Source organism: Anguilla rostrata, chromosome 14 (genome assembly GCF_018555375.3).
Source record: "Anguilla rostrata isolate EN2019 chromosome 14, ASM1855537v3, whole genome shotgun sequence".
NCBI classification, from domain to species: Eukaryota; Metazoa; Chordata; class Actinopteri; order Anguilliformes; family Anguillidae; genus Anguilla; species Anguilla rostrata.
The window spans coordinates 20,848,644-21,134,955 of NC_057946.1; the positions used below are offsets into that span (position 1 = coordinate 20,848,644).

Consider the following 286,312-nt stretch of genomic DNA (forward strand, 5'->3'; position numbering starts at 1 on the left):
ATAAATAGTGAGAACTAAATTTTCAGTATGTTTTACACAAACTAAGTAGGCATTACTCCTAATCAATGCTACCCTTGTTTTCCTATATTTGTTCATGTAACTTGGCCCTTGGTTTCTTGCTGGCCAGTAGTTCAGCCTCTGGAGTAAAACAACCTGCATTATTGAAAAACACCACATACAGGTTTGTGGGATCTAGAGGGAGTCGCAAGAAGACTTCCATATTTTTGAAAAACCATTTATGACTTGCTACATTTGGAAATGTAACAGAAGAAAGTGTGAAAGCTTTAGCCCTACTATCTTTGTCAGTTTCACCTTTTCGTTGAATCAGTATAACTGAACATTTACTCTCCTGTACACTGTAAAACAAAAAACTTTTCTGAAGATTAAATTGTTCAAGTTAACTCAAATCCTTTGTTAAACTAAAGGGATATATTCTTTAAAGGTAGTTAGCACACACACACGCACACGCACACGCACAGGTGACTGGTTATCTGTGTGTGTGTGTGGCTGAGTGAGTGTGTGCGTGCGTGCATGCGTGCGTGAGTGAGTGAATGAGTGAGTATGTGTGTATGTGTATGTTTTAGTAGACAGCCTGGTTGGGCAGCATCCACGTATCCATCATGATACACCGGCCTACATCCTAAGGATTCATCTGACTAAGCATAAAAAGGAACGTTCAGTGACTCTGAATTTTTAATATCCTTCTTCTGATGTGTATCTTAAAATAATTTATTGCTTCAGTTGTTTTGGACAACTGCCAAAATTGAAAAGTATAAAACAAAAATATTTATTTAAAGAATATGCTTTCATTATACTGATATCAATTGCTAAAAATTATAGACATAAAAATGCATTTCCATTGTTTCTTGCTATTTAGAATCTATGCTTTGTATCTGTGTCCTACACAGTAAAATGTTCAGTGTTAATCAAAATCTTAGATAAAAATAGATAACATTTGACTCTACCAGAATGTAGAGTTCAAATAACACTGGACAATTTACTGTGCAGTGATCCAAATTATATTACAGGCTTCATAATATTTGTCATTTTCCTCTCAAGGCGGTTTTAAATGTGAAGGAAGCAACTTCATCACTTGTAGGCCTACTAGTTCTATTCATGATGTATTTTTACAAATGTGAAAAAATGAAATATACATTGAGAACTCCATATGGAGAGGTCCAAGTGGTGATAAAGGTGGTAATAATTCAAAGGGCAACAAGTGGGGGTTAGAATGTGTGGGGGGGGGCAGGGGTTGGAGGAAAAATGATTTGCAATATGCTTAATGCCCACTAAGGGGCCCATTGCATTATTCTTTCAGGGGGAATTATGTATTCCGAACAAAACCTCTACTGCCCTGTATTGTAGATTGCATTGCAATATTCTAAATAGAATCGGGAAAAAATTCCTACAGAACATTTTAAGCTTTGAAATGTTTTTTTTTTTTTTTTTGGTTTAGATAGTGGAGTCACACTATATTCTGTCTACATTAGCATTAATGAACATTAACAAACAATCTTTAAAAAGATTACTCATTGTTTTGCAACATAACAATTTCTATTGTATTTTTTTAAATATAAATCAGTAATGCACATATGTAAGCTATATTAAAAGGACATACTGTAGCTAATGCTTAAACATAACCGTAATCGAAGCCTTGCACCGTACACTATGAGAAATATAAGATTCTACTATCGTTCAATTATTCATAATTATTTTACGCAGAAAACATTGGTATTTTAGCAGAAATAAATTTTCCTCCAACAGGTTTTCTTCCGTCCGTGTGCTGTGATTGCTAAGCAGTTACACTCAAAATCGATGTTCCTTGAGCCTTTAAACATCTTGATTTTCTCCATGTCCATGTCACGTTTTCTGATGGCGATGTAGGCAAAATGTTGCTTCTATCAGACTGTCCAGCTTCACAAAGCAACATGATACACTATTTCTGTTCATTTCAGGGCCAGCAGCAATTTGTACTATCGTCCATCACCAGTGACGAAGAATAGGCAACATGTCTGTTATCACATCAATATGTGCGGTAGAATTTAAAATGGAATCTCTGGGAATTTTCCCATAGTAGCCTAGCCTACAAGTTACACTTTTGAATGTTTTTTGGTTTAGATAGTGGAGTCACACTATAATATATCTCTATTAGATGTTTTATAGAATGCCTCACAAAAATATAACGTAACCAAACTGAATTCCAGAATATAGACTGCATATCTCACCGTATCTACAAAATAAACTATTATTTATTTTATAATGCACAGTTTGAAATATCATGTATGCGACAAGTATTTGAACACCATCCTTTTGCAATTAATGACGTAGGCCACTGTATTCAGCAAAGTTGTACGTTTTCCGCAGCAACGTTTTGACCGCTCCAGTCCAGTCAGCAGTATCAGTGTGGGTAACGGTGTGGTTAAGTTGGTGAGTGGTGCTCCCTTAGCCAAACAGTGACCAGAAAAGGTGGGCACTTGAGATCATTCACAAAGCTGTTTCCCAGCGGCATTATCTTAACGCAAAACGTGGGCGAGGTCATGCTGGAGGCGAAGGGTCCGGTGACATCGAAGCGGAGGCCGCAGTTTTCACTGACTACTGTCAAACCGCGGTACGCCTTCAGTTCGTTGAGCTGGTGTGGGAAGGTGGGCTGTAATCGCAGTGATGCTTCCAAACCACTTGCCATATCGACAGGTAGCACAATGTAGGCATTCTGCAGGCGCTCTCCCGAACCACTCTTGATTTGCGTGGACCAGCAATGGTCTCCAAGTTCACCTGTAGAGTAGTTTACAGCGAGGTTTTTAATCTGATATACATTTTTCAGAAAGTTTTTTTTTTTTAACTAACAAATAATTGTCAGGGAGTCTGCCACGAAAACGCTGATGACACAAAACCAGTCTCTTTGCAATAGGTTGAATTAGCTTGGCTTATATTCGACCACCGTCGTAATTTAGCAACAGCTATGCAAAACGCTGTGAGTTTAATATTCTGCCGTAATTGTTCACATATTAACAGTGGTGCCTTACTTCTATTAAAACCGTGTTTGGTATGGTGGATGACCTGAACTGAGTGATGAACACCGCACCTCATTTTATTACATTTAAAGTAGCCTACAATATAAAGGGCTCAGCCAATCTCTGCTTTCTGAATTCTGAATTAGGCCCTACAGTATTAAAGTTATTCATATACGCAATATAATGGCACACTGTATATATTTTACAACACCAAAATACTAGTAGATTTTGTGACAGAGCTATTGCAGACTGAAAATAAACTGGTTTTGCATAGTTACAGGTTCACATTTTTTAAGGTGCTTTAAATATTAACCTTCTACATGATCAAATCTTGAATTTTTAAAGTGTTCATCTGGTCATGCTGTTGGGTACCCACCTGCCGCTGCAGGATGGAACCGCACTGTCTGTGTGTCTCTCCGGTCCCACAGCTGTCTGTAAGTGTGTGCAGTGCAGCTCAGCACACATCCCGACAGAGGGTCTGTCTCTCTGGGCTCCTGTGTCAGAGGATGGTCCTTCTCTCCATATTCCCTCCTGTTGTCCAAAGTCAGCGCAATCACCATAAGCGCTGGCAGTACCATAAAGTACAGCCCAGCTGGCCCAGATACTTTCATTCTGACCCAGTGCAATGTTAAAGACAATTGATTTTGAATCGTTTAGATCAGGTCGTAACAGTGAACGGGCAAGTTTGTCGTTTTTTGCAGATCAATGTTTTTTTTTTTTTTTTTTTTTTTTTTTTTTTTAATCAGTCCTTCAGTCTACTGGTGTCATGTGCTGGAAATATCCCAATTCCATAGTGCACATCAAAAAAGGAATGCAAAGCCAAATGTGAAAAGAGAACACGTATCCATGTGCTGGTTTCCCCCGGTTGCCCCTTCTGAAGTGCGCAACAGGCTGGGTTTGAGTTTTCAGTCTCAGAGGCAGGCACAATTTTTATGCCGTCTGGCAGGCAGTCAGCCGCGATTCGGAAACCTCACCCTTTCATGTCCACTGCAGAAGAGACAAGCAACAGCATAATACAGAGAAGATGTTATACTCCCTTCAGAGGGTCCTCGGAACATTTCTTTTTCGGAATATGGCAGCCTTACATTATATTTGTGAATGGTGTCATGCTTTGTAACGTCCAGAGGCCCTGGGATAATGGGTGGGGCCTTTTTCTTGACTTAAGTTAAATTTCAAGGGGCGGTACTGGCTAGTGTTGAGAAAGTGAACCGTTGGAGGTTACTGTGTGATGGGAGATGTTTTTATTTTGTACTGTGTGGAAAAAAAACTTGAAAATATATAAAAAAATATTTTCACAACAAACTTTTTTCCAGATGTCAAACTTAAATCTCATTCAGAATTCTGACTTGGTTGTGATGATTAGTACGGGTACTTAATTACCTTTCATAAAGTATAATTTTTCCCTAATCTTTAGCTGGATACAAAGGCTATTTGTTTTTATTCATTCACAATGAATTCAGTTATTGTTTTTGAAAAAAAAAAAACCCAATAACTCAATGTATTATATTAAAAGTCAGTGAATTGTATGGTTCACCTTTTTGTAGTTCATACATAGCCACTGTGTGTGTGAGGCTTGTGTGTCCAATATCAGCCATGGCTGAAATTACTGTAAATTGGTTTTAAATTGTATTTAATCAAACTGCAAGCAGTGAATATGAATACAGGACAAAAGGAACATGCTGTATGTTTATTTTTTCAAGATAACATCTGATTTACATAAAGATGTGTTAGTAATATGAAGACATGGTTGTTAGTACATCACTAATATTGTATACATCACCATATTTCAAATTGTAATATCCAGATAAATATATATGTAAGAAAATAGTATATTTATTGTCAAACACTGGTGGGTAAATGGTTTTTAAAAAATCTGATATGGTAACACTGGTAAAATATATGGTAAACAAACATTCTAGTTAGCACAAACAGAATATGTGGGACCTGGAACAAACATGGGGTTTATATCCAGATACAACCTGCGTAGGGTGTGCCTTGCCAACATAAGCCCCAGGAAACACAACACAACATACATGGCTAACACCAATAAAGTTTTCAAGATAGGTTGGAAGAAACATCTGTACAATAAATGGTTAAATGTATGCATCACCATTTAACTAATCAAATCTGAAATACCTCTCTGGCCTCTGTTCTGGCCACATCTGATCTCTTCATTATTAGTATGGCATACAAAATATAAAAACATCACAAGAAGCAGGGAAACTGAACACCTTATAAGTGGATAGTGGATTTGAAGATATTTACATTTCAAAGGAATTGTGCCTTTAAACAGTTAACCCCCACCCCCCACCCCTGCCCAATGGAGAACTTCCATGTATTAAAGGGTGTGGCCTTTTGTGTCTGTATACATACTACATCCAGAGGTGGAAATCCAGGCTCAGAAAGTAAAAGTCCTCCCCAGTACTTTGTTCCAGTCACTTGGATTTGCTACACTAGCACACCTCTTCAGCCAGGAGGTAGAACTAATCAGTGAAATCAGCTGGCTGAGTTCATGAATGGAAGAAACACGTGGCACGACTTTTAGTTTCTGATCCGTGGAATTTCCACCACTGATTATATGTTGTGTGAGAGTTGATTTTTTATACAACCAGTTTTAGTGGAAGGCAGTTATTCAGTTCTGTGCATCCTGGATGTATGATCCTGGTTTGCAGCCACATTGGTTGGTCAGGGCCACAGAGGAGATGACTGGCGTGTTGAGCTCATCCAAGTAGAAGAATGGCACCATCACATGGGAGGTTGGCTGGCAGCACTGAACACAGGGATTGCAGTGTGGGAAACATATATTAGAGACACTACAACTACAGATAACACACTCAATAATTACGGAAGGTTTGAGATAAAACACAAGGCAGTGCAGAATATAGGTAGGTAGGTAGCTACATGTGCAGTCTGAGTAGAAATATAAACATTTAAATTCTCACTCCATTACATAAAAACATTAAAAATGATAGTTACAGTGAATAATCTGAAATAGCTGCATATGATTTTAGCTCATGTTGTGGCTACTGTCTGTGTGATTGCTGTGAAAAGTTATAAACACTGAGGCCCTCTAAATGTTTGCTAAAATATTTACATCAGTGGAGAATATTTGTTTGACTACTTCAACTAATTGCACAAGTTGGAATTCTCAAATATAATTTCAAATACAAGTATTCTTGGCCCAGCTCTGGTGCATCCTGTGTTATCACCCACATAGACAAAGCACTGATAACTGAAGGAAAAACCTGGAAGCTCTGGCTGGAACAGGCCCACCTCACTGCTGGCTATGCTGCATGTGAAATCTCAAACGCACTAAACGAGTCTGATACTGCAAAATCCAATCGTGATAGTAGTGCAATAGTGAAGCATTGCTTTATACACGTTATGCCTACAAGACCCTGTTGTGGTGATGAAAGCATTTGTTTGTGTTGATTACGAGATAGCTATGCATTGGCCTTTACTATCACCAGTGATCTTCACCTTAGTGGTATGAGGGTACAAAAAGCTGCAAACCATTCACACTTCTGTGTTGACAATAATATTTGAGCAGTTTTGACTTGGTCTTTTTAGTGACTTTTAGAAATGTAACACTGTACCTTTGAAGGGGTGTTTGGCTCAGGGGGGCTGTTTGCTCGACACTTTGGAGCTTTTGGGTCCAGGTGGGGGTCGCAGACTGCACACTGGGTGTAGGTGAAGGTATCTGGAAAGATTATCCAATTCTCCCAACCAAGATCTAAGAGAAAGGAAATAGGGTTGGCTGTGACGAGTATTCAATGCTAAATTACCTCACAGCAACAGATACAAGGAAGAGGTGAAAATTTGTTCTGGCATTTAAATATCATTTGTGTTGCTCGGGCCAGAGAGGCTTGACTGGATCAAAGGAAGTCGGCATTTAAATTATCTCCAAGGAGTGCAGAAACTAAAGATTATTGTTACCATGACAGAAACAACATCAGGTAGCTTGTCCAATTGCATGGTGCAGAACATGTGCAAAGGCTGTGATAATTGTTCATTTTGGGTTTTAATAAAATTGATGGCGGCTAACACATATGAAAAGCATATTATTTTTATGCCATTTCACTCCTATAGATACATAAGGCTTGATGATCATGTAGAAGTTTTTTTTTTTTTTTTTTTTAGAAATGAAGGCAAATGAAGCATATTGAACCATTTATGAAGATCTGTGAAGCCAGCTGGCAGCACTGCAAGCCTGTACTGTTGGTCTCATCTCGGGTCCCAGTGGACTCTTGTGTGGAGGTTGTATTCAACACTGGTGGGGAAAAATAGTGACATAAAAGTTTGTATTATCTGATCTTTCAGGATTCTTCTTTTACTAACACAACCTTTTTTCTTTTACAGTTACATTTGTGAAACTTGGTGTGATTGGTTCATCATTTCCTAGATGACTGGTTTGGCCTTACCAGTGAATTCCTGAGACTTCGGTGAGCTGTGGGCAGTGTCTCCTAAGACCGCTTTCCACTGCTCCCTAAACCTGCCAAGTCCAGTCCTGGAAACCTGAGGCTCCCTATCCAGGTTCAGGGCCTCCAACAGCTTCTGCTTTATGACCTGAAGTGACTCCCCCTGGCATCTAGGAACATGTAAGTAAACATGTAAGTTAAACATACATACAAACTGACACACACACACTCACACACACCCACACACAAACACATACACACACACACACACACACACACACACACACACATACGACATGCACACATATACATACATACACAGACACATACAGGTACATACATACATTACATACATGCACACATACATGGACGCACATACATACATATACACACACACACATATATGCACACATATACATACATACATACATACATATGTCAGACTGTCATATTATAGTGTAAATGCAGAAAACAGCAGGCATGCCCAGCTACAGACCTAGTCTTCAGTGCAGGCACATGTCTGGCCAAGAGTCCCACTGGGTGACACATGATCAGCTATAGCATTGCAAAGATGGGCTTGTCCATGTCAAATTGGGATAAAATATAAATAAGGGACAAAAATGACAAACCAGTGGGCTTTCTATAGCACCTCTCGAAAATGAAATAGATATTGTGTTACAGTATGTTAAAAAACAATACTGGACTGATGAGATCATTTGCAATGTCAACCCAAAGTGAGAAATTACATTTACATGCCACACAACTGCAGTTGTTGGCAGCAGTCGTTATCTCAGCTCAGAGCTAACCAATTCCCATGGCAAACTGATGCTTTTCAGTTTTTTTCACCAAGATTTTCAATCATGTTTAAACTTCTTTGCATGTACCTACTTAACAGCATAACACAGGCTCCATCTAAGTTCAGTCGCCAATGCTGTACAATAATGTTATGCAAGAAATTTATTCAAGTTTTCCTATATTTAAAAGTGCATACATAAAGTATGTTGAATGCATAGAGGAAAATTACGTTGGAGAAATATGAGCTGGAGAAATGTGTTATCTTTCCTGTGAACATCTGGCAGCTTTGGTATTTTTCCAACAACAATACTTCTTATACTGGTTATTCTTGGTGAAAAGCACTCCCTGGTAAAATATTGATATTAAAAACCAAACATTTCAGTGTGGGAACTGCCTGACGTTCACATGACTGCAGAAGATAAGTATGAGTCTTGGAATTGTTTTAGTGGAAAAAGCCATCTGTACTTTGAGGATTCATATTTGACACATAACTGAACTTTGTGTTTACAAAATTGTAGACAGACCGTTCTTCTTTGTTCAGCAATCATTATTTTGTTTCACTGTGGTGCTGCAGTCATTTTATATCATCTGGAATTTCTTCATATCATTAAATAGCTCCAAATTACCAGCTGGGCAAGGAGCAATGCCCTATTTCTCAGACTAATGTAGGCAACCAGTCACAGTGGAGTCTCAAACCTCAGGTTTCCCATGCAAAACCTCTGCGCCAGTGTTTTGGAACACATTCAAACTTGCTCTGTTTTGTTTTGTCCTTAACTTTGCGCAAAATTTGAGGTGGATAGGGCCCACTTAAAATTAATTGCATCACAATTAAGGACAGAGCTGTATAGCTATTTGTTTCCTTTTGCAGATCAGTGGGAATGATACGTATGCCTTTCATTATATCATTAGACAATAACAATTTTTGTTGTTATGGCTCTGTAGTCACATAGTTTGTTTGCATGCTAGACAAATTGCATTTTAATGGAGCGGAATTATAAGAATCAAAAGGGCAGGGAACAGAACATTTAAAAAGTTCTCACTATAACTTCAATCATAGGCCTGTGAATTCTGTTTGCGCTTCTAAAGCAAGGGCACCCTGTCTTTGTGGCATAAAGGTTAGGGGATTAAAGAAGCCAAAAACATCAGAGTCTGTGAAAAATTGATTGTCATGCCATGCAAGAACACAATGTAACCGTTGTTCCATTGAAGACAGCAGTTGCCAGAGAAGGTACTGGAAGAAACCATGGCTCTGTTTGTTCCCATTGTAACTTATTAGGTCTTGGCAGGCATAGTCAACACCAAGCTCTCAGGGACTCTAATACAGGATATACGCTAGGCTGGTATATTTCTCAATCTTTCTTTCAGCTCCCAGACCTGAAAGAAAGATCTTAGATGGCAGCAGACCCACAGTGACTATTCAAGTGTGTTATAGAACTAACGTGCTTATTTCCTTAAAACATATTTTTTAACCAGGGAAGGCCAAGAAATTTCAGATTTACAACTTTTTGTATATAGTGAAATAATGACTTACTTGATTTGGTTTGGTAATTGCATTTGGTTTACCTAATAATTCATACAGTTACATAGTTATTGTGTCATATGGATTGAAACTCCAAAACTCTCCAGTACTCTGCACCACAGTACTGTTTTGCACCACATTGTGGATTTTGAACTGCAGATTATTACATACATATTCTGGCCAGAAACAGATGCATCTCTGCTATGTTTTGTCTAAAATGTGCAACGTTGTAGCATTACCCAGTTTACTTGGAAGAATTTAGACCACACATACTTGTAACACTATAGTTTCCTCTAGATAAGGTGTACAGTGCACTACTCCTTTAAAAAAATCTTTTTGCGAGTAACCTCAATCTTAATGTGAGGTTTTAATTCCTGTAAACCCACTAGTAAATGTGGTACAAGGCCCTGGTAGGTGAAAACACACAAAAGTAAAGATCACAGAACACACAACATAAAAAACAATGACTTGTATGCATTCATATGCTGTAGTGCTATGCAATGCCTTTTGTCTTTTATTAGTCTACCTCTGTCCTTTTAAAACATACAACACACAATATTTTTTTCAGTCTGCATGCTGAAAAGCTCGAGTAAATTGTTAATTTGTCATGACAAGCTTGTAAAAGCATATTCCCAAACAAGCCATTTGCATTTCACTGTCAATTTTCACTCACACCCCTGCCCACCTCTGAGAGGATATGTTATTGAGTTGATGAGTACACAGAAGGAGGTGTGAATCTCACCTGTTCACCTTGCCAACCGGCACGTCTGAGATGGCTCCTGCAGGCTCCTCTCGGGAGGGATGGAGGACGAACGCGTCTCTCAGAGGAAAGCCAAAGATCGCGGCCATCATGCACAGCGAAGACAGCATCGTGGTTCCGCAGTTAGGCTGTGAGCGACAATTCGGCAGACAGAACACAATCGGCACCCCCTGGTTTGACTTGGTTTACAAAGCCGTCGCCGGTTCAGACCGATTCGATGAAGAGGAAGCTGGACGTGTGCGCTACTGACAATCAGGGGCCTGTACGTCCAACGGTGGCAGAAACTGTTTTTCATCATAGTCTGGGAACCTGGGTTTTATCTGCTCATGCACCAGGTTGGCCTTGGAATATTTCACATTGTTTTCCTGTCCCGCAAGCGTGAGACAGTACGAGGGAGAGACTGAAGAGGATAAAGAGAGAGCACATTTTCTTTGCCTTGACTGTTTGGTCATGTGGAGGAGAGTAGTGTGCTCTGTGTAGAGTAGCTGTTACCTCCAGGGTGATAAGCTGTTCTGCAGGTGTTCTGTTGGCAAACATTCAAATGAACAAAGCATCTCTTGTGAAAGAATAACAACAACAACAACAATAATAATACTAATAATAATAATAATAATAATAATAATAATAATAATAATAATAATAATAATAATAATAATAATGTCACATATTTCATCTATGGGTAATGAGTTCATAGAATTATTTTATATATGAAGTCTGCTCCCTAATAAATTAGTGTTCATTCTGATTCAAAAATTTGGAGGAAAAGTATAGACTAACGCCAATATGATAATAAATTGGTCTTATCCAAGGGGTGGTTGTTAGTGTTGACCATAACTTTGCTTTTGTCCCTTATTCATAATCTGAACCACTGTATGGCTGTGATCACACTCAAGCGAATTTTCTCTCTGAAAGATATGCTGGATGTAAAATTGTAAAAAAAATAAATAAATAAATAAAAAAAACACAATTATTAAATGGGCAGATATATACACTGCTACTGCCAAAAGTTAGTGAATATTAACAATCATTCATTTGTCACAGTACCTGAATACAATCTGAGCTGTTTAAGTGACTCGTCAGACCAGAGGAAGCATTTGCCTCTGTAGTTGTCAAACAGTTCTGATCCTGAGTATCCTATTTTCAGCTCAACTGAAAATGACTTATTTTTCACTTCTTGGTGAACTTGAGAGTAATATGCCGGAAACTGGAATTATGAAAAACGGCAAAAAACACTTATATTCCATTTATGAAGCAGCATAATTAGTTTTGAACCAGCTTAATTAATTTGGTTCCACTGATCTATGAAACTGGCAGCACATATAGCCAGATGACAACCTTCAATGTGTGATTTAAAAATAATAGTAATAATAATAATAATATGACAAAATGGAGAGGACAAGACAAGAAATTGACCTTTTCATCTAAAATATGCCATTAATTAAAAAAACAATACAGTATACTGGCTTCTGGTCTGCGATTACAGTTAATTAATAGGGTGACCTTAAATGAGTATAGGGAGGAGACAGACAGATAGAGTGTGCTGAAAGAAACAGATGCAGCCTTTAAACCCTCTGTTTTGGCTCTACATGAAAGACGAGAATCTTTCTAAGAAACAATATATTTTTGCTTTGCACCTGCCATTCAAGGCCAAGATTCCAGACAGCAGAAAACTAAACAAATGCACATGATTGACTACCAAGCCCTTGCATTCATGATGCAATATACTTAGGGCCATTAAACCTATGCATTGGGCTGAATGCCTAGCTGTACATAAAATGATTCAGCATGGTTAAACTCTCTAAGCTTTAGAGTGCAGGTGTTTTACTAACACACTGTTGTTTTACATTTATACGAATAGCAGTTTCAAATAGTTTTATTTTCAATTCAGAAAATATTAAACGAGTCCTTGAAAAATGGTTGGATGTATCAGGGAATGATTGGATATATTGGGTGTATGTGGAGGGTCTGCAAAATCTCTTATACAGCACTTCAGGATTTGATTTTTGAGATTGAAAGTACATGGAACTAAAATGGAAATAAAATAAAAAATAAAATGTCCATAGGCAGATTTGACTGCAAATGTATCTTAAAAATACATTTTAGTATGCACACCTTAATTACATTAAAATGACATTTTATTGCCTCTTACTTTTCAAATCCACCCTTCTAATCAGCTAAGACTTTACGGTTCTCAGAATATTTATTTTTCAGGGAATTAAATCATGTGTCCACACAATTTATAAATGAATGATATTCTCAGATTTAGCATGAAATCCACGTAGTTTCTTGAAACAGGTCTCTGGGGTCACTCTTTATCTTTATTTCAGAAATGAAAGCAGGTTGTTTTACTATTCTTTCAATGTGGTTTCAATTTACTTCAAAGAAATTAACTTTGAATTGGCAGGGAAACATTCCAAAGATCTATCAGACCAGTTTAGACTGAACCAAGGAACCACAAGCCAACCAACCTTCTAGAGGTACAGCAGGATTTTGGACATGCAGGGACATTGCATGCAAGGCTGTTTGTTCTTCTCACTTTAATTATATGTCATTTGACATAGCCAACTATTCCTGCCGAATAATGTAAATGAAAGACCTAGAATTACCCAGGGCAACTGGAGAAAAATCTAGCAGACCTGCCAACGGTACCATGGTTTGCCAGGTATCTGTCAGTGCTGTGGCACAGAATCCCATATACCATGGCAAATTTATGTCCACTGAGGCCCCAAGGACAGAAACTAAAAAAAGGGAGAAGAGTATTCAAGTCAGTGTTTCTTTTTTTTTTTAACAACCCATACCTCAGGAGGCCCAATTTGCAACTATTGCTGTATTTTGCTGTGGCAGTTTAATATTGTAGTTAACTGTTAGAGACAGAAATTGTAGTAAACAAAACCCTGTGGAAGCTAGGTGCTACATGGCATGACCATTGCTAAAACACGATGAACATGCTGCAGAGTATATTTGCATAGCTTGGGACAATCTGACGGCAGTTAGCATTAGCAGCAGTCAGTTGCTGAATCTTTAATAGATATGTGGCAGATGGAATTAAACTCGAGTGAAACTCAAAAAATGAAACAATGGTAAACTTTGCTGCAAGACATCTGCAGTGTACTTCAGGCCTTCAAATTAAAGTGACACATGCAGCTTCAGCAAGATGATATTGGCTAGGCAGCGATGTTGTGGAGGGTGTTAGATTTACTGCTGATAGAATGTACCAAAATCAGGATACAAAAGTACATTCTGGTGCTTTCTCTGAATAGTTGCAGTATGAGGCTAAGGCTAAAATAGGTTATTGACCATTTTAGTACAGACTTGCCTTTCATGCATGATTTGTATACATGCAAGTATGCTGCAGCCTAGCTGTAACTTCACGGTAGATGTACAACAACTGTAACCATGGACACAGCGTCACAGAGCGACATTCAAAGGCAGTTATTATTCATTCCAAGTGCTTCACAATCAATCATCATTGATTTGCTAATATATTCTACTAAAAAATAGAAAATATTACATTTAAGTAGGGAAATGATTCTTTGTTTTACATTGTTTTTTACATCCCTAATTTAATGAAAGGGAATTACTGTGTTAATGCCTGGCTTTTTTGTGCCATAAAAATGGGGCCCAAGGATGCTATAAGCTAATTATCACTGTCCTCTCTGTATAATGGACAAAGTTCCATACTAATATATGCACTCACTGGCCACTTCATTAGGTCCACCTGTTCAATTGCAAACTGCACCCGTTAACACAAATATCTAATCAGCCAATCACGTGGCAGCAACTAAATGCATTTAGGCATGTAGACATGGTCAAGACGATCTGCTGAAGTTCAAACCAAGCATCAGAATGGGGAAGAAAGGTGATTTAAGTGACTTTGAACATGGCATGGTTGTTGGTGCCAGACGGGCTGGTTTGAGTATTTCAGAAACTGCTCATCTACTGGGATTTTCACGTGCAACCATCTCTAGGGTTTACAGAGAATGGTCCGAAAAAGAGAAAATATCCAGTGAGTGGCAGTTCTCTGGACGAAAATGCCTTGTTGATGGCAGAGGTCAGAGGAGAATGGCCAGACTGGTTCGAGCTGATAGAAAGGCAACAGTAACACAAATAACCACTCATTACAACCGAGGTATGCAGAAGAGCATCTCTGAACGCAAACCACGTCAAACCTCGAAGCAGATGGGCTACAGCAGCAAAAGACCACACCGGGTGCCACTCCTGTCACCTAATGAAGTGGCCGGTGAGTGTATGCTTCAGCTCTGGAGCTGAAACTAACAGAAAGTCAAACAAATCAAATTGCCCAAACAGTCTGGCTGAAGATGAAAGGGAAATGCCTCAACAAGTTTTAGCAAAAACTTTGTTAGGACTTGTAACAAAAACAAAAAGTTTTGTATTGCTCAATGTTTCTGGTACATTTAGAAATGAATACACATCTAGGTCCCCTTGACATCTCCGGCAGTACAGCTGCATCAGAGCGTGCGTGATGTCAGCAGTGGGTCAGGGAAGGATGGACTTGCATGATGTCAGCAGTGGGCCAGGGAAGGATGCGGCTTTTGCCTCTCCAGAAGTGTGTACATTTATAGAAGGAAAAAAAATCTGGGGTGTGTCCCAAAATACTTGCTAACAAACTGGGATTGGTCTCATGCAAGCTGAAAAAAGCAGAATTGATCTGTGACCCCAAATATTCATAATAGTGCTCTCAGGTGCTTTCTGCCCTATTGCAGAACATTTCATCATACCCTGGTGACACATGATTGCCTTGCATGTGTGGTAATATTATTCCCCTGTTGCTGTTTTAGCCACTGCGCTAGATCTGACCAGGCTGTCAAAAAAAGAAAAAGTATTGATATTTGACCACTTACTGCAAAAGTATTATTATTATTATTATTATTATTAGTTGTTGTGTTGTTGTTGTTGTTGTTGTTGTGTGTTGGTTAGTTTGGTGTGGTGTGAAAAATAAATGTGTAATAATAATAATAATAATAATACTAATAATAATAATAATAATAATACTTTTGCAGTGGTCCAGTATCAATACTTTTAAAAAAATATTATTATTATTATTATTATTATTATAGTGATAATAATTTGCCTAGAGATGACTGCTGGTCTCCATATGAGATACACATTAGTAAAAAAAGAAGCTGATTAAAGTGCATTGTCGTACACAGTGTTATCACAGTTTATTTGTTGTATGACTCATGCTGCTCTTCTAGAATATGTGGGTACTGTTGCAATCACCTTGTTATTTTCCATGTTCTTATTTGTTTTTAAAATCAACATTTTATTGTGGATGTCTTTTCCTATGCAGGATATCAAGGTCCTAAAATATTATGTTCTATATAAAGGTCACGTGCAACTCAAGTTTATCTGTTACTAAAGATCATATACATAACCTGCTTTGAAAAAAAAACATTTGTGTTATCCTCACACCAGTACTGTGTAGGACTGCTTATATTTTAGAATACATGCCACATCCTCTTTACAAGCATGCCTATGCAATATAGTATATAGAGAAGCTTTCACTGTGAACTTTTAAACTTGTTACACTCAATAACCTTGCATGCAGAACTCATTCCAACACGAAGACAGGCAACAACAGACGGTTATTTGTGGTCTGGTGTTATACAGGTGGTGCCAAATGCTTCACACAAGCCATTCTGTTTCCATTTCAAGTATTTGGGAGGGTGCGTGTGCAGGTGCAGAGGGAGTAGTCTAAATGAAATACCTAAATGGAATTATTTATCTAAATATAGCAGGGCACAGATACACGAGCATGGAATGTGAGAATGGAAAGAATAGGGTAGAAAATATCAAGCTAAACAGCTGCTGCACATTATTTGGCATTTACTTGTCATGTTGTGTTCAAGATAGTGTTTTTAATTGGTAACATAGTTACAGATTAGTTATCTAAGTAATGCCTTATGATATTTAGCATAACATTGCAATAAATCATGTATTAAAAGGGCTACTGTACATGTTGGCTGACCATTTTGGGAGACAATGTTTGTTAAAGTACCTCTGTTTCTTGTGACATAATAACGTGGTGTCTGCTCTTAGATTTAATCTATGTCCGAAATACATGCATTCCTTAGTGAAACTAATGCACATATGTTTACCTGACCTTCAGGTAAGGCTCTTTCTTTGTGAAGGTACAATAAAGACATAATATGGGCAGCAGTTTAGGGACTTTATAAGGTAGCCTATATCCTATGACATTTAAATGCCTTTTCAGAGAGTACTTTGTTACCTAAAGTTATCTCAGCTCATATGTACTCAATTTGCCATCCCATAGAGATAGATATGAATTGTTTGCTTCTGAAAATTCGTCATTGCTTTGCCAGCTGCCTGTATTTATTTTAAATTTCAGTTATATCTCACATCACAAATCACACTTTTGAGCCCACTGTTACTATTTTGTTCACTTAGAATGGTTATTTCAGTAATGATTTACAGAAAATTGTATATATATATATATATATATATGTATATGTATACATATATATGCTACCTGTTGGTAGTACTTGTTGGCTACCTGTTGTTCTTTATGGAAAGCTTTACCTATCTATTTAGGGAATGGCCTAGCTGCAGCAAGGTATTATCTTAAGCCACTTGTGGCTTGTTTCTTTGATTAAGTTTGATTAAGTGCTCATAAGGTCTGAGAGGGCCACTTTATGTATCTCGCAAAGCACACGGCAATCCAGGCAGCATGACGGGGACCCAGTTTCTTTGAACAGGTTGTCCATTCAAGACATGTCCTCTGGGACACGACTGCTCTGCATTATTAGGTCCTGTTGATCTCGAGGGCAGCATTACGTCTGACAAACTTAACTTTGTGCTCTTTCACTCACCCTCTCTCTCTCTCTCAGCACCTGAAGGGGGAAGAAAAACATGGATGTGGAGGTGCTTTTGCTGAAATAATTTGAGGGTTAACACACTTCCTTAGTCACAGAGAAAATCACAGCGATAAGGTAAGTTCAGTTTTCCTTCTCTGATTTTGCAGCTGATGTGTGGGGCTGCACTGAAGAATGTTGGAGTGGATTTTTCATTTGGCAGAGAAGTGTGGGAACACTGAAGTTCAGCATAGTGGATTGAATGGTATCAATTTGCTGATGGTTCTGTATTTTGAGTGAGGATACACAAAGAATAATGAACAGAGATAAGTGTTTTGTATAATGAAGAAGAAGAACCACTATATTCTATGGATTATAAAAATGTTTAGTTTGATTATGCAATACAAAATTAAAGGTGCCTAATGATCTAAATATATTTTGATATTGCTGTATTTTCATAAACTTTTGGCCATAATATTAGACATTCAGCTACTTAAAAATGATTCAATCTTTTGTGATAATATTCAATCAATAGATTAGTGTATTGTGGATGGTGTCACCACAAAATATTGTACAAAGAATTTCTTGAATGTGGAAAATAAATAAATTGCAGCGGTTTGCATTAATGTGTTACAAAATGAACCTGCAGTCACTACGACAGGGGATGGTGTGAATTATCCGTCCCAACAAACCTAATATCAAACCCATTTATACTCTAATGTGTGATGGGACAGTGGGGCTTCATGGAGAACGCCACAATGGGTGGAACTACCACATGCTGTCAGTCACTCACTCTTGAACCAGTCATTCTGCTGTTCTCTCCTAGGCAAAATGGGATAAATTGGTTCAAAGTTTGGCTCAATCAGTGAGTAACTGACACACAATAGCTTAACTCACGTCACAGTTAATGAAGCCATGTACTCACTTGTACCTTATGGTACCTGTGGTGTCCTCAGACTGTAAGTTCAGCATGAAATCATTCACAATATCATTTTGAATAGAAAGGCTTGTGCCTATCTGTTCTTAATAGTTTGACCAGCAATGAGGGATAACTCATCACGTGCAAAAGGTTTGAAGTTTGGGAGAGAGGGAAATTCACGCAAAATATAATAAGCTCCAGAAAGTATTTTGTAACACATTAATGTAGCTTTTCTTTCATTTACATTATTTGCAGATTTGGGATATTTAGAAATGTAAATCTACTTTTCAAATACACAGTACTCCAAAACAAAATGTTTAAATCTAATGAAGCAAAGAGAAAAATGCTTTTTCTTTACATAACATAACATGACATAACATAACATAACATGACGTAACATGACATGACGTGACATGACATAACATAACATAACATAACATAACATAACATAACATAACATAACATAACATAACATAACATAACATAACATAACATAACATAACATATACATTCTAAAGTATTTGCTGAGCTAATCCCACTTCTACATTGTACATGTGTAGTAGAGCTCAGAAAATGTACAGCCACGCATTTTCACACACGGAGGACTGGGCACAGTCGGCGAGGACAGGGAGGAGATGGGGGTCTGAATAACCTCAGATTACAGTATATCTGAAGTTTATTTCTGGAAGAGAACCGGCATTCCTAGCTCTGCCCACCGCGCCCATCTATTTGTCAATCTCTAACTGTGCCCTTTCTTTTCAGGCCAGCAGGTCAAGCAGAAGGCCATGGGATGTGGAACCTCAGCGTCAAAAGAATTACAGTTGAAAAAATGCGAAAGAGGTAATCTTAGAGACTAAGTCTTCATGCCTTTCTGGTTTCTACAGTCTCGATGAGCTCAGTCTTTAAGTGATCCATTCAAGTTAATAAATTCACCTAAAATACATCAGTAAGAAATGTAAGGTCATTTTGGAGATAATAATTTTTAAAATAAAAATTATTATGAATGCACATATATGACTTTTCAATTCATGGGGAAAAAGTATGAAAAGATGATTTGTGTCTTGTTATAAAAACTAAAGAACTGTGCATCCAATTAACTAAAAAAAACTCTTTATTTTTTTTTGTCTGTACCTGGATATGTAGCTGCTACAGGTGAGTTAAAAAGTTTCCTCTCTCGTGTGTGTTGGTCTTCAAATGGAACAAGAGATCATTGGGCAAATATCAACCATTAGTAAAGTATGAAAAGCACACTTTCCAAAAATACCACTGAGAGCTAGCAATGTGCCTTGCTCATTCATACCCAGATTAAATCATTGAAAGAGTAAATGACTTTTTTCTATCAAGGACCAGTGTTGTCTGAAGGACATGGGGACTATCAGGCAGTGAAAGAGGGCAGACTGATTCGTTATACCTGTTTCCTTAGCGATGAGAGCAGCTCTGCTGATCCAGCGGTGGTACCGCCAGCACGTCGCACGCATGGAGCTGAGACGAAGGTGCACCTGGAACATCTTTCAGTCCATCGAATACGCAGGGGAGCAGGACCAGATCAAGGTGAGACAGCCGCAGCTGGTGCTAATGAATAAGCCAGGACCATGTAGAGGTGCCTCAAATTCTATTTCTTGTGCATTCATAGTACAGCGATGCATTCGACAGCTGGGACTAACTGTGGACTTGTTCAATGCCAAGAGTGGAGGAGAGTCCATGGAGTGATGCATAATTGGTCGTAGTGTCACCCAGGAAGGGTGTTCCCTGACTCATTGCTCAATAATGACTCTTCTGGTCGGTGAGGCACATTCGATCTGCCTGCACCAGAATGCATCAGACCTCTGGTGCTGTAAGTATATTGCATTGCACAGCGGGGGCTAACTCTAGGTATGCTGGAGTAAGCACATACTAGTGTCACCACTCCTGGACTGATGGTGATGCAACAACCAATTTAGTTTACATAGACTGAACAACTGACCAGAAGAGTTGTTATTGCATGATGGAGAGGGGATATGTTAGTTATGTTTGTTAGTTATGTACCAACCTGCAGTCATTATTGGTATGTTCAGGATTTAAATCCAGACTGTACCGCTCACTACTGCATCAAGAGCTAGAGCTTTAGCAAGATACCTCAACCAAGACCCTGTCTGTGATAGTCTAATTACAACTTCTCTTTTTCTGAAACAGCTGAATAATTTCTTTGGTTACCTGATGGATCACTTTACACCAGTAAACAATGAGAGTAAGTTTTTCCTCCTATGATATTTATAGACTATTTCATAACCCCCCCCAAAAACACACATTCATAAGGTATTTCATACCCCTCAATGAGGATCAGATGTCCTGCCCACTGATCCCTCCCCAGGTGACACTATGGGTCTATGATCAAGTATGCACCAGCCATTGGAGCAGCTGTCTGAATATGATACCAGGAAATTGGTGCCATTCACACACTCTGTCCCTTAACAGGATTTATTGTCTTAACAGGTGATACTCACCAGCCTTTCAAATGTTTTCCTTTAAGGAGAAAAGTATGCATTTTATCGGGACTGTATAGCTGGAAAGGAGGTGGTTTGAAATAGAAACACAGACACGGGATAATGTTTAACTGACCACAACTTTACACAGCAGTACTGCAATGTAGTGTTGCGATATTGTTTTGTGTAAACTGGTCCATAGTATAGATCATGTGTCATCTCTCTCGCTTAGGAAACTTGATCTCCCACATCTTCAGGGAAAATGAGGTCTGTCGTGACACTGAATGGGAGAGGTGCTTCAGCTACATCAACATTGAGCTGCCAGAATTCTACTGTGGCCCCCGGCTCACTTTCCCACTCACAGTTACTCATGCGGCTGACCTGGTGGAGGCCTTCAGAAACAAGCAAGTAGGGATCCCCAGAGACCATACACTTAACAGGGCTTCGGCAATGTGCTGTCTGTACAAAGTGGATCTTCTGTAATTCAGCAATGACTCTTATTTCATATTTCATCCAGTCAGCAATGAAAAATGTCAAAGTTTGAGAATGAATGTAAGCCTGCTAGTTTTCTCACTTTTCTTGTCTGTTTTTCCCAGTAGCAGCTCCATACAAGATATGTCCTCCAGCTTCTCTTGGAGACTTGGAAACTTCTGACGATTCTACCAAACATCAATCATGTCTCCACCTGCCAAAGCAAGGAAATCATCATCTGTGGTGAGACACGATTTACTCATTGGACTCAAAGGTTCATATATATATACACACACGCACACGCACACGCACACGCACACACAAACATGTATAGCCCTGTTATCCTTGTGAAAGGAGCATAAAGTACTGAACAGTTAATATTTGTGACAAATTGGTTTTGGGAAATAAATTTATAAATTGAGAAAATAATGATTCATTGGAATCACCCTAACATAGCATATATACATACAAATTTAATTTTAATAATGATATATTTTATTTTGCTAGGAGACTTACATGGGCAACTGGAGGATTTGCTGTTCATATTCTACAAGGTGAGCAAATACAATAATAAACAGGCCATTCCTTCTGTAAAACACACTATTTCAAATGAGAAAACTAGAAAACACAAACATCCACCACTGTGTTGTGGCCAGTGCAAGCTCTACCCATCTGGCATGGCATGTTTATGCAAAGACATTATGGTATGTTATGGCATATTACAATATTTGATATATTTTGCATCAAGGTCTGTTTAAATATGTTCTGACTATATACACATTTGCAATGATATGATATATCACCAGTTTCACCTCTATAATATGCATTTCTTTATTTCATGGTAAAAAGAATGGTTTGCCATCTGTGGAGAAGCCGTATGTCTTCAATGGGGACTTTGTGGATCGAGGCAGGGACTCCATTGAGATTCTCCTCATACTGTTTGCATTTCTGCTGGTCTATCCCAACGACATTCACCTCAACCGAGGGAACCACGAGGACCACATTATGAATCTAAGGTATGGACAAATGCAGATTTTATTAATGCATTCACAGCATTTTTATTATTATCAAAAGCATGTTTAATGCATTCAGATTTTTTTTCTAGGTACGGCTTTACCAAGGAAGTGTTGATGAAGTATAAGGTAAGTCTAGTGTCCATCACTTTACTTTTCCACTTGAACTCTGACTGCAAACAGCAATTAGCAGCCTTATTTCAACGGGCTTGTAGGACAGACTCTGGGCATTCAGCCACACTGCGGGGGCTATTTCTGTATATGATACGAGCCCTTCTGCAGGGCTAAGAAGATTTATTAAGTCTCTCACTGTTGTTTATCAGCTGACACTAAATAACCATCGTAGTGACCTACTAAAGTCAGAATCCTCTGCTGAGACAGGCTATTTTGTGTTGAGTCTTAGACTCAACACATGCATTGGATTAATTGTACAAGATCATCAATGGATGATTTAGTTTAAAATAGTAACACCTAATTCACGTATTCCAGATTTTAAATACGTAAATATTCTGATTATTTATGACCAATTGCATCACAACAGGATTTCAGATGAGGTAATTAGTACAAATAAAATAGTTGTACAATGTAATAGTATTTCCGTCATTGTAAATGCGGCCCTGTGGATAATGTCAGGTACAAACAGGTACACTACGAGTAAATCCAATTAGTTCTGCTTACTCACACAGACAGAGAACCGCTTGAGAAGGTCGGTTTGAACAGTCTGTGAAGGCTGACGTGCAGCCTGTTGATTTCTCCCCAGCTCCATGGCAAAAGAATTTTGAAGCTGCTTCACAAGATCTTCAGCTGGTTACCCCTGGCAACCGTGATAGACCGAAAGGTGTTGATCGTCCATGGTGGAATCTCTGACACCACTGACCTCAGTGTCATTGCCAAATTGGAGAGACACAAAGTAAGCAAACAAAAGGGCAGAAAGGATTATGCTTTCCCCTGTCCCCTTTTTCATATATGGTTATGGGCTGCTGTCTAAACTGGCAGGTCTATAATTACTGTACAAAACATTTTTAGATTTAATTTATTGGTATGCCTCAGAAGAGGTATGCCTGATGAATAAAAAGATATTCACTTTCTTTAGCTTGCCATTTGAAAGAAAGGATATTTCTGTTAATAAAAATGTATTACCTGCTTGCATTGTAACAGCCTTAAAATGAGGGAAAGTTGTGGGACGTTGAACATCCCTCAGGTCTCGTACACACTTTCAAACTGAGCTCATGTTCAGATGCAGTATTATTGCATGGTATGGATTGAAATGATAATCTCCAAAAGACTTTCATAAAAGTGTTCTTAAAAGCTTAACAGATTTTTACCTGTAAGACTAAAGCATGCCATCTCTTATCAATACATTTTCTTCACACAAATTTTCACTTGTTCCATTCATTCTAATAATAATCTGCTTGCAAGAATTAAAGTGGCTGAATGCCATTCAGTCTGCACTGTATGATCAACTGATTACAGGTCTAAATAGGTTTTTTCATGATTGTTTAATCAGAAAGATTTTGGCTTTGAGGGGTGCACAGTACAAATCTGTACAGCTTCTGGCAGCTTCTGGAGTGGTATTGTGGTGCAGTGGTACTGAAACTTTTGTTATTGTTCCTCAGTATGTTTCGACGTTCAGACCGCCGGAGAAGAAGAAGAAGCAGGAGTCCATAGACCTGGATAGCAAGGATGCCTCTTTTGGTTCCAAGGGGGGAGGCAGCAGACAGAGACTGTGCTCCCTCACCCACAGCAGCCCCCGGCGCTCGCTGCAGGACCTGTGCAGTCGCGTGCACCGCTCCGTGGACGAGGAGCTGAAGGAGCAGCGCAGGCAGGCTGGACTCGGCCTGTCCCACGGACACCTCCACGACTACCTCTCCCCCGACTCTGACTCCAACTCCTGCAAGTCACAAGAGGCTAATGCTGACGAGTGGAAACAGGTAAAAGTAAAAAAAAAAAATTCACGTAGACGATGAGGCTACAGCATGTTTGGGTGTCCGTCAGTCAGCCAGCGAGGGTGGGGTTAGTCCGTGCTTCAGACTGTTAGAGAGGGGAGCTCGCTTCTCCATCACCCACAGCAGGCCCTACCAGACCGTACACAAATATTTCAACGTTTGCCTTCCCCAGCGTGTGTGTATTATGACTGACTAAACGGCGCTTAAACAGCACACGTCATGTGGCTGCAGGTCGTGGACCTGCTGTGGAGCGACCCCATGTCCCAGAACGGCTGCATCTCCAACGAGGTCCGAGGCGGCGGGTGCTACTGGGGTCCCGATGTGACCGAGGGGGTCCTGGGAAAGCACAACATCCAGCTGCTCATCCGCTCCCACGAATGCAAGCAGGACGGCTACGAGTTCTGCCACAACCGCAGGGTGAGGGAGGCACGATGGGCCCTTCGGTGACGCCAGTCCTGCTCTGATGCACCATACAGACCGGTCTGAGTCTGGGCTGCGCTCGTGCCAGCTGCGTCCAGGAGGAATATTTGACGCACATAACTCCACAGTATCCTCACCGCAACAGTCAACAGCACTCGATTGGGCACTGTAATCTGCTTGTGCCAGCTGTGTGACTTGCAAAGTCCTGTGGTGCAGTAACTGCCCAGCTGGTGGACTGCAGAGTGAAGCGAACTAGTAACTGGCTACACACGTGCACGCTTGCTGCAGAGGACTCAAGTGTTAGTGTGCATCTAATACTGTAGCAATCAGGCAGAGCTACAATTACAATTAGTCATCCCAAACTGATGGGGAAGAAAATTAGGAATATAAAATTATTAATAAATAAGCGTATTAAGTATTTCCCTTTGTTCCTGATATGCACAGGTCCTGACAATTTTTTCTGCTTCCAATTACTATGAAGTGGGGAGCAACCGAGGAGCCTACGTCAGGCTAGGCCCAGATTTGGTTCCACATTTCATTCAATACCAGGCCAACCGTTCGACCCGCAAACTTACCCCGAGGCAAAGGTAAAGATATGATATGTACCTCAGGAATCTGTTTTCCTTTTACCAGTGTAACACCCAAACTTGAGCTTTCAATATCTGGAGAGCTTGTATGGTTTAAGTAGTGATTTTTTCACAGGTACATATTGTGGTTGTTATTTTGGGATAAACCTAATTAACACCTCTAATGCCAGTGTGCTGCTTCTTGCTGCAGCGTGGGTCAGACTGAACGATCTGCACTACGGGCCCTGAGGGAGAAACTCTTTGCACACAAGTCAGACCTCATCAGTGCCTTCCAGGAATTTGACATGGAGAAAACAGGTTCTGATCCACCGCTGTGCCTCCTTCTCAAATTTCAGTTTTATCAACCCGCACCTATTAATTAATATTTGCTCTGTTATAAGTTGTGGGGAAAAAGGGTACCGGTATTTAAAAAATGATTTTAGGGTTTTCTTCGGTAATGTGTAACGTATGTATTTGGTATTTTTATTTCAGTTCTTGCTTAATATGGTTCATTTTCTTGACTGCTTTAGTGATACTACATACACTGTACTCACTGATCTGGAAGCATTGTAAGCCGGGTCTGGCAGTATTACTAATGTAGATCAGGTGAATGCTTCCTGCATTGTAAATTTCTCTGGATAAGAATGTCTACTAAAGTAATGCAAAAGCCAGCCTTGAACAGGCATGTCCAATCTTATCCAAAAATGGTTAGTGTGGGTGAACATTTTTGCTCTAGGCACTACCAAAAACAGTGACAGGAATTTTTAAATTCAGGTGCCCATTCTTGAAGCACAACATTTACTAAGCATTGTGGAACATTGTTCCACCCTTTGCCATGCAGTCCTACATATGATTGGGAATGAGAATCTTGCTTCTCTTTGTACTTCCCCTCTTGCCACAGGGTGGATTTCTCTGAACAACTGGGCAGCTGCGGTGGAGAACGTTCTGCGTCTGGACCTCCCCTGGAGGGTCCTGCGGTCCCAGCTGGTGACCAGCGCACAGGACGGCCAGCTGGACTACCACAGCTGGTTCAATGAGCTGGCCATCAAGGAGCCCAACATCGAGGTGAGCACAGCAGCCACCTGGACACACCCTAATAATATCCAGGATAATAGCCAGATCAAAACTCTAATCACCCTCACAGGGCCAAAGGTTTGTGTTAGAGAAAACATTCTCCTGGCCCTTGTTTTTGATTCCATATTATCTGTAAACTAACAAATACTTTGTTGAGAATTTCTCTTTTGTGCTCTTCACATACTCAGGGAGCTGCATTTACAGTAATTATATATTATTTCAAAAGCTTTAATGGGGTATACTGGAGTTTCAAACTATATTTCTTACACAGATCCCACACCAGAACTTGCTGGAGACCATGTACAGGCACCACTCCAACCTTGAGACAATCTTCAGGATCATAGACACAGACCACTCAGGTAACGAGGCACCCTGCTGGTCAATCTACCTTAGGTGTTTCTCATCTCAACTGTTAAGTAATACTCAATAAAATACAGATTTTAGTATTCTTACAGAACAAGGACTCTCAGTCATCCCAAATCCTTCAGCAACCTCTGAAATATCCAAACACTTGCACAAGCTGTATATAATGACACACAGAATGTGCGAAAAAGCATTATAAATAATCTTGGTAAAGCATCACTTTCAATCACGAGTTCTGAAGCAGTGATACAGTACAATTCTAAATAACTTTTAAGTGAAAAGTAGTTGTTTATAATTCTTTAAGATGGTTCTATTGAAGCAGGTGATGATCCCTTTTCTCACTTTCAGGCCTCATCTCCCTAGAGGAGTTTCATCAAACATGGAAGCTTCTTAGCACTCACCTGAACATAGAGATAAGCAACGAGGCCATCGCTGACCTCGTAGCCAGCATAGACTTCAACAAGGATGGGAGCATCGACATCAACGAATTCATGGAGGCCTTCCGATTGGTGGACAGGTCCAGGGCAGAGATGGAGTGACCTTGTTTGTGATCAACCCCAAAGAGCTACAGCGATCCAAAAGCCACCTGTGAAACCAATCCATGTGAAGGACCCAGCACCTAGAACTCACTTTTAAGTTGGTCACTGACCATTCATTTTCCCATTCAAACTCTGTTTGTGAACTGCTAAAATCAACATAAATCCAAAAGACCACCAGGAGACCTTATCTATTATAGACTGGAGCAAGGAATAGGAAGCTTGCAATGCAACATATGCAAAAAAAAAAAAGAAAAAAAAAAAAACAAAAGTACCATACTAGAGAAACCAGCAGCATGCATCTCCAAAAAGTGGATTTAATGGTTGAATTATCCTTGAGGTGCATTTCTGCGATTCGTGTAGATTCTGCACTAGGATTATATGCAAATGGCAGTAGTAAGAGAATAATCTTGTAAGCACAGGGATATCCCAGTGCATCAGGAAGCAAATGAATATTAAAGCACAGTGGGATATTTAATACACACTGAGAACAGCCTGTAAAGTCTAGGTTTGCCATTATTGGTGCTAATTAAAGTCTTCTCTTCAGCTGCATTTAAAAAAAACGTGTGGGGAAACCATGAGCTGGAGTTGTCATTTAAAGTCTGTTTCTCTTTTGTTCCGGAAGGAAATTTCCCCGGTCTTATGCTTTTGCACCCCCGCTATGCCAGCTGCACCTGCATAGAAGGTCAGAGCAGCTGCGCATGCACTCTTATACACTGCACGCCACTGACTGTTCTCAACACAAGCCACACAGTGTCCCAACAGTGGTAGCAGCAACAGACTGTAGGCCTCTGGCCAGTAGCTAGTGCTTAACTATACAGTGGTCAACTGAGGAATCCTGGATGACTAACCCTACCCCTGCTGTGTGTGTCTGTGTCTGTGTGTCCGTGTTTCTGTGTCTGTTTCTGTTTCTGTGTCTGTGTCTGTATAAATGACTCTGTTTCTGTGCATGTTTTATCTACTGGCCTTAAGGAAAAATACACAAACTGCTCAGTGAAAGAGATAAATGGGGCAGCTCTTAAATGAAACTTTATTTCATAACTCAGGGCTTGTTCATATACTAAACCCAGAATACAAAACATTACCAAAAATAATCATAAAACTGCATATTTACAGATGTTGATGCTTGCACTTTAAAACCCAGCCCTGTCTTTAGAGCACTCCAGTAGTTGCCTTTAAAGGAGTGCTGGGAAGAATCCTCCAATCACCATGGTGACCCATGCATTCCAAGTTCGGCCTTGCTGTGCTTCCGACGGAGGGCTGCTGCGCTGGGGCAGGAGAGCGATGCAGAGGCATTGTGGGTCGGGGGCAGTCCGGCGGCGGGACAGGGGTAACAGGGAGGTCAGCTGAGCATGCCGCCCCTCATGTGCACGCTGTCGTGGAGACCGTGTTCGATCAGCTTTATGTCCTCCACGTCGTCCTTGATGACGCTGATGAGGTGGCTCAGGCCCTCCTGCTGCTGTTTCAGGTGCTGCAGAGGACACACAGAACAACACTCACTACAGGGCTTTGGGCTGCAGCCACAGTCATTTGCCTTTTGCAGTAACAAATGTCCTTCTAATCTGAATGAGGAAGTACAAATGCATATTTGCTAGCATACATAGGCGCACTACAGTACTGGCTTCACTCCAAACTTGTATCAGGCAAAACAAAATATGGAGCTCCTGGCACAGATTCTGTAGCATAACCAGATGGCCAGCTGCTGTGTTTCTCTCCACTTTCTAAGAATCTTCTGAGAAGAATTTAGTTTGTCAGGTGCTATATAATCAGAAAGAAGATTCATTTCCACAGTCCTGCACTGGGCCACGTGCATTCAATCATGTTCAGGAGATGAAACCGGAATCTTTCAGAGCCAGTGAAGCAGAATAGAGGGAGAGTACAGAGAGGATCTAAAGACTCTGTGCGCAGGAAGGCAACCGTCCGGAAGCTTCCGGCGAAGCTGCGCCCCACCGGCCCGTACCTGCTTGATCTCGCGCAGCAGCTCGGCGTCCACGCTGTAGCGCTCCTCGGACCGCACCGCACCGAAGTGGTTCTGCATCCGGATCTGAGACATGAGCTCGTTCAGCCGGCCCTGCGGGCACAAGAGCCCGTTACAACCACTGTTTCTTACAGCCGCCCTTCAAGCAGTGCAACCCAATGCACTTCCCAAAAGATTCATACAGAAAACATTAGGGAGGAAAGACTTATGTACAACAAGTAACTACACTGAACATAATCCAGAAGAAGAACACAAATCATTCAAGAGAATTAACAGCAACTGGGAAACATGTAATTTCACAATCATGGCATCCCTATGAGTAGAAAAATGAATTGTTGCAAGTGGTACAATGCACACAAGCGCACACACACTGATTTCACGGCAGATAGCATTTTATGATGTGAAGCAATAATAAATCCATGTAAAGAATGCGATAAGCCTGTGCCAGTCACCTTAAACTGAGTGGGGGCGTTGAGTTCAGACTGAATGGTGTCCAGCTGCACCCGCAGATGTTCCTCATCCACCTGGATGGCATAGCCACTCTTCCTCTGAATCTCCTGCTTAATCAAGACCTGAAATGCAGACAGACCCGTTACATCTTCTACCCACACTTTTATCGAGTTCATATTAACAACTATCAAATGTTACGATGAAGACCTGTCACGTAAAACTGCTCACCTGTAGTACTCTGTGAGAAAGGTCCATCAGCTTCCTCTTGTACTGTGCGATCTTTGCCACTGTCGTAGCCTGATTCTTCTGTAACTCACTTACGTCGTTGGAGATTATCTGTCGAATGAACAGGAGACACTAAGCTTAAAGCCACAGATGTGTTAAAGGAGAAACTGGGCTAACCACACCAATATTTCCCTGAAGTCACAGTGAAAGGAGTTTAGATATTGTTGCATTAGCCCGTATTGCCCTTGAAGTCTCTTAAAAGGATGTAATTTTTTAACCAAGGCGATGCTCACATCAACACGAGTTTGGTGCTGCTTTGTCATCTGGTCCTGGATCTTGAGCCTGCGAAGTAGTTCTTTGAAACCAACCATCGGAACTGGAATCAACCTACAATACAATACAACCACAATACTGTTAGATTAGCATCTACTACAGTCATGCTAAAATACAGACAATGTGGACTGAAAATGTGCCCCCATTAAAATGATAAATTAAAAGAAAAACACTCATCTTAATATTAAAAGCAGTGTGGATTTCTGTTAAGTGGAATATATTAATCAACTTTCTGAATTTACACATACTTTTCAGGATCAGGGTTGTCAACCTTCGCCTGTTCCCATATAATTGGATCCACACCTGAAAGGGAAAAGATAATTAATGTTGCCAGATACCATGGCACACAATACAAAAGAATCTGATACAGAAGAGGGCGTTTCTGTTTTTCCTTTCATTACTGGGCTTGCTTCCGGCAAGCCCACTCTCGCCATCTTTCATATTTATTATTATTATCTGAACTTTACACCCAATTTCTCTACAGATTTTGCACTACATTCAAACTGTTTACACCAAAATGACCGGCTAGTTCCAGACATTGTTGCTTGTATTCAGATTTTTGAAATCTTCAAAACTTTTTGAAATATTCAACTTTTTGTGAGCAATTTTTGTGGTCACTCAGGGATGTTTAGTGGAACTCTTTAGTAGGACGCATGCGCAGGTGATCACTCACTCACGGACGTTTAGTAGGACGCACTTCGAACGGCACAAGATTTTTAAGCACAGCTTTATCGCCTAAAGTCACTTTAGCTAACCCTAACATGTTAGCGTTTCGCCTACTTTAGTTAACCTAGTTAGCGCATACGGATGCTATCCTGCACGCATGAGTAGGAGCCAATGACACACAGCTACAACCACCGATACAGATATATGGACACGGACGCTACAGCCACCGATACAGATGTATGGACACACGGAGGACAACAAATAACGTTACAGTGGTGAGGACATGCCATGGCTAGCTAGCTATATAGTTAGCTAAGTTTTACTCATGACACTTTTAGGATATGACTAATCCCTGGAACATAATCGCTACTTGCTGATGCCCGGCTGTATATGTAATGCTATGGTGCGCCGTGGGTCTGGACGGTTTCGTGCTTCTTCTGAGCTATGCGCCCTCACTGAAATGCACTGAGGCTTGAGGACAGTGCCATTTAAAATTTGAAGCAAGCCCACACAATTCCTTCAGGAATTGTAACCTTTCTAGTTCATTTTTGGTATTGCCAGCATGCTGGCAATGTTACCCAATGTAAAGTAGTGACTGTTGGGAAAGAGAGGGACAAGGTCGGCCATACTGACCGGCTGGCGGGTTCTGCAGCAGCTGCTTCAGCTGCGCAGGCGACAGCTCTGTGCGCGTAACGGACATGACCACGCCCAGCTGCTGCAGCTGCGGTTTGATGTTGGCCTGCTCCACGTAGCTGAAGAGCGTGGTGGCCGGGATCCTCTTGGAGGTGCCGTTCGGAGAGCGCTCCACCACGTATATGACCACCTCCGTCCTGCAGACAGTCAGCGGGAGAGGCTGTGTCACGTCGGACTGGAACAAACATTTGTCCGCACATTCTCCTGGCCACAGTGAACCACTGCCAACTAGCTCATGACAAAATCGGAACAGAATTTCCTATTTAAATTCTAACCCTCGGCACAGTTCTGGTCCCATGTGGTCTTTTCTAAATTCCATCCTAAAATGAAACTAGGGTGGTGAAGGCCAGTGCCTTTAGTGGGGGAGTTATGATGTATTCACATCATGACTGAAATGCACAGGGCCAGGGGATGATGTTCCCTTGGGACAAATAAAACCCCCATGCCCCAGTGCAGGGATGGGGACACTGTGCTTTAGGAGATGCTGCCTTTCAGATAAGACATTAAACCAAGGTCCTGACTCACCGTGGCCATTAAAAATCCCACAACACTTATCGCAAAGAGTAGGGGATTCCCTGGTGTCCCCGCTAAATTCTCAACCTGGCTCTCTCAAGCTGCCACCTGATCATCCCCCATTTTAATTGACTAAAAATCATTCTCTCTCTCAACCTCAACCCATGTGTGGGGAGCATCTTGCCACAAAATGGCAGCTGTGCACCCTCCTGGTGGATGCTACACTGTTGGTGGCAGAGGAGAGTTTCCTCCTAATCACTATAAAACGTTATGAGTGTGAGAAAATGTGCAGTGCTGTATAAATGCAAGCCATTATTACAATTTATTATTATTATTATTTACAGGTACTCACTGGTCGTCGGGCAGTGCTTTGACCCCCTCCACGTTGACAGTGAGGGTCGGGTGTCCTCCCAGCAACTTATGTAGCGACTCCACCAGCTGCTGCTGCTGACTGCGCACGTCCACCTCCTTCTTATTCAGAGCCAGGACCACCAGGCCGTCCTCATCCTTACTGCCTGGAGCGCAGCTGTAGCCCACTGCCTGGAAAGAGCACACAACGCCCCTGTGAGTGTGACAGGAGTGCCGCAAGCAGGCCTCTGCTGACTGTGCGTGCGTGTGTGTGTGCGTGCGTGAGTGTGTGTGTGCATATGCAAAAACCATCACTGGGAAATTCCGGGTTTTGAAAACACAACAATTCAGGCGGCTGAGGGCCTAATCCTGCAAAGTGTATAAACAGCCATGAATTCACAGTGAAAGGTGCTGGGACATGATTACTCAGGCTCCAATAATCTGATGTGGAAATAAAGAGCAAGCCAGCTCCTGGGCTCAGAAAATGTTACTGTTCGCTTGAAAAGTACACTTAACTTTTCAAAACTCATTAAACAGTCACCTCAAATAATGAAAGATTGTGAAATACTTTCCAAAAAGAATGCAGCTTTTTGGTAAATGTCCTGAATTACCTATAGTAAGATGACACAATGCAGTCTGCCAAACCAAACAACAAAAAAAAACCTTGACATTACCTTGAACCTGCAGAAGGGGTTCTCCTGTGTGAACTCGACAGGTGCGATGTTGTTGTTGAAATAGCCCTTGCCAGTGCCCCAGAAGGCCTGGAGCTGGTTCCACTTGGCCAGGATGGCATCGCGCTCGTCCCCCAGCAGCGTGGGCGCGGACAGGGCGCTGGCTGTGTTGATCAGCTGGTTGGACTGGGCAGACGCCTGGGCCTGCTGGCCAAATAATCCCCCTGTAACGGAACGAGGCAGAGGTCACGGGCGTGTCGGCTGACTGCACCGCCCTCCGCACAGTTCACCCTGACCTTCAGCTCGGCGCTCCCAGTCAACAACAACGACGCAAATTCTGTTTAACATCCGTATGCCACCGGCTGTTGGAAATACATTTAGTGAGTTTTTCACTTCATAGCAGAGAAACAGCGACATGACAGCATATTAACACGGACCACGCTAAATAAAGAAACCTGCAAGTGCAACAGAACAACCGAACAAGAAACTACACCAGTGGTGTGTAAACTAAAAGAGGCGGCCCAAACTTGGGTCACGGGACACATCTATTGGGTCGAGGAATCATTACGAGTGGTCTTCGTCAACGTACAGCAACATTAGAACTGCAACACAAATACCTACACGAGGCTTCGCATGCCAAATTGTTTAACAAAACATCTATTACTGTAGGTTACTTATGTTTAGTTAAGTGGATACAATTTATAATTTCATAAGCTAGAGATTTTTTAAAAATCTCCAATTACCTAACATTTGTGGACCTGCTGCCAGAATGTGTGACCATTAGTATTAACCTGCCAACTGCTTGCTACAGTGAACTAGCTAGCACCCACTAAGAACTTCAGCCTAAGCTAGAAGTTTAGACTCGCTACTAGTCAATAGCTAGGAGTTACGTTCACTTTCCACAACTTTTTGTGATTATTTGTCTAATTACAGCAGGTCCTTTTCTTTGGATTTTAAGTATTCTAAACACACCCGTGTGTGAACTCACCCTGCTGTTGCTGTGGCTGGATGTTGAAGCCCCCAAACCCGAGACCGGTTCCAAGGCCGGTTCCGAGACCGGTACCGAGGCCGGTTCCGAGGCCAGTGCCGAAACCAGTCCCGGCAGTGGTACCGGCACCCAGCCCCGAGAAGCCAAAGCCCTTATTCTGGGTGTTTCCAAACAGACCCCCTGAAAAAGAGATATTGAAGCGCATCACACTACAAACACTTCACTCACGCAACATGAGCGCGTCAGCAGCGCTTGATGCTCCGCTTTTGCTAGCCGTTTTAACTCTGACCTTACATTCATTATACTCCAGAGTTACAGAGAGAGCGGAGAGTGGGAAAGGACATGAAAGGCAAGATGGGTGCTGAAGTAGACACTGCCATCTAGTGGTTAATAAAAGCAAGTGCAAGACAGTCTGTGGGGCCAGAAAACCTCAGGTGGGTCCAGGAGAATGCCACAGTCCTGACCTGTGTTTGAGGGAGCAGCGAAACTGAAAGTAGACCCCGGTGCGGCAGAAGTAGTGGCCGTCCCAAAGCCTCCAAATGCACCTGCGTAACACAGACCACACCGTCAAGGCAAGGCACATGTGTGGGCCCGGGCGGGCGGGCGGCCGGGGAGGGGGGGGTCAGAGTGAAGGATGAGGGAGTGGGGTGAAAAGGCTGGTGTCCACTGATCACTGATGGAGATGAGTCAACATGAATGCGACAAATTATCCCCTCATCTGCAGTGCATATAACTCATGTGACAGTTATCACATCAATAAGGAATTTATTTATCTGGCAAAAGGATACTTTGATTGTAGGTTATTCTGTGAAATACCCGCACAACCATAATATGAAACACTGCGTTTATAATTCAAATGGCTTTGTTTTGTACAATCACATTTTATTCATACAGTGAGCTCCATAACGTTTGGGACAAACACTTTTTTCATGATTTGGCTCTGTACTCCACAGTTTCAGAATTTGCAATCAAACAATTACCATGCGGTTAAAGTGCAGGATGCTGATAAGCACTTCCTCTTTCCTAGACATCAGTAACTGGATTATATCCTTAAAACATTACAGCTTAACTTTAAAAATACCAATCAACTTTTAACTAGTAGTCAAGTAGCGGATTAATTGGACAGATTAATATGTTAATTGTTATAGCCCAAACATATAAGTGCACACACACACACACACACACGTTCAATTTACACTTTTCCTTCATTAAATATTCAAACACTAGTAACAGATCTACAAGTTTTTGTACAGACTTTACAGGATATATCTGACACATGCATGAAGTGAAATGAGAACAGGAATACAAAGCCTTTTTTCTAAAACCATGTACACACTGCCAATGACATGGGAGAATACAGGACAAAAACAAGGGACTCCTATTTTTCTGAACATTGTTTTATTCCCATATTTTTGCCTCCCAATTTAAAGTGCCAGTTGCACATCCTGTCACTAAAACATCCTCTGTCAAATACAGCATGCCAAGGCAACAATGCATGCATTTCCCATCCTTTCACTGCAAGCCGCAGTCACAGCACTGGAGGACTGCACTGCTCACACAAGTAGAAGATCACAGCCAGGCCGCAAGCCCCCAGTCTACCAGAGGGGTCGCCGTTGAGTGATGAAGGGATGAGTAAGGAATTGGCCTTAGTGGTGACACTGAGGCCAATTACACTTAACCAGCAGGGCAGCTGGGGGAAGTTGGCACTGGCAGAGCCAGGAGTTAGTCCCTTAAAGCAGCATTGCCCAACCCTGCTCCAGGAGATCTACTCTCCTGAAGGTTTTCATTTCAACCCTAATTTGGCACACCTGACTCCACCAATTTGCAAGTCTACCTGATTCCACCAATTAGCTCTAGCTTTGTTTTGAGTGAAAACCAACAGGATGGCAGCTCTCCAGGCACAGGGCTGGCCAGCCCCGCCTTACAGTGAAGAGCAGAACAACTGAAATCAAGTGCTTTAGCGCTAGACGTGCTATCCAACAGCCCGTTCTGACAGCTATTTAAAACAGGCAACTGACCGATGGAGGGAGGGAAAAGAAAGAAAGACAGACCTCAACAAAAAAAAAAACCAAAGTGGGTGAATGATGTGTGTTTGACACACAGACGGGACTGATTGATTTAAAGAATGTCTACCTGCGCTACCCAGGCTATTGCCAAAACTGAAAACTGTAGCTGCAGTGGTGGCTGCACCAAAATTCCCCACATTAAAGCTGACCGATGCCGCGTTCGAATTTAATCCGAAACCCCCAAAACTAAACCCACCGGCGGTGGTGCTGCCGGCTCCCAGCCCCCCAAATCCTGCAGAGAGAGGCAGCGAGAGACAGACAGAAGGGGTTAGTGTGTAGAGCAGCGCATTGCACAGACAGGGGATAGGGGTGGAGGCAGGCGGAGTTTAGGTTCGCTCAAGCTACAGAGTATTTCACACTGATATGCCTCACACACCCACAGAGCAAGCAAGCTTTATTTTCTGTTCAGTACATTCCCTCATACACAAATACACAAGCATTGGCAATTTCCATACATGTAAATTAAATCCAATGTCAACTGACCTTTATAAAGTAACACAATCACCACATCAAAGCCAAATGATTGGTGGAGATTAATGTGAGCACCCCCCCGCATTGGGAAGAGTAGGATTATAAAACATTCTATATGAAATACATTAATATTATCATTATTAACATTTTTATTATTAGACTTTTCAACAACAATGTTCGGTTTACTCAGGGGAATTTGGTGCATGATGCAACTAATGTAGTTATTTCCATACCCTCAATTTTTAATTACAATTTAAAAATAATTGTAAAAGAAAAATTAATTTTTCTTAAAAAAATAATTGCAGAGCTTCAACGTTGAAGTTATTATACGAATATAAGCAAATAATATTATATTCACCTTCTAAGCAATACCATCAGATATAGCCAGTCCTCCTCAATGAGGCCATTAGGCGAATAATAAAATTATTTGTATCACAAAAGCGTACACATTTTTTCAACATTATTTAAAATTGTGGATACATGTGCTTTGTTCTCTGCATATTCAGGGCAAAGATGTGCAGTGCACAGATTTTCTAACTGTGGTGAAAACTAATGCTAGTTATAACAGAGTTGTGTATATTTTAGTAGAGGCCTTACTTAGTGATTAAACTGCTTTTTTCTAAATTTAATTAATCATTTAATCTCCCGAACATGATTGGATGAAAGAAGCTCTGTGTTTACCTGCCAATTGAACATTCAGATCATTAGCACACTTGTTAATCGAGGAAAGTTCATGAAAACCGTTTGAGATCAATGATCAGGTTAAAGGGAAGTTTGGTATAATATCAGTGTTTTAGATGGAAGAAACACCAGTGTCAGATTAGTAACACCGTGACAAGCCTAATTATTATCATTATATGCGTTTATATATATTCTTTCTAACAAACAAGAAAGGGTAGGGTGGGGCAGAAAGTGTACATTCATCCATATCCACAATATTTTAAAGCTCATACCCTCTAACCTGTGCACTCATATAATAAATATAAATTGGAGCTTGCTCATAAAAGGTTGGGAAGAAGTGACCCTGGCCAGCAGATGTCAGTAATGTGCACGGAGCAGATTTTCTCAGGGAGGGCTTTAGCCCTGTGATGTCACAGCTGAAGAGCAGCCATACCTGTAGTTGTGGAACCGAAACCAAAGCCAGTGGAAGGAGCCGTTGTGGTGGTGGCCCCGAACCCTGGGGCGGCAAGACCTGTAACCATGACAATTTCATTAGTCTCACAATCAGGCAGCATGTGAAAGGCGGAGCTCTCCTGAATACTCGCCTCTACACATACGTGCGATAAAAACCAAAACTTTGTGGGAAAAAACAGCACTTTATGGGTTATTTTGTATTCACAATTCAACCGTGGCAGCTTCCGAACCCTGCAGCGCTGAAGCTGAACCACGAGCTAAAAGGTATGACCGAGTGGCAGTGCCAACACGGCCCTGAAGAATGTGGGAACCAGCGGCACTTCCCACGTCTCGCACAGACGTTATTCATGAAAGAATGGAGGAAGGGCAGCCGGCGCGGAGCAGACAGAGGCCTCTTCAGCGCGGCTGAGCCGAGGCCACGGCCGATGCGGATGAGACCTTATTCATCCGCGCGCCGCAGAATGTCCGCCTTTGTGAAGCCCGGCTGCCTGCACACAGTGGAGCGGAGGAGTCTGTGCTCCGCTTCCCAGGCCTGCCCGTTCATTTCTCTGCAGACCGCTGTAAGGTCTCTGGGAACTGGGTCGCCCGCTCCGCACCGAGAACCTTCCACGTTGGAGACCGAGGCACACTCCACGACCTCGCCGCCAATCACCTTTCATCTCCTTCGCATTTGCCAGGCCCATTCTGCCATTTTCAACCCCGACTTCTGCCTATTGGTAGGAACAAGCACGAGGCCATCAATAAGCTGTTTTGTACTCCTGGAGAGTTCTCTGAATCCTGGGCAGCTGCTCATAATTTGCATAATCACAGACAGGATGGGAAAAAGCGCCCACAAATTTTCCATTCTCCCCACCAGAACCACCTCCTCAGGCTCCTAAATTACTAATGAATTATGGACTCTCATCTCGTTGAAAGCTCAATTCAGTTGAAAGGATGAATGTCACAGGAGAAATAAGAAAACAAAGAGTCCTGCTGTTAAAGCGATACTAAATCACAAAACGAGTGTGCTTTCCCAATACCCAGTTATAACGGTAGGCTTCCGTAGGAATCACTACTGAATGACAAAACCCAGCTGAATGAAATAAAACCTTGGGCAACATTACAGCCAATGATGTGCTGCGACATGGGTCTCCCAGCAACAGCTGGCACTGGATGTTTTGACCCAGACAGTGGTCTACAGCTGTGATAAAATGGTAGTGATAAAAGTTGACAGTGATAAAGCGGATGCAGCAGAAATAAGTATGGACTGGCAATGGAAATTCTCCTATCACCTTTACTGGGCTAGGACAGAGTACTAAGCCAACTAGCCTGCTAGTTAAGGTTTAGCCAAGTAACTGGCTGCACTCATCAATTGGTTTCCATTGATCTGAGATTTACAAAAAAGGGTCCAGTGCATGGAATAGCCTATGTATTAACTGCAACCACAGAGTAAACTACCAAATTAAAGTGGCAAGAAATGAAAACTGAATCCGTACAATCTGTTTTTTTTTTTTTTACCACTAAGTATGAAGGGGAAGTGTTCACCAAATATGCATTGCTCGTATTGCAACAATGCTCAAGATTATCCTTACAATGTAAACAAACCTAAAACAATGTTGAGTAAAACATTCCAAAATTCCCATCTGAAACTCGCCTGTTCGCAAGATACAGGCAAAATTTCTAAACTTCAGGTCTAAATTTCATTAGGGAACTCTGTGCTTAAATTAATGCACGGGGGTAAAAGAAAAGATTTAACATCAGACGGTTTTTTAAATTTCATGTTAAGTTCAGTCAAAAGGGAACTTACCATGAGAAGGATGCAGCATCTCATTAAATCATAAAACAGTATTGCGGAAATACAGCTTTGTGCCCAGCATATGGCAGTGATGGTATGGGGAACACTTTCGACAAAAGTAAGACTGGTTACTTCAATGTGAGGTGCAACAATGAGAGAGATGCATTTGGTGCGTCAAGGACAAGCAGGATGAAAACAAGCAGAGAATGAACTTACTACCAAATCCAGATGAGGCAGTGGTGGTGGTGGTGCCAAAGCCAAAACCAGTAGAGGCTGTTGTTTTGGCAGCAAATGAACCAAATGAAAATCCTGAAGAGCCTTGAGCAACAACAAAAGCATTCAATCAGACACTGTAGAAATGAGCCTGGGATGAGGAACAGCCTTCCTTTCTATCACAGCACTGATACCTTCAGCACTCATCCACAATCACATGAAATGGCCCTCATGTTTTTTGTTGAAACAAGTCAATAGGAGGGTTAGGTCTGTTGTAAGTGAGGCGATGACAGATTTAATACAGAGCTGGACTGGTCTGGTATTTCAACTCTTATAGTTAATAGAAGTTATTCATGGTAGGCTACAAGGTAAATTTACCATTTAAATATTTCATCATGTTTCCCTTGTCACTTAAATTGTTCTATTCCGTTTGCGACGTTATACTCCCTTACTCCAAACCCTCACCACAGGCATACAAAATAATCAAGAACTGCTCTGAATCTCTATTTTAGAAAGGCTATGCACTTAACTCACTGCTGCCAATCCCAAAAAAATAAAGAATAAAAAAAGAGACCTACATGCTGTACACCAACATGGACTGTGTGGCCTATGTTTATTTTTACTGATATTATTACCTAAAAGTAAGTTCCCACTGACGGTCACACTGCGTGTCCATAGCAGAATGGCTGAGCACTGTACACCCATCTCATGCAAGTCTATGGGTAGGGCTGCAAGGCTACAGAAGGGTTCCCTATCCTTATAGCACATAAATCAGCAAGTAGGCTAATTGGGTAGGAAACAAACCCAGCTCAGAGACTGAACAGAACTGCTGTAAGCTGACAACTCGGACAGTGGAGAAGAGACTATTGACTATAAGGAAAACACAAAATCATCCATTGGTATCTTAAATTCATGGTAAAATACACCAGAGCTATAACACTGACAAAAGCACTACTCCATGTTGTCTTTTGCAATGTTCTGCTTTTTCTGAAGGTCATTACATGGAAACATGACACTGCACTGTTGCTGTGAGAGTTTTCAATTCCTGCATGTCACTTTTTTCTGAATGCATGATCCCATCACAACAGTCAGTCACAACGTTGAAAGCGGGGGACATACTTTTGGGAAAACAAAGGAAATGTTTGGACTAATGCTGCATAGCTGTACGCCAATGTCTCTCCCGAGAGTTTCACTGCACCATTTTAAAGCAGCAACTGAACTGATAAAGTTACTCAGGAGGAGACTAGTAGAATACAGAAGAAGAATGCCTCTTGGTGCAACCCACACGCAAATATGCATTTCACCCAGCTGGGAGTCAGAGTACAATTTAATATATCACCCTGCTGTATTCACTACCTTACAAATATTATGTACACATGCTGGTGGAATCTCCATTCCTTCAGGAAGAACTCTCATAGGTGGGGTGAGGTGGAAGACCAGTTTGCCACAATTCAAATATGGTGGAAAAAAACTAAACATTTGTACAAGAGCAGAATGGATAACCAGCTAGCTTGCAGTTTGACCCTTTTTGTCTTTGAGCTGGTGATCTGTGATGGAGCCCAAAAAACTAATCACAGCCATCTTCGCGCTAACCCAGCGTATGAGCACGTCTTCCCACCGTTCTAACAGGATGCTTCACTCTATACTTTGCCGTAACAATGACTTTCCTGACGTCCCTGCATATATTGAGACATATGATGCAGCTAGCTTCGAGCGCTCTAAGACAGCTGAAATGAACATTTTCTCCACAAAATTCAGAATTATAAAAAAGCATCGTTACAACAGACATGGCTATACGACCATCCCATGACTGCCATACGTAATAGTATACGATAGTAGTGGAACAGTTAGAAAAACGGGCCCCGTCAATTCCAAAGCACCCCGATGCAGAACAAAGTCCCGCTTTAAGATAATATTGGCCTAAATAGAAAAAATAATTTGAAGGGCCCAATAAGCCCTTCAATCTACAAGAACCTTGTAGGTAGCGATTACTGCATGGTTGAAATTCTAAACGGAACACTATTATTTATTTTGAGGTTACAACACTTCGCCACAATTAGATGCACTGTTATTCCATACTCGACATTCACACTGAAACACCATAACGTGGTTACGATGACTAGCTTAGTGTCCGGTATTCAGGGTAGTTAAACTACCTGTGCGTGAAATGTCATGCCCATCCAAACATATATGGGCATATTAGGACGGGTTAAATAAACATTACCCTGTCCGAGGGCATAACATGGGCCAATTCCGCACTGGGCGACAATATCACTCTCTACTCTCGCAGGCTTTGAATGGGGGTGTGGGTATGCTAGCCATGCAGCTAGGCTAACCGGCCAGGATCTTCTAGTTTTCCCACTAGGGAGAAAATAATGTTAGCTAACCTTAAAATTAATATATGCATGTGTTTCTGACAGGTTATGCTTTGTTTCAAGCAGTTCATATGTTGGGTAAACGGACAAGGAACAATGCATATTATTATACGACTACGGGTAACCTGACGATGTATAGTAGTAAACATGCTAATAAGGTAATAGCTAGTTGATCATTCAACTTCGTCTTCTCATACGCACAGCTAACACTAGCATGACGAGTAAAGCTGGCTACCAGCATCAGCGTGCTGATATAACACAGCATATCAACAGACAGCGGTGTCCCCGAATTCTGATTTAGCTAGCTAGGCCCTAGCAATCGCATTTACCGGAAAGCTAACGCAGTACCTGGTCTTGGGCCCTGATGCTGCGTGAATCTATGCACTGCATGTATCTCAAAGAATAAACGGAAAACCAAAGGACGAAACGTCCACCGTGTAAAATTAATACTACACCACACATACAGAACTAAACTAAATTAATGATACTTACTCGCAGTATTGGTAGCACCACCGCCAAAGTTGAACGCCATGATTATTGTATTTTCGTTTGCTTCGGCTGTTTCCCTCCGTGTAGAAACACGAGGTACAGGCTACTTCGTTCCAGACGAGAATCAAAGACCCTCAAGTGCCTAAATTAAACGCTTTATACTGTAGTTAGCTCCCGATTCGAATGTTCGTAAATCGGTTGCGTTATGCGATTGCATGTTTTCACTGGCAATAATGTGCTTTGAAAATTGATATATTTTCTTTATTTGGGTTACGTCCACATCGCATGTATTTTAAATGCTGTAATTTGCAAAGATCAGGTACTCATTACATTACATTACAGGCATTTGGCAGACGCTCTTATCCAGAGCGACGTACAACAAAGTGTATAACCATAACCAGGAACAAGTATGACGAAACCCCTAGAGAGAAGTACTCAAGTGCCATACGCATTTTTTTCTTCTAAATTATAATAGTCTCAACATTGTATCACGTGTGTGAGAGAACAAGAATGTACGTCTAAAATATTATGGATGAAATATTACTGCCCCGTTTCCAAATAACACTCTAAACGGTCTATATAATTCCGTATACAGTTATACAAGCCCATAAAAAATATGGCCATATTAGATTGCAATTTATAACAGATTATATTGTTGGCCATTCCTTCTGACTAGGACACCCAACAACAGGCCTCACAGCAGCTATGAAGATGATCTCCTAAAAACAGAACACTCCCACAGGCAGAACTGACTTAATTTTTTCAGTTATTAATTCAAATTTTTTTTTTTTAAACAGAGTTTATGGAACACAGTCCTCTACAGCTGGCCTGATTTTTGTTACATCTTACACCCTTGATAGATGCTCTATCTTCTGCATTAGGTTTGTGTGGTGAATTTGGACACAACAGGATTGAATAAATATGCTTTGTTTCTACGTAATCTTGTTCCTGCTTAATTTTTAATTGAAGAAAAGTAGACATAAGTAGCCAGCTAGTGAAAAATAACATGCCACAGTGGATTGGTTTTTATCCTGGCCTCCAACGTTGTATGAGTCACCCAGCCACTACTGATGTAAACCATTGAAATTGTGTTACATCCCTTGTTTTATGTTATGTGGCAGATATGAACTGTCCAGAAGATGTACATATGACCTCCTGAATTTTATAGCATCCATTTACAATTATATATATAGATGGGCTGGTCAGTTTTATTTTTGTGCCAGGACGTATTTCTTGAATGTAGTAGTCTCAGGTTACAGAACAGAAATTCACTTCATGGAACTATTTTTATTTTCTCTACTTGCCACCATTTCAGAGTTTGTGTATATTCTCTAGTGGTTTTCCAAGATAATATTTTTTTGCAGCATGTTAATAGCATATAGCTACAACCCAAACACTAGATCACTAGATTTTACCAAAAACAAGTGTAGTTTATCACATGATTATTAACGTGTTTATCATTCAAGATATCCAAAAACTAAACATACCGATGATATACTACCTTTGTAAAAACATAAAAGGTCTATGTTTAATTCTTTGTAATGGTAAGGTCGTTGCAGGAAAAATATTCAAATTTAATGCAGACAAAATAATATTTCATGGATTTTCACTGTTGTTAAACTCTGGATAGGGTCACTTTTTGACCCTGAGGACAACAGGAAGGTTAAACACCAGGAACACTACGGAGTAGTGCACTACTGCAGTACCGTTACTCCAGTTGCTCTAAGTTCCATCTGGATGAGATCAGCATATTACAGTATAACTGTCATACATTACATTGTAATTGTCTTGAGGCATTTATAACTGTGAAAAAAACAGAATTCACACTCAACCAAGTGCTTTTATTTTGATGCAAATACATTGGATTTTATTTTTTTATTTTTTCTTTACAAAACCATTGTTGAAACATTTGTGCACTCTAAATCCCAAACACAGGTTTCTTTGAAATGATTTTGCACCCAATATAATTTGCAAAGTTTGGCATTTACAACAGCAATAAAAAATTCTCAGAGGAAAAAAAAAAACAAGAAAAAGATAAAATTATCTGAATTCTGTACAAACTGTTCAGAAGTTTGTAATAAAATGTTAATGGATATGCGCAAATGTTAGATTTTTCATGCCTTACTGCAAAAACAAAATAAGTAAACAACTTCACTTATACAAGCTATGGTACTTTGGTTTAGTCCAGCAGAAGAGCTTCCATTTATGCATTGGGCTCATCTTTACAGAGGATTATTTAAAATTTTGAAGTAGTTTGCCATAGCAATTATGTTACCCTTTCATACAATTGTACATATCATTTATTTGAAAATAATTTAGTGATTTTACCACAAGATCCATATGCAGTTTTATAAAGTGAAATGTTTTCATGAAGCCATTTGAGTCGATTCTAAAACACAACCGCCTTTGTAGAAAACCGTTTTGTTGTCCCTAGTTTAAAAGGCACTGTTTGTCAATAAGGGATGTACGAGTTGCGCGTTTAGAATGTAAAGCAATGACCTGTTATTTTTATCACTGCAAAATGTTAGTATACACAAAAAACCTTGTACTGCTGCTTCTGTTATGTGAAGCATACCTTGTATGCTACTGAGTGTGTTTGTGTCATGGCAACTTTGTGGTAACAGAATGTACAATTATAGTCCTGTAAAAGCAATATGCAAGAACTTTATACATGCTTTAAAAAAGAAAAAAAAAATTGAAATGCACAAACCCTTCATTGTTTGGGGGGAAAAAAGCCCCTGCTGTAAATACTGTCCTGTATATTTAAGCAGCTCAAGTAACCACGAGTTAGCTGGTAGCATAGTTGTCGGGAGTCTTAATGCAGTGTGAAAATAATCTGAAAGCTACCTGGGCTCTTTGGTTGTGTAAAGCTCAGTGGACTATTTAAGGTCAGTAGAACAGTTCAGCAGTAGGTCACATTCTGGTAACTGAGGACTCCCATGGAGTTGACAGGCCAATGTTTACCCAAGACCATGGCCAGTTAAAGTCAAGTTTTAAATGCTAGTTTTTTTTTTCCTTCCTAAAACTTGTCAATACTCAAGGCCTATAAAAAAACTAAAATACAATTCAGACTTCTTCAGACAACCTTCAACAGTTCTGCACAGACACGTCGGATAGCAGAACTGACATAAGGCTAATAAAACACACACCTTCAGAGATTCACCGGAGAAAAAGCAATCTTTCTGAACACCAAATATCTTTTCAACAGCCATCACAACACAAGTCATCAAGAAAATATGTACAATGCAGAGCCACCCAGAACAGGTGTCAAATTGTTGCTTTCAATATATTCCTTCCATTACAATAAAAGCATTGTGCTCAACAGAGCAATACTGTATTCTGGCAATACAAATACCATGCAATGTTTGAACTGATACTCTTGTTTACTATTGATAACTAAATTTGCCAAACTTTTGTGCTTAGCCATGCATCGAAGAAGAAACATTGCAAATGATCCTGAAATTAAATCTTGGTGAGCCCTTCCTGCATTACAAGTCACAAAAATATTGAAACTCACATAAGGAAGCAGGAAACTACCAGATCAAACACTATTTTGAGACACAAGTATACAGAGCTGAGAATACTGTAAATACAGTTCCCAACCACTTTTGGCCTTCACTTGAAAAGTAAAGTCTAATTAAAGTTTTGGAAATTTCCAAGGAGACTGGACACACCTACGGCACATAAACTATGAAACAGAGTATCAAAGCACTCCATCGTGTGTCACACCATTCATACCCCATTTTAAACTTACATTGCTTTATCAATACATAACTCCTATCGTGATCCCACAATCCAGTCTTGACTGCACAACTGTCAATATTAGTGACCCACAATGAAATCTAACAATGTAACAAGTAGCATCCAACATTGTCCCAGATAAGACAACCATTAAAAAGCACATTGTGAATTCTATAAGCAGCTCAACAGAGGCTAGTAATAAACTAGGGCTAAAAAGAGAACAGCTCATTATTTAAACAAAGGGCACTTATTTCTTAAATCCTGCTTCCATATGCATACTTTCCCTTGCACCGTAACGGAAACGACTGCTACCGAGGGATGCTTGCACTCGGCACACATGCACACAGTTTACCCACACTGTGCAGCAGACTGTTCCAGCGAGCTGGCTTTAAATATTATAGGCTGCTATAAAGTAGGTTGAAAGCCAATTTGCTTCGCATAAAACCACATTTGAAGTAGGGTGGTGGTTGCTTTTGACCAAACTCCATTAAATGTCACTTAAATAAGTTACATTTGTATAAAGTAAGGACTGCTCTCTTATGTTCATATAACAAACAAAAACAAAACCCTTACACAGTTGTGTCCATCTCATTGTGCCTAACAGAAGCTATAATTAATTTAAATGGGATTAAAAAACTAAGGAATACGGATGGCCAGATGCATCACACTGAATTGCTACGTTATCTTCATACAGCCCACAGTAGCTTACAAACAGGCAGAAAAACCTATACAATCAGACTTCACTATGGAATTCAACATCTCACCATTTAGCTCAAGAATTTCACCGATTTCTACAGAGCATAAACATCATGTAATGCATTACAGAGCTTCTACATTCATGTGCTACTTTTCATCTGCACAAATGATAACTTCATATGAGGGCATGTATTCACAAAGCACAAACCCCCATTTTCTTCACAGCAAGGAAATGTTCTACCACAACACTGAACAATTTTAGAGTGCAAGGTGTAACGGCAAAAACAATACACTTCTAATCACCCTGAACCCTGAGACGTAAATGCGTCCCAATATATATGGAAAACATTCATTGAAGCATGGCAAAAAAAGAGCATACAAGATTTAAAGAGGAGCTGCTAGGAGAGGGAAGAGGTAGGCGGAGAGAATGCACACCTGGAAATGATGCAAAATACCTGGAACTATTGATCTACCAGAATGCCGTGTTAGTAACACAGAGGTTCAAAGTTATCCCTAACTTTGGGGGGGGGGGGGCGTGTTCCCAGTCTCAAAAGACTCTTTCATGCCTGATGAGTATTGCAAAAAAGGCTCAGGATATACCCGAGTCAATATGAGAATCACTGCCGTGATTTAAATGGGAAAGAAACAAGGAAATGTGCAGGTTACACTGTAGATGTACAGTGTTTGTAATCATCTTCATATGCTAGCATGGCTAATTTGGATACAATGTTCATTCCAGAATTTCATGTTCAGTGTAGAGCAGGAGCATCTCACGGTCACACATGCTCAGGTGTGTTGTGTGTGTGGTCTGACCCCCCCAGCGCAAAGAGGCGGCTGGAACAAAGAGACAGGAAGCAAGGCCATGCAAAGAAGCCAGCTCTGAGAGGAAGGCTGATCCCAAGAACAGCAGAACAAGCAGCGTCTTGATCGACAATACATTTATTGGAGCGCCGCCCTGCCGGTTGCAACACCGCCACAGTAACAGCCCCCACCCCGCAGCAACCTCAACACTTCTCTCCCTCCACGGGGGACATGGCGATGTACGAGCCATTCTTGTGCTGGTCCAGGCAGTCGTCGTCTGGCTTGTCATTTACTTGCGAGTAGCTTGTTTCTTCCTTTGCAGTTGTCTGTAAACAGAGAAAGACGCAACAAAATCTTTATTTTTATTTTTATTTTTTAGCAATCCTGGTTTTGAAAGTTCATTTAAAAGAAAGACTAATTCCCTGGCTTGCTACGAGTATAAAGGCAGAAAATACTGTAAGGCTTTGTTCACCTTATAAACTTGGAAAAAACATTTTAACTTCCTAAAATTTGTGTGTTAGAACTATGCTCAATCAAATAAATATACAAGTGTCATTATTTTGCACTAATAAAATTAACAGCACTGCTACCAATGGGAAAGCCAAAGGATGGATGACTGTTGGAAATAGAGGATCAATAATAGCACAGGAAAATATGAGGCACTAGCTTATCATTCAGTTTTAGAACATACAAAATAAATGCTAGACGAGAATAAGAAGAAAAGCAAAGTCTATGAGATAGACTAATATGTAATCTATCACATAACCTCATACTACAGTTTCATGAGCTAAAGTGAATCACCCTTTAATTTGGACGAGATTCAGTCAGAAACCGAAGGTGTGCACAGTGATTGGTGCATTACAGAGATTTGTGAGTAAACATGCAGTGTGCGTGTAAGCATTGCAGTGAGGAGCAGGTGGAATGCTGTGCAAACAGAGGGAATCCTAACAGAAACTCATCTGGCCAAAGAAGTACAGTCTGAGGACAGATTCCATGCAGACAGCCAGACGACCGCTCTGGTGACTCCCACCTTCTTTTGTCGGGACTTGATGATGAGGATGATGAAAACGATCAGGAGGAGGGAGCCCAAGCCAACAATCAGGAGGGGGAAGTTGGAGACCAGCATCACCATTAATAACAGTTTCTTCATCTTCGCTGCTGACGCATCGTCAATCACCACTGTCTGCATGGGGTAAGGAAATGTGTCACAGCCAAGCTCCGCCCACAGCTAATCAGCTCAAAGTAACTGACCCATGACACAACCCCTGATATGCCACTATAAGAGGGCAATCAGAACAGGGACCAAAGTGTTTAGAAACAAGAAATTACCTTGTTATCCAATACTGCATTTTTATACTACATGTTATATATTAGTGAATATGTCAGTTCCAAAGTTAGTGTAAGGTCCGAGAAGTAGGCTTCTTACCTCATTTACATACACAATTGGAAAGATAGTCTCAGTTAATTTCTTGGTTATGCTGAAAAAATGAAAAGCATGAAACCATAAGATCAAGGCTTTCTTCACCAAAAAAAAAACTGACAATATTAAAATGCAAAATGTAATGTATTATCACAGGGAATCAATTCAATGGCCTCAGGAACAGAAATGAATGATACGAAAGTAGTAATAGGTTTAATTATTTTATAAGACGGGTCCTAAACATACGGTGGAACATATTTTACCTGACTGCGAATGGTGCTAGAGGAGATATATACTCACGGGAAGCCAGAGATTCTGTTCACTAGAATATTTATCTGCGCCCTTTTGGATGCTCGGATAGGGATCCCGAGGGTCTGTAAATTTAAGGGAATCACAAATCAGCCCCACAATTATCTTCTGATGAAGCATATTTCACCAGAGGGCTAACAAATGGTTTACCATCACCTCATCATAGTCCTTTATTTACTAAAAATGTGGATCAGGTCCAAAATATAAAGGGTAGGGGGTTCTCACTGTAAATGATTTTTTCAACAGTGTGTTGAAACAGGGAAATATAAAAGTAAATTGTGTTGAAAAAAAGAAATATAGAATGTCTTGTCCTGACACATCTGCTTTTTTTTTTTTTTTTTTTTTACAAAAGCACACTAGATGACGCTACTGAGCATTTTCTCAAACTGCCATCCAAACCGTGCGTGTATTCTCTGGGGGGAACGAAAGTAAAATTCCAAGAATTATGAAATTAGTAAAGGCTTAATACTGATGTCTTTGATCTGGTAACACTCAATACCATTCTATTTTCTGAAATATATATATATATTTATAATGGAACTGAGGATAATCTTTTTCATGAATGCCATTTGCTTGCTGTATGTGCGTCTTGTGTTGTATATAAGCATCTTTTTCCTTGTATATATGCAAACATTTTCATGCACTGAAGCACTGAACAGCGGAGAGACTCCAGACACACTGTCCAGCAAAGCCTCTGCATGTCTCTTCTCCTCACAGGCGAGCAGTACACGTAACTCACTCCGTACCGGATTAATGTCGAGGAATGTTTCATGGTCCTCCTGGTTTGGCGACAGGCCTGCCACTCCGTTTATGTACTTATCCTCTCCGTGGTAGAAATGTGGAAATGAGACCACAACTGGAGCGCCTGTGGTGAAGAGATGATTTGCGGTAATTTGTGGCCCAACTAGAAAACCCTGAGGCAACTGAAACGGCATGTGACCAGCGCTTTGACCTCACGATACCTTTATAGCTCGAGTCACAAGTCATCGCAGAGCATAAGAAACCAGATGGGAAAGCTAAGCGCATTGTTCTCGGGCCACATCCCACGCAACTGTGCGAAGGTTCAGCCGTCATGTCCGTAAGGGGGAGCGGTGATTCGATCTGCACCACAAGCCTGGCTTTAACCTTGAACGTTCCCACAATGAGAGCACAGTGTTCTGATCCATATTTTTAAAAGAATTCTCTGTTGCATCTCCTGAGGCGTGACTGTTCTGGGTCCTGGTCCGACACTTCCTCCAATTGTCTGGCCCCTTGCACGCACAAGACGACACACCACCTGTACAGGCAATGGCAGGAGCAGGAGAACTTTGTCCCATTGTTACAATAACAGGACAGTCTTCAGGATGCAGGACCCAAAACCTGAGTGCAGGTGTTGGTGTGAAGCAGGAGCCCCATAATAAATCAGCAAATTAAACTGTTTGCCCGCAACCGCACAATCTCTCGTTCCCACACAAAAATGAATCTGATAATAAACAGAATGAACAACAGACTGTAATCCTGCCATCTGATCAAGCATCTTCAGGTGAAACCAAATTGTGACAATCGATGATTCTCGGACATGCAAAATGCCTGCAGTGACCATCTTCAGGCACTGCTGAGATATAATTATATTACATGTTGTGCAGCTGCCTGCTAAAGAAATAGCTTCCAGGCTACAATAAAATAATCAGTTACTATATCCATCTCTCTATGACAGAACATATACTTTGGGTAACCTGGTACATGCTAATTTGTGGCAGCAGTAACATGAGCCGTACAGTCCCACACAAGCTTGTCAAATAAATATGGAATACTGGAGGTCTATGGGAAGTTACAGACAGCTTCATGGTAGAAACACGATAGCACGGCTATAAAAATGTGTTCCGTTTCCTGACCTTGATAACAAGACATGACAAGACATTATAACAACGCAGGAGCGTTTTCTCTGCAGAAAAGGGCGTGATGGTGCTGGATCCGACCAGCTGTGGCTCAAAGCAGATGCGGATTGAGAAAGATATCAAACCCATTATCGTTACTTTTTTTTTTTGCTTGGTCTGGCTAGCCAGATCCAAGGTCTGTCTAATCAGCATGAGACCAATAGAAAGGCAGCACTTGGCTACTCCCCGTCTACAGGAGTAGCTTGGGCGGGTGCAATATTCGGGAACCAGAAACACCCCCACAGCAGCTTCAATTTTGAGGTCATTGTGGAGGGCAAACTGTGTTATTGGGACATGCTGTAACAGCGAGACGAAATGGCAGTAGATCAGAGGTAACCACTTTCCATCTGTTGTGTTTGGCAACAGTGGTCTGTGTGAATGCTGCGCTCTCTTGGTCTTGTGAACATGGGCCATTTGGGAAAATTCACAGAGTTCCAGAACAAAGGGTCACCTGCACTTTCCTCACTTAAGTACCCTGCTGGGACCATGGATGTCGGCAGTTTCAGCCAACTGACTGCAATTAGCAGCTTTTGGGTTTATGGAGGAAATTGGCTACAACGCCTCATAGGCGAGAAGTTGTGCGTGCACGCACCCGTGCACACATTAATTATTGTGGCTACGCTGATGAGCCATTAATCCGTCCACTACAAAGAATAGCAGCAATAAATCACGAGACGAGAAATGTTCCAGGCGAGCACTGTGATCAGGTGACTGGAATTACAGCAGCCCCCTGTCCCAGCGGTCAGACCAAGTCAGGTGGTGTGAGGAGACTGAGGACAAACACTGCTGAATAGCATGTAGGGAGTGGAGAAAGGGAGACTGTCTTTGGGCAGAGAGGGGGACAGACGACCCGCTGTATTGATTTGGGATTTAGGAACGCCAGGTGCACCCCTTCTTTTACCCGAATACTTTCAGTAAACTCGTAGCGGAATAACATGCAACATGTACGCAATGTCAGACCTGGGGAGAGGATGCAGCTGGCCCTCACCTTTTCGGCACATGCTGACGTCGAGCACGCCCGTGCCCAAGCACTGACCGGGGGGCACGCAGAACCCGGCGTTGGCTGGGTTCTCCTCTTGGCTGGCCAGAACGTCTCTCGGGGGGGCGAAGCGGTAGGCAGGGATTCCTTTGATCTCAACGTCCTTCACAAACTTCATGTAGATGGACCTAATCGGGAACAGAGAAGGAAGTCAAACACCCTTCCACACATAAACATTACTCAGTAATACAGGTACATCAGATACGTCTGATACCAATGTGTAGAAGAGACACTGGAAGTGAAAATGGACGACACAATGTGGACATCGATTTAGCTTCACTACCACGATAATATTCTACAGGTCAGCTGTCAAGTTCATCTGTAGCTACTTGATCTTCAAAATAGCCCCTGGATTGAAGACAAACCAGTATATGGAAGATAACAATTTAGATATAAAATATTGCCTTATCTACATGACCACAGATTAAAATCCGGAAAATACAGTTTGCTGTAACAAAGTTTTTTGTCCTGATAAGATTCAATGGTGTTCACTCACAATGGCATTAGCAAGCACATTATTTCTTATTTAGTAAACAATGGGTCTAGGCACACATGTAAAGGCTTGAGAGTGTTGCCCTGTTAAGGCCACGGGGGAATATGTTTTTATAGTCCGTGCCATCATAATTCATTTGAAATTTCCTTTTCCTAATTGGATTAAGTTAGCAGAAAGGTACGCTTTAGTCACGACAATACAGACGACCGTCCTGACCTATGACTAAGTAGGTGAAAGGGTTTTTGAAAACAACCACATGCTCCTTGACTGTGTTCCAAACAATGTGGAAATGACTATCATGCCTGTCCAGCAGATTCTTTCCATTTTGCAAAGGGGGTGGAAGTTCATCCCAGTTCCAGTTTTAGGTCAAGGTTCCCACCAGAAATAGACTTCGCAGAATCAAAACAAATTTATATTTAATGTGGGTGAAATGGCATATCAAAAAAGACATAAGGAGTACTTGTTATCAGTACATACCCATGAACTTCCGTCTTCCGCAAGCATGCTCAGAAAAGAGAAGTGAGATCTTAAATCAACGTCAGCATGACAGTCAACAAACAGAGGAGATGGAGAGTCTTAACTCCAGGAGCTTTACTAGCTCAACATGCTAAAGTGTTGTTATGATTATGATAGTTGAATGATTAAGCTGCAATTATTTGAAGCATGCTATTCCAGACCTGCCAACCTTAGGAAAATATTTTGAGTACCACAATAGTCAGTGTAACGCTTAGTTCACATGCTTTCGCACATACCACTTTGCTTTGCACACACAAGCCTTTCTTCATAATTCTAGTTTTGACTGTTGAAGTGATCAGGCAAAATTGTATAATTTGACCTGATTCTAAAATATCACTAGCACTGCACTGGGCTATATTATGATATACTTGCAAGTCAAACATTTGAGTACACCTGCTTAAAACAATTTTTTTCATGATTAATATTTCATTATATGATGTGTGCGCTTATACAAACAGATAACCATAGTAATAAGTAAATTGCATTCAATTATTTAATAAAAATGGAAATAATTTATTTTGTATATTGTAACATGTTTTCATTTTTAAGTGTTTCCAGAAACTTACGTTGTAATGTAAAAAAAAAAAAAACCGCTGTAAAACACTGTCAATTATGAATAAAACCAAGTTTCTGTTCATAATTTCCATTTTTATTTAATAAATAATTGAATCAGCTTATATAGGCACACATCATATAGGGCTAATGAAAAAAGAAGTATTGGACTGAAAAATTATCTAGGAATGTAGGCCTTTGTAACTAGAGGTTTAGCTAAATTATTACCTGAAGCTCCTTGGTGGCTTGATGACAAAATCACAATTGCACAATGTGCAAAATGCATGGTGCGGAAGTTTTGAGGGGCGGAGGCACGGCCATTGATCCTGATATTTTGCGAGTAACTTTTCGGGGGCATGGACTCGCTTCTTTTTAGTAGATCTGCTGCTCTCTCTCTTATGCCATATTATGAAGGCTCTCCTTGTTAGTATCCTCGTCATCTGACGTCATGATTATTTTCCAACTGCAAGGCTGGTCGGGTGACCGGCTGCAATAATAGTAATTATTTGCTACGTTAGCAGTCTATAGTCAAACACCTTTGCAATGGTCACTTTGCTCCAACAGAGCGTGCGCGATTCAAAGTTTCTACAGGGAGTTTCCGTAGCGTTTGAGTTACTGCAGCTAAATTACTACATCAGTTATTCACACGTCTCGTAACGAGGCTAGATCGTATGCGAGCTACTACTACGGCTAACTATATACACAAATTTATCTCATTAGAATATACCTCTTGAAATGCATCATCTCGTAAAGTTACCGAACATGTTTTAACGCTTTATGTTAACATTACGGTCACATTTTTGTGCTTGATTATTACTCCCCACTTCCCATTTTACCTCAGCCATACAGCGTTACGCCTCGGTGGATAATAAAGTACCGCTGCGCATCAGTGTATGTTCAGTGGGTCGGAGAGGGGTTACAGAACCACAAGCACAAGGTCGTAGCATCTGGTTCAATCCGAGGGATGTAGTTTAAATACCGAATAAATGTACGGTATTGTTTTCCGTAATTCAATTACAATAATATATATACACATTTCTTTTTTGCGTAGTTTCAGCCGGCATTTTGTACCTGCGTATTTTGACCAAGAATTGCGTGGTTGGTACACAAAATGCGTGCAGGTCGGCAGGTCTGCTATTCAAACTGGGAGAAGAAACCTGGTTAATCCCTGAAATACCATCTCATTTCAATAATAGGCTCTCAACTTTATGTTAGGCCTGCAGTTGTGAAGAGCGGTGTGCTTTGGGTAATACCATGGAGGGACAACCTCAGTTCTGAGGGTAGTCCTCACCATTAACAAGACTATACTGCAATCACAGCCAACACCCAACTCAAAAATGAAGATCTGTGAACTTTGAATTATCCTCTTCCCTTGATGGATCCACAGCTGTGATGAGATCAGCTCCACAACACAAAGCAGCCCAACACCAATTTTCTTTGATCCTGTACAATACATCTCTTTATGAGTACAGAGATAATTTGGACTAACCAACAGCCCCTTCCTTAAACTATATTACCTAGTCCTATACAACCAGACATTTGGAAAATATATTAATGTACGAAGGTGACTCCTTTATAAAACATGTGTATCTCAGGCGTCTATTAAAAAGAACGGGTAAAAAAATAGGGAGGTGGCTACTGGCTAGTGTTTGTTTTAAAACACAGTTTTATCTCCTCACAAACACAATTGCATGCGACTGGTCTTGGGATCCAAAGTGTGAAAATGCCTCCCATGGCCAATACTCATAATTCTTTCCACAAAGAACAAAAGGTGCAGGAAGTTCAGAGCTGTAAGTGGTCATTCTGTATTTCAGGATAAACTACGTCCAACATCGGAGAGAGACAACATCACACGCTATCCAGTTCACAGTGAGGATAAACAGAAGTTTGAAAGCAACATTTTAAGACTGTTTCCATAGACACAGTGTAGACCTAAATTATTTCTCAGTGGTCTCCCAACTGTTGTGCTGTATAAATAAATTACCCTACAATTGTTTTGTGGATTTTGTGAAATTAGTCTTCGATTTAAGAAAAAGCAGCCAGGTACTTTGTCTCACGCAGGAATGTAAAGACCCAGCAAAGCCATGCTGAGAACTCCATATCTGTGAGACCAGCTCCATAACTCCCAAACAGCACACCTTAATCCCTGTCATTCTGTAGAGACCTGCACCTGACCTCCAACAATGTCTAGATTGAGACTGACTTCCACAGCCAATCAGAGTTCACTGCGCATGGGGGTGGGGGGGGAGTGTCATGAGAAACGCCACTAAAGATTTTTGTGGGGTGGCAGACCTGCAGAGGTCTGGGGTGAAGACGTAGAGCTGCTCGTCTTTGGCCACGAGAGGGTGGAACCCGCTTCCATCGGTGCCGTTGATCATGTTGCTCTCGTTGGATGCCCACCACGAGATTTCTCTACAGCAGGAGATGATGAAAACATGCAAGATGATCCATTAAATCCACATCAAACTCATCTACACATGCCACCTGGCCACAGAAAAGAAAGCCCATTCATGACTAAAATGCCAGTTGCAGGTGTGTTATTCCTGAGTTGGGGAGCACAAGAAAGTCATTTCTTTCCAGTGTGACTTAGTCATCTTTAAATACTGCACAAAATATTGGTAGACACATAATAACATATTTATTAATGGTAACTACCAAACCGGATAAAAAGATTTCACAAGATGTTGAAGCGCTTTCCTGGAGAATTCATTCCACAGTTCCTCAGGTTTAGCCAATACTTAAAATACATTTATTTACAGTTTGAATGCATCAAATTTTCTACCAAACTGTTACAGAACATAGTGTGTGTCAATGTGTCTGTAGAACTTTTGTTTCTACATCTTCTCAATGACTGTGATCTGAAGACAGAAGAATGATTGCATCGCAATAATTTCATCTGTTCCCTGCCTTCACCACCCATATTTGTGCATTACAGAGCAGGGTGCCCTCAGTACCTTTCGCCTTTCCACGTGTGTATTTTGGCATAGTCCATGTAGTTCTCTTCCCCCGTGTGGAGGACAAATTCACCAGCACTGGTCCCATTTTTCTGCAAAAAAGACATCACCCACACACGAACACCTTCATTTCCCTAAGTAAGGACCAAGGTCATTATTGACAGAACCAATCAAACTTAAAACAAAATAACACCACGGTGAGACATAGCAAGTGCCATATTGTGTTTAATCCCATTCAAAAATCTAATTTTTAAGAAGTGACTGGACAACTTGGCTCAATGTGTTGAAATACTCCACAGTCAATCTTATCAGACATATTGGTGTGACTGATTTAAGAGAAATGCTTAGATCTTAGATTAACATGTGTGTAGTAAGAAACTCCCCCTTCAGGTGAATTCTTATAAACACAGCATTTTATAACCTCTGCTACACTCCCTCTTTAAACCAATGTGTGGGTCCTGGAAAAAGGAATCATTTAAAAACTATGTGCATGAAAGAAGCGGTCTGACAAAAGAGGAAAAAAATAGGTGTTGGGATGTGCCTTATGTCCTGCATACTGGAGATTGTGAAAACTGGTGTATTGAGGCAATCTCCTCAGTAATGTTACTGTCAAGTACATCGTATTCCAGTATGATGGGATTATTTCATCAAGAAGGATTAGAGATTTAAAAAGCATTAGACAATAATTAACACAGAACTGGTTTCTCCATTCAGTGCAGATAGAGGCTGCTTGGTGACTAGGCCAAATACAGACAGTTATTTAATTGGCCTACCTTGTACATTAAGCCAAAGTACTCCTCAACCTCAGGCTTCATTTTGTGCATAGAAGTGAGAAGTGGGTCTTTGAAGCCCCACAGTATCTCTTCGACAGGGCGCGTCATGAATATTCCTACATTTATGGATTTCATCCACATTGACACCATGGTGCCCATCCAGAAGCTTCCCTTCACCTTGTTCATCACCGCCTACCATGAGAGGGAGGGACAAGCATGAAAGACAGAAGACAAAAAGCATGGGAGTGAACAGGAACAGCAGTTAGCAGAGGTCCTGTGTTTCTCTCAACGTGACAATCAAGAACGTTTCTTAACAGCTAACGAGCTTCTATGAGCAGGTCATTCCAACTGCTCTTTCCTACGGGTCAGCAGAACGGACCAGTTTTCAGTTGGACTCTGGTGCCATGGAGGTCAACCCACTCTGCGTGTTGGCCCTTTCCCACGCCCATGCTCCGTCCCGCATTACTCACCAGGGCGGGGATGTTGATGGTCGTCACAAGGTCGACTTCAGGGTCACCCACCGACTGCTCCGGCAGGAACACAAAACTCTTGGGAGTGAAGGCAGAGACCTTTGTCCCATTGTCCACGAAGCTCACGTTCTCCCTCGGCCTGTATTCCCTGTTAAAGGCAAGGGAGGGCACCTTCAGCAGTCCAAAAATACCCCCAGCCTTGCACCTGCCCAGTGGTTTACAATTTGTACAGGGCTGGGCAGCGAACCATATTGCTCCTTTTCTACAGCTGCTCGAGAACAATTTCTCAATACTTCATAGAGTGAAAATGATTCTGGAAAGAAAATTTTCTGCATAATCAACTTTGTAGTATGTTGTCCGTAATCCATATTGTGGTACAAATGAAATGGTATATACGCTTGTGTTGCACATATAAAATTATTGATGCTAAAAACTAGCAAAAGCCAACTGAATCTACAATCTCCCATAATGCAGTTTGGTTCTTGCATTTATTACAATGAGGCAGTTGTGAAAGGTAAATAATGTATCACTGTTCATCTGTGTAAAATTTCACTAAATGTTTACGATGAAGTAAACTTGCTCAATAAATATTCGACAATTGATCGCATGCCATGCATGATAAGCCCCTCAAAACTCAAATTGCTTACATAACACCAAGAAAAGCATATACAGGTATCTATAAAACATGTTTTAATTGTATTGTTGCATAAATCTTGAATTTAATAAAACCTTAAGCGGCATTTAGGTCATTCCAACGCACAGCATTAATTATTTTGTTTGGTAAGAGTGTAGTTGGATTGCTCAATATGAGCAACCATACAACAGGCACTGAATTTGTAGACCTAGAATAGGGTCAGGATGTTCTCAGTTTACCTGCTGAATGTTAAAATGCTGAATGTAATGCTACTTGTCCTCATCATGGACTTTGAAATTTGCTTTGGGATCTTCCTGAATTAATCCATTGAACTTTTTATGCAATTCCCTTCAAATGCGCAGGAATACTAAGCTTAGTAAAACTACAGAACAGTTGTGCGAGTCACTACAAAACAGTGGTGCAAGTCACTACAGAACATTAGTCTATTAAAAACTTTGGAAATACGCTTGACTCTGGCATTAGGTCAAATCATTCAACATACTAATCATGAGCAATGGCTGTAAACTAAGCTCAAAACCTCACATTTTCATATAATTACCCAATAAATTACAGACAAACTCATTTATAAAAATCTGAATCAACAGGGTCAATCAACTAGTCTTGTAACCTAAAGGTTTAATCCCTGGGACACTGCCCTTGAGTTGTATAAGTCACTCTGGATAAGTGCATCTGCTAAATGCCTGTAATGAAATAAAAGGCATAGCTCAGAAATCAGAAGATGCATTTTAGCAGAAGATTTTCAGCATTTTATGTTGGCATAAGCAGATCAGCATGTCATTTACTGTTCAAATAAGATCTACCCACTATCATTACCTTTATCTAGATTAAAGCCAAGTGAGCATGCTCAAAGCCAAGTGTGACAATGCGTCAAGCAGTTAAAATCAAATGTAGTCATTAGCAGTAGGCCCTACATCCTCATTTGCAATGACTTAACATTTAAACATTACATTAAAACCCCTATACTGTAATGTTACCCCTTGCTGAGACAAAACCCCCTTAAAGATATTTTCTTCACAAAAAACTCATTAACCACTGTGATTCCACCCACAAAATTTGCAGATGAGAGGGAAAAGACTGAGGTCTTACATGTGCTACCCTCCTCATTGAGGTCAATAACAGGAACACTTCTAGAAGGTACTAATAAAATCTAGAAACAAGATGAACTGTGTGGAAGAGGGTCACGATAACTTAAAGGTGGACCCTTGATTGTTTCTAAGTGAATTTAGTTTGTGTATTAACTAACCACGAGGAACACATTTTGTAACCCATTTTGTAATACAGGGCACAGGGCTTAGTCAAAAGGAGAAAATGGGTAAATAAAGAATATTTGTTTTGAGGGGTTCCAGAGGGTCCCAACCTAAATGGAATTAACATCTGGAAGTGGAATATGGCTGGGAAAAAAAGATGAACACAATGTTCCAATTTGAAGAGATTTGGTGCCATTTGGAAAGGTTTTTGGAGATTTGGGCCTGCCTCTGGGAAAATGCACGTCAAATTTTGCTTCGTCAACTTTTTTCCTGATGTTGTTGTGTATGATTGGAAAAATAAATCTGGTTTTGGCCAGAATTAGAAGTACATATAATCACTAAAATACAAAATGATTTTTTGGATTTCTTTGTTGTTTTTCAGAATAAATATGTCCTGTATGTTTACGGAGTGAGACTCCCATAGGATCAGGGGATTTGTTCATTTTGGTAAACAAATAAAAATTAAAAAAAAAAAAACTTGCTAACTTGCTTGCAATCTAATAACTGGCAAGAAAACTATTGCTTTTACAGCTGTATACTCTTTGTGGGAAACTAATTTATATTGCTGAAAACCATTCTCATATCATTTCACATGCAAACCCCGCATAATATCATTTCATGACTAGGGATGGGTATCGTTCATATTTTCATGATACCCCTGCTAAAACAACACTTCACTCAAACCTGAACCAGTAGTCTAGAATGGCCAAAGGATGAAATTAAAGAACGTCTTTTTTATTGCAAAGGCATGTCCCATTATTTGAATGCTTCTGGGTAAAATATAGCCCCACTTTAGACTCTTTTGCCTTCGGCATTGTCACTTTAGCTAAACTTTAGCTAGCTTGCTAACGAGTCGACCAAGCGAGTGTAGGTTAGTACAGATGGTGCCAAAATTAAGCACCAAAATCTGCATTGCAATTAGGTACAATAGGTAATGTTACAGTTGTATGGGGACCGGTGCCTGCTACTGGGTTTTGGTACCAGACCCTATTCATGACTCAGACAGCTACATGACTCCAAGGAAGGCCCTAAAACCTCAGGCTACTATTGCAGGCTTCAGCCCTTTGTTCTGCAGGGCTACAGCAACAATGTTTATACATGCAGGCCAGCCATTAAAAGTACTAATATCAAAATTAGGACAAGAAAAAATATTGGCTCTCTTAGATCACACAAATTAAACAAGGTGTATTCCTTATCAATGCTACCCACTGTTTCCCAAAAAATTTCAAGTGACATCTGAAGAGAATGTGGTCATTCACACTCTGTCACATCAAAGTGTCAAATAACAAAAATTGCCTCATGGAAGAAATTGTTTAAATGAATGTTTTGATCTAGCATTGTAATACATAAAAAAGCAATTTATTTAGGCATTTCTGGCAACCTGGCCTTTTTGTATGTTGAAAACGCTTTTTTCTTCAGATCTACAAAATGACAACAGGAAAACAGTTGATTCCACAGTGGGCCAGTGGCTGTTTTAGCTGCCCTACCTGTAAGTGTACGGCCCAACTTGCTCAACGGTAGCTTTGCCCCCAGACACGAAATCATCTGGGTTGGTGACGTTGAAGAAGAAGTACTGCATGTATATTGGAGCAGGAGGGTTCTTCCATGACTCAAATACCCGGCTTCCTTCTGTCAAAGTTACCTCCTGAGGACAAAGGGGAGACAAAACCTTTTTATGTACAATCTTTTATGCAGTGAAAAGGTCATAACCTATAACCCGTAACTAACAGGCAACAGGCTTGAATGGTAGATTTCTGCAAGGTACTTCACCTAAACTGGTTCACTGAACATCTAGCATTACACCTGCACAACTTGTAAACGGGCAGTTAATATGGCAGGGAATTTAAAATAAAAAGAAAAAAAATGTATCTTTAGTGAATAAAAAAATTGCAACCTACGTTCAGAAGATTGCAGTTCAATAGACATGCCATTTAGACCTGAGCAAAGTATCATTTGTTTTTATGCAATTATTAAATAAAATTGTTATGCATCTTCTGGTGTGCTGTCTTTGCCAAAAGTTTAAGAGAACTTGCACAATTGCAAAAGGATATTTTAACAGTGTGTGGCATAGTGGTCTCAGGCCAAACTGGTCCCAGACAAAGCCAAAATCAGAGACTACAACAAATATATGATGGTCAATGGGAAAAAACAGAAGACTTGGTCAACTGCAGCAACTTCTGAACGACAGGGCCAAGCAAATATTTTAAATTCCTCATAGCTCCTAATACATCTATTATTTTATGGCATTTGAATGTTCATGTTTTAGCTGAGACTCTAAGCCAGGTTTTCCAAGAACACTCACAGAATACATGTCTCAGTCGTGTGACCGCTGAGCATTCTGCCCTCCCCCCATTAGAAATTCTAACAAGCTCAATGCCACCAAGTGCATTCCAGAGTTGAGAACAGAGTCACTGTGCTTGTTAATCATTGCTGGCCTTCTGCATTAATCACCATCAATGCCTGTAATTAACCCCTTAATCTCCTTTTTAGACCACAATGGCATACTAACAGATTTAAACACAAGGTTTGACTTGCCTACTAGCTTGTCACACTCACATACTAGGGATGTCCATCCATACAATATATGCTGTTTAATATAGATGATTAATGTGCTGTATATCAGATTCCACACGTTTAATTTGATTTTATTTCTCATCTTTGAGTTCAAAGACAGGCCAACCAGAGTGCCTGTAAATTGTGAGTAGAGTTTTGGCAACAGCGCTTTATCAAGAGCGACTTACACAACTCTCACAACAATCCCTATTTTACATAGCATTTACATTCCATCCATATACAGCTGGATATAAATTGAAGCAGTGCAGGTTAGGTGCCTTGCTCAAGGGTACAATGGCAGTGTCCTACCCGGGAATATTACATGTGATTTTTAACTACAAAATATTTTCCAGCACAGACTAAGTTTAATATCGAGTGTAATCTTATTCACAAAGCAGTAGCTAACTAGCTAGCTATCGTAATGAGTTTATGTTAGTTTGCAACATTATGACACAGTCATGCTACCTAGCAAGTTTTTTTCTTTTTTTGGAGTACATCGGTGGGAAAGCTGTGAAAGGACAAATGCATCCTTCTTCGAATTGGTACACAGGGGAACGCTACAAAACTGCTCTTCGTCGCTGCCATTGTTTTCGTGGTAGTTAATATGACCGGAAATTAGAGACCCCTACATCCGGTTTACACACTCGGAAATGTGAAATAGGCCTATGGGGACCAAGAAAAACACCTGTGACTCTGTCAAGCCTTGCATGAAGTTCCTGCCTGCGCTGCACTGTATGAGTGAATGCCATTGATGGCAACCGTGTTCTCAGCTGAAACAATCACGTGAATTCTGAGAACTCCGCCCCCCCTCCCCCCCATTAGTGACTCCAATGACCTCACACCCCCCTCTCCCCATTAGTGACTCTAATGACCTCAATGGCACCAAGTGCATTCCAGAGCTAAGAACAGAGTCACAGTGCTTGTTAATCGTTGCTGTTCTGGATTAATGACCATCAATGCCAGTAAAAAAGAGAGCAAATAAACAAAACAAGAGAAGGGTGGGGCGGTCTGGGCATATGCTCATATTTGCAGATATTTTCTCACCAAATCCCACTCAGCTGCGGCTGCATATGTGGTGAGATAAGGCAAATGGCAAATTTAGAAGCAAATTTAACCATACAGATATTTTGGCACTGACCTGTGTTGGTCCATCAAGTCAAGTCGCCAATACTACCCCACAGCTCAGCATGATTGGAAGAATAATCACTGGAAGACAACGGCTTTTCATTCATCAGCCAACTTTCTATTTCTAAGCTGCCTTCACAACGACATGAAAAAGCTTGTGCCAAAGCAGTCCGTGAATCTTGACATAGTTGAGAAGCTTTGGCACTGTAGACACAAAGGCACGCAGTCAGAAGCCATCAAATAACGCAACAGCAAGACCGAAGGTGTAATTGCAAAACTTGCAGCAGCAGCCCGCTGAAATATTTTGGGAGATTACAGCTCCTGACTGTGGCCAGCACCCCCAATGTAGTGCCCACCACCAGCACCCCCAATGTAGTGCCCACCCCACCCCCACCCCCAACACCCCCTGTGACACACATCAGTACTCTCGCAGGAGCAGACACTTCAACATAAACTAATATGTAACAGCACCGATATGTAAGCATGTACGCCAGTAAGCCTGTGGGGAAAGCAGTTTTAACACACAGAGGTTTAATTATTCTCCAACAGCAATGTACGTTAACTCTGTTTCTGTATAGAGGAAGTGCTCAAGTCTTGCTGGCATAGAACAGTCCAAGCATATCATAATGAATAAAAATTACTTGACTCCTGGTTGAGTTATTAAAATCAGTGAATGCAAACACACACACACACACACACACAAAACGGAAAGAGGTACAGCCTTCTCAGCTTCAACAGAAAATGGAGAGGAAGGGGAGTTTATTTAGCATTTAGTGTCTAACAACAATCAGAAGTTTTTTTCTCTTTCTGCAGTTGTCTTCACTGACAAATCGCATGCCTATTGAACTTACAAATTAAAGGTTTGACTATTAAGTGAAAGGCTGATACAGAGTAAGAAATTATTCTCTTGTATTTGATGAACAGGGTCCATTAAGAGAGCTCCAGTTGGGCTCTGTTTTATAAGAGATATTCCAAGGAAACCTCAATATCAACAGCAGTCTTACATTTAGTAGGGACATAACTTTTTTGTCACAAACAAAGTGCTCACAAATGTTATCTCCACTGTCAATGCATCTAGGGGTAACGGGCACCAAGCACTGTGACCGAATTAAACAAATAGACAAAAGGAGGCTAAGCAAACATTTCAAAATTTAAATTGGGGCAACTCTTCTGGAGATAAAGTCCAAAGATCAAATTTATTCAAGACGCTCGATATCCAATGAGATGAACATTGGTTTGCCTGGCAAGCCACCAGCTTAACTTGAACTATATTTTTGTTTAAGAAAAAATGTTGCTGTGAGTGAATACACTTTTTGTACAGTGAGCTAAAATAAGCCATTTTAGCAATAGGCTAAGAACACACCTGGAGTCACTTCATCGCACCACTATTCTTCTGATGATGTTCAAATATTGCCCCTGTACTAGAGTTCAACTAACCATTAAGAAAGAGGTTATGAAAGCCAGCAAACTGAAAGAAAGACTCTTGCTTAGACACAATGCATCAATCTTTCAACATTTAGGCATAAAATTCATTGAATTACTGCTGCTTATTAAGACCTGTTCAAACACTGATTAACAAAAATCAAACACTGATATAGAACATATATTAACAATCTTTTTTTATTCATTTGAGGATATGAAATTTGGTCTTGTAACCGGAAGGTCACAGGTTCAATTCCCAGGTAGGATACTGCCATTGTACCCTTGAGCACGGTACTTAACCTGCATTGCTTCAGTATATATCCAGCTGTAAAAAAGTTGTGTAAGTCGCTCTGTTTAAGAACATCTGCTAAATGCCTGTAATGTAATATAAAGTAATGAAAGCTTAAAAGCCCAGCTGACAGCTGGGAAGAGAGACTGATACTCTGGAGGGAGTTCGTATCAAGATGTCCCACTGCGAAAAACCCTGTCTTCAAGCTTTATTTTCCTCTCTGAACGCAAAGCATTCGTCTCAAATCAATCTATAGCACAACACAAGAAAATTGATTTAAAAGTACCCAGAGATTTTTTTAAAAGTCACAATTATGAAATATGATTATATTTAAATATTCTGCCAGTGCACCTTAATAGTTTAATAGTTTGTCATAAAAAATACAGAATTAAATAAAGCAATACATAGTTTTCCCCACAGTCCCGGGCCAAATTGATGGTTTGAAAACCCAGAGTCCCAGCCCAACTGCAGATGAACATACTTTTCCAAATTCTGTGACTGGGAGGTGGCTCCAGAAAGAAGTAGATCAGCGCTGCGCAATTCTCTGTACGGTTTCAGCCAAGGTTAGTCCAAACTTGTCCTTGAACCGTTGGCACTGCCAGAGCAGTGAGTTTGAATCGATACACAGGGACCACGCAGCCAGATGATGTTGGCAGTGCATGCAACTAGGCCAAGGACTTCATGGGACACTGAAACGGTTAAACTGAAAAATGGCATTAGCGAGAGCAGCACCCGTCAGCAGTTTAGCAAAGCCCTGTACTTATCAGGGTCACTCACGACAGCTGGTCATTTGACAAACCGTTGCATTTGAATGATATATTCTATATGACTACCGTTTTACACCCTCAATGTAATGGCTGTATCCGGTTGAGGTTTTTCCATTATGGACTTCCTCCAAACACAAATAAGCATTGTAAATGGATAGAACAAACACATTATAAACTGGGTTAAAATAAGTGTGTGAACGACCAGATTAAAGAATCTGTGCAAGCTCATTCGGTCACTGAGGTCACAGCTTCTGTGGACGGCCTTCGTAAACGCTGTAGCCTTTGCCCTCTGTCAGGATTCTAACTTGGTGGAGAACACTCAATAGCCCTCTGTCATTTTTGGGGTCAAAAAGTGACAGTGGTGCTAAGGTTTGTGGGGGCGGGATGAACTTATAGAAAGTGGCTTACATTTTTTCAAAAGAACCATGAAGCACAGTCACCATTTTCAGCCAACTGCAAGTTAGCCGGGAAAGCTGGGATAAGCAAAACAGTGCAAGAGAACATCCATGAAAATATCCTACAGAAAAGACTGCATAGCTTTCAAGCCAAGGCATGAATTCTTACAATATGCATTCAAAAGACTGTGCTCACGTGAAAATCTGCAGCTTACAATGTCAAAAGGTGTGCAAATAAAACAATTAAAGGTAGGTTAGCATCTGAGAAACAATTCCACTGAAAATACAAGCATCTGCCAGTTAGCCATTAGTGTTCCATATCCTTTAATACCAATGATGTAGTCACACAGTCAGTAAACATACTGAATTTATCTAAGCTTGGCACACTGGCCATTGGCAGGAGACTGAACCAGGCTGATGCCTTTACGACCCTCTATCTAAACTGTTCCTTTCTGCAACATAATGAACATATTTGCTTCTCACGAATCACCCTAATTGTGCAACACCGGATACACATACTATGATCTGCTTACATTGCAACATACCCCAGGAGCAAACCATTCCATTAGGAGTTTTGAGCAATGGTTGCCAAGTGATTAAAACAAACTTTCTGGCACAATTTTGTAATATTAGCAAAACAGTGGTGAAGCCAATATATTTCCTCGTTGCTGTATTGATGTAACCTGGGGATTTGAACCAGTTTATGGCAAACAGGAATAGATGTTTGAAAAAAATACATCAGACACATTTTGTCATTCCAAGTGGCCTGGCTTCCTAACAGTTTTGTCTATGATTTCCATTTTGAAACAGCTCTCTGTTTGGGGTAATGCAGCAGTTACCACACCACATTGTGTTAGGCAGAGATGTGCCTTTGCAATTCATATTTAAATTCCTCTATGGGTAAACTGCCAATTTTGCCAAACACATTAGCAAGCCAGCAGAGATAGAGTTACATACATACAGTATGAATTTAGATGACGATCTCTGCTCACTGAGCCAAAACATAATCTGACAAGAGTCGAGTGGGAACTTGCACACTAGAATTGAAACAAATGAGTGTAGCAATAATACACTGACAGTATAGATATTATATCACCTCTCATATCCCCTAAAAGAAAATTTCTCAAAACAAAATAACATATTGAAGAAACAGAATAGTTCACCATGTACAGAATGTACAGTCCAAAACCAAGGAGCTGGTTATTACATTACATTACATTCATTTGGCAGACGCTTTTATCCAAAGCGACGTACAAGAAGTGCATTTTCATGATCGTAGACAACTGCTGAACACGGGTTCAGTAAGGTACAATTACTTATTTTGTACAGCTATTTCTAGCTGAGAACAATGAACACTATCCTGGTCTAACATCTGCAAAGCCAAACTAGGCAGAAGATTAAGCTAGAGTATTAGGACAAATACAATTTACCAAGAAGTGCAGGGATGGGGCAACATGTAACAAGTGACAGGAAAAAGGGTTTTTTTATTTTTATTTTTTATTTTTTAAATTAATATATATATATATATATATATATATATATATATATATACACACATCATGGTGGTGGTTATTTTAGGTATAGTCTGAAGAGATGAGTCTTCAGGCCACGGCGGAAGATGGATAGTGAGGGGGAGGTTCGGAGAGGGACGGGGAGTTCGTTCCACCACTGGGGAGCTAGGGTGGAGAAGCTCTGTGATCCCTTTGGGCGGGTGGGAGGGGTTACAAGACGCCCTGCTGCTGCAGAGCGGAGTGGTCGAGCAGGCACATAGAATTGAGTCATGTCCTGCAAGTAGATGGGGGCTGTCCTGTTGGCGGCAGTGTAGGCAAGGGTCAGGGCTTTGAATCGGATCCTGGCAGCGACCGGTAGCCAGTGAAGTGATCGCAGCAGAGGAGTGACGTGGGAGAATTTGGGGAAGTTATCAGCTGTAACAGTAGTCTGCTCCACCCAAGAATATAATCTCATAAAAAACACGTTTTCAACGTACAAAAATGCCAAGTTACTCACACATACAAGACATACACCGTCAATAACTCATTCATTCAGACTGCCAAAATCCAGGCCTGCCATTAAAAGTATTGATATCAAAATGACGCCAAGTTACAGTACTACAAACAATATAGGCTATCTTGCCTCACCGAAATTTAATAACATGTATTCCAAAGCAATGCTACCCAATATTTCCTCAATTCTATGCAATGCGTGAAATATCATTAGCAAACCTGCCGGTGGTTTTAAAGAAGAACACAAACCAGTAAGCACAGAAGAGCTCCCGTTGAATCCATATGGCTTAGCAATATTGTAGCCGGTTAATAACTGAACGGTGAACGGCGGGTAGATATGGTGCAAAAGCAATAATTGATAAGTAGTAGACAATTATTAGTGAGGGTTGAGGGAAGTTAAAGAAACGTGTTCCTAACTGGGCTTGAACATACGACCCCGTGTTACCAAGACTAACCTAACGGACGGACTAGCTGTTTAAACTGCGGAGTTGCAGAACATACATACGTAGTAATTGTTTGTAGCCTATGTGGCTAGATAGAGAACAGAGCGAGGTAACATGAATGTAGAAACGTGGCGTTTGCTGATAAGAAGGTTTTGTACGGTAGCCAAGTGAAGAAATATAGTTAGTAGAAATGGCACAGTGGTGAACTGGTGTAACTTTTTAATAAAAGGAATACATTTGCCGTCATGAAATGCATATGGGTGGTCGTGAGTGAGTTTTGGTAAAGCAAATATAAGCATAAGAAAACGTTAGTGTAAAAGAGGAAATGATCTGCCTGAGGGCGAGTCGGGATTCAAGCCTCAAACCGGAGGTTTACCAGTCTGTGACTTTGTTAGTGCAGCACCATGCCATAGCTATGCAATGCGTGAAATATCATTAGCAAACCTGCCGGTGGTTTTAAAGAACACAGGCCAGTAAGCACAGAAGAGCTAATAGGTTAATAACTGAACGGTGAACGGCGGGTAGATATGGTGCAAAAGCAATAATTGATAAGTAGGCTAGTAGATGGAGGACGAAGTGTTCGATTCCCGGGTAGGACACTGCCGTTGTACCCTTGAGCAAGGTACTTAACGAAATTGCTTCAGTATATATCCAGCTGTATAAATGGATACAATGTAAAATGCTATGTAAAAAAAAAAATTTTTTAAAAAGTTGTGTAAGTCGCTCTGGATAAGAGCGTCTGCTAAATGCCTGTAATGTAATGTAATGTAGGCAATTATTAGTGAGGGTTGAAGCAGGTTAAAGAAACGTGTTCCTAGCTGGGCTTGAACCTACGACCCCGTGTTCCCAAGACTGTAACCGTGCCCACTAGGCCACAGGCGGACTAGCTGTTTAAACTGGAAATGTTTCAGAGTAAAAATGTATGGGTATTTTGCGTGTGTATGCACGTTTTTGATTGGGTCGTGTAGGTGCAGATTTGGCTGGTGTCAGTGAAATGTCCAATGGGGAGACATGTTGTTAGTGGGATAGGCGGCAGGAAAAATAAGAATGAGAAGAAGAAGAAGAAGAAGAAAGAAGTAGAATAAGGAGAAAACGCAAAATCCCCTTAGTTTGGGGCTTTATTGTGTGGACATGTGAAGTTGTTCATGAATTCTGTCTGTTGAAATGGGGTCAGAATGTACAGAATTTAATGTTTTTAAGGGCTGAGTGTCTGTGGCTGTTGTGGTTATTTCTGTGGGGAACGCTGAAAAGTGCCAAACTCTCGGTGCTGTATAGGTATGGGGCATGCCCCCGCCAAGGCGTAACTTGGCGGGATGGCATACCTGCCATCCCAATAGTGTCTTAAGAACAAATAGCAGCTCATTACAATACAGAGCTCATGCACAATGAGTCTCCAGCACCACGGTTGGGAAACACTGGTATAGAATGCTTCATGTTAACTCAGAACTGTTTCCACGCCAAGATTTACAGTCTTGCCGTCATGAAGCCATAATAAAAATGAATTCGGATCGTGCACAGGCAAGCCATGCATCCAAAAATGAGCGTGCTCGATATGGTTATAATTCATTCATTGTATATTTAACTACTTGCCAGTTCTAAATTGCTTCCATAGTTGAGCTCAAAGTGAACAGACCTGTTCACCATTACATGTCGATATTTAATTCAGAAAAGCAGTAGTTACAGCATCTACACATTTAAACGATCATTTTCACGTAACATGCCATTGCTCACAGAAGAGACTGCTCCACTCTACTGCTAACTTCTGAGACTGCGCTGGGGGATGCCTTGCTCCGATCTCTGCGGATTGCACGTTACAAAAAGTCTTCACTTGCCAAGGAAAGCAATACCTACACTTGTGCAGCCGTTAGCAAACCAGTCAAAATACATGCACGTGTATTCTCCTGTAGGAGAAAGTGTATCTATTGAGGAAATCACATATAGTCGATAACAATGAGGAGCCAACGAGGAATGTGGAAACTTGTGGCATTTGCTTCTGAACTCAAATCCTCCCCCACTTTGCTAACAAACTTGATAGCCAGCACCATAAACCGGCAAATGTAGCGTGCATCGTTCTGTTGCTAGCTGGATGCTGCACAAATTAGGTTTACCCAAACGATACAATTAACGGAAGTATTACAAGCATTTCTCCAACTAGATATCAGAACTTTCTCTGCTATAAATGAGATTACAAACATGGCTACCAATAGCATTATGAAATCGGCTTACCTTTTTTAAACGGTTCTGAATCAATGTTGGGAAGACTTGAGCCACAATCAAGGCGATGCCAACTATTAGCAGGTGGGCGCAGATGATCCCGGTCGCGTAAACTGCACAGGGTCTTCTTGTCATGATGAAGCGGTTTTCTTAAAAGATACATATAACGATATAAAATTAGTTCAGATAAGAAAACATCAATTTACACATATTTTCCAAATAGATCGGGGTTTCCTTCGACAACTACTGAAACACCATAGCAATATTTATTTAAATAAATTCGTACTGCTCTAGGCTATGTAACGTTAGTGGTTTTGTTCTCTTTTAATTTTGACAACTACTAGCCCTAGTCGTGCCTTTTCTCTTTGCTGTATAGCTAGCTCGCTACCAAATCACAAAAAGCCTTTGACAGAATAGCTTGATAATTGTTATCATATCACTGAGAAGGCACCTTGCAACAGCGAAGTCCGCACCAGTAATTAACGGAAGACGGATTTTTGACAAATAGCGTGCTGTGAAACTGGTCTCACACAGTGCTAATTATGGAGGTCAGCTACTTTCTCCACCAACGTGCTCCTGAGGAAAGCAGTAGTACTCAATGAGCCAGAACACTTATTTTTGGTGGTCTCAAGCAACGTGGGTGTGCACGTTGGTGTCATTTTACATTTACATAGCCCACTACAAACACCCGATTGGACGCAAGAGATTACGATTTGGCGTAATTACTCACCCATCGCGCCACTCTTAGCTATGAGGAGGATAGTTTGTTAAGCAAAATTAGTTGTGGTTTTTTAAAGAAATATTATATTTGTTTGCTAATTTCAGTGTTATCCTTTCTGTCATGCATGCACAGCATAGCGTCATTTCTTATTGGCTGTTTTTGTCATAATTTGTACACAGCCTGTTGTAGCTATGAACTGTAAACTATAGTTGTAAATAAATAGTAGACTGTGAGTGATTCACTATCGCAAAACATAAAATTTATTTTCCTACTAATTCTTCTTTAGTGACAGTGAGAGAGGAACTCGTTTACAAACCAAGACATTAATAGTAGCGGTGTTTTGATTACATTTCTCAAGCGATTGGTTGAACGGCAGGTTTAATGTTTAATATTACCCGTTTTGGAGTGTATAGGCTAGTTTCATGCCCTGGATCAACCTCAGCATAACATTGATAGAAAATGTATTAAATAGGAATTGATTTAATTGTATATGTCAAATAAATAAGGAAACAATATCAAAGCTCTTACCATGTCCGTTATAATATTCTGTGCAAATTCTAAACGTGAATGACTAGAAAGCTAGAGTTGCTTCGCGATATAGCCTAATCTTTGTCAGGTCATTCATACCCTTGGGCAAACGTGCAGTGGCTTCTTTCTTAATCTTTGTCAAGGTCTTTTTAAAGTGAAAAGACGGGCTGTTGAAGTAGCCGTGCTACTGTGAGCTAGCAGCAATGATTGTGGATTGCCAAGATGTCAGACTGATCAGGTAAAAGTAGCCTATAGTTGGGGAGGGAATTATACCATTTTGTGGGTCAGAGAGGAGCTTCTAGACCGGACTGTTGAAGTTCACATGGCTATTGACTACTTTACTCAACCATCTCACACCTCGTTTCAGTTTGCTGTATAAGTATTTGGAAATTTTGGAAATTAATTTTGGAAATTAAAAGGTAAATTTATACCATTTTCTCATGTAGACTACGTCATTTCCCAAATGCTCTTTGCCAGAGCAACTTAAGTATGAAAACAGATTTTCGTCCATACATTACCAAGTAAAAAAACACCATGAAGATGTTCCTGTTGTTTGCTTGCTGAATTGACCCAAGGAAAGTAAATTTCATAAATGGGAGTAACTGAGTTTTGCCTGCTTCCTTCGTTCATATCATTGAACTAATTAGATAATTGTCTTGCTTAAGTAGCCTAATAGGCCTATTAACACAATAGTTACTCATAGCCAACATTTAGCCTGATCATTTGTTAGCTACAGAGCATTAGGCTAAATGTTGGCCTTTTACTTTTGTCTGGAGAATGTGACCTAGTACCAAATTAAAATAACTTTTCTAATTCATTTAGAACTGAAGGTCTGGCCCTCAATGCTGTTCCCAGTGAAACAGGAGCTGGCAAACAAATATCGTGTTTGCTTTTACAGTATCATGAAAGAGATCAAGCAAGGTAAACAATACGTTGCTTTATTTTTAGGTTAGATGACTCACAATGCAGGCACCTCTCATTGTACTTTGAATCTTTTACTAAAATCTACCTAGTGGCCATTCATGAATGCCACATATTCATGTATTGCATTTGCAGAAAGGCTGCAGAAAGGGATCATTTTAATTCAAAGAATCAAGGATTGGCATGAACATCATGGTTATTAGTTCACTTCAGCATGTGTATAAACTTCATAATATACAAGTTTATGTGTAAGGTTTATGTAAATTGCGCAAATTGTGGTGTGTTAGTGTAGTATGGTTGGGCTTGGGCTTGGTATGAAAAGATTGTGGGCTCATTTCCCTGCTGCTGTGCTGCTATTGTACTCTTGAGCAAGGTATGTAACATGAATTGCTTCAGTAAATGGCTGTATGGATTGTATATGTAGTTGGTGAAAGTTCCTCTGGCTAAGACTGTCTGCTAAGTGCCTAAATGTACTGTGTATACTGTGTGTATGTGTGTGTATGTTTACAGTATACTAAATAACTTGTTTGTTCATTGACCAAACTGCTCTATTCATTTCATGGATTGGGGCTAATTGCAGGCTTGAAGGAGGTTGCCAAGGCCTATTTTGAAACACAAACATCTTGCTTGTTTGAAGACAAAACATGAGTTTGTTTCAAGGACAGGTTTGTGGTTACTTTGAGGTGCTTCTGTATGCCGTGAAGCTAAGAAGGAATTCTCTTCCTTGACAACAAGGAATCTCATTCCTCCATCACATGAATTCTCTGAATGAATTGATTTTTACTTTCATAATTTAAAATTACTGATTACACAAGCTTAATGAATGAAAACATCAGTTATTGTGATTTATTTCCAAACAGAAACTTTAAGCCATCATGACAATTTGGTTAGGTGATGATGATGATGATGATCATTATGATTATTATTATTATTATTTATATATGTAATTTTTCCATATTGGCCTATTGCAATTTTGATGCACAGACTGCGTGTATCTTATTGGCCGGAAGAGTTGCCTATTGTGTGATGCATTGGTGGAAATCCTACTGAATAAAGCCCTTTGTCACTGGTCAGTGCTGCAGTCATTCATACATCCCCCAACCAGACACATGCCCACAGTCTGCACTGGCATTGGCATGGACATGATCCAATTCCAGGACTGTAGAATGTGTCACAGCATCAAAGATTAGTGCTTTAGTTGGACACCCAGGAGACCTGCTCTCCGTTATAGCTACACATTCCATTGAAATGAAGTGACCAGGGAATAGGTTTATGGTAGAAGAAAGGTTGTGTGCATGAACAGATATTTTATCCTTTATTTTGAATTAACAGAATATGAAATACAACACTAAAACTATTGTAACATCGTGCATGCATACCCTGCCATCAGCAATGCATTAAGTTTTCAGGGCAGTCAGCTTTCTTTAAATAATTCCAGTCATGGAGCGGCAACATTTTTGTTCAGTTCTATGAAAGGCTGACAAAACGTCCTCGGCCGTGGAATCCACAGGCTGACGCACTGAGGAGGCACTATGGCACCAAAGACAATATTAGACAATGGGAGTCCGTCCTTCCTCTGTCAAAACACAATGACCAGTACGTCTTCATAAACCCATTTTCTGGAAGGTGAGTCACTGGGACTCTGGGAATGGTCTTTCAAACTTGTAAGACTCATAAAGATTCTCACACTGCATTTATGCTTACGGTACAGCCATTCACACTAACAGTACTGCCTCTTACAGCTCCAGGGGTTCCTCCAGGACAGTTGCCACTGCTGACTCCATGCTTTGCCACGCCCACTGCATTGCACAGAGCAGTTAGACTGTATGCATAGCATCAAACAAAAACAAAAGCTTCCTGGATACTTGCCTGCAAGCTACATGCTACAGCATTAGAAACAATGCTCCGCCTGATAACTACGCACAAAGAACCTGGCTCTTCTGTTTTCTCTCTCATGTGATGTCAAGTGCAATTCAGAGTTGCGAGTTGAGGTTTTTTTTAACCTTTTGAATCACGCTGAGGGGACAGGGGGTGAAGTGGCATCTTGGCAAAGGTTAAAAGCCAATCCCAAAGCTGAAGCAAATGCCTTCCTCCAGTCCTGTAAAGACCAACCTCCTATCACATTGCCATATATTTTGTGATTGCTTGTTTTCACATAGACATAAATATTTGTTATATTCAGATACATATTTTTTCATTGTATCTCAGCTAATAATTTAAATAAGCTGTACCCAATGTGGTATAAATAATGCTGCTCATTCTGAAAAATGAGACGTGGAAAAAAAAAGAAAAATTATAAATAAATCCAAAGTGTGAATGATGCAAATCCCCTGATATTTTAGAACAAGTAGACATTTATTCCGCTGACACATGCACAATACTCCCACTCATGGCTTATGAACACAGTTATTTATATTGACTGTGTGTGTGTGTGTGTGTGTGTGTGATGTCTTTTGGTTGCCTACTTGCACTCAGACCCGAGAATTGCTGCTTGCAATTGATTAATATCCCATTTTATTTGTTATATTAAGTGTTTATATATGCATTCACAAATATGTATGTACACTATGGACTGTTGAATGACCTCATTTGTGGTGCTGGCATTTGTTGTCCAATTTTTTTTCCATCATAAGCCACATAATGGCATTGCCAAGACACATTGGGCTTAATTAGAATCTCTCCTTCTGAGAAACGATCGCTTCGTAACTAAGTGAGTGATACTGGCCAATTCAGATACAGACTGTTGTGTGAATTCTTCTCAGTGCTGTGAGCATGAGCTTTTGCTGGTGGCTTTTTCATTACATGTGGTTTGTAAATGAGAGACTCTTTGGAAATAACAATTCCTCTGAATATAGCAGGATGAAATGCACAGGCGTTAAAAATGCGTACATTGTGATATGGACATTCATTCAGTTTGCACTGTGAAGGGAGCTATTCAAAGCTAGCTTTTAGATACTAACACTGCCCTCTGTTGCCTTAGAGATGTCAGTAACATTTGGAAGGTTGGAGGGATAGTTAACTTTCTGGGTTTTAAAAATATATTGTTTCAGATTTAATGTTTTTGATTGGCCCAGACTGTTTTTATGTGCCATTAAGGGCATTTTAAGTATCACAGAAGTTTCTGATGACCTGCCAGCTTTAAATGGCTGGTATAGGGGCATTTGGAGCTTTGTCATCTAAAGCAAAAATACAGGTAACAGAATACAGGTAACTCCACAGCAGCTTGTACAATGACATTATTAATTAAATTTCTGTTATAGATGAAGAAGATTAGTAACACAAAGTATAGCTTCATATATGCAGTTCATTAAGACACAATGAGATAAAATACACTTTATTGAACACTGTGGGGGTAATTAGTCCTCTGCGTTTGACCCATCCTTGATACTTAGGTGCAGTGGGCAGCCACAGTACAGTGCCTGGGGACCAGCTTCTGTGCTAAGGCCAGTGCCTTCGTCAAGGGCAATGGCAGAAGTATACATAACCTGGTGTCTTTTGGTGCGGGAGGAAACCGGAGTACCCGGAGGAGACCAACGCAAACACGAGGAGACCATGCTAATTCTAATGTGGTACTAGATTATGGTTGTGATTATTTGATTGTTTGCTACTTCTGCAATGGCTGTATTGCAAAGTTACCTGTGCTAACATTGCATGTACACACACAAACACACTCACACATACATGCACATACATATACACATGCATATGCACATATTGTATCCATAAATACATAGACATGGCTGTTTATTTGAATTATTTTCTGTGGAAGTTTGAGATTATCAAATTGCAGCAAGCCATGGAATCCTGTCACATGTAGTAGTTGCGCAATCTAAGACATAGCTTCTCTAGACAGGTCAGTACAGCTGCGCTATAATGGGATCCTGTGTCACAGCTGAGGTCACGTGTCACCAGGCTGAAAAGGGGACCGAATCAAAGAATGCTACCCATATGTGCAGCCAGATTAGTCTGAGACTGCTGTCCACATGCGCAGCCAGATTAATCTGAGACTGCTGTCCACATGCGCAGCCAGATTAATCTGAGACTGCTGTCCACATGCGCAGCCAGATTAATCTGAGACTGCTGTCCACATGCGCAGCCAGATTAATCTGAGACTGCTGTCCACATGCACAGCCAGATTAATCTGAGACTGCTGTCCACATGCGCAGCCAGATTAATCTGAGATTGCTGTCCACATGCGCAGCCAGATTAATCTGAGACTGCTGTCCACATGCGCAGCCAGATTAAACTGAGACTGTTGTCCACATGCGCAGCCAGGTTAAACTGAGACTGTTGTCCACATGCGCAGCCAGATTAATCTGAGACTGCTGTCCATATGCACAGCCAGATTAATCAGAGACTGCTGTGCATATGCGCAGCTGGGGAAGAGAAGCAATCTATTGCACTGCTCCAAACATTCTAACAGCTTTATGATTTCAGACTCTTCACCTACACACTTTAGGGCATCTGCCATTCTTTGCAAGATCACAATGTATCTGGATGCATGATGTGTTTTGATTACCTTGTCTCACAGACTGCCAATTATGGTGGTAAAAGGTCTGAGGAATAGGAGACGTGGAATCGGCATCATCTCCACGGTTAGTGCGCCCTTTGCTCATTGACCTGGACGTTATCAGAAGATAATGCTTTCTAATATAAAGCCAGCCACTTATCCGGTTTTACTGTAGTTCAATTCACAACTCCCAAGAAGCCAAACATGAGGACTCTACTCCGTAAACTCTTTGCCACGTTCTTTCTCCTGTCCCTGGTCTGTGCCCTGCAGGTAAGACTTTATCACTTCTTCCTTTTCAATATGGAATCCTTTTACAGGGTAGTTGATAGGATGCCACTCAAAACTCTTTGGAAAGCTGTAAACATCCTGTGTATGTCAGTGTTCTATTGCATTTTTGTACAGGAGTTCAGGCATTTGCTTGTGTTTTTTTTGTATTTAAACACATTGTTCATTAATAACGGATGGTATGTTTTGTGATTAAAGATTAATGTAACCCTTGCACACATTTCTGTATTTACAGTCCATGTCTTGTAGCCAAGACTCTGAGCCATCTGTTCTGGCACTGAAACCGGAGGAGGCTAGATGTATATCAGTAACATTACAACTTGTCACCATTGCTAGCAGTGCTGCAGTACTGTGTGGCCAGTAGGGTGTAAAATAGTTAAGGTTTTGCAGGAGAGTACAGCAGTGGCGTGCATTACATCACAGGCATTTAGCAGATGCTCTTGTCCACAGCAACTTACACAACTTTTACATAGCATTTACATTGCATCCATTTATACAGTGGGATGTATACTGAAGCAATACAGGTTAAGTACCTCGCTCAAAAGGACTAAAGTGCCTATATCTTGCTCAAAAGCTGAGTCAGTATTTTTTTATTTACCAAGGCTTTGATGCTGCATAATTTAAAACCAGAATTAAATGCACAACTGTGTACACCAAACCTCCTCTGCACACTGCCGGTTGTAACGAGTTGTTTATCAAGACAAAAATGCTGTGTACTAGATGTTCTAATCTTGACACAGTTCCAGCGCCAACAGGGTGGACTTTCTCAGTCTGGCTTTGAGAATCCTCGCACTGTACATTGTGGTAGTACAAGGAGAGCAGACCAATGTCTGAAGAGGAAGCCTGATTTATGGGTGGAGCCAGAGCATTGACCCATGTGTGTGTGCATGTGCTCCTGCAGGTACAGATGGCCCCTGTGCCAGACGAGTGGGGCACAGACCTGATCTACCGCGCTAAGCGGTCCCTGCTGTGGCGCTGGAACACCCTGAGGCCCGTGGGTGCCAGCTGTCGGGAGCACTCGGAATGTGGGACCAAGTATTGCAGGTGAGTTCAGTGTCCCCCAACACCGACATGCAACTGAACCCAAGAAAAGAGGGACCGGGACCCTTGGAATGCACACCTTCAGTGACCTCTGCTAGGTAGACAAGTGCTTTGACCAAACCTAAAATTGAAAACCTCAAAGACACCACAGACCCGCACAGACCACATGACTCCAATGATACAAAATGAAGACAGGACTTTTTTTCTTTTCCTTTTTTTTTCCATCATTCAGTCCTTTTTGTAAAAAGCTTTATAGGTTAAAAATAGTTATGCCTTTTTTCACTGTTAAACATAAAGCCTTTTTAAAGACAGAAATACTACAATGATGATGAAAGCCATGGTTCCTCACTGAAAACAGCCCTTACACTAAATGCTCATAAAATCATAGTTCATATCACAATTAGCTGGAATTACTTGAAGTGTTCTGTTCCACATTCTCCAGAAATTCTAATATAAAGGCACATTTCTATGGGGTTTTTAGGGGACATTAAGTGGGTGGGAAAGCTGATTCATGCAAACAACATAAAATATGGTTGGGCAAACTTCCTCTTTAATGGCAACTGATCTCCTTCAGAAAATCAGTAAAAGGATAGCATAGAATTTGTTCTCGATGCAAATAAAAATGTCAGACAACGGTTTTCTTTTATTGACTGAGAATTACCAGGAAAACACTTTAAAAAGCACCTTAAAGAAAGCATATATCCACACAAAAGTAAGGAATAATATATTCTATTAAGCTATTCTGTTATTAAAACAAACTGTATTATAGGTCTTTGAAATACATAAGCACAGTGGGTAAGGAACTGGGCTTGTAACCGAAAGATCGCAGGTTCGATTCCCGGGTAGGGCACTGCCGTTGTACCCTTGAGCAAGGTACTTAACCAAAATTGCTTCAGTATATATCCAGCTGTATAAAATGGATACAATGTAAAATGCTATGTAAAAGTTGTGTAAGTTGCTCTGGATAAATGCCTGTAATGTAACATAAGTGTTTTTTCCTTATCACAATATATTTTGAATTCTGAATGTACTGTAACAGCCATCACACAGCTTCACATGAGACCCTGTGTACTGTTCCCATGCTTTATGTTTGTCTCTGTAGGGATCGAGCCTGCTCCTTCCGAGTGTTTGCATCTTAAATGAAAGAACCTCGACCCTTTCTGCTAGCCTTGCCTCCAGAAGAAGCAGCTTTCAATTGATCAAGCCAGAGAAGAGATGCTACAGCTACAATGATCTTTGATGGATTTAATAAGCAAAGGAAAACTAAAAAGTGGAATTCTGCAGTTGGACATCCTTCCAGACCAATTTGCCTTTGTTTGCCACAGTATTATATTAAACACAAATGGGTTAAAAACATCACAAGTACACAAGTTCCATAATCTAGATGCTGAAAATGATAATGTGTGACCCACCAGCACAATGCTTGTTGATTAATGTACCAAATTCCAGCCTGTAATGTACTGTAGAGTGAATTGATTGTGGTCTATATCCGAATAGTCCGCTTGTGTAAAAATATGCTTGAAGGGAAATGTTTCTATTCATACACATGTGCATGTCAAAAAGTGATGTCAGTTTTATAGTTCAAATACATTTGGAATCATCAGCAACTTTGTACAAATCTGAAAGAATGCTGACACAAACACCACTTTCACTGAGTTTAGAGGTCATTCCTCTAAATAAGGCGTTTCTAAATGAGAAAACCAGGGCAGTTTCCTGTTTATCAAACATCTTTGCACACACAGTAACTAGGGGATGTACACTGTGTCAATACAGCCTTTATTTATTTGTAAATATGTTAAGAGTTTGCAAATTTGTATACAGAAAATGTAAATATTACATGTTAAAATATTTTTTTTGTTTTTTTTATTGTTACAATGGTAGTGCACACGCTTGAAGAAGAAGGGAAAAATACATGATTATTAAACACCGTGCCACAGCTGATAAAACATGTACTGGTTTTGAAAGCAATAAAACACTGGGTTGTTATGTGAAACAGACTGGCATGGGTCGAGACAGAAAAATCTAATGATCTGCAGGGCATAAAAGAGAAGTCACAAAGAGTTCACAAAAAATAATATTTACATCAGTAACTGTTTGAACGACACGATGCCTTCTGTGCAATGTATTAAGCCATATCATCAAACATGTGAACGGTAAAAGCAGCCAAAATCACTGTAATACTATCACTGTAAAGCTGTAATACAGTTTAGAGTTATTTATTTAACATGCAGTGAATGTTTTTATCTTCATTTGGTATTGATACAGCTATTATTTTATATGCAATTTGGGGGTGGATATATATATGGAAGTATACATTTATAGCATTTGGTCAAGGTTGAACACTGCATGTTGCGTAGTAAAGGCTGAATGTAGAAGGACTGAACTGCAGAAACATAGTCTTTGAGAATACTTAACTTTTACCCCCATTTTACATTCTTCACTTTATTGTTTTTAGGTAATTTTTCAACAATGAAGAAGTAGGGCTGTATGACAAGGAAATTCTTGGGGCCAATATTAATAGGCAATATTTAACTGCATATTTTGGCTGATGCGGATACCTCCCCGTTTTCCATTGTAACTACAAATGCGCCCTGCAATTTTCCACAGTTACTTAATTATTCATTTATTTTATTACATTTATTCAACCAAGCAAGTCACTTAAGACCAAATTCTTATTTACAATGATGTCCTAAGGAGAGGGAAAAAATGGTAGGAGGGTGGGGAGGGGGCAGATATAAAAACTAACATTCATGAAGAAGTCGATGGGCACAAACATCAATTTATGAAAATTTTTAAAACTTTTTGGACAAGTACTTCAGATGACTATGATCAAGGCATGACATTTTCACTAAATTTGCATATCAGCCATAATCCTATCTTATCGATAACAACTGCCGATAGCAGTATCGATAACTTTCAACAGTCGATAGCAGTAAGTCTGCATTAATATATTATCGACTGATTCCTGAATGACCCCAATATTTTCCTGCTTCCTTAATAAACAAAGGTCTTGTTGAGAGATTTTCTTTCTCATGGTTCAGATACATGTAGTAAAGCAAAAAATAAAAATAAAAACAGACTCCCCTACCCATCAGACAGGTAAATTATACTTTCGTTCTGTTCTACAGGACGGGGCTGAGCGTTTGATTTAGAGAAAAAAAATTAAATGAGGCTCTGGACTGGACTCTTTGTCAAAATGATTCCACCTTTGGCAACTTTTACTGCATATACCCCCAGAATTAATATGAACAAGAAAAAAGTTAGGGTCAATTTTTAAAACATTCATTCATGGGGAATATTGTCTGTCTCACTGCAAATGACTGCAAGTGCCTGTTTATAACTGTACAATGTAAACTACTACATTCCAATTAGGGATGCAAATTTTGTACAGTTCTTTTGATCAATCTTTGGAGCCCATTAATCAATTAATAATGATTTAACTCATCAGCCTAATATCTACTAAAATAGGCCTACCAGTTAATGAGTTGTATAATCGGAAAGGTTTAATCAAGACATGCTCAAACAATCATTAAAACAGGATTTGCATTGTGTATTGAAGCCATAATGAGAAGAAACAAAATTACACAAACACAGATTCACAGACAATCTGTACAGGAGAGGAGGGACCACTGAGACTTTTATCACCACTGCGATGGTGATAAAATATATTGTTTATTAATGCTGCTTATTAATGCTTAACTCGGTAATAAACATATTAACTGCTTTTGGTTTTTTTGTCTTTAACTTGTAGCTGCTAACAAGTTCTTATAATAAATTTAAAAAAAACACATGGATCTATTGAATAGTGTATTCTGTAGTGAAAGTGGTAGGCTATACAAAATGGTAGCAAGTTCCCCACTTTGTAAAGTTGGCCTCTTGATGTGCAGAAAATAAAAAGGTAAGTAAAAGATCGCTGATAGGCTATATTCCTGTCTGTAACATGCAGCCGTAACACCATTCGCTAACTTAATACCTAAGCATTTTCTTACAGGAATATGAGCATGAGCGCTCTGGGGTCAGTCTGGTGTGCAGTCTGCTGAAGGTGAGATCGGCAGCTGAAAACACGTGCTCAGATGGCAACGGAGTTCTAAGAATGGGCAAATTACGTTTTGCGAATGCTGCCAGTTGAGGGAACCATGACTCGGCAACTTTCCTCCAGTCGAGGGGACTTGTGTCTAAAGACGGAGAAACGTCTCCTAATGTAAAATCTAATCGCAAACGTTAGGCTATTCATTGGAACGGTTTGAAATTTTACCATTTAATCAATAAAATTAATCGATCAATGTTCTTATAAACATCCCTAATTCCACTTCTTTATTGGAATTCCGAATACATTTACCTGTTCATTCTATATTCAGCAAAGACAGGCATTCATCTGAACAGGTTATTTCCTAAGGGAAAACAGTAAACCCTACTATTAAAAATCTGCTTTCTCAAATGAAAAAAGTAATTTCAAAGTCATTAAAATCCCTGTCAAAGTGGTTATAATACCCTTAAAGTGCAAACAAATGATGTACAACAAGCATCACTTTCATTAACAGGAACTCTTGAAGCATTCAAACCTTAAAAAAAGGATTCAAACCTTCAACTTGCCTGCTATCAATGAGTAAAAAAAGAACAAGAGCCAAACTATCTGAAATGTCAAATTAATGACACAATATATTATCTTTCAAAATCTTTGCTTCTAATGCATGATTTACCTCCTGTTCAGAATGATTACTACACTGTGGTATGTTCAAAGTTTGTAAGCCACTTTCTGCAGGACCACACTGACAGTGTTCGCTTAAAACTTCCATCTCCAAGATGGCATCATAACTCATAGACATAAATCCACTAGGATTGTCTGGTGAACCGATAGCTGTCAGGCTAAGTTCCAAGCACTCAACATCTCCATTCTGGGAAAGAATCCTCCAATACTAGTCATTTAGAAAATGTAAATCTCTGGGACCCAGGTATAACAAAAAGCTGCAAAAAATGGTAAAAATGGTAAAAGGATATAAAACACTGATGAAAGTCTCTTAGTTATCACCACCATGTGGACCTACCATGTGTGTGGTTAAAAGAATAAAATGACACACTGTATTAGAAACATTCTTTGGAGCACATCAGCTCGTGGAGATTGCCCAGTACATTGGCCCTTCTAATCCTCGGGAAATGTCAGTAACATGCAAGAAACACTATTAGTTGAGTGAGGCAATGGTTGCTGGAGCAGTGCTTTCTCCACCTGGCACCTTCAATGGGGAGACCACAGTGACCTCGGTCTCCCAGCTTCTCCTCCCTGACGCCGTTAGGATGAGCTTAGGAGGGGCTGACGTTCTGATGCAGTGGACTGAAAGAAACAGGACAAAGAATCACCATCCAGCCCAGTCAGTCAAAAATGAGTGAACCCTGGAAATGCAGCCAATCCCAAGGCCAATACAAGGTCACGCTATACTGTGATGGTGGTATATACGATGGTGGTAGTGGCAAAGGTAAAGGTAGTGGTAATGGCAACAATCATGATGATGATAGCAGCACCAAAAATATTAAAATTTAAATATTTTTAATAATAAAAAATAATCATAATCATAATAATAGCTTTATATTAATAATAAGTACTTATTCAGGGTGACATATATAGACTATTTTATATTGCTCCCAACCCACTATTCATTATTGTTCAATTAGTGCTCAAGTCAAAAATGAAGGCCCACATTCAAATGTGAGGAGTGCCAATCAACTTTCCCAAGTTGACAGAGATTGATGGCACTTAAATGGGTTGGGCACACAGTATGAGAAATGGTCCAATAAGAACGTCACATGACCGCAGCTCACCTCAGGGCCTCGCTGACAGCACATTAGCACTGTGAAGACTATGCCTATCAGGATGCCCAGGCCAATCAGGATGAAGGGTATGTTGACGACCACGTCGCCCTTGGTGACCACCGCCCTCACCTTCTTGGCCGACTCCTCATCAATAGTCACGCTCTAGACGGGGAAGAGGCGGGGGGGATCACAAGGAACATCGCGATCTTCACCATGGACCACCACCATTGAGCCAAATTAAGTCTCATCATCTGGGGAAACAATGCCGGTAGCTTCCTGCTGGGAAGTTGCAGCCTCTGTACAAATACCACAGCACGAGGCCACGCTATCCTGGGAAGTGGCCTTAACTTCTCAAGGGTTCCCGTAAGATAAAAACATGTTTTCAGGAAGCCATGAGGTTTGGATCTACAGTATCAAAAACAGACTCTGCAGTATTACATAAGCTGAATCTCTGGTGGCCTTTACACATACAAAAAGAACACGATGGATAATTCCAGGCAAAAACAATCCATTAATCATCTTGCCTGAACGCACTTGCTTAGTCCTGGCAGCCAAACAATGTGGAAAGTGGCTTCTTTCAAAATGTTGATATTCAATTCAATTTTATTTTATTTGTATGCCGCTTTTTACAGAGAACTGTCTCAAAGACACTTTACGGAGTAGCAAGGCAAGAGACAGAGCAAAAAGAGTAAACAGAGCAAACACCAGGCCTCAACCCCCAAATAGCAGGTACATAAGGCAAAAAAAACTCCCCAAAGGGAAGAAATGTTGAAAGCCCTGATATGGTATGTATTACACTGCTTTTACACAAGGTTGGGGTTGAGCGGTGTGGTTGACTGGCGTGGTTGAGCAGTGTGGTTGAATGGTGTGGTTGAGCAGTGTGGTTGAGCGGTGTGGTTGAGCAGTGTAGTTGAGCGGTGTGGTTGGATGGTGTGGTTGAGCAGTGTGGTTGAATGGCATGGTTGAGCAGTCTGGTTGAATGGTGTGGTTGAGCAGTGTGGTTGAATGGTGTGGTTGAGCAGTGTGGTTGAATGGTGTGGTTGGATGGCGTGGTTGAGCAGTGTGGTTGAATGGCGTGGTTGAGCAGTGCGGTTGAATGGCGTGGTTGAGCGGTGTGGTTGAATGGCGTGGTTGAATGGTGTGGTTGAGCGGTGTGGTTGAATGGTGTGGTTGAGTGGTGTGGTTGAGCAGTGTGGTTGAGTGGTGTGGTTGAATGGCGTGGTTGAGCAGTGTGGTTGAGCGGTGTGGTTGAATGGCGTGGTTGAGCAGTGCAGTTGAGTGGTGTGGTTGAATGGTGTGGTTGAGTGGTGTGGTTGAGCAGTGTGGTTGAGTGGTGTGGTTGAATGGCGTGGTTGAGCAGTGTGGTTGAGCGGTGTGGTTGAGCAATGTGGGTTATATGGTGCGTGCTCAGAGGTTGGCTTTTAGAAGAGCAAACCGCACTGAAGCATCTAGTTAGTCCACTAAACAAACTCAGAAGTTTGCTTCTTCCAACAAAGTAACCTTTCCTCCATTTGGCCAACATGAGTGGGGCTAACATCCTGCTTTAAATGGTTACTATTTATAGCCCACCATTTTGTTCTCGCATTGCAACCGTGTTTTCTAATCATGTACTCAGCAGCCATGTTCTTCACATCTTTGTCCGATTCCTATCAGCTTATTCCCAGGTCCCCGCCCTGAGGTGTGACAATGACTTCAGAAATTAATTGCAATTCCAAACAAAGCAACAATGAAAATGGAAGTCTTACCTCATTGAGGTACATCACAGGAAATACCAGTGTCTGGACATTACCGGTTTGGCTGCAAAGGAAAAAAGGAAAAAGAACATGCCAGAACTCACATTTCACCTAAATATTACACTCCTCTCTGTGATCCAGGTTCTATTCTTTAGCTCATATGCCTCAACTTGTCTTCAGATGAAGGGTTACTATTGATGAAATAACTCCCCACACCCTGTTTCATTTCCATCCCATATTTTCCATCCATATTTTCATCCCATATTATTTTTCTGCATAATTTAGAATGTCTGATCGTATTTGGACACCCGTCCCATCGTTGCAAAGTCCAAAACTTGTCAGCAATATATTCTATGCATGGGAAATGTCTTAACTTTGAACGAGACACATCAAAAGAAGCAGCGTTACCCAAAGCATTCATATTTGGAAAAAACTTGTGGTTCTACAGTTCACCAAAGAAAGGTAAAAGTTACCTAAAACGTTTTAAAAGAAAGACTTATGAACTGGTGAGAAGTGCTTTTGCTCAAAGACTGTTCAGTCTACTGGTAAAGCCACAGTAGCACATAAGTTGGCAAAAACAATGCTGGTAAGATGAATACAGCATATCAGTCTTCTTATGAAATAAAGCACTGCAGTCCTGTGAAATAATAAAGTTATATAGCACATCATATGCCATTTAAACACCCACTGCCATTTTATTGCCACCCTCAGCTTATTGCCAACTTTAGCCCTTGTGGTTTTACCCTGGCGGTATAATACGGAGCCCGTACATTTACGCGCTATGCTGATTATTTATATACTATACTGGTATCCCTGACTATGTGATGCAGTATTCAATTGCACCCAAAATGGATCCTCTGCTCTGCCAACTACAGTAGTTCACTTGCCAAAGCAGACTCTTTCCCCCTGTAATGTCCTGATTTAGCTGAAGACACACGTCATTCCACTGAAACTGATCTGGGCCATTCCACATCTGCCTCTCCACTCTCAGAATGGACATTATGAATTAAATTTCCCTATGTCTTCACCATATTATCATCCCAAATGCCCCCTACACATGAATCTTCCAACCTGAAGACGGCAAGGTGCATGTACAGTATGCGCCAATCGCCTAAAAAATTTGAATAACGATACATTTTTAAAAATACAGATTTTGCTTTCAAATAGCTATGATTTTGCTTTGGCAAATAGCTATAATATGCAATGCAGGATATTCAGTAGCTGTAAGGTTTCATGGCAACCCAGTGACTCTGCTAACCAGCTGGAAGAGACATTTTTTTAGGTATTCAATTAACTGAAAATCCAAAATAATTCAGCACTGCAGTATACACATACCCCTAGACCAGCACAGGGAATTGCAACATTAAGGGGCAGGACTTCTTAAAGGAAACCACAGACAAGACAATTATAGCATATCATAATATGAGAACTGACTTTGTGTTTCATAATTTGAATTGGTAAGAAGTTTTTCCAGTATTCAGTTTCAGTTCAGTAAAAAGCTTAATTTGAATTTTGCAAGATCTATTCAATCTTTCAACTCATAAAAAGCCATGTTTGCACAAATAAAATTTTTACACAGTAAAATACTACTTTACAAATACTAAATTTTAAGATAGGGCATAATCTTCAAGATAACAATTCCATAGCAGTAACATTCCTTACTTTAATTCAAGCATTAACTGTGAACATCCTTAACATACCATAAAAATAAAATTTACTGCACATTCATGATCATTTAAAAACAATACTGATAAGCACTGTCCATTTGTAATTGAAAGGAGTAAAGTCCAGAGATAACATTAAAAATGAATAACTCTTTGGTAACTGCCAATAATTTGTAATCAATTCTGAGATTTGCCGCTGCAGCACAAACTAATCAATCTAAAACATCAGCCATTTACAACCTTTGTGTTCGCTCTTAATAGCTGAACACCTCACGGCTTCACTGAATGATACTATTGCAGTATCAGAGGTGTATATTTCTGCTTCTCCATTTATTAGGCAGAAGAAAGAAACGTCCCAAAACAATTATTACGTTTAATGGCTTCTCTAAAATTAAATCCCGTTAAGTAAATGCAATTTTCAGCTGTTCATACAAATCCTCAAATCCTTAAATGGATGTCAAATCTGGTGATTGTGGTAGAATGGGAATTTGTAGGTTCCTGGCTTAATCAGCTGACCACAAACAGCAAGCACCCAGCAAACTCTCAAAAACACTGCTAAAATCTCCAACAGTGCACTCACAAAAGCCCAGATCTAACCACAGCGGGAAAATGGCAGATTTCTGAGAGGCTCCAGGCTCCCGCCAAAAGGGCACGCTGGGTGTGAATACGGACGATGAGTGAGTATTGATTTAAAAAAACCCAAGATAATGGGAACCAGACTGGCTCAATCATGCACGCTTGCCACATAATGATTCACCTTATTACGCCACTTTGTGTCAGTAATAGCATATCCCTCCCTGATGCCAATTAGTTAAAAAGGTCACCCCCTATCTAAAGGAATCATCATCTAGGACATTACAGAACATTTTAAGTGTTAATTGATCTGACTGATTAAAAATTCTGAGAATATGATCCCTTTATTACTCATATTTTCCACAGCATTAAATTACATTACATTTATTTGGCAGATGCTTTTATCCAAAGCGACGTACAACAAGTGCATACCAAAGGTCACTGGAACAACTACAAAACACAGGTCCGATAAGGTACAATACCGATTTTGTAGAGTTATTCATAGCCATGAACACATTAAGTCCAGTTCACACAGTAAACATTACTCTGACCTATATGTTCTTCAAGTGCAACAAGCTCTTCTGTAGAAAACAAATTCATTGAAATTAAAATTTCAATTCACAATTCATGAAAAATTTGGATGCTGTATTATATAAAGTGTATAGTTTTATATAAATGAATTGTTACGTAAAGGCTTGTCGGATGGGTAATCTGCATAATGTGATAAAGTATAGCTACATCCAAAGACATTGAGAGCAAAGTAATGTTAGCACAGGCACATGATGATCAGGAAAGATTTAACCCTATCTCCCCTTACATTTAAAAAGGCAATTCTCTGAGAATGTTGCTGGACCTTTAAATCAATGTTTAAAATGGCGTCTAATTTGTCCTACTACTTGCATGAATTGTAAGCAAAACAACTGCTGCTCAGATAACAAGTGGATCCATCAAACACTGCTCAGATTTTCTAAGGAGGTAGTCATCAAACTGACTCAAAATTTTAGTACAAGGAAGAAAACTACAGCTTTCAAATGAATTGAGCCGTTTTGTTTGAAAATCACATTAATACTGACAACAGCATCACCAAGATGCAAGCATTGTACATGACAGATATTCTTGGAAAGTAAGTACATTAGATATGGACATCTACAGTTTACTGGGCAATCTGAAGCAGGAGGAAGCGGGGGCGGGGGGGGGGGGGGCGGTGGCCGGTTGGTGGGTGGGGTGCAGTTGAGGACAGCTACGCTACTGGCATCTACTCAATACCAAAATGTAACTTCATGTACTATCAGTAAGGGTCATAACATGTACACGTCCAAAGGGGAAGAATGTACTGGATCTGAGAGAGGAAGTGCGATTTCAGTTCCTTCAACTGATCACCCCGGTTTCATTCCACAAAAACTGACAGCCACCCCTTCCTCAAACCCTTGTACAAGGAGAATATCATATTGGCAACAGTCACTGACACTAGACCGTAGCTTGCCAATAAATAAGGAGGCATTATCAGCTGGGAAGATTGTAAAGCAAACATTCCTTATGGGGAAAAACACCCCTACTGCGCTAGAGGAAGAAATATGGGGGAGAAGGCACAGCAAGCACTGAATAATATCCCAAAGGCCCTGCACACAAATGTTGGAAAGCCTGTGTTTTTCCTCAGTTCAGATCAGACAAATACAAATACAGACGGCTAATAACAAAAAGCAAAAAAGCACCCTTAGGATACTGTCTGGTACTGTGTGAATTTGACAAGTCCATAATAGCTAAATGAAAATGCTTGGCATTTCATGATTGTTCACACCCATCATGAACTGGAAGAGATACATAGTGCGCATTTTTGTGCAGCATTCTCAAAAGAGTGCAAGCACAACAGCCAATATCACTTCATGGGCCGTTCTGTATGACCTGATAATTTTACTGCAGATACAGTGCCCTAGCACCTTAAATAGAGCATCACGGTGAAGTCTGGGGCTTTTTTACTCAGTTGGCTGCCCTCTACCAGGAAAAAGCTACAGCAGCTCAGATTTGCTTAATGTCCCAGTTAAGCTTTGTTTTGCTTGATTGAGCGTGGAAAACAGGAGGAATGGTCATTCTCTAAGCAAGCTGCTAACACTGCTGGTTAATACTTGGAAACAATAATGAAATAGGGACAAAAACAACAAACTAAACGGTGACTCATAGTGATAAACAGGCCGCTAGTAGCACTGTACAATGCCATATAGTGGCACAGTGTTGAAATGACTGGAGTCTAGACTAGAACAAATCTTGCCTGATAAGACTTAACACAGCTGGCCAGAAGAACCCAGCTTGAGCTTTGGGACTTGCTAAACACCTGTTGTACAAGTGTGGTATGAAGGGCCTTCACTACCTGATAAAGTGACTTAAGATTTGGCTACAAGACTACTCCAAATGGAGAAATAAAATAACATAAAAATCAAGACTTTCACAAAAAGCCTAAATATGAACCTGCTGAAACATTCCTAACTGCAACGGGTAAAACTTTATGGGTAAAACTTATGAGACATGACATTTAGAAAGTATAAATTATAATTAAGCCTTACATGAAAATGTACATTTTAATTAATGAGTTACAGCAGTATTGTCCAGTTATAACTTTCTTAGTTGACCTTCCTTTAACTTGAATCTGAAATTGAAATGCCTTCAGCACCCAAAGAATATGATCCATAGTTAAATCAACACACAAGTAACTTGCAAATCTGCGGCCTCCCTCATTCTAATAGAAGACACATGGCTGAACCACAGTGGCTGTGTATCTGCCAAACTGCTTATTGGCAGCAATGTGAAAGTGTGGCTTAAGAGGGCAAAGGCTTTCTCCACGGTGGACTCCCATTGGGCACGCCCACAGTTTCATGACAGGGCAGCTGCAGGGCATCGTGATTCACCCTAAGCCGCAAACAGCCACGGAGGAGAGGGGGGATGGCAAGGAAGCCAGACACTGCTCTTGTGGGTTGACAAATCAAAGCAGCGTCACGTGACTAAGCCCAGAAGTCATTTCCTTCTGGAAAACATGACTTGCCGCTTACAGCTCAGCGCTGTAAAACCCACTCCAGCATGTTCGCGTCCACTTTGGCAGTTGGGTCAGTTCAAAGGTCACTGACCTTTGGGTACCACCCCCAAAACTTCCACCCATGTCACTTTACAGCACTATATTTAACAGGTCAAAGGTCATTTGATTTATATCAATTAGCACACCTGCTAAAGTGTGTAGGGCACATACTGTCTTGTGCTTTTCTCTTAAATTAGTTAACCACATTCTTACAAACCATTTTAATTGAGACCTATGCTTGACAGGAAAAAATAACCAAGAAAGCAAGAGCGCTCTCAAGATACGCAGACAGAACTATGCAAAAGCAACTTAATTAAACGGGATTGCATAATGTTTTCAAAAACAAAATTAATAATATAATTATTTAATTATATTATTTTACTGTGACCAATAAATAACATGCATGTAAACTGTCCTTATATGGTTTCTTAATTTAATTCCACTTTAAAGTGATGTCAGAGTACAAATAGTGTTTTTAATTAAAGTACAACTGAGCCACACAGCAAAGTGGTGGAACATTGTTAAAATATAGTTCAATATGGGAATTATCTGCCTGTGTTTGTGTGAATGGGACGGCAGTTAGCGGCTGTACTACATAATTCTTTGCATCAGGGACATGCAAAAGTGCTTAATGAGCAACAGGGGAATGTTATTGGTCAGACTGTACACAACACTACCCCACCAGTACTACACCAATACAAATACCACCACTTAACACTGAGTTTCATTACAGCCTAGTTTAACCAGGTGTTTTGTCATTTCAATATATTTTTTTACATAACTAGCAGTATCCATGAACCATTCCCCTTCCTGACAGAAACTACTGGCATAATCTCCTGGAGAAGCACTGCCAATTTCCATGTCTATATTATACAAAGGAAATTGCAAAGACACGGCACATGCCAACACTACCTTTCATCTAATGTAATTCATCCTGTTACAATAGATTAGAATCGTGTTTAGACAGATGGCAAAAAGTGTACACCTCATCCTACTATGATTATGCACCATGACAAAATTCCTTATGTTTGTGTATTAATGCAGAGATGTTTTACACATTTCCAGGACTTTCATTCCAATTGTGCTTTAGTATAAGAAATGACCTGCATTGGCTGCCAATCTGGTTTGCTGAAAAGACATCCACTTCATGGAGTATGCCATGAAATAAATAGTAGCCAACCCCTGTTGAGTAAGTGCAGGTGACATCAGGGTTGTTTGTTTAATGGTTGTCTAAAGTTTTAGAACGCTGGATTTTGTGAATTGAGTCAACTGGTTATCTTATGTCATGGAATATCAAATATCAGGAACATATCAGGTTTATTTAATTTTCATTTTGACATGGCCACAGTGTGCATCATGATGAACACCGCTCTAATGCCATGAAAATGACTTCAAGACTCCCGGTATCATCTTTATGTAATATGAACAGAACTTATTTTTGAAGAACTTTAAAGTGGATTAGAGCTGGCCGAGAATCGGGAAGGCCATAAGCTTGGGACATTCAGCAGATTATGGTCCGGACTTTGTGGAAGTATGGGTTTTCTTCATTCTTTTAATGTTTTTACATTTCTTCTTATGAAAGATTGTACTGATCAAGAATATATTTAAATGTATGTGATTATGGGATGATCTCTGAAGAACAATAGGTATTCTGTGTTATGTCTATTTGTAACTAAGGAAAGACAGTGGTCTCCTTGTACACTGATGCATACTATCTAAAGAATCTTTGAACCTCACTTGCAGGAACAACATTTATTTGAGTGGAATTTTGTAAGTAACTTCTGGTGGGAAACAATCTTGTGCAGAAGACCTTTGAGTTGTAAGAGAAGAGAAAGGATACTAATTTAGAAAGAAGTGATTTGCTATATATAGTAAATGTATAGATTATATTCTATTAAAATGAATGAATGAAAATCAAAGTAATCACGGCAACAGCATTGATATAAACATAGTTTGTTAGAACATGGTGGTATGTATATGAGTCAATATTTCAGTTGGATTACAGCATGTAGTGAATGCATGTAAAGTGCATGTACTTTGAAACTGGAAGATGGATCAATTGTTAACCATGAGGACAAATACTTGTTATTCAAGTCATGCATATATATTTCTCTGTAAGTGTGTGTAGTGAAATATCTGTCATTGATTAAAATGGAAGATTATATAATAGTTATTGTTAAACTAACTTATGAAACATATGTTTGACCTAGGCTGGGATTGGTTATTTTAAAGGGAAGATACATCAGGGTAGGAGGAGATCTGGTTGTATAAAAAGGATGTAAAAACATAATGGGAAGAAGCTCTCTATGTATCTGTATGGTACTAGAGACCTCCTGTAGGCCTACGTACATGAAAAGGATTATTGATTAAAGAGAATAAAAAGGTTATTAGAAGAAATCATACGTTCTAGTCTTTATTCTTGCATCACCGACTCACCCACCAAACCTAAGAAGGGATTTTCCTCCACAACTTCTAAGCCATTTCCAAAATAAAAAGCTCACCTGAAAACTGGAATTTTCTCGATGTAGACGTTCACTTGCAGACGTTTCGCAGCCCTCAGAAGAATCCCAGTGAGCTGAGGGGAGATTATTTTGAGACTATGCGCATTATCTGCGGTACACTGTACAGGGTTACAGATAAGGATTAAACAGCCTAAAACCTACATCCTAAACAAAATGTCTGCTGTTATTTAATGTTACATAAGGAACACATGAAGAAAACATAAGAATAAGTAAAGAACATTGGAATATATGCTGTTGATTGAAAAGGACAAAATGTGATGATTAAAATGAAAACGGAACTTTACTGCCCTCTGTTGATGGTTTTAACATTCACAGCATACAGAAAAAAGCACAAATATAAGTTGTTATTTACATATTCGATCAAAATACAATCAGCAGCATAATTCATTACAGTAAGCTACAACATGCTTAATTAAAGCAAGAGATAAGAAAAGCCTATATAGCAGAGATAAGAGTTTATGTGGGCTGCTGGACTCTGATGCGGAAATTCATTTATGATTCAGAATTAAACTTTCAGCTGATTGCTCCAAATATATTGATCTCAATTAAACTATGCCACATCCACCCTCAACACAGCACACAGTTCATTAATCCATCAAAAATGAATTAATAAAAAGAATACTCTGAACAATACTTTAACAACTCTTCTGAACAAGAAAATGGCCACTTGACTAAAAAGGTAATCAACTGATTTGAAGTGATTGACTGGCTAACTGACCAACTGACTAACGACACAGATTCCAATAATTTTAAATAAACCGACTGAAGGGTTCCAGATTATCCTTCAGTCATTAATCACTGGAGTAATGATCATCATGATCACAGTGGTGACAGCGCAGCTCTAAATTTAGCAGCATCGTACGTGCAGAAGGACAAACAGCAACGGTATCATCTGGGACCTGCAGGACTTCACCAGCACAATATATCAATCGGTGCCAGTGACCTGACAACAAGGCGTCGGGCCTTATCTTGAGTACTTCTGTCCCTGGTACAACCCCAATTACTGGCATCTGAACAACAGCACTATAAACGGCTGCTTATCAATCAGGACTTCAGACCAACAGGCCTACCATGCTCCTTGAGGTGAAACTTCCTGAGTTCATCAGGAGAGCAATGGGCCCAGAAGTCTGACTTTGACTACTTAGTTACTGAGGTAATCTTAGTTACTAAGGTGCTACAGTAGGTGACAAGTTAACACTCGTGGGTTAAACACAGTTAAACCTGAAGTAAACAGGGGGAGTAAAGACACCTGAAAACTCCTCAGTTTATCAGCAGAATTTCAAAGCCATAAGACTGCATTACTTATTAAACAGCACATTCACTCAACTGGGTGCACGGTACATTAAAAGGCCATATCTCAATTTTATTTTATTTTAAGTTAAAATATTTACAAATGTCTAACCATTTTGCCCCTACTGAAGGAAGGGCCACTGTTATGATGCCCTTCTTAAATTCAGGAGGGTGCAGACTACAAGCCATGTCTGTCGAAGCACAAGCTACTATACCAGCCATGGGGTCTTCTCCCTCCACGACCACCAGCTGTAGCACTTAGTTACTGTGCCAGACAACATCTCATATGCAGTCAGCATAGGCAGGTCGACCAGACATACTCTTACACGATGAGTCAGGTCTGACACACCAAGGACTCGTGCTTCTAACCTGGGTACCCACCTATTCGCTGTAATTTTAATTACTTATGCTCTAGAAGATCTGAGATCTTTATGTAGTTCTAAAAGATCTGAAATCTGTATGTAGTTCATCAAAATTTACAGAAGTAAAGAAATTTGAAATTTACATGTGTTTTTCACAGACAATTGAAATGAAACTTCCCAAAGTGGAAAACTGAAGGTCTGTTATATTGTAATATTATTTAAACTGCTTCTTATTTTTTTCCAAGAGGTCAATTAGCCTCATCCCATGCAAACTGTAGCAGTGCGACCTCTAGTGGTGAACAATTGAAAACACAAAAGAATATCTGCATCACACTTACTGGGTTGATATCAAGGACCGTTTCATGGTACTCTTTCTTTGGTTTCATTCCAAAAACATCATTAACAAACTTCTCATCTGCCTGGTAGAAATGTGGAGAGGACATTATAATTGGAGCACCTGTGTAAAAAAAAAAAAAAAAATACACAAAAAGAAAGAATAAGATGGCTGATTGTGAATATAATATTAATTTGTCAATTTATATCTTACATATATATGTTATATAATATAATATGGAAAAAACGCTCTGATGCGTCATAATTTTCTCAAACAGCCTCTCACCTTGTTTGCAGACACTAACGTTGAGCAGACCTGATGCCAGGCAGTTCCCGGCTGGTACACAGAAGCCAGCGTTAGCTGGGTTCAGCGTGAGGTTGGCAAACACCTCACTGGGCGGCACAAACCTGTAGGCCGGGATACCCAACACGCTGACATCCTTCTCATACTGGGCGTAAATGGACCTGTGTCCGAAGCAGAGGAATGCGCAAAAAAACAATGTCAAAAGTGCTGTTTTCTGGGGAAAGTCCAACAATAAGGCAATCACTGAAGATAAACACACAACACGAGACTACTGTGGCCCGTCAGTGCCCAGTCCGGCTTTGTGGTCAGCATTATTGCATGCGTGTCGTTTCATGCCCATCTGTCCTTCAAAAAGATGCTTTTCTCTGCATTTATAAACAGGCAATGGCCACAGCTGACACACTTTCCGAGGGCAATTCCACAGAGTGGTGTGTCATTACGGAACAGCCATGTACTGTAATGTGTAGCTAAGTAGCACGACTGAACGAGTGTGAATTAGTGAGACTGTGTTAGCTCATATCAGACCATTTCACAGGACTGATAACGTGTTAGATGGCATATTCAAGGTCTTAACAAAAAAGGGAAAAAATGAAAAGGCAACATCAAAAGATTACGAGCACTTCCTCAATCAGAAGGGCCGACATCAGCACCCCAGAGGCTTATCAAAGGACACAGGGAGCAAACGGAGCCCCGCTGCCGTCCCCACGCATGCGGGCTCTGTGAGAGAAGCAGCTGACAGTGAGAAAATGGCAGTGGGTCCGCCATCTCCCCGCAGAGAGAAGACCCACATCTTAATAATCAATCTCTTTTTTTTGGTTTTAGAAAGAGGGAGACGGTGTGGAAAATGAGGCGATGGCACGGCATCAATCTTATATCACAGCCTACAAGTCACAGATGGCCGAAATCAGAATCGCTTCCAAAGGTTTTCCAGCGAACAGTTGGCAAACAATTCTAAACATGTTCAAACAGAGACCTCTCCAAACTGAGATGCAAATAAACCATATTTGTGAAGCGCTCTGGCTTTGAGAAGCATTGTGAATAATTATGGTTTACATGACTTAATGGAAACAAAATGTGGACACACTGGGCTATTAAACACTAAATAAACGAATGACACCCCATTCATTTTGGGGGAGATTCATATGAAATTAGCCTGTGTCAAGGCAATGGCAGCCTCAGCTATCAGCATAGCGTTGTTGAGCAAAGCAGTTTCTTTCACAACATGAACTTCCCCTTAAATCACAGTACAGTGAAATTCACCAAAAGAAGAGCCCTGGTCCTCAGCTCATTACGACATAGACAGATACAATTTCACATAGCAAGTTGTACACGGCTCAGTCCGTTACTTGCCCAATTTTGTAGACCTAGCTTTAGCTTATCCATGTTGTGCAAATATTGTCTCATATTTGGGACATAACAAGAAATTGGCACTCAATATGTATAATGGACCTGAGCTATGCAATATCCAGCTGACAGGACAAAAAAAAACCCATTCCTGCAATGTACAATGAGGTAGAGTTGAACTGAGCTGCTGTCAGCTGCTGCTGAACACGCCTACAGCTAAACCATGACCAAGACACTAGTCCTAACAGACGACATGTGCAGTTTACCGTACACACCGCAAAGATCAGAGAACATCATAAATTTAGAGATTTAAGGACGCTTTCCTTGATCATTTGCATTAGAATCATGGTCCCCATTGAGAACCTGAAAAGATAAAACACAAAAGTAAAATTACTTTCAGCTGGAGTCTTTTTAATTCCTAGTATTACTAGCAAAGGGCCCAAAGTTAATCCCCTTCAATTATTAATTGTGCACTGCATTCGTACATTTAAGTCACCATATTGAATGAAAGTCAATTCTTTTTCATTGCAATCCAACAACACAGTCAAGTTTATGCCCCTGTACACACCTGCAAAGGATATTCTGTGGAGAACCAATATGATAGACATCTAGTGATGATTGGGTGGAAAGAGGCTGCATTAGTTCCATTGATCATGTTGCATTCGTCTGTGCTCCACCACTTCAGAGAACTGAAAACAGGAAATACAAACAACGATAAGAAAATTGACAAGATTACTCACTCAGTCTTTTTAATTCTCTAAGAAATTACTGAGCAAAGGCCAAGATTTAATCAGCCCTTCTGCAAATTTATTTTAACAATGTTGTACAACCTGTGAAGTCCAGTTACGTTTAAGTAGCACCATAATGAGATAGAAAATTGGTGACAAATGAACTGTATTGTACACTGACAATCAAGCAACAACAGCTATCAGGTGAGAGCTGTATGCATGTGTGAGTCACCACTGTTCTCAAAGTGATGTTTCTGTGAGACGTTATTTTGCCAATGTTTATGATGGGAGCCAGCCATAATGTCAGTTCTAGCTATGAAGGAGCCAAAGTCATGTAGAAGCAGTGATCCATGGTACTCAATGGCAATTCATGCCTTTGGGGGCAGTGTCCAAAGGAAAAAATCAAACATTTGTGACTGAACCAGCCTGTCTGAACCCCCCCTTAAAGTAGAGCTAATGACAGAAGCTGAATTCACAGCACCAAGTTCCACAAAAAGGCAATAAATGAAAAGCATGGAATTAAAAGAAAAGGATACAGCTTTAACTATATTAAATAGCATAATAATAACATTTATTAGGATTATATATTTGCTTGAGAGATTACCTTTCACCCCTCCATTCAACCACTCTGGCGAAGTCTTTGTAGTTCTGCTCTCCTGTGAGGAACACATACTCTCCATCATCTGTGGCATTCATCTAGAAGTGAGAGGACACAACACAGCATCTGTTCATTAGTAAATGGCTCATTAGTCAAGTGGATTATATATAGATGGGTGACAAAGGAAAAACCAGAATAATTGAGTGGAGCAACATAACGAATGCAGATGCTTCTGTGTACTGCATGATACTATTAAGCAATTAACACTCTATCATGCTCTGTGACATGTATAAAAAATGCTGAGCAGGCCCAGTTGACCTCGATTTTGGATTAAAAAAGCAAAAAGAAAAAATCTGAGTGACTTTAAAAGAGTGTAAATAGGGTTGTACATTGGGCACATTCGACAACCATGCATCAGTGCGATATGTAAGGAAAAACAGAACAGAAACTCTTCCTCAGGTGACTGAGAATGTCAATGCAGGATGCGATCAGTCCGTCGACAATTACACTACTTACTATAATATTATAGTAAGTAGCGTAGTTGAATGGTTTGATGAGTATGAAAATGATGTGAATCATATGCTATGGCCTTCACAGTCACCAGATCTCAACCAAATCGAACAAGCTATGGAAAATTTTGGACTGACATGTTAGAGAGCGCTGTCCACCACCATCATTAAAACACCAAATGAGGGAATATCTTTTGTAAAATGGCGTTTCATCCCCCCAGTACAATTCAAGAGACTTGATGAATCTATGCTAAGGCACATCAAAGCTGTTCTTGCAGCTCATGGTGGCCAAACACCTTAGTAAGACATTTTATGTTGGTTTTTCCTTTAATTTGTCAACCATATATACTCACCTTATAGAAGAGACCAAAATTAACATCGATTTCAGGATGTATCACATGGATAGCTTTTAGGAAGGGATCTTCATAGCCCCATAGAAGTTCTCCAACAGTGTGCGTCATGAAGAGAGCTTCATTTGTAGACTTCAAGAGTGCAGAGATGACAATGCTCATTCCACGGCTGTGCTTAAACATTTCCATTGCAGTCTGGGAAAGAAATGAACCTCTTACAAGTTCCTGCAATAACTATCTACAGAAATATTGAATGCAATTTTATACTAATAAGACTTTTAATGGTAAATAAGTACTGAAACCATCAGCCATTAATTGCTAAGTACTGGTTATTACTACATGAAATTACTGGTTATATCATACTAGAAATAGAATAATAAAGCACAATTCAGAATTTACAGGCAGTGAGGCACTGTAGGACTCACACCATAAATAGCAGACACAGAATGTTTCCCAGGCACATAAAGTATTTTCTATGAGTTTTACCACAGGACTACAGTTTTGCCTGGCTGACAGTAAACACATAAATGAAGGTCAGAGTGGAACACTGAGGTCATCCTACCACTGCAGGAATGTTCACAGTTCTGATGAGGTCGCTCTCAGGTCCTACGGACATGCTGGGCTCAAACACGTAAGTCTTGGGATTGACAGCCGAAACTCTGGTTCCGTTCTCCGAAAAGCTCACTTGCTCCATTGGGCGGAATTCTCTACAGGGGGAACGATTTTGAGTTACATAAACGTCTGATATCAATGTTGTGAAAACTTGGTCAATAATAGCCCTTCGATAATTTGCTGGAATTTCCAGACCTAAGGAATTTATGTAGGTCACTTCTATAATAATAATAATAATAATAATAATATAATGATGATGATGATGGTGATAACAACAATAACTACAGTTGCTGTAAGGGGAGCATGGAATGAACATTACAGACAATTTGACACAAGTCTCATTGGTTAAGGAGTAAAATTGAAACTGATCTGGAAGGGAATCAGAACTCGTACAATAGTTCCACATTTTGGTGTCTAAGATGGCCTTTGTCCTAGTGACTGACTTTTGGCACAGTGACACACTACCTCTGACTTCAGTAATTGAAGCAGTCATCACACATGATTTATCACGGGGGAGGGGCAGTTTTTCTCAAAGCTGCCTGTGAAATAAAATGCTATGCATTCAAAAAACCTTGAGAATTTTGGGCGAGATATCCAGCCAAACCACTAGTTGCTGTTTCAGCGATAAGCCACACAGTCTGGAACTGAATCCTGCCCACACAGAGCTGACTTTCTCCCAGAGCGACACACCATTTTCAATACATTAAAATGTCCTACAGAAGGAGAGCTCTTTAGTCTACAAGGCTTCCACTGCCTTATTGTGTGCTGCTGCCTCCTTTGACCAATCAGCAAACTTCAGCCTGCTTGTGCCAGCAGTGAAAGAAGATGTACAAACTCACAGGACCAGTTTTTTACCTGTAGGTGTAAGGGCCAATCTCAAACACCGCTGGACGTTCTCCATTCATCACCTCGGTAGGATTGGTAACATTGAAGAAGTAGAACTGCATATACACTGGAGGAGGTGGATTCTTCCAGGCCACAAATGCATCAGTGCCATTCTTCAACACAATTTCCTGCAGAGCAAAGACCACTGGATCAATAAATGCACACATGCAGCACCAAAACCAGCCAAGCCAGGCAATCACGTCAAACAGTGATAGATTTAATTCTGACACTTCAAATAAGTATAGATTCACCTAGACAACACTACATTTCCAATGATGAATCACGCTTCACTATCTGGCAGTCTGACGGACGAATTTGGGTTTGGCAGAATTCATAATGCCAACCGTACTGGCCCAAGTAGTGCCAACTGTAAAGTTTGGTGGAGGAGGAATAATTGCCTGGGGCTATTTTTCATGGTTTGGCTAGGGCCATTGGGCATACAATGACATTGCATTATAAAGTATTGTGTGCTTGCAACTTTGTGGCAACAGTTTGGGGAAGGCAATTTCCTGTTTCAGCATGACAATGTCCCTGTGCACAAAGCAAGGTCCATAAACCAATGGTTTGCTGGGTTGGTAGGGAAGAACTTGACTGGCCTGCACAAAGCCCTGACCTCTACCCCATCAAACACCTTTAGGATGACTTGGAATGCTGACTGCGAGCTAGGCTTCATGCCCAACATCAGTGACCAACCACATTAATGATTTGTGGCTGAATGGAAGCAAATACCCACATCCATGTTCCAAATCTACTGGAAAACTTTCCCAGAAGTGCGGAGGCTGTTACAGCAGCCATATTAATGCCCATGGTTTTAGAATGAGATTTTCAGGAAGTACATTTGGGTGTGATGTTCAGGGGTCCACAAACTTTTGGAAATGTAGTGTGTATCCCAAGTTCTCACGTTTTCACAGAACGCCTAATATACTATTAATATGTTTTATCCTTTGCCAAGTAATTAGCCTTTACATGAATATGTTACATTTCAGCAAAAATAATCAACAAACCTAACATAAATAATTATCCAACTAAGAACCATAATCTGATACAGCTGAAAAAAAAAGAAGATTACTACAGATCACTTCCTAGAGATGTCGCATGGTCACATGCATTTAAGAATTTCATTCAATTCGCTGCTGGTGGGTGTGTTGTCGTACCTTTTTTTTGCTTCAGCTTTCCAGGTTTAACTAAAGATAACTACGTTAACATTCTACCTTTGGCAGCAAGGCTGTTACTTTGTTAACATGTCAACATAGCTAATTTGACAAAATAACTAGCTACTAAATATACAAAGCGTCTTTAGACCATGAAATGAGATTGAGAATAAGCACAAATAAAAAAAAGCTAACGTATTTAGATCATTTAACCAGCTAAATTAGCTTCACATCAACCTACACTTCAACCTTTTTACGGTTCTTAGATTGCGAGTTTGTTCAACGCAGCAGCTATGTTTGACTCTCTTGTTGAACAAAAACAAGCAAAACAGCACATCAACAACACAGTGCAAGCAGTTGCCCAACTTACCTCCTTTACCCTCGAGTATAGTGCGTTTTGAAACACTTGCGACAACACCAAGGCAACGCCTATAATCAAAATTACTATTGAGAGCACTCCAGTGCCGTATGTACAACCTGATTTTAACATTTTGCTTTAAAATATCCGACACAAAGCTTGGCACAATGACGTTAAATTATCCTAAATGAACTGGAATGGGGATACTGGTTTACCGAATCTGCAGCCTTTCGGTTTCCTTCAAGCGAATGGTGTCATCGTTAACAAAGAGTTTTCATCAGAAAAAACATCTAACTCCTGTTTAGTTTTCGTGTTAAGTTTATACTTAACTACTTTGAACTTGTGTACAGATCTCGTTGTTTGAGAAAATCTCTGCTACATATCACATGATGTTCACTTTCAGTCACTATAGATCTACATAGTCCATAGATCGACTTGCAGTGTTCACAAAGGGGCGATGTCCCACGTGGAGTAAATCACTGCTAGATATGTATTTACTTAAAGGCTACGTAACGCTGATAGGAAAAAAGCAAGTCAAACGCACGAAAAAGACGTGTGTAGCCTACTGCGTTAACGCAACCGTTGTTGTTAGCAGCACATTGTTTTATTATTAAAAACAATGAAGCCAACAATTGTTGTATTTAAAAATTATTTGACAGGAAAGCAGCTTCCAGTGTCTTCACAGAAAGTATCTGTACCATCTGTACCCTCCATATAAGCTTGTAAATAGCTGCCTATTGGCATAGGCTACTTTGTCTCACAAGGTAGATATAAGTAATATTAGAGGATTTGTCCAGATGTTGTGCTTCCAGATAGTTTTGATAGATTTTTTGGTAAATTTTACAATACAATCAATACAGTAATGGTTTTAGAGGACTATAAAAATACTGTGCTATATCACACTATTTTAAGCATTTCATAAATTAGCAGTCCATATTGCTAATTTATTTAGTCTCAATTAGATTGGCTGTTGTCTTCCTGATTCACTGATTTGTGCCATGGTAATACAGGTCCTTGGGCCCATAAACCAGTCTTATCCATAGGTTGTCATGAAGACACTGAAAGCTTCTACTTGTAGGGTAAAAGTCCAATGATAATTTTATAAAGAAAGAAAGAAATAAGGGACATTTTAGCAGCTCGGTCAGTAAAGGTATGCTATATCACAGGCTAGGCCCAATTCATGATTGTGTTTAACTGATTAATGTTGTATAGACCTACTGTTATTTTGAAGATCTGCACAAGAAAACAAGAATGGGTATGCACTATTGAATGTCTGCTTTAAAAAAGTTATTCTAAAAATGCACTTAAAAGACACTGTGACATTGACAGAATTACTAGACAGGGCTGATAGCCACAATAGCAGCAAGCTCACTAGCTAAACAAATTAAGTTTTGGTGTGGGTGGGATCAACTGTGACAAATGTCAGGTGCCGCACACTGTTCAAAGCTCACATTGCTAAATAAATGAAACATTTTGGTGTGGGTGGAATCAACTGTGACAAATGTCAGTTACCAAACAGTTCATGATGTCAGTGCAGCTTGGCACTGACGAGTAAAAATGTTAATTGGTTTTGAATGCTTTCTGGGAGTGTTTAGTACATAGATGTGTATTCATCATAAATAAAACCTGCCGAGATTTAAAAATTTTGGATATGCGTTCTCTCTTTCACAAATGATAATATCACTCCATCTAGTAATTCTGTGTCATGTCACTGGTATCTTTTAAGTAACTTCTCAGAATCTTTTTTTTTTTTTTTTAAATTAAGCTGAAGTTCATTCCATTCTCATTCTCTTGCGCACTATCTTCAAAATACCAGCATACACCATTAGTCACCTAGTAGTTGCATAAATACCACTTATTTTTGATGACAAATAGATTGATATGACCTCTGGCACACAGTGACGTCTATGTTCCCCTTTTCTAAAGTTGACTACTAAGTCGCATTAAATTTCATTTGTTTAGCACACGCTCTTAGCTATAGCAACTTACAAAGTGAGAGAACCTGAGTTATGTTATTCACGCATTGAAGGCCGCTGCACAGTGCATTTAATGTCTTAAAAGAAATTCCCGAAAATAAATTAATTGGCCCAAACTCTAAGGTAAGTATGCACCCAGGCAAAATTCACCTTTGTAAATGCATTTACTAATCTCGACTTGCGCCTTTCTGTTTGGAGTTTGCATGTTCTCCCCATGTCTGCCTGGGTTTCCTCTGGGTACTCCGGTTTCCTCCCACAGTCCGAAGACATACAGGTAGGCTATTTGGAGACTCTAAATTTCCCATAGATATGATGTGAGTGAATGATGAGTGAATGGTGTGTGTGCCCTGCGAAAGACTGGCAACCTGTCCAATGTGTATTCCTGCCTCTCACCCAGTGCATGACCCTGCCCAGGATAAGCGGGTATAGATAAAGTATGGATGAAATGTGTTTACCTTATAGTATGTAGGGTTGTCACCTACCATTTTCCACAAGGTGGCGGCAGAACTGAAAATGTTTTTGGGACATTTCATATGATGTACTGAGAGGAAGATTCACATAATGCACCCATGAAGATTGTTCCAGTTCTGTGTAGTGAAGTCTTTGTTAATAAAATAATTATATCTCACAGGTAATGTTAACATGTACCTACAGCTGAAGGTGGCAAACATTTGCATACATAAGGGTGGATCACAGCTCACCTTGACAGGTGATAGAAGGCAGTGCAAAGGCATGTTCAGACCAGACCTGCACATTCTTCTTTTGCACCACAGGGATAACATGCTTCTGGCTTGGGAATTTTGTGTTCACCTTATCAAGGTTTGGTGCCACTGCTTGTGGGTGGGGCCCCACTGACCTTAGCAGGAGGTCTCTTCACTACAGTTGGCACACCACTACATTACGTATTCATGATACATGCAGCACATTGGTCAAAAGCCACTACAGCAGAGTGTTCATTCGTCCTTACAAGGGTAGACTTTCTGGGCTCTGCTCCATCTCAGCAGGCTCAGTGGCACTGCTTGGCTCAACTGCTATTAATATCAGCAAGTAAGCATTGATTTACGGGATGAATTAAACTAGGCACTGGAATTTTATTAAATGAAATTCAGTTTCTTTTCATTCTAATTCTAATTATACCATGTCACCATTTTCCATTCAAATTAAAATTCAAAACTTAATAGGAATTTATCAGCAATTCTCAATTCAATTCAATGTACCCTAACCCTGAAACTGTATGCTTACAAGCTGAAGCCTTTTGACCAGAGTATAGGTACTTTACTCACTGGTTACACATAAATGATTTAATGTGTTTATTCCTACTTCTGTTACTCCAAATTTCTGTTAAGTTCAGTGTCAGCCCAGGTACCACAACTGGACTACCAAAGAAACTTTGTCAGCCATCTTCAACTACAACAGTGTGACATCAGTCAGGTCACAGTTAGGATTTTCATGGCAATAGAAAAAGGTATACCTGTTGGCAGCAAACTAGCACAGGCAGAAAATCTGGTTACTTCAATCAATAAAGCAACACAAATTCTCCAAATGATGTCAATTCCTTGACAAACTGAAAGTTTTATCACAAGTTCCCGTATCATGCAACAAAGTTCCTGTGTCATGCAAGGTTATTTGTGGTAAAATGAATCATTGAAAGTAACAATGTTTGTAATGTACACAATCATATAAAGGCACCTCCCAGCTGTGAGTAATGACACAGTGGTCATTAGCCTTTGGATCCACTTTCGGGGGGGGGGGGGGGGGGGCATGCTGAGCTGAATAGCTGAAGTGAACAAACACAACAGAGAATTCAACAAATCCATGTAATAAGTCATGATGTATACTTACTTTTTCCAAATTTATAAACAGGAAAATTTAAAGAAATTATTTTGATGTACAGTAAGTCATTTCTAAACACAAGCATTCTAGGTTTGACACAGTCTCCTAAAGAGCAATACCACATCTTCCTGTAGAGGGCAGTATAAGAACTTTGTTGCTTTGAGGATTAAAATCTCAGAAGAATAAAAGCATATTAATATCATAGTATTTCCTTTCTATAAATTATTTATAATATAACTAATATGAAATTGTGAGTTTGATTGCTTAGGATCTTTCAGTAATGTATCACATTATCAGACATGGACATATTATTGGTATATGCGTGTGTGCTGCAAGTCAACCTAAACAGGACACGAATCACTAAAACCTCAAAACAAACCTTGTTTCAGACTTTTTAACACACTCGGCGTGTTCATCTCAGCGGCACATGATGTTGTAAAGCACATCCATAGATGTTGTACTTTCCCAAACAGCAGACAATCCCACCACAGTGCTCATTTCTCATTCATGATGAAGAAAAAGGGGGTAGCGGGTCCTTCATTCAGCAGACCATAGCATGGGGGTACAAAGGGAATCCTCCGTAATCTCTCCTTGGGGGGCTGCATGCTCTCATTCTCTGTGAGAATATCCAGCTGGGACGTAAGTTGGAGAATCCCCAGCTTCAATTGGAAGCAAACAATGACTCATAAATCACAAGGACGCCTGAACAAGTATTTCCACAGTCTTATGTACATATTCTGCAGTTCTATTCTGAATAAAAAGATGAAAACATAAGATTAAGCATAAGAAATCAGATTACTTGGATGAAAAGATATGTCCTGAAAGGTGGAGCAATAGAGATACAATGTGTGTGACCTTGTGAGTGCACACACAAGCTAATCACACTGATGGACAAAAAAACCTAAACCTCTCAACCCACCTTTTTAATTATAGAAAAGATATGATCTAAAACAACACCATCAAAACGTGATGCTACTGTATGACATCATAGAACAATAGTTGTCTAGGTGACAGGAGAATTTTGTGTACTGAATCGATTAATTCCATAAAATTTTTATAATATGAGATAACCAGAGAATCATCAGTTGAAATCTGCAGAAAAGAAAGAAATCCAGGCTTCTGCCTCAGTTTGTGATGATTCTGTTCGTGCTTTCTGTCAGTGATGTCATTGGTTCCGCCTGCTGCAATGTCCGCCAGCTGATCCTGAACCCTATATGTGGATTCAGCTGTTTCGCTAGCAGTCCTATGAGAGGAGGATGAGTTGTATCAGAGATTTTGTCTATATCATGTTGAAAAAGACAGAAAATAATTAAATGAGAAAGGAAAAGAAAAAAAGGTCTCTGTTCTGGAGTAATGAACAGTGCTGACTTTCAGAAGTCTAAAAGGATTAGCACAAGCTTAACCCAATGAATAAATATACTTGTACTTTAGGCTATCTTAAAGAGTCAGAAAGGCTTCTGAATCTTTGAAAGATCCCATTTTTTATTGTTTGTATCTTTCACAGGGGCATGGGGGTTAATACAATTTGAGAATCCAGGGGTAACCCTGAGTAGTGAATTTGTCTATGTGAGAGTGAAATGATTACATTCTTCATAGATCTATTACAAAGGGTCGAATTTGCAATGGCAACTATCCATAATGACCACCAGGTTTACAAAACCAATTATGCTGTGAATAATTATGACATTGGTAGAATCAGGACACCCCAGACCATGAGGGGCACCCACACACTGGAGCCCAGCGTCTCAGCAGAATGAGCCACCCAGCACCTCCTGTCATGGTCCTGCGTTCCTGTCTGCGTTTTCCCTGTTGGGCCGCCAGATGGCGGCACTCCTGTTTTGTGTCCTGCTCCCCCTGTGTTAATTGTATGATTGTTTCCAATTGTCTAATCATTGTTTTCTGGCTGTCTCGTTTTCCCTTCCCCTTCCGTGGCCTGATTGTTCATGGTGCCCTCCTGTGTCTCGTCAGTGTGGTCTATTTAAGTTGCCCTCTTCCTTGACTCAGGTGCTGGATTCTTGCGGTATGTCTGCTTGTTCTGTGCTCCCCTCCTCAAATCTGCTCCATGCGTTCCGGTCTATGTTCTGGTTTCCTTGTGTTTGTTCCCTACTTGCGTATGTTTCAGACCCTTTGTACCTGCCTGCGTTTTTTACCTGCTTGTGGTTCGTTCTGATTGTTTGTTCCTGAGATCTGTTTTGTTCCCGCCCTGTGGTTCGTTCTGATTGTTTGTTCCTGAGATCTGTTTTGTTCCCGCCTATGTTTTTGACCGGTTTGTGTTTCTTTCTTTGTTTCCGCTTGTGTGTTTCTGTGCGTTTCTGCCGTTTGTTTTCTGTACTAGTGTAGTTCTGTTCTTTATTTTTTTGTTCCTAAGAATATTTTGAGTTTGTTGTTTTGCCCTTTGTGGCCTTGCCTGTTCCCTGTGTGTGTTTGCCTTTTTGTGTTAGTAAAATCTTTGTTAATTTTCCCTTTTTGAGTTTCGTGTTTTCCTTCCCCCACTCTGCGCCTGGGTCCCAGCACCCGTACTGTCACAGAAGAATCCAGCCAGTTTGGGACCCAGCAGAGTTTTTTTTTTTTTTTTTTTTTTTTGTTTGTTTATCATGCCACCGGGGTGGTGGAGTGACCCGGAGGACTCGCCACCCAGCGAGTCCCTCGCCCTTGAGCTTCCCAGTGCCCGGGGTGGGCGGTCACGGAGGCGCCGTGGTCGGGCTGCCTCCCGGTCGGCCAGACCTCCAGCTGCCCAGCCAGCGGTTCCCGGCCCTGCGTCATTCGAAGGGACTCGACTGGCGATCTTTCCAGGGCCCGGCCCGCGGGGGTCCCGCCGGTCCCGTCCAGCTGCCCAGCCTGGTTCCCTACGGCTGTGGTCTGTGTTCCTGTCCCCTGCCCAGCCCAGTCGGCAGGGCCCTCGGCCTGCTCCACCCCAAGTCCAGGAAGGGCCTTCACGGCCTGCTCTGCTCCAAGTCCCGGAGGGGCCTTCACGGCCTGCTCTGCCTCAAGTCCCGGAGCGGCCTTCACGGCCTGCTCTGCCTCAAGTCCCGGAGCGGCCTTCACGGCCTGCTCTGCCTCAAGTCCCGGAGCGGCCTTCACGGCCTGCTCTGCCTCAAGTCCCGGAGTGGCCTTCACAGCCTGCTCTGCCTCAAGTCCCGGAACGGCCTTCACGGCCTGCTCTGCCTCAAGTCCCGGAGCGGCCTTCACGGCCTGCTCTGCCTCAAGTCCCGGAGCGGCCTTCACGGCCTGCTCTGCCTCAAGTCCCGGAGCGGCCTTCACGGCCTGCTCTGCCTCAAGTCCCGGAGCGGCCTTCACGGCCTGCTCTGCCTCAAGTCCCGGAGGGGCCCCCAGAGCCACCTGGAGCCCCGGAGAGGCTCCCAGATCCGCCTCGAGCCCCGGAGAGGCTCCCAGATCCGCCTCGAGCCCCGGAGAGGCTCCCAGATCCGCCTCGAGCCCCGGAGAGGCTCCCAGATCCGCCTCGAGCCCCGGAGAGGCCCCCAGAGCCGCCTCGAGCTCCGGAGAGGCCCCCAGAGCCGCCTCGAGCCCCGGAGAGGCCCCCAGAGCCGCCTCGAGCCCCGGAGAGGCCCCCAGAGCCGCCTCGAGCCCCGGAGAGGCCCCCAGAGCCGCCTCGAGCCCCGGAGAGGCCCCCAGAGCCGCCTCCAGCCCCGGAGAGGCCCCCAGAGCCGCCTCCAGCCCCGGAGAGGCCCCCAGAGCCGCCTCGAGCCCCGGAGGTCCCGCCTGCTCTGACCCTTCCGCGGAGGCCACCTGCTACACCCAAGTTTCGGGCTTTACTTGTGCCTCGAGCCCCGGGGGGGCCTCCGGAGCCGCCTCAAGTCCCAGGGGAGCCTCCGCAGCCGCCTCGAGTCCCGGGGGGGCCTCCGGAGCCGTCCAGAGCTCCGGAGAGGCCTCCAGAGCCGTCCAGAGCCCCGGAGAGGACAACGGTCCCATCTGTTGTCCCGCAGGGGCCGCCGCAGACTGCTCTGGCCCCCCCGCAGGCTAAGCCGCCTGCCTTGCCCCCTAGCGTTTGTGCTCCCCCTGGCGTTCGTGCTCCCCCTAGCGTTCTCGCGCCCCCCAGTGTCTGTTCTTCCCCTAGTGTTCTTGCTCTCCCTAGTGTCCACACCTTGCCCCCTGGCGTTCGTGCTCCCCCTGGCGTTCGTGCTCCCCCTAGTGTTCTCGCGCCCCCCAGTGTCCATTCTTTCCCTAGTGTTCTCGCTCCCCCTAGTGTCCACACCTTGCCCCCTGGCGTTCGTGCTTCCCTTGGCGTTCGTGCTTCCCTTGGCGTTCGTGCTTCCCCTAGTGTTCTCGCTCGCCCTAGTGTTCGCCCTTCCCCCGGTGTCGTCGCTTCCCCCAGTGGTCGCCCCTCCCCCGGTGTCGTCGCTTCCCCCAGTGGTCGCCTCTTCCCCGGAGTCTGTCCTCCCCCCAGTGGTCGTCCCTCCCCGGTCTCGTCGCTCCCCCAGTAGTCGTCTCTCCCCGGTGTCGGTCCTTCCCCCAGTGATCGTCTCTTCCCCGGAGTCCGTCCTCCCCCCAGTGGTCGTCCCTCCCCCGGTCTCGTCGCTCCCCCTGGTGTCCATTCTCCCTTTGGTGTTCGTCCTCCCAACCGTGTGTCCGTGTGTTCCCCGGCCCCCCTGTCTAATTGTCTGCCCGCCTGTTTGTCTGTTGGTCTACCCGTATGTGTGTCAGCCAGTTTGTTGGCCTGTTTGTCTGCCCCCCAAGCCGTCAGCCCATCGGCCAACGTGTTTGCCCGCCTGTCTGCCTGTCTGTCAGTGTGCCAGTCCGCGTGTGTTTTGTCTTGTTTGCCTGTGTGTCAGCCCCTATGTCAGTTGTTGGGTTCCCCCCTCGCCTTCCCTGTCTGCCTGTCCCTTTGTGTGTCCATCGGTGTCGCCGTGTGCCTCCCCGCCTGCTTGTCCCTGTGTCTGTCTTTTTAGGTCTCCCTATTGTGCCAGTATCTGGCAGTCTGTTTCCCCCTCAGTCTTGTCCAACCCAGTCCAGTGTTGTCGTGCCCCGTCTCGTTGCTGTCCTGTGTCCACCTCGCCCCAGTCCAGTCCTGTATGTCTGCCTTGCCCCTGTCCAAGTCCCCCCTGGTTTCCTGAGTTCCCCCTGGTTTCCTGAGTCCCCCTGTCGCCCGAGTGCGGGCCTGATTTTCCCCCGAGTCGCCCGATGTGCGGGCCCTGAGTTTCCCCCGAGTCGCCCGATGTGCGGGCCCTGAGTTTCCCCCGAGTCGCCCGATGTGCGGGCCCTGAGTTTCCCCCGAGTCGCCCATGTGCGGGCCCTGAGTTTCCCCCGAGTCGCCCGATGTGCGGGCCCTGAGTTTCCCCCGTGTCGCCCGAGTGCGAGCCCCGAGTCTCCCCGTGTCGCCCGGGTCCTGCCCAGCCCTGAGTCTCCCCGTGTCGCCCGGTTCCTGCCCAGCCCTGAGTCTCCCCGTGTCGCCCTGTTTTCCTAGTTCCTGAGTTTTGTCCCAAGTTTTCCTGTGTTCTGTTTTCCCCCGTCCTCCTGTTTCCCCGTCCGAGTCCAGTCCCGAGTCCTGTTCCCCCGTCCGAGTCCAGTCCCGAGTCCTGCATCCCGTTCCAGTCCCGAGTCCCGTCCTGTTCCTGTCCAGTCCTGTTTCTCCCCTGAGTCCTGTTTCCAGCCCCGAGTTCCCGTCCAGCCCCGAGTCTTGTTCTTGTTTTGTTCCTGTCCTGCCCAGTCCAGCCCCGAGTCTTGTTCTTGTCTTGTTCCTGTCCTGCCCAGTCCAGCCCTGAGTCTTGTTCTTGTCTTGTTCCTGTCCTGCCCAGTCCAGCCCTGAGTCTTGTCCTGTCCAGTCCTGAGTCCAGTTCTGTCCCTGTTCTTGTCAAGTCCAGTCCTGAGTCCTGTCTCCAGCCCCCACCCTCTGTTCACTCCCTCCCCGGGTCGGCCTCCTGGGACGTCAGGAGCCGTCCCTTGGGGGGGGGGTACTGTCATGGTCCTGCGTTCCTGTCTGCGTTTTCCCTGTTGGGCCGCCAGATGGCGGCACTCCTGTTTTGTGTCCTGCTCCCCCTGTGTTAATTGTATGATTGTTTCCAATTGTCTAATCATTGTTTTCTGGCTGTCTCGTTTTCCCTTCCCCTTCCGTGGCCTGATTGTTCATGGTGCCCTCCTGTGTCTCGTCAGTGTGGTCTATTTAAGTTGCCCTCTTCCTTGACTCAGGTGCTGGATTCTTGCGGTATGTCTGCTTGTTCTGTGCTCCCCTCCTCAAATCTGCTCCATGCGTTCCGGTCTATGTTCTGGTTTCCTTGTGTTTGTTCCCTACTTGCGTATGTTTCAGACCCTTTGTACCTGCCTGCGTTTTTACCTGCTTGTGGTTCGTTCTGATTGTTTGTTCCTGAGATCTGTTTTGTTCCCGCCCTGTGGTTCGTTCTGATTGTTTGTTCCTGAGATCTGTTTTGTTCCCGCCTATGTTTTTGACCGGTTTGTGTTTCTTACTTTGTTTCCGCTTGTGTGTTTCTGTGCGTTTCTGCCGTTTGTTTTCTGTACTAGTGTAGTTCTGTTCTTGTTTATTTTTTTGTTCCTAAGAATATTTTGAGTTTGTTGTTTTGCCCTTTGTGGCCTTGCCTGTTCCCTGTGTGTGTTTGCCTTTTTGTGTTAGTAAAATCTTTGTTAATTTTCCCTTTTTGAGTTTCGTGTTTTCCTTCCCCCACTCTGCGCCTGGGTCCCAGCACCCGTACTGTCACAACCTCCCTTATAAATAGCGTTTTGAAACATAAATGTTTGACATTTACGTTTCAAAATGACAGCATCATAACATGCATTTATGACATAAATGACAGCATCTTTCACTTCTGAAACTTCATAGTTCTGGTTTCATTTATTTTTTAGGCTCACAGGAATGCTGTTTCAATGCACGTTAACTGTGTATCACAGTCCTGCTTGCTTAGCATCAACAGCTAACCCGTTATCTTCCGTCAGGGATGCCATTATACTTTTCTTCAAGTAATGCTTGTTCTGAGTACTTGCTATAAGCGTATAATTCCTCAGCATTATTTTGTTAAACACTTTTTTGTTTCCCAGATACAAATTAATAAAAATAAATCAATAAAATTATTTTTTAAAAACACAACAGTTGTGCATTTTATTCCTCCATTAGAGATCACAGGTTTGTTTTGTACTTTATTCGTGTCTGTCTTTATTCTAGAGGAATATTACTGTTTTTTTCATGAGTTATATTGGTTCAGGACAGCTTCACGTGCTGCAATATTTTTGCACGCTGGAACTTTTTTTCTGGCAGGTCAGACTTTGCAAACAAGAGCTGGCTGTGCATTCTCCCCAGCAGCCTGCATATAGGTGTAATACCATGAGAAAAACTCCATAAACAAACTGCTGTTAAAACATTAGGCTATTAAATGTTTTCACTGCTCAATTAGTTAATCTCTCAAAATTGCATGGGGTGTTCTTACAATTTTACAGAAATTTAGACTTACATACAGAGATTAAATTGTTAATTATTCTCATAACTACTTCAGTTTGCTTTACTGTGCACTGACTTTACCAGAATAAAGTCAGGCTAAATGTCAAATATGACTGGAACAGAGGGGGAGAGGTTGAAAGAGAGAGAGAGAGAGAGAGAGAGGAGGGGTGGTATTGTGTCAGTGATTTAATAAAATATGGCCTCTTTTCCAGAGTCATCGTTTTATCATACTGAGCCATCAGCCAAGGACAAACTAGATAATGTTCTAAATGAGCTCATCCCTTTTCTGTAGCTTCTGTAAAAAAAATAAAAAAAAACGTGTGTCTGAGTCGGAGGACGCCCTTGTACGTTTGAATGGTACATGTGTATTTTACTGCGACATAGAGCGAGGCGAGCATAATACAGTATAATACGGTACATTTCATGCATTATGCATTGTCAATGTATGAAATATACCGTAGCCTAACCATTCATTTGAAGAAAAAACCTTCCCACTTGAATGCTGTAGCCTATTATTGGCGTGGAACCCGTAGCGAAACCGTGCTGTTTCAGTGTAATTCCATATTCCTCGACAGACACGGTTGAAATACTCATGAACACAATCTGTCAAATTGCTACGATTACGAAGCGTAATTACAAGTTGTAACATGATTGTGACAACGTTGCTGTTGCCTACTGCCTGTTCACTTGCTGTCTACTATTTATTCTCGCGGCTTGTGTTTAGGTGCTGCAGCGGGACCTCTGCGATACAGTTATCCAATTGGCAGTGAGCTCACCTGATTGCGGAGAGTGATATTACTTGTGCTGCAACAAGGGGTCATTCCGTCCGGAGACCGAGAGAGGATCACAGCGCGATCAAAGGAGCACTACAGTGAACCAGATAATTTATCGAGCCTGTTCTTGCCGGTAAATAACGATGACCAGCGAGCAAAGTAAACCGATCGCGTTGGATGAGCGGGATGCTCATTCGTTTTTTTGTATGTTTGGAAGGTACGAGCCAGCGATGGCTTTGGGGATTATTGTGATGTTATCTGTGTGGGCTTTGTTCATCGTCCTACATAGAACTATGAGGGGTCAAAGAAGGAAAAAGGATGAAAATTCCGTAGAGACAGAAGTGAGGGAAGTTGAGAAAACGACAATCAAAGAAGAACGAATTTGCCACACTGAGTCAACAGGTACGTAGCCTAGTGTAAAAGGTATTTTTGTATCTGTTTTCATTTTAAACACATAGCCTAATCGCTACATTGTTTCGGCCGAGTCAAAGTCATCGTGGGCATTTTATCACTGATGTGTCACTGGATAAGAAAATACTCCTTTCGGGTATCGTTTTATTTTGCTCAGGAAAACATGACATTTTAGGCAAAACAATGCGCTATAGAATTGATAGAGGAAGAAATGATTATTGTAATGAACTCACATTTTTTGATCATGCAGTAGGGTATAGGCTATTCGAATAGGCGTATTAACGTAAACATGTTTGTAATGGGCGTCATTTTTACAATCAAATATTGACCTACTGTTTCCAATGACCGCAGAATGGGTGCGTCTGCCAACTTTTAGGCGGCACCAAGCAGTGTCGGTTAAATGTGCCAGGTGTACAGTGAGAAGGGACTGGATGTACCAGGACAGGGCTGAAATACAGACAAATCAGATAATGTTAAATGTAAAGCGCTCATACGGGAAACAACATAACATTTGATTTTATTTATTTTTTATTTAACCTTTATTTAACCAGATTAGTCTCATTGAGATTAGAAATCTCTTTTTCAAGAGAGACCTGGCCAAGAGAAACATAACATAATGACGAGAACAGGCCATTCAGCCCAGCAATGCTCGTAATTTTCCTGACTAAATTGTACCTAGTGCCCTGATTACCGACAGACCAAATAGTATCTAACATCATATCAGGTCTGGTCTTGAAAATCCCGAGAGTTTCTGCCTATACTACATGACCTGGCAGGCTATTCCACACATTGGCCACTCTCTGCATGAAAACATTCCTCATAGTGTCTGTACGGAATTTACCTTTTGCTAATTTCCATTTATGTCCCCTCCTTCTACTAACAGAACTCAACCTGAAGAATATCTTGTAGTTCACTTTGTCACTATAGGGAATCACTATTGGGAAATCACTTTGGTGTTCGTAAACTAAAGATGTTCCATCTTTTTAGCCACAGTCATTTTAGTCCCAGTCAAGGGGCCAATCATATTGGCACATAGACATTACGTACTGTACAAGAAAAAGCACGGATGTGTAATCAAATAGAAATTAGTGTTTTCCTTTTAGCCCCATAGCCCCATAGTAAAAGCTGGAATGAAAGCAATGTACTGAAACATTAGAAAAGAACCTGTTTTTTTAGTATTGGGAAAAATAACTGACCTTTATGAAAATGTGAGTATGTTAGGTTGATATAAAAGCCAGTACTTGATGCAGGCAGACATTACATTTTTCGACAGTGGATACTTACAGTAAATAATATGGTAGATGATGTATCCCATTTTGATGTGAAATTTTTCATTTTCAGAGAACCTAAGCGAAGATGTATCCAAAGCCCAGGACAATAGTATTGGGGAACGTGGTGGAGTTGTTTCATTGCCACATGATCCTGGTCTCTGTGATGGAGCACTTGATGAGCTCACCTGGACTGTTATTGGAGAGTATCAGACAAAAGCTGTTCCTGAGTCTCATGACAATGTGAAGGCATGCTGGGACATCCCTCTGAAACACAAAGTCAAAGAACTTGCTTCTGAGAACCAAAAGTCTCTTAAGGTACCTGCAAGCAATACAGAAGTAGAAAGAAATCTGCATAAACATGTTTGTGACAATATGGAGTCTCTTCTTGACCATTTTGATCATGACATAGAGACAGAAAAGAAGGCCGAGTTCCTGTATTCAAATTTGAGCAGCCTGCCTGACCTGAAATCTGAGAAGATGAGGTTAAGCATCATGGAACAATCCATAAAAAATAGGCATGATTATCTGGATAACAATGATCACCGATGCAGCAGCCAACAGAATGATTTGTTAAACAGTGTAGGTGACAGTTCGATGTTCCAGGAAAAGATACATATAGACAGCAAGAGGAACTGCCAGCTGGAGGAGACCTGTAGAATAACAGAGATAAATGTCATGGAGACAACTGTGAAAAGCCATCAGGAAATTCTGACTGACTATCAACATCTGCGTGAACACTGTGAACATCTGAGCAACTTTCATTACCACGGACTCCTCAACTGTCTCCATGAGCGTGACAGTGACCGTCATCAGCCTTTGAGCGACCCATCTCAGGTGAATGCTGCTGGTGAAATATCTGACAGTAAGGTGAAGAGCCGGGACGGCAGTATGACCCAGCCCCCAGAGGACAACTATGAGAAAACCGAGATAAACATTATGGAAGCCACCATGGACTACAACGAGTGGATGAATGGGAGCACTGTGGAAATGAATAAGATGATCTGTTCATCTGGGAAAATTCTGAATGGCACAGGTGGTTTGGGGGATGTTGGGACGGCAGAGCAGTGCCTTCAGAAGTCAGCTGATTCTAACTTTGCAAAAATCAGCATTACAAAGGAATCCGGTGCCACCTTCACCTTGTTCGACGGAGACCCCACGGCTGAGAGGGCAGCAGCTGTTCAGCCTATGCACCAAAAAGTTGCAGTGAGCTTCTGTGTGCACTACATTACCCACTCTCCTTTGCAGCTCCTGGCTGTGACAGGGAACCAGCAGGCACTGGGAAACTGGGAGAAGTTTGTCCCACTCAGGAGTGCTAAGGATGGTTTCTGGGCCAATTCTGTCGCCCTCCCTGCTGACAGTCATGTGGAGTGGAAGTTTGTGGTGGTGGAAAATGGAAGGATCCATCGCTGGGAAGAGTGCAGTAATCGTCAGCTGCAGACTGGTTATGAAGAAGTCATCCACCTGCACAAGTGGTGGGGCTGTGCCTGATCATCAGGGATCTCACTGATGTAAAGCACAATGAAGCAGTTATAGCGCTTACACATTACTCAAAGTGGGCGATGGTCCATAATGCCACATTGCCCCTGTGTATTCGGCAAGTCAGCTGTTATGGCAAATGCAATAATAATTACTGCTGTAACCCTTATTATGCTATTTGAAATTTGCATGGTATTAAGTATGGGAATCAAACAAATATAAATCAGTACATTATCACAATGAGCAATAATGTATAGAACTACATGTAACTTAGCATATGAATAATTATATATTAAATGGACTGTGTATAGAAATATCTATGATTAACATGAATATTTTTGTAAATGAATTATATAAAATTGTCCTCTTAAAATTGTTGTATTTATTTTGAAATGTATAGTCTACGGTATGGACAATTCCATTTTTTAAGTGCTCAGTATGCGTTGTCTATCTGTCTGTCTGTCTGTCTGTCTGTCCACAAGTATATTTCAAATTGGCGTCCTCATTGATTCTTATTCCTATACAAAATAATTGACCTTATTTAAACATATCTAGATCAAATAACATCCAGCTATAGTATATAATGGCGTTTATATATCTATGACAGCATTGCATTTGGACATTTGGCATTAGTGTTTTGAGCATTTGTGTATGCTGTTTCCACAAATCAGCCATAACTGGGCCAGCACAATATAACATTGAATATAATAAACAAGAAGGTATGCAATTTTTATGACACTTCTTTATTTTTGACCTTGCCATTAAACATGGCAGCTAAATGCCAGCTAAGCTTTGTAATCCTTTAATTATTTTGCCAAATACACTGCTGTTGATTTTAACATGGAATATGTGCATGCATATTTAGTATTATTTTATTCTTTAAAATATATTTTATAATCAATATCTGTAATCACTGGCATTTTGAAGCAAAGGGAAAAAGTTACATAATACTACTCTATTTTTCATTATAGATATAAGCATTTTTTCTGTGTTAAGATGCAAAAATCTGAAAGAGATCTCTGGATAATGGATATATATGCAATTTCTTTAAGAAGATATCTTTTTATTTTGGCAAAAAATACATTTAATAAATGCACTTTGAAACCTAATGCATTGTCTCATGTTTATATATAAATACATACTACTGTAGTATTTATGGTTTGAAGCAACAGAGGCATGGTGGTTTGAATTAAGGGAGATGAAATGATAACTTTTAAACTGTTGATTACCCAAAAATCAGTTTCCCATTTAGTCTTTCAGTTAGATTAGCAGCATTCTGCATTGCACACCAGACAGTGTTTTCCTTATACACTAGTCAGATTTAAGATTTTTAAAAAAATATTGATTATACCAAAGGGACTCTGTTTTGTTATAGATGAAATGTGCACATGAGTAATTAAGGGTAAAATGTTCATTATTTTAAATGGAAGTTACTATCTAGCCAGTTGATGAATCTTTGGGTCTGTAGGCTCATTATGCTGTTATCCATGGTATTATTCATGTTATTATTATATCCATTATATCTATATAATTATTCCCTTCAGATTTAACTTTGAAGCAGCTGGGAAAGGAAAGGTGTTCTTGACATAGCAGATTTAGGCTGACATAGCAGTCATAAAGGATTAATCATCCACCGTTGTTCTTTCCTTAAAATCTCTATTAATCACAGAAAAGATGGAATAAAAGAAAAAAATTCAGCAGTCACATGCAGAAAATTAGACTTTTTGTAGAGGACGTGTAGTTACCTCAGTTAACCAATTTTTTCTTGCCAGTGAATCCAATTCATCTGATTTGCCTTGCTCACATATATAGTACTGCATTTTTATGTGTGTATAAATTAATGCCACATAGTTAGAAGATAAAAAACACCTTTTGGTTTTTGGTTGTGTATAAAACAACCATACTGGGGCAATCAAATTTCTTATGGTGAACCTTTTTTTCCAGATGAATTAAACTCATCACAATTGTAAACTACTGACCATTCTTCATATACTGTAGCAGGTCTATTGTACTGTATGTTCCATTTCATTCATTTTTGCCATCATTTCCTAAGGTCTAAACATCTTCTAATAAGCTTTTCTCTCTTACTTGAAAGCCATGAATTGTGTGAGTCTGTCACACACCAATGCAGTATTGCAGAATACCATTCTTGTAAATCATTTATTTAAGCTGTGAGTGGGTGAGTTTTAAGGTCAGGCAATGAAGAGATAAAACAGAAAAGGTGAATCAGATTTGGGAAGTCACAACAAAATGCTCACAAAAACAGGATTCACAATACTGAAATGTTTTTGGTGTTCTTTTTTTTGTTTTACATTCTAGATAGCTTTTTTCAACATATGCTGTGCCTGGTGGTATATTACCATTCAAAATTATGAACAAACCCTTTTCAGGGTGTCTAGAAATATACTATTGTTGTTCCATCTACAGTGAACTTTGCTCTGCCAGAACACGAACTGAGTTGTGCTGCCAAAACAGGTTTGATCTCATTATGACAGTTTAAAATGTTTTCATTATTTTTTTTACTAAGGGTAGATCAGCTGAAACCTTAGGGCAATTTCTGCCAGGAATAAGCGGATATAGATAACGGATAGATAACAGCAGGGTAACAGCCCTGGGGAAGAAGCTGTTTTTGAGCTCGCACGACCAGGCTCAAAAACAGCTTCTTCCCCAGGGCTGTTACCCTGCTGAACTCTACCACTCATCACTAGCTCTGCCCCATCATTGAGGTCTACAACCCCCCCCCCCCCCCACAACTGCTGATTTGCACTACTGATTATATACCTCCATATTTTTTTATACATATATATTGTATATGCATATACTGATTTATACCTTCATATATATTTATATATATTCATACCTTCATATATTTATTATTATCCATATTGTATACCCTATATTGTATACCCTTATACCTCTTATACATTTAAATTACATTTATTGCATACCCCTGCTGTTCCACAGTGTTTCACTGCCTACTGCACCACATGCTCTTTTGCACTACTCAGGGAGTTATACTACTTCATATTGTTTACTGTTAATATGTTGTTTTTGGCACTACTACCTCTTTTTACCTTCTTATTTGCACTGTACTTGGGAGATCACAAGATAACTTTTCATTGTGCTTGTACCTGTGCAATGTACAATTACAATAAAGTTGAATTGAATTGAATTCGATGGAATAGGTGGAAAATATTTTTTCTAATGCGAATGTGCAATTGCAATGGCACAACAGAGGTCACCTCTCAATTGCAGTGTCAATGTAATTTACTCTTAAGTAAACATTGTCACCGACTCTAGACTGCTTAGAGCAAAATAGAGTAATATGTCAGGCTCAGCTCATCCAAACTCAAAACATGGGACAAACTTAACACTTCAACTTTTAAGTAGTTTCTTTGTCAACATTGCCACCTCCTGGACTCAGCAGGTAATGCACTGCCCTGCACTGAAGAGGAAATATTTTGTTTTTTCCATAGATGGAAAATGTGGATTCATTTAGAAGGGATTGGTGTTGAAAAAATGGCCTGTTGACATGAATCAGTTTTTCCATAAATAATGGATTTAACTATTTATTTCTGAAACCAGCCTCATTGATATTATTTCTGAAGGACTACACTCAGCCATTGGCACCAAGTGAGAAACTCAAATTGTTTTCATATCTCATATTTTACTCTCTTTTATTAATTATAGACAACAGTAGAAAACCTCTCTGGGCTGTTTAAAAGGCATGATAGTTTAACTTGATTTTAAAATAATTTTGCATTAAGCCAACAAGAAACTATGTATAAAATAATAATTCACGTAAATTCTGACTAGGTAATACTGATGCAAATTGTAAATGTAAATGTAAATGATATTGACCTTTTAATTAAACTCTTCATCTCCTCTTCCTTCCATGAAAAGAATAGATACAGAGATAAGCTCTTTGCATCATTATTTTCACAAAGCCCTGAAAGATGTCACACCTCACTGAAACGCCTGACTCGGGACTATGTGACATCATGATTGTAGTGGCAGTCTGCTCCTGGTTTTCTCTGTTCATAGGTTATAGTAACCACCAGGTTGTCAAACATTATTATTTAATTAAACAGTATTAAGAAAATGAGGGATTCCATTTGGATAACTGGCATTCATTCGTGAAGTGATTTATATCTACAGAATTGGACACCGCAGCCCTGGGGGTGGTTTGTGTTGTCTATCTGTGCTCCTGTTAATGTTTGCTACTCCTCTTCCTCCTCGTGTGTATAAGCACTAAAGTCTTCATAGGGATAGCTAACAAACAGAAAGGAAGCTTCAAGAAATTTCTGGTCAGATCTGGTCCTCATTTAAAATATTTTAGGGACACTGCTATTCGCCCCAATAGGAGGGAAAGGGGTATTTTCAAAACATAAACTATATAAAATCATTTTAAATTATTTTTAAAAAATTGTAAACCATAATTTTTTCTGACAAGATCAATTCCAGTTAGCATTGATTTTTTAGTAAACAACATAAGTTGAATAAAAAAAAATTTATTTGACAATTTACATATGTTGGTCAGTAGCTTTCTGGAGTCTCACTGTAAATCAGTGGAACATTATCAGTAGACTAGTTCTGGTACAATTCAGTCAACAAGTCTGTGGAGACCAGTAGGATTGAAACAATGCAGGTCAGGAATCTTACTTTTGATTTACAATTAGCTGAAACTATTTTGATATTTTATGTGATTAGCAAGTGTGTTGATTTAAATAAGTACCACTCAATAGCCAAATTGATGCCAATTCATTTAGCTGTGCCAAATTTGGCAGGTCTTTGATTATGCTACATAAATTGTGCAGTTATGGACAATCTCCTGTCTCATATAATTAGTATTATTTCACAACAATCTACGCTTTTCCTTTTTTTTTACCAAGTGGCTAATGCTAGAACTAAAACAAATTACAATGACTCTCTCATTCTCTGGACATATTTCTTCACAGAGATGTCATACTTCATTTGCATATAAACTGTATGTTCTTGTTCCTTAAATAAAGGGAGGTTGCAAACACTTCACAAATTAGCATTTTACTCAAATTGAATGAATCAATGAAACATTGCATTTATATAGCACGTTTTGCAGATGCTCAAAGTGCTTTATAGTGATGAAGGGGAACTCTCCAAACCAGCACCAATGTGTAGCACCCACCTGGGTGATGTACGACAGCCATTTTGTGCCAGAACACTCACATCAGCTGAGGTGAAGAAGGAGACAAAAAGTTTCACCAAAATAAACTCAGTTAGGATTCAGGTTGAGGTTGGGATTTTAGCCAGGACACCGGGGAACCCCCTACTTTATGATGAGGGTCAGGGGGTCTTTAATGACCACAGTGAGTCAGGACCTGGGTTGTGTCACTGGGGCATTGTGGTTCATTCTACCAGAGGGAAGATTGCCCCCTGCTGGCCCATCAACACCACTTCCATTGGTTTAAATACTGTATTTCTGTTGATGCATGTAAACCTTTTAATTTCTGTTTAACTGTAGATGTGTTTTCATTCATTTAATAATATATTATTATTAAATATAATATATTATTTAATAATAATATAACATACTCTATGCGGAAATTTACCATTCTCATAATTTGTTTATATGAATACTGTTAAGTTATACAAACCCAAAATAATGGTATTCAATCACCCAAACAAGCTGCCAAAATGCCATGAAACCTAATGTTCAAAAACACTGTTTAGAGTAAATTTACATTTTGAATTTGGGGGAGAATTACTTCTATGAGTGTTTATGTGCATGTTCCTTCATTAGTTTTATGTCCAATAATTCTGAATAAGAAATCACCATGTAAGTACATTATTTAGAAGTCAAACCATGGGAATAGAGGTTTGACATTCTATGTTTAGAATATGCTGTTTGCATGCATGCAAAATGTATGATTCCAATGCATGTACGCAACATATTCAGAAAATCAATTTCGAGTTTGTGCATTTAGAGTTTTCCACTATTGTTTATATTGTCTGCATGTAAACCCCGGCAAAGCTGTCAAAGTGTTCAAGGTGTACAAAACAGATAAACTGACTCAGTCTTGCTAAATATTTCCAGACTGCAATCTTCATTTGGAACAGATAAACAGTGGTATTGCGCACAGGCATGCACACACTGGCCACACAGTTCAATTAGTGCCTCTGAGCTGATCCCAGCGCTATTGCACAGACAAGGGCCAGAGTGGGAGATCCCTTCTGCCATTATTGTACCTAGACCTGGGAGACTTAATGGAAGCGTCCACTGACAGCGTTCTGTCCCTGAACACCTTTATACTGCTGTCTTCCAATATCACATGTATTTACCTGGGAATTTTCCTCCCTACCAGACCATCTGTGCAGCAGGGAGGTGTATACCCTGCTATTCACATGTAATATAAGTGAACAGCTCTGGTGGTCACATGATGCCTCTTAGAACTTCAGAATTAATATGGGCACATACAAAAATGTAGGATTTGTTATTCATGTAGGCATGTCTGCTCTGGGACGGATGACTGCATTGTGATGCAGTTCTGAATGAATGTTAACTACCTTAAAATACTACTTGTGGAGATGCAAACTTTGTTACATATTAAGATAAGTTTTTTTTTGTTGACAAATTCCTTCCTCTCCAATAAGATAAGTTTTACTTTTCAGTATAGTATATCTCTTTTTTCAATTAAAATCATAAGTTCCATTGTAGCCTGAAAAAGAATATGCTTCTGCTCTTTTAAAGGTCATTATACATTTCTTAAGTGGGCAGCTCACTAACTAGATATTGAACTGGACATTGAATGGTGATGTTTGATATTCACAGTTAGAACCCACAAGAAATATGTAGTAATTTTTGTAAAGAGTTCAGCCATTTTGAAATACCCTCTGCTGCCACCCTTGCTGGTCATATCAGAATGGTTTAAGGGCTCTTGAAAACAGCGTTGATTGGCAGCTATGTCCCACCAGGGCCCTAATAACACCTGCAGCCTGAATAGGAAACCTGTGGTTTGGTGAAGATCAATGGCTTATCTGCTATACTGAGATCCCTAGCCTTGGGGTACACCTGTTTGATGTACTTGATACCAGGTGTTTTCTAGGATACTTTGTTCTGTTTAGTTCTCAATGCAAGGCCTAATGATGTCTGTGCACTTTAGAAAATGCCACTGCAAAACTTTCGAACCTAACCTTGATTGAGAAACTGAATAAAACCTGAACATGTATTCATGCATGTAAGTAAATTATAATCATATGTAACATAATGGTAAAATTTTGCATCCAAATGACAAATTTTTACTCTTTGCAATTGGGGATAGTAGTCACTGCAGATGGTATACGGTCATGCAGATATCAAACATGCATGACCTAAATACTAGAGATTAACAGGAGGAAAATGCATGATCCAACTTTTTCATTAAACCATTTGAGGAAAGCTTTGGTTTTGTGTTACATACCCATTCATACCTCTCCTGCGAATGTTTTGTACAGGTAGTATCGTTGAATGCAATTATAAAGGATATACAGCAATGCAGCTACAAAAAGGACGCATGGCCAGTCACGTTGAAACAATGCCCTTTTCTTCCGTTTCCCCCTCGAGTGGTAGGACTGGAATTTCGATGAAGTAATCAACGCAAAATAAAGGAAGAACCGTGGGACATTGCGATTGTGCTCAACTGGTATTTGTGTCACGGAAATTAAAAGCCGTCTCAGCTTTGAAAGTAAAAAAATCTCACTCGGTGCACAGCTCTGACTGCACTAACTCCGTGGGCTGCAGAGCGGGTAGCGCACCTCACGCATGCGTCTTCGTGCGTCTGTTCGGGTGAACTGCGAAGAGGGGGAAGGCAGATTCCTGCATCATCCATGGATTTGATGTGAGTGGATTTGGCGCATCAAGGGAACGGGGTGAAATCGAATTGGTATTTACACGATAGTGTTGGCCTAAACCCGAGAAGAGCAGAGGTAGCGAAAGAGGGGAACGCAGGAAACGCAACTTTGCGAAATATACTTTGCAAAGTTTTGACAGGACCATCCCGAAGCAACCAGCTAGCTGTCGAGAGCCCCCGCTTTTCTTTCAATCCACTGAATTGTAGCAAATGCTATTGTAATGGTAAAATGCACTCGGAAGAAGAAAAAAGGCTGATAAGCGATCAAAAGTGAAGGCTTCCACCGGATCGTGGTCACTGAACTTCGGCAGCCTGGAAAGTAGTTTTGTGCCTTTATTCTTCCTACCCGATCGCTTTATTCCAACATCACTTGTTGATAGTTGGACGAACATTGAGGTAACTGTCGGAAGCAAAATGTAAAATCTTATTTTGTTGGGGTTTCCGTCTGAACTCCTTGGATAATGCGTGGAAATGTATTTTCACTTCAAATTAGAGATTCCTGTTTTGGCATCAGTGGATCTGAAAAAGAAGAAACGGAAAACGAAAACAGGACCATTAGTTTATCATTTTCTACACAAGAGACTTGGTTGACTGAATAGGAATCCCTACCAGTTCAGTCCATTTTTCTCTCGTTGAGGACTATGGAGAGGAACTGCTCAAGCTTCAGCACAGTGTTACATAGAGGAAGATTAATCTATGTGGAGGCACGTCTCCAGGGTGGAGCTCCCTGGGGGTTCACACTCAAAGGTGGCCTTGAACATGGGGAAGCATTAATCATCTCTAAGGTAAAGTATCACTGAAACTCCTTGTATCAATTTACACGTGGCTTTTAAATACGAGACGCAAGTGTCAACAGTCAACACTTAGCATCAATCTGGAGAGGTCAATAATGCCACGATTAGACATTTGCAGCGTGCTAAGAATCAAATATATTATTTTTAAAAACATTTGTGAATCGAAAATATATGTGAGAATATTTTCTTTTGATTGTTTGTTTTTTTCCCCCCTGGTCGTAAACTTTAAAGTTTAGGTGAAAATACAAAAACGAACAAAAAGCCTACACTGTAATGTATATTGTTTCGCATATAAAAACTAGCCTTACACCAACTATAGGCTATGTCAAAATCTCAACTCTGACAAAGTACTCATATTTTTAAGATGACCGAGCCCTCTTTTCAGAAACTATATGAAATGATGCTTTGATGAAGTCGCTTGTAGATAAAACACCCATACGCACTGCAACCAGCAGCATAGTAAACCCACTGAAGATGGTGTTGTAAATGTCATGGGAGATCTTCAGTTTTCTAAGATGTCCATTTTCATTTACAATTTCTCAACTGTAATCACATTTAACATTTAATATTCTGCACAAATTATTCTGTCTAGTTAGCATTTTTTCCACCTGATAAATGGCAGAGAATGCCAGTAAGCGTTCCCATATTGGCTTTCCCCTTAAATCATGTGCAAATAAGTACACAAATCAGGTCATGGGGAGACACAGAGCTCTCAATATTACTGACGGGGAAGAGGGTATCATGAAAAACCCCTCCGGAAAGGGAGGAGCGACTTATAAAAATCCTGTTTTATTGTGTTTGCAGGTATTAATCTTACTGGAATGAATCCCTCCCGATGCTGCATTACTGTGCATTTGAAAATATTCAGATATACATGTGCATGCAGCAGTTTTATTGCTATCCCCCTTCAGGTCTTAATTACTGTACAAAGAATGAGGCCATTCATGAAGATCCTGTCCACTGTAAACCTCTTTGCTGGTCCTGACAAAAGTATGTCCGCTAATCTGCAGCCGCATGATTAGCATAATTTGCTCCTACATGTGTGCTGCTAATGGGAGTTAGAGCTGGGGGCCTACAATCCAGGCAATCATGAGTGCTGTTGGGACTTCCACTCCATGTCTATCTCCTGTAATACTCTGAGAGTTCAGCACTAAAATTGTTGTGGCTTTGAACATTTAAATTGGACATTTGTTCCATTAGCGTGTGAAGATCGAACACGTACAGTGTTAATTCAACTCTTAACAGTGTTAATTCAACTTGAGTTGAATCAACACTGCTAGACTTGAATTAACACTGGGCATTTTGCTGTGCAGGGTCTCAACCACTGTGATACATAACATCTGTTTTCCAGGTCTCCATGTACGTTACCTATTAGAGATGGATGATGATATGAAGACCATATCTGTGACTCGCCAATAATAAGTTAAAACAAACTTAATGGTATATTAAAGTAGAAAAGGCAAATTAAGTGAAACTTCCATGATCAGAAGTAGCCTAATCATTGTTGCCTGAACTCAGTAGTTCTCCAGACTCATGCTCTCTGTTTAGAAATAAAGTAAATTAGTTGAAATATTTTGTTATACAAATAAAATGTGTTACATTTTCCTCTGAAAGCTGAGGTCTTTGCTGATCTACAACTTGCATGAATGTGGAAACACAGAGGTATTAATATCTGCATTACTATCGGCAAATATGGCCAGACAAATAGCCTATCTGATATTTATATTGGCTCCAGAATTTCCTTATCATACATCCCTACTAGATCTTGCTCGACTCTGGAATATATGACCTAGGATCCATGTAAATGAAAAAACAGCAGATGACCTGCAATATACACTGATAATCGCTGTTTGCTTGATAAAATGATAAGGGGTCTAAAATGACCATAATTAAGGTTTGCACTACTGTGTGCAAAGTATGATGACATTTGAGACACATTACACATAAATATTGACATTTCTCATTTTTAGATAAAGAGCCTATGTGCTTAAATAACATTTGGTAAAACTAGGAACATTGCTGAGTGTCATGGGACCAGTTGTCCAGCTGTATTAAAGCCACTGATAGAAATTATCAAATGATCACTAGTAGCCTAAATTATTTGTGTGTTGCTATTATAGCAATATATGATTGCTGTCCATGAGAAAGAAATAAATCTATGCTTGTATGCAATGATGTGAAAAATGCTGTAACTGGCTCCTTGTCCATCAAAGCAGTGCCCCTGAGGTGAGGTGTAATTTTAGCTACAGTAAGCAGCTGACCAGCTGGTGAACTCAGATTTATCAGGGACTTTGTCCAAAATATAAAATCGTCTGGAATCTGCGCTTGGAAAGTTTGTGCACCATATATTTTAATTTGATTTATTTTTGTAAGGAAAAACAGCTAATTTGGATTGTTTCTATTTGTAGTTGGTCCGACTGCTGGGGTTTAATGTGATTAGCTCTGAACCACACTGTAGCATCCTAGTAACTTCCTCTTATCAGGTTAACATTTATTGCAAGTAAAAAAACCTTGCTGAGTAATGAGGTTTGAAATGGCCATTCATTAAAAAATATGATTGTGCAAATATAATTGGCCCTGTGAATCTTTCTGCCTCAATTGAACAAGCTAACCATGCATAGATATCCTGCTGCTAAAAACAAAAACTACTCATTTGTGTCTTATGGCATTAACAACAGGGCCAGGGATATTTTAAGAATCATAATGGAGCAAAAAATATAGCTATATGTTTGTATTATTTAAAAAATATGCTGTAGTTTTGTATGTAGCATATTCTGCAGCCAATTGTCACACCTTAATCCACATTTAATCACTAAACAAATGGGAGGAGTTATGGCCAAAACAGAGCTTTGTCTTATAAGTAGCATAGTTTGCAGGAAAGGGTCTTCTAAGCATTATATTAAGTGGGCCCTCTCTGTGAACTGCAGCAAAGCTCAGTAGTAATTCTTGGTGGAATTGCTTTAGAAAATTACATTTTTGTTTAGATTTTAGATGTTTCCTGGAGAGTTCAAAGGTAAATGAAACAAAATGGTGGTCAGAACCATGGCTTCTCTCATTGATTGTATCGTTCCAGAACGCGACAGTAAAGAGTTAAAGTGATTTCTGGAGCATCAGGGTTGGGCGGATGAGAGAACGGGAGTTTGTGGAAAGCTGAAGTGGATCTGGGCATTCAGTGCATTCTTATCTAGTGGCAGGAGTACCCCCTGAACTGCGCGAGACTTCCTCGAGAGTGAGGGTCAGGGGGCCGGAGAGCTCGCTGTGTGCGGCGTAAACATCCTCACACGGTTCCATTTGGCGCTACATAAACTAATGTGCTGTTTCTGGTGAGGCAGGGCAGCCTGGGCCATTAGCCTCACAGGTCCAAGACACAAATGTGGTACGCAGCATTGCACCTGTCTCACTATTCCAGAGAGAGAGAGAGAGGGAGGGGGCCGCTGCTTAGACTAGGGCGAAGTGGCTCTTGGACGGGCTGGCGGTGGCCATCAATGTACGGGGGCCAGAAGGGCATGGTGCATTCTTTGAAGGGTCGTGCTGGAGATCCTAACAAGATAAGGCAACAGGCAGACATCCAACGGTGCCCCCAAACCACCAACCCCCGTCCCCCCATTTTTTTTTTTTTAAGCTGGGAAGTGCAATCCGGAATGTGGCCCAGGCTTCTGGCAGTGGTCCAAGAGAGAGAGAGAGAGTGAGAGAGAAGGGGCAGAGGGAGAGAGAGAGAGAGTGAAAAAGAGGAATGTCAGTTACGGAATTTGCGAAAGCCTGGCTTGTCTGAAAAGTGACAAAAGGAAAAGGGGAGACAAAAAAAAAAAAGAGATAGCAGATAAAAACATCCACTTTATGTTGCCTGAATACCGATTTCAGATGTGTTTTTCAAACGTGCTTTAATTGTGTGCTTTTGAATGCGGACGCTGCGGACTGTTTACAGTGCATTAGAGCTTGGAGATGATGTCGCTGTGACCTACGACTTGTGAAAGCAGTGGGTTAAGGAAAGGTTAAGAGAATTAGTCTCTTTGTTCAAGTCCATATTAATAGGTTCATTGTCAACGCCTTGGCAGCACATCTGTAATTAAAGGCCTCTTTTCAGGTCCTTTAGGGAGCAAGTTAAGTAAATTCCCCTGGCCTTTTCAGGGGGTACAACAATCTGCCACTAAGAAAGTGTAAAATGCTATGCCTGCATTTCTAATTATTCTAAATATTTCATGTCTTGAATAACTTCATTCTGTCTGAATGGCATTCCTCGGTGGAAGTAGCCAACGAGTGTGATACAGAGAGAGAGGTTTGTAGGGAACTTGGAGACAAAAGCCGACCGTATTATCAGCGTTTTTACTCACTGGGAAAAATCAAAGGCTTGTGTTTGTGGTGTTGCTTTTGTATGAAGTTATGCCAATGTATTCTGAACTCTTGAGCCTGAAAAGTTTGGCAATAACACCAATGTGGGACTAGAGAAAAGTGACCCCTGGGCATTTTTTGTCCTTCCTGCCCCCTTGGGAATGGTTTGGTTCTTGCATGCCCAGGCATGAACCAGCCAATCAGTGCAGTTGGGACTCATCTTTTAATTTACCATGATCTCACAGGAAAATGTGAGATACTGCCTTCTAATCAGTGCACTAAGATGACTGGTTTGAGTAGAAGGAAGAGTGATTTAAAAAGCTAGAAGAGTCAACTCTATGGCCGTTAATCCGCTCCTTGTGGCATGCTGAGACCCCCTATGCATGATGGGAAACGATAAGGTTCCTGGTCACAGATCATTGAAACCAACCCTGTAGATCAGGCTTGGACAGTTTTAGAAAACGGCTCCAAGAGCATCGGTGCAGGGTTGACGCTTGTTTCCTGTGTGTCTCCGGGCTTTCTGCAGGTGGAGGAGGGCGGGAAGGCGGATCTGTTAGAGCACCCCCTGCAGGTCGGGGATCAAGTGGTCAACATTAACGAGGTGGAGCTGAGTGGATCCAGACAGGAGGCCATCTCTCTGGTTAAGGGTTCCTACAAGACCCTCCGGCTCACAGTCTGCAGGTATGGACCACTGACTTCCGTCTCTCTCCCTCCCTCTCTCATTCTCTCTCTCTCTGTTTCTGCAGCCATCTCACTTTCTTTTCTCCTAAAATAATCAATATACTCATGCTACACATTATAATTTGTAGTCACCTCATTACAGAATGTGCGTATGTGTGCGTTTGTCCTTATGTGAGGCAGAGTGACAGAGCTCTCTTGTCCATTGTGTGTTGCTGGTAATGCAATTTCATGTGCGAGACCAGAATTCTGCTGGTGCTCCATATCAGCTTAACACCAGTTGCATGCTGGGAAAGACCCTTGGATGGTGCACATTCCAATGGTATAACCGAACTGTGACCTCACACCCTTGGCTCTGGCCACGTGTCAGTCCTTCTACTGTTGGTGACAGACATGCTTTAGCACTTAAAGATAAGGAGCGGGTCAGCAGCTCTGTGTTCTTGCCCCTGTCAGCTGAGAGGAACCAGCTCTCTGTTATCTCCATAATGGTGGCTGCAGGGACATGGCTGACACCCTGGTGAGAATGAAAATAGGGCGAGATGTCTGTGGAATCTCTCGCCACAAGTTTCTTTTGTGGACACTGCGGAGTTCACCTCTTTAGTGTCCTTCTCCATGCCTTCTCTAATTATTCAAAATATTTTGTTTTCAAATAGTGCTATTCTGTCTGAAGGCCAGTGTGAACTCTGTGGAAACACTCGACAGAATGCTGTCCCGTGTCAGTGAGAGATTTTACAGGGAGCAGGAAGTTAACAGCAGACAGTATTATCAGTGTTTTGTCCTAACTGATAGATCCAAGGGTTATGTCTGAGATTTTTCTTTTGTTTTCAAGTGCATCAGTATATTTTAACCTGTTGAGTTACTCATATTTTGTGGATTTATGAGTAACACAACAGATATCTTCAAGGATGAGCTTTACAGATTAGATTTTTGTGTGGGCATGATAATTATGCATTCCATAGACCTGACAAGTGATTGATAAATGTTTGGTTCATCGAAACAAGCACCTGCTCTGAAATCTGTATGTAGTCTGTCATTTTTCTTTTAACTGTGCGGTCCCCCTTCTGAACTTTGACAGTTATATTATTGGTTAGAGGAATCACTATTGAATGAACAGTTCGAAAATTCCCTGCAAACTGGAACCATTCTGGATAGGCCTATGACCAGTGGTCTGCCTCGGCACAGTCAGGATTTGATCTGGCCACAGGGCTTATCCAGTAAGCAAGAGTACCTCTATTGCAGGGCCCTGAACTCAAAAATTATGAGAATCATTCCAACAGACCTTTCTTGTTCTTATGTTTGAATACTTATTATTTAATTTCCCCCCATACAATTTATCAACCTGTGTCGTGGCTACTAGGCTGATCATCGTTGAGTCATGACGCGACCACTTTTCTACCTATAATAGATCAGCGTTTTGTACTCTGTAAATTACTGACCTAATTTCTGCCCCACTATTCAACATCATATCGACCTCCATGACCAACATTAATTAGACGCCTAACCAGTGTCAAAAGGTTTTCTGGGTATTGGCTATGCTTAAAAGAAAAATGAATCTTGAACTTGTGATTGTACTGTATTTGCTGGCTGCAGTGATTGCTGGCCACATTGCTTTTTTGCTGGGTAATTGTTATTGTGTACTGTATCCCTTAGGGGGCACACATAGAAGTGATCCAAACTCCACAGCTCTGTGGTTTTTGAGGCAGCTGTGTACTGTACTCACGGCTTGATTGCTGTCATAAACGGGGAACAAAGAAGCCACTGTAATGGGGGTAGAGTAAGGAAAATGTGGCCTTGTTGTTAAATCAGTTTTTTTGTCTGAATGTTGTGCCATAAAGAAGTAGAGATGGGAAATGGGGTATTTGTTTAGTCAGCACAATATGAATTCTGTGCTTTGAACACCGAGGTCGCTGGGTTAGAGAAAATGGCCTCTGTATCACAGTTTCATGGGCTAAAATCCTGAGGCACTGGTTTACTTGAAGTTTCTTACTTAATTTGCTTCTGTAACCAGAGAAAAACGTAGCCAAAACGTTGAGGACAAGACAGCTTGTCAAATTTTAAGTGAATAAGGTTGTCTGCTAAGCAGGTTTATTTTCCTAATGGCAATGTTCAATAGAGCCAATTTGTAGATTACGTGTGTAGTAATTATCGTATGGAGTTTCATTTCAATCTTTATCATCTGCAGGCTGTAAATACCTGGGTTTTTACAGGTGCTTGTGCTAAGTACCCTTGGCCCAAAGGCTGTTCACAGGTTGTCAGGTAGTCCTGTGACAATGCAAATTCGTGTGTCAGCAAAATTCAAAGTGGTTGTGGTGGTCGGCTGGGGGGGTGGTAAAAATGCATCATCGTTCAGTGCAGTACAGTCTGAGTGGGAGACAAAGGCCATGGTTCAGCTGTGAGGGCTGTGTACACAGCAAAGGCCTTTTATTTCCCTCATAACACGGTCATAATGGGCACCATTGTCACACACCTGGCTTTGTTTTATGTCTGGCCCTGGTCTCGAGTTCGCCTGGCTGGCAGTAAAGCAAGGGTTTATGGCCTCCTGTACCCAGGAACTGGCTAACAGGTGGAGGTTAGGCTTCACCAGAGAGAGAGAGAGAGTGAGTGAGTGAGAAAGAGATACAGAGAGACAGAGAGAGTGAGACAGAGAGGGAGAGTGAGTGTGAGAGAGATACAGACAGAGAGAGAGAGAGCAAAGGAGCGAGAGATTGAAAGTGGCAGTAGTTTGCCTGGTTGAGATCTCATTTGCATGCAGGTACAGAGTTCAAGTTCAGGCGGGGGGGGGGGGGGAGGACAGAAGCAAGCCAAACGGATCCTGGCAGTTACGGGCTGTCTGGTAACATACAGCCTCACAATAGCCCAGGATGTTGACCGCGTAAAGCCCCGGGCAAACTGCCGACCCTGGTGAGTCTGAGGATCGACGTGGGCCGCTGGTTGGTAGGAGCTCCCGACCGTCACTGCGAAAGACCTGTAGGAGCGAGCGCGTGGAGGGAGCGGCCTGCTCCCTGGGGACTGTGACATCATCAGCCTGCCTCCCCGTCGGGAGAGGGCTGGAAGTTGCACAACCGGAGCCTTGAGACGCAGCAGCGCCATTCTTGTGAAAGCAGAGAGGGTAGAGAGGAGGGTCCTGGCCGAGCCAGAGGATCAGTGTGGGAAGGTGATCGCATGGAATCTCTGCTGCATTTAAAGTCAGTTTATGCAAAGAAGTGGGAATGTTCTTCTTCTGTGCCTTGAGCATTTACCCTGCGGGAGTGGAGGCCATCTTCTTCTGAGGAATCGGATGATGCCCAGAGCGCTGGATCGACGTGAAGGAGAAAATCGTACAGCTCTCCGACAGACCCTCGGCCCTCTGGGTAATTGAGTGCGCTCCGCATACTCGCTCAGAATGGGCAGGCTACAGGTCAGCACCTCTATCAAAAAGCAGCACTCGACCTGCATCATGGGCTGCAATGCACACCTGCAAGCCAGTGTGTCAGTGGTCAGTAAGGCTGCTGTCGATGGACTTCAGTGAATGCTGCAAGAAAGGGTTTTGACTGACTGTGTCCAAAGAGTGAACAGAAACACTTGCGAGGTGATGGAAGAGAGTGCAGAACTCAGTGATGTGGTGGACAGGTATGTGGCCTCTTGGACAAAGATGGTGCTGGTGTTCACCATGCAATAGAAAGCACTTAGCCAGTATAACTGCCATTTTCAGCCATAACAGTGGTTGTTTTTGCCTTTTTGCCTCAGTGTGCCGCGGTTTCACTCAGAATACAAATTGCTGTCTTAAGTCGTGAGCGCGGTTGACCTGGTCAGTCTGCTGGAAAAAGGGGCTAAGCTGGGCGGTTGCTCCCTCTGGCCAGAGCAGCCCCCCCCCCCCCCCATCTAACTCTGCCCGTTCAGAACACAGAACACCAGCTACAATGTGACACTCTGGAATGCTGTAAATATTTAACAATGTCTTCTCAGACTTTGTCTACATGCCAGGCGTCTCCATCCGGCACCTGTTGCTCGCTTCAGTGTAATTAATACACAGTATTGATAACAGCATTACAGGTGAAAGACGTCAATGCAGCTAAACCTCACGCAATGCTCTTATTCATTTATTATAAAGTATTTATGGGCGACTTGGTCTTAGGAAAACAAAAGAATCTGATACGTCGGAAGGTACTGAAAGATAGATGGTGCCCAACTAGGAAATGGCTCCTGAATAACCCCTTGCAGGAGCATTTTTTGTTTATGTTTTGTACCAATTAATTTACATTATTCCGACTGAAACCATGCAATTGGTCCATGAAGTGTAGGGTACTATTTGTTCATGTCCATGGTAGCTAGCTGTTAAACACATCTTCTCAAGTTTAAAGTGCCAGCAATACCAAAAAAAGCCAAATGTTTTGACATTTAGTGAGACTTGGTGCAGGTGTCAGCAGAATGCAGTGATTCTGCTTGATCTGATCCTGGGGGATAGCCTTCTATTGGACTTGTGGGTTTCCTCTTTAAGACAGCAATATGCATTAGGACAAAGGGACAAGAGACATCATATCGTCACTATGATTAAGAAGCTCTAGTGCATCACTGCTAGCTTGTTTCCGATTTGAAGCTGAAAGGAAACATGGTGCATAGTGAATGGTATTAATGAGGCCTGATGTGCCCAGAATGCTGTGCTCCCCGATCACCACGCTAAACAACGCTCATGTTTTGTCCCAATTTGAATGTTCAGGACCGGTAAGAAGGGCTTGTCTTCCGTATGAAGGGATGTCTGCATGAAATGAAAACAGCTGTTATTGAAAGAGCTTTTGTCTGCCCCAGTAGAAAATGGGAGACGTAATGGATGTAATGGCAGGATGGTGAAAACGGGAAGGCTGTCCAGGTCTGTCCAGCGAAGGGGACAGTGCTTCGACAAAGCCAAGTTGTTTGGGTTTATGTGGTTTGCTTCAGGGAGACATAGTTGTCTTCCAGACTTTCAGTTCTGGTTCATATCAAATCCAAAACATGGAGCTTCAATTCAGAATCAATATTATGATTGTACATAAAACAATGTGGTAAGAGTGAACTCCTCTTTTTGGCATGTCTGGCCAGTCACCGTGTAGTGCATAATGGTACAGGACATTAAAGAGAAGCTTATCGATCATGTCCTCTCCTCATTCGCTCTGTCTTCCAGATATGAATAGATATGTAATTGTGTTTTCCTCCAGCATCAATTATAAGGCTCAGTCACAAGAATAAGACTGAATTTTATTTATACTGTCACTGGAATGTATGTGTGATTGTGTGTTGTGTAAACAGTGATGAAATTTTACAGGCATGATAAACTTGCTTTGAAAATGTAACATCAGTGTCTGCAATGTTGCCCTCATTCCTTTTTGGGTAAAATATGATGGAATTTATTTCAATGTGGTCTTTGTGGGAAGTTAAAAGGAACATGTAGGACTGTGTTTGTACTGTTCTTAGTGACACAGTTCAACAAAATATTTTATATTTAGTGTGGTGTGTGGAGTTCTTCAAATGGTAATCTTTCCCATTTAGACATTGATATTTAAAAAAAAAGTTTGATTGTAATTACTCTTGAGAAACATATTGTTGGCCTGTGTTAGAATGAATTATCACAACAAGTTAAAAAATGAATAAATATAGGGAATATGTATTACCTACTAAATATTGAGCATGTTGGCTGTGCTTTTTTAAAATTGTGGTTTATAGGCATGTCTGAAATGAGAAACTAGTTAAAATATAAAATACCTTGAAATGAATAGTTAAAATTTAGCATAGTTTTAAAATTAAAATTTTAATTTTATTTGAAGAAATGTAAGGACAGTTTTATCTGGCTTTTCTAGGCACTGAATGTTTCTCTTGAGTATTGCTCTTCAGTGAAGTGTAAAATTGGAACGATAACATGGACCCAGAGCAAAAGCCTAAAAGCAGAGATTTAAACGCAGCCCAAATGTTTCAGTCTGGCTCTTTTCCACACAAAGTCTCCTGATTCCTTTGTTCACCTTGGTGATGCACACCAGCACACGGGACTGACGGGACTGAGGAAGAAGTTTGATGAGAAACTGAAATACTGATCTTCCTTCCATTCCACTTCCTCCTAAAGAGGACAAAGAAACGCCTTCCCTTTCCCGCAAACGGGGGGTGTTCGGAGAGAGGTGAGAGAGCCAGAGGCCTGTGTCACAGGTACACGGACTGTGGTCCAGGGAACCTGCAGGGTGCGCAGGCCATACGAGCTGCTCCTCTGACTGGAGGACAAGTGCATCCTGCTCTCTGACATCATCCCATTCAACTCTGCGGCACTTCTGGTTGGCTGGGAGGAGGGAAGTAATTTGAACTGCTTTCCTTTCTCCCTGCTTTGTGCACGAGTTAGAGGCAGAGAGAGAGAGAGACGGGGAGAGCGAGAGAGACAGAGAGAGGGTGTGTGTATGTGAGAGAGAGAGAGAGAGAGAGAGCAAGAGAGAGAGAGAGAAAGAGAATGCTAGTTGCTTTGTCGCGTGTTGAATTCTGTCACTGCTCTTGCTGGTGACTCTGGAGACAGAGAGAGAGTGAAACTGGTTTTGTCCTTACCGCTGCTGGCTGACTCAATAGTTTTAGGAGAAAGGAGATAAACAAGAAGTTTTGCCGCCTAGCATCAAAGTCTGGGCTCATTGACGATGTCGTAGGTGGAATATTCTAGCAGACACCTGATCCCTCTCCACTGCACTTGCAGGCCAGGTAAGGGAACCCACCTTTGTTATGTCCTACAACCCTTCTTAAGAGAACGTGCTTCTGTTTTGGCTTTACATGACAAAAAAAGTTGATCCTGTTGCCATAGAGGATGTGCGAGTGCAGCACAGAGCTGCAGCAAAGAGAAAGCAGCGATGATGAATCAGAATGTTTTCTGCGGAGTATTTCAAACCAGGATGTTTTTAAAGGGTGCTCAACCTGTGTGCACAAGAAAACTGTGTCTGTAGCTCCCTTGATTCTTTCAGTCAAATTCACATTTTTGTTTTGGTAAACAGATTGCCAGTCCGGCAATCAGTGCTATCTTTTGCCTTCAAATGCATTTATGCTAAATCTATCATGCCTTACAATAAAAATGTACTTATGAAGTCTGTTCCTTGCCGGGTTCTTAGAAATGGTGGTAGCATATCTAAATTGTATATGCTACCATATTGTTTTATGAGAACCATTAGAGGGTTATCCTTTATGCTGTGTTCTTTTACAAATGCTGTTCCACGCTCTAGTTTAAGCTGTCTTCTAATCTTGAATAATTGATTCAGCTGGACGAGCTGCCGCATTGAGTAGGCCCTAGGAAATTAGCCCTCGTGTAATCACATTCTTGAAAAAAATATGTTCACACTAATTTAGAAAAGTATAATTTGATGGAACAGCTAAATTTCATTATGGTTTAGTCTCATTTGGTGTTCAACCAAATTAGTATGAGATGTTTATTATGAGATATGGCTACAGCTCATAGAGAAATTAGAATATTCTATCTTCTTTTTTAAAAAACTTGAGTAATAATGTTTTTCCTTTAATACTGTCTGTACATGATACAGTTCATGGCAGTATAATCTTTTAATATTATCTTTTAGTTATTATATAATCTGGTATCTTTAATATCTTTTAAAATATACTTTTTCACATGACAACGACAGTATTCTGAATCTAACACGCACCAGCTGGATGTAGAAAAAAGTAAAGGATTTGCAGCTATTGTTTAAGCTACTGTGAGCAGCTGGTGAGCAAACTGAGTTATTCACAAGCCTGTTGCTAATAGTAACTACACTGAAAAATCTGCTCTTTCCTGCTCACTGGTCTCTTGGCCTTTCGGGATGGTGGCCAAGGGCTAGCGAGTTTCCCTACAAATGAGACTCAAGATCAGCTGTATTTAGGAGCTCTTGACTGCTGCTGCTATTGAGCAAGGAGCCACCCCTCTGTTCCCCCTGGCCTAGCTGGAGGAGTGCTCAGCGGGGCTGCACTTGAACCGGTCAGCTCATCCCAGCCTGGTGGTGGGCCATTCCAGACGGGTGCTTTAATAAAGGCTGCTCCTCTGTTTTTTTAAATTGCAGCGCGTGATGTAACATTGCTGCTCCGGCCGCACAATGCCGGGTCCCCCCTCTCACGGGCTTCTGTGAGAAATGAGTTAGAGAGGGTGGTGTGGGGGTGGGGGGTGGGTGGGGGGGGTGACGGATGACGAGAAGAGGGGCCTCACATTACACGGAAAGCCCACACTTTCTCTGCCTCTCAGACAGAGGGGCCCGAGGCAGGTCTTGACTTCCTGGTGCCTGCCATGGGAAGAGGGGAAGACTGCGGAGCTGCTTTGGGGGGTGGGGGGTCTTTTGTACGGTCAGTGGGTGCGGACCCTCGCCCGTTCAGCTGCCTACGTCAGCTGGCTTGACTTGTTTTTCAGTCGGAGGTTCCCACAGGCTCCTGTCCGCTGATCCCTAATGAAACCCGGGCAATAGCAGGGTGCTGGGAAGCCGCCAGCACCACTGCGGTCTTCGCCAGCCTCTTGTCAGGCCCGTTCCTCTTGATGGGGGTAAAGCCGTGTCAGAATCAGGAGCTTTACGCCGAGCGCTCTTAAATACTTGGCCCAGAGGGCCTCAGCTTTTCCAGCCAGTACAGAACCCCGTGTGTCTGGCTGTATCACTGCTGAAACAGGAGGCTTGTAACTACTAATACTGGCCCTTAAGACAATTGAGACGGTCACCACAAGCAAACCAATGAAGTATCATTCTTAGCTGTGTGTGTTTTTTTATTTTATTGATGTAGGCAATTTTGCGCAGAGGGCAACACTGAAAAACAACTTTCTAATCCACAACGAAGTATTCACTGAGTCAGGAGAGATTACGTCTGGGGGATGGTGGAGGATAGAGGGATGAGAGGGAAGGAGGAATGTGATAAAAAAGAGTGGTAGGAGGAATGTGATAACAGCAAAACATTGTTGAACCTTGAGTCATATGCAGTGTGTTTACCAGGACCATAGGTCCTATGAGTGAAGTATCCCACTTACCTCAGATGCTCAGATGCTTAACTCATGATGCTGTTGTATCTGTGGAATTTTGCTGTGATGTAGGACAAGGACAGGCCAGCCACTTGCATCGGTCAGGGACTAACAGGAAGCAAATGTGCTGCTGAAGTTTTATGAATATTAATGATTTATGTGACTGCAGTTTAACCTCGGTGTGTTAGTTAATCTTCTATCCTGGGGTGGGAGTATCGAGTATATTCAGTATTAAGTGTATATGTTTCACTTTTTGTGGTGATTTTGATAGCCTTATGCCAAGTTTGCCGTCTGTTGCCCGTGGTGTCGTACCTGAGATGAACGGTTATTGTTATTTCCAAATATGAGAAGGGAAGATGTTCTCTTTCTTGAAAAATCGAAATATGTATCCCATATACTACCCTCAGCTGGCTCAGTATGCAGAAATAATCTCAGTCCTGGAATGTAGTGCTTATATATGAAAGGTTATGTAAATAAATGAAAGCTTGTCTTAAGTTTGCAAAAAAAAGAGCATTTATAGCTGAATACTGTGGATTACTGTGGTACTGTGGGCTGCATTACTGTATGTATTCAATATTTTTTATAACAATATTCCAATATGGAACCAATGCATTTCAACATACAGTATATTACTGTGCTATTGAAACAGTTTATGTGCATGTGTATATGTAGACTGTGTAAACCACAGAAATTTGACCATTACGAAGTGCATTATACATTGTGTTTGGACATGCCCCATATGTTTCTTGCTGTCAACATGCTGTTGAAAACGGAAATAAAAGGTCTTATGCAGCGGGCCAGGAATACTTTAGGAGCTGAATAAATGTACACTTGATGCAAGCTGAAGTCAGTTTCATCAGTCGTCCTGAACCGCAAACTGAAATCGCACAGTGGCATCTTTGGGTTGTTGGCAGAGCTCAAGCCTCTGATAAACCTATTTCATGGTTTATAGTGCTTTTATCTTATGAACAGAAATTATATTTTGGGGGTTTCACAGCAAATTCCAAATTCCGACTGATTGCTGTAAGACCAAATGTTAGTGCACGTCAGCTCTCAAATATGAAGTACAGATTATCCTAGAATCCTGTGCAAGCATGTGTAAATATGGGAGGAATGAAAATAAATGTGCGTGGCCCAATCTATGGCATAAACTGTCTTTAATTACTTTAATATTCCACAAAACCAGAAATGTAAATAAAGCTTAAATAAAGCATTCTCTTTATATGATTTATCCTCAGGATCTTTTTGTCCTCAGATTGAGGTGCAGGTTACATTGGGTGTTCCCTGGGCTCAGTGTAATTATAATAATTTACATAATCTCTGATCTCTGATCCTGCCGTGTTGCCGGAATAACTGAGGAATTCTTTGGAGGCTCTGGCGAGACCGTGGCATTCCGACGGCGAGTTAAACTGGTTTATGTTTAAAGGGCGTCGATCTGATGTACGGTGTGGTAGGCCTTGTTCTGTTGTGCGCACGTGCAGTTTTTACGTGAAGAGTGTGAGCCTGTCAGAGTTGTCAGTAAATCACGTACGTATACGTGCCCTTGCGCTCTCAGCATGCCCCCACACAGAGCCATTACTCATTATGGGGTTTGTTTGTGCTTTTTTCTCTGATGTCGTTTATTCTTTGACCGTCAAACCAGGGACAACTGGTGACAGAGTTAATGAGAAACCCAGCAGTTGCCCTGTGATTTCCGGCGTAAATTAAAATCCTAACATCGATGGCGCGCGTGAAGCGTCAGTATTTAAAAGTACAGTTTATTTTTCATTCATACAGCCCCATCAGGGCTTCTGTTTACAGTGATGAGAGCATTGTGGTAGCATTAGCGGGCGTGCTTCTGCTGTCCCACAATGCCACAGGGATCTGCGCGGGTTGCGGTGGGGCTGGGGACCCTTACCACACCCATGCATGCTGCGAGGCTGGGGCTCACCAAGGGAATCCAGGATGAGGCTGCATGGTTGCCCATCACCATGGATACCACCTGGGTTGCCCTGCAGCGGGCAGGGTGGTATGTAAGGAATGTGCCGGGCATGCTTGAGTGGAGGGCTTCAGAGGCAGCCCCCCCGCCATGAGCCCGTCGTCCCATATTTAATTTCACAGCTCAAATATTTAGATATGAAGAGCACACAGGATATATGGAGCATCTCTTGGCTTAAGGACTGGAGCAAAGATGCTCAGCTGCAGGATAACTGGATGGAGTTTAAAATAAACAGGCCCCTGGCTTTCGCCATAATCTTCCGCATAGTTTTGACTCGGCTGGGGGCACGACTCACAATGGCTATGTCAACAGACGCGGTATCTTTGCCAATTAAACGGGGGGGATTGTCTTTACAGCCCACTGCTCAATTTTTATTTGAAACTATCCCCTTGTTTTGAATGCTTGAGGACTGCAAACTTTAGAAAGAATGCTTCAAATTAGGGGGCAATGGAAGCTTGCCCCAGACTCTTTCTGTATGCTTGTCAGGGTAAATGCATGGAAAGCATCCGTCTTCTTAAATCCCTGCCTCCCTCTGGTGATATCACAGGTGGTAAGGTGGTAGAAGTTGACAACCACCTGCCCCCCAGGAAAGATTATGAGCATGACATCAGGGTGGAATTGCAGTCACACAGGCCTTGCTGCTTCAGCATTCTTACAAGTATTTACTGGGTCATAAATGTTGTCACTGGCTCTGGGAGATGCCACACCCTGAGCCACTTTCACCATGTGTGCGAAGAGTTTAATAAGCTTTTTTTTGCAGGGAGTGACAGCACCAGATGCCTAGCACATTTTTAATTCCAGAAGTGCTTTGTCAACATCGGGCTCGTTGTACAGATGGTGGCAAAGTCTGCTGGAAGTCAATGGGTTTTTGTACAAGAACTTTCTGAAAGAGCAAGCTCTTCAGTTCGGAAGAGTGGCTCTTGGCTGCTGAATCTCAAACACTTGCAGGCGTAGTTAACAAACACAGTCGTATTTACCTTCAATGCAGTTCCCACCGTGCAGTGTTTATAGTGAGCTCAAACACTGTTACTGCATTGCGAAACTTGGCACTACTGTTTGTTTGTCATCGCAGTTTTCTCACCCTGAATAAAAAAATGGGAATTTATAAGTCGTTAGGCTGTGAATTATAAATGAGCGGGGATAAAATATAAAGAGACACTCGCACAATCCAGAATATGCACTTCTTGTAAGTACCCCATTACTTGCAGTTGTTACAGCAGTTAGTTACCTGTTTCATTCCATATTAATTTGTCTCTGCTTAATTCGATTTTTGTCATTACTCATTATATTTGATATTGGTCCATAAATATGATCTTTTCATTTGCATGAATAGATTTGGATTTCATAGCCTCATTTGCAAATCAGTGTCAGCACAAATGCCACTCCCACAGTTTGTGTCCAGATCAGTGAAAAATATCAGATGGAGACTGCATGAGGCAGTTGAGTAAACAGATTAATGGTAGCCACTTTCCTGCTGGGGACCAAGGTGAAGATCCATGAATGTGCTGAATGAAAAAAAAAAAGATGACAGGTAAACACTAAGCAAGATTGAAAATCCGGCCCAACAATTGAATATGTGAGCAGGAGAACAGGTGTGGTGGTAGATGCAGAGTCACAACAGTGTTAGTGTGGCACTGGATCCATTGTGCACACTGTTGCTGCTTGGTGTCTTCTGAGCATGTGCGATGGCTGTAATACCTTTGGAATTTTCTGAAAGCAGAGCCTTGTTAGTCTTGTTTGCACAAGGTTGTGAAAACTAGTTGGAGGAGGCTGAAAACATTAGCCAAAAATTCTTTTGTCTTTGACATCCAAACACCTGGCATTACCATTGTGCTCAGCACAGAAAAAGCACAAAATCAGAGGAAGGTGGTGCCTGTTGAATGTCTGTGGTTGAGCATTGAGCCTCCTACTAGTTAGTAAACACAAACCTTTGTCCAAGAATGTACAAGATGGTGCTTTGTATTTTTTGTCATTATTTTTGCTTTGTATTTTTTGTTTTTATTTTTGCTGAACTATTTTTTACTTTCTTTTTTATTATGTATTCTGCTTGTAGATTCATTGTATTGATTTTTGAGGCCTTAAACTCTGGTCACTAAATTGCTTCTATATAAGGTTAGTGTCTGGTTTAGTAAGCTGAAATAGAGCCTGGGCTCTGAGGTGCATTAACATGGCTGTGATTATACTCTTATCATGGTAAATCCCACCTAATGGAAGACAGCACAAGGAATGTCTGTGTCTTGCTGTTCCTGTGGTCTGCACAAAGTCCACCCTCCAGTTCAATCATTCCTAAGACTTGGCAAGACAGTGTTTTTGTGTGACTTAAAAGGCACCTAGTTCCCTGAGACATTATTAGTAGGCTATTAGGATTAGTATTATATGAACTTTTATCATTGTCTGTGTGTGGTGTGTGTTTCTGTGTGTGTGTGTGTGTGTGTATTTCTTGTATCTAACTGAAGACTTAGGCTACATGACAAATTATTTTTGAATTTTTAGGAAGTGTTATTTTAGAAACACCGAACAAAATTATATTGCCAGCTCAGTGCTTTTTTTCTGCACTTACTGTTACTTCTGACAAACTTTCATTGTTGCTATATGGCATCTACTTGCTCTTGGTTGTATTGCAGCAGCAATGCTCCTCCACGTCACGTTTACTGGCTGCTAAGGGTTAGCTTCATATCTACATGCTGGGGTTGTTGAACGGAGACCATGTGGCGCCGTCCATAGTGCAGTAGACTCTCAACCCGCCGTGGTGCTTTCTGTACTGTGATCCCTGCGATCTGTAACCCTCTCTGCCATCCCTTGTGTGATTAAAGTAAAGAAATGCATAATGCATGTCTTTACTTTATGCAGAAATGCATGGCAGACTGTCTGCTCTCCTTTGGGAAAAAAAAGGCTTGTGGAATTGTTTTGTTGGGTGTTTGGTGTTGCCTCCTTTGCCAAACAGACCAGAGCGGCTTGATCTGCTTGTGAAAATGCTCCAAACCAGACATTGAGAGATATGAGAATGTTCCCACGGCCAAGTGTTTTTTTTCGCTTTTCAGATTTGCAAATGACGTTTGAAATTTGCCAATATTGAACCTATAGGAATTAGTCAATGCTCAAACAGCAAATACCGTCCAAATGTTGACCACATTAAACATCACTCTATAATATCAGTCCTCACCATCACCCTTGCCATAGTTTGAATCACAATAGAATTCAAGGGAAATACATGCTCATTTGTGATAGTGGCCTACCAGGAAGTGCTACTTCTGGAGGAAATGAATTTATTATTGAATTAAAGGTCCTAACACCATTAGTTTTTACAGTGTTGAAATAAATGCGTGGGCAGCAATGTGAATTAATAAAGCAAAGATAATACACTGACAATAAGCGTATGTGAACACCGTTCTTTTTTAAGGGTTTTGGTTCACATGATCCATTCTCTGTGCCTCAACACTCAGTAAAAATCCAGTAGAGTGTGTTGGTTTCAGGGTTAGTATATGTGGAGTGGCTATTGCCCCTTGACCTGCTGGGTCCAGCTCTGCAGCAGGGCTGATTCTGCAGGGCCTCTGCATTGGCTTTCTTTCCATTTGGACGCTTCACCTCCTGGGTTTTCAACAGGGGGTCCGCAGACCCCTGGGGGTCCTTGGAGGTACTGCAGGGGGTCCCTGGCCAGGCTTGATGTACAATGAGTATATATATCCATCCATTATTCATACCTGCTTATACCCGGTCAGGGCCACAGGGGGTGCTGGAGCCTATCCCAGCGTGCATTGGGCAAGAGGGCAAGAGGCAGAAATTGGGCAAGAGGCAGGAATACACCCACTCATATCTACGGGCAATTTAGAGTCTCCAGTTAGCTCCATACATATGACTATATATAGATTTGGGAAAATATTTCAATTTTCAGTTCAAAGAAAAAAACATTTTTAAACTATGATGGGGGTCCCCTGGATGCCTTTGAGCCTGGGTGGGGGTTCCTAGATCAGAAAAGGTTGAAAACCACTGACCTAATTATTCATTCTCATATGTGGACCAGTTTACCTCCCCAGTTCTGAGAAGAGAGCAGGAAGAAAGTAAGAGGGCTGGAAACCCAGTGGTTTGCGGACCTGGGGGAATGAGTGGCCAGTCCATCAGTGAAAGTAGTGAAAACATTCGATTTCCTCCTGGAGACCAAAAGTGGGCAAATATTTCTGGTGTTGGTCACTCTGTTCCCTTGTTCACTCCTCTCTGTCGCCTGGCGTCTTCACAGAGAGTGCTGCCTGGACCCGTGCTGCAGCGAGCCAGACGCCCCGCCCTCTCTCAGCCCGCCTTACAGCCACGGACACCCCCGGGAGAGCCGAGGATGTCCCGGTGGAGTTAAGCTTCGCATCAAGACCAGGTCTGGCCTGCTAGCTGCCCGTGCGCCCTGGCGAGGCTGCCCGTGGGATCCCCCTGATACCGAGCCGTAGGAATCGCGCAAATCGCGTTCCTCGTGGGTTTCAGTGCCACACTTTGCTTGCGAGGTTGAGACAAAAGGGTAGCCGAGTTGTATTGAAGGTATGTTTTGTCAGGTACAGACAGCGAGGAGCTCTTGAATTATGTGGGGAATATTATTTTCCACTGATGTTTCCATTTAGCTGTACCGTGGCGTACACAATGGAAGGAGCTTCTTTGTCAAGCGGGTTTCTTCTTTGGCTTTACGGGTTGTGGGTGGCATATGAATAGCTGTCACTCACGTGTCGTTCCCCTGTGAAGTCTTCGTGTGTGGGCCTAGGGATCCCGCCCTGTTTATGAAACAACACTCTGGAAGTTGTGAAACCGTTCCTCACATCCGAAACAGCGCCTCTCAGGTTTCTGCGTCCCGATTTTATTCGTCAGAACTGTTTTAAGTGTGCCGTCTATAAATAAAACCGGAGGTCTGTGTACACAGTCTGCGAATACAGCCTATGATGAAGGGCTTGGTCCTGTCCTTTTAAGGCCATTGTGAAAATGTCACATGACGTACAGCCCCATTTTGGGGGGCAAAGGAATGTTGAAAGTTGAAAGAATGCTTCAACATAAACTCTCAAATAAATATAGGGGTGTTATTGATTGCCCTGCAAAAGCCTTGTTACACAGACAGGCCATAAAGGCCTAACACTTCTTAACACTCTGCTGCACAGTGACCCACTGTAAGCACCTACGCTGACTGCCTGAACTAAACAAAGTGGAGCAGAGATATTCAGGACATTTGCATAGTTTTTATTGATTCCTGTGAAAGGCTTTACAATTACGGGGAAAATTCTCGGCCTATGCATTTTAAAGAGCTTCGAAGAAAATGATGTAACTATTAGAGGTTAAATACGTTGAACTACAAGGAAGGAAGGACGGCTTTCTGTATCCTTCTCCTCTTCAGCTGTGAGAAGGCCATTCTCAGAATTTCACCCTCACTTCGTACAGTAGTATCACAGCTGTTAGTGTTCAAACAACACTTCATAAAAAGTAACCACTATCCCTGGGTATTCTTTGAGGTCAGATATTCCCATAACATTACAGAAACATGCTGATATTTTTATTTCCATCAATCAGACACATAAAGGATGAGCCATTCTCATGGGGTTCTGCTTATTCAAGCTGATCCTGGTGGTCACTGTCAACTGAGGTTAGCCTAACTCTGATAAAACAGTCAGTTCTGGAGGACAATACGGCAGAAGGGAAAATAAACGCCTTTGACTAAAGCGCAGAGTGTTTGTACTGCTGAGCGGCCAAGCACAGCCTGTTCCTGTACCGAAGATGGCTGCATATCAGACGTGACGAGCGCAGGTCACCGTGGTTACTCGGGTCCGCCAGGCAAGCGAAGCGGGACCCGGGGGCTGGTTTTGGGCGGATGGGAGCCCGGTAGATGGCGCGCTGACCTCGAGATGCGGTTGCGCCTGGAACACGAGCGCTTTCCCGAGCCGTGTACCCGCAGCGCGTATTTGCATAACAGAAAAAAACGCCAGTGCACCCCTCCTCGCTGGACGCGAAGGCAGTGACAGGAAGTGGTTTGATTGGGCCCCTGGGGACCGGCCCTGTGTAGATGTTCAGGCCTGTACTGCAGGGAGGGTCACACACAGTGGCTGGGGTATGACCTCTTCACCCTCTGCTGCTTCCCCCTTCTTTTTTCTTTTGTGGGGGATACTTCAGGCTTCAGAACTCAAACACCAGAAATTTTTATTTATTCCTCAGGAGCTAAGGATTGTGGGATGGGTTTCAAATTTATTGGTGAAATGTGAACACAGCTTGAATGTACTCTGTTTAGCTGTATTAAAACATTATGTACTGCTGTTTTAACATATTTTTAGTACAAACTTACATCATCAAAGAACATATAAATTTGACGACGTTCATTGATATATCTAACTACCCACTGGATCATGTGATGACAAAATATTCATATTTTTTCACTTCCTCCCGATCAGATAACCTCTTGTTTAACTGGAAGAAGGAGAAGATATTTGGAGAATTAGTAAGCCACATTCTTTCATCAAGTCGATCATAATGACACGCGGGCTCTTTCGGGCTGGAATTTGTCGTCTGTGCTGATTAAAATCTCCCGTCTCCGAGGGGTTCATCATTTGCTGGACAGCGTGTTGAGCGTCTCCTCTGGTTGGCCAGGCTGCGCCCTCCCTTTTCTCTCTCATCTGCTCTCGGATTTCAGTTTCCTCTCAGATCAAAACATCTCAACTGACGGTTTTTCCACACCACAGATAAGGTTTCTCCTTTTCCCGGGACACACCCTGCTTGTCTGGCCTCTGTAGGGCCTACAGAGAATGGACCTTCAGTGAGGTTTGGGAAGCGCTGAATGAGGTTCACAGGCCTGGCGTCGGCTACTGCGCCTCCTTTTCTCCCTGCTGCCGCTGCACATTCCGGGAGATTGTGTTTCGTGGGAGTGTTGGAAGGAATATCCTCCCCCTGGGATTCCTGGGATGGGACACCACGGTAACCCATCTCCTTTGTTTACCCTGAATGAGGTGCAGTCGCCATGGCTTTGTCTTCCACTTCTCTCCACTTCCTGTATGAAGGCCTTCTGGTCTAGGGTTCATGTTCAAGCATCATATTTCAAATGGGCATGTGATCACATAGATTGGTCTGTACCGTGCCAAATAAATTGCTCTGAGCACCTCTCTGGTAAAAAAAAAATATCCAACAGACCTGTGCTAAATAAAGGGAAATATGGGATGAACCACAATAATAGCATGCAGATGTTTTGTTTTTAATCATCTTCTCAGCTATGAGAACAGTTCCCTTCGGGGCAGGTTTGTGAGATGCTTAAAACTGGAGCCACGTGTTGGACGATGCAGTGGGGAAGAGAAGCGAAAGGATGTACAGAACCCATCTTTGTTCTGCAGGGTGACCACATGCTGTCATGTGTTCGCTTTTTTTCCTCTAAGCAGTCAAATCGCTTAACATCTAGAAACATCCATGAGCTTCTGGGCGCTCGTTTCCGTTCCACCCTCCCCGCTTCTGGTGGGCTCTCCGCTTCTCCTCAGCGCGGGGCAGGATGTTTACTTAGCGTGTTATCACTCGCAAGGTAATGACAGTTAATTGCGAGTGCCAGTGACCGCGCTGCGTCTCGGTTGCCTCTCCCGCCGCACTCTCCCCGCCCGCCAGTCCAGAGCGCGAGCTGGCGAGAGCGAGACACCGATGGAGCTGCTAGGGGCCTTGAGGAAATTACGCAGGAGGCGCAAGGCGCTCAACGCGTCCGAGGGAGCGCTCTGCAAGTCCCCCTCGGAAAACAGCATCAACGGCCTGGCCACCGGCCTCATCTCCAAGGTCCTGAGGTTCACGGCCAGGTAACGGCTCCGCGGGGCGGGGCGCCGGGCAGGATTCGGGCTGACCTGGGGTCAGAAGCAGCGCGGTCTGCGGCTCTTCCGGAGCCATCAGGCTCGGTCATGTGAATACTGAGCTTTAATTGAATTTGTGGGTTGGTGTTCCAAGGAGAGGTGAATGATTGTTCTTAACCATGGGTTAGATGAGTTATTTTACTGTGTACTGAAACTTGTGTGGCATTAGGTGTGACTCTGTTTGCTGGGGGGACAAGGTCTACCCTGAATAAGGAAACTGTTGAAAATTATTTATGTTAATTTCAGATATATCTACAATACTCCTACTCATTAGTTGAATACTTCTTTAAATATGTGCCAAGATCATATCCTCATGGCAACCCGTAACGTTTTTGTTAGATATTATACTTACCGTACCAAGGTACCAGGTTTTTTCCCTGTTAACACTCCCATGTTCCTGGTTTAAGGCTTTTATCGGGTACTGTCCACATTGTAACAAAAGGAACCTCAATCAGTTAAGTTGACCTCTTAGGAATGATAGAAGAAATGTAAAACCAGTTAGCTTCATTGGAAAAAAATGTCCTCCTTTGTCATAGATAAGCACTGTTGGGTATTTTGTCAAATGGTAAGCCCCTCTGTATGCTTTGCATTATGTATTGGCACTAAGCTTGTTAACCTGGTCTTGCAAAGATTAACAGAGGAGCAAAGGAAGATCAACCCTAAGGGGCATTATGCAGTTACAGTTTTGACGTGAAGACTGAAAAGTGATTGAGCTGAAATCATATCTTTATCCCAATATTTGTTAACCTGCTTTTGTTTATTTAATGCATATTATTTAATTAAATTAAATTTTTTCAAATATTGTGCTGCATTTACCCATATATCTCTCTAGAATATTAGAATCTTTGGGTAAATCTTCTATGTGCAGCCTGTGTTATCAATGTACACTTGACTTTATCAGGCACCTATTCAGGTTTAAAGTGTCATCTTTATTCTGAGTAATCCGATTTGAACTCTTGTTTTTGAAATATCTTGTCATTTAACTTAACTTACCTGACATGAAGAGAGCACTATTGAATGAAATACAATGAAGATGCATAATTAAGCCTTGCTGCCAGTGTATTTTTCAGATAATTGACATCCTTGTTAATCACACTATATAAACAAGAATGAATGTGACAGCAATAGTCAGTTTAAGGAGTAAGTTTAAAATCTCACCCTCCCCATTCCAAGTGCATGAGCTGTTACTGGACTCTGTAATTCTTAAGAGGATAACAGTCCACCCCACCCGAATTCCACTGCTAGTCTCCTTATGTACAGGAAAACACATTCTGCTTCTGTTCATCTGGCATTTCTCTGACATATAGCTATTATTTCCAGTTTGCGTGCTTTGAATGTTTCTCTTATTGACATTTGTCAATTTCAAAAGATGTAGTGTAAACTCTCAAGTGCATTGTCTAATTATCTTAATATGTTTTAACATCTGTGAAGTGTTCTGTGATTGTATGTGATGCAAGGCTTTTAAAATGTCTATAAATATTTATGTTTACCCTACTGATAGATTAATAAACTCATCAGGATAAGATTCAACAAATGGTTTTAGGTTATATATTAAATACAACTTGTACATCTCGGTGTATGAGAAATTACACAAGTGTAATTTTGTGGTTGAATTTTTCTGCCCGATCCTGTTCCTTTGTACCAGTATTGTACAGGGCTTAAATGTTTGCTTAATTTATTGTTGTTATGGATGGAGCCCTTGCAGAATTTCTTGAAAATTGAAAAAGTAAATATAGTTATTGAATTATATATAATCATATAAAAGAAAAAAATCTAAGAATGATATGCTAATGATGTGCGAACGGATAAGCCGCCTGGTATGTGTCGCTGACAGTATGTTCCCTGCAAGTGAGGAGGGTGCTGGGGAGACTCTCCCTCTAACGCTCGCCCTCCTCCTGTGTCCACAGACGGAGCGAGCCGGCATCACGGCCCCACTCGTGGCACTCCACCAAACTCGGGGAGGGCCAGCCGGAGTCCAGCATGATGCAGATATCCCAGGGCACCATGGGTACTCCCTGGCACCAGACCTACCATTCCAGGTTAGTGGGTCCGCGGGTATGGGTGGCACCCTCTGTCTGAGGTCTGCTCCCAGAAGCACTACATCCAACAGGACACCTGGCTGTGAACCGAGCCACTGTCAGGAGCCTTGCTCTGTACGGGGCGGCCCCCAGAGTGAGCCACCGTCAGGAGCCCTGCTCTGTATGGGACAGCCCCCAGACCGAGCCACCGTCAGGAGCCCTGCTCTGTACGGGGCGGCCCAGAGAGTGAGCCACCGTCAGGAGCCCTGCTCTGTATGGGACAGCCCCCAGAGTGAGCCACCGTCAGGAGCCCTGCTCTGTACGGGACAGCCCCCCAGAGTGAGCCACCGTCAGGAGCCCTGCTCTGTACGGGGCGGCCCCCAGAGTGAGCCACCGTCAGGAGCCCTGCTCTGTATGGGACAGCCCCCAGAGCGAGCCACTGTTAGGAGCCCTGCTCTGTATGGGACAGCCCCCAGACCGAGCCACTGTTAGGAGCCCTGCTCTGTATGGGACAGCCCCCCAGAGTGAGCCACCGTCAGGAGCCCTGCTCTGTATGGGACAGCCCCCCAGACCGAGCCACTGTTAGGAGCCCTGCTCTGTACGGGACAGCCCAGAGAGCGAGCCACTGTCAGGAGCCCTGCTCTGTATGGGACAGCCCCCCAGAGTGAGCCACCGTCAGGAGCCCTGCTCTGTATGGGACAGCCCAGAGAGCGAGCCACCGTCAGGAGCCCTGCTCTGTATGGGACAGCCCCCCAGACCGAGCCACTGTTAGGAGCCCTGCTCTGTACGGGACAGCCCAGAGAGCGAGCCACTGTCAGGAGCCCTGCTCTGTACGGGACGGCCCCCAGAGTGAGCCACCGTCAGGAGCCCTGCTCTGTATGGGGCGGCCCACAGAATGAAGGTCACAGCAAAATAAAAGGCAGGAAATAGATCTGGGCTGTTAAAGCAATGTGTCTGAAGAGCAGTCCGCTGCCATTCTGTGCATGATACACAGAAATAGCCTCCTGTCCTGTCCCTAATCAGCCGGAACCCGAACGCTTTTTCTTTGTTTGCAGAACCCCCGTTTAAAACGGCTGACAACACCAGATATTTTTGGATGGTTATATCCTTTATTTTGTCATTTAATGAATATAATGAGCTTGTTTTTCAGCACCACGCCTAATATCTGCTGGGCCCTTTAGATCTCCGGACTATATTTACTCATTTCCTGAAGGCATAGCTGGGTCTACGTGTGTGTGGGCCCTGCAGTGTCATGGGCTTTCCTGTCCCAAGGTGTGTGGAGTGACACAGGGACACCGCTGAGCTCCCTTATCTGCCTGTTCCCCCTGGCTCTGTTATATGAAGCGAGCAGAGTCCATAAAGAGCTGCTCGTTGCTCTGTTGAGCAGGAAGAAGTTATCTTGCCTGCCACGTATGCACATGGATACGGAGATTTCTTGAGGAAAGCTAAATGCAAAAGCCAATATTCGCAGAGACAATCCAGAGTTGGCTGGGTGTGTTGAGAACACTGCACCTCACCGGTCAAGTGTAAATCTGTGCTGTGGATTAGCATACCGTGACACTGGTCTCTAGACTCTGACATTTACAGTTTTCTCAAGCACTTGCTAACAAGTAAATCTCAGTTTCTGAATAAGCACAGTTATTATCGTTATTAAAATCTCTTAAAATTACATGTCAAAATAGACTGATGTTTAGATGGGAATCAATTCAGTGAAGTTACTCACAAGTATGATAATTTATGATGACCCAAGGCACTAAAGGTCACAGCATATTGAACTCCAAACTACATTATCATTATTGTTTAAAGTGCAGCGTGCAACACTCTGATCCATATGACATTCCCTAACCTTCAGTGTTATCCTTGTGTTCGGTGGGCTGTACTCAGTTGTACTGAGTGGCCTGAGCTCATTCGTGTAGCATTTCTTTGTTCAAACTGTCGTGTGCCCTTTAATGGAGCCTAAACACAGTGAAGGGAGACTTGTGATAATGTTAGCCTACCTGCAGCTGAGATCACAGCCACCGCTGTAAAACGGAAAGCTTGTTAGAAGGTGTCTGTACATGTTGTTTATAGAGGGACATTCTGGTGACACTCATACTCCCCACAATACCCGGCGTCCATGTTGGGAAGGCCCCTTTACGTCAGTGACATGGCTTTATTTGTAGTCAGTTTGTCAACACAAGAGGCACTTTTCAGGCCGTTCCATGCTGTGGAAGAACTGTAATCGAGTTTGGCACGGATGGCCGAGCAATCCCATAAGAGAGCTAGCGCCGGCTGGAGCCGTGACATCATGTCCATTCTTCGCTGCTGAAATGCCAGCTGCCCCCTCCCCCTCCCCCTCCCCCATGCAATGGCACAATGGCAGCAGGCACAAGGGCCTGAGTATTGCATTTTCTGCCCCTAACAACTGATACAGGATCAGTCTACCCACCCTTTAGTCTGAAGCCAGCCATTATGCGAAGAAAGCTGACACTGAATCATTGCTCGGAGGCAGACAAGAGCTGCATTTAACTGAGGCAGAGAGCATCTTCCTCTTCCTCACTACCTAATTCTTCATCACTTTTTTATTATGAGTTTTCCACCCAGTCAGCTCCCAAATGCTTTTGTGTTATTTTCATCTCCCGTTGGACACAAATTTTGTAATGAGAAATGCAATGCACAAGAAAACATCCTCACAGACTATGAGGAACTTTCTCTCCCTTCAAATACTGCACATTTATACAATTACATTAAAGAGACCGCCAAGGTCTGATCTTAGGTCTATTGGCAGTGTGATCGAGCTTGTAAAACTGACTGAATCACTATATACTTTTCGCCATATCGGCAGCCTTTGAAAATGTACGTTTGATGGGGGAAACTGCATGGGGCAATAAAAGTCATTAATTCCAGTGAAAACAGTGATTTTATAGCCATTGAATGGCCAAACATGTGTATCAATGTGTATTTCTTTGATGCTACTCCAAGAGTCTAACAATTATTAATACACCTTGAGTTTGTGAGCATAAATACATAGAACAGTAAATACAGTCTGTATGAGGGTCTATAGAAGACACAGTATCTGATTGTTCTTTTTTTGTTTTGTTTTGTGAGTGGCATACAAAAGCATATTTTATCTACAAGACTAATTATTACTGCTTTTTACTTAGATTTGTTCATTTTTGTTTTCTTGAGTGCAGATATAAGTTGTTACAGAAAGGGCTGTTTGCTATGACTGATTGTTAAAAACAAAAAGTGCTATAATGCATAATTTGTGAATTCTGTCGACTAAAATTATTTGGCTTCGTTCTTACCAGTCATTTAAATTTCTTCACTTCATTAGTGATGTCATATTCTGTTTTCACAATCCGTTTCTGATGAATGTTCTCGCCGTTTCCTGTGTGCCAGCGCCTCCACCACTGACCTCTCGAGCTACGACCCTGGATACCTGCGGAAGAGTCCGGATCAGTACAGCTCACGGGGCAGCATGGAGAGCCTGGACCACGGCCACCCGGCCTACAGCTCCTGCCAGCAGCTGTCCCCGTCCAAGTCCTCCGGCAGCATCGACCACCTGCACAGCAAGAGGGACTCGGCGTACAGCTCCTTCTCCACCAGCTCCAGCGTGCCGGACTGCCCCGCCGCGGCCGGCCTGCCCATGGGGAAGGAGCGCTCCTACTCCATGGACAGCATGCTGGCCCCTCAGCAGCGGGGCCCGGAGGGCCCGCGGCAGGCCGACATCCGCTACGTGCGCACCGTCTACGACGCCCAGCAGGGCATCTCCGAGGAGCACGAGGTCATCGCGGCGGGCCTCCTGCGGGCCGGCGAGAGTCGGGCGCATCCCGAGGCCCACGGTGGCGGCGGCCATCGCAGCGGCAGCAGTGGCAGCAGCAGCGGCAGCAGCGGCAGCAGCGGTGGCGGGAATCCCGCGTCCAACCGCCACAGCGTGGGGCCCGTGTGGGGCGCCTCGCGCCAGCACAATTCCTACGAGAGCCTGAAGGGGGCGCCACCGCCGCCTCAGCGGAGCGACAGCTACGCTGCTATCAGGAACCACGAGAGGCCCAGCTCGTGGTCCAGCCTGGAGCAGGCCCGGGCCACGCGGAGCCTGTACAAGGGCTCCTGGCACCACTCCAGCGGCTCTGTGGCCGGGGGGAAGCCTCTGTTCGCCACCGAGGGGCAGCAGCTGCACACGCTGGAGGAGAAGAGCCCCGAAAGCAGCCCCACCACCAGACCCAGACAGGGCCTCCCGCAGGCCCCGCCCACGGGCCGCCTCATGCTGCCCACCGGTATTTATCAAGTACCCCCACCGGAGCCCCACTTCGCCCAAGCACCCGCCTCCTGCCCCAACTCCAGCAGTGTGTACCCAGCATTGGCTAAAGAGAGCAGGGGCAACCCCCCTAGCGACCGGAGCACGGGGGTGGGCAGAGACAGTCCGGCGGTGGAGAACGGATACCAAAGCAGCACTTCCTCCTCCGCTGGCCAGCCCCCCTGCGTTCCCCAACCAAAATCTCCGTCCCAGCAGACAGACAGGCAGCAGGAGGAGCCGCAGGCTGGCTGCAGCCTCTACAGGCCTCACTTTAAGCCTTGGGCAGAATCGCACAGCGTGTCCCACATGCAGGCTGAAGAGTGCGGCTTCAGGAGGGACCCCTACACCCCCGTTCAGCCGAGGGGAGAAAGGCAGAGGCATCTCCAGAGCCCCGAGAACGTGGAGAGGTACAGGCAGACGCGGAGCGAGGAGCCGATGGTGCCCGCTGAGCGGAGCGGTCACGCGGAGACCGCTCACTCGCTGAACAACGCTGCGTGTCCCGAGCGCCGGTCCAGCCTGGGAGGCCACAGAGACGCCGGCGCCCAGAACGCCCGCGGAAACGACGGCAGCGCTCCTCCTGCCCAGCTGAGTGAGCACGGGAGCCGGGCCGCGCCGAATCACCACGGCAACCCCGCCCCCCTGCAGCAGGAGCACCCTCTGACCCGGCTGGAGAACGCGCTGGCGGAGGTGCAGAAGGCCGCGGGCCCGGAGCGGAGGGCCAGCCAGTGCAGCTCCCAGGGGGGCCCGAGGGAGGAGGCGCCCCCGGCCCGCGTCTCCGTGCTGGAGAAGGTGAGCCGCTTCGAGCAGCAGCACAGGCAGGGGAAACTGCGCTGCCAGAGCGCCGGCCACGTGGACTGCGCCCCCCAGCTGAGCCTGGAGCCCAGGGCCAAGAGCTCCAAAGTGCCGCCCCACCTGCGCACGCAGAGCTACAGCGCCGTGCCCGAGGACTGCGGCCAGCCGCCGTCCATGGAGAGGCGCCGGAGCACGGAGCACCACGTGCCCCGGAGCTCCTGGGGCGCAGACAGGGCCCTGCAGAGGAGCAAGAGCACCTTCCACCTGGCCGAGGACGACGGGAGGAAGGACTTCCCCTGGAGGGAAGGCCTGCAGGACATCCTGGGCACCATCCAGGACACGTCCTTCAACACGGCCTACAGGGACAGCATCAAGGGCGCTCAGTCCAAGGTGCTTCGCTCAACGTCCTTCCGACGGAAAGACTTGAGCGTGGAGCAGCACACTCCCAACAAGCACCTGTCCCTTGAGAGGAAGGGCCCCAAGACTTTGCCCAAACCGCACACCCCAAAGGAGAGGCACGTCGTGACCCCGGAGCTCGATGGAATGGCCCCTCCGGCGCTGCCCAGCGTCCCGCCGGTCGGCCCCCCCGCCGTCCGGATCGGGGGGCGCAAACGTCTGACCCTAGAGCAGAAGAAGCGCTGTTACTCGGAGCCGGAGAAGATGAATGAGGTGGGCGTGTCAGAAGGTGACAGCTGCTTGAGCCCCTATGGAAAGGGCCCAGACCAGCTCCACCTCCCTGAGACTAGCGTGGCCAACAGACGCAGGCTCTTTGAACTGGCAGCCCACAGAAGTGCTGGCCCTGGCCCCAACCCCGGCCCTGGCCCCCGCCCTGGCCCCGGCCCCGCCCTGGCCTCTTCCTCCTCCCGTTCAGACTTGAAGCAGCTCCAGCAGGACGCCTTGGCCGAGTACATGGAGCGGAAAACGGGCCGTCGGATGGCCAGGAGCCAGCGCCCCCAGAGTGCCTACCTGCAGCACCCCTCCTACTCCTCCGACTCCCAGAGCCTGTCCTCCACCTCCAGCCTGGTCTCCCTGCAGGAGCCGGAGCTCCAGGAGGCTTCATGCTCCAGCGGCCATCACAAGGGGAGCCGGGTGTCCTCCACTCTGCCCCCCGGGGTGCAGGGCTTCTTATACCCCAGCGGGAACCCCGCGCGGCCTCCGTCCTCCAGCGAGTCCACCTCGTCCTCCTCCTCCGCCCACAAGCCTCGGGGAAGGCCACAGAGATTCTTCAGCCTGGAGCAGGAGCTAGATAGACCTGCCCTGGTCACCCACGCCCAACCTCCACAGGGCCTCTGGTTCTCTCAGCACTGTGACACGGCCTTCGAGAGGGCTGCCCCAGCACGGAACTCTGGGAAATCTGCCTCGGCAGAGGACTTGCTGGATCGCTCTGAGGAGATCGCAGTTCCTCAGCACTTCAGATCTCGATCCTCGCCATCTGTTGAGAAGCTCAATCAGGTATGGATTTCCCCACTTCCACCTCATGAGAAATCAGAAAAATATATTTGTAAGAATCTTTTGCCCCTCAGTTGTAAATCATGGTCCCCCACACAAGTCACTTGTGACATAAAAACACAAATGGTGGCAAATGGCTCGTTCTCAGGAAAAATTTCTTGCCACAAAACTGCTATTGCTAGATTTTTCCAGTTTTCCCATTACAAGCTTTTACATTTCGATGTTTCTGCTGAAACAATCTTTGAACACAAAGAAAGAGTAATTAATATTTTTGGCCTCACATATAAACAGCCACAGATCACGTGGCCATGTGTTTAATAACCAAAAGGAACACTGCAGTTTGTTTTTAAAAATATATATTAAATAAGTACTTTTATTTGTGTAAAGCAAAACATATAAAAATGTTTCTGCTTTACCCTCTGGCTTGACTGCAAGCCTGCATATAGACTCAGCATTAGTGTTTGCATTCTGAGAATCCCATGGGCCCCTGTGGTCAGCCATGGTCAGAGATCTCTCTCCACATTACACCACACCCAACTTCCGTCAGCCCACTGGATGATTAGGTCTCTCCACCCTGTCCACTCCATGACCCGCACAAGTCCCAGCTTCTGCTGTCTTCGTTTCCAACCAGGAAATGCTGCGGCATTTATCTATCGGTCCTGGATTATCTTGTGGCCTTTGGATCCGTGTTATTGTTGTTTTTGATGCTTTTTGGCAAGTGCAAAAGTGGCTTGTTTGTTTAACGAAGGGATTTTTTTTGTTATTCAGTGGGCAATGCACCACTACATGAGAAAGGGACATTTTGTCCATGTGTGAATGAGCTAATAGCTGTGAAAGTGTGTGTCCACTCTCTCTGTGCCATGACGTGAATGACCTCGTCCAGATTCTCTGGAGACCCGTATCGGAGTTTTTTATTGGCTGTAAGTGCGTGACTGTGGTGAAGAGACAGATGGCGGACGAGCATCGCTCTCCCCTTAGCCAGCCGCTCCACAGGAAATGCTCAGAACTGGACGCTTCCTGCGTGGTGCCACGGAGCTGGCCGTGGAAGTGGAGCTCTGCGAGATGCCAGCCCTGATAAGGCTCATTTCTGGAGGGAAGGGTGGGAGGAGATAACTCATAACTCATGTCTTTGGAAGCTTGGCAGTTTAGCCAGGAAATGCTTTTAGGGGGATAAGAAAGTGGTTTATCTCAAGGAGCAATTTGTCCTCTTCATCTAAACACAGCTACGTACACAGCGCCATCAGTGTTCCTCTATTCAGGACTCCTAGATAAGCATATGTGCTTCTACATTTCAAAATGCTCTCTCTCTCTGTTAAATTCTCATCTCATTTGTTTGCCTTGAGGTTTATTCAATGCGCAGAGATGATCCAGTTGAATAAGAATATTGCTAACATTGTTGTCATTTCCAAAGGAAGCCGCTCAATATTCGACTGTCTCTTGTGTTATTTTCTCCCAGAAAACGATGCACTGACTCTGATAACAGTGTCGCATAACATAACGCGTAATAACTCAGTATCCCATGATGCTTATGCAATATAGCACTAAAATAAGCTGATAATATCTCAATAAAGATTTATGTGGGCCGTTGAGAACGCAACACCTTGGCCGTGAGAGTTGTCTTAACACAGGCTGTAACCGGCTGATTCAGCATCATTGTGATTGGCTGTCTCGCTGAATAAATGGCAGAGTAAAACTGTGGGCTTAGGCTTCTCTCCTCATAGAATGTGTTTTATGGCTTCAGATCAAACCATTCCTCCACCTTTAATGGGGGGTATTGATTTACAGTGGCAACAGTTCAAGTAATAACGCATAAAAAATAAGTATGCCAAAGATTGCAATTGAAAATCCCCTGCAATGGTTCGCCTCACACGGTGGAAAGGATGAGTAATTATTAACTAGTGAGCTTGGATTTATTTCCTTCATATGTCTTCGGTGTGTTTAAGTTGGACCTTGTTTTCAGGATGTAATGACAGGAGACTACAGACTGCACACAATGTTTTCCAAGGGGCCTGCGCCGTCCATCCCCACGGAAAGCAGGTATGTGTGTTTGTGTGTGTGTGTGTGTGTGTGTGTGTGTGTGTGTTGTATACCTCCCTATTAAATTCAGAGAAATGGATGGTCGGACATTCCAAAGTATGGCATTCCAACCAACTAGGCTGACCATATAAGGTTCTGTTTGATTATGATTGGTAGGTCCAGTTTTACACTTGTACTGGGGTTTATGTTTCCCATGGTGCACTTTAAGGCAGTGTCATGGCTTGTATACAGCTTTCTTTTGAGCTAAATTAATTTAAAAAAGTGATGGAAGAAATGGAAGAAAATAACATTTTAAAAGTTCTCATTGAAAGTTGTAGCATTGCAGACATTGATTCAGCTTTCCAGTTTGATAACCATACAGTTTTATTTTGAGACTTGGATTGGGATTTAAAAAGCATATTTTTAAAGGAGCATTCCAGTAATCCTTGCCTAAAATGGTAAACATTCTTCATTAGTACAGTTCTTTGGGCTATATTAAACAAACTGTTCCTTTTGCAATAAAGTGAATCCCTGGAGTTAAGAAGTAATAAAAAGGGACAAATTCTGAAAATCTTAGGGAAGGGAAGGAGGATGAGGAGGAAATGCTGAGACTAGCTGTGTGCTGTGTTTCACAGGCCTGTGGAGAGTGCAGCACCCTCCCTACGCATGGAAAGATACCTTTCAAACCTGGGTCCCACGCAGCTGAAGACCCCCGTCACCAGGAGAGAGAAGCAGAGGCTTTCTGAACGCCAGCGGGCGCACAGCATGTCGGGCCTGGCTGCTTCCGTGGGCCTGCCCTGCCCCTTCTCCTCCCCGGGACACCCCGACTCGCGGTCCAGCGACATGCTGTGCCAGGCCTCCCTGGAGGTCCTCACCCAGAGCCTGCTGCCCGCCGCGGGGCCGGCCGACTCGCCCCGCGCCCAAACCCGGCAGGGCCCGCCGGGCGCGGCCAGGAAGAGCTCCTCGGACAGCGGCACCTCGGAGGAGACGCTGAAGGACGTCCCGAGGGAGGAGCACGGGGCTCAGGCACCTCCTGCTCTGAGGGCGGCCAGGTCCCCGTCCTCCGGGGGGGACCAGAAGAGCCCGCCCCCCTTTCACCAAGACCCGCCGTCCGCAGCACCTCACAGCTGCTCGTCACCGGGGGAGAGCCCCGTCTCCGCCCCTGCCACGCCCCTGCCCTTCCTGCGTATCTCGGAGTCCAGCATCCATTTCACCTCCTCCTCCCAGCAGCCTCTGGAGGATGAGGTGTTCCTCCAGGAGCCGGCCCTGCCGCCCCCGCCTCCACCCTCCTCGCCTCCACCTCCACTGCCTGTCTGGGAAGCGGACAACGCCGAGGACTTCCCCCCGCCTCCTCCCCCACCGCTGCTCCTGCCCCCCATCACAGCTGAACAGCAGGACTACGTGGAGATGCCCCAGTCTCCTAGACCAGAGCATCTACTGAGGTACCACATGAACTTTCCAGATTTTCCATAAATTGTACATTAGATATACACTACACTTTTTAAAATATGACTAGTATATATGCACAATATACATGCAATTCCAGCCACAGAGCGAAATAAATAGCTGGAATGAACCAGTGGCTTAGATGTCCTTATCCAGATTTACATGCATAGCTTACTGCACCTTTTTATATGTTGCATTATCCTTTCACACAGCTGGATATTTATAGGAGTAATTCAGGTTAGATACGAGGCTGCAACTGCACTGTTTGAACCAGAATGGCCTCATTTACAACACCCCTGTATTACTGTAGGTTTGTAAGTGTCAGGTTTGTAAGTGGAAGTGTCAGTGTGATTGATATATTTTTTTACTTTAGCAGCAGGATAAATTCAGTTTTGTGTTCTGAAATCCTGCAGCACGTACGCCCAGGACCATTCACCTGTCAACAGAGGGACAGAGTCGCCCTTACACTCGCCCCCACCGGTGACCTCTGACCTCCTGCCAACCGCTGCTGTGTTCAGTCTGGGCACAGAGGCCAAGACCCCGTCTCCCGTGGGCGTCTCAGAGACAGAGGCCACCCGGGAGGCACAGGAAAGCCTGGAGCTGGAGTATCCTGTGCTGTCCAGGAGAGAGAGGTCAGCGGAGGAGCTGAGGGCGGAGGCATTGGCCAGGGAGCTGGTGTCCAGGGACAAGTCCCTGACTCCCATCCTGGACACCTGGGCTGTGCAAAAAGCCATGGAACTGATGGAGGACGTCTTTCCCGCCATTGTGCTTCCAAGGCAACGGAGGAGGAGCAGCAGCCGATTGGAGGACAGGTGAGTGTCATTGTATTCCAGTTGAATTCTGAGAGAGAAGGGAAAAGACAAGGAGTGTTATTCTTTATCATAAAATGGAGGTTAATGTGGTATATATTTAAATAATTATGAATTTGATTATTGGTTTGTATGTGCCAGAAGACTCCTTTTTTTAGTATTTGGGAACAAAATACTCTCTGGTATGGTTTTATGTGATGATATGCAATATTTGATGTATCATTCACCGTAATTGAAGTGATACAATTTACTCATCTGAATCAGTTATCTGAGCTTCAACATAAGGACTCTGAAAATGGCTTTGTTTTGCCCTTGAAGATCAATGTTATACAAGCACAGGACTGATTCTGTTACAAAATCTGCTATATGAACAACAGAGTAGCACTGCCACCTAGCTGCACTTCTTAACATTGCAGATTGTTATTAAAGGGGGTTGCCATATTTTTTGGAACACTGTATTACATACTGTATTATACTTGCAGTAACACTGCCTTTCACCAAATTCCCATTCCTAATGGATGATGGCTGTGTATGTTTGGTATTTCCCTGCAGACATATTTAGTGTGTGTGTGACCAATTAAAAAGGTTTAAGTGTGTAAGTTTGTAATTTTGTTGCAATAGAATTGTTTTCAATTCAGTTTTTTAAGAGTGCTGAAAGTGGTGATGACTTTTTGATGTCAGCTATAAACCCTACACCTGGAACAGGTATCTGAATATGTTAAATAAAGATTAGCTGTTCCAGATCTAATGCAGTAATTTGGTCTAGGGGTTTAAATCTGAGGTTTAAACTCCAGCTAAGCGCGCTGTAATTTGTTTACTGTAACTATTGTTTTTCAGAGAATCTGTTTCAGTGTGTCTTGATCAATTATATACAGATTTTTTGTGCTTTAGCATGAAACGGATTCAAATATGACCTACAAAACTCTTACCGATAATTGTTATGAATGAGCTTACTCATTCCTAAACTGTTCCCTATTATTTAATGAGGGTTTATGTGTGGTTATGACAAAGGGTGGCCCATTTCATTTACTAGCACATATTCATCATTCCTCCAGAGAGAAAGTAGGCTCATGGCATGAAAGGAAACTGGTTAGTCGACATTTCTTTTCTCCTGGGTGTGTATGTGTACATGTACAGCCTTCTTTTATTACATTTATTTAAATGAGCAGACGGTGGCATATTACGTGGGATATAATTTGAACTGGGACGGAGGCATTTAAAACATGGACACACCAAGGATTAAAGACAGTCAGCCTATAGCCTGTGCTAATTTCCTTTGTTTTTACCACATGGGCTATGAGGACAACCAACCCCATGCAGTACAGTACAGCAACCCTACAGTTCTCCTGTGCTGTATCACTGCTGTACTACACAGTGTACTCAGTGGTGCATTGTGGCAGTTTACCCTGTCTGCTGTGCTTCTCCTGACCGCTCTACACCGCACTGTACCCCTCTTATCAGCAGAAGGCAGGGCAGAGTTCTCGCTGCTGAGGAAAGACCACTGCAGAGGCAAGATGGCCCCCAAGCAGAGATGGAGACAGACCTGGACGAAGTGGAAGTGGACCTTGACCAAAAGAAGGTGGTTATCCATTTCCCTCTGTTTGAAAGACTCTGTGTTTTCATTACTGCACCGCTTCCGTGTGTTACACCGCATTCTCTACCAGCTGTGAAATTAAGAAATAAAAGCATTGTTTTCATTACAGCCACATTGTACCCATGTATTCATCTTACTGTTGTGTGTTTCTTGAAGCAAATTTAACAAACTGTGGATATGGAAGTAGGTGCTATCTCATTTAAATCTAGAATCAAAGTTCTGAACAGGGTAACCATAATCAACATTCACTTCTGTAGTTTGATAAAAAGTGTTCGAATAATAAATATGCTTTTCATTGTATAAAGCAACAGTTAGAAGCTGATAGAAGATACTGAGCTTGGTGAGCTGGTGTTTGAAGGCGGGACCGCTAACACGTACCTGCCATGTTCCCCCCTGCCGGGCAGGTGGAGCTGGTGAAGGCCCTGTCCCAGAGCGTGGCCGTGCTGCGGGGGGAGAGGGAGGGGCTGGCGGAGGAGCAGAAGAGGTTCAGCGCTCTGAGCGCCCGCGTGGAGGCGCTGGCGCAGGAGCTCTGCAAGGCCAACGAGTACGACAAGTACCGCATGTTCATCGGGGACCTGGAGAAGATGGTCAACCTGCTGCTGTCGCTGTGCGGGCAGCTGGCCCGTGTGGAGAACGCCCTCACCGCCCTGGAGGGCGAGGAGACCGAGGACGGCGCCGAGGAGAGGGTGAGTCTGCCCCCTCATACGTCACTTACATGTGTAGCAGGATTCACGGTGACCTGTCTATCGAGGAACACTTAAGGAAGTATGCCATGGACAATGAGTAGAGATCATCATGTATTTTACTCTCCTGAAATGTGTCTTGTTTCTTTATCAGTCCCACCAATGGTGTCTTTCAGCTTACTGAATGCACCTATCATTGGTGTACACACATAACTTGCCATAACACCATGGGATGTAGGGATTCAGTCGGTAGTTCGATTGTCTTTTTGTGCGTTAGTGACCCCCTGTGGTTGGCAGGGTGTCTGCAGTTGGCCAGCCCAAACTGTACAAGAGGGTAATCTTCTGATACAGTGACTGCGTGAGCTCAGCTGGCAGACTGCAGTTTCCAACAGCACCATGTGCTCCACCCTCCCAAACTGATGAGAAGCTTCGCAATGACCAGCTATGAATAATAGCATCCCAAGAGAAGAATATCATGAGAAACTGTTTAAATGGATAAACCTGAGCTCAGGTTTACATCTCTGTCAGTATCTTGGCCACATCATAAAGTTTTCAGTTATTAAATTCAGACTATTATTATAATTTAGATACCTGCAAAAGTCCCTCAGCTCCATGTTGTAATGTCGAAAACATACCAATGTTTTTTCCACATTTTTGATGACACTGATTTATGCAAACCTAAGGAGGTACAGTGAATATAACAAACCCAGGGCCCTTGGAGTAGGTGTATTATACGGCACTGGTCCTGGTTAACAGGCTAACAGAAATAGGAAAATTCCGTTTGTGCTCTTTGCAGGAAGCTGTTTCAAATTGCCATTTAATTTATTATCGATTGCCAAACTTCTCATTTCTTTATTCTTAACCCATAGGCACCATGAAGACTGCTTTTTACAATACAGAAAGCTTCGCTCTCTTGCTTGACTTCTAGAAGGGGAATTAAACAGTTAACCTCCATCAAGCAATGATATCAGTGCATTAGCACAGACAAATCGTTTATGTCATCCTATACTCACTTTGTTTCTATAACCGTAGGTGCTTTTCTGTCAGATTTATGTGCTGTCACTCCTCCCACTTCCTCCAGGCTGACACAGTCTTGGATGAGTCTGGTCTCCTGGGAGATTGTTCATACTCTGTGGGTTTACTTCCAACTGAAAAATATACTAAATTACATTACAAAATAAAACATCAGGGCTAAAAATTGGTTTCAAAATGCAGCATCAGACAATATCTATTCTTACAATATATACAGGACAATACAATGATGTATATTCTGTATATTTTACAAATATATATGTTCATATTTTTAAATGGAAGGTATATTATACTCTCCAAAATGTAGTACATCAAAGGCATTTAACAGGACCTGGTTCAGAATATAATTGTCTTATATTTATATATGTATTTATATATTCAAACATATATGTGCTATACATAGTTTTGTTTTTTTTAATGTAGGCCTTGTTTTGATATTGTGTATCCACTGTGTTTGTTGCTGTTTGAGGGTTTTGACATTATTTCTGAATCATTAATGACTGTGCTATGATCAAGAAATATTTCATGAGCCATTCTTCATTGTATTACTTGGTTGTTTGACACAGTCAGTGGAGCATATGGTGTTCAGTCATGAGTGATCAATTAAACCAGTTGTCACTATAAGTATACTTGGTTTTTATAAAACCTGCATACAGAAATAGATAATTCTTTATTTTTGTTTGAATTTTAGTATTATTTGTGAGTAATAATTGGTCACCCTGATAAAGTCATCAGTCAGATAATGATAATATGATTCATAATTAATAGTTATAATCCAACCAAAAAAAAAAAAAGCCTTCTTATTTATTCTTGCCACTAGGTGCTGCTAAGTACACATTAGTGAATTGTTGAAATATTGTTAAGGAATTAAATTACAGCCTGTTTGTGAAAAATAAAAGCTTTAAAAATCCAGACTGAAATTCATGAACAAAACCCAGTGTATGTGAATGAGTTTTCGGGCTCCACTCATGCGCTTAAAAGGACTGTACCTTTGGTTAATGGCACCGATTGAAGTCCTCAGGGCAGTTCACTTGAATTCAAAGGGCACGGTGTTGTCAGATGTTTACTGTGTCTGCAAACAATGCAGGCTGCAGAGGGAGGAGCCGGAAAAGGAGCTAGTTCTTCCACTGCTCCCATGTCAACAAAAAGACAATGGGGCTTACTGTATTTGTCTGAATGTGTGGAAAACACAGTAAGGCCTGTGGCCTGCTGTGTGTGTGTCTCAGTAATTGTGTGAGCTAGAGAGAGTGTAACTTTTCTGTTATGATACATGATAGTCAGAGATATATATTTTCCTGACGAGAGTGTATTAGGACTGTGGCTGATTGAGGGTTCTTGTAGCGTGGTGCAGTAGTCTGTCAGTTTTAGTTATGTTCAGTATTTCAGAAGTAAGGTGTTTTTCTTTTGCATTCATGTTGCTGGGTTTGTTGTAGTTCAGTTTAGGAGCAGTAGTGTTGTATGCAGACCGGGCTGATGGGTTGGAGTGGTAACGGAGTGCGTGTTTGTGTATCCTTAGGAGACCCTGCAGAACAGGCGGCGGAAGCTCTGCGGTCAGCACGAGGACGCCCGGGAGCTGAAGGAGAACCTGGACCGGCGGGAGCGCCTGGTCCTGGACATCCTGGGCGGGTACCTGACCGCGCCCCAGCTGCACGAGTACCGGCGCTTCGTCCTGGTGAAGCCGGCGCTGATGATTCGACAGCGCCACCTGGACGAGCTCATCCGGCAGGGGGAGGAGCAGCTGCACAGGCTGGGCGAAGACCTGCATCCCGAGGGCCAGGCCCAGGTTGCCAGCCCTGCCCCCTGCCCCTCCCCCCCTCCTGCCCGCTCTCCTGCGGTGACCTCCCTCTGACCCCAGCTCAGACTGCTGCTCACAAAGACTGCTGAAGAATATACTTGAACTGACACCTCTTCCCCCTGCTGGACTGCACACACTCCTTGGTCGGACACCTTCTCCCTCCAGCAGAAGGGGAATATGCTTTATATTGAAGGATGATGTCACCCGCTTAGTCATTCTGAAGGACCCTCACACCAGATCCACACACCAATGACTGGTAGCAGACATTGAATGACAATATATTTGTACTTAAGTCTGCTTTTAACTATCAAACATGCCTGCCTTTTTTCACACTTATGAAATGTGCTCGCTCTGGCCTTATCCTGAACATGGATTTTTAGATGACTTATAGATCGAGGCCAAGGGGGTGATTGAATGTATAATTAAAGGGAACTGGCATTTGGGTACCTGAAAGATGCATGAAGAGCCTATGGTATTTTTATCAGTGGTGCTATAAATTTAGTGAATGCCCCCTCACCCCACCCCCATTTCTAAAACAACATGATGGGTCTGGCCATTCGTGAAATAAACAAAAAGGGGGCCGGAAACAAGAGGTAATGTATATCTACATTCAGAGAAGTTAAGAAAGGCCATAGCTTACACAACATGCTTTTATATTTTGCCACATTTGCACACAAATGTTGCATGAGATATATAAGCACTCTACGTGATGCTTTTAGGGTATCGTTACAGCCCAACAACCTGCAGTAGATTTAATATGGCCAAATGACTGCTCTGCAGTATTAAGCACCTACTGATGGTTTTTTATTTTTTCTTGTGCACAGCGTTTGTGGAGACAATGTTCTATCTGCAGTGATAAAAGACTGTGTCCACGTTGTTTTCAGAAAAGCACTGTTTGCTAAATCCTCTCAACACCCTTTTCATTTTTATCAGCACAGATATTAATAGCACTGGACCGAAATGGCACTTGTTCCGGGCGGCTACTCAGTTGTAGGCTCAGCGCCATTGCATTCTGTCATATGAAGACTACATCCTAGAAAAACCACTTAAACTTTGGACATTTGTCATGTACACTAAAACAAAGTTCAGTATAGCTCCCACGTGATCCAAGGACCACAGCAATGATTATTTATATATATTTTATGTAAGTGGCTGTACATATGGTGTGCTAACCTCTCTTCTACAAATTGCTATTATGTAGTTGACTTTTTTATGACAGGATGTTTTTGAACGTACGTGAAATGTCAAGACATGCATTACTTTCAAGAAAGAAGGAAATTAGGGTTTTTGTCCACCAAAACAATAATTCCACACACAAGGTCATCGTGGTTATTAATATTCCTGTTAGTCCATAAGTAACTCGCAGGAAGGATCTGCATGTATGCAGTTACTGCTTATTTCAGATCACACAGGGCAGATGTTATCACAAGACAAATACAGTACTACTGTGAGGAGAGCACATTGTGATAGTTCTGTGGATTTAATCATGTGCCTCTATATTGACCATAGGGCACTTTCCAAATTATTTTGCCAGTGTAATTCATTTTTCATTTTATTTTAAGAGCACCTTCTACATCATATTTAAATATATAAAACACCTGCAAGTGAATATATTCAGCAATAAAGGCAAAAGGTGCCAACAATACATTCATTGCTTTGCGAAGCCATTTTCGAACACCCAGATTTTACTGTTTCTGATCCTTAAAGTAATCAAGGCAGATTGGTTCAAACCTTGTTTTATGGTCGAAGACAGTTGGAAAACAAATATTCATTCTATGAAATAAATCTATTTTTAAAGAGGTGGGCATTCTACCAGGTTTTTATTTGCTCAAAACAGTCGCTCGGGGTGTATTTTAAAATATGCAGACTTATTTCATATTCAACAATAGCCTGAAAAGCTTACATATAATGCAAAATATACTGATAATCATGCCTGAAAGTATAAATGAATACACATCCATAGGAATGGTGTTCACACTGTCTAGGTAACAAAAAGTGTCTTTTTCCAAAAAAATTAATATCGAGAGCCATATATTTCAATATCAAATTCATTCAGATTTCATGCAAACCTATTTTACATGTTTAATTCCAACGCATGCACGTTTACACAATGCAATGTTATTATTCTGATTATGATATTATTTTCCCTCTACAAATCTTTTATAACAGCAGCTAGTTTTGTGAATGTAAGCTTTATTGAGTCTTAAACAATGTGCCACAAGGAATACAAACTGAAATGTGTCTTGCGTTTTTTCAGTTTAATTCCTTAAGACAACTTGCTTAAACTGAAATGGAGAATTTTATGAGGGCACCTGAACAAACTGCACTGAACGAAATGCACTGAACAAACTTCCTGGAACAATAGCTACACCTAGTTTCTCCTGCTTGTTCTCTTACCTTATTAGGGGCTGTGCCTTGCAGACAGTGACACACATCTCCCAGGTGTCTGTGGGGCAGATAAGTGGGAATGTCATTGAGCCCCAAGGCCTGTTGTGGGCAGGCCTTAAAGGTCCAGGCAACAGGATTCAAATTGTTACATTCAAAGTTACATTCCCTTAAGTGATAACTGATTGCCTTCTTAATATTTCTCTCTTTCTTAAAATTTAGTTTTTAACCCAGTTATAACCATTAAATTGTAATAAACATTATTAGATTATTGTGACATGTTCAGTAGACAAGGACAGGGTGGGCGTGTATCCTGCGCTCATTAACGTTCATATCTGTGAGACATGTCATATGTAACCATTTCTCATCACTTGCTAGGTTAGAGCCTGATAGAGCAGTAGCCTTACACAAAATGAAAGAAAGCAACATAAACTAGGCTTTAGCATCAGATAATTAAACCTGGAGATCATTCAATGTGAAATAACATTGTAATGCTGAGCTACTCTACACTAACATTAAACTCTTTAGAAGTCTCACACTCTGGACATTACACCCGAATAAAGAAAGTCTTTCATTCCACATATCTAAGCTTGAAAGCTATTAAATTATCACAAGCTAACAATAGGCCTACTTACCGATCCACCGCGCTCTGCAAGTTCCAGGCAAGAACGGGCTCTGCAAATACAAACTGTAAAGATTATTGCAATGCATTGCCCGTGGGCTCCAGAAATTAAACCCATTTCTTGTAGGTCTCTTCATTTTTGTGAAACATCCAGAGAAAGGGGTATGCTTAGGCATTTTTAACTTAGCTTGCCTTACCCGTACAAAAGTGGCAAGCTTTTACATATTGCATTTCCACACATTACATGTAGAAACTAGTTCACTAGCTTTTTGTAATGCAACTAACACCCAGTTAACCCCGCCCACTGAAAACCTGGCGTTTAGCCAAGGGGGAAAGCGATCCAATTTCGGCACCGGCTTTTATATGTTTATTTTTGCAAGAATCATTTAAAAATATTTCTTGGCCATATTAAAACAACAATCAGCAAATAATACACAGATTTCAGTTTTCAGAACCTTTAAAAACCAGAAAGGAGCACCAAAGCCAGAGGATTTCAGCACTGCTGGATCATGCAAGGGTCTGAAACACTAGCCTGCTTCCACACCAGATATATATGGGAAACTAATTCTATTTAAGTATTATAAATTAAATTAAATGTTTAAAGTAAACGTAAGGAGGTATACTGGTTGAAAAACAGCTGTATCTGTAAACTAGGACTTCCAAAATCAATGCTATGGACAATCCTCTGTTTGCTGGTTATAGTTCATAAAAATGGCTATATTGTACACAGCTGATTGGGAAAACAAACTTAATCCCAAATACACGAGGGGACACCTGGTTACTGAAACATATGCTTATAGAGGAAATGGTTATTAAAAATTACATTTAAACATGACATTTGCTTATAGGGGGAAATGGTTCATTAAAATGACCCTTAAACATGACAATAAGCAAAACTTGCATCCTGAGTAGCCCAAATCAAAAATCATTTGAATGCACGTAAAATTATTTTAATTAAGCATTGGCTGTTATGAAAACCAATAAAAATAGGGGTTCGGGTTGTTTGTTTTATGTTACAAAAATTAAGAATATCGTTTGTCCTTCAGTGGCCACAGCAGCTTAGATAATGCATGGCATTGAAGTACTGGATCAGTGCTGTTGAAATTTCAGCCAGCTCAAAGTACAAAGCTGCTGATAAGAGTTTAGTTTAGTTTACATTTTACAGGCATTTAGCAGACGCTCTTATCCAGAGCGACTTACATTGTATTCAATTATACAGCTGAATATATACTGGAGCAATGCAGGGTAAGTACCTTGCTCAGGGGTACAACGGCAGTGTCCTACCAGGGAATCGAACCTGTGACCTTTAGGTTACAAGATCAACTCCTTAGCCATTATACTACACTGCTGTTTTTTTTTTTGAAGACCAGTTGAGTTTGGTGACCATTGCATAATACACTGAAAAGCACCTAAAAGTATGCAAAACTAGACTAACCTACAGGAATAAATATGGGAATAAGCCACATAGTCAGGAAAAACAAAGTTATGTGCTTAAAATAAATTGGAGTTTAACAGGCAGGCTCCAACCTTGAGACATGTGTCTTAGTATCATAGTATGAAATCAATCTTGATTGGCCTGTCCAGAATTTTCTTTATGGAAACTGACTGATATGCACATCTGGTGACAAAGGTCAATTGTTAGAAGCAAGTCAAAAACTCTTGTATGGTTACAACCATATACCCTGATGTACATAAACGGGAACTCATTTAAACACTTTTACACATCTTATTTACCATAACAACAACACATGAACTCAGCCTGAAATGGTGGCTACCCACAGAGGGAAGCCATTTGTTATTTTTGTACAGCACAGCAGTACAAAGCAGTACAGGAATTAGCACCCCTCAATCACCCCTAGACCTATATATTCAAACACAGAAATACAATAAGCTACATGTGTACAGTATCATTTCAATCTAGCTGGAGATGGGTGCTCCACCATTTCAAACAATGTGAAATAGCACTGTAATGATAATATGTGCGTTTAGGAGCCGTTCATTATCCTAGTAAAGCAGTTTACTATTAAAAAAATCAAATGGAACAGAGACAGTAAAAGTAATTACATGCTTTTATTCACAAAGAGACTATTTATATAAATATACTATATATATTTGACATACTGAAGTGCTGTGTATTGCAGAAAAGGTAGTTACCCAATGGTTCTCATCCAAACCTTCTATACCTGATAAGGACAAGTACAGACATGAAAGTAAGTTCCTCCGGAAACATGGCCCATGCAGATAACAAAGGAAAAATACGAAGAGCATGGGGAATAAGGAACAAAGTGTTGAATCAACTGAAAACACAAACACACCCGCAAACCCACTATTCCCACTTTTCTAACCCTTCAGCGTGCAACACAAATGATATTTTTACTCTGACCAGACTAATTGAGTTTGATACGGCATAGTCCATGCAGAAACAACAGAGCTTTGGTGGTTACTGTAGACCACAGACTTGGCACCATTTCCCAATTTCAAATTTCAGCACAGATTCCGTTGCCAGACTTCACTAGGACAGTGTTCACTTTCAGACACTATCAGGTTAGCTGCAGGGAAGGCTTAAAGACAAAGCTAAACACATCAATGTGCAAGTCAAATTACTGTTGCTATTGAAGCAAACTGAGCTCATGTTTAGCACAAATACATTTGAAAGAAATACAATCTCAGAAACTCCATATTCAATGGGAGGGAATGCACTAATACATTCCAACTGTAGGCCCAAAATAAAGCTGTAACAGTACTATTCCTGAATAAATTGAGGCAGACAAACAGTTGACTTATATTCTCTTCCATGCAACGCATCATCTTAAAACTTACCGAAGCCATCAAAATGAAAACAAATGCTGTTCATACCTCACTGCAGACTGAAAAGCAGAATGACTGCATTGTCCTGAACAAACACAAATTCATTAACCCTGGAAATTGTGTTACAAGTGAATTTGTCCAACATATCCTTAGTGGTTTCCCATAGGGTAAGCAGCAGAGGATAACTTACGGTTAGGATAGGTTCCAGATATAACGTGAGTGGATCATTTAAACTCAAACTTCATACAAATGGAAAACTTTGAATAAAAACACACTGAATTAGCTTGGAATTGAATTAAAAGAACTTATTGGTAGGAGCGATTGGACCGATAACACCTGGGTGGAACTGAACCAAATAAATAAATGTGCAAACTTCCATTTTCCTCATGCAGCTAGTTAATAATGTTCATTTTTGTTCTGAGAGGGGCTTTGGACAGCATGTTTCTGTAAAAAAAATAGTTTAACCTTGTTACTGTTTTCAGAACAACTCAAAATATGCCTTCAGCTAGCATATACTTCAGAAAAGGAGAAAAGAATATGGAAATGTTTATTACCAGTAAATCTCCTTTCCATTCGCTGAAAAAAACCTTGCTTGACGGGAGACTACATTCCCTGCGGCAAACATGAACAGGAACCCCAAGTTTCTAAAATGAAGGTGAGCTCTGGTGTAGTGGCATACACACATTCTACACATACTGATCGTAAGTCACAAATACATTGTTTTTACAAAATGGTTCACAGCATTTTCATCGCTCATTTTGGTCTTCTACTTAACCCTGCAGCCATCACTTCAGCCCCGGTGGTATTCAGTCACAATCATCCCAGGAACGAGGCCGCAGTGCTACTGCCCCAGGCTCACAGAAAGGCCTCGGGGTGACTCGAAACCTTCAGCAGGGACTTGTGCTTGAGAAACGCCGCAATTGAAGAATGCCTTTTCACTTTGGGGGACATTGTGCCTGGTCGCGTCATCAGTTTCTCCACAGACGCTGGCTGATTAGAGATATAGCCCCCAGTTATGTTAGCAGGGGCCCCAAGCAGGTGTAGGAGGTCCCTAGGGCCACCTTTGCCAATGTATTGCCATGGCTTTTTACCACTGGTGTCCCTCATGGCCACATTGGCTTTGAACTTGTGCACCAGGAGGCGGATGAGCTTCTTGTGGCCGTGCATAGCTGCCAGGTGTAGGGGCGTGTATCCACAGGTGGTTTTAGCATCAATATCCAGGTTCATTCCCATTTTACTGACCCCATACCAGAGCGTGTTGAGCACCCGATGGTCCCCGTGCTTGGCAATCCAGTGCAGCACTGTGTATCCAGAGATGAAGTCCCTCTTGTTCAGGAGACCGGGCTCATCTCGAAACAGAGAGTATATGTCCGTCCATGTACCTGCAGCTGCCTTCACCATCCAGTCGTGTTCTTTGGGATCAAGTGGTACCATCGAGTTCCGGTGGAAACCGGAGCCATCACTGACAGGATGGATTCTGCTACTGCCACTGCCTTGAGAGGACACGTCCCCGTAGCTGTGCGTTCGGGGGGGTGTGGAGTAATTGAAGCTCAGAGAAGATGACAGCAGGTGAAGACGGTTGATCCGCGCCGAGACTCCGTCCTCAAAGAAAGGCTGGTCCAGGTCCGCCCCTAGACTGCGGCACAAGCGGCTCCGAAGCTGGCTGCGGGTTCTCCGTGCACTGGGGCGCACGGTAACCGGGCTTGTGGATCCTGAACCAGCTCCGGTTACCCCGGGTTCCTGGTCATCAAGATTACCCATTGAGTGGTGCAAGGGGCCCACTTTCCCCTCTGAACTGCGCAGCTTTTCGAACAGCCTGGCCTCTTGAGCACGCGCCAACATCTCTCGCACTTTGCCCTCTTGCTCGCCAGCCAGTTCCTTGTAATTAAGGCTGTCGTCGCTGGACCACCCCCCTTTAGACACGATCTCAGGCCATGCACTGTCATCGTAAGGGGGCAGGAGAAGGTCACCATGGCTGGTGGATAGCCTGGCATGGTGATGTTCTGCAAAACTTCCAGGGGCGTGGCTCCGGGCATTATCAAGGGGTAGGCTGTGGCGCACAGACTGTGGACCGAATAGTGCCTCCTCGCCATTGTTTTCCCTAAAGTGGGGTCTGAGTCTATCATTCAACCTTGGTAGGCTCCCGTTGTTGTGGGCTGTTAACTGGTAATCAGGCAGATTATTTGCAGATTCTGAACAATCCAACAGACAAGGAGTGGAACTTGAAATTCGAGGATTACTTGCCAGCAGGTTATGCAATGGCTGCGAGGCACCAACTGACTCCAAGCTACTGTTCAAGCTGTCATCTCTAAGTCGGCTTTGGACATTATTCCATGTAACATTTTCAGGAACAATAATTTTGATCTCATTGTATTCACAATCTAATGATGATGGCTTACTTTTCCCATAACTCTCTTTGGACTGTCCCTGATCAGCAATGCAAATATTCTCCTGAACAGCACCTGTCAGATCAGGTGATTGTGACGAAGGAAAAACAGCTCCGCCAGAAACTCTGCCAGTCTGTACTTGTTGACATGTCTCACCGCTCTCATTTGATTGCAAATGCAACTCGGATGGTTTCAAAGTACAAGGCCGGTTATCTATATCTTTGACGGTTGGAGGTGGCGAATGCTCCGCCGTATGTAAAGGTAAAATACTGGTAGCTGTTTCGATATTAACTGTCTCTGTATTGCTGTTTACAATTCCAGCGGCCAACAATATTTTGTCAGGGTTCTTCTGGAGCGTGCTATCATAGCCAACATGGGACGGCTTCTTACCTTTAACTTTAAAATCTGTTTGACTATTAGTTTGACCTTTCTCCTGGATTCCGCTCGAGTCGTCCTTCAAAAAAGGTTCTTTTGCATTTGCGGTTTTTTCATAAGGTGTCTTTGGTGAGGTGGTATCGCCGACGTATCGAACCAGATGCGTATATTTTTTCCTGAGCAGGACAAAAGACACACCTTCCTCTCGTTTTACCACCGCCACCGAATTCACGAACCTCTTAAACAATTCTCTGTTCTCCGTCCTGTTTTCATCTTCCCGAAGGAACCGTTTGAAGTAATCTAACAGATCCGAATTTTTTACTCTTCCGTTTTTGCTGCAAATAAATTTCAGTACTGCCTCTTGAGTAAGTTCGGTGGCCATGCCTATCCACTTAATTTTTTGTCCAGACTTCTGTTCCAGCGTTCTGTCTATCTGTAGACAGTTTCAGTGCTTGGGAGACTCCTCCCCAATGATACTAACTCCACCTGCAGTTGCATACCTGCGTTGAACTGGTTGCGTTAATTTAACCCGGGCATCAAAAAACTCCCTGCACAGTAATAAAGTTTGTAGCCTATGTGAAGTTATTGCGTCCGACGTAAACTCCAAGAACACTGTACGTATTTAGGGTATTGATTTTTTTTCAGCTGACAGTAGCCTGCAACACATTTTACATGTAGTCATCTACATTTCGGTTTAATCCGGGACCTGCCATAGTTTAGCACGACCATTGTAGTATTCTTTTTTAACGTATAATGTGTTACCACACAGCCTCTCCGCAAGTGCACTGAATTGTACAGCGTCACAAAATATTTTAGCCGGTGAATTATGGGATATGAAGTCCAGATCTTGAGATGCTCTAGTAGGTTAGACAGATTCCAGACTACAACTCCCATTAACCCCATTTTGGAATGCAACCCCCTGCGCAGCATTCCATTTCGGCAATTTTTCACGGAGACCTCCAGAACAGCCTAAGTACGCACTTATGTTGTCACCACTATACACAAATAGTGTGTATTATTACCACTAGGAAAAAAACTGGGTTATACTAATTAGTCATGGCTTTATTGTTCTTTCTTGGAACATCAATTTTAAACTAAATTATTTTGTTTTTCTTTGAATGATATCAATGGCACATTTAATAAGATGAACCACAGGTGCATATCCTAAGCACATTCAACAATTTTAGTGTTTTAGATTTCAGCTCTAGTAACTATTATGGTATCAGCACTTAGCTCTTAACTTATAAATGTTTTACAGTACCCGATAAATACAGGCCTATAATATAATCAAACATGACATTTTGTGGTTAATACCTTCTGCCTTTTCCAGGTTGTGGTGAAAATATAAACTCTTAATCTGTAATTTACTTAAAAATAAGCACATCTTACATCCTGAGTTGAAAGGAAAGCAGGATGTTTACCTCCTAGAAATTTCTTACAAAAACCTGATCTTGATGGCTGGTAACTGAAATCTACTTTCTACGTCAAAGCACAATACAGCAGACAAATGGAAATCAGATGATTTCTTTTTATTGGTGCCACAGGGTGTCCAGCAGTACAGATGCAGTTATCAATCCCAGGCATAAGAAAGAGCTTTTTGCATTAACAGTGAGCTTGCAATGAATGAACAGCAAAATAAATGTGAATGAATTAAGCTTTTTTTTTTGGTATATTCATTTTTTTGTTCTGCAGTTATGTTTTTAGAAAGATTCACAAATTGAATCTGCACTATGACTGCCCAAGTTTAATCAGATGAAATACTATTGTTTCTTTGTATAAATGACATTTAATGCTTTTTCTTTAATTGTGATAGGAATATTTTGTCTGTATTAATGATAAAACAGCTTATGGAAGTGCAGGGGAATGCTGTGAAATAAATCAAACCTAAATGGTGATATAGCCTACTCTACCGACATTTCAGAATTTATTCCACACCACTTACGGTTTTTAACTGGGCAGTTAAACACAAATTCTACACTTTGACAAAACACATTCTCAGTTTTACTCTTTCAAGCATGTCCTGTGATTAACTTGAAACAACACCAACACAACATGCAGTGAGAGACTTTGGCAAGAGGAAAGAAAAATCTCATTTCAAGCGATGAAACTTCTAGAACATTTTCATGGTGAAAATAAACGAGGCGAGAAATGCAATGATCACTTAAGCCAGACAACTGCAAATGGGAAAAAAAAAATCACAGGGGAAAAAAGTAGTTCTACTTTTTTTTTTTAGGGGAAATTTTAGATTATATGCTTTTTTTGTCGTTTTTTTAACATTTTCTATTTGTGCTCAAAAATGGTTATGAATCAGCAGCTTATTTTTTGTATTTTTGGTTCAATCCATCCTGGCGATAACGCACTGGACTGCGGCTTGGTTTTCATCCTGTGGCAGGGACGAGAGGGTAACAGAAGGCCTTTTTCCTTTCTCTTCTAGGTGACGGGGACGGGCTGCAGGGGGGGGCAGGGCGAGCTGCTGCCTTCCTGCCGGGCCAGCGAGACGCTGCATGCCTGGCCCTGCCCCTCCCCCCCCTCCTGAACGCTGTCTTCGTTGTAGAGGCGCTTGATCCCGTCGTAGAACTCGTCCACCTCCATCTCCTCCACCTTGCGCTTGGCGCTGGCCTTGCAGTGCAGGTGGAGCAGGTGGCGGTGGGCGTGGCTCGAGGGGTGGGCGAGCAGGGCGGGGGCGGGGCTCCGGGGGCTGGCCCTGTCCCCAGCAGGCTGGCCTGGTGGATAGACAGGGTACTCCTGCGGGGCCACGCCTCCCCACTCGCACGACGCCAGGCTGTGGCAGAGGGGCTGGTAGATGTACACAGTGTTGGGAGGCAGGGAAGGCTGGTGTGTGGACAGGCAACGTGCCACCAGCTCTCGACAGCTGATGAGCTGTGAGCTATCAATCTGGGGGGGGGGGGGTAAAGAAAAAAAAAAACAAGAGCTTGGTTACCTTCACTGCTAACGGTTTGAACCACCAATGATTATATTAGCATTTAAAAGCTATATAAACCAGATGTCACAATACTGCAATAAATATATCAGTAACAATTCAATAAGCCAAAGAGAACTAACAGAGTACAACAATATAATAAGACTAACTGTCCAGAAAGACATGTTTCAGTTTAAACCCCAAAGCACCGGTCCTGTTCACAACGACTCCTGGCAAGACTGAGATAACACGTGAACATATATTAAGGCACTATTTAACTACATTTTGATTCGATTCTTCTGGCCTTGATCACCATTAACTTTTTCTCTATTTGTTGAATAAATCAGTAGTAGATTAACTGGGATGCTTCAAACCCATTAATACACATAAGAATAAAATATTTTTCGGAATCCAATGCTAGCTATGGACTACTGCCAACTCCCTGTCCTTGACCATGTTAATTGGCCAGCCATTTGAAGCAATCCAGACCGCAATCGAGCTGCTAAGTGCTTTTCGTTTCGATGCACTCATCACTGTTGAACTGAGGCCTAGAGTCATTTGCTTAACGTTACATGGCGTCAGTCTAGCGAAGTCAGATGGGTTGTTGGAAGTTTGCCCAACACAGGTCCCCCTATCAAACTTACAACGAAAATGTCTATGTAAATTCCCCTTAGGGAGTTGGTATACCTCCATCTTTGGACAGCAACCAATGCAATGCTAGCAAAATGAATCACTCGGATGTTGATTTTCTGCTACTATGGTTTTCCCTGGAAAACACCGACTGAATTACATATATAAAAAGGCTACAATTCTACATTAAAAAGACTGATCAATTCTTACAATTTGGTACAGCCTTAGTCTCTTGTAGAGACAAGAAGGTACCAAGTAAATAAAAGAAGTCTAATGTCATCAATTAAATCAATCATCTCTCTCCTCCCCTTGTTTCAGTCTTGCGCATCAAGGAATCAAGGAAAGGAAGTGACTTAAGGAAACAAGGAAAATATTTACACAACTGCAGTCTTTGCTCTTCAGAAATATCTGTCTAGGCTGACGGTCGGTCAACAGAAAGGGGTTTCATGGTAAAACGGCAGAGTTGGAAACTGGTTCCTGCATGCGAATGACAGGCCAGGTACCTGCGCTTTCTTGAGCAGGTTGATGGTGAGAGCCAGCCAGTCAGGACAGCACTTCTCCAGCTCCAGCGTGATGAGGGCCAGGGCCAGCATGGAGCCCTTGATGTGCAGCAGCGAGCTGTGGGCCAGGCAGTGGTGCAGCTGCTGGGTGAGCAGGGCCATGTGCTGGGACGGGTTCACGCCCTGCAGGCCGGCCAGGAACTGCGACTTGCACAACAGCACCATCGCGTGGAACTGCGGCGGGGCGGGGAACGAAAGGGGGAGAGGCTGCTTCGTCAGCTTTCATTCTTTAAAAGAACGCACAACACCCTACACGTTTCCTCCCAGAGGCACACGGAGAAATGCCATTCAGTTTACATCAGTAAATGCTGCGGAATAGTTTATTTATTTATTTTTTTTCAAAGGTCAGTTTGTTTAGCTCATATCAATAATGGTACAAATTTGTGTTTCCAGAAAAAAGAAGTCTCCACAATGGTGATACTCACGATCTGAAGGAACTCCAGCGGTGTTGCAGTGTGCAGGTCCCAGTTCAGCTTATCCAGAACGATCCTCTCCATCCGCAGGATTTCCGATGGAGAGCAGCCGCAGCTGCTGGTCCTGGCGAGCTCTCGCAGGGCCGGGACACGCTGCAGACAGACAGGGCTCGGGTCAGGCCCCGCCTCCCCCACTCAGCTGTCCGAAACAGGGCTACTCCCTCTTCCAACCTCTACCACACTTAGCCCTTTCACACGTGAAGCCTGTCAGCTGTGCTTAGTCACTCCCCATTTCAGTGGTTTTGAAAGCTAGAGATACTGCAGGTGTGAGCCATCGTGTCTGTCTCAACATTGACCTGATACAGATTCACAGCCAAAACTATTTGGGCTTTGAGCCTTTTCTCCCAAGATGGCTGAAATGTCCACTGACAGTGGAAATATTAATGCAGCTTTGAATCTGACTTCACACTGATACACCCAGAGTTAACACTTAAAAGGTAAAGCATTCTTTCAGTGGAGAAAGTACATTGTTCTGAATCACTGACAAATGAGAAAGAATCTACTGTAACTTGCCATTACAAATACATGGACTTACAAATTTGATAAATGTAAAGAGACAAGCTTTTGTGGTGTTGTCATGTTGTGGAGAGGTTTTGGTGGGGGCTTGGGAGTACCTCTATTCTAAAGAAGATACTAGACTGGCTAGTTTACTCTGACAGTGCCCTGCTGCTTGTGACTCTCAGTGCTGAACAGGAATCATGTAGTTCCACTTTTTATGTTCCCTTCCTAGGAGCGTTTCTCCAAGCCAATACACAATCCAAGGTGACAAGCTTACTTGTGTGTACATGGGCCAATTCTGAACTAAAATCATTGCAAACTTGTGACAAAGTACAAGGGCAATTATGAGCTAGCTTGGGGCTAAAATTATAATGCTGGCATAAGGCTAGGAAATTCAAGGCCGGCTAGCCATGTCACACTTTCAATTACCACAAGGAGTCAGTGCAAATTGCCATTCCACTGGTCAAACAGGAAAAGGGGAAAACAGGTTGGACAGGATTAAAACCCAATCATTTTTGTACAGCATCTTTTGTAAAACTCTGTATTGACATTGGCTGCTGGCTTTCATGCACACCCTAGTAGAGTTTCATACATACTTGGTGATGCAGGAATGTTGTGAGCCAGGTCTGGCACTGCCACTAAAAGCAGCTGCAAGATGTGGCTTTTTTTTTGTTTGTTTGTTTTTGGCTTTTTTCTGTAAAATTCTGATCGAATGAAAGTTTCAAGGAGCAATCTAATTAACGTGTGTGTGATAAAGTAATGCTTCCCCCCCTAAACAATCACATTAAATATAAGTTTCTACATCAGAAAGCAAGACCCTCAATGTGTAATCACTCTTCCTCTGCATCCCCTGGTCTACAGTAAAGCATTTCTGGTGTGTTCACCTCGTCTTCCTCGCTGGTCTTGGCGGCCAGGAAGAAGCAGGTGATGGCGATGCAGCGCAAGTACTTTGGACGGGCCTGCGGACAGAGGGAAGGAGAAAAGCGCAGTGTCATTACCCTCTCTGTTCAGTCCCCAAAACTGCATGAATAGCTGCCCACTGAATTCCCTTGCACTGTGGGCCCACTCATCTCTGGCTAAGCAAATTCAATTGAAGAAGAAGATAAATTTATCCGAGATACAGGAAGAGCCATCTATAAGCGTGTAACCAAATCTTAATCGCTTCCTGTGTGTACTTCCTGAAAAATCAGCTTTTGGTATAAAGAAAAAATATCCCCAACAGAACAAGGCGCAATATTACTCTAAACAGAACTCTGTCCCTTCTGTACCTTTTGGTGCCTTTTTTTTTACAGCACAGCCCCTTTAAGACTCCAGAGACCAGTTAAAAACATAATATTTTAAAATGGGTACCAGGCATTTACATGCATGACTGAGCTTTGTGAATCCAGTCTTGTAAGCCTGAAACTCAACCCCCTAGCGCGCCCCAGCCAGTCCACGATGCAAAACCATCTCAGAGTCAGCCACGGAGTTTCAGAAGTCTGAAGAGAACTACAAAAGCCTAATAAAAAGCAGACTTTTTCACAGTTAGCCATTTGATCACATAAGACACCAAAAATAATGTTAAATCCATTCTTGCACACATGCCAATGTGTAGCAGATACATGCCAATGCTTTTAATGGTCCAGAAACTTTAAGATAACAGCACTGGCCTTACTAAAATGGGTTTACATCTTAATCTGGTAAAAGAGTTCTTTACTTGTGCTTTTACATACAATACAGCTCATATCTCTTTCTACCAAGGCTTTTAATTTAAGAAAGTACTTTGTTGAACTGAAAGTTTTCAGAGCACATTATTTTTTTCTTCATACTAAAAATAACAAACCTTCACAGAACTCTGTCCAAGAAAAGTCTCAAAGCAATCAAACAAATTAAAAGTATCTATTAATCCCTGAAGGGAAAATCAGTTTGTCAGCGGTACATTTCATAAGACAAACAATAAAGCATGCAGCTATAGACACAAGCAAAACTCAAGACACAAACAAATACATTCAGTGCACATTTCATTTTAGAAAATTATACCAAATGTAATTAAAATCCAGAGGGTGTCTGTATGTTTGCTCAGCATGGTAGAACTGTACATACAATCCCCTGACCCTCTGACATTAAAAATAATTGAGAACATGATACTTAAAAGAATTTTAATTCCATGACCATGACACCGCTTCTCTCTTCCTCATACACAGAACCAAGTCACAAAACATTTCTTAAATGTTGGTGGTTATTTACTCAGAAATCTTTCAGACTTGGCAAGCATCGAGTCTGCTTTGACAACGCATCATAAAATACACGAAAATTTCCACATTATTTACCCACCAGCCTGGAGTAATATAGCAATAAAGAATGCTTATCTGAACAGCAGTGGCAAAAATATGCATCAATGACATACAAGTCAACATATAATACCAGCTCATAGACAAGAGGCTAAGACCAATATATAAGGCAAGAGATTACCTACATGACACAATGGACCACAACCAAACCTGTTAGCATCCACACACACAGACACAGACGCACGCACGCATACGCACACACACGCAGGCACGCACGCACGCACACACACAGAGCATGCACACACACACACACACACACACAGCACGCATACACACGTACGCACACTCACACACACACACACACGCACACACACACACACAGCTCTTTCTCAGATTTGCACACGCTGAGCAATCGTGAAGGAACAGGCCCCTACCTTCACGATGGCTAAAAACCTGTCCAAAATGCTGATGGCCAGGGAGAGGGTCTCTGGATAAAGCCTGAGGCTGCTGTGCATATCGGAGAGCCACCGGACCGCCTCATCACGCTGAGCAGGAGAGATGTCTGTATCCTAGGGGTGTGTGACACAGGAAGGAGAGCGTGAAGGGGAGGAGGGACAGTCCTTGATGTATGTGTTTGTGTGTCCACATATTTGGGTCAGTTACAAGCTAAACTGCCTTTGCAATTTGGGTGAAAAGTCACCCTTATTATGAATTAGTGTATGAGGAGTACACTGCATTTGCCTATGGGGAGTAACCGTGTGAATTAAATTGTAACCCATTAATAAGCTACAGAATATTGTCATTTGTGTGGCTGTCTGTCTGTATTGGTTGAGTTGGTGGTTTTTCTATCCCATGATAATCACCTGTGTGGATGGGTGTTTTGGCACGTAGACCTTCCACATCTTAGCTTCCCTAGAGGCTGCCTTTTCCAGAAGAAAAGACAACCTCTGGCTCTCCAAGGGTTCTGCAAATTTCATCACAACCCCTGGATGTGCCTACCTCCCCACTGGATACAGCTACCTGCGCAAGAAACAACAAAACAAAACTGGGTCAGCACAAGAATGTAAAACAGACATTACAGTGCATGTCAAGTGGCTAATAAAATAATGCTAATTAAAATTTTGCAGTTGCTACATCTACAACATCTAAACCCTTGTATTCCGTTGTATTTAGCAATCCAATTTGACTTTCAATTTCATTTTCATCTACGAAATCCACAGAATTACAGGCAATTACTCGATCAGGAAATACACCGATCATAGGCACAACTCTGAATAAACAAACCGCCGATCAATCTTCGAGTGCTAAAGCCCAAGGGGGGCGATGTGATTTCACACTGGGTAAGAACAGATAATACACTGAAACTTGCGATCGTTATTTCATTATGTTAACACGTTCATTGAAATTCTGGATTTAGTTAGGTTAGCTAGTATATTGCCAAGTAGCCAACCACCACAAACCTTATACATTTCAAATACAACATGTTTCTTGTAAGCAAGCCATGTAGCTAGCTAACATTAACTAATCAAGATAGGTACTGTTGTGTTATCGAGCTAGTTAGCTAGCTAACGTTAATATAAAAAGAGACACCAAGTAGCCATCGTTTGACAGTTCACTTCACGTTGTGTTTTGACCAAACCATGTTCATTTACACAGAGGTCGTTGGCAAAACACAGCAACAAAATACTCCTTAATAGACAGATAGTTAGTCAAACGCAGCTAATTTAACATTCACTGATAGAATAGACCCCTTCGGCTAACTTCGGCTAGTTGCTTGGCACGGAAGACTGGCTCTAGACTATGGCACCAACATTAGCTAGCTAGCCAGAATTCAGAAAAAGGAAAGACAGATCAACCCAACTAGCTAACGTTAGCTGAGATACATAGATAACTACCATTGATTATGAATATAATTAGGATAGCGGCTAACAGAATAGTCGGAATGTTCTCGCTAGCAAATAAGCTAACGTTACAACAGTAGCTAGCTAGACTAGAGTATCACTGGCACTACCAGTTAGCACAAATTTCTGCTAACGTTATCGATAGCTAGTTAGATACAGGCTGTGTTAGGTCTAGGCAGGTAGCTAGCCATTATTTTGACGAACAAACTGCAGTTAGCTAACGTTAGCAAATAAAAATGTTAATTTCCTCACCTCCCCTGCAAAGCTGTGAGGGTCACAGTTTGACTTGGCGATCATCCGGTCCATTAAACTGAAGTGAAATTAAAAGGCAAATCTGCTTATGATCTTTTTAATCGTCCATCTTGATTTACGTGTTGTTTTTATCTGGGGGAAGAAAAAAGAAGGGGATCCTTCCAAACTGATATTAAAAATAAAACGAACGGAATATAGACAACACGTCTACTTCCGAGGAGGAGACAGAAAAGGAAGGACACAGGTCCGCCCACATTCTAAACTGCGCAGTCCGTATCAAAATATTCGTGCGTTTTCACGTAAATACCGTTGCTTGTTCTGAAAATGTAGAAGATATGCATTTATGAATATGTTTATTTTTTTAATCAACAACAATCGTACTATATAGCAGTACATTGTATACTAAATATGTATCGCTATATTTTGTTTTTGGGACTAGTTTCTCTGGCGAAGGGACACCTTAATAGCTGTTCTGTAATTCTTTTCTCCTTCCTCGCAGGAAACAAGGCAAGGGAGGTGACTTACGTACAGCAACAGTACTCTCACGCATCTAATGCAACTGCTATAATGATTTAATTTGAACATTACTTTGAAAATATATCTTATACATATTTTATTGCCTGGCTGATTTTGTAATGTAAACGCATACGATTAATGGCAAAAGAATAGTAAATATACGCAGACTCATCACTGTGAAGACTGTCTAACAGCCTCCTTTGTGAACACCATGACAATTAGATGGCTTGGAATAAAATTGTGATATATCTTTCCATTTATCCCAGTGATATGCTTCTACGTGCAACTTCATTTGAAGTCTATGCAAATAGTCTCTATTTTGTATTTATTTGACCAATTGTCTCGTTTTACTATTGCGGTTGAATTGACCCAAAATACTTTCAATTAGAGACTATTATGGACATAATACGTGCTTCCACTACACAAAGAAAAAGCATGCGACTGAAACGTACGTTCTTCTGTGCGGACTACCTTTTTTGCAAGACCAACAATACATTTAGCAAAGATGGAACTTTCACATTTCACATAAAATCAGCTCAAATAAACTCCTTTCACAAAGTAATACAATTGTGCATAAGTGAGTCTTTGCAATGAATAAAAAGGCGATTTGTATCTGATGATCAACCCTCAGCACATTGATTTTAGTCAACATTTCTACTGTATCAAAAGCTATCAAATAAATTTAAGTTTAAGGTTTATATAGCTTCCTGAACAAATATTTAGTTTGGGTTGCCTGTACATTAAATTCAAGACGAAGCTAACAGGTCTCAGTGACCAGCTATCGAGGTACTGTGCATTAAAATAAGGGACATGTATTAATCATTGTGTGTAACGCACAATAAATTGGTAGCTATATTATTAGTCTGAAACACTATACTGAAGCAAAGGAAGACATCAGTACACAGCATATGCTTGAATTAGCTTGATTCAAAGATAATGTTGAAAGCGGTAATGACGTTTGTATAAAGATCCTTTGACGATTCTTTTTTCTTTCTTTCTTTTTCATTTTCAGACAAGCTAGAAGCTATTGAAAATAAGGGTTTGCCTGGAATCGTTATCATGGCCAAAACGTAACATACTCCGGACCAATAGCAATGCGTTATTTTCCTATTTTAAACCAATAGGCGGCGAGGATTTCGGCGGACTTTTTAAACCCAGCCACAGACCATTTAAAAACAGATTTCGCCCAAAAAGAACCAAGACGTAAATCACCATAGGAACATAGCAATACTGCAGAGTAAACAAACAAAAGTCAACCAAACGTATAACTACATTTGCTTAATGAAAAAAAAAACGTATTATGATATATTAAAACATTTAATGATGACGGTAATAATAATCCATCCAGCTAGGCACTAGGCGGTGATTGGCCATTTTACCATGACGTAAATATCGCTGGGCGTGGAAATGGTCAACAACAAAGAGGAAATATAAGGAATCAGAAAACAGTAAACTGGCACAGTCTTGGACACGAAAAAATGAAATTCTAGTTCACAGGTAATAAGATTTGTTAAACAACTACAGTTATGGATAGGTTGAGTTAGTATTTGAAATAATGTGGAAATATAGTTTTGCAGACTGACTAGCGGATATGGGGTTTTTGAAGTTGGGCAACGTCCGCTAGAACTAGCTAGGCTGATTTTGTCATCGATAGACTAACGTTAAAATTATGTTCGAGGACATATATCCAGAAAAAATAACACAATGCTAGAAAACTTTAGCAGTTTTCCTCACTTGGTTGTAATTAAACGGCGGGTGTCACGTATTCATACTTCGGCAGCGCTAACTTAACTGATACCAAGCTTGTATTACCATAGCTGATTTGCTTTAACGCTATTGTTGCGTTAATTTACGAATTTGAAACGACACGACAAAAATTAGCAATGTTACCTTTTGGGTAACGTTAATGTTAATTATGCCCGAAACTGAAACGTAATTTAACTTTAGCCAGAAACAGAACTGTCTGCTAGTTTGTTATTCTATCGATTTGAGATGGCTAAGGTTTGTTTGGCTACACATAAAATATATTGAATAAACCGTTAACCAGTTAGCATGTTGTGTTCACTTCAGGTCGAACTGAAGTCAAATTACGTTTGGCTAATGTTATTTTAATGCGATTTATGTAAAATTAAGCATCCAGTGTAATTTGGCAACATAGCAGGCTATAGCTAACGTTAGCTATGTCACGTAGCCAGCTGAAGACTGGGGTAATCCAGCCCTTCCCCCATAGTTGTTTTCCATGGTGGTAGTTTTCCTTGTTTTCCACGGTCGGTCTGTTTATTCGGTTGTCATTTAGTCTAACCTCGCTCAGTTGATTTCTTATCCTGGTTTCGAAAACAAACGTTAAATCGTATTTGATGAACATTTTCATGTAACGTAAACGAATTGGACAACGGACTTAATATTTTGTTAGGCGTTAGCTAACGAAACCTAACACCAATTCCCTGCTGAGAAAGGGGGTTGGGTTATAAACCTTTCCCCTCTACACAGCTAGCGAATGATTGTAGGGCATATAAACATGTACTAATTTCAATCTTTTTTATTGTTGAAGAAAACGGGAGACGTTGCATTTTAGAGACATGGAAGCCTTTAAACTTATGAGGGAACTGAAGACAAATTTCGAACAAGAGTCGATCTATCTGCCGAGGGAGAAGGGGCTGAACCTGCTGGAGACTACTCTTGAGGTAACCTAATTATAAAGCGGCCTTTGACCATGTCGGTACCATCAGTCCCCCCACCCTAAGACAGCAATAAATAGCCAATGGTCATCGGAATGAACAGGATACGCTAGAATTGTTCATAGTGGGCCTTTAAAAAAAAAAAAAAAAAACTTGTTTGTTTACATAAAAAGCCTACACATTTCGACTAAGCCTTAATTAGGACAGTACTTCTGCTTCTCTGCCAATAATTTGCCTTGGATTCTTGTGCCTTTGTACAGCTGGAAGCTAGTGCCGGGTTGTTCTCTCGAACAATATGCATTTACTCGTTTCACTTTCTATATAAACAGGGGGGACGATTTAATAATTATACAGGAATTCTATGTCATTTTTTTTGTCCATGTACACATTTTAAATGTTCTCTGACATCCAAGTATATTTTTCTGTATCCCCTACAGAATGACAAACAAATCTCAGCAAAATGCAGGGATGCCAAAGTTGAAGATCTTTGGAGCCTCACCAGTTTTTTTGGTTATAGTACACAGACCTTTGTGCAGGCCGTCAACCTGCTGGATAGGTTCCTGGCCATGATGAAGGTAACTTATTTTTATGAGTTTTAATCAATTAACCTTTATCACTGCAACACAAGGCTACCAAGTAGACATTAATTCCCTGCAAAGTGAACCTCAAATTTAAGTAATCAGCCCCCCTCCCCCCCAGTTCTACAGTGACATTTATTTATTGATATTTTCTTTTTAAACTTTTGATAAATGCACAATCTTAACATTACTTTTCTGAATGTGCTGTTCGGGCAGTTTAGTTTCTTGATAACTAAGTTGTGGGCTACCTACTAGTTTGGACAACAAAAATAAATTGGGTGGAATGAGCATTTATTCCTTTTTATTTTTTTCCCCCTCTCCAGATCCAACCCAAGCACTTATCCTGCATCGCCATCAGCTGTCTCCACATTGCAGCTAAGCTGGTTGAGGAGGAGTGCAACATTTCATCCTCCCATGACCTTATTCGTATCAGCCAATGCAAGTTCACCATTTCAGACCTCAACCGAATGGAGAAGATCATTTCAGAAAAACTGAACTTTCAGTGCAAAGCGGTCACAGCCTTTACCTTTTTGCACCTTTATCATGAAATAACCCTCTTACATACTTCAGAAAGGTAAGTTCACTTTGAAACCTTATTTGGGTAAAAATCTCTGATACTTTTCTAACAAGTATTATGTATTTAATCAAGGCTATAATCCATGCTTAATGGCCATAGGTTAACTCTGAACAGTGCTCCTGATGTGGGTAGTCATGATGTAATGGCTTATGTGACACTAGTCTAATCTACTGGCACACAAACACAGAACTTTTAAGATAAGATGCTTGTGTTGCAGACCCTTAATCATTGCTTAACGTCTTGCTCCAGTTGTTGCGCAACCTTGTTCTACATTTCTTCTTTATGTACAATCTCAAGGGTTCTATGATTAGGCCCTGAAATTCTTCACCCTTTTGTTTTTGAAGGAAACCCCATCTGAGCCTCGACAAACTGGAAGTCCAGCTAAAAGCCTGCCTTTGTCGAATCGTTTTCTCAAAAGCCAAAGTAAGAACCAATTTGTCCAAATTCTCCATTTGCATCCACATGCTTTTTAAATGAGTACACAGACAGATGCATTGTTGTTGATCTCATGCACATCCCTGTTCTTCTTTCAGCCATCAGTGCTAGCACTGGCCCTCCTTGCCCAGGAGATTGAAGCCATCCAGTCTGTAGATATGCTTGAAATTTCCCAGTGTATTCAAAGGCATCTAAAGGTAACCATATGAAATTTGGTCAGTCCATAATGTTTGACAGGGGTCAACAACCTTTGGTTAAACATAACAGTGCTTCGGTTAACAGGGAGCTCAAAGCAGCTCGTGCTGTCATTGGTTCTTTTCAGTTCCCTTGCTCAGATAGCCAAATGTTAAGACCAACAACTCCGTAATTAAATGCCACTGCAGGCCATAATAATAAGCATTAACTTGGCACACACATCCCGAGCAACTTAAAGTACAAAATGCATTATCCATAAAAAGAAAACTTGCATGACATGAGTACACTATTTGTAAGGAGCAGATTTTGTAAACAAGTTTTCAAAAAAAGTTTGACCTACCTTATGCATTTTATGGACAAAGTACTCTAAAGTGATTTATGGTCGAAGTGTAGGAACTGGCAGAAAGGTTACAGAAACGAAAATTTAAGGCCTTCGATCTTAAGTTACGTGCTATCCATTACACTTGTAGTCTGTTCCAAAAAGGTTCTGCTGACCCACATGGATTATGTAACGCAACTGGGTGTCTAATGTTATGATGTATGTTGGTCCTTCCAGATTGCTGACGGTGAGCTCTTGTACTGGAGGGAGTTGGTGGCCAAGTGTATGACAGACTACTCTTCACCTGAATGCAGTAAGCCAGACAACAAGAAACTGGTCTGGATTCTATCCAGGCGAACAGCACAGAATTTGCACAGCAGTTACTACAGCGTCCCTGAACTGCCAACAATTCCTGAGGGGGGCTGGGATGAAAGTGCAAGGTAATGAAATCCAAGTCCAAAGTGAAAGAATATCACAGACGGCAAAACATACATGCCCTGCACAATGTACAACAGTCTGAAAAACAGGATATAAAATTGCGCAGAGACAGAAGTTCACAGCAAGACCTAGGAGGGGATTTCACTTATGCTCGGAAAACCCCCAACAGACCAAGACCGATGTACGTAATTTTACAGGAATTCCTAGAATACCGTTCAGTGTTTCCCAAAATACCTGTTGGTTTCAGTGAGGCTCCTGGTTTGTTTGTTACTATAGAAACCACTCCCAAATATGCAGGCGAGTTACATGTTTTTAACACGTCACTACCGCTTACCTCGCCCATGTTGGACCATTCCTGTCTGGCAGTGACATTCTTACTTGACGCAATATGTTCAAATGATTAGTCACGTCCTACCCTGAAATTTCCACAGCTAGAGTCTTACTCAACTGGTTCAAGCCTTATTCGCTCATTTCCCAGATCTGAATTTGAAGACCAAATCATTATATTTGCAGTGCGGCAGGCCAAGCAATAGCAACATTCAGTCTGTGCAATATTTTTGCATCTGCTAATGCAGTATGTACAAAATGTTCTGGTTTACAGATTAGATTGTTTTTGTCATTTTCAATCACACTGTACTTTGGATTTTATCTTAAATGGAGTTTGGCCAAAACAGCTAGTGATAGTACTCAAAGAAGAAGAGTATATTAATGGAAGTTTCTCTCTCCCAACCCCCCCACCCCCACTCTTGTGCACAGTGAGGACTCTTGTGAGGACATGAGCTGTGGAGAGGACAGCCTGAGCAGTGACACAGAAGTGCCCTGTTCACCACCCCCCTTTCACCAGCGCACCTCCGTTCCACACAGCCAAGACGACTCCACACACCTGGGTGCTGCGTGTCATTTCTAGTTTTCAAATGACTTATTTAAACTGAGGTTTTTTTTTTGTGCTCGTCCTAAATATCTCAACACACAACAAATCGATATACTGTACATCTTTTTGGTTGTGTCTGAAGTTAAATGTGGACAGGTACAGAACCGCATTATTCTGTGGCAGCTTTAACTCGAGTGATCTCGAACCTCTGTAGCTGTAGGGTGTAGTAGTTTGTGCAAGTTTGGATTCGCCACATTCCAGGTGACTTAACAGCACAACGCTGAGGTGCAATAAACCTATAAACAAGGACTGTTCAATGCTAGGGACAACTTTCCTAGACTGTGTACTTTGCACTGTTTTGTATATTGCGCATGATTTATTTATGGTGGATGCTGTGGGGAGGTTGAATGCCTGAAGACCGGCTAGGTTGTGTCACCCTCCCAGTTTTTTTTTTTTAGGTTGTTGAAAGTTGCAGATTGTTTGCATGGAGTAGAAATATTGTGTTTGTGTAAACTTAAAGGTGCCAACTGAAGCATGATTTATTACTGTGTGATATAGTCATTTTGATTATATGGGAAAATAATGCTGACCGAATGTCACAATGTAAAATATGTTCATACTGGAAATGTAACTTTGTAAAAAGGCAAAAAAAAAACAACTTTGTTATTAATATGCTGTAGACTAACTTATTTTTAAACTATTTTGATGGTTGGCTAAAGGAAAAATGCTGATTAAAAATACCTTTTTCAATCAGTGCTTCAGATTTTTTTGTATAGAAATACTCTTAACTGAACACATATTATACAAAGATTGTCACAGCCGTTGCAATTTAAAACCAAAGTCAAATGTTTCCACCCCACACTGGCTCCAAAATATTAACTGATAAACCTAACCGACAATGAAGTGGTTTGTAAAAACTGAATAATAAATTATTAATATATTCCACCTTATCCTAAAAATGTACCACAAACCAGTCCTCACCAAAACATTTAAACACTGCACAAAATAATACTATTTCCATTTACAAATCACCATAGAAATTGTAGAGAAAACACCAAGCATTGCAGTCAATATGAGTGAACAAATGTGAAAGAGCCAACCGACCAATACAAATACATGCTGTTACTAAGGTAGGAGAAACAAAAGATGGATCACTTGCCCCAATGATCCATCCTTCAGCATTCAGAACCCCATTCGTGGCCTTTTCTTTCTGGGCTGCACGGACAGGGAACCCTTGTTAGACGCAACCACACAGGGATTCCTCTGGGACAAGGAAATGCTGGACCCTTGAGAGAAAGGTGTCAGCAGCTGCAGCCCGCTCTCCTCGTGCATTTCCGGCAGCCCCTGAGACCCAAACAACGAGCTGAGGTAGTCCTGCTCCGGCTGCTTCGTTTTCCTGGATGCCAGCTTTAATTGGGCAGAAGGGCCGTCCTCCTTCTCTAGAGTAGCAAGTGGCCTGTTCTCTTGGGTCAGCACGTTTCCTCTTTCAGGCTCTGGAAAGGCATCGGGTATGGAGAGATTAGTGGAGATGCTCTCCACGTCCGAATAGGCGCCCTGACTGTTCTGGCCTGAGGACCAGCCCGAGAGGTCGTCCAGGTCAGACTGGTAGCTGACAGATGAGGCGAAGCTCTCCGAAAGTGCGACGCGGTGGTGAGCCTTGGCCCGTTTCTGCCGTTGGCGCCTTCTACGCAGAGCCGCCACCTTTTCCATGCGGTTCATCCCTAGCTTATCCTCCCACCAGCTCTTCCAATGTCCCCCCCAGGACACTGACAGCCTCTCACTTAAATTGTCAGTCCAGTCGGCGGGCACTACCAGGTCAGGCAATGGGACCACCTCGAGAGGCCTCAGGTAAGTGACACCATGGACAACCACATCCATCTTATTCATCGACTGTTCCAAGTCTTTTCTCAGTCTCTGGAGCTGGTCTTCCTCTAGAGGGTTTCTCCTGAGTGCTTGACAAGAGATGAGGCCTTCGGTTTTTATGGTCCAATGGGACAGGATTTGTTCTGAGGTGGGCCTCGGACTCTCGAAAAGAGCCTTCAGCCACCGGTCCCACTTTGACAAAACCTCCTTGCTGACCATGTGCGGCTTCATCGGGTCTTGACTGAGACTCAAGCCTGTCTGAGTGACAGAACATCCATCCATATCCTGCATCTCAGTGTTGGACACCGTAGCCAAATCCTCATCATTGCTATTAACCTCCACTTCACAGCAAGAAGTTCCAACTCCCTTACTCAAAGATACATCTTCAGAACTTAGTCTACTGTTGCGCAAAGCATTCTTGAGTTTTGTGGTAACACTGTGTTCCTCATCTCCCCCTGTGGAATTCCTCGGTTGTTGTGTGTCTGCGCTGTCCTGGTCGGTTTGGAGCATCAGATTTTGGTAAAAAATGTCCCCAGTCTCAGAGAGCTGCAGCACACACAGGCACTCTTCACCCTTGTGATGTATGGCAGTAAAACCTAGCAAAACACAAAATAAATGTTAGACCATCTCTACTTTAATTACATTGCATTACAGGCATTTGGCAGACGCTCTTATCCAGAGCGACGTACAACAAAGTGTGTTAACTAACACAATATAAGTGGAGGAATGCCAAAAGCAATAAAATGTTCCAATGTCCTCTATAAAGATGATGAAAAAAAGACTGAGAATAGACACCAAATACAAATAAGACATGCAAATTGGAAAAGGCACAGCAAGCATTAGTACCAACAATGCAATACAGTGTCTTCTGAGTTCCCCTACAATTCCGAACGTCTTGCCCACTTCCTCATATACAGGGTGAGAGACGTCAAAAAAAGTTTCAGACGTCAAAGAAAAGTTTCAGTACACAGTCAGTGGATATAATGAGCCACGACATGACATTAGCATGAATCTTTTCACTTAAATTCTATTCTGGAATGGAAGCTGGATCTCATTAGTTCCCCGTGACTCGTGTTGGCGACCCCATTTAAGGGACAGACACATTGCATAACATGTCTGAAACCTTGAACCAGGGAGAACTTGATCAGGGGGGAGGCCTTACCGGCGGCAGGCTCCAGCAGCCTCTCCTGTGCCTTCTGCTGCCTGTGGGGGACATGGACTTGGAGGTGGCCCAGACTGTCAGCCGGGCGGGACAGTCTCAAAGGAGGCCCCAGAGAACGGCAGGCAGCCTCTCCGCCACCTGTCAGCAGGAAAGACGTCGCCGCCGCGTTCAATGACACTGCTTGTACATGATGCACGCACACGCAGGAGTGTTTGAAAAATGTATAAGCGCACAATACAAAATTAACAGCTCAAGGTTTCCTTGCAACCAGCACCACAATGAAGTGTGACAGCAGTGGCTGCAGCCAAGTAAGTACAATAAGGCATATTCAAACTCATTGATTTCTCCAATCACTACAGAAAAGTTCTCAAAATAATTTTATTTTTTATTTTTATGAGTATCTGCCTATAGCTCGATTACAATACAACATGTCTTCAATGTACACCTGGACTAAACACTTACCTACCCTGCACTTACCGTCTAACAAATGAAAGCTTCCCTGAACTTGATTGCACCTACCAGTAAAGAAATCCTTCACACTAATTGTGTGCAAATTTTTTTTTTTTTTTTTTTTCAAACACTAAGCCAATTTGTCATACTGAAGCTCAAAAGAACTTCTGTAGGTTGCTCTGGATGTAGGAGCCTGCCAAATGATGTAAATGTATGTGCAAATGTCTTCAAGAGAACACAAAAATACGAGTCTGATATGACGATTTCCAAATAAAGCTTGCTATAGTTAGAATTACATAACCACCAGCTGTCATATCATATTATGTCCTGCAAATTCTGATTTGCAAAATAAATTAATTCAAATGGTGTGAATGTCTTGCATCATCCTTTTTGAACCGGGTGACCCATATATTACACTACATCATACGCAATTATTATACATGTCTGGAGCGCCAAATTTTGCTGTTGTTAGGCTGAACGGAACCTACCAGAATACTGCAGGAACATTAGCTCCTGGGATCGCTGGGAACCCAGTAGTATCTTGTTAGTTCTGCCTTGTGGAAAGCCAGGCAGGACTTGGGCAAACAGGGGTGGATCCATCATCATGTGGTCCCACTTGAGCATGGGCAGACAAGGAAAGCGCTCGTCTATGATGTAAACAGAATGCTGTAGAGGAGAACATGATTGTAGTAAGTGTAAGAGGCCAACCCAATAACGCCCCTAATTTGAGAAGCAGGCTTCATACCTGGGTGGTGACAAGGTGGTGATAAGCATTGACGTCATACAGGTACTTGGACAAGATCACCCTCTCCCCACTCCTACAGTTTGGAGTTTCGCCAATGCGAAACAGAGTGTAGCTGCACTTATCTGAGGACTGTGAACAGAAAATAATTTTGAGGAATACTGACCAATAGACAGATTTAACATTAATAACAAACACACAACCATCACATAAACGGCACATTCCAAAATAGTTGTTTTCAACGTCAAGACTATCCAACCTATCACCTGCATTGTCTCAATTACATTAAATACCATGGTGGATTATGCTGTCTGCTTCCAGATAAGATTATGAAAGCTGCTACCAGAAAGATGCACAAGCACTTCTTCTATTATGTGGCATGTCACTGTGTCTAAGAATGTCATTTTGAACTACTGTTGTATTATTGTAGGAGGGTGGCTACCAGTTTTTGCTGTACTCAGATACTAAATTGAATGACATAGCATAACTCCTCACCCTGGTGTCAGTAAGCTCCACTCCAGTTCTGTCCGTGTACTGCATCACTTTTGGGTGGGCAGAGAAGTCGCACCATCGCCAAGATGACTGGGCGTTAAAGTACAGGTTTTCCTCCTCTTCACGGAATTTTGACAAGCTTAAATATTGACAGCACAAATAGCACAATGAAAGAAAAATGCATTCTCAAATGAACAAAACACAACTCGACTCTAGCCATTACTAAAACAGTCAATGAAGCACAGCTGACAACAGTGAAAACAAATTACTTAAATGACGTCACTCACCCTGCTCCTACAGTCCAGAGATAGGCAGCACCATTCTCAGTTGTTACCAGCAGCTCTCCTGGGATATGGGGACTACAGGAACAGTAAACAGGAACTTTGAGGACACGAGTAATCCATTGGTGCCGTTTACTAAATATCCACATGCCGGTGTTTCGCGGCAAAAACTGTTGCAGGCACAAAACCAGTTGCCTTCCGTTTCCGGTCCAGTTCTGGAACTGGTTCTGGAATTTGTACATACCAACCGACCCCTCTTACCGTTATTAGCCTGCTGGCTAAAGCACTTAAAGCAAAGTAAACTGTAGAAAGGCCTGTATGATAGACCTAGCAGTTAATTAAAGCAAAATCCCATATTCATTCAATCGAGAATAACATGTCTTAACCATTTCGCTAGCTTGCTACGTTATGTAATGTTATACATAATGTAACATACATTATATGTAACATACCAGCAATTTGTATGAACATTTGCACAAAACAATGTACCAAAGTCTAAATCATGTGATAGCGTTTTATCCAATAAGGGGTCGACCGGAAGTGGAAGGCAACAGTCTTTGCACTTACACCAGCATTAAAGAGCAGAAAATGGTCTTACGCAACTCCACCCCTCCAAACACATTTGTTAGTCAAACTAACTGCGGAGCATAAAGAGGTCTATGTTTAGGTCCAGGAAGAATAAATGGAGAATAAATGGAGAGGACAAGAGCCTGATGTATCAAGAAGGTAATATTTGCTTTACTTTGTATTTGATTACAGTACAGAAAGGGCAGCACACAAACTGAAATTTCAGCAAAGCCATTCTCAAACGAGTGCCGTTGAGGTCTAGGTGTCAGTGTATAGGGATACATTTCCGAACATACTGATTGCTGTTCCATCCATGAGCACGCCAGTAAGTCATACAATGCCCACTGTCATGCCAGATGAGATTCAGTGGGGCACGGACACCACAAACAATTGTTTCATACAACTAAACGTGCTGTGATGAACATTCACTTTAAAATACTGATCACTGCAAATCCCACATAAGGTTTAAGATTAAGCACGTGTATATGACAGCAAGGCACACTTCAACACGGACACAATAGAAGCCATCAAACACACCTGACGCAGATGCATGTGGCAACCTGCTCCGTTCGAACGACCTCCAGAGGTCTCACTCTCTTAATGGGACAGGCCTCCCAGACCCCACAGTGGTAATCTGAGCGTACCCCCACATGGACTGCAAAACAACGGAACCCCAGAGAACAGAGTAAATGTCACATCACTTTCCATGACAAACAGAAATAATAGCAAAAGCATCAAACAAGTTATATCAAATCTCTTTACAGATGAGACCATGACTACACGTATGCAAAAAGATAAGAATACCACTTCAATACTGGAAAGTTGGCCAGTTTTTATACTGAACACAGTAGGAATGTTAACCTTACTTAAAAAGGTAGGTGGTTAAAACAATTACACAGGTTAAGCGTTAATTGGCCTGACTAGTGGTTCCATTTCCCTGTAAAAAAAAAAAAAACTGCACATTTTGAATTACGTAAATTTGTTCAGAAATGTTTTTCCACAGACCACCACTATCTTTGTACGAGTCAGTTTGCCTGCGTCGTCTCATGTCAAGAGCAAAGCTGAGCAGAGTTCAGAGAACTTTGTCTGTGAGACATGCCCAATATAAAAAGAACTTTGCTTTTCCCTGATGAAGAACTGAGTCTGGAGACGTTAGGATGCGAGACAGTATGTCAGACGTGATGCTGGCTACCTGCACAGCCATCTCCCGTGAACAATCACCATCAATTTAGAACACAAGAATGCATCATGACAAGAACAGGCCAGTCAGCTTATCTATTTACACAAGGTCACACTTATAAATTGCATTACCAGTGCAGCATGCCCGCATGTTGCTCACCACTATCTTGCATGCTGCCAACACTGATCTGTCGTACTGCGCCACTGAGCTTCATGACGAAAGGCTGAGAATTATTCATGCTGAGCCGGGGAACCTTATCTCTGTCGAACTCCAGCACCACCTTATGGAACTCTGGTGAACTACAGTGAAGGACTCCATAAAAGAAGCAGTTATTACCAGTTCTGCATCTACATCCTGCATAATGAATCTGATTTAGGTTAAACAATCAACCTTGTTAACTCACATGTGCAACATAGCACATACAATATAGTCTCAATACAAGCATTTGATTTGGCTGTGTCAAGGATTAAAAAGAAAAGATGTTACAACAATTTCAAACTGCTGAAAAGACTGCCCCAATGAGATGGGCGGGGGGAAAAAACAAGAACAAAACCTGTGAACCTTCTGGAGTACACAGAGCCAGCCTTGGCCTACAACCAGTCTGAGATGGGAGGCTCTATGCCCATTAAAGACAGCGCGATGCAGGAAAAGGATACTGAGGGAGGCTTCCTCTGGAAACACGAGACAGCCCTCCTGAGAGCTGTCAGAGAGCCTGACCGGGAAATAGCCTAGAGCACCCCCGGTGGCCACTTCATTAAACTGCGCACGTTCCTTCTGCAGCAGCAACTCCTCGCGGAGGAGTTCAGCCAAAAGTACAGGGGGAATTTCATGGATGACATCGCCAAGCAGGTTATTGTAACTTCTGGCTCCCTTTCCATAGTATCTCAAAGGGCACCTAAGTGGAAAGGGGGTGAAGGAAAAGCAGCATTACTTCTAAGATTTGCATTCATTCTTAATGTCTCCTAAGCCGAATCCAGAGAATGATAAGCAGCATTTACAAATACAAATATTAAGTATTTAAACAACTGATAAAATAATTACGAGCAATGTCTTCGGTCCATACAAATTCATACTTACTTTATATAATTCACTGTACTTAAAAAACGTTTCAGCTTATTCATGCGGACGGTTTTCTTCTTTGCAGATGCCTACAAAAGCATGTTAAATAAGTTGGTAAAACATCCAATGCCACACAGTACTGCCATGTCAGTCTCACTAGTATAAAAAATTGAAATTGACCATTCAATTTTCACCCACCGTCATCCTTCTCTCCCCGAAAGTAAAGTGTTCTCCAAGAACACTGCTCATTGTGCTGAAGGCATCCTCATAGTTATCCAAGTAAAAGTTCTGCATCTACAGAGAAAAAAGATTCAGAAAGGAGCCTTGATTTTTAAATGTGTACAGCACGTACTTCAGAGTCAATAGAACTGAAAAATAATGCAATGCTTTCTGTAATTTCTGTGAAATATGAGTTAAAATGTTCACAATAATGCTGTAGCACCCTTGTCATTGATATGATGAAACAAGTTAAAATCCAGTTGTACACGGAGGGTAAATCAAGTTTAATATCAACTGCCTCAAAGAACAGCATTTAAAATAAAATGAATACTCTGAATTAGCAGCCTTTTTTAGACTATATATGATTCTGAGCATAAATGCTCAATAAGATGATCATTTTTAAACTGCTGTGCTGTAGAGGACTTACATGTTCTGGGAAGTCAGATGCAGATGGGACATGACCTGAAGCAATCGTGTGTACTGGAAGCAAAAGATAAATAAACACATGCTGATGAGTCTTGCTTTGGACACCCTTTGGATCGAGTCTATATTGAGTCCCCCAATGTGGAGATAAGAGGCCCCAGCATGAAAGGATTAAAAAATAACAAGAGTGTGACCACAAAGAAGAGTGTAATGACCGTTCAGTCACCTTTATTCGGTGTCATCAAAGGAATCGGAATAGATTCAACTGCCTTCCATGTCTCTCCCTTCACTTTGTACTGTGTATCAAACTTCCAGTCAGCTAACTGCCCGGGACCATTCTAGGATTCAAAACATTCAAATAATAAAAATAACTGATTGGTACATTTGTTCAAACACATTTGACATAATTTATATACCGTTTTATTTAACATGTGGGGGGCGGGGCGGTGCAAGCAGGTTTAATGTGTGTAACAAATCAGAACAGACTCAGTAATGCCGTAATGGCCATGTGGTTAAGTATGCTGAAAGAGTGTTTTCTCGTACACCGACAGTACTAGCACTTCCACTTCTAAAGATACACGTTAAAACATCGTGGCAACAGTTATATAAAATACACTGGCATTCATAAATTGATGCAATTATACTTGGTCGATGCATAGGATTCTGTTTACTTACTTTCAATTTAAGCAGTACAACAGTTTTAGCAACCATATTACAATTGTTGTACGGGGTTTCCAAATACAAATGTAAAACTTGTGAAATCGGTACTGCTGCGGAATGGGTTCGTTTGTAAATTAGGTCAGCAATAAAAACTAGTCAAAGAATGCAAAAAAATAACGGCAAAAAGGCACGATTTAAGATCTGACTGTTGTTTCGTCTAACTTGTTAAACTACACAACGTCAAACTAGCTAACGGTAGTTAGCTAGCTAACATTACCTAGCTCATTTTCATCACAGCAACAACAACGTGAACTCACCTCAGACAGACCGTGGTCGACTACATACGCCTGATTGTAGAGTCCCAAGCTTCCAACAGTGACATTAGATTTTGCGTTCGGAGGCCCGGTGTTGTAAAAACTGGGAAAGAGCTGATGTGGGAATTTATTCCCATCCATGCCGGCCATGCCAAATCAGAGCCTTAAGAGTTCGGCCTATTCTACAGAACATGTCAGGGCAAGTCTTCCTGTGCCTGTGATCCCGGCATTGCCACGAACATAAACCTTCCGTTTTAACTTTTGTTGATGTCATTCCCACGCCAGCTTTTAGATTTTGAGATCTTTGCTACATGTCAATGTCTATTTTGGCTATATTGAACAATACAACCTTAATGTCGCACACACCAAGAAGACACGTGTACTCTATAACGTGCTGCCAGACCTTCGGTAGCCGTTCGTCAGCTGGACAACCTATTTTGATAACACTGCGCATGGTCAAAAACAAGCCAACCAGAAGAGCCTGTGTAAAAAAACGGATCGACATTCAACCAATGAGCTTTGTGGCCCAACCCGTTGAAGGAACACACTGGGTAAAAGAGACTTCCTGGGTGCGCGCTTGGGCTCGTCTTCACGTGACCTGGAAAACCCGACGAGGACCATGGACCGTGCTGGTTAAATTATCTGATTGGCTGGTTCGAAATTCGAATGATCAACAAATAAGCATGAGATAGTAGGTGGACTATATCTAGATATAAAACACATTAACTTGTCAGCCAAATGTCAGCGCTTAAGCAGCACAACAGTATGTGATACTACCGTTTGTTGAAGACACGATTCAAAGTACATGTGGGATAGTCTAGGGTTGTTCTTAACCATTTGAAGAGGAGGGTTTTTGGAATCCCCCCCCCCCCCCAAAAAAAAAAAAATTAAATTAAATTAAATAATTCTATGTCAATTTTCTAGATTAGAACTCCACTGAGTTCAGTTATCAGGAGTGATTGTTAAATCAGCATTAGAATGTTCACTTAAGAACATCTTAAGTGTCTGAGCACCTTTCCCTTTTTGCCCAAAGTGTTTCTGTAATTAATTTAAATTCATTAATTTTGATCAAATGTATCCTGTATCATAACTGGGTGTTGTAAAACAGTTTTTCTAGGTTGAGGTGCCCTTTTCTCAATTTAAACACCTGCCCCTCAAATATTTACATTTTGCCTTGGAAACAAATATACTGTCTCCATGTAGTTTGTGTAACACTAAACACTGTTCTATTGATTCACTGTTCTGTTTTGCAACTCTTCACAAAACACTTTTATTTCTTGACTTTTCCAAGGAAATGACTTCAGCAGGTAGAATTTTCACTTGTAAAATGTAATGTCACCTTATTATGTAACACCTGCCCAGGAACTGATGATGAACAGGAGCTTTTAGTCACATCTAAAACAATTGATTTAACATTATAATTGTACACATTGTAAGATTTTCTCAAATAAATGTAATAATTGAAATTTGACCATGATCAGCTTACTGTTCTGTTAGTAGAACCAGAACATAAATTGAAATTATAAAAAGGCAAATTCCACACAGACATTAGGAAGTAATGTTGGGCTGAATGGCACATTCTCGTCATTATATTATGTCTGTTATGTGAAAGTGTTATGCTTTCATTAATAGTGGTAAAATGAAATAAATGAAAATAGCACTTTTCTCAAATAATAAATTTATTTCTAATATATAAGTGTCAAAAATATTTGCTGTCTTGAATTCAGTACTTACCTACCTTTGCAAGGATACCACTATCAAGCCATCTTCTATGATATTTTATGAGATTGGTGAACATAGTGGGAAAATATTTCCTCCATACAGAATATTTAAAGTTGCTTCAGATCCTTCAGTTCAAAACATGTCTTTGATTGGGTGGTTCTAGTCTAGTTTTGATTGTGGTCAGTTAAACATTTCTTGGTTGATTTTTGAGGTATGCTTGGGAACATTGTCTTCAAGAAAGATTAATTTTATTAGCCAAATTAGAGTTTTCTGGGAAAGGGAAGCAGATTTATGGTACAAATGTCTTTGTATGAGTGGGAGCTCATGATTCCATTGACCTACATAAGAACCTCATAACACCAGTGCACCACATATTTCAGGGTAGTTATGGCATTCTTTGCAACATAAGCATTCTTCTGACATCAAGCCCATCACTGGTGTCCATGGCCATACAGGTCCATTTTGGCCTCCTCTGACCATAACACCCAGTTCCAGTTGAAGTTCCAGTGCTTTATTTGTTTCCCCAGATGCTTACCTTCAGGATTTTTTTTTCAGGCAACCCTTAAGAAAAGCCAACTGACACCATAGGCCTATCACTATGGTTGTGTCTAATAGAAGATTTGGAGACTACTGTATGTGTCACAAAAATGCAATCAAGTTCTGTAGATCTCCAATGGTTTTTTGCCTCAGAAACCATTTGCCTCACTGTGGCAAGAAGTACTGCAATAGGGTTGTGTATAATTTCTTTCCCTTTTTGGTAGGGGGATTTAAACATTAGACCACTTTTGTTATAGTAAAAGAATATCATTTCTCAATTTTTTAAGCATACATTATAGCTCATTACCTGGGATTCCAGTTTATATATTTTAAGGCAGTGGTATTCAACCCCAATCCTGGAGTACCCCTGTTTATGCTGATTTTTGTTCAGACCTTTATTGCAATTCCTGAAGCATCAATAGTTGTTAATTTTTTTTTAGATTGAGAATTTTAAGGTCTAATGATGGATGATTAGTCTTTCAATGATGCATTCAGTATAAAAAAATCATGTTAAAAATGATTAAAATTCATTACTAATTAACATTTTTCAGACAACTAATGCTTTCACTTTCTATTATGTGCCATTGCACATGATTGATTTTGTAAGAGGTTACATTTTATGTATTAATTAATTGATAAACTTACGGCTGAAATCAATGAAGTCTTAAATGCTGAGTATACCTGGCCATTGATAATAAAGTTCACGTTTAACACACTTAATTAATCACCATAATTAAAAACAAGATTAGCTGGAACAAAAACCAACATACACACCTGGGTGGAAAACCACTGTTCTTGACCATGACCCAAATTTATTAAAACTTGCATTACCATCTAAATCCCTTTGGGGTCACTGTAGGCATAGTAACAATCTGATTATACAATTATTGATCAAATGTGACCCTCATAAATGAATTGACAAAATAGACGACACTGGATGAAAGAAAGGAATGTAATATGGATAGAGAGCCTCTGCTCATTTTAATCAAGTATGTGAATAATTTGGAGGGCATTGTGCCTGAAGAAATTTTATACTAGAAAACCTTTTTGTGAGAAGCCATACCCAATACGAGTTCATTGGTTCATTGCAGCAGTTTTATTAAATTGAGACCAGTCTTACGCTGTCATTTATAGGCTAGATCTTTGTCTTGACCTGCTCTGTATCAAATCTGTGCAAATTAGTCCAACCGTCAAAGAGGAGTGATAATTCTAATTGTTTTTCAGAAATTTAACCTTGAAAAAAATAGAATTTTTGAATATATGGTCCATCTATTTGTTATGGGAGGAGGGTGATTTAGTTGTTAGTTTCACACGTCTTAATCGAGATGTTAGAGTTCACCTGAGGCCGCTGTATATGCTGGTTTTTGTGTGTTTCAGTAATTAACTAATTTGTTAGGGAGTGAAGCAGTGGGTAGCACTGTCGCCTCATGGCAAGAAGGTCCAGGGTTCGAATCCCAGCCTGGTCCTTTCTGTGTAGAGTTTTCATGTTCTCTGAAGACTCCAGTTTCCTCCCACAGTCCAAAGAGACACCCTGTTTAGGATGTATTTTTACCTCTCGTCAAATTCATTCTGGGATAGGCTCCAGCAAATACTGAATTAGCAAATGACTCAGTTAGCTGGATAACTGTGCTGAGTAAAACCCAGAACCGTAACAAATTGAAGTAAAACTGCTGTTCCAGATTTCATTCAGTGCATTTATCCAGGTAACTCAGTAACGCTGCTTTGTGAAATACCCCCCTGTTCCTGCACCTTTTAAGGTAAGACTGGACACCCCTGCTCTAGGTCAACGGAGCTTATTAGGGTGTTTGTGCCCGTAATGAAATCAGCAAACATAATAACACAAGCAACAAATATGGTTGTATTCAAATATAAAACTGGAGCCTACTGACTTGCCTGCATGCATCCCTCCCACCTGCCAAAAGGGTCTTTTAACACCTGGACTCCTATTTATTGGACCAAAGAAAACATCAGGTAACTAATAGACATGCTCTGATAAGGTGATCTGCATTGTGCAGACACACTGGTCCTAAAATATTGCCCATTCTGTGAATTCACCTGATCCACATCAGTAGATCTGTGCAGATGCAACATGGATCTCATTTAGCAGAACATGATCAGTGATTACCAACAGAATACAAACTATTCAGTTTGTGCGCAATTTTGTAATTCTATGAAGTACATCTGGGAATGTTATATTAGGGTGTTGGTTGAAAAACTGTAATTTTCGGGAGGTGTTGGGAAGGCTTCACTTCAGACCTTCAGGCATTAAAGCAAACGGCGTTGAGGATCCCGTTCTTTAGCCAAAGCCACAAGGGTTCCAAAGCACACAATATAATTTTTCGAATAGTCAAAATGTTGTGGAAATAAATTTATATTTCAAATAATGAGTTTAAATGAGCATTTAGGACTAGAGAGAGGCAAGTTGCCCGGTATCCACTGCGCGACTTACCGTGTCTCGAGTGTCTAGTGTATAGTAATAGAAGTGAAATATTAAACATACAGTTGGTGTGTCCGGGGTGATTCAGAGTTTTTCTGACAATAAACCATTCTTGTAGGTTACTCAGGTTCGATTCCCGGGTAGGACACTGCTGTTGTAGCCTACTCATCGCTTCAGTATATTCTGCTGTATAAATGGAATGGAGAAAAAATTGTGTAAGTCGCTCTGGATAAGAGCGTCTCCTAAATGCCTGTAATGTAATGTCTTGCCATTAGGTGAGCAAAATGTTGCGTGTAACTCACGGGTAGCCTACAGTTTTTTGTTGTTGTTGTTGTTGTTTTTTCCCCCAGATAAATTTTCAGTCAAATATGTATTTTATTAACTGGATTGGGATGGCAGGTATGCCATCCCGCCAAGTTACGCCTTGTATTACTTTACACCAAGATATCTCGATCAGACTCGCAGCACTGTGCAAATAATGCACCCTATTTGATTATGAATAGAATACACCTCTGACCCTTACCTGACTGGTCACATGTTAACGCTTTGCCAAAGGGAGAAACTTTACATTTTTAAACCTACTTACAGTGGACTGTAATCCCTTACGTGACTGAATTGTCTATACTCCTTTAAATTTAGTCTACTGTGATTTTAAAGGATCTTGCAACTTCAGAGCTCAACCTGTCGGACCAGTTTTTCAAGTTTCATTATACAGGTAGCCATTACGACCGCAGGTAGGCTGAAGGGAGTGAACAAAACCCAGCAGTTCTTTGTAACAGGGAAGTGAGCTAGTATGGTTTAGAATCTGGAAATCGAAAGAACAGCATACATTTAAAGTTAAGGAAGAACATCTGGAAGTTAGGAAAACTGGTGAGTGCTTGCCTTCGTGAATTTGTAAAAACGCTCATGTAGGCTATAAGCGTATCATACCACGATACTCTGTGCGGGTTATTGACACTCTGGCGAAAACTATCCTCGAGATGTGGCTATCGGTGATGGTACTTGGTAAAACGTTGCAAGGTTTTAGACTGTACGGTTTTAAGGTGTAGGCTACCACAAACAAGATCTGTGTTGTCCAGGATTCCAGCCGATTGGCATTTTCAAATGAATTCGAAAATTAGAAATGTGAATGTATTGCACATGGATCACGGGGGGAGATTGTCCATGAATGCGATATATTAAAGTCCTCCCCAATATATTATAAACGTCTACATGAGTACAGAATAAAATAAATACTAGGCTATTTGATTTTGCCACTCTGTTTTTACCCTCGGACACTATCTAAAGTTTCTCAACTTTGGATAAAGTTTCGCACGTTTCGTATTTAAATATTGAAACAGGCTGTTTTTATTTTTTATAGTCTTGACGAAATGTCCACATTTTTATGGACCTATACACAATTGTTCTCAGTTATATTTCTGTGCTATTTTTTGGAGGTGGTGTTGTTTTGTGTTTTTTAAAGTGAATGTTTTCTACAGATAGCAATCGGGCTACTTCTCAGTTGTGTTGTCTTATTGTTATACAACTGCGTTGTGTTTACCCAATTCATCCACAAACGAAACACATCCACATCTGGGCCCCACATCTATTTCTATTGACCCAATTTTATTTTATATTTATCTTACCCTACCTTTCACTCAGTCGTTTCTTTTCTTTCATTGGACACTGTCATAAACGGGCTACACTTGAGGAAAAGATCCACGTGCATTTTCAAGACTTCATTTGTTAATGGGATTTATTCGGATTTGTAACTTGGCATTTGTCTCTCATTATGTTTGATTACACCTTTGTACCGTATATTACAGGATATGGGTAGCCTTTATGGGTAAACTTCACTCTCAATGATCGGTTTAAGTTTCCTTAAGTAAACAGCTGACTATTTCTTACATTTTTGCAGACAGTAATATTCAGCTCCAGATTTACAAAAGGATACAACCTGAATGTAAATTCTACTTCGAAATGCAAACACTCATATTCATTTAAGTGGAGAAGATGAAAACTCAGCTGGCTTCCAACGTATCCTCCTGAGGCAGGGCAATTCATTTTGCTCCCCTGTAGGGGACATGTATCTCTGGTCTTAATCTCAAGAACCGTATATCCTACTATGCTGAAATTTACACTACAAGTGACATTCAATAAAAAATAAATAATATTTTTGAAAATAAATTGACTGCAACATAGTTTTGTCATCCAAGGCAGTTATATTATATCCCCAAGAAATTAAATAGCTACTTCAACTTTTTTTCTGTCGGGTATAAGGAGGATATAACACGTTGACTCTTGAACTAAAGCTATTTATAGAACCATACCTTGTTTCCCCAAATGAACGCCATGTGTAAAAGACAGATGTTAAAAGTTTGCAAATGGCTATGAATTATCTACTGAGAAAAATGACACAATGTTTGCATGGAATTATTGATATTTGGACTTCCCCATTGCACTGCATTTAGATTGTCTGGATAGCTAATAATAAAAATGTATTTTACTGAGGTTCACTTGGAACAAAAAGACATTGAATAGACATGCACATTTACTTACTGTAAATATATTTCTGTCGTTGAGTAAGTGTACTTGCTAAGAAAATTTCCCTTCGACTAAAGAAAATATTGGTTATTTTGTATTATTTCATGTCTCAACCAGTTCATCAGCTTGTTGTTAACATGCCAGTTTTTATCCTAAGCCAACAGTCAGTGAGCAATCATACCTCATGTCAAAGTAAATCATTAGTGACGACTTAGTGTCTTTCATCTTTCCTGTGTTTTGTTGTACCGGTTTTACAAAAGGTTATACATATGTTTGGTTTTCTTGGGGAAAAATGTGCATTTATATCAGACGGTCTTGATTGGCACAACACCACAGAGCAACAGGATGTAAATAAATATAAACAAATATTTGTAAATCAGTACTACTTTGGCATTATGCTGTGACCTACATTTTGTTTTCAAGTTTCTTTTAATTAGAATGTATTTTTCAGTTTTTAACTGAAACAAGTTAAACAATTGGGACACCCTATGCTTCCGTGGGGGGGTCTCATGAGGGTTGTGAGGGAAAATATAAGGTATAATTGCTAAACAAACTACTCGCAGTAAGTTATGTCACTAGTGCTTGTAATGTACAATACATTGTGGCTACAACCTCAAAAAAGCCATTTTCTATTTGAGAAATGACTAGTTTTATGAGTGACTTTCTATCATGTAGAAAATACAAAACATTAATTTTGTAATTTTATATTGAAAACCAGTAATCTCTGAAAAATGTGGCACACAATATATGTACAAATAAGTCAACTTCGATTTTGGTGGGCTAAATAGATATACGCATCCTGCATCATTTTAGCTTGACATGGTTTTATGTAACTGAAGTGCATGCTTTTGTGCCATACAGGTTTCCCTTAGCAAATGTTTGTTTTAGCTTTATGTTTGTTCTAATAACACCCAGAAATGGCCATTAGAGATGTACATAGGTAGAGATTCTGGATGATGAAATAAATTCTCACAGAGCTATTGCATTATGAACTTGGGGACAGGTTCTAACTTGTGGTGTGTACATTCTTATATACTCTGCTCTGATGTTTCTTGAAACGTTTGTATGGCCTCCCCTCCATTTAACAGAAGAGGTTATGTAGTATAGCATGCTCAGTGTCCATGGAAATGCCAGAGATGCCAGGATCCTGAGAAAGTGATGGACGTATCTATATATTACCATAAATTCCCACTTTACTGCTTTGGAGAACGCCTAACCCTAGATTATACACCTTCTTGAAATGAGACGAAAGTTTATTTGTATAGAGTCTTTTTGTTCAGTATGATCCAATGACATAATCAGCATAAATGGACAGCTCCATTCCAGCCCAAGTAAGACAGATTTACTGCCATTATTTGGTAAATGGTAAATGGACTGCATTTATATAGCGCTTTTATCCAAAGCGCTTTACAATTGATGCCTCTCATTCGCCAGAGCAGTTAGGGGTTAGGTGTCTTGCTCAAGGACACTTCGACACGTCCAGGGCGTGGTTTTAACCGACAACCGTCCGACTGCCAGACAATCGGTCTTACCTCCTGAGCTATGTCGCCCCCCAATCTTAACCTGGATGGCACACATATGTGCCATGCATATCTATAGTAAAAATGATATGTTGAAAGAAATGTAACTCACACGATGGATTTGATATTCTGGATTTCTGTTCAAAACCAGAAAATGCTTGAGATATAAAGTTTTCTCGCATGTATTCTTTGTAGGAAGCATCTAATGATCTCAATTGTAAGTGAAAGTTTGGCAACCCAAAAACACTGCAGATCTTACACTTGGTGTGTGAAAAGGTTTCCGTAGGGAAACAAAAATAGATGAACATGGAAATATAATGGCAATGTAAAAATGCTTGATTGATTTAAAATACTAATTGGTCAAAGAAATAAAAACTATTATTGCAGTATAAATAATTCTACCTAATTTAGAATACTTTATTCGGTACAATTTCAGGTATAATTTTTGAACTGCGTTTAGGAATAAATATGTGTCCTTCCTGGTCCTCGTGACCAGTAACTGGGAAGTTCGCAGTTGTTATTTGTTTCTCTGGTGTCCCTCTATTACCTAAGCCTTGCTGTTTTGGAAATACTAGCAAATGTCACAGTGACGGCTGACCCCCAAAATTACCATGGTGTTTAATGTTTGTGAATGTAATGTAAAGTGGCAGATTTCGTGCTATAGTCGCAATTGGAAATTCACAGTATTATTTAACGCTGTTAGAAAATGAATGGCTTGCGTAATAATATCGGTATATTAAGTAACACAACCTGGAACAGCGTGCAGATTGCCAGGGTCATGGCAGGAGAATGTGTAGCCTACTGTATGCGTGGGTGTGTAAGCATGTGCAGATGCATGCAGCTTTCGTGGGAGCATGCAGACGTGTGTGTGCAGGCATGCGCATATTAGGGCGTCGTGTGAATTTGAAAGGAACGGCGCTACGCCTGCTTGTTGCCGTCATCGTGCGCGAAACTGCAGACACCGTCTGGAAGACTTGGCTGCTAACACAGCCTTCAGTATCCCCTTTCAGCTGCGACTCCGCATATCTAATTAATGGGAGGTAATATTCCTTTCGGCACTCAGGCTGGGATGGCTGGAAAACAGGGGCATGGCTGAGTGAGCTTGACCCTCTGGTCTGTGGGGGCTAAACTGTGCACTGGCGCCCAAATCAGCCCAGTAAAGCCCACAGCGCTGTGTGCATGGACGTGTCTGAGCCGCCGCGGACCAGGCACCCTGGGCGCCCACAACATGGCTTCCTTTCCCCAACGCGGGAGAGACCTCTGAAGCGGCTGTAATGGATCTTGGCAAACCGCTTCCTGTTCACAGATCGTGTTCTCCCAGCCCCGCCCTCTGCTCCTATCTCTATGTGTCGCTGATGGGCTGAAGACTTGTCATTGTTTTTGAATTGGTCTTTGCACTCTGCATTTTCCCTGGGACAAAAGGGACCACGCCCCAAAGTCATTTGCCTCAACATGTAGGGATTCTTTATTTGGAAACTTTTGGTGAAGTTTCTGTTGTGGGCCATTGGTTATTTCACTGTCAAACGTAGGGAGGGCTTGGTGTGTTTACTTATTTACACCATTGATACTGGTCTGGTGTGAAGGAGAGACCACGATGCTTGTATTGTTCTCAAATCTGACCTTTGGGCATCACATCTTTTCTGTGACCTTTCTGTGACAAGTTCTAGGTGTGCAGGTTCGACTCAGAAGTTTTTAAAGCCTGGAAAAGACAGATTGGAGCCGGACCTGGTAACATTCTTCAAACTGCAAGAAACCTTGGAGCTAACTGCCACTTTACAGTTTTGTCTGTGATAAAAAAATGTGAAGCTGTTGGTGTCTTGGAAAACAAGTAATTTTCAGTGTTTCAACTGCTTGTGATGCAGAATATTAATCTCTGAAGATAATTTGTCTTTGAATTATAGGCATTATTATAGGTGAATGGACTTTATGTAGTCAAACCTCACAGGCCCTCATTGGTAGAAAAATGTGAGGAATTCCAACAATCTAACTGACCTGAGGCTCTGAACACAGACTGAGCTCTGAAATACTCATAGTTCGTACTCTCTCATCAGTGATGAGACATCACACACTGACCTGAGATCCAAAATAAACTATGTGGAGAGAACCTCTAGAAATGGATCAGCTGTAGATTTGATAGGCCTGTAGTCTGAATATAATTATGTTGTTGGGTGACTTCACTAACAACCTAATTGAGTCTAGCACTTATGGCTATGTGACTGCATGTCCATTATCACTCTTCAGTCTATTGCACTTTGTATTCTTGATTAAAACACTTATTTACTTGATCTTGCAATTCACTCTAAATAAGAGCATCTATTTATTGTAATGCATGTGGTTGGAATCTGTGCATAGAGATATCAGCGATACAATAACATGATCTGTCGTTGGCTTTGCCATATCCACTGCTGTTGGCAAACTATGGTTTGATAATCTGTGACAGGAGGCTACCACTGTCACTTCTAAAGAGCATTCAAGATCCTATACTCAGAGAAGTTTTTATCTTTCCAGCTTCTTGTGTATGTGGTGGCCAGCAGTCAATTTCCCAGGAATGAAAAAAGACTTGTGGGAGTTCTGGGCTTGTCCTAAGTGTGATAAAAGAAACTGAATTTTGTGGTATTTTTGCCTCTATAGATGCACTTTGTGTAATTTGGAGTCCAGTACATATCTTCTACCCAATCACAAAGCCACCTCGTTCCAAACAGGATAGTTGTCAATGACTGTTCATTAGAAAATCTCCCAATCGCCGCAGTCTGCTGTCATACTGCTGTACCTGTATCTTCTCCATTTGTCCACCCTGTGACTGTGTATACATTCAAAGCAAGTAAAGCTAAAGAACTTTTTCACTGTTCAGGTCGACTGCTCAGTCCCTGTTTGCATGTAGAGGTCAGGCTCCACCATATCATCCTAATTCCCCTCTCTGGAGCCTTCGGTTCATGGTTCTACCGTGGGGAGATTCTGAACCTATGTGCAAACTTCTCTTGCTCATCCGGAGGATCAGTCCAGTGTGATTCAGTCACTAGAGTGGAACCACACCCAAAAGTCCTACGCGGACACTTGCGTTCCCCTTCCCTGTAGCAGAGCCTTCAAGTCCTCCATTTTGTTCCCTGCCAATCTGGGCTCTCTCCCTCTCCAGGATAGCTACAGGTGTGCTAATATTCCTGTGCTTCCACTGCACATTCAGAACCAAGGATGGAAGCCAGGTCAGTTTCCTTCATATACATTCGCTTGTGGGCTCAGGCTACACAGATGGTAAATGGCCCATGCAATACACAGCACTGTTGCTATTATTTCTACAAAGCTTACACTGGGTTCGCCTTGTTTTGGCAGCTGGTTATTTTGAGGAAGTAAGGCCCAGCAGTATGTAAGAGACCAGTAAGGCACCTGTATGGCATCTGTAAGGCTCCTGTAAGGCATCTGTAAGGGATGCGCGACTCTGTCTTGGTTCAAAGGTGCTTTGGTTCCAGGGAGTGCTTCATTTGGTCAAGCAAATTGAAGTCCTGAGATTTTACTACATACACTTTCCATATGCCAGGCCAAAGCAAATACTTTTCTAGAGAAAGGCCAAGATTTGAATTTTCTAATCTGTGAATTGAATGAGCAAAACTAAACTGAGTTAATCCTTCACAGATCTGGGTAGTTAAATTGGGGCTAGATTTGTTTTGTTGGTGGGCAGCTTATAATCAAGACATTCAAGAGTGCATTTGCTGAGGAACCATGTTCTTTGGCTTTTTATATTTGCTTTTTGATGTTTTCTTGTAAGTGTCTGGCATGATTGATTGTATGTATGCTCGATTAGTTAATGTATTTTTTTGCATTCCATCTGAGTTTAGCTGACAAAATATTAACGATATGCATTTTAATGCATGTTTTCCCATTACCGGTATTTCAGACAGAGTTATGATTTTGCATCTTAACCGTTTACAGGGCACAGCAAAGCTTTGCATATTCTGGAGGAGGATAATTTTATTTTTGATTCAAAATGTGTCATTGCCTCATCCAGTGATATAAAGAAGCAGGGCTTATCACTGAGGTTGCAGGATTGATTCCCAGGTGGGGCATTGCTCTTATATATTTGACCAATGCATTTAGCCTGACCTTCTTCACTATATGTAACCATATAAATACATAAAATGCTTTCTGTTTTCCCCAGATTGAGTCGGCTAAGCAGAAAATAATAATTATTAGCAATTATTATAATCATTATTTATATTGATTATGGTAGGTTTCGTTCTGATGGTAGTATTGGTATTAGTGGTGGTAGAAGTAGTGTTATTTGTAAAAATGAAAAATAACAAAACAATTTTCTGCTAGCAAAATAAACTCTGCTTATAGTCTACACAAACATTCCTTACAAAAGATCAATTGGTATAGTTTAACAGTTTACTGGCCATAATGAGTTGGGTCAGGTGTGTCCATTCCTTTTATTTGCCAGCGAGCTTTCATGCAGGGATTCTCTGTGGAAGAGTCACAGCTGTGGATGCCTCACTGGTGGTCAGGTGACATTGTGCTTGTCAGTGTTGTCGTAGCACCCTTAGGAAAGCATTGTGAGGAAGGGCTATATTAAATATTGAGATGGGGGGCGGAGGGGCCTGCCTTTGTGAATGCGATGTCTCGGGTTTCAAGTGAGCCGCTGAGCGCGGCTCCTGTTGTGAAAGCAGTCTCTGTGCCTCCCGCCCTCTCTCTCCTTCCCCCTCTCTCTCTCTCCCTCCCTCTCTCTTTCTCTCCCTCCCTCCTCTGGCTCCGCTTCAGGCGGCACGCACAAACCTGTTTGCCAAGATCTGTCTGCCTCACCTGTCTCTGCTTCGGCAGCATGGAAAACAACCGAGTGGGTGGAGGGGCACGGCTTAGCTGGACATTGGCTCAGCGAGGTTTGGGGCCTTGCGCTGTCTAGGTTAGTCGACTGATCCCAGTGTATGAGATAGGAGGAAGTGGGAAGTGCTGTTCATTTTTGAGTCTGGATTAGAGTCTCCTTTGTTCGGTTAAAACTGCCACACATTTGAATGTAACTGGAAACTGTTTGGGCTAAACTGGATGCTAGGAAAGGCTCAAATGTGCCAGCCCTCCTACACCTTTGAGTTTTTGTGTTTTTACATACTACAAGCGTACGCAAATAATGTTATGGTGGCGATGAAAAGAAGGCTTAAGCTGAACTTGGTCATGCACAAGGTCAATAAGCCACCAAGCTAAAAAAACAAGCCAGTGGAACTCATGAGTGACTTGGTCTTAGTGACTTGGATGAGTCCTATAGCCAACACATTACTACTTCAATCCGGTCCCTGTCATTAACTGATGATTACCAGGGCTCCACAGAGGTGAGAAACCATTGCTTTTTCCCCCTGGGGTTGGGGTCATTAGGGAGGCTGTAAGTTAGCCAGGGACCCTCAAGTTACTGCTTCCTCAGTGCCACCTTGCTGTTCACCAGGTTGATTGTCTGGACTGAATGTAATATTTCAACTCTAAATCTGTAAGGTCTTGAGAGGGAGGAAACTCTCCTCAAGCATCATCAGTGTGTTGCACCATTGTGATGGTACTGCACCGCAAACATTTCTGTGCCCAAATGCTAACCAGGCTTCAGCATGAGTAGAGAGGACACTGCTTGCCATATTCAGTTCTGGTGTTTCCTTTATCACATGTAGATCTCTCACCTACAAAGCCTCCCCTTTGTCTTTCAGAACCAGAACCAGAAACGGAAACGCATTTATTATAAATTCACTCTGGAGTCGTGCTGAAGTGATTGCCCATTATTGTTAGACTTGATACAGGTGATAAAACTGCTGATGTTGAAGGAATTTTCTTTGATCAATGAAGACCATTAATGCAGATCTGACTTCTGAACCATTCAGTTATGTATACCATATTCTGAGAACTGTTTCATGGAAACGTTTTTTTTTTTTTTAAATCTCCAAATTGTATTGCGCCAAAACCACTTGAATAGATTTCGTCTAACCACAGGAGGTATTTAAATGAGCAACTCTCTGACTGTAGTATGATTAGTTTCACCCCAAGTCTAGAAAAGAAAAACACTGTAACACTGTTTGTTAATATTTTTGTCCAAATGGACATTGATACATGGATGGCACGTAGTTCTTCAGATTAGTCCTCCACAGCCTGTGTTGATTTGAGATGATTCATCAGTCCTTGTGTGACATATAGACACGTCACGATTTGCGTTTTCCCATTGATGAAACTGTGGCTTTATTTTAATGTATGTGCTGAGCGGGTAGAGTGATGTTTTGTTTGCATTATGGGAACTATGTTATTGTAAGGATGAACCCAACGGGACGCCTGTACAGGGTGAACTACATTCCTATTCAGCTAGTCTACCAAGAGACACATTTTTCACCTTTCATATGTAAAAACAGAAGTAGATGTAATATTCCATAAATGTAAAGCAAAGTATTCATAAACATGTTGGCCTTAATCACAAGATGAAAAATCCTCCACTTCATTCCTGACATTTTCTTGACACTATACACCCTGTTTGAACAATAGTACATAAATGACTTGCATGCTTACTAAATTTACTAAGCAGATGCTTTTATTCAAGGGGACCTACATGACTATGTATCTTCAACATAGTGCTGCAAATTTATAAGGAAATGGCTGAGGTTAGGTACTTTAAATGATCACTGCTGTGTCTGAACTGAACATGCAATCGATTGATATAAACATATTTCAGTATCCTTTACCCCCTACTGCCTCCCATCTGCCCCACTGCTACATTTTATTTTCAATGAACAGCACTCTTAAAGAGATAGTTCACTTTCTGGGTTTATTGATTTTTCAATTTTAGCATACCCTTTCAACTGGCTCTGACATTTTTTGTGGGCGATTAACTATATTGTAGATATTTACTGAAACTTCTGACAACATGCCAGCTTTACTGTGGTGGAAGTTACCTGGTACGGAAGAATTCGTTTATTTATTTATTTTTTTTTGTGTGTGTTTAGAGCAGTAAAATGCACTTCAAGTAAGTCCAGAGAAACCTCTACTGCAATGTCATGACTTCAGAGGATGTATGTGTATGTAATACACAATTATTCTTCAGAAATAATCTTATTTGATTTTATTTTCCATGGCACTTGCAATCTGGTACCTCTGTCGTCAAGGAAAGAGGTACTGGAATAATATCAAAATGATATTTATCTAAGCAATAGAGAATAAACATTATAAAATGAATCTGTAAAGTAATGTTCAGCCTCCGGAAAAGTAGCATTGTTGTACCAGCTGCTTTCCAGTTATTTCAAGTGTAGTTTCTTGCTTTAGAAGACAACCCCGACCCCCTGCCCCGAATATCCCTATACCAGTTACTGTAAACCTGCAAAGTGTTCAGAACCTTGGGAGGAGCTGACTACATACTTAAAATGGTTCCTTCTGCAGCAGTAGAGAAAGAAATGACAAGAATTCTGTTTTTGTTTTGTCAATGACGATGGAAATCCGCAAGTCATAGTGTCGTGCTCTGAAATGCAAGCAGTTTGAAGGATTTCAGTTTAACAGTAGTAGCCACATTTGTTTCACTACAGCGTGTTGCATAATGTTTTCTTTTTCATAAAAAGGTGAAAAGTTGATATGACACCTTATCTATTAATCATATTATTTTTTATGAATTAGTATATAATTATCGTATCCAGTGTTGAATCTTATGCGTCGGTTCTTTTGGTTGTATTTGTTCGTGCTTACATCTTGTCAAACCACAGATTCAGTGGTATTAAGTTGTGTTTTCAGCCTCACTAGGCACAGCTTCCTTGTTGGAGGTTTCCATGTGGTCCTTACTGGTCCTGTGGAACTTGTTTGACATGGATGGGGTGAGCTGGCAGTTCTTGCCAGCACAGCATTGCCTTGGGCACAGTTGAACCATGGAAAACATTTTTTAATGGGTATATACATTCCATTAAATTCTGTTTCTGTTTTAGAGTGGAAGTGCTTGAACAGAACTAATTGTATTTATCATTTTTTATGTTATGTTGAAATGGTCTTTGCTCAGTTCACTGGTGTGCTCATATAAAGGGCTTAGTTATTAAAGCTATTTGAAATTTTAGACAAATTATGAAATGATGTTGAGCTCATCCCTGAAATGAACAATCAGTCCTGAATGACCTGACAGTAATATAATGTCTAGTGAAAGTGGTTCGCTAGTTGTGCCAGTTATAAACCAGATAACCTTCCCAGGCCGATTCTCACATGCTGATATGCTCAGCCACACACAGGATTATCATTTTGCTGTCAAAAACAAAATGTGATTGTAGGCCTTATGCTGTTGATGGTGATGTGATTGGATATCTGGGGCAGTAATGTGGGGCACTAGTTTTTCAAATGTAAAAACGAAAGGTTACATTTAAGGTTTTAAAGTTTATTATCTAAAGCTTAAGTTATTTATTTCAGTTGGTTACCGTGTGTATGATTTTATAGACACGTATGCACTGCATTTCAGATGTATGAATTGGCATGTATTCTGGTAAAATTGACTTGGGTGGTTTCCTTAGTTGAGGAAAAGGGGCCAGAAGAGTTTGGATGATTGTTCTTGGTGATCATGGTTGTTTTGGGTTTCCCTTAATGTGAAAGTTGACTCATTTTCTACTTATTTGTGCTGAAAGTAGATGATGTTCTATTCGCACCATGTTGCAACCTTCCATGTTTCAAAAGAAGAATGAAGGGCTACTTGAAGACTAATATGTAGCTTTTGCTAGCATTTACTTGCGTCATTTTGCTAAAAGCAGTCTGTTTTATATTATCTAATCAAGCAGTTCAGTCTGCGTCTCAAAATGTTCAATAAATTGGTAAGTCAAAAGAAACAGCGATTTGGTTTTCACTGCTTTGAAATGATCTTTTAAAAATGCACAGATGCTTGAAAGTATTGTGCCGATGCTTGAAAGAATGAGCTTATTCAATGAGTATTTTACAATTTCAAAAAGTATTACTCTTGGCAGTATCAGTAGTGAAAACTTGTAGTACTGGGATTTCTGAGTGAACCATTTGTGTGAATGTTGAAAAATGTTCTGAATGATCACTCTTTGCTGCCTGTTTGGCAAAAGCAGGGCACACAGCATAGGCTTTGGAGATTCCTGAGTGACTCAGAGAGATGTTATTGGGGCGGATCGGTTGGATAGTGACATAACCGTAGGCTTCTTGCTTGAAACGTTGGACTAGCCACCAAACCAGGAAAGCTGCTTCAACATTTTTTCTGTCTTAAAGGGCACTTTTGCTTCCCTCTGGTTCTGGATGTAAGCTGTTGTTGAGTATACAGTATATTTATTTTAAATTATTCTCATTTTTATTTAAAATGAGCGTAAGAAAGGGATTTGGTTGAAGCATCACGCTAATTTAAAACCAAAGTTTCTAGTCCTAATTTTATAGAGGCTCTGTCCACCAAAAATCTCTTTAATATACAGTAACTTACTAAAGGTGACCTTGAATGGCAGATTTTTCACCAGAAGGGTGAGTATCTTGTGAACTGTTCTCTGTATATTTTTGACTATTTTGTTATTTATCAGTGAGGGTGAGGCCATTGTGGAAGGCATGTATATTTCCTGAGATAGAGGAATGTATTAAACTGATTCTTTTTATTACTTTGTATTGTCTGGATGAATTGTTCTTCTGCTGGCATTTTCTGCTGGGAAGGGAAAAAAGATGTGGTTGAGGTTAATCATTTCTGTAACACTTTTTTTGTAAATGGCCTTCAACAAAAGTGGGTATACATTTGAGAGCCCAGGGTACAATCTTTGTGAAGGAAAATGTTATTTATTTTGACTTGTGGTGTGGTGGCATGCGGTGTCACACACTTTAAGCCTTTTAAGCCTTAAGCAGTTTAAGGATTTTGTTTCCTATTTGAAAGTTCATAGTTGTGTCCCCATAAGCCATGTTTCAGTCTGTATACCCACCTCTAACGGCCTGTTTCTCCCCCTCCTGCGCTGCCACAGACTGCCTGACCTCACCATGAGTCGTGAGCGGGCAGACTCCCAGGGGTCACTGGGGCCTGACGATGAGGTCATGCCCTACAGTGACGATGAGACGGACGATGAGCTGGAGCCCACCTCTGATGTCGAGGAGCACGAAGTTGCCCCCCCTGTGGTGGAACCCAAGTCCGCTGGTGAGAGCCCCTGATTTGTATATAAACCTTTAGGTTGTCCTACCATGAGCACATCACTACCATCACTGTCCCGAATCCCCACCTCTTAATTTTAACATTTCTCTACCATCAAGGCTTTTGGTGAGTCTTCATTATTGGCTTTCACATCATTATTTAATCATTTATTTAATTAGAAGAAACCTTATCCAGGGAGACTTAGCTGCATGTAGTTTTATTTCTTTTACATTTTGTAGCCTTTTTACTGTGCTTTATGTTTTACTATAGGAATGGCAGCAAAGTACATTGCTGATAGGCCCAATAGTAATATTCCGCCTCATAGCTGAACTCTCATAAATGCATTTCTGCAGTGAGCCCATAGAGGGAAAGCAGGGCTTCATATGGGGTCTTTTGTTTTCAGAGTCTGGCTGGAGGGTCAAAGCCAATGACCGTGACTTCTGCAATCTCCCTGAATTTCAGAAGAAGGTCTTCTTGTGCATGAAGAAGAGCAGATACTCCGTAAGTTCCACCAACAACAGCGATTCACAAACCCTTTTTCAAACCCAGTTCAGCTCTTGTTGAGTTGTGACTAAGCCCACGGCAAAGTAAAGTAAAAGTTCTATGTAAATCATAGTTTAAATGTACATTATTATTACTTAAAGTTGTTACATAATTGTTGTAAACATTTACTATATGGAAATTGGACTGCTTAAAACTGCCGGTTCAAATACTGCAGTGTCAGTTTACTTGTGATGTGGACAAGCATGTCACCTCACCTTTGATAAATGCAGAAAAATACTGCTGTGTTAATTTCAAAGTTTTCTAATGTAGAGATGTTGCATATTAATTCACATAGACACATCCCTTTCAGAAGGCCAGTTTGGTCCTTTGAAAAGCATAAAAATATAATTAATTTTACACGCAGGCTTACTCATGAATTTGCCTTGCTGACATAATATTTCATGCTTAAATTTAGGATTAATGCATTTGCAATTGAAGAATTTCTTATAATGTTGACTTTTTTCCTGCTTGGCAGCAGTGATTCAGCCCACTATTTTATAGCAGCTTATGTAGCCTGTGAAAGTTGTACAGTGGTCCTGTGTATGGTTCCTCGTTCCTACTTTATTTAATTCAATTATTTTTGAAGACACCAGCAGCAAGTGTGATCTCAAACTAAAATGAGATTGCACGGAGTGACCAATTTGGTATGCGCACACAATGAAATGAGAGAATGTAGCTATGGGGAAGATGCTGTCCTCAGAAATGTTGCCTGGGTTGGATGTTGTGGATACTGTGGCATGTTCCAATCATTCACCGCCCACTTGGTTAACACAACAATTTCAAAAAGCTACAGCCTTTTATCTGTGCTGTACTGTTGGTGTTGCACTCATGTATGGCATTTCCTGGTTGATGATATCGGTCGTGACGCCGATGTTGCAAAACTGATTTTCTTGTCCGGGTGCTTGCTATTATTAAACCACCTGCCATTTCCTCATCTTATTGCCCAGCCCTTATCTGAGGCTTTTTGATTTAGCCTCAAGATCTAGCTCTGATGAGGATCTCTGATGTCAGTATTGTGTAGCTCATATAAAGTCATTCAAGTTCAAGATGAAGTTCTAGGTGGGCCCTTATCAATTAAATCATCCCATAGAAACAATTTAGTCTGCTTCTTGTTGTTTTGAGAATGTGAAAATTGGAAAACTACTTGGACACCGTGGAAATTTTTTTTTTTGTGGACAAAATGGGAAAGGGAGACTGTAGAGAGGCTGTACACTCCCACCTGTGCCCTCTGGTTATGGCTCAGGGCCTATTACTGTGCCACAGACTAGATTGTCTACCTTGGGGGGTGGGCTCTTCAGTGTCAAGGCCCCCAAGCTCTGGAATGGCCTCCTGCAACACCTCTAGGCAGCACCTGCATCTTCATTTTTAAATCCTGAAGTTCCAAAAATAAAGCTATTCTATTCTATTGTAAACCCAAGCCCAAAACACCTTTTCTCTCAACACTTTTCCTCTTTTCTCCACTTTTCCCACTTTTCTCCACTTTGCTTACTGGCTTGGTATATTATATCTATGCTTTCTGATGTGGTCTCTTTGCTTTCTTTAGTTCTTGACTGCACCATAAGTGTTTTTTAAATATATATATATATTTTTACCCATGATGATATGTCCTTTTTTTAAATGAGAAAGGTGTGATGTAAATAAGTTTTTACCATTAAAATTATTAATAATTTGCTACATCCCCCCAATGCCAGCTTCTAAAAGTAATGTTTGTAGAATGAGATTACATTTGTATAAATGGTGTGCCTGATGTAGCAATACTCATGTTTAGTATAATTTATTAACACTTTTTTTTCTCCTCAGGGGAACGGTATCAAGACGTACAAATACAACGCATTCACCTTCATACCCCTGAATTTGTACGAGCAGTTCAAACGAGCGGCTAATCTCTATTTTCTGGCTTTGCTTATCCTACAGGTCAGTCTGAATGAAAGAATCTTGGTTGCGAAGTAGTATGTACATACAGTGTGTAAATTTACAGCTGATAGCCATTAGGTTACAAGTCAACATACAATGGGTTTAAAATAATGTTAGCAAGGAATTGTGCGATATTATACAGGATAAGTGTATGAAAGTCTATGAATGCATAACAGACATACAAATTGTCTGCTTTGAGGGAATTTCAGAATTTGTTTAAAGGGAGGCCTCTATTCTCCAGCTGGTCAGCATGTCTGTGAGATGTCTTTTCATTCACAACTTTTCTGGAATGCCAACTCCAGCTGTTATTCACACATGACCTCTAAAATGGTGACATTCGTGAACATTGCAGGGTAAGGCTGAATGTATGAAAAGGATTATCGATAAAGAGAGCAAACAAAGACTTGGCAACACTATGGGGCCAATATCTTGGTAAGAGGAGGAGGCGATGTCAAATGAAAACATTCCACAACAGTACGCTACCTCACTACTTACCCTTTAATACAGGGTGTGGCTGAAATGCCCTTTTAATTTCTAGTCTCCTTATGATGCAATGACCAATTGTGCGTGCTCTGTACATTCACCTGAACGTTCCAAATTGTCTTCACTATCAAACATGTATTTCCAAAATGCAAAATTCAAGTCCAGTTATACACACTTCATTTATAATTGTAAGGTTAACCACGGCTTAGTGAAGTTCATGTTGAGGCATTGATTGTTTTTGTGTCTATATTATTGGGGTAAAGCTGTCTGTCCAGTGACTGAGGTACTATGTGTCTACATGAAGAGGTTGTTTCCCAAGGCTCTCCTCTGTATTTCTTTCAGATCATTCCTCAAATCACAACTCTGCCTTGGTACACAACGCTGGTGCCTTTGGTTCTGGTGTTGGGAATCACAGCCATTAAAGATCTAGTGGATGACCTGGTGAGTCTTTTTTTAATCACGGTCTAGCCTTTGAGAGAGTGTGTAGGAGGCAATCTTGTGATCGTTATGTTGGTTTCTTTCCTTTCGTATTTTTCCCCGCAAACAAAAGCTTGCATTATACATTCACTGATATGACATTGTAACATTGCCAGTGACAAAGAGTAGTGTTCACTCTGAAAAGAAACATTTTGTACACATTGTCATAGTGGATAAAGTGCTTCACAAGGAGCAAGAGACGTGTTTGGGCAGTTCAGCCATCGTCAGTGTAAAGAGAAGTCCATCTCTGCTAAACGTATTGCTGGCTAACTGCCACTGGAGACAATTAGACAATGACAACATAACTGTAGGCCTTGTATTGGTCCTTAATGTAACAGTGACTCACTCAGTAGTTACCTCACAACACAGCACCAAATAACAAATGGGAAAGAATTACAGAAAATAACTGAAAATACTGAAAGTGTCCAGGCAGCACCCAGGCGTCTTAACCAAACCGGACATGTGTATCATTTACAACTTCCTGCTGAAATGGTTTCAATCACCTGTGTGCCCCCCCCAACAGGCACGCCATAGGATGGACAAAGAGATTAACAACAGGAAGAGTGAAGTCCTTCTCAATGGCAGGTACGGTGATCGTCTCACACCTGTAGTTTTCTTTGTTGTATTTCCTTATTTGGGGGAATCTGGGGGGAAAATTCTTGTACCACATTACATTACATTCATTTAGTAGACGCTTTTAGCCAAAGCGACTTGCCTTAGTATTATTCCATTTCTGCAAATTATTTTGCGAAGAACCAGAAAATGGATCATCGTACTAATCATTCCTGCTATTTCTAAAGGTCTCTTATATTTTAACTTTGGTAAATGTTTACAGAGCCTTTGCATTTGGATACAGATGATTGTTTAAGTTTTTTTTTTTTTTTGAAGGACAGCTGATATCTATGTACATGTAAATACATAGTTTAAAAAAAATTGAATTATTAATTTGTTTCAAATCAGATTTGAAGAATCCAAATGGATGAATATCTGTGTTGGAGATGTGGTTCGTTTGAAGAAGAATGACTTCATTCCTGTAAGATGAATCAGTATTCTTGGGTCTATTTAAACTATGATACAAGAAAGTTTTTCATATTTATTGTGACCTTTGGGTTTTCAGTCCTGGGTGCTTGTGTATATGTTTGTCTGTTACTCACTAAAATGGTAGTACCATCCAGATTTACCATAAAAAATACAGTGTATGGAGGTGCACTCTGACATTTGTTTCTCCCTTTTTTACATTAATTCTGGCCAATTCTGTTTAAACATGCCCCCCTTCTGAAACCTATGAATTATTTAGACAGTTTATTTTTCTCTCTTTATTCTTGTCTTCCAGACCCTGCTAAATTTTGATTTGTTTTTAAGACCATATTCACGTGTTTATTTGTTTGTTGATATATTCCATGGACTCGTCCTCATGCTTCTGTGTATACTCATCATTTGTATGGTTTTTTTATTTAGGCTGACATTCTGTTGCTGTCCAGCTCAAACCCCAACAGTCTTTGTTATGTAGAAACAGCTGAGCTTGATGGGTAAAATATTTTTATGCATTTTTATTTCATGTCATCATTCATGCAGTTATGGTTTTGTTTTTGTTTGAATTATAATCATTTAGTCACAGTGGGCAAACAAATTAATACTAATAAATGTATTCAATCAGTTTGAAAATATAATTGTAATAATAATAATAATAATAATATTTTTTCCATTGCTCTGTAAATTCATGTGAATACATATCTTTCAGGGAGACTAATCTTAAGTTCAAAATGGGCCTCAAAGTGACAGATGAGAGGCTTCAGGAGGAAAGCCAGCTGGCACGCTTTGACGGTAAACATGCAGATCTGTGATAAAAACGTGGGTGTGCATGATGTGTGTGTGTGCGTGTGTGTGTGGTGTGTGTGATGTGTGTGCGGGCCATGTTCTGATAATACTCCCGGTTTTATTGGTGTGTGCTTAAACCTGCAGGACTTTCTCTACACTTTGCAGAAATGGAACAGATGGATACACTTTTATCACTGTTAAATAATGACAAGGCTGGAATTACAGGCAGTGGACAAGTGGCTCGTTACGCAAACACGATGGAGTAGCATGTCGGCACCTCATGTATTATACAGTCCAGTTATAATCCAAGTTAGCAATGGCATTGAAATGGGTAGAACCCAAGTGATGGTTGTTTGTTGTAAACTGTGACATGATTGGTCATGGCTCATGTACAGATGGGTTTCTTTTGTTGTCAATGCTAAGTAGGATAATGTATATTACTGTCTTTAAAAGGATAGAGTATATAACACGACATAAATCATCTCAGCCATTTGAAAATATACTAAAACTGAAATAGTATCAAATTTTAACCTTGCACTTGTACATTCAATGTTTCACAGGGAGATGGTTTTGCTGATAGTAGCTGAAATTGTGATTGAACTTGATATCTGATGGATAATTGTCCCAGAGACTGGTTTATAACATCTCATTCCAAATGATCTTATGGGGGGGGGGGGGGGGAGAAGAATTATTATTTGGTCCTTCACAAGAGCAGAAGTTTTAGAGTAACTCCTTGCCTTGTCTTTCCCCAGCTATGATCATTTGCGAGGAACCAAACAACCGTCTGGACAAGTTCACAGGCACCATGAGGTGGAAGAAGGACAGCTACCCGCTAGACCTGGACAACATGCTGCTGAGAGGCTGCACGATCCGCAACACGGATGAGTGTCAGGGCCTCGTCATCTTCGCAGGTCTGCGCTCGGTCCAACCGCAGCTGCAATGCTGTCTCACTGCCTTACCGTTACCAGCTCAAAGCCTAAACTCTCGCTGTTATCACTGGCAGCTGTCGCTTTAAACTCTGACTACTGCTGTTAAACCCCATGCAAGCAACAATAGTTCAGGTTTTAAAATTATTGCTGTTTTGTCTTAGGTGCCGATACCAAGATCATGAGGAACGGTGGCAAGACCCGGTTTAAAAGGACTAAAATTGATGAGTTGATGAACTACATGGTTTACACTGTAAGATGATTGATACTCATTATCACAAGCAATGTTATCAAAGGAACAAGGGCAACCTAGACTTTTCATATAGTGTTACACTGCAGTACCAATGCCTTTTTTTTGCTGCTTCCATATGTATTCAGACTGTATATTGGAAATCCGGATTAAGAGCTTGTGTGTCCTTGTGTGGTTGCCAGAATACATATTTGGCTCAGGCTAAAGGCCATGCATGTCCATAATTGGTAAACATTTAAATATTTGTTAATAAATACAGTCATCCGATTTCAGCCACATATACATGGCCTCATATTAGACAATCATAGTGTCAGTGTCAATATATACCTTCAAAAGTACACACCCATGTGTTTGCATGGTCTTCCAGATCTTTGTTCTCCTCATCCTGGTGGCTGCTGGTCTGGCAATCGGGCACACCTTCTGGTGGCAGGAGATTGGCAGCCAAGCATGGTACCTATTTGATGGGAAAGATCAGTCCGCTTCCTACAGAGGCTTCCTCAGCTTCTGGGGCTACATTATTGTGCTCAACACTATGGTGCCAATTTCCCTCTACGTCAGGTGAGACTCCACCCTCTCTTGTCTTACTGCTGCCCTACACCATTCGGGGCCTAGTAACCACTCTCATTGGATGTGATATTCTTTGCGTTCTTTGCATTGCTTCAGCCTGCAAATCTCATTTCTGTCAGTGAATGATTGGCGCAATTAATTGTCATCTTTGGTTTTATTAATGCCATTAAATGTGTAAAGAGTGTCTGAAATCTTTATTTGATGTTGTGTAGTGTGGAGGTCATCCGGCTGGGTCAGAGCAAGTTCATTAACTGGGACCTGCAGATGTATTATGGTGATAAGGATACCCCAGCCAAGGCCCGCACCACCACCCTGAACGAGCAGCTGGGCCAGATTGAGTACATCTTCTCAGACAAGACTGGCACCCTCACACAGAACATCATGGCCTTCAAGAAATGCACCATCGGCGGCAAAACCTATGGTATGGCCAGCTCAAACAAAAACATCCCTCCTTGTCTTGTCATTTGTTTGATAGAAGCCAAAAGTCTTTCCTTCCTACAATTTCAGCATTGAAGTCCTATTTAAATACCCCTCCCCTTCCCTCAGGGATCTAAAATGAAGACATTGCCAAATAAAACCATGTCTGCATCATAGTAACTCTGTCCTTTAAAGCTGATACAGTACTGTGGTGAATTATAGTTTTCTAGGTCAGTATAACTGTCAACTTTCAATCTGTATGGTAGAGAGACTTCAGTGGTAGGAAAATGGCAAGCATTGTTGGGCTGAATGACCTGTTCTTCTCATCATGCTATATTATGTTTGAGATCTGTGGTATTGAATTTCAGAGGGGCTGTGCATTAGCTTTATGTCAGGTAATTGGGTCACTGATACATCTCAGTTGCTTCTTAGATTGTTTGGCTGATGTACAGAGAACATCATTGACATTACTAGCTAATGTTAAATGAGTGTTAGAAAAACATATTTTAACATACCTTTTTTTCCTGATTATTTATTTTGTTAGGTGACCCCACCAGTGCTGAAGGTGTATCACTGGACCGATCGCGGGTAAAGTATATTATTGCTCTTGTTTTTCATATTACTGATCAAAAAAATGAACCTTTTTGTTTGCATCATGGACAAAAAACAAACAAACAAGACAATGTGGTTTCCATTAGTAGTATCCTACTAGTCTATTCCTTGTCTCTGTTCATCTGTTCATCTTTCATTTTAACTGGATTTCTATTGTCAATCTGGTGGATGCCCCATGGCAGTAGTGTTTGATGTGTACGTCTCTGTCTGACTCTTATACAGCTATTTGATCATTATTATAAATAACTCATTGTAATTGTGTCCCTTCCAGTGCTGTAAGCATATATAATGTGGGGAGCTCATTACAGACTAATGGCACCCCCTCATAGTTTTCTCGAATGCTAGAATGTTTTGGTATAATGGTGCTACCTTAGAAGAGTTTAGCTTCCTTTTTTAGTGCATTATCTTTTCGTGAGTCACAGCATGGTTGTGGCAACACTAACTATACTGTACCATACCATATTAGGTGAATAAAACATTGTAATATACGTATGTATTTTCTTTGGCCAGCCGGTGGACTTGAACTGGAACAAATACGCAGAGAAGAACTTCCCGTTTTTTGACCACTCCCTAGTATCCTGCATTCAGTTAAAAAAGGACCCTGATGTGCTCGAGTTCTTCAAGCTGCTGTCTCTCTGCCACACTGTCATGGTGGAGCACAAGGATGGTGAGACTCTATAACCGCATGGGAATAAGTTTTCTCACCCTAGAAAAACACAAAGTATAATGTTTCAGTTTCTGGGTTTATGTGCTCCTGCTTCAGAGAAAAATCCAGTATGCTTGGTTTCTCATGCATTTAAGTTTATTCTGTCCAACTTCATTTAATTAAGTTATTCAGGTTTTCCTAATTGTCATATAGTTATTACTATCCCAGTATTATAAGGTACTCTTGTCTGGAGTATAGATTTGATGTACATTTTGATTTTAATTAAAATTGATTTAAAACCACATATTTTACAGTTGATGTTGAGAAATCCCTGAAAACTTAATTTTAACATGGATATCCTTGAGAATGAGATTTTTTCAAGGATGGCCATCCAGTGTGTGCTTGCTAACCCCTATGCTCCTACTTGTCCTCTCCAGATGACCTGGTGTACCAGGCTGCGTCCCCGGACGAAGGTGCGCTGGTGACTGCAGCACGGAACTTTGGCTTTGTCTTCCTGTCTCGCACCCAGGATACAATCACCATCAGCGAGATGGGCACTGAGAATACGTACGAGATGTTGGCCCTGCTGGACTTCAACAGCGACCGCAAACGCATGTCTATCATCTGTAAGTATGGGGGAATCACAACGGTTTAATAAGCCAACTATCTCAAAGGGATGTACAGATGAACAACAATAATAATTAGGGTTGTGGTTGAATTGGTCAAACTGTCAGTGGTTTATCTGGTACAGTGACATGCTGTCCTATATTTCGTCTCATAGTGATTTAACTATTAGGAGTAGGCTTGGAACATAAAACTGTGCACATTGAGCCCTGATGGGATTTGTTCATCATTGCTGACCCTTATCCTTTCCCTCCTCAATGTAAAACATTCTTGCTTTGCCAGTGCGGTTCCCGGATGGCCGAATCCGTCTGTACTGCAAGGGGGCAGACACGGTCATCTATGAGCGTCTGCACCCCAGCTCTCAGCACAAGGAGACGAGTCAGACTGCGCTGGACGTAAGTGCAAGCCCTTCTTTATTTCTTAAAGCCTTTCACACATGATGCCGTGGTGAAGCTCTGATGAAACCCAAGGTTTCAGAGGAGGGCGCTGCTGTACCCTTGAGAGAGTTTCCCTGAATTAAACTGATAAAAATAATGGTATGGGCGTTCCTCACTGCCTTTGCTGCTCATTGTAGATTTTTGCCAACGAGACTCTTCGGACCCTCTGCTTGTGCTATAAAGACATCAGCGCGCAGGAGTTTGCTGACTGGGCCAGGAAGCACAAGGCTGCTAGCATTGTCATGAGCGACAGAGAAACTGCACTTGACCAGGTGTATGAGCTGATCGAGAGCAACCTGATGGTGAGTCAAGAGGGCCTGGATTTAATTTTTAGCCCCCTGAGCGCTTTGGAGAAATGTCTCATTGGTACAATTTGCCAATTGTTTATTTTTTCCATTGGGCCATGGTTCATATCCCATTGCATTTCCACTGAGAATTTTGGCTACAATCTGTCTAAACATTTCTAATGAGCACACCCAATTTTTTCAATATTTGCTTGCTCCTCCATCTGTAAAGATTGAAAGGTGCCTTCAGTTCATGCTCTAACATTTATTGGTGTTATTGTCTTTCAGCTGATTGGAGCAACAGCCATTGAGGACAAGCTCCAGGATGGGGTTCCTGAGACTATTGCCAAACTGGCCAAGGCTGACATCAAAATCTGGGTTCTGACCGGGGATAAGAAAGGTATACACACCCGAATAGGCTAAGACATTCAGCTAAGGTGTTTACTTTGCCTCCCACCAAACTTGAACGAATAATCTTTCTTCAATCTGTGTAGAAACTGCAGAAAACATTGGGTACTCCTGCGAACTTCTGACCGATGACATGCAGATTCACTATGGAGAGGACGTCAAGTAGGTTTCACTCTGCTCCATGTGCAGTATATGATTTGATTTTATTGAAATATCCTTCAGAAATATGTCAAAAATGAGGTTCTCAGTGGCATGCTAAAATTTCCCACATTTTTGTATGTGGCAGTGAGAAGCTGCGAATCCGACAGGCCAACAGGAGGAACCAGGAGCCATTAACACACAGGAACAAGAAGGCTAAGGAGCCCTTCTTCACGGACCCTGGAAAGAACGCCCTTATCATCACCGGTGGTTGGCTGGTATGTTGCTCATGGCATCAAGCATTTTGAGTTACGCACAAAATGGTATCCAGTGCTACGAAAAAGTATTTGCCCCCTACTTGATTTCCTGTATTATTTCATATTTGTCATACTGAATAGACAAAATGTAATATTAGACAAATGGAGTTAAACACAAAACACATTTTTTGAATTATTTCATTTATTTAATGAAAAAAGTTATCAAACACCTGTATGACCCATGTGAAAAAGTAATTTCCCCCTTAAACGTAATAACTGGTTACACCACATTTAGCAGCAATAACTGAAACCAAATGCTTTCTGTTATTTGACATCAGTTTTCACATCACGGCAGAGGAATTTTAGCCCACTCTTCTTCGCAGAACTGCTTTAAATCCAACACATTGGTAGAAAAAGAGCAAAACTTAAATTTTGCTCTTTCAATCTTTATGATGAGAAGTCTGTAATTTTTGGTTGTACGAGTTTCGTGAATAAAAATATCTCTCTTTAATGAAGATGTAAACTTACAGGAGGTCAGTCATGTACCAAAAACATGCTTCTATTGTGTTTGAACCTTCGAACCTCTCCCTTCCATACAGAATGAGATCCTGTATGAAAAAAAGAAGAAGAGGCGTCGCCTGAAGCTGCGGAAACTGAGGAAGAAGCCCCCTCCTCCCACCAGCCCCCAGGACGGCCAGCCGATTGACGATTGGGAGAAGGAGCAGAGGCAGATTGACTTTGTGGACATGGCGTGCGAGTGCAGTGCGGTCATCTGCTGCCGTGTCACGCCCAAGCAGAAGGCCAACGTCGTCAGCCTGGTCAAGAAGTACAAGAAGGCAGTCACACTGTCCATTGGAGATGGAGCCAACGATGTCAACATGATCAAGAGTAAGTGGAGCCCTGTGACCACATGCCAATTCTTAAAGATTTCTGAAAAGGAATGTGTAGTTGTCTTGAGTCTACTACGTTCAGTGTGAATATTCACCTTAATTATTCTTATGGTAAATTTAAATCTATTTTAACATTAATGGCAATTATTAAAGATGGAAAATCTAACTGTTACACTTTCTTTATAGTCACGTTAATAACTTGAACACCTAGTATTGCATGTGTAAGAGTAATTGTGTGCGTGAAGTAATATTATGGAATGTTTTTATCTTGCTAAATGAAGAACCCCAGATAATGGCACTATCGTTGTGGAACGTGCAGCCCTTCTGATCTCTTTCCACCCTTTTCAGCGGCAGACATTGGGGTGGGTATCAGCGGCCAGGAAGGCATGCAGGCCGTCATGTCCAGCGACTATGCTTTCGCCCAGTTCCGTTACCTACAGCGCCTCCTGCTGGTGCATGGCCGCTGGTCTTACATCCGCATGTGCAAGTTCCTGCGCTACTTCTTCTACAAGAACTTTGCCTTCACCCTGGTCCACTTCTGGTACTCCTTCTTCAGCGGATTCTCATCACAGGTGAGATTTTTATGGATTTTAATGGGTCTGCCAACAACAAGGCTTTTGTTTTATTACTTCCAGCCCTAAGGCAGGATGCCAGTGTAAATCAAGAAAATGTCCTTCACTGTGTATACAAAATTTACAAAGCTAAGAGAAGGTACTGCAATTATAATTAACATATGATTTTAGCTAGGCTGCTTTTTTGTATTTGCAAAATTTGACATTTCTGATTTGTGGCATTATGTTTTCTGTGATTTCTCACTGAAATAACGAAAAGACTCAAGTTCCAGTGTTTTTGAAGCTGTGGGATCCTGAAATGAACAATGAACGCTTTTTATTATTTTACAGGTGGCATATGAAGACTGGTTCATTACTCTCTACAATGTCTGTTACAGCAGTCTCCCTGTCCTGCTGGTGGGCTTGTTAGATCAGGTATGCCTATGCTCTTAAATTCTTCTATGACACCATACTTTTAAAATAAAAATTCTAACTTCCTGTTTGTGGAGATAGTTGACATTTCACAATTTAAAGTTCCAGGATAGATTTGTAACCTCCTGAACAGAATGCAGTTTCAGTGGCCTGATGGGAGGTTTAATGACCCCCCCCCCCCCCACTCTTTCTCTTTTAGGACGTTAACGACAAACTGAGTCTGCGCTTTCCCAAACTATACCTACCAGGCCAGCAGGGGTCACTCTTCAATTACAAGAACTTCTTCATCAGCCTGTTCCATGGAATCTTTACTTCACTTACCATCTTCTTCATACCGTACGGAGCCTTCCTGCAGACTATGGGACAAGATGGAGAGGCTCCTTCTGACTACCAGTCCTTCGCTGTGGTGACCGCGTCCTCACTTATCTTCACTGTCAACATGCAGGTACCTCCTTGATTTGCCACTGAAATATTCCCTCTCTGTGCCTTTCAGTGATCTTCCTCCTGAAGTGTCTACTGCACTTCATCCAACTGGACTGCCCAGTTTTTCTGTTGTGCTTTTTAATGATTGGAATGCATTTTATCTTGTTTTTAAAAAAATTTATTTAATTAAATTTTTTTTGCTGGTGCATGAACATTTGACAAGCTTATCAAAGTGTTTTAAATGGCATTCTCATGGTAATTCTACCACAATTTTGAATTCTTGATGCTTCAAAATGATAAATGTCAGTTTGCCTGTAAAATCGAATGCTGTTCTTCTCAAATTGAACGATCCTGCTCAAAATGGTGATATAAGTGCCCTGTGTTTGAGTTTGAGTTTGAAGCTTGCAATGCTGTCCTTCTCATTATATCAAACCTCTCATTTATTTGATTTTTCCTCTCACAGATTTCTCTCGACACCTCGTACTGGACCTTCGTGAACTGCTTTGCAGTCTTGGGCAGTATAGCAATATACTTTGGCATCATGTTCGACATCCACAGTGCAGGAATCCATGTGATCTTCCCTTCAGCGTTCACCTTCACTGGTGAGTTCAAGTGTGCCCCATCAAAATGCCGATGGCAAATTACTGACTTAAAAATATGAATTTTTAAAAATAAGATCAGCATTCACATTGCGTTAGTCTTCTTCATTGTGCTGGGAATCCTCGAAATCAAGAAATGTTCAGAATAAACACTATACTCCTGCTCACAGGAATTTTTATTAAGTTGACGTTTCAGTCTGAAGACCTTTGTCAAGACCTGGATCTCAACTTATCCGATTCCACTCATCGTTAAACATTCAGCTAGTGGGCATCAGTAGAATGTTAACACATTATCCAAAAGTAATGCAAAGATATAAATAATGTGCTAAAGAAACTAAATTTGAAGACCCGTAGACTAACTTATTTAATAAATATGTGTGGATGTCTTGACAATGGTCTTGGACCAAAATGTGGATTAATAAAAGCAGAGACGGCAAAATTATGTTTAGGAACATGGTGTTGCTTTGAAGATGCAAAAAGGACCATGCGTTCACTGTTCCAATTTAATGGCTGCTTAAAATACTGCATGCAGTCAGCAATGCCAGATTCCCCTCAAGCAAAGTTCCTTTTTTGCTACATTAAGCACACAAGGAATTGATGGTCTTAATTTGGCTAATTAGCACCCATTTGAGTTTTTCAGGAAATCAATTCTATTGAATTTTATCACTTAGATGCAAATAAGTCAAATGTGATATGCCACCTATTAATGGTTTACATTTGCAATTTACTGTTATGTTGAATATTACTGTAAGTTAGTTATTGTATCCAATTCATTAATGGTACAGTCACATAATTGTAAACATAAATTATAAGCTTAACAAGGGGAAATCAATAAAAGGTATTGGATGTGAAATTAAATGGAAAATTGATTTTTTATTCCTTGCACATTTGTTTAAATTTAATTGAAAGTTGTTTTGATGCACATGGAAAATTAACTATGGTATGTACACTGGCAGATACTGTTTGATTTCAATAGGCAAAGAATGTAATGTTGCTTATACAAAAAAGTATCGTTTTACAAAATTCTAGATGGCGCATCCTATATCTCAGATATACCAATAAATATTTACCTCAAGTGAGGCTAATTCTGACTGTTGCCAGAGTCTCTTTCCATTAAAATAAATATGATCTAATAAAAATAAAATATCTGTCCTGACATTCTTGGTTGCAACAATTGGGATGGCACATTGCATTTGAGTTTACCAGTCCATAAAGGACTCATGTTAAGTACTGCCGTGGCTGTCTGTGGTTTTTACAGAATTTATTTGGAATAACTTGGTAACCTAGCTAGCCTGTGATCCAAAGGTTATGGTCACGTGACTAGATATGATCCATGCTGCTGTGGCATGGTGGGTGGGTGGGGGGTTAGACTACCAGACGATGTAGTGTTGTCTTCTACTGTATGTGAGACGCACCACTAGGGGAGATGCTAAAGGCAGCCCCCTGCTGTGTCTCTGTCCCCCAGGTGTGGCCTCCAATGCACTGCGGCAGCCCTACCTGTGGCTCACCATCATTCTGACCGTGGGAATCAGCTTGCTGCCTGTCATCTGCATTCAGTTCCTCCATAAAACAATATGGCCGTCTGAGGGAGACAAGGTGAGACGTCCTCAGCTTTGTATTGTGTACATAGTCATGCATCTACATGTTACCAGGGGAGCGTTTGCATAGCCTGAGTGGAATTTCCACTTCCTGACACTGGTGTTGGTTAGCCATGCCTGTGATGAGCTAGAGCCAATTCCACAGCAAACTGGCCTCAGTAGACGATACACTGGCTGATCTTATATGTAGGTGATACATTTGCTGATCTCATATCATTCTGTATTTAATCGAAAATTCTGTTATTAACTCCGTAATTAGTCCCATAATTTACGTGATCTGACATTGTAGCTAATTTTATTCGTCATGAATGACAGCTGTAGGCTGCTCTCATGCCCCTATATGGAACATTTTGCTGGGGTCTGATTTACAAGCGAATCGATGTTGGTGTATACACCTAAAAAGGGGATTGAGCCGACATGCTTATCCTTTGTAGAAAGCTGGAATTAAGTTTTATTTTTAATGCTTACTCTACAATACATCAAATTAATACTTGTTAGTGTAGTGTATTCGACTGGTCTTGTTCACATATATAATGTTATTTTGCACACACACATGCACCCATACACTCCTGACCATCCTGCAACAGTACACAGATTGCTAAGGCAGGTTTATGGAAATGAGGCTAAATGCAAAAAGGAGAACCACTGCCAGTGAGCACTTTGATGTCAGGGCATTTCTGGGAACACTGCATAACAGGGGAGGGTGACACTACCATAAGGCAATATAAATTTGCATTAACTAACGTTGCTGTTAACTGCTAACAACTGAAAAGTTCACATGTACAGCTTTGTTCATGTATTTGTACATTGTTAGTTCATGTTAATGACCACATTAGTTAATGCCAATTCATACTGGAATTAAAAAAAAAAAAAACAGTTAAGGCATTTGTTAATGGTTACCAAATTAGGTTTATCCTATGTTTTGCTTATGTATAAATAATCAGGTTACTAATACATCAGTTAATGTATTTGTTAACAACTAACTAATGAAAAGTTAATTTCATGCTTAATTAACGTATTTGTCCATCATTAATTCATGTTAACAACTACATTATTTAATGCCAATCCAAGTGACCTTATGGTGTTATAAGTGTTACCCAGGGGAGCGCTGGAAGTAATCAGGGTGCCCAGTGCTGACCTCTGCCCTCCTGACCCCCCCCCAGGTCCAAAGGTACAGGAAGAAGTACGAGGCAGAGGAGGAGGAGAAGAAGAAGCCCAGGCCCTTCGAGCGAGGCCGCCGGTCACGGCGCTCCGCCTACGCCTTCTCCCACTCGCGGGGCTACGCCGACCTCATCGCGTCCGGCCGCAGCATCCGGCGAAGGCCGCCAGTACGGCGGGACGCCCCCGCCAGTATTCCTGAGATCCAGGCAGAGAACAGCTGAGGGCCGCTCAGCACGTACCTGCCTGTCCAGACTGTGAAAGCCTAACGGCGCACCAGGGACCTGGGTATATTTTAAAGTTTCATCTGTGACACACAATGTTATACTTCTCAGGATTGAAAATACTTTTTTTTTTTCGTTTTTTTTTTTTTTTTACTGCAACAACATCTCCCTGACATTTGAAATGATTGTCGTTAAGTACTCACTCACGGTACAGCTGAGCCTGTTATTGTGTCTGATCTATACGTTCTCTCCTGTTGTGTCTGGTTACTGGTTACAGTATATTTTTATACCACAATGAACAGGAAGCCATGGGAGTTGGTGTTATAAAAATGGTTGTAATTTAATATATTGTTTATTGATGCTTGACATTTTTGTGGGTTAGGTGGAGAAAATGATAAGTATCCTGGGCTGGATTTTTATGGGCTTTACTGGCTTTGTCATTTCAGCGTTGGAGCCTATCAGTGTCACCCTTTTTTCTTTTTGCACGGTTTGTCCGTTAATGTCTCCAAATAGCAGTCTTTCACAGTCACTCTTTTCTAAAGGGTAATTTATTTTTTCTGAGTACATGTTTTAAAACCGAAATGCTGTTTAAATGCCACTGTTAACTGTAATACTATAGAACCTTGCCCTATTGCCCTCTTGGATTCTTCAGCCAAACTTCCACCCCCTTCCCAATTTGTATTTTTATTTTTTATTAGACTTTCAGTAACAGCAACAGTTAATAATCACAAAGCCAATTACAGGCTTGTAATGTATGTTTTTGGCATAAGTGAACTGGTTTCTCTGTAATAGTTAAAATGAGTTTTCTATCAGCACTTTATTTCTCTTTTAAGAGGCTCAGCTTAACATTGATCTTGAATAAATGACATGCATGTGTTTTGTCATAGATCAGTACTGACTCAGTTCTGAGAAATGGTCCCAGTGATAAATGCAAAATATTGCTCACTGGCAGAAAGAGGGATAAAATTATCATACAGCTGTTACACTAAACTGCCATCGTTTCTTTGTACTGTTCATACCCCAGGATTATATTTGCAACGGCTTTTTATTTGTTGAAGATTTTTAAATGCCATTATTTTTGTTTTTGTCACTCTGGAAACACACTTACGCAGTGTGTTCCTACTTTTCTGAGTCTTAAAAATGACTTTTTACAATCAACATGTTTGTAACATGTTTTTAGAACTCTTATCAAATATACTTTGTAAAAATGACAATAAATAAAGAATAGAAATGAGAATTGGGCATGGTTTTTTTCTTTCTTTTTCCCTACACATGCATGAAGGGACCAAGGAAACGATGCAGGGACCAGCTGCGATTTCATACACAGTCGGACCTCGGCAGCTGACAAGTGGACTCTCAGTAGCCCTCCATTTGTGTCATAAAAAGCCATTGCTGTGGAAATCAATATGGAAAGTGTTGCATCTTGCAAATGTTGCATCTGTTTAACAAGGTGTTCAATCTGAAGGCTACAGTAAGGCATGTTATCGTCTGTTCTCTGATAATGTGTATCATTCTAGTTGCATTTTCGCATTGTTGTGTGATTGGATCCTTGCCAAAGCCAGAATCTTCACCTTTTTTGTTGCATTTTCCCCTGTCTACATATATCAGTCTCATTGCATAAGCTCATGGTTCTGTGGGTAAGAAAGAGCACAGTATGTCTTGTCAGTCAGTCCGCACTGGATATGATGAGATATCCACCCTTGTTATCATTGTTTCAGTCTTATTCATTTGACAGATCAAGGATGTAAAAGGATAAAATGCCAAATGAACAACACATGGAAGGATATTGGTACAGAACAGCAATTAATAACACCGGATTACCTGCGCTGATAAACAGTGCATTAATAAATGATGAACATAAAACCAAAGCTATTTTTATCATACACATCATGTGTGAAAAATAAAATATTACTTTATATCCTAACATGAACCAACTGAAACTCATTTTGAAATAAAACCAGTTATGAAAAACATGTAATTAAATCTAACAACGTTGTGAATATTAGTATGATTACGTATTTTATAAGTTCCGTATTTTTTAATTGTTGAATTACTTCACTGTTTCTGCATTTATTCAGATCATTAAATAGTGGTTTATTTAAGTACGACATGTAAAACGGAAAAACGCATGAAAAGCAAATGATTTTCCTTCTCGGGTAAAAGTAACCACATACATGCGCACGCAAGAAATACTCAATTTTCAATACTCAAACAATTTTCTTCCAGCCTACAAATGTGTCGTGGTATATTTGCCACAATACAAATGTCTACATCGAAGGTCTGCCATTGCGCAGTACTTACATTTACGACAGTTTCTCTTTACGACAATGTATCCGTAAAGCTGTTGAATAATCAGCTGACCGGAGAGAAACTGCAGAGGGTAATAAACAAATTAAACTGAATTGTTTTTATCGTTTAGTCTTCATAGATAGCAACTACTCACCGCAATTGTTCAAAACAAAGGAAATGTTCCAGTAGTGTCTGTAGGTAAGTCATTTCTATTTAACGATTAGTTTTCTGTAGTCAGCTCGCTAGCTAACCCGGAAACAAGCTGCGACAATGCAGGTGCATGCATTTATTATAATGAAATTATGTAAAGTTCTTACTAATATGTAACAGTGTAAGCCCATCGAGTAGATTGGTATTTAATGGGGTGTTGATAGAGAACTTAGTTGTAATTTATTCTGATAACGCATTGGACCGAAACCTTTTACATAACATCGACGTTGCAAGTAGCTTAATAGCTAACTTAGCTAGCTGACTACTATTTACTGTTTGCTGCCAGTTCTATGACAGCGAGCTAATCTTATCTGGTAGGCAAGATTGATCGGCTTCATCACTACCATTGTGAAAGTCCATAAAATGTATAAGTTACCATGGGATCTGGCATGCCAGTTGATGGCTAGCAAGTTCATACTGTTATGAAATAGGTAAAATAGGTAGCTGAATTTTAGCACGCTTGCCCTGAACAGCAATCTGATTCTTGTTTAATACCAGGTCAAGTCATGCTTACATGTCGTCGATGATTATGCTAGGAAATTTACATCAGTGTTAAATGAACCAAAACGTTGTTAAGTGGCTTCATCAGTGCTGTAAAACATGTAACTTGTATGCATCAACCATGTTGTGTTTGTTAGCTATCGCATCACTCTCCAGACCTGGTTGCATACAGTGAACTGTCAGCTGGGTAGCGCTTGATAGTTTGTCTTTCATCAGCATTAGCGCACGGCCAACTGGTTTGCTGCACTTAATGCACGCAGTAAATATAAAACGAACGCATTACGTCCTGCTCTTGGTTATATTATTTGCGCAGTTGAAACGGGCGTTTTTGTCTTCTGGGAGTCTTTTCTGTTAAACATCACAGTATTCGGGAGGGGGATCTGCATGCCATCTAACGTCATTTGCGCCGACGTCCAGTTCGTGTGTGCCGCTCACTCATGTGTCTTCACCTCAATAATAAAATCAATGTGGTGTTCCAGTAATTTTTCTGAAGTCTGAGCGGTACTCTTTACACTAAATTAAAGAGCATGTTCTGAGTCCATGATAAGGGCTCGGATTACTATATTCTGTAGACTACACACACTACTATAAAACTGTGAGTGCACCTGTAATTAGGCTACGCTACACTGTCATTACACGAGCAAATGCACATGCCTACTTGTATTGTGTAGGCTAACTACCGGTACACTTGATAATCAGAGAGGTTAAGGTTGGCGTTAGGCCGACGGTTTATGTGGGATTCCTTAAATGAAATCTCCTGTTCCAGGGCTGCTGCATACATGTTACATTACATTAGTACCATGGTGAATGGTACGTTTTGTAAGGACATTATAATTAAAAATGGCTTTGTTCCACTCACAGTCACATATAGGAGCAAAATAATCTAATTTAACCCTGGCAAACCTTTATTAAAAATAATTATAGCCCATGTTCAGAATGTACGGTAGCTTGTTTCAGAGGTTGCCTTATCCATTCTCAACCCAGTTATTTTAACATGAAGATATTGATTGTACTGAGAGCCTGTGATAACAGTTCAGTAGTTGCTCGGTTTCCACAAGCAGTCTGCAGCAGCCCCCATTGTGCTTAGTAAACAGCCTACTTACTCCTACCTAGTTTTTGGGATTGAAACTGAGAAAGCTGACAAAATGAAGTTGGTGCACATTGTGAAGATGAAAGGATTGTTTCGGAAACTCAGGCTTTCTTTGAAAAGACAGGAAGAAATCAGGTACTGTACTGGAATGGTGTAGAAGTACAGGAGTTTTGTACAATGTTCATTCAGGGTTACTTTGCATGGCAGGATTTCTTTGGGTAAAATAAAATTACTTCTGGCTCTCAGCATAAGTTACCTCAGGTTTGCTATTACAATTAATTAGGCTATAAATTGTGATACAGTGTCTAGTAACTGTAATTATAACCTTGTATTTTATTTTGTCAAGTGTGTAGTGTTTGTAGTGTACAGTTTCGTTGATACCTAGTTGTCATTCCCGGTGTTATTATGGATGATCTGTCACTTTCTACCATCCATGTTCCTCTTGCAAGCTGCTCTGGACGTGAGCATCTGCAAAATGGCAGTAGTTTACGTAATGTCAAATTTTACATTGGGCAAGTACAAATACCAGAGAATGAATATGAAAGCCTTAAGAGTTCTGTTAATAGATCAAATTGCTTTCTTGGCTGGCATTTCCAAGATGTGTGAAGTATGCTTGCGTGGGAGAATGTTGTTAGTATTATGCACCATGTTAAGCCGAAAAGTCCTGATTCTCCGGTTACTGTTACTGTTTCATGTTTTCAAATGTTCTTATTTTAAATCTTTCAGAAAAGTCAACACCACACCAAATGCAATACACTGTGTTGTTATTGTGAAGCTCATGTTTGAGACTATTCTGAAATCTCGTGCAGTTGAAGCTTGTTAATGTGAGCAATCCATTAACCCAAATATTTCCAGTGAATAGACAAATCAATAGGATGGATTACATAACATTTCACACTGAAAATGCTTTCACATTGTCTTTTGTAGCAGAGAGCATTCATAAGAAATTGTTTTACATTTCTAAGATTGAAAAAAGAAAACATTTTCCAGTTCACAAAGGAATGGAACTAGGTCAAAATATTGTAGGTGAAATCAGATGCGGTATTATGTAACTGTTGATTTTTTTGTTGGAATGCAGCATCTTGAATGTGGGTTGAAAGACAAGTCTTTTGTACTCCTCCACATAGTATTGCAGTACAGATATCCAGATATTTTCTTCCAAAGGCTTTACATTTGTTTACATAATGGAGATATGATGCTTTTGGCACAGTGGTGACTGAGTGTTGGTGTCACTACTGAACAAGGAGTCCATAGTGGCATGGTGAAAGTAAGGGTTTATGTTGTGGATCAACAGTTTAACATTGAACAACATTTAGCATGTCAGATGACGGGAATTTTTTGTTCTCTTGAATTCATGTTTGAGGATTGAATTGTAAATAAATGACCAAGCCCTGGTCATATAGATAAAACACTACCTGGTTTATCCAACATTTTGTTTAAGGATGAATGTTTTTCAGAGAGTAGCCCTCAGTGCCTTAAGAAGAAGTGAATACAACTTGAAGAAAATGTGTAGGTGGGATACCTTGTGGATCACAAGCATCTTTTTTCAAGCTCAGCCACACAACCAGATTAGCTCATCACATTGTTATGGTAACTACAGTATAAATGCATGAGGAAAATAGACGTTTGTCTTGACAGTAGCTTAGCTAGTGCTGGGTCAGTGCAGGGAGGTTTGTCTCCTCCATTTAGGATATTTTACAAATTCTCCTGTTTTAAATGGCTTTGATGAGTGAAACGGACGGACACTCCATATCTTCAGCGATGGCTAATGCAAATCGGTGCTTTATAACAGCTGGCTTTTGTGCCAGGGGGAAACTGCCCTTCAAACTGGGACTTACCTTGATTTGCTTTCCTGACCTGTCATGAGTGATCCATCACATGCCAGTGGTTTTAGGCAAATGGAAATCCAGGCTGCTTTACATCACTATTTAACCCTTATTTAAATAAGTCTCAGGTGTTTGGCCAGTTTTTACAGACTCTTAAAACCGTGGCTTCAGTGGTCATACTCCGAAAAATGTAAACAATTAGGCCTACGTCTTTTCAACGTTTGCACAACGTCACAGGACCTGCTGATTTAATAGAAAATATTGTAAAAGAATCGTGTTTGTCACAGAATTAACGGCAAAGTGTTTTGTGGTTGGAATAAAGAGCCATTTTTGTATCAGAATCTGTCTGAATTTGTCAGGGTCAAATATAGGCTATAGCTTTGAAGGACTAACACTAGTTGTTTTCTAAATGTTGAATACCCTTCTACAGAAAAAAACAGACATGCTAACCTGAACTGACAGTTCAAGAAAGAATTCTCTGAGGAATATTAGTAATAAAAAATCCTTACTTTTTAGGTTATTGGTGTCTAAAGGGTTAAAGTATGACTAATAATTATTTGACTGATACTTGCGTGCATCTCAGATTAATGAGGAAACATGCTGTACAGTGTACTGCTCTCCTTTTATTTGTGGATGAGCTCCACACGGCTGCATGGATTTGTAAAAAGTTTTTTTTTTTTGTATAGATGGGTTCATTTGTGAGGATGTAGTACAGTGTTTAATTGATTTTGCTGTACTCTAATTAGCCAATAGCGTCTGCCTTACATAAACAGTGTCCATCTAGTATTGATGCTTCGTGCGGAAAGAGGCCCCTGCACCACACCCTGAATGGGACAAACCGGCCATTCATCTTCTTTCCCAGGGAACCGATCATCAAACCAGTTTTCACGGTCTACTGTCTCCTCACCCTCTTTTCTGATTAACAGTGTGAACATTGTTGGAGAAATGTTGTACAGAAACGTTTATGAATGCATGACTTATGAAATTAACTGCTCATCGGACTATGATAATGGCCGTTGTGGTAATGCTGCAGTTGGTAATTTTGTGAGGGAGGTCCTGCCCAGTTCAAATTAATGTGAGGATGTCAAGCTCCAGAGTTCAGTCTTTGGGGTAGGGCTGGGCGATATGGCCAAAAAATAAAATCTTGAATTTATTTCAAACTTTTCATGATTCACAATTTTAATCTAGCTTTTTTTTCTTGCTTTTCACTAAATAAACTAAAAAAGTCCAAGACATAATTCAAATAAGTGTTTTCCTTATTAAAATGAAAAAAAGAATGAGACTGTATGAACTGGTCTGCCTATGTGTGCAATAACAGTTGTTCAAGAATAACAAAGAAATAACAGCACTGGCAAGGCTCTCATTATTGTGCATTTTTTTACATATAAATATATACATAAATACATGACAGCATTGTAAGCTATTTCATTGAGTTTGTCTTCTGGTGAAATGCAGAGTGAATTAAGTCCCTTCTAATGAGCAAACACGCAACCTATCTACACGTTCTGTGTAGATGAGTGACTTGAGTGGATTGGGGCTTGTTTTACAGAGTGCTTAGCGGCTGTATATCCCCGCATTATAACATTCGTAGTTTAAATCTCGATTTTATGATTCAGCTGTTTTTTGCATAGTTTTAAAACGTAAATTCGAATGAATCTATTTATCACCCAGCTCTACTTTGGGGGTCATTGGATAACTCTGTGTTGGTCACAACATGGTTGGATTCATTAACTAACAATAACAGTATAATTTAGGCTCTAGTATAGTAAATGGTAAATGGTAAATGGACTGCATTTATATAGCGCTTTTATCCAAAGCGCTTTACAATTGATGCCTTGCATTCACCAGAGCAGTTAGGGGTTAGGTGTCTTGCTCAGGGACACTTCGACACGCCCAGGGTGGGGATTCAAACCGGCAACCCTCCGACTGCCAGACAACCGCTCTTACCTCCTGAGCTATGTCGCCCTATGTCGTATAGTGCTGCCTGTTTGATTTGGTCTTGTGCAAAACAGTATTGCATTCAGTAAAGGTACATTTGATCTGAGAGTGTTGTAGTGTCTTTTGTTTTATTGAACATTCCCCTGCAATTTAATAGAATTAAGATTTGAACCCACGCTGTTTGTCCCAGTGCACTTACTGCAGCCTTACATTTTTATCCATCTGCTTTGCACTCAGCTCAAGAGAGAACATGTCTGGAAACAGCCTGGTGTTACCCATAGTGCTGTGGGGCCGCACTGCCCCCACACACTGCATCTCCAGCCTCCTGGTGATGGATGACCTGGCCACCATCATCACTGGCTGCCATGATGGCCAAATTTGCCTGTGGGACATGACTGCTGACCTGGAGGTGAGTGGGCGGGGTCAGCAGGGGAACAAGAATGTAATTGCAGTACAATCACCATTGTATTTAAAAAAAAAAAAAAAAAGAAATTAAGCAAGCTTACAATGGCTAGGGCAGATTAATGCAAACCTCTTGCCACTTGCAGAAGCTCCGGCATAGCTGCGTTGACCTCTCTAGTCCCTCTGTTGAGTAGTCCCTCTTCCTTTCTGTTCAGTATCGGCTATTTAAATTGCCTTGCAGATTGGTTTATCTTGGGCAGTACACATATTTTATATTGTTCATTATTTATTTATTATAATTATTCAATTTAATACACAAAATTACAGTTTTTAAGTGTAAAATGGCAGTGCCACACCCTGGATTTTAACCTATAACCTTCTGGTTACAAATGAAGGCCTCTAACTAATAAGCGACCCAACCGTCCTTGCATTGAGCATTAAATTGATTGGTTTGGTTTTTTTTTTCTATGGAGCATTGATGAAAGGATGTGACCTTTGGTGCGTGGACAGTTGCCCCATGTGTCACTCTCCCCACGCTCTCTCCTGTTTTAAGATCAGTCCCCGGGGGCTGCTGTTCGGCCACACCTCCTCCATCACGTGTCTGTCCAAGGCCAGCTCCAGCAGTGACAAGCAGTACATTGTCAGTGCCTCAGAGAGCGGGTGAGTGTAGCGCCTCCCTGCTGGTGCATTGCAGGAACTGGGAGAGTCTGGGGTGAGAGATGAGGGGTGAGGGGTGGGGGTGGGGAGTTTTGTATGAATGACATTATATGACTGTGATAACTGCACTTTTGTAGAATGCCTGCCTGTGTATCTGCATCAAGCTCCAAGTGGGACAGTAAGCAGCTCTATCCGATGTGCTCTGAGCAATCATATAAAGTCCTTTTATGGGAACATTGTTCATATTTCTCACCAATCATTCATTTGCTGCTCTGATAGCATTGAAATGAAAAGGCGGTTCTTATGAAGCTTCAACAGAACTGCTTACAGTTTTACCTTGACGCTGTGCTTTTTGTGTTCAGCGTATCATGTCGTAATGCCGTTCGGCCTAAACGATGCGCCATGTGTGGCTCAAGAGTGCAGAGTCTATCTTTGTGCACTGTGTCTCGGACTGGAGTGGGGTAAAGGTGAAATTGAAAAGCAGGGCAGTGGTTTGGTCTCTGAGTGTAATTCTGTGCCCCTCTCCTCCACAGGGAGATGTGCCTGTGGGATGTGAGTGACGGGCGGTGTATTGAGTTCACTAAGCTGGCCTGCGCTCACACAGGGATTCAGGTATGTGGGTGGGGGGGGTGCACCTCAATAATCTGAAATGCAGGTATGCAGCCTTGCTAATCCTCCTCCATGGCATCTCCCATGTCCAGTTTTACCAGTTCACCATAGGGACCCAGCGCGAGGGGCGGCTCCTCTGCAACGGCCACTACCCAGAAATCCTTGTGGTGGACGCCACCAGCCTGGAGGTTCTGTACTCGCTGGTGTCCAAGATCTCCCCCGACTGGATTAGCTCCATGAGCATTATTCGGTCTCATCGCACCCAAGGTCAGTCCCACTACCCCTGGGCCCCGGCCACGCCTCCTGGCCTGGGGAGGAAGTCTCAGCCTTTATGGGAATCTGGGATTAGCACCTTAAACCCCCTCAGAGCACAGGGGTTGGATGAGCAGTGATCTCTTCTTTCTTTCTCATGTTTGGTCTTATGACACACTGCCAGCCACAAGTACACCTTGTTCACAGAACTCTGAACAAGGATACTGAGTCCTTCTTTCCCAAAAATAGAACCTGTACTGTATTTGATCTGCACAAAACAACACAAATTAAATAACTGATTTTCTATCATTATTAGGTCAAGACTCTAAATGACTGATGTCTAATTGAGAAAATTTTACTCTTGTGTATTTTTTAATTTGAATTAATTGACTTGTTTACTTTTACAGAGGACACCGTAGTGGCAGTGTCAGTCACTGGGATATTGAAAGTATGGATCATCACAGCCGACGTCAGTAGAATGCAGGTATAGACTAATAATCATACACTGGTGTGTGTGTGTGCTGTGGTATGGTGTTTAGCTCAGTGAGTGTGTGTATGTTAGAGTGGTGCTCAGGTGAGCCTGTTTGTGTGTTAGTATGGTGTGGCGTTCAGGTCAGTGTGTGTGTTTTTGTGTGGTTTAGTGTGTGTTAGTATGGTGTGTTCAGGTCTGTGGGTGTGTGTGTGTGTTGGTGTGCTTAGTATGGTGTGTTTTCATGTCTGTGGGGGTGTGTTGCTGAGGTCTGCCGAGGTCTGTGGGGGTGTGTGTGTGTAAATGTGCATTAGTATGGTGTGGTGTTCAGGTCTGTGGGTGTGTGTGTGTGTGTTAGTGCGTTGTTGTACTCAGGTCAGCCTGTTTGTGTGTGAGTGCGTGTATGTGTGCGTGTGTGTGTTTGTTTGTTTGTGTGTGCGTGCGTGCGTGCGTGCGTGTGTGTTTGTGTGTTTGTGTGTGTGTGTGTGTGTGTGTGTGTTTGTGTTTGTGTTTGTGTGTGTGTGTGGTGTGTGTTGTGTGTGTGTGTGTGTTGTGTGTGTGTGTGTGTGTGTGTGTGTGTGGGTGTGTGTGTGTGTGTGTGGTGCTGTTGTGTGTGGTGTAGTGTCTGTCGTGTTAGTGCGGTGTGTGCCAGGTCAGCCTGTTTGTGTGCGTGTGTGTGTGTGTGGTGTGTTGTGGTGGTGGTGCGGGTGCTGTGTGCGCTGTGTGGCGCTGTGGTGTGTGTGTGTGTGTTTGTGTGGGGGTCGGGGTGTGTGTGCGTGTGTGCGTGTGTGTGTGTGGGTGTGTGTGTGTGTGTGTGTGTGTGTGTGTGTTGTGTGGGGTCGGGTGTGGTGTGGTGTGTGTTGTGTGGGGTGTGTTAGTGCGGTGTTGTGCTCAGGTCAGCCTGTTTGTGTGTTCCAGGATACGGAGCCTGTCTTTGAGGAGGAGTCTAAGCCCATCTACTGCCAGGGTTGCCAGAGCATCTCCTTCTGCACCTTCACTCAGCTGTCTCTGCTGGTTGTGTGCTCCAAGTACTGGAGGGTGTGTATGTGGCTCATTCCAAGTTACAGAGCGCAGAGCATCCAGCACAAATGGTGCCCTCTGGAGGCCATTTTATTAATTACGGCACACATACACTCAGGATTCTCAACAAAGGGTGTTAGAATCGATTGAATTGTAACCTGAAGCTGAAAACATGCCAGTATTTTGACCCACAGAAAATGTTTGACTGTGCTACCTGTATAATATAGGTGTCCTATTTTCCTGTGAGCCTGTCTCTGATAGTGGGTGTTGCTGTCCCTCTCTCTGATGGCAGGTTGCTGTTCTTGTAGGGGCGGCAGTGCAGTATAAAGGGGAACTGGGTTTGTAACCCAAAGGTTGCAGGTTCTGTTCCCAGGCAGACCACTGCCATTGTAACCTTAGGAAGATAATTAACTTGAATTTCTTCAGTATATTTCCAGCAGCTGTGAAAATGTGTAATATGTAAAACTGCTGAGAGAAGTTGTGTACGTTGCTGAATGGCAGTAATGTAAGGATGGCGCGTCGCTGTCCTAGGTGTTCGACGCGGGCGATTACTCCCTGCTGTGCTCCGTGCCCAGTGAGAACGACCAGGCCTGGACTGGCGGGGACTTCATCGCCGCTGACAAAGTCATCATCTGGACCGAAGATGGCTGCAGCTACATCTACAAGCTCCCCGCCAGGTGAGAAATGCGCGCGGGCGCTTGGTGGGTGCGGGCGGGCGTGTGCAGACACGTGCAGGTCTCCGCAGATGCTGATGGGGTCCAGTCCTGTGACTTTCCAGCTCCCCAGACACCGGCAGACACTCGAAGACCCGGGGAAACGTGCCACGACACCCCACCGGCATGGTCAAATCAGTGAGCCCTGCGTTTGCCACACATACGTGCAGACCAGGCGCTATCCCACAAGTCCACAGCGTTGAGTAGCAGGGACACATCCCTAACACAGAGTTCTTTGTGCTCTAGAAGTAAGCGTGGTTCGGTTCCGTGTTCCTGTGAGTGTGGCCTGGCGTGGCGCTGAGTGATGGGGCGTGTCTCTTGTCTTCCAGCTGCCTCCCGGCCAGCGAGCACTTCAGGAGCGATGTGGGGAAGACCGCCGAGAGCTCGGTTCCCCCGCTGGTGTACAGCATCGCCGACCGCGCGGACAAACAGGTGGCTCCTCCCACCCCCGCTCGCATCACTTCCTGTCATTCTCTGTGTTTCCCAGTGTCTTCGCGCAGTTCAGAAAACCCCAAAAGAAATGACTCATCTTAAATCGAACAGTAGTTCCACTGACTGCACCGCACCTGCTGAAATTCAGATATCAAGGGCCTGATCGTAAAGGAGGTCTTATGAGTATGATTGGTACAAATGGTCATTTTGGTCCTATGTCTGAGATCGAAATGCGTAATGGTTTTACAAATGATACACGTATTTGAAAGGAAACGATTTGTATCTTTCATTAAATATGATTAAACTCTGTCCCAAGAATGCGGAACAGTGCCGGAGAGTACATTGAAATGCACGCCTTGGTATTCAGTGTTATTCTTTTATTCATATGAACAGATGAAGTTATGGATTTTGGGTGATGCTGCCAGACAGACCAGTAGAAAGCTAAAATTGCGAGCAGTGCTATTGATTGTGCCTTCCATAAGGAGCCTGTGGCATATTTCAGACTGAAAGGGACCTTAGACTGTCTGTAGAAAGAAGTAAAGCTTGAACAGAGTTTCCTGTTGACTGCAGTATTTATGTTCTTCTGACGAGACTCGAGAAGCACAGTACTTTCTGCTTTTATGCTCTTTTTCATCTTGTTGCCCAGGAGGCGGTGTGAGCTCTCTCAGGTGAATTATGTTTGGAGCAATCAAGGTGGTTGTTTATTCTACCGATTAAGTGGCTAATCCTTAACGTTTAAAATGGGTTTATATACTTCCAATCATTACCGCTGAAAACCAGGCTCTCTCTGAAGACTGTGAGCCTCGCGCTGGTTCTGGCTCTGACTTAGATTCCCCTGGTGATGACTTGGAAAGTATTCACACTGTGGTGTTCTGTTCATTTAAAATGTGTTATTTGTGTTTAATGTCAGAGCTTTTTTTAAGTTAGAATTTTAGGAAGTTTGTGTGTATGTTAATTTGCTGTCTGTATTTTTGTTGTTTGTTTTTATTTTTGTTTCCCCTTTACGCTCTGTCTGTTGTGCCCACCCCCGCTGGGTCTGTGTGCGGAGCGCCCCCCTCAGGTAGAGGAGGGCGGTGAGGGTGCGGACACGGTGTGCGTGTGGCCGGAGCGCTACCCTGACCACGAGAACGCTCCAGCACCACAGCTGCTATTCCGCCACCGGCCTCTAGAGGCACCAGTAAGCGTAGCTGACAGCTGGGCAGAGACTCACTCCACGGCCAGCAGGGGGAGCTCTCATGGCAATGACCTGAAGAATCGCAGATCCACATGTGGGGGCAGGAGGTTTTACTCAACTATAATGGCACTGCTGCAGAAAGTGTGGTTTCAGTTGTCTCATTTTGTCAGTCGTAGCTGTTTTGTGACTTGATTGTATGGAAATTGGGTGTGGCCATTTTGGACCAAACTTTTAACATATTTGGTTCCAAATCAAATACTGTTTATTGTTTCAATGTCAGGACCAGAATAAAAGCTTCTGGGACAGATTAAGTTCTGTCTGATAAACATTCATTAATTTTACCCCGATTGGCCCAGGTGCTCCATGCCTGAGCCAATCAGAACAAGGTGCTTGGAGGTTTTGTTGTAAAATGAAAGAAGCAGCTGCTAGCCAAAGCTGAGGGCACAGTGGATCTGATGCTGTTGAGTGACCTGCCATGAGTGCGTCTCTACCTGGCTCTCTCCTCACCCTGGTTCACCTGGTTTCATGCTACTTCCCGCTAAACACGTTCAAATTAAAGCCATCTTCCCTGCCATTGATGTTCACTTCGGTGAAAATGCTTGCAAAGCCCCCAGGCTTTGTGGCAGTGTGTCACATGTGCAGTGATTGTGGGACGATTCACTTCTGTAGACCATACAGTAATGAATTTATCCTTGTATAATAACGCTAAATCATGGTGTGGACATGCAAAGATTGTACCAGTTAACCAGATGGTCTTCATGAAAATAGACATAATTTCTTTGGCCAGTTTTTTTTTTATTTTTATGTTTTGCCTGGTTTAATTTTCTCTGCTGATTATGTGCAGTCAAGAGTCTTAAGGGCATTTGGAGCTTGAAAAAAATATAAATGTAAATGAACCAATAGTACAACTTATGCGAAAGAAAGTCACATATGCATATGTGTGTGTATATATATATATACATATGCATTTCAGTCACATGAATGGAACTGATTGGTGTATATTAGTGTAGGGGGAAGGAGTGTGGAAACGGTGTAACCTGTGTGTTTGTGTGGCTTCTCAGGCACTGGTGTGTTCTGTCCCTCCCAAAAACCCTTTCAGCTTTTATATCTCCTCTCTTACTTTGCTTTAATATCTGTTTGAAAGTTATTCTGAAACCAACTCCATATTTACTGGGGCCTTCAATGGATTAGGCTTAACCTGTCAATCAAAGGAAGGAAAAAGCTGGTTACGCTTGCTTCGATCACGTTCGGTCACGAAGAGGTTCCGGTCAGTCAGAGATTTGATTGGATTCAGCTCTTGTTTTCTTTGAGCATTTGCTGTGTTTGTGTCTGGTGACCTGTGTTAGAGATTCCAGCTTTGCACAGTTTGAGTTTGTATGCAACACAGAGAAATATCGGATTTGACATGCAACTTACAACTAGAAGATGGCACAGTTCTAGGTTCAAAATATAATTTAGAAATATCAGAGTCCTATTTGGTTTACAAGAAAAACTATTTAGACTCCATAAGCACACACAGATGGAGGATGTTACGTCACAAATTGTTATAGGGAACAGAGATACCATGTTAGAATGGCATAATGGCTCTGGAGAGTTGAGCTTGAGAGACTAACTGGCGTAATTTACCTGTCTGCATGTCCGTCATGCATCAATCATGCTGGTACATGGATCTAGCTGGATTCCATTTCCCCGTGTTATTCTTAGTACCTGCCCTAGAGATACCAGAGCTCTTCCTGAAAGACTGGGTCATGACTTGGCAATGTTGTGTACCTCCCTGGGTAGCCATTCTGGGTCAGTGTTCATTCTGTACACAACATTATTGTGGTCAGGTTTAGGGGTGGGCAAGCTGGTTCCAGATTAATTGCTAGTATGTACGCATTATCTTCACCAGATAGTGTTTTGATGTGTTATAATGCGCTGAAGATTTCCCTCTGTCACCACAGGACAGTGATGAGAAGAGAATCGGTAAAAAAAAAATTGGTCAAATTCTGACATGCAATTCAACATTTTAAATAGTATTCTATTCAAATATATGTGTTTTTTGAAGGAGTATTCATTTTTGTTCTTATGTTGGCAGCCCTAACCTGAAGTGAGTGAATGAATTATCTGGGCTACACAACCTTGGAAATGAGGAAGCTCATCTCCACCTGCCGTCCTCCTAACATAATGCTTTCATCCTGAATCATTTTGAAAATAGTATAATTTGTTATTTTTTGTTAAAACGGTTTGTTCAGTCATGTGTCACAATAATTTGGTATTTAAGGGCCACTCGGATACAGTACAACTGATTTTCAGACTGGGAGATCTTTATGGGTAGAAGTCATTTAAATACTTTTATACACATCTGTAGGAGATGGACTAACTCTGCTACTGCATTTAGCCTTTATAACCCCGCACAGGTGCTATGATGTACTGTAAACCATGCTTACATGTTTTTGTGTAGAAACTATGCAGTGCCATTGTAGATGGTACAGACGTACTCATAGATATACTGTAGTAAATTCCCACAGATCCGTTTATACGATGCTGTCCTGCTTTCATCATCGCCATTAATATTATGTTTGTCATTATCACTCGTGCCTGTTTGAGAAGGGAAGACAACCTTCCCTTCCTCTGCTCCTTGACTTTGTAGTTGATTTGAAAACTATGGTGTCTTTAGAGTTATGTGTGTGGAAATCTGCCTTCTAGGACTACAGTTGACCCCCTGTGGCCTAACTGTGATGCCCATCGTTTTCAGTGTTTTTTCTTTCTTAACCCTACCCGTACCAACACCCTCTAATCACACTGTTACTATTAAATTACATTGTCAGAGGTACTTGCACATTTCTGAAGTGTAATGCTTTTTGTTGCGAATACTTCAGATGAGGCATTGTTGGCTGTATATGCCTGTAGATAGTGCTTTTCCAGTCCATCTTAAATTAGGCTTAAAGGGGGAAATCAAGCACTGCCAAAGCCCTCTGCACTGCAGTGAGCAGAATCTTGATGAGCTTTTTGATTTAAGACTTCAGTTTGAAGGTCTAGCTGAAGCTACAGTTCTTGATGCAGAGACCACAGTCTGGAATGGGGCTGCAGCTCACCCCACAGTCTGGAATGGGGCATACAGATCACCCCACAGTCTGGAATGGGGAATACAGATCACCCCACAGTCTGGAATGGGGAATACAGATCACCCCACAGTCTGGAATGGGGAATACAGATCACCCCACAGTCTGGAATGGGGCTGCAGCTCACCCCACAGTCTGGAATGGGGCATACAGATCACCCCACAGTCTGGAATGGGGCTGCAGCTCACCCCACAGTCTGGAATGGGGCATACAGCTCACCCCACAGTCTGGAATGGGGCATACAGATCACCCCACAGTCTGGAATGGGGCATGCAGCTCACCCCACAGTCTGGACTGTGGGTTGCTGTCTGTTGCTGTGAGTCCTGCATGGTTCTGCACAGCTGCATTGCATTAAAGCAGGGATTGGGCCTACAGTCCGTCAGCACCAGCTGTGCAGGAGGCGTAGTCCTTGAGCGCAGTGACTGCGCAGTTCAGCTGGTGGACTGCGGAGGCTGTCAGCACGCACTTCAGACGAGCCGTGAGCTGGTCCACTTCACGGAAGACTTTGCAGTGATAGGCCAGAATTGCAAACGCAAATAGACTATTGGGGAAACACTTTAGAAAATAAGTTTAACAACTGTTAAAATGTAAAAATAAGCAATTAAAGGAATGTAATTCAGCTTTTTTCAGATGCAGGTTACATTATGACTAATGCAGATGACAGGGCAAATGAACAGTCATTTAAAATCCATACATGATTTGACTTAGTGTGTCATATGATCCAAGGTAAACACCAGAAACGATGGGGCTAACCAACACTCACTTCCATGTGCTGATAATGATGAAGGTGACGATGATAAGATAGTAATGCTGTAAGTTTTTAGTCCCAGTAGTGCTGTGTGGAACAGTGGAACCGAACGCCTGTGTATGACCTTTCTGTTCCGATGCGTTCCAGCTGCTAATCTGTCCCCCGGTCACCCGGTTCTTCTACGGTCGACGGGAGCCCTTCCACAAGCTTCTGGTGCAGGGCGACTCAGGGGGGCGTCTGTCCCTGTGGAGCATCCCAGACACCTCACCCTTACAGCCGCTGTCCTCCACCGCAGGTAAAGACCCCTCGCCGCCCCCTACAGGCGATGGTCAGTCCACTGCAGGTCAGTGTGAAGGTCTTCCCCAGGCACTGACTCTTAGGCTGTAGTCCAGTCTGTTGATATGTACGCCGTCAGGGATTTACACTCAGCACTTCCACTTGGGAGCTTCCCTTAAGTTGTTTGTTCACTGATATTTCGTTTGGTCCTGTCTGTTCATAATGCAAGCAAAGTCTGCAAAATGAGCCCCTCCACCCTCCATTTGGCACAATGGAATCGGTCTACAGGCTGCAGACTTGGGGTCGTGACATTGTGACATTGTGAGTGAGGTTTGTTTGGCCAGAACATTTAGTGGATGGAACCACAGCCTTGATTAGTTTTAAGATGGGCTCACCTTCATAGATAGAGATTCACTCTGTGGTAGGTGCAGTTGTTCACCTATATGCTAATGTTCTGTGTGTTCCAAGTGTCCTTAAGAACATTGCAGTTGCTGCCTTAGAATAATAACAATGTCAAAAACATTGGATGTTTTGTTGGCTGTCATGTATTTTCATTTCCTCCTGTTTCCCTGATTTGAAATTGGCGGGTCTGCCTCCTGAGATACCACTATGTCTCATACAACAGAGCTACATGCTCAGATGTACACTGCAGGAAACAGTACTACATGATAACTAGCACTGACAGAGAGAAAGCCAATATGGACTCCTATTAACAAGGCTTGTATCTGCAATGTAGCCTAGCCTCCCTGGACTCAGGGGGAAAGCCTGATATTTTCATAAGATGCTGCTTTTTATAATGTTGTTGTAAACAAACTTTTGTTTTTTGCATTGGCTCTCATATGTTTAGCGTTGTGAAAGTCTCATACTTTGGCTCTGGCAGTTTTTATTGCTTCTCCAAGAAACACTGACAGCCTGCAGAAAATGCCTATATTTTGTTGGCACTTTCTGTTATTGAATGCTTATTTTTCATTGGCTGTTGACAGTCCCTTAGAGCTCATAAAACTTGACACAGAAATTGGAGAAAATGTCTGAACAGCTTGATATCCACTCATTGCTCATAAGGGGCCTACAATATAAACTGTATTTTCTTGTATGACCTGACACACAACACAATCTAAGGCGAGTTTAAATCTAGGTCTGGTTTCAACATGTACGCATCAAAAACTCATAGAAAACATAATGGCCATTTAAGGTGCTTAATCAGGGTGAAAACAATAGTTTTTTGCCTGCTTAATTTTCATCCCACATTGTTGCTGTCGTGTTGTACATATTACAGTTTTCCTATAGTCTTAATTGTAGCAGTGCTTAGCAGTGGTTGTCACGTGTAATCAATTTGTAATACACAATTGCGTTAAAATCCTATCCTATAATCTTTTTTTCAGCTTATGAGTTGTCAATGGTTGATTAAAATGATTTAATCCACTAGGGGGAGTAAGAGGCCTATATTTCACCAGCATTGCCTTTTCCTGACACAAGATGCTGATCTTAGTGTTCAGTGAAATTGAAAAAAATACATAATAAAGTAAAACATTTTACATAATGGTTTGTTTTTAGCTGGCTTCATTCTGTGTTCAGTCACTCCAGGTCCTATGATAGTAATACATTACAAATGATGATTAGGTTTATTGTTTATTAAGACAATTGTTTATTGTGGGGAGTTAGCAAGACCAGCATCTAGGGAAACGCCACCTTGTGGTGGCTTTCAGAGTGACAATAAAGACCTTGGCAGGAAACTGAAATCTTCAGTCTAAGTGGGGTATTCATTGGCTTCATATTCTCTTAAGTGTGTGTAATCACAACATTTTGGCATTATTACAATGTACCCTGCAGCTCAGAGAATGATTTCGATCTACACTTTAAATATTTACTGGTGATGAATGGCTATAATCTGCCAATGTGTGATAAAAATGCAACTAATGTCATGTTTTGAGCAATTAATTTCCTGTGGTTTTTAAATAAAATGGAATTCTTCCATTGTGTGGCTGAAGTAAAAGCAGTAAAGATCTGAAATTAGGGGTCTCAAACTCAGATCCTGCATGGCCGCTGTGCCTGCTGGCTTGTGATGTTCTCTAGCACTTATATGCTTAATTTAACTCATTGATTGGCTAAAGAGGCAGCACACCTTCGTTCCAAGGCCTACATTGGCTGCCGATTGAAAGGAAATCATGAGAAACCGGCAGAGACTGCAGCTCTCCAGGACTGGAGTTTGAGACCCCTGCCTTAGCTCAGTACGTACGGACGAGGCTGACGTACTCACACAATTACACGCTGACTTGAGTCAACTGCAAGATGTTTGGACTGAATGATTGTTTTTCAGTTATAGAATATAACCCCCAGTTATTAAACTTTAATAGGATCCACTTTTGACTCTGATGAAACATATCTTTGTGGATGAATGCATGTATTTTTAATACATTTGCAAAAAATAATTAAATGGCTATTCTTTTCAGGTCAGAATTCCATTGAGGCTGTGTGATTGGGTCAAACCGTAATACGTGCAGTGCAGGCTCCTCTGTGTTGTGAAACTTCCTGCCTGACTTCCCGTGCGACTTCCTGTCTGAGCCTGCTGTGCCCGCCCCTTTCTCAGAGCTCCAGGTGTCCTCCAGCATCAGCCTCCAGGAGGCCTTCGACAAGCTGCAGCCCCAGCCGGCCGGCATCATCGACCAGCTGAGCGTGCTGCCGGGCTCGGAGCTGCCCATCAAGGTGACGGCCAGCGTCTACATCCCCTCGCAGGGCCGGCTGGTGTGCGGCCGCGAGGACGGCAGCATCGTGCTGGTGCCCGCCACCCAGACCGCCATCGTGCAGCTCCTGCAGGGGGAGCACATGCTGCGGAGAGGTGAGGGGCGGGGTCGGGTGCGACTCTTATCAACTGACCTGCTTATATTCTGTGTGGTCGCAGTACTTGGGACTGCTACAGTCAGTTCACAAAAATCCATTTTCTAAACTGCTTACTCCTGGTCCGGGTCGGGGGGGGGGGGGGCGGAGGTTGGAGCCTATCCCAGCAGACATTGGTTGAAAGCCAGGAATACACTCTGGACAGGTCACCAGTCTATCACAGGGCCCACACGCTATGGCCCAAAAACCATTCTCTTCAGCTTGCATTTATTTTTCACATTTTTTTGCATTTAGTCTTTATAAGATGGACCTTAAAGGCAAAAATCACTCAAAAAAAGTATTTTGCTGTTCTTTAGTTTTACCATATCAAAGATACTTTTTAAAAAATTTTTTTAACAAACCACAAGCTACTTTAAAATCTCAAAGTGGTTTGCAAGTGTCCTTGTGGCTAATCCTCCAGAAAGGCATTGCTCACCTTTAACTTACTTTATGTGGATTTTTAGCTAAATACATTCAGTAGACATTTAATAATACCTTTAATCAACTGTTGTTGCTTGAATGCTAAAGTATTGACCTCATATGCTTGCCTTAGCTGTTGAAATGTAATCTGTTGTACAAATGGGAAAGAACTGAGCAGGAACATGCCAGTTCTATGCCTTCAAAACCTTAATGCAAGTGACAAAATATTACATTTGCGTGGTTTTAGTTACCTGTATGTTACGGAACAACTGACTACAAACCATGCAACCAGTCCTACTAAAAGTAATTTGAAAATAAAATCCAAAAACAGTCAAACATGACGTTAGCTGAATTACTGATTACTTTTGACCGTAGTATATTCCAGTACTTCCTGTCCCTGTAATGCATGCAGGGTGTGGTGTAAGTAAGGACAGGGATAATGCGTATGATTCCTTTAAGGTGTTTTGGGAGCTGTGTTTGGCTCCTCAGTGCCGCTTCCCCTCGTTTGTGACCGAAGGCTCTTCTTTCTGTGCCTCCATTTTAGGCTGGCCTCCGCACCGCACGCTGAGGGGGCATCGTAACAAGGTGACCTGCCTGCTGTACCCCCACCAGGTGTCCCCGCGCTACGACCAGCGCTCCCTGGTGTCCGGAGGCGTGGACTTCTCCGTCATCGTGTGGGACATCTTCACCGGCGAGATGAAGCACATCTTCTGCGTCCACGGCGGGGAGATCACCCAGCTGCTGGTGCCCCCGGAGAACTGCAGCGTGAGCCCCCCGGCGGCCATTTCCCGTCTTTCCCGGCCCCTCCCTCCTCCTCCTTTATGCTCACTCGTTCTGTGCCTCACCCTCTTCCACTCCCTCTTTCTGTCAGGTCCAATCTTCCTCTCTCTCTGTCTGACCGTTAATCTGATTCCCATTCGCCGGGCTGTGTTTTTGTTATTGGTGCAGTGTAATATGTACTGGATGCAGTCGGCTTGCTCCTTTAAGGGATTCAGCAATGAATAACAATTTGTGCTGATCCAAATGTGTTGGAAGAGGTTTATCATTAGAATGAAGAAATGTATTCGTAAACACAGATAATTCACTCGCCTTTCAACAGAGGTCTGAAAGACAAAGATATACATTTATTTGTGAGTAGATTCATGTGTAGAATGGATAGAAGCTGACTGTGACCTGCTCTTTATCCTTATACTTCATTTCGACCCTAACCTTTACGTCCATTTGCAATTACGCTGAGAAATGGATGCGTGGGTGGGACCGTTTCTGTCAGTCACGCTGAAAGGGGGCTGGGCCTGTGCACACTAATTGATAGTAGCCCCTCCCCCCCCCTCCCTGGTGGGCCTGCCTCCTCGGGGCAGATGCTCATCAAACGCAGCTTCCTCCCTCCCAGAGCACCAATGTCTCTCATTGATTGACAGGAACAATATTGGTGTCCATTACGGGCGAGTGGTACAAACTGTAAATAAAGCAGCCGGAGAATTACCTTGGGTTTAATGACCTTCTTGGTTATGTGGCTGCTTTATAGCATATCAATACTTGTACTTAAGGACCGGAGCATTTAATTGATACGTGAGAGCAGGCTGGATACTATAGCTGTTGAAATCCATAATACCCTTAGTGTACCTGTGTCCGTCGGCTCCGCGCTCTCTCCCGCGCTGACCACATTAGCGCTGATTAAATCATAAACATTGCCCTCGGCGGGGGCTCAGTTGGGCTCCCTGACCCTTTGGCTTCCCGGCCTGCTTAAAAGCACGCCCCGCTAGCCGTCTCCTCACACGCTCCGCCTCCGGCTCCCTCGCTCACCCCTCTGTTCGCTGGGGAGTGCTCCGTTTAGCTCTTCGAGAGGAATTCAAGCTCTGCTTGTTTTTATCCGATTTAATATCTCTACAACGGGATCCTGTTACGTTATATTTTTACATGATGAAGGGGAATTGGGCCTGCCTGTGTGAGTTTGAAGGTGACCCTGGCCGGGGAGAGAGGAAGCGGACGGCGTTCAGACGGTGTTTGCTCGCGCGACGCGGCGCGTTAGCGTTAGCGCTGTTGTGGAGCGGTCGCTAGCGCGTGACGGAGCACGTTGTCGCTGAGCTCATTGAAGATGCGGGCCCCGGAGCCGGGGAGCGTGGCGGATGTGCGGCTGGCCTGCTGCGGGGAGGGGGGCGTGTGGCGATTTGGGCGGGGGTTGGGAGGGGGGCGGGGGGGGGCAGCGATGAAGAGTGATGAGTCCTCGCAGTTCGTCCACAGGCCTTCTCATGGTCAAGGTTCCCCGTGGCACTCCATCAATGCTTAAGAACATTGCCTGTCAGCACAGATTGCAACTTCAATTTAGTCTCCTTTCAGGCCCTTCCAACATCTTCCACCATTCATCCCCCCCCTCGCCTGGATGCACCCCCCCGCCTCCTCCCCCCTCCACCCACCCAGTCCATCCTTGGCCATCTCCCTGACAGACAAATGGCATTATTGTATTTAGTTTTGAAGGAATATTTACTGTTCTCAGGAATGCCTTTGCTGTACTAAAGGGCCTGTCACTCACTAATAAGCAGCGGGAATGGCATTTTTTTTAGACTCCCCGTCGCAGTATTTCACCCTTGGGGGGTTTCCAAGGATGTTGCTTTTAACGGCGGCCTCATTCGGGCCCGCTCCTCCGGTTTCGGTCCCGGGCCGCGATGGCAGCGGCTGATTTAGCTCACGGCGCCCTTGTGAAGACCTCTTATCACGCCCGGGTTAAACGCTCCCCTCCAATGCGTTCACTTGTCAAGTTTTACCCCGGTGACAAACTCCAAAAAACTTCGGTCATTAAATGGGCAGGGGGGAAATAAAAAAATCTGTGGCGAGAAGTCATAAAAGGAGTGGTGAAAGAGGAGTTTTTAACTGCGGTGGCCATGGAGACGATGCAGTTACTGTGTGGTTTTTCCCCCTTCTTCCCTGTTCTGCTGGCGCTGACTTGTTGGAATGTGTTATAATATCACGTGCAGGGATTTACATTTGACATATAAACCTGACAGTACCAAACCGCCACGCTTTTTCGCTTTACTGCCGGAGCCAATTCATGTCAGAAAGGTCACAGATTATGTGGGGTTTTATGACGGGGATAGGGTGACATTTCGGTCGGAAGGCGGCTTGGTTTACAGACGCCATTCAGAGACGCGGGCGACCTCCTGCGTCTTGTGTTTTTATTCACCGTTTGCGTGTGGCTTTTGTGGAATTTACTGCCCCTTGTCACTTCCACCTTTTCGGTCTCTCCTCACTGCGGTTTTACCTTCAGCATTTACTCGTGAATTAGGCCAGTGTTACCCGTATTCTCACTCGACTGTGCGAGATACTCAGTCGCCAAAATGAACAAAAACAATTTCTTCATAAATTGGCTATCCCACGTCTGTGGTCAGGTGCTGTGTGAAGCTCAAGGCAGCTTTAGTGCATTGACCCTGTCTGAGTCCGTGTTCATCTCTCTCCTCCTCTGTTGTCGCCCCCTGCAGACGCGGGTGCAGCACTGCGTGTGCTCGGTGGCGAGCGACCACTCGGTGGGGCTGCTGAGTCTGCGGGAGAGGAAGTGCATCATGCTGGCCTCGCGCCACCTCTTCCCCATCCAGGTCATCAAATGGCGCCCCTGCGACGACTACCTGGTGGTGGGCTGCTCCGACGGCTCAGTCTATGTGTGGCAGATGGACACAGGTGAGTCCCGGGCAGGCAGCGGGGAAACAGCGTTTACCTGACCGACATCTAGTGCATCTGACCAAATGTGTCTAAGTACGAGTATCTTGTGTCCTCCAAGTACTAGCGTCCTCCAAGTACCAGTGTCCTCCAAGTACTAGCGTCCTCCAAGTACTAGTGTCCTCCAAGTACTAGTGTCCTCCAAGTACTAGCGTCCTCCAAGTACTTGTTCCTCCAAGTACTAGCGTCCTCCAAGTACTAGCGTCCTCCAAGTACTTGTGTCCTCCAAGTACTAGCGTCCTCCAAGTACTTGTGTCCTCCAAGTACTTGTGTCCACCAAGTACTAGCGTCCTCCAAGTACTAGCGTCCTCCAAGTACTAGTGTCCTCCAAGTACTAGTGTCCTCCAAGTACTTGTGTCCACCAAGTACTAGTGTCCTCCAAGTACCAGTGTCCTCCAAGTACTAGCGTCCTCCAAGTACTAGTGTCCTCCAAGTACTTGTGTCCTCCTGGTAATAGTGTCCTCCAAGTACTTGTGTCCACCAAGTACTAGCATCCTCCAAGTACCAGTGTCCTCCAAGTACCAGTGTCCTCCAAGTACTAGCGTTCTCCAAGTACTAGTGTCCACCAAGTACTAGCGTCCTCCAAGTACCAGTGTCCTCCAAGTACTAGCGTCCTCCAAGTACTAGTGTCCTCCAAGTACTTGTGTCCACCAAGTACTAGCGTCCTCCAAGTACCAGTGTCCTCCAAGTACCAGCGTCCTCCAAGTACTAGCGTCCTCCAAGTACTTGTGTCCACCAAGTACTAGAATCCTCCAAGTACCAGTGTCCTCCAAGTACTAGCGTCCTCCAAGTACTAGTGTCCTCCAAGTACTGAATGAAGGGGCCCAGCAGGCAGTGGTGGCTAGAAGTTTATGCGACTATTTTTGAGCACAGTCTTCCTTTGCTAATTAATGAACTTTTAACGAATCCTTAATTAAATATCTGTATGTAATCAAGCAGTGCCTCTGAAGTCTGCATATTGAATTGTCCTAAAGGCATGTTTCACTGATGATTTATTGAATAAGCGGCTAATTAATACACGGTTCATTTCCTTTGCAAATTCCTCGCTGCTTAAAGGGGCACTGTGGAGGGTTGATGAGGTATGAAATGAACTGCTGCTCATTAAAAAGAGAAATGTGCATATGGAAAAGAGTGCTGTTATGATCTGCACTCATAGCTTTCCTCGCTAGCATGTGGGCGCTTCAGCTAAGAACTCTTAGATATTGACTTCCTTATAGTGTGTGTTTGCGTACTTGTATGCGTGTGAATATGTATGTGTATACTCTAAATGAACCCCATTATGGTTTGTGTCATTTGTTGTGTGTGTGTGTGTGTGTGTCCTATATATAGGAGATTTTTTGAGCATTCAATAACCCCATTTATGAAAAGGTATGAAATTCAGTAATATAGTGCATACATTTACTATATATGTAGGCAGCTCCATAAAACTAGATAAAGTGACATATCGATGCTAATAACTGTGTTCCTGTGTTTGTGAATATAAAATCCACACGGAATTCATCCACTGGCACGCCGTTCCCACAGCCCCGAGAAGCTGAGGTGCTCGCTGCTGTCCTTCGTTTATCTCCGTCACAGCATTGCCCCCCCCCCCCCCCCCCACCCGCCATTTTAACACCCTGGTGAATAATTGATGGGCCTCCCCAGCCCTCCCTATATGAGGCTCTCTTTGAGCGCGCACTCTCCAAACATCACTGAAATTTTAATCCGCCAGCGCTGGCTCCGCGCGCCGCGGAAACGCCGCGGCCAAGGAGCCCCTGCACTTACCAAACACTCCCTAAATATTGAATAAGGCTGTTGTGTTGAGTCTCTGCCTGAAGCTGCATTAGGCGCATTAGTCTGTTTATGCAGGCTCTTAAAGCTGGTTATGGGGGAGTGGGGCGGGGGGGGGGGGGGGTTTGTGCTGAGTAGGTTGCAGCCTGTGTAGGCAGTTACTGAGCTGGAGAGCAGGGGGGGGGGGGGTAGGGGGGTGGGGGGTGGGGGTGGGGGCAGAACGGTCACATGGGGTTGAGTGACTATAAAGGGTTCAGTTTATAGACTCATTATGAGGGCTGTTTTCCATGTAGGGCCTGTCATGGGCGATGCACTTCCCCTCTCTTGATACATGATGTCTCTGGTAATAGACGGGGTAGAAGCTATTTCACACTTAAGTGGTGGATGAGGGTACAATGGGGCACCGTCCTTGAATAGTTTCTGAGGTAAACAAACATTGACTTTCTCCGTTGTTTGCTAGAATGGCCTTCACCTGCATAACTAGTTCACAAAATATGTCTCCAGAGTGACGTGGTGAAGAATTCCGCTGAACGTTGATGACGTAATGGGAATTGGCGCCATTTTAACCAGCTGGCCTCCTCCTCGGTTGTGTCCCATGGATTTCTTGTTCTCTTAGATTGTAAGTGTACTCTGGATGAGCCTCTGCTAAGTGAATGTCTCGTGACGTGATGTATACTCCGAGCACATGAGGCGAGTCCACCTATAGACCGGCACTCATTGAGCTCGTCTGCCAATAGGACGCGCCGGTTTGCTGTCCTGTTCCGAACCGGCAAACAACTGCGTCCCGTCGTTTCCGAACCTCAGGCGCGCAAAGACTCATGGGAAGGCCGGCTGTGCGCAGGCCGCGCCCTGTCTCCTCCCCGGGTTGCTGATGAATGGGCGGGCCCAGGCAGGAGGGAAGCCTTCATTACTTCCTCTCAATAAAGCCCTCCATAAACATTTATGACGGCGCGGCGGCGGCGGCGGCGGCGATGGCGGCGGGGCCGGCGCGGGGCCGGCGCGGGAGTGAGATGTAGTGGGAGAGATGGGGGGCAGTAAAGTGTGAAATTAAGAGGGTCTGTGTGGCCAAGCGTTGGATGGGTAATAGAGGAGCGCCGCTCCGGTCTTCCATCAGGGAGCCGGGCCGGCGCTGGGCCCCGGACGACCCGCCGGCGGTCCCGCCTCCCTCCTCGCGCCGCCGTGCGCTAGCCCCCCGCCCGTTTGGAACACCGCCACTCAGTCGATATCCAGCGCAATAACCAATAACTTGTAGGCTTGGAGAAGATGGTGATTTTTTTCTGTTTTTAACCCCCCTCTGCTCTGGTGAGGGAAGTTAAAGGAGGAAGCCGAGTGTGAGCTGATTGGTATTTAAGAGAGTTGAGTACAGGGTTGGATCTGCAGGGGGCGCTGGGTGAAAGGGCTGCGGACTGTGCCCTCGCTTCTTCACCTTTAATGTGCTGTTTGCCACACTGCCAGGGAAAGGGCCTCTACCTGCTCATCTGCACTGCAGTGTTAACTGTGCTGTTTAGAGAACACGGGGAGGTCTTTTCATCTTATGTAGTGTTGATAAAGCTTGGATCTCCTGATCACATGTAATTACCTTATTGTGATGTCAGACAGAACTATACAGCTCAACTTATTCAAGGAAATCTTCACCGTGTACGTACCTGTTGAAACAAGCAAATTTAACTTCTGTCACTGAACAGAGTTAGCACTTAGACACAGCCACTGTTGTTTGGTGAGAACAGTCCTATTTGTTTCAAACCCCTATAACTGTGGCATTGGACCTCATGGTTTATATTACTACTTCATATTCATCATGAAATACATACATAGACTGTTTATATATTGTTAATTTTGGTGAATGATTCAACAGAACTTGAGGTACTCGCCTCAGCCTCCCTAAGACTGGGGAGTTCAATGTCCATTGGGGTGAACTACATCTCCCATGATCGCCTCTGTTTGTTGAGCCCCCTGGTGAGCTGTGCTCCCTGTGCCTCCCGCCCAGGGGCCCTGGACCGCTGTGTGATGGGCATCACGGCGGTGGAGATCCTGAACGCCTGCGACGAGGCGGTCCCCGCCGCCGTGGACTCGCTCAGCCACCCGGCGGTGAACCTCAAGCAGGCCATGACCCGCCGCAGCCTGGCCGCGCTCAAGAACATGGCGCAGCACAAGCTGCAGACGCTGGCCACCAACCTGCTGGCGTCCGACAACGCCGACAAGGTGAGCCGCCCGCCACACGCCCTGCTCTCTCTCACACAACACAGCCTTCCAAACCTGCTTCCTCTCCCCTCTGCTTTCTTCACACTGCACATGCTCGGTAGTGACTGTTGGCCCTGCGGGACAGCGCTCACTAGTGCTCACACATTTCCATTGGCAAACGCATTGTGCAGCTGTTACTTTTCTCTCTGCAGTCCACCAGCCGACAGCACCCTTAGTGCTTTTTCACTGAGGCCCGTGTGACTGAGGACCGAGGCAGGGGATACTCTCACACTGGAACCGTCCCTCTCAGGGAAGCGGTTTGGCCTGTGTGCCCCACCCCCCTCACCCCTGCTCACATTTGAAATTTGGAACCTTGGACCACATGACTGCAGCACACGTCTCCTTTTGCAGACACGCCACCCAGGAGCACCACATTTTTAACCTCTTCATATAGCTTCCAGTTTTTAAAAGGGCCACTTCAGTCAGATTGTGATAAGCTCTTTCAAAGCTTGGATTAGGTCAACCTTAACCTCCTTTATTTCTTCAGAAGTGCTGTAAATGTTTTCTCCCTTAAGCTGATTATCTCAGAACTGTTTCAGCCAATCACATCCCCCCTATAAATTCCAGGAAGATGCATCATGTGACCAATCAGACATGGCATTTCTAAAGCTGTTTGATGTACAGTCAAAGAGTCTACTTAAAAGCCTTTCCAAAGAGATGACCAGACATTATTAGTTCTCATCCCTCTCTGAAAGCCTGGATATGTAATGCGTTCCATGCATTTTAGGATTGGCCAGCCACAGTGGTACTTGGTGGCACGAAATATAATATTCCATTTTCTGCCGTAGTCCTCTGAATGCCATTATATTCTTTTTTTTGCTAAAAATCTGATGGTATTTATTCCATTTGCAGACGTGGAGAAGTGCTAATGAGTTAGCAGCCAGCGCCTCTGTGGTTGTGAGGGCCTGCCAGAGCGGCTCGGAGCGCGGAAAGCAGGAGGGATGAAAAGAGGAGAACTGCAGTGGAAGGAGCAGGGTAGCGGCAGGGACGGGCGCCTATGAAAAATGCATGGCCTCCATCTCGTGGGGGTGGGGGGGGGGGTCGAGCTCCGTTCCCTGTCGGGCCGCGCCGTTTTAGCCACCGCTGCCGGGAGAGAGAGAGGGAGAAGAGAGAGAGGGAGAAGAGAGAGAGAGAGAAAGAGAGAGAGCTTCTTCCGGACAATTAGACAAGGAAATGACACCCTTCCCCCGGCCCCCTGTGCTGCTGGGAAAAGCGGTTTAGAATAGCGAGGGAAATTGACAGGAGAAGGCTGCAGTTGAAGCAGGAGGGTGATGTCTCCTTCAGGACAGGGTCTGAGGGCTTGCTTGGAGACTTCGGCTGAGAGGCAATTTCTCCCTCGCAGTGCTCTTCAGTGCTGGTAAAAGCACTCTCCTCCTTCAGCAAGAGCTGCTTCACTCCTGCACTGCTCTGGAGTGAGTGGGGTGCTTCACTCCTGCACTGCTCTGGAGTGAGTGGGGTGCTTCACTCCTGCACTGCTCTGGAGTGAGTGGGGTGCTTCACTCCTGCACTGCTCTGGAGTGAGTGGGGTGCTTCACTCCTGCACAGCTCTGGAGTGAGTGGGGTGCTTCACTCCTGCACTGCTCTGGAGTGAGTGGGGTGCTTCACTCCTGCACTGCTCTGGAGTGAGTGGGTGCTTCACTCCTGCACTGCTCTGGAGTGAGTGGGGTGCTTCACTCCTGCACTGCTCTGGAGTGAGTGGGGTGCTTCTCTCCTGCACTGCTCTGGAGTGAGTGGGGTGCCTCACTCCTGCACTGCTCTGGAGTGAGTGGGGTGCTTCACTCCTGCACTGCTCTGGAGTGAGTGGGGTGCTTCACTCCTGCACTGCTCTGGAGTGAGTGGGGTGCTTCACTCCTGCACTGCTCTGGAGTGAGTGGGGTGCTTCACTCCTGCACTGCTCTGGAGTGAGTGGGGTGCTTCACTCCTTCTCTGCTCTGGAGTGAGTGGGGTGCTTCACTCCTGCACTGCTCTGGAGTGAGTGGGGTGCCTCACTCCTGCACTGCTCTGGAGTGAGTGGGGTGCTTCACTCCTGCACTGCTCTGGAGTGAGTGGGGTGCTTCACTCCTGCACTGCTCTGGAGTGAGTGGGGTGCTTCACTCCTGCACTGCTCTGGAGTGAGTGGGGTGCCTCACTCCTGCACTGCTCTGGAGTGAGTGGGGTGCTTCACTCCTTCTCTGCTCTGGAGTGAGTGGGGTGCTTCACTCCTGCACTGCTCTGGAGTGAGTGGGGTGCTTCACTTTGCTGGGGAGACCTGGAGTGACCTTTAGAGCTGAGCGTCTGCTGTACATGCTGCTTTGGGCGATACGGAACATATCGTTTCAGATGTATTTTAGTCAAATTAAAGTCTTTTTTTTTCCAGCGGGAAATTGAACAGGTTTTTTCAGATGAAATAAGTCTGCAGTGGCAATTACAATGAATTCTTAGGCATCAAGGCACATATGAACACATGCCAACCTGCTTGGTCAGGCTCAACTGGCTATTTTGGGGACACGAACGTTCCCTGTGACAAAGGGCACAGTGGGGCTGTGCTGTTTTAATGGCAATGTAGCCGCAGAGTAAAAGTGGAAATTACACATTACCAGCTGTGACACCTCGGCTGCACTTGCGTGAAATGGTCAGAAATTGTGTGGGGTATTGGAGGGGTTATGTGTTCACTGTGGGGAGGAATTACAAACGGGATGGTAAACACAATGGGTAATAAACATGGAATAGTAGAGATGAGTGAAATTTTTCGTTTTTTTGTTCTTTTGAATCTTGTGAATAAATTCTTTGATCTTTGTATTCATTTAAGAATGGAAGGTGGACCACTAAATAATGTATATTTTGAAAGATCATACTTTTTTTTTGGAAATGGTTAAAACATGCCTAAACACAGGGTTAAGTCATTGTACAAAAATAAATAAATCTGTTGAAGACTACAAGGAACTTGCAAGTGGAACTCTGATGCAGCTGAACCTAATGACTAATGTAACCGATACAAAGAGATGCTTAACGTTTTTTGGACAAGAATAGTTTTACACGTCATCAATCTGCTTCTTCCTTTGTGGCAAAACGTGCATTTTCTTCTTTATGCTTCCAGACAATGGCTCACCTTCACCTTGAAAGGCAATGAGAAGGTTTTTATTTTTTTATTCTTCATTTTATGCATATCTTTCCCTGGTCCCTCATTCTCACATTAGATCTGGTAGGAAGTCTGATGATGCTACGGAGAGACAGACTTATGGGTACGCGAGAGAAGCGGGAACCTGCTGAATGATTGCCTTAAGAGGAGATGGGGGGAATGGGGGGAGGGCGGGCGCGGCTGAGGCTGGAGCAGCAGAGGCTCTCTGTGGCTGCAAACAAAGAGGGGCCTGTGGTCACCCCTCCCCCGACGCCGTTGCTGGACCTGCTGACCTTTCCACTCACTGCCTCTAATTAGATTGATCCCTCAGCTGTGAGGAGGCCTGCGGTGCTGTCCACGCGCTGACCCTCTGCTCATCTGCGCGCGCTCCAGCTCCTGCCTCTCTGCTCATTGTGCTGCTGATCCTGGCTCTGCCAGGTCTGTGCTGCTGATCCTGGCTCTGCCAGGGCTGTGCTGCTGATCCTGGCTCTGTCAGGTCTGTGCTGCTGATCCTGGCCCTGCCAGGTCTGTGCTGCTGATCCTGGCTCTGCCAGGTCTGTGCTGCTGATCCTAGATCTTTGTGGTCTGTGGTGCTGATCTCAACTATGTCAGGTCCAGGGTGCTGATCTCGGCCCTGCCAGGTCTGTGCTGCTGATCCTGGCTCTGCCAGGTCTGTGCTGCTGATCCTGGCTCTGTCAGGTCTGTGCTGCTGATCCTGGCTCTGCCAGGTCTGTGCTGCTGATCCTGGCCCTGCCAGGTCTGTGCTGCTGATCCTAGATCTTTGTGGTCTGTGGTGCTGATCTCAACTATGTCAGGTCCAGGGTGCTGATCTCGGCCCTGTCCGATTTGTGGTGCTGATCATAGCTCTATTACACACACTGCTGGTTGCAGTGCTAACCTGACCTGATGATGTTGCTGGTACTGCCAATAAAAACACTGAAAAGGGGGGAGCGTGTGGTTCATTCTGTCGGCCGGCTGACTCTCAGGCCGTGTCCGAGTCCCGCTATGCGAACAGGGGCGTGACCTCCTGCCATGGCGCTCTGCGCTGTGCTCCCTGCGAATCTCTGTCTGTAACCCCGTCTGAGCACAGTGCAGAAATGCATAAGCAGGGTGGATATAAATACGCTGGAAAGTGGGAGTGTGGAGCGCAGAGCACTGATGCTGAAGGAGGGGGGGTGGTGGGGCCAGCGAGCGCCTGCTTGTCCCTGATAGAGGGAAGAGGTGCCTGGAATCCTCCCGCCCGGACTTACTGGACACCGCGCGCATTAGACAGGGGCGTCCGAATGGGCTAATGCGGAGACCTGTCTGTCAGAGAGACAGCTGGGCTTTACCATCACACCGATGGCTGGGGATTCACGCGTAATGGATCACTTATCAGGAGCAAGACACAATATCCCAACCCTACTGGGGATCTTTAGAGAGACCGGCGAAATCTGATCCCTGCAGGAAGGCACCGGCTCAGCACAGAGGCCGGTTGCGTTACGGTCCGAACGCGTTTGCGTCCCGTCCGGGTCTGGCCCCCCCGTGCCGAGCGTTTGATCCGTGGTTCGCCGGGGCCGCTGGGAAGGAAAGGGTCTCTCGGCAACCACCGGCCTCCACGGCCTTCCCAGCTCCTGTCTTCTGCTAATATCCCATCGCTCCCCCTGACAGCATAATTCTGCACCCAGGGCTGTCCTGCTATATCTCCTGTCAAAGCCACCATTATTCCCCCCCCCCCACTGCCTGCAGCAGGGCCCAACGCGCCCCCTCCCACAAAGGTAATGACGGATAACGACTGTGAAATGCCTCACAATCAAGCCTTGCCTCTCCACTCTCTACCTCCATTACACCTGCAAAGCTGTGCCTCTCACTCTGTGTGTGTGTGTGTGTGTGTGCGCGCGCTTGCGTCTGTGTGTGTTGTATGTATGTGTATGCCTATGTGCGCATTTGGTTGTGCATGTGCTTGTGTATGTGTGTGTCTGTGCATGTGTATGTGTGTGTGCTTGTACGTGCATGCGTGTGTGTGTGGGTGTGTGAGTGTGCTTCTTTATGTGCTGACCCCAGGGCCTGTACTGCAGAAGAGCATATCTGCAGCCTGCACGTGTGCTTGTGTATGCGTGTGTCTGTGCATGTGTATGTGTGTGTGCTTGTACGTGCATGCGTGTGTGTGTGGGTGTGTGAGTGCTTGTACGTGCATGCGTGTGTGTGTGGGTGTGTGAGTGTGCTTCTTTATGTGCTGACCCCCAGGCCTGTACTGCAGAAGAGCGTATCTGTAGCCTGCACGTGTGCTTGTGTTAGAGGCTCATTGTGCTCAGTGCTTCTCATTTTCTCATGGCTGTCTGTATACAGGGGCTTCTCACTGTGTCACAGTTACAGTGTCGCAAGTGTGTATGACATGATACAGGGGAGTTTTCTCCACACACACACACATCTGCGCTTTCAGCTGTTTCACTGCATGTTTTCTTACTGTATTCTTCATTACAAGCATTTATTTTAATTACATTTTGTAATCTGGTCTAGGTTCCTGCACATTGAACAACAATACGTAAATATTTTTAAACACTTTCGTTATGTATTTTTTTGGTCTTTCCTTGGCACAGTAAACAGCAATAATTACTGTATTCTTAAACACTTAAAATTTTTTTGTTTTAACGGACATCATTGATCGGTTGCTGTTGGGACGAAACAAGCTATGTGTGAGACTGCTCCGACATAAACCAAAAACGGTCCGAAATATCTTTATGACGTAAGCGCGAGAAGGCACTGTCAGTGTGTAGGGAGGAGCCCCTGTACCTTAACTGTATTGTTTTCTTTCAGTCCTGGCTAACATGGCTACAGGGTTATAGCGCGTGTCGTTGCATGTGGTCAGTCTGTTTTTAAGTATGTTCCGGGAGTTCCGTTTCAGACAGAACTTCAGCTCGGCTCGCAGCTCCTGAGTGCTGCTCCTGCGCGTCTTGGAGCCTCTTGGATGAGTGTGAGCACGGCTGCGCGCGGCTCATTAGCCCCTTTGATGTGCAGGCAGCGCTGGGCAGACCGTACTGGCTTGGGTTCCTCAGGGCGCAGCATCGATGGGCTTCATCTCTGATCCCAGCAGGGGTGAGCGCTCGGAGAAGGGCCAATCCCAGAGCGGCGCAGACCCAACCCGTCTCCCAGCACCAGCCCTCAACCCCGCCTTTCCTTTGTGCTAGTCTTAGGCCTGCAGAACAGCCCCAACAGTGGGCGTTTGAGCCTGTTTCATGTGGCCCAGTGTTGAGTTGTTTGTTATGCTACGAGACATTGACTTTGTACGGTTTGCCGTGAGAGGAAGTCTTCAAAGTGCACTTGGACCTCGGAGATTAGACCCAGAATAAGGGCCAGGACCTGGATGTGTTTGAGCTCCTCACTTCTGCAGACTCGTACAGTCTGCTTAACAAGCACACTTTCCCCCACTCTCATAATCTTATGAAACAGGATGTGGGCTTTAAGAGGAAGTGCTGAGAGAATGCATCCTCTTCCATTGTTGGTCAGACTATGGGCTGATTTGATTCCTTATTGTGTGTCCTCACTTGCATGTAAATTGAATTTTGAGCATTTGTATTTGGCCTCTAGATGTGTGAAATGAATCTGACCCTCCCCTTTGGCAGCTCTTGATCTTTGCGGGCTCTGAAACTGGCGTAACAGGCTTAAGCTGAGTGTGTGGGAGTCTCTGGGTGTCAGGGAGAGTGTGTGTGAGGGTGACACACCTCCCTTTTCCCTGCCCTCGCAGTAATGAGTGAGCCCCATAGTTCGCCACAGGTTCCCATTCCTGATCCTCTTCCACGCAGACGCGGGACAAACGAGCGCGTGCGGAAAAGAGGATGGGGCCGCTCGTGCCCGCCTGCACCCCCGCCCGCCCGCTCGCGTCCCGCGCGGAGCGTGGGAGAGCCAGGACTGCAGCATCATCACATCGGCCTGACCGCGCGGTTGCTGTCCATTAGGGACGGCTAACTGCTTCTCATTCGCTGCAGCACTTTGCGTGGCCGACGCGGGGCTCGCTGTCAGGTTTAGATGCACGCTGGAGCTGGGGGAGATGCTAATGGTGTTATCTCCTGATTGACAGCTTGTTCCTTTCTGGGACACCAGAAAGCCGTTCCCTGATTTCTCCTGAATATACTCCTGTATGTAGAAATGGGTGATTCACTTTGTGTAAGATGTAAAACAAAAACCACATATATGCAGTACTGTTGTACTGTAGTTGATGGTCATTAAAATACTATATCAATTATCATATTTGTAAATTGTGTTACTTTATCTTTGAGTAATATTATTTTTAATGAACAATTTGTTTATTGCGTCTTATTTTCAGCAATCCCAATGCATGTAAAACAGTTGGGTTGTATACTATTGATTGAACTGGTGTATACTGCTTCATACGCATCTCCTATTTTAAAAAACAGCCCTTGTCAATTTTTTCCATTTTTATGTCAGATTATGTCAGAATATTTGACTCACAAGCCTGACTGCAAGGCTTGTGAGTCAAATATTGTCCTGTAAAGAGGCTTCGGGGTTTCTTGGTGAAGTGAGAAATCTGCCGGGATAACGGACTGCCTGTCTAGGCGCTGATTCAGTTTCTCCCTTCTGACGCGAGTGTTGATGCTGCTCCTTCGCCAGGGCCTTGGCTTGTGACTCACAGGTCAGGGGTCGCCGAGCCAAGATGTCCTCAGCAGCTGCTGCCCAGTGGAGGGCTTCCTTTGTTCCCCTTGTTGTTGTAGCAGCAGCAGACCTTTAGAGGGCAGCCTGCCTCCATTGACTGCTGTGGAACGCAGGAGCTCAGATCCCAGAGAGAAGCTTCTCGGTCAGACGTGCGGGGGTCCCGCATGATGTCCCGCCTAAGTGCTGGTGTGGCCGCAGAAGGCCGGAAGTGCAGGGGGACAGACAGACGGACGCGTGGCGGGGGACGTCCTGTAGCCCTTTTTTCCCCCCTGCCCTGTGTGTTTGGCCTCTTCGGCTTCACATTGTCCTCTGGTGGAAGTGTGTCAGTGGTGCAGGTGCGCGTTCTCCGCGTGAGCCGACGTGCTCAAAGAGCGCACGCCCGCTGCAGCCCCGGTGTGAGCGGGCTTCCCGCCACGGCCTGTGTTTCCTCTCTGTGGGCATGTGGAGGTGCCGTTGCCATGGTGGCCCCAGCTGGGGAAAGTTCCGGTGGCAGACTCTCTTTCTGTAGCCGGCGTATTGAGCGAGACCAGGGAGTCTGGAGAACGGGACATCTGTCGAACAGTCGAATGCTGTGCTCTGTCTGGCGTTGCTTCTCTTCTGTTCATGAAAGAGTTTAAAGTCTTTTTGAATTGATTTTGAATTAAAATGGTTAAAGGTCACTTATTTTGATCAAAGGGCACTAGTTCTGAATTTATTAGTCGCCCAGATTTTCATAATAATTTCTGCCTTGTCACGTTTAAGCAAAAATGGTGGCCCAGCCTGTTTGCACATTTCAAATACATTTTTTTAAATCTTTCAAATTTCCCCCCACACCTCTTTTTTATAGCAGGCTTGATTTACAAGCCTTAGGTCCTATGTGCGTGATTATGTCTGTATGCGTGTGTGCGTGCGTGCATGTGTGCATGTGTATGCGTGCGTTTATATTTGCTTGGGCTTCTCTTAGAATTAATAAATTATGCAGTGCGCTTTAGCAGATAGAGGATTCTTGCGTCTCAAACAGCGGCTAATACCAGGAGCCTCTGTATCTAATTGGCCCTCTTTGCATGTCTGTTTGTCCAGGTTTTCCACTGTTGAAAGCAGGCGGATGCTAACTGCAGTGGCGCGGACGCGGCGCTTCTGTTTATTTGCACACAAAGCTGCGAGCGCGTGCTGCGCGGGTCCCGCCTCGCTCTGCTCCCCCAGGCCCGGGCCAGCCGCCACGCGCCCCGCTGAAACAAAGAGGCCCCTGGCCGCCTGAGCCGGCCCTGTGATCACTGGAGCAAGTGCCAGCCCTCATCGGAGGTGCTTAACTGTCATTGAACACGGTGACAATACCGGCCTTCCGTGTGCTAATTGTCAGTAATAGACATTGCCCTGATGCCTATTGAGTGCTCAGGGGCAGATGTGAGATGGACTGGGGGGGGACTGTCACTGATTCTCCCTTTTCTCCTCACCATGATAGAGAAATTGATACCCTGCTTTGTGGCTAACAACCTGTTAGGGAGAATCAATGGGTGCTGGTCAACAGACTCCCATGAATCACCGCAAAGCCGCTCGGAAGTGGAGCCGCTCCGTCCCTTCACCTGAGGAGTGGAGGGGCCGGTGAAGGCGGGCCTTGGGCTCGGTCTGCCTGGTCTTCAGGTCTTCTGTAGCAGGGCAGCTTTGAAACCAGCGCCAACGAAGGTGCGAGGTTGAAGGCCTTTGTTCTGTAAAAAAAAAAAAAAAAATTGCTGTGGCGTTGACAAACTCATAATGCGCGTCAGTCGAGACCGCTTCTGTTTCGTTCGTCTCATTACTGGAGTCCTCTGTTTGGAATCTCTCTGAGTGAACCATTTCTAAGCCTAATTAACCCCAATTGAAAATTTCATGAGAACTAGCCTACGGTGAAAATATTGGCATTGTGATGATGGTTATAATTACAGTGATAGTTATTATTATAATTGATGATGATTATCATGATTATTATCGTTACAGTTCCAAGTACTGTAGGTGCTGGAGCCCTGTTGGTATTGCTGGTCTTTTTAATCTTCTTTACCTTCTCCTTCTTTTACTTCTCCTTCTCTAATTCTTCTTATCCTTTTCCTCCTCCTTCTTCAGTGCTGCCTTTGACTCAAGGTCCAAAGTTTGAATCCAGGCAACGTGCATGTTTGCATTAAAGTCTTCAAACATTGTAAAGCGGTCAAATGAAATGCAAAGCCGTGTCCACAATATTGTTCACATAAAATCAGTTGAAATCAGCAAGTGCTCGTTAGATTTTGATTTCAATTGAGGTTTCTGAATCGTCATCATCCACTTTGACAAAGAATGCTGGGAGGAGAACAGCTCCATGTTCAATTATATTTTTTGAAAGAGGACATCAATCAATTATTATTTTTGGAATGGTAAGCATTTGTTGGATGAGGTTAGTATTGTCAGAAACTACAGAAATAAATTGCATTTCTCTCCCTTCCCAAATTGTATATGAACTATAACTCATTTAAATTATTGCCTTTCTACCTGACTTTGTGTTATCTGACACCTGATTTGTCAGCTTCCTAGCTATTTAGTTCTGGTACGTTGCTCCAACTAGCTGTCAAATCAGAAGTTAGTTAATCAGGCCAAAGTGTTTGTGGCGTCTTGGCCATGACGTGTGATTTGCAAAAAACAAAAAAGGTATTTATAAATGGTAAACCGCTTAGAAACTGCTGTTTAAAATTTAGAATGCTGAGCTGTGAGTTGGCTGTACTACCTGTGAAACACAAATCGTGTCCTTGGTGTCCCAACAATTTCATAAAACATCACAGTGATGGCCAATTTCTGGGGTGGGGAAACAAAAAAACAACAACAAAAAAAGCATTGAAGAGTTTGAAGAGCTCCATTGTGTTTCCATGGATGTTTGCTACTTCTTCATCTCCTGTAACTTTCCACCTGGGTCACATGACACATTCTGAGTCACCTCGGCATACAACCCTCAGAACAGAACTGCAGAATTAACACCCATGCGTCTCTATCTTTCAGGGGAACCTGCCCAAATACTCCCACAATTCCCTGGTGGTGCAGGCGATGAAGACCAACCTGACGGACCCGGACATGCACGTGCTCTTCTTCGACGTAGAGGCGGTGATCATCCAGCTGCTGACGGAGGAGGCGCAGAGGCCCAACCCCACGCTGGTGTCCCCCGAAACCCTTCAGAAGTCCCAGGGCAGCGCCGACAAGGGCGGCTCCTTCCTGGCCGGCAAGCTCTTCAAGCAGGTGAAGGAGACCATCAAGGAGAACATCAAGGAGCACCTGCTGGACGACGATGAGGAGGAGGAGGAGGAGCAGCGGAGGCGCGAGGAGAAGTCCAAGTCGCTGAGCCTGCTGGAGTACAACCTGACCATGGACACGGCCAAGCTCTTCATGTCCTGCCTGCACGCGTGGGGCCTGAACGCACCGCTGGACGAGGTGTGCCTGACCCGACTGGGCATGCTCAAACCGCACTGCCCCATCTCCTTCGGCCTGCTGTCCCGGGGCGGCCACATGTCCCTCATGCTGCCCACCTTCAAGGAGTCCATGTTCCGCTTGATGGCCGCCGGCGGGCGCAAGATGTCCGCCTCCGAGATCGTGGGCAAGGGCACCTACGGAGTGTCGCGCGCCGTCACCACCCAGCACCTGCTGTCTGTCATCTCCCTGGCCAACACCCTCATGGGCATGACCAACGCCACCTTCGTGGGAGAGCACATGAAGAAGGCCCCCGCCAGGTGCGTCCGTTAGGACCCAGCTATGACATCACTCCAGCGGGCCGACTCTGACATTAACACACCAAAGTTCCAGCCTCTGGTCTGCCGGTCCATGGGTTCTGTAACTCTGAACTCATTGAAGTCAGCACATTTTGCAGTCTGTTGCTTCCAGTACGCTTCTATGTAAGCGGTTTGGTGCAGCTGCGATCCCCGCATCACACATTCTGCGTTTGTGCACCTGTCGTATATCTGCGGCGTCGTCATTGCTGATGGTATCGGCGTAGGCTGGGGGGGACTGCGCGGTATTGAACTGCTGTCCAGCGCTTGCTATTTGCACTGAACTGCAAGGAGGACCTGCTTGTTTGGGCTTCCTCAACCCCTTGGGCAGTGAAAGATTTAGTATCTCGCACCGCTCAGGAAATGCCAAGAGCTGACAATTTCATGAAGTCAATTCATATCACCCTTTGAAGTTTTTGTCTTATGCTAGGTGGGAGGAGAGACCCCACACGGACAGACATAAAGGCAGAAAGGCTGACAGACAGACAGGCAGACAGGCAGACAGACAGACAGGCAGACAGGCCTACAAATGATGTTCTCGGCCCGTGTTTTCCAGGCCGGTGCTGAATTTTTCAGAGTAGCTTCTGTGTGGTCATCCTTTATCGATTGGACTGCGCTTGTTTTGGTGGAGGTGTGCATTTGTTCTGCTTTGACACGGCTGTCTGAAACGGAAGTCTGTGAATCTCAACCTAAAACCTCTAACATTTTCTCTCTTGGTGGACATACACACAAGTTGTGAACCGTTTGAGGTGTGTGAGCCTGCAGAGGTGTGGTGACTGCATGTGGGGAAACAGCGAATAAAGTTTCGCCACCTCGCCTCCACTTGTTAAACAGGAAGGGGGCTTTTAAGGAGGTGTCCTTTTATCCCCGCCTGGCTTGTGTGACAAACGGCGGGGGGGGACTGAATGAAATCTATTTTCTTTGAGAATTATTGTGCTGCCCTCCTTCACTGAACAGCCCAACAGTGCCTTATAAAGACAGGAACAATAGCCACGGCTGTTCTAAAGGCTTTCCTTCCAGCTCCAAATGGCTGGATAAATGTGCCCGTCGGTGATGAATCGGGACTCCGCTCCACCGTCTCCGGGCGGGGCGGCGCTGTGCGCTTTCGTCTCGGGCAGGGGGTGCTCGCCGTCCCTCAGAGGGGGCGCGGACGCCATCTTGCGCGTTCCCGGGATGCGTTAGTGTTGCTGCACGTGTGAGGTCTGCTCCTTTGCCATGTCTGTATCTCGATGTGCTCGGAGGAGGAGAGAAAGTTTTCTCCGCTCTCGGTGAGGTGGGAATACCGGAGAGGCGCCTGACAGAATTCAGAATCACACCACGGTTTTCCTCCGTTGATATTCCGTTATTGTGCACAGCCTGGTTTCTGGGAGTAGTTGACTGGACTCGAGCTGGGTTCCGTGGGCTCATCTTCTGTTGGTTGTTTTCTGCCCTGAGACCTGCTGATTGAGCTACCTGTGTTTTTGTAGTTTTTTTTAGTTTTTGTTTCAGGCAGTGTGAACAAAGATATCACAGGCTTCTCTCTGCGGAGGTGTTTTGCTGTGCTCATCGAATGGACTGATTCTGACCCTGAGCACAGTTTTAGCTGTTCACATTGAATGGCTCGATGTTTTAGAATGAGGGCTGGGGACTGTGTGGTGAGGCAGGGCGACAATGGGGCTGCTCTCAGCCAATCACAATCTCTGCCAGGGCTCAGTCCCTCTGACTAAAGGAACTCTGGACTGGTGGGCTTTTCCAGTGCAGGGAATTCAGTGGAGATAATAAGGAGAAAATATGCTCTCTTTCTGGAGCTCATCTTGGTTTTGTACCACCAGCATGCTTTGAAGAAAGAATGTAGCCTAAATAGATTCATTCATATTTTTGTTAGCATAGTATTTGTTTTGGAAAATGTTTCACAAGGAATATAAGAAGAATGTCACAGAGACACAAAATGCAAAAATAGGCCTTCTCACACCATTCTTCAGATATGCAATGCAGTGCACATTTATGCACATACAATAAATGGCGAGTTCTGCAGAGTGCACTTTGGAAATGAAAGGAGCCTCTTTGCTGCATACTTTATTTGCCCTTTTTGTGTTTGCAGGCCTCCGAGACCAGGCACCCCCGAGATTGCCAAAAAGATCCCCCCACAGGTTTCCAACCCAGCCATGCAAGGACAGATCAAACAAGGTAACTAAAGAAAGCCCTGTGGAGGGGCGGGTCATCGCGGTGACAAATCTCCGCCCACCTCCCCGCATCACAGTCCTCAAATCCCACATGCTGTGGGAACAGTGATTCAGTCTGATATTTGGCCCTGCTTCCTGGGGTGTTCTGGTTATTTTAAAAATATATACATACTGTGTATACTATGTAGCCTATACTATGTATATGCGTGTAGAAATCGGCCATTCCACACCAGTTGTGGCTGAGGGCTCCACAGGATTGCTTTATCGGAGCGAAGAGGAGAGGCGCCTCTGGTTTGCCTGTCTTGGTCATGGCTAAAGCCAGGACTTCAGTTTGTAGCGGTGCAGTCCAGGAAGTGGGTCAGAATACTAACAACAAACACAAGCAAAACAATGCAACATAAGCCTTGGCTTTGTGTTCCTGCAAATGTACCTTTTAGCCAAGCCATTATAAACAGCTGCTGTCTCCCAGATCACACAGAACAAAGCACTGGACCTCGCTACGGAGGAACGTGAGGACCCGAGCGAGAGAGGCTTCCTGTGATTACTTAAAATGTAGAAAATTGATTTTGGTTTGTAGCCATAAAATCAGAAAAGGTAGAGACGAACGGCGTATTCCTTTGATGAACATGATGATCCATCCTTTCTGAGTGACTCGATGGAAGATAAATAAATAAACAGATAAGTAGTATTTTGTACCCAAGCCCAGAATAATTACTTCGGCAGGATTTTCATGTATTAATTCAGTTCTTGCTGCTGTTAATGGTTGTATTTTTAGGTTATTGACTACAGGAACACTGCAGTGTTTAACTGTGTGTGTTGATACTGACACAGGGGAATGATTTTAGCACAAAACCCTATTGACTACAGACAGAAAAGTGCCTTGTGTGCTCTATTGATATCATGATTGTGAGTTCATATGCATTTTTTAAATAGTCTCCAGCAAAATTTAGGCCATTTTTTGGAATTAATGCTACAAAATGAAAAGATATCTCTAAAATTATAGTGACAACACAGGAATCAATATTTAAATAATGTTGTAGGTATACGCAAATGCATTTTACCTTAACAAGGTAAGTTATTGAAAATGTATTTTTTATATAATGACATCACTGAGAGATGTGAATGCTAAAATGAATCCAGTAACAAACATAAAGCATAAAGTTTGTCATAACCACATATCTTAAAAACATCGGGCCCCAAAAAACATCTAATACTTGATAGATGACAGACTCCCTGTGTCAGACTGAGGGAAGATTTCTCTCGAACGGCGCAGGCACAACTCTCTCGGCTGGCGAATTAAATGACCTTGTGAGGTAAGTGACTATAATTTGTCATTTTCAAATTTTCCCTCAGCAATTCATAAATTCCGTATTTAATTTTTTAAAAAATTTCTGAAACTTTAATACCAGTCCCAGTGTATTTATGTCACCATGGGCGAAAAAGGCTTCCAGGAGAAGCTGTGTTTCACTGACTTTTGGTGGTGTGAAGTAAAACAAACAGAACAAGCAAGTCACCTGAAAGCAAATAACCTCAAAAATAAATATTATGCAATTTTTTCTGAAATGGCACGACAGCAGTTTATACATAATCGGCCATTGACCGTCATCTCTTTGTGCTATAAATATAACAGATAGTGGTGGATCGGTGGATCGGTGGATCGAAGCCGCTGAATAAGGCTCAGAGGAGGAGCGGTTTGGGGGGTCTTCATTGAAATGGCGCAACATGAATTCCCCCTGTAAGGGTGCCTGCATGGGCCATTACAGTAGGGACCATGGGGCGCCGCGCGTGGGGCCAGGCGCCCCCCAGCACGGCGGGCCTGGAGCGAGCAAACGAAACGCCGGTTGTCATGCAGATGTCCCGGGACGGACAAAAGGCCCTCGGCCTCGGGCTGAGCAAACAGAACGTCCCCGCCACGCGGCCCGGCCTAATCGGGGCCCTGAACCCATTGTCCCGTCATAATGGGGCCGAGCGTGGGGATTCATTTGTGTCCACTTATGCAGGGCATACGCTTATTTCTTTCTATGGAGGGGAGGTGTCATGTAGTGACCTCTAAATCGGGGCGTTATCCCTCGATTGTTGCGGCGCTGTTGCCGTGAGGACCCTCTGCTTTTTCATATGCTAATTCTCTCTCCCGCTAACTAAGGCGCACGCGAAGGCCGTTTGAGAATTTGCTCCTTCACTCGTGCCAGTCCTGCGGTTCCCGATCCCCGATTACTTTGACTTCTGTTCAAACAAAAGAAAACAAAGACTCGTCTCAAGTAATTATGAAAGTGAATACGAGACGGAAGAATTCCACTCGAGGATTTTCGGGTTTCTAATTAAAAAAAGGAGCGTTGCGTTCTCGGCGCGGAGAAGAGAATGCGTTTTCAGACACGTATCGATTCACATTCGCCATGTTTCGGAGTAGGGGAGATAATGCAAGTTATTAAAAGCATGGAAGTTATTTCGTTTCCTGAGGCATTGATCCAAATCAATTTTTGAAAACTGCCCCTCGTTTGTGTTGCGTGAACAAATGAGGGATTCCAGATTAAGTGGCTTTTAACAGAGTCGTTTTTAAAGCCCGTGCCAAGCCAAAGCCTTACAGCGTGGCGCTCCTGTGAAAGGGGGGTGGGGGGGGATTTGGAGAAACAAATGTGGCGCTTTTCATCAGGAATGCCGAGCTGTCACACAGCCATTAAGGTAAATTAGGCAGCTTAGGAAGCGGAGGTGGAGAGAATCAGAGATGAGTCCTCCACATGAAGTGGTGTGCTCAGACACTCAGTGTGTGGGGAAGTGCCAGAGCCTTTCTCTTAACCTTGAATTTAGTCATTAGAGCCAGTTACTGTATACATTATATACTATTTTTTGTGTAATGTATGTCTAATTACATATTAATGATTTTGACATCTTATGACAGTACAAATAGGAAAGAGTAGAATGTTTTTTTTTTTTTTAAATTACAATACGCACTCTTTATTTAGGGGTCTATTCTAGACTTTACTTGCGCACACGCAGGTCCATTTTTTCCCTGATGCGAAGCGGCCTGGGTGTTTAATATTTGAATATTGTATTCTGTCTCTGCACGCATCGCCGCTTCAGAGATCCGTGCTCGGAATCAGGGTCTTATTTTAGAAAAACGGGCGGGCCGTTTTCCAGAGCTCGGTCTGACCTTGAGCGTACGTCCGGTTTCCAGATGGGCGGGCTGCGTGCCTGGAAGGCCGGAATAAGGGGCGTGTTGCCTGCGGCGGCTCCCCAAGGCTTTCCTGGAGCGGGGGCTCACAGGTCCGGTGGACTGTGGCCCTGTGGCCCTTAGACCAGGAATGCAGCAACCAGCATCTGCCACCCCTATTGGTCATGTGGTGATACATCAGACGCAGTGGGTCTTAACACTGGCGTTCTTCAAAGAAGCAAAACTAAAGCGGTAATAACATTCACTCTCTCAATGTAAAAGGAATGGCACACTAACTTGGGGTGGTAAGAAAAATACACTGCTATAAAGTTAGATTTCCTGCTAACTCTGGTATGCGTGTGCGTTTTCATGCGTCCATTTGTATTGCCGAGATACGGCAATATAACCCGAGTAAAATTATATCTTATGGTGGTAAGTGTGACACAGACCATAGGACTGCCTATGGACTGGAAAGTGTGCATTTTCCAGGTGTGGTTATGTGTCAAGATAATCTAATGGAATTATATTCAGTGCAGCCCAGGATGGGCCACGCTTTTCAGACTTACACAGGTGTTTATCTCAGGTCCGAATGTGTGCATCTCTGATGTGATTAATCCTGTCTAACCTGAGAGTGATCAAAAGGCACTCCAGTCCCTCTAGTCAGAATCCCTTAGTCATTAGTATGGCTGTGTGAGTTTGATGTCTCCATGCCTGTGGAGCGTGTTTCTTAGCGTGCTGGAGTCACCAGGGCCTGTTCTATCTTCCTCTTGCCTGTCCTATTGCACAACTCACTCTGTCTGCATGGCTTGAGCTCTGGCATCCTCGCCAGAGTCACCTTGGTTTCTTTCTGCTGAGGGGTGGGTGCAACATGCACAACATTTTTTTCAGATGGGCTTATGGGAAATGTAGTCTGAAGCTAACTGGACTGTATCCCACAACCTCCAGCTCCAGTCTCCCAGTAGTGGCAGAGCACAATGTTTTGTCCTGTTGAACTCACCCTTTACATGATGTAACTGAAGAAGGTGTCCTTTGTAAAATCTTCTTATGTGGCACTTTTTCTGTATGTCTTTTAATGTGGGGCTGGGGGCAGTTGCAGGCCTGAACTCCTGAGCATAGGGCTGAAGTTTAAGGTTAATCCCAGAACATCTTTTAAAGGCTGATGCACGGACGTGTTTCGGTTGTTTATTTTAAGTAATTCAATCATGAATTGAACAAAACAGGACATTTATGAGTTATAATACAAACGTGTGTTTGAAGTCTCTGAACTGAAGAGGCCAATGCTAAAATGTAATTGATCTTTTATCAAAGACTATAGAAGACTATATCAGAATAATAAAAACTATGATTAGTTTAAAAAATTTAGTAAAAAATTAAGGTCACAGTCATAGTTATGCTGAATTATTTAGCTTGATTTGGTATAAAGAGGTCATATATGGGGGCAAGATAAGTTACTCTAATTTATGTAAAGTGCAAAGTTAAAAGATTTCAAACACTTGTTACCCTCTGCTGAGAAGCTTGGATGAGAATTAGAACTGTGAATGAAATAAAAGTGCATTCGGTAAAATGGTTTACATTCAGGTTCACAGCAAAGTGTGAGTTCAAATGTGCTAACAGGCAAGTCTTTGAATAGGTAATGAAAGCAGTTCATTTTACAAGTAGAGTACATTTTGATTGGCTCTCAGAAATTGTGTTCTTAAAAAATTAAGCTTCTACAAAAGTTTGAAATCTTTTTGGTTTGGTCTTATTTGTCTGTCAGTTCTCTTTTTTGTTTCCTCATTCGTACTAACGCTGTTTCTCCTATTTTCCTGAAACTGCTGGAGTATGTGTTTTTTTTTTGTCTCTACTTATCTTTCCTCTACTCTGCAAGCTGCTGCTGCTGCTACCACTTCCACTACTGCCACACCTGGCTCTGGGGCCATTTACTCAGGCCCTGCTTTCCATACCTGTCCCTCAGTCAACGAAGGTACTTTCCCCGAAACCACCCCCCTCCCCGCCCTCCCCGCTCTCACTCTCTCTCTGTCTGCCCATCCACCATGCGCCCCCCCACCCACCCCACTGTGCCCGCCCGTAGTGCCTGGTGGTCTCTGGTCTGTATCGTCCCGGTGTGGTGATGTGTGTCACACAGTCTGCATGCTTGCTCTTTTCACATGGGGGCTTGGGGGGGGGGGCATGGTGAACTCGGTTCCTCTCACCATCTTCAGTTGGGGATCTTTACCATCCCGACTGCTTGGGGCCTCTTTCGGC

At 42.5% G+C, this 286,312-nt stretch overlaps 14 protein-coding genes and 1 long non-coding RNA gene across 35 annotated transcripts in view; 7 read left to right on the top strand and 8 right to left on the bottom strand.

Annotated features, from left to right (window-relative positions):
* Positions 1-3,719: 3,719 nt before the first annotated feature.
* gsdf (gonadal somatic cell derived factor) lies at positions 3,720-10,803 on the bottom strand. Its single transcript, XM_064308162.1, has 5 exons — positions 10,486-10,803; positions 7,433-7,599; positions 7,180-7,281; positions 6,608-6,744; positions 3,720-5,781 (listed from the first exon to the last, which is right to left on the bottom strand). Exons 1-5 carry the CDS (start codon positions 10,611-10,613, stop codon positions 5,644-5,646), a joined length of 672 nt encoding a protein of 223 aa, XP_064164232.1. The 5' UTR covers positions 10,614-10,803; the 3' UTR covers positions 3,720-5,643.
* Positions 10,804-17,137: 6,334 nt separating this feature from the next.
* On the top strand, positions 17,138-27,700 carry LOC135240129 (serine/threonine-protein phosphatase with EF-hands 2-like). Its single transcript, XM_064309421.1, has 17 exons — positions 17,138-17,240; positions 17,373-17,474; positions 19,018-19,806; positions 20,428-20,482; positions 20,950-21,125; positions 21,317-21,431; positions 21,696-21,742; positions 22,038-22,204; positions 22,294-22,330; positions 22,962-23,111; positions 23,818-24,132; positions 24,379-24,564; positions 25,012-25,154; positions 25,345-25,451; positions 26,035-26,198; positions 26,479-26,566; positions 26,919-27,700. Exons 3-17 carry the CDS (start codon positions 19,681-19,683, stop codon positions 27,107-27,109), a joined length of 2,067 nt encoding a protein of 688 aa, XP_064165491.1. The 5' UTR covers positions 17,138-17,240; positions 17,373-17,474; positions 19,018-19,680; the 3' UTR covers positions 27,110-27,700.
* Positions 27,701-28,113: 413 nt separating this feature from the next.
* nup54 (nucleoporin 54) lies at positions 28,114-42,654 on the bottom strand. 8 transcript variants are annotated; one of them, XM_064309422.1, is made up of 15 exons: positions 42,497-42,654; positions 39,633-39,734; positions 37,623-37,700; positions 36,234-36,269; positions 34,436-34,516; positions 33,972-34,151; positions 32,987-33,207; positions 32,317-32,504; positions 31,392-31,588; positions 30,341-30,395; positions 30,053-30,146; positions 29,763-29,870; positions 29,537-29,656; positions 29,067-29,177; positions 28,114-28,577 (listed from the first exon to the last, which is right to left on the bottom strand). In XM_064309422.1, exons 1-15 carry the CDS (start codon positions 42,534-42,536, stop codon positions 28,449-28,451), a joined length of 1,740 nt encoding a protein of 579 aa, XP_064165492.1. In that variant the 5' UTR covers positions 42,537-42,654; the 3' UTR covers positions 28,114-28,448. The 8 variants fall into 8 exon arrangements, with proteins under 8 accessions (XP_064165492.1, XP_064165493.1, XP_064165494.1 ...); XM_064309423.1 differs by lacking the exon at positions 36,234-36,269; XM_064309424.1 differs by lacking the exon at positions 34,436-34,516.
* Positions 42,655-44,313: 1,659 nt separating this feature from the next.
* Positions 44,314-72,660, bottom strand: LOC135240132 (lysosome membrane protein 2-like). 3 transcript variants are annotated; one of them, XM_064309432.1, is made up of 13 exons: positions 72,536-72,660; positions 71,299-71,435; positions 61,563-61,720; positions 58,174-58,321; positions 57,704-57,895; positions 56,931-57,022; positions 56,269-56,388; positions 52,365-52,543; positions 50,207-50,325; positions 49,452-49,525; positions 49,158-49,209; positions 48,762-48,914; positions 44,314-48,057 (listed from the first exon to the last, which is right to left on the bottom strand). In XM_064309432.1, exons 2-13 carry the CDS (start codon positions 71,419-71,421, stop codon positions 47,935-47,937), a joined length of 1,533 nt encoding a protein of 510 aa, XP_064165502.1. In that variant the 5' UTR covers positions 71,422-71,435; positions 72,536-72,660; the 3' UTR covers positions 44,314-47,934. The 3 variants fall into 3 exon arrangements, with proteins under 3 accessions (XP_064165502.1, XP_064165501.1, XP_064165500.1); XM_064309431.1 differs by lacking the exon at positions 72,536-72,660 and adding an exon at positions 71,817-71,923; XM_064309430.1 differs by lacking the exon at positions 72,536-72,660 and adding an exon at positions 71,738-71,890.
* Positions 65,362-68,106, bottom strand: LOC135240135 (uncharacterized). The gene is made up of 2 exons (XR_010325600.1): positions 65,946-68,106; positions 65,362-65,500 (listed from the first exon to the last, which is right to left on the bottom strand). It is a non-coding gene; the product is annotated as an uncharacterized LOC135240135 (long non-coding RNA).
* Positions 72,661-72,788: 128 nt separating the features above from the next.
* Positions 72,789-81,396, top strand: LOC135240133 (liver-expressed antimicrobial peptide 2). The gene is made up of 3 exons (XM_064309434.1): positions 72,789-78,236; positions 79,153-79,295; positions 80,395-81,396. Exons 1-3 carry the CDS (start codon positions 78,171-78,173, stop codon positions 80,429-80,431), a joined length of 246 nt encoding a protein of 81 aa, XP_064165504.1. The 5' UTR covers positions 72,789-78,170; the 3' UTR covers positions 80,432-81,396.
* Positions 81,397-83,073: 1,677 nt separating this feature from the next.
* On the bottom strand, positions 83,074-103,742 carry scarb2c (scavenger receptor class B, member 2c). The gene is made up of 12 exons (XM_064309435.1): positions 103,490-103,742; positions 101,939-102,096; positions 101,034-101,178; positions 100,475-100,666; positions 99,619-99,710; positions 98,893-98,975; positions 96,925-97,149; positions 96,644-96,762; positions 94,633-94,706; positions 86,843-86,894; positions 85,107-85,259; positions 83,074-84,621 (listed from the first exon to the last, which is right to left on the bottom strand). Exons 1-12 carry the CDS (start codon positions 103,607-103,609, stop codon positions 84,580-84,582), a joined length of 1,455 nt encoding a protein of 484 aa, XP_064165505.1. The 5' UTR covers positions 103,610-103,742; the 3' UTR covers positions 83,074-84,579.
* An 11,568-nt stretch (positions 103,743-115,310) lies between these two features.
* On the top strand, positions 115,311-119,728 carry stbd1 (starch binding domain 1). Its single transcript, XM_064308433.1, has 2 exons — positions 115,311-115,863; positions 117,214-119,728. Exons 1-2 carry the CDS (start codon positions 115,605-115,607, stop codon positions 118,629-118,631), a joined length of 1,677 nt encoding a protein of 558 aa, XP_064164503.1. The 5' UTR covers positions 115,311-115,604; the 3' UTR covers positions 118,632-119,728.
* Positions 119,729-126,352: 6,624 nt separating this feature from the next.
* shroom3 (shroom family member 3) lies at positions 126,353-170,757 on the top strand. 7 transcript variants are annotated; one of them, XM_064306971.1, is made up of 11 exons: positions 126,353-127,269; positions 132,134-132,288; positions 147,454-147,582; positions 152,956-153,087; positions 156,448-159,586; positions 161,544-161,620; positions 162,235-163,041; positions 163,459-163,857; positions 165,316-165,433; positions 165,853-166,134; positions 168,680-170,757. In XM_064306971.1, the coding sequence occupies exons 1-11, from the start codon at positions 127,126-127,128 to the stop codon at positions 169,010-169,012; spliced, it is 5,715 nt and encodes a 1,904-aa protein (XP_064163041.1). In that variant the 5' UTR covers positions 126,353-127,125; the 3' UTR covers positions 169,013-170,757. The 7 variants fall into 7 exon arrangements, with proteins under 7 accessions (XP_064163041.1, XP_064163042.1, XP_064163043.1 ...); XM_064306972.1 differs by having other exon boundaries at positions 165,319-165,433; XM_064306973.1 differs by lacking the exon at positions 147,454-147,582 and having other exon boundaries at positions 126,355-127,269.
* Positions 170,758-175,628: 4,871 nt separating this feature from the next.
* LOC135239902 (ankyrin repeat domain-containing protein SOWAHB-like) lies at positions 175,629-177,917 on the bottom strand. The gene is made up of 2 exons (XM_064308905.1): positions 177,734-177,917; positions 175,629-176,965 (listed from the first exon to the last, which is right to left on the bottom strand). The coding sequence occupies exons 1-2, from the start codon at positions 177,915-177,917 to the stop codon at positions 175,629-175,631; spliced, it is 1,521 nt and encodes a 506-aa protein (XP_064164975.1).
* A 1,132-nt stretch (positions 177,918-179,049) lies between these two features.
* Positions 179,050-187,268, bottom strand: ccni (cyclin I). Its single transcript, XM_064306980.1, has 7 exons — positions 187,040-187,268; positions 185,750-185,906; positions 185,321-185,455; positions 183,501-183,575; positions 182,071-182,211; positions 181,589-181,819; positions 179,050-180,430 (listed from the first exon to the last, which is right to left on the bottom strand). The coding sequence occupies exons 2-7, from the start codon at positions 185,861-185,863 to the stop codon at positions 179,966-179,968; spliced, it is 1,161 nt and encodes a 386-aa protein (XP_064163050.1). The 5' UTR covers positions 185,864-185,906; positions 187,040-187,268; the 3' UTR covers positions 179,050-179,965.
* Positions 187,134-203,505, bottom strand: taf1c (TATA-box binding protein associated factor, RNA polymerase I subunit C). Its single transcript, XM_064306979.1, has 15 exons — positions 203,062-203,505; positions 202,311-202,422; positions 202,089-202,141; positions 201,641-201,736; positions 201,461-201,531; positions 201,040-201,278; positions 200,543-200,674; positions 199,741-199,858; positions 198,643-198,714; positions 198,359-198,494; positions 197,867-197,995; positions 197,610-197,787; positions 196,672-196,809; positions 194,806-196,105; positions 187,134-192,014 (listed from the first exon to the last, which is right to left on the bottom strand). Exons 1-14 carry the CDS (start codon positions 203,206-203,208, stop codon positions 194,829-194,831), a joined length of 2,898 nt encoding a protein of 965 aa, XP_064163049.1. The 5' UTR covers positions 203,209-203,505; the 3' UTR covers positions 187,134-192,014; positions 194,806-194,828.
* On the top strand, positions 190,113-194,396 carry ccng2 (cyclin G2). Its single transcript, XM_064306981.1, has 7 exons — positions 190,113-190,239; positions 190,671-190,808; positions 191,135-191,385; positions 191,733-191,811; positions 191,922-192,020; positions 192,575-192,777; positions 193,532-194,396. The coding sequence occupies exons 1-7, from the start codon at positions 190,135-190,137 to the stop codon at positions 193,680-193,682; spliced, it is 1,026 nt and encodes a 341-aa protein (XP_064163051.1). The 5' UTR covers positions 190,113-190,134; the 3' UTR covers positions 193,683-194,396.
* Positions 203,506-208,286: 4,781 nt separating the features above from the next.
* On the top strand, positions 208,287-238,946 carry atp8b1 (ATPase phospholipid transporting 8B1). The gene is made up of 28 exons (XM_064308106.1): positions 208,287-208,624; positions 221,715-221,884; positions 222,282-222,379; positions 224,222-224,335; positions 225,161-225,259; positions 225,819-225,880; positions 226,256-226,328; positions 226,754-226,824; positions 227,037-227,119; positions 227,866-228,024; positions 228,204-228,292; positions 228,657-228,847; positions 229,069-229,277; positions 229,818-229,861; positions 230,396-230,552; positions 230,969-231,157; positions 231,438-231,550; positions 231,730-231,894; positions 232,165-232,276; positions 232,371-232,446; positions 232,571-232,700; positions 233,279-233,567; positions 233,918-234,141; positions 234,472-234,555; positions 234,752-234,997; positions 235,439-235,577; positions 237,040-237,170; positions 238,336-238,946. The coding sequence occupies exons 2-28, from the start codon at positions 221,731-221,733 to the stop codon at positions 238,552-238,554; spliced, it is 3,720 nt and encodes a 1,239-aa protein (XP_064164176.1). The 5' UTR covers positions 208,287-208,624; positions 221,715-221,730; the 3' UTR covers positions 238,555-238,946.
* Positions 238,947-240,838: 1,892 nt separating this feature from the next.
* Positions 240,839-286,312, top strand: part of LOC135240171 (WD repeat-containing protein 7) — a 163,127-nt gene continuing 117,653 nt past the window's right edge. The window contains exons 1-18 of one of the 6 annotated variants that reach the window (XM_064309517.1): positions 240,839-240,934; positions 246,646-246,817; positions 247,364-247,470; positions 248,001-248,079; positions 248,169-248,343; positions 248,736-248,812; positions 249,716-249,835; positions 250,349-250,494; positions 250,860-250,962; positions 252,023-252,139; positions 256,136-256,283; positions 258,852-259,100; positions 260,103-260,323; positions 263,032-263,227; positions 267,024-267,238; positions 278,001-278,722; positions 280,839-280,924; positions 285,936-286,031. In XM_064309517.1, the coding sequence (XP_064165587.1) occupies positions 246,659-246,817; positions 247,364-247,470; positions 248,001-248,079; positions 248,169-248,343; positions 248,736-248,812; positions 249,716-249,835; positions 250,349-250,494; positions 250,860-250,962; positions 252,023-252,139; positions 256,136-256,283; positions 258,852-259,100; positions 260,103-260,323; positions 263,032-263,227; positions 267,024-267,238; positions 278,001-278,722; positions 280,839-280,924; positions 285,936-286,031 (3,016 nt within the window). In that variant the 5' untranslated portion in view covers positions 240,839-240,934; positions 246,646-246,658. Of the gene's footprint in view, positions 241,042-246,645; positions 246,818-247,363; positions 247,471-248,000; positions 248,080-248,168; positions 248,344-248,735; positions 248,813-249,715; positions 249,836-250,348; positions 250,495-250,859; positions 250,963-252,022; positions 252,140-256,135; positions 256,284-258,851; positions 259,101-260,102; positions 260,324-263,031; positions 263,228-267,023; positions 267,239-278,000; positions 278,723-280,838; positions 280,925-285,935; positions 286,032-286,312 lie in introns of all 6 variants that reach the window. The other 5 variants (XM_064309515.1, XM_064309516.1, XM_064309519.1 and 2 more) reach the window with 5 other exon arrangements.

Excerpts from the sequence above, each read along its gene's own strand:
- gsdf (XM_064308162.1), bottom strand. The coding sequence starts at position 10,613 with ATGCTGTCTTCGCTGTGCATGATGGCCGCGATCTTTGGCTTTCCTCTG. Across the intron at positions 7,600-10,485 it reads CCGGTTGGCAAGGTGAACAG|ATGCCAGGGGGAGTCACTTC; the intron begins GTGAGATTCACA and ends ACATGTTCCTAG. Across the intron at positions 6,745-7,179 it reads TTCACAGATCTTCATAAATG|ATCTTGGTTGGGAGAATTGG; the intron begins GTTCAATATGCT and ends CCTTTCTCTTAG.
- LOC135240129 (XM_064309421.1), top strand. The coding sequence starts at position 19,681 with ATGAGAGCAGCTCTGCTGATCCAGCGGTGGTACCGCCAGCACGTCGCA. Across the intron at positions 19,807-20,427 it reads GGGAGCAGGACCAGATCAAG|CTGAATAATTTCTTTGGTTA; the intron begins GTGAGACAGCCG and ends TTTCTGAAACAG. Across the intron at positions 22,205-22,293 it reads GACCACATTATGAATCTAAG|GTACGGCTTTACCAAGGAAG; the intron begins GTATGGACAAAT and ends TTTTTTTTCTAG.
- nup54 (XM_064309422.1), bottom strand. The coding sequence starts at position 42,536 with ATGGCGTTCAACTTTGGCGGTGGTGCTACCAATACTGCGA. Across the intron at positions 36,270-37,622 it reads TTTCGGTTCCACAACTACAG|GATTTGGGGGGCTGGGAGCC; the intron begins GTATGGCTGCTC and ends CTCTCTCTGCAG. Across the intron at positions 34,517-36,233 it reads AGCCGGCAGCACCACCGCCG|GTGCATTTGGAGGCTTTGGG; the intron begins GTGGGTTTAGTT and ends TGTGTTACGCAG.
- LOC135240132 (XM_064309432.1), bottom strand. The coding sequence starts at position 71,421 with ATGACAAGAAGACCCTGTGCAGTTTACGCGACCGGGATCATCTGCGCC. Across the intron at positions 57,023-57,703 it reads ACTTTGGCTTAATGTACAAG|AAAAATGGGACCAGTGCTGG; the intron begins GTAGGCCAATTA and ends TCTTTTTTGCAG. Across the intron at positions 52,544-56,268 it reads TTCACCCCAGACCTCTGCAG|GTCCATCTACATGAAGTTTG; the intron begins GTCTGCCACCCC and ends GTTCCCGATTAG.
- LOC135240133 (XM_064309434.1), top strand. The coding sequence starts at position 78,171 with ATGAGGACTCTACTCCGTAAACTCTTTGCCACGTTCTTTCTCCTGTCC. Across the intron at positions 78,237-79,152 it reads CCCTGGTCTGTGCCCTGCAG|GTACAGATGGCCCCTGTGCC; the intron begins GTAAGACTTTAT and ends GTGCTCCTGCAG. Across the intron at positions 79,296-80,394 it reads TGTGGGACCAAGTATTGCAG|GGATCGAGCCTGCTCCTTCC; the intron begins GTGAGTTCAGTG and ends TTGTCTCTGTAG.
- scarb2c (XM_064309435.1), bottom strand. The coding sequence starts at position 103,609 with ATGTTAAAATCAGGTTGTACATACGGCACTGGAGTGCTCTCAATAGTA. Across the intron at positions 98,976-99,618 it reads GTTGAATGGAGGGGTGAAAG|TTCTCTGAAGTGGTGGAGCA; the intron begins GTAATCTCTCAA and ends TCCTGTTTTCAG. Across the intron at positions 97,150-98,892 it reads CCACCCAATCATCACTAGAT|CACTTTTGACATTGTTTTTT; the intron begins GTCTATCATATT and ends CCCAGAAAACAG.
- stbd1 (XM_064308433.1), top strand. The coding sequence starts at position 115,605 with ATGACCAGCGAGCAAAGTAAACCGATCGCGTTGGATGAGCGGGATGCT. Across the intron at positions 115,864-117,213 it reads TTGCCACACTGAGTCAACAG|AGAACCTAAGCGAAGATGTA; the intron begins GTACGTAGCCTA and ends TTTCATTTTCAG.
- shroom3 (XM_064306971.1), top strand. The coding sequence starts at position 127,126 with ATGGAGAGGAACTGCTCAAGCTTCAGCACAGTGTTACATAGAGGAAGA. Across the intron at positions 153,088-156,447 it reads CACCAGACCTACCATTCCAG|CGCCTCCACCACTGACCTCT; the intron begins GTTAGTGGGTCC and ends CCTGTGTGCCAG. Across the intron at positions 159,587-161,543 it reads CTGTTGAGAAGCTCAATCAG|GATGTAATGACAGGAGACTA; the intron begins GTATGGATTTCC and ends CCTTGTTTTCAG.
- LOC135239902 (XM_064308905.1), bottom strand. The coding sequence starts at position 177,917 with ATGGCCACCGAACTTACTCAAGAGGCAGTACTGAAATTTATTTGCAGC. Across the intron at positions 176,966-177,733 it reads GGTGGTAAAACGAGAGGAAG|AATCTGCAAATAATCTGCCT; the intron begins GTGTGTCTTTTG and ends TGGATTGTTCAG.
- ccni (XM_064306980.1), bottom strand. The coding sequence starts at position 185,863 with ATGAAATTTGCAGAACCCTTGGAGAGCCAGAGGTTGTCTTTTCTTCTG. Across the intron at positions 181,820-182,070 it reads CGCTGGAGTTCCTTCAGATC|TTCCACGCGATGGTGCTGTT; the intron begins GTGAGTATCACC and ends GCCCCGCCGCAG. Across the intron at positions 180,431-181,588 it reads ACCTGCTCAAGAAAGCGCAG|ATTGATAGCTCACAGCTCAT; the intron begins GTACCTGGCCTG and ends CCCCCCCCCCAG.
- ccng2 (XM_064306981.1), top strand. The coding sequence starts at position 190,135 with ATGGAAGCCTTTAAACTTATGAGGGAACTGAAGACAAATTTCGAACAA. Across the intron at positions 190,809-191,134 it reads GGTTCCTGGCCATGATGAAG|ATCCAACCCAAGCACTTATC; the intron begins GTAACTTATTTT and ends CCCCCTCTCCAG. Across the intron at positions 191,812-191,921 it reads TCGTTTTCTCAAAAGCCAAA|CCATCAGTGCTAGCACTGGC; the intron begins GTAAGAACCAAT and ends TTCTTCTTTCAG.
- taf1c (XM_064306979.1), bottom strand. The coding sequence starts at position 203,208 with ATGGCCGGCATGGATGGGAATAAATTCCCACATCAGCTCTTTCCCAGT. Across the intron at positions 201,279-201,460 it reads AGTACAGTGAATTATATAAA|GTGCCCTTTGAGATACTATG; the intron begins GTAAGTATGAAT and ends CTTTCCACTTAG. Across the intron at positions 197,996-198,358 it reads TGGAGCTTACTGACACCAGG|TCCTCAGATAAGTGCAGCTA; the intron begins GTGAGGAGTTAT and ends TTCTGTTCACAG.
- atp8b1 (XM_064308106.1), top strand. The coding sequence starts at position 221,731 with ATGAGTCGTGAGCGGGCAGACTCCCAGGGGTCACTGGGGCCTGACGAT. Across the intron at positions 229,862-230,395 it reads TATCACTGGACCGATCGCGG|CCGGTGGACTTGAACTGGAA; the intron begins GTAAAGTATATT and ends TTCTTTGGCCAG. Across the intron at positions 234,142-234,471 it reads TCAGCGGATTCTCATCACAG|GTGGCATATGAAGACTGGTT; the intron begins GTGAGATTTTTA and ends ATTATTTTACAG.